At 36.4% G+C, this 288,358-nt stretch overlaps 1 long non-coding RNA gene across 2 annotated transcripts; it reads left to right on the top strand.

Annotated features, from left to right (window-relative positions):
• The first annotated feature begins 62,307 nt into the window (after positions 1–62,307).
• Positions 62,308–283,826, top strand: LOC128626102 (uncharacterized). 2 transcript variants are annotated; one of them, XR_008390005.1, is made up of 3 exons: positions 62,308–62,408; positions 281,062–281,144; positions 283,109–283,826. It is a non-coding gene; the product is annotated as an uncharacterized LOC128626102 (long non-coding RNA). The 2 variants fall into 2 exon arrangements; XR_008390006.1 differs by lacking the exon at positions 62,308–62,408 and adding an exon at positions 155,149–155,172.
• Positions 283,827–288,358: the final 4,532 nt, after the last annotated feature.

Raw genomic sequence — 288,358 nt, 5'->3', positions numbered from 1 at the left:
GGATGGGAGAAATAGATTAAAAAAATGTACTTGAAAAGTAACTAAATAAAATTTAAATTTAAAAAAATCCCATTTGCTGTAACAACAAGAAAAATAGAGCACCTATGAATAAACCTAACCAAGGATGTAAAAGACCTGTACTCAGAAAACTACAGAACACTGAAGAAAGAAATTAAGGAAGACAGTAAATGGAAGCATACACCGAGTTCATGGATTGGAGGAATTAACATTATCAAAATGTCCATACCACCCACAGCAATTTATAGCTTCAATGCAATCCTTATTAACATATCAATGACAAATTTTACAGATGTAGAACAAACATTTTAACAATTTATATGGAACAATAAACAACCCCAAATATCCTCAGCAATTTTGAGAAAGAAGAACAAAATAGGAAGAATCATAGTCTAACATCAAACTATACTAAAAGGCCACTGTAAACGAAACAGTCTGGAATTGGCATAAGAACAGATACATAAATCAATGGAACAGAATAGAGAGCCCAGAAATAAATCCATGTCTCTGTGGTAAATTAATATTCAAAAAGGGGGCAGAAGCATAAAATGGAATAAAAATAGCTTTTTCAACAAATGGAGTTGGTAGATGTGAACAGCTACATGCAAAAAAATGAAATTAGACCACCAACTTACACCATACACAAAAATAAATTCAAGATAGATAAAAAGCATAAATATAAGTGGTGACTCCATAAAAGACCTAGAGGAAAACATAGGCAGAAAATTTTTATATATTCCACACAGCAATATTTTTACAGACATGTCCCCTAGAGCAAAGAATATAAAGGGAAGAATAAAGAAATGGGACTTCATCAAATTAAAAAGCTTCTGCATGGCTAAAGACAACATTAGTGATATGAAAAGGAAACTAATTGTATGGGAAAATATATTTGCCAATGATACCTTGGACAAAAGTTTGATCTCCAAAATATATAAAGAACTCATAGGACCCCCAACCAGGAAGACAAACAATCCAATTAAAAGTGAGCAAAGGGCCTGAACAGGCACTTCTTCAAGGAGGACATACAGAGGGCCCTGAAACATGAAAGGATGCTCATGATCTCTAGCCAGCAGAGAGATGCAAATTTAAACTACAATGAATTACCACTTCACAGTGGACAGAATGGCCATCATAAACAAATCAACAAACAAGTTTGGTGAGGTCGTGGACAAAAGGGTATCCTCATGCACTCTTGGTGGGAATGCAGACTGGTGCAGCCATTATGGAAAGCAGATTGGAATTTCCTCAAAAAACTAAAAATGGAACTGCCTTTTGCCCCAGTAATTCCATTACTGGAATTATATCCTAAGAACCCTGAATCACCAATTCAAAGGAACATATGCACCCCAGTGTTCATGGAAGGGTTATAGTCAAGTGCTCAAATCTGTCTAAGTGCCCGTCAGTAGATGAGTGGATCAAAGAAATATCTTACATTTACACCATGGAATATTATGCAGCAGAAAGAAAGAAGGAACCCCTATTGTTCAGGTCAGCATGGATGGAACTGGAGAGCATTATGCTAAGTGAAATAAGCCAGGTGGTGAAAGACAAATACCATCTGATCTTACCTATAAGTGGAACCTGATCAACAGAACAAACAAGCAAGCAAAAGAGAACCAAAGACATAGAAATAAAGAAAAACCTGACAGTGCCAGAGGGGAGGGCGGATAATGAGGGAAAGAAGAGGAAGTCAAGGAACATATATAAAGGACCCATGGACCAAAACAACAGAGGAAAGGATTGAAAGTGGACAGGGTGGGTGTGGGCAGGGCAGGGGAGAGAAATGGGGAGAAATGAGGACAACCGTAATTGAACAACAATAAAAGCAAATTTTAAAAAGACATAAATTTGACTTAGAGAAGTAATGTCTTCACCATTTACTTTGAGATTTTCCAAAAATTAATCACTTGTCTGTGATTAATCACATGTCATGGTTTTGCACAGGAAGAGTTAATGATAAAGAATTTTTGAATTCCAGCTCATCTCTTCATCTTCCACTCATCTCTTCTTTTGCTATACTGAGTGTTTATGACATTCATACAACTATTAGAAGTTATGTAAGGGTATATTTAACATTAAAACTATTTTTATCTAGAATTATATTTAATTTAAATGCCTAACCACACTCTTCAAAAATTTTTTAATCTTTTTTTGGACTTTATTAGGGTAACATTGGTTAACAAAATTATATAAGTTTCAGGTGCACAATTCTACAACTAGTCATCTGTATACTGTTCTGTGTGTTCACCACCCCAAATCAAGTCTCCATGCATCACCATTTATCCCATATATACTCTCCCTGACATTCCTCTACCATCCCTCCCTGACAATCATGACGCTTTTGTCATATCAATTTTTTTCTGTTTTGATTGCTCAATCTCTACCCCCCTTACTTAACCCCACAATAACCCCCCCACCCAGCTTTTAGCCTGCTCTTTATCTATTGGTCTGTCTACATTTTCCATGTTTGTTCACTCTCTTCATTACATTCCACATGTGAGTGAAATCATATGATACTTGTTTTTCTCTGACTGGCGTATTTCACTTACCACAATGTTCTCCAGGTTCATCTGCTCTGTGTCAAATGGAAAGATTTTTTTTTTACAGCCAAATAGCATTCCTCTGCGTAAATGTACCCAAGCCTTTTATCCACTTATCTACTGATGGACACTTAGGCTGCCTCCAAATCTTGGCTATTGTAAATAATTCTGCAATGAACCTAGGGGTGTACATATTATTTCAAATCAGTGTTTGTTTGTTTGTTTGTTTGTTTGTTTGTTTGTTTGCTTTTCAAATATTCCCAGAAGTAGAATTGTTGGGTCATATTTTTTGAGGTAACTTTATACCGTTTTTCACAGTGGCTGCACCAGGCTGCATTCCCACCAACAGTGCACTAGAGTTCCCCTTTCTCCATATCCTTACCAGCACTTGTTTGTTGGTTTATGGTTGATAGCCATTCTGACAGGCGTGAGGTGATATCTCATCGTGCTTTTAATTTGCATTTCTCTTCCCAACTCTTAATTCTCTTTAACTAAGGCCTTCAATTTACATACTTTTTGGTGTTTCTGATGACAATTCTAGTTCTCTAATGACTACATGCAGGGCCCAGCAGAAGTAATGTCCGCATGGGTGTGGTTGGTAGGGTAATAAAATGGCTGTAATAACTTATAGTTTTAATTTGAACATTTCACCTAAAATGTCAGATGCTGTACCTATTATGTTACAGAATTACATGCTTATAATTTTGTAATGATAAAAGTGCATTATTTGTGCACTTTTATTATTATGTTACAGAATTACATGCTTATGATTTTGTAATAATAAAGGTTCATTATTTGTGCTAGACCCTGTATATAAAATATGATTTAACATTTTAAAAACTAAATGGAGTGAAAAGAGTTATATAGATTTATTTCTTTTTTTTAAGATTTTATTTATTTATCTTTAGAGGGGAAGGGAAGGAAAGAGGGAGAGAAATATCAATGTATGGTTGCCTCTCGTGCGTCCCCTGCTGGGAACTGGCCTGAAACCCAGGCTTTTGCCCTGACTGGAATCGAACTGTGATCCTTTGGTTCACAGGCCCACGCTCAATCTACTGAGCTATACCAGCCAGGGCTGATTTCTTGAATTTGTATCAATGTATTGCAAGTCATTTTGTATTATAATTAATATAAGTTTACAAGTACTAAGAATAGAAATAGTACAGAAATCTGAGCAATTTTTAAGCAAGATACCATTATTAAAGCAATGCTTCTTGTAGCCATAAACCTGAAATGAAACATTCCAGGTCAGCATACTTACACTCTAGAGTTCTATTTTGCATAGCACAATATTTACTCTGTGGCCATGGAGTCACCGCTGATATCCAGTACCCTCAACCCTGATGCAGCAAGACTTTGTCCAATATGACAAAATTCAATATCAGCCCTTTCAAATGAGTTGTGGCGCAACTGCTTTTATTTATTTATAGCTTCTAGGTTATGAGTAATTTTAGTAGTTAAAAGATATTTTTTTCTTTTTGAAGCAAAGTAATAATACAGCTATGGTACGACAGTGCATTAGCTGTTTCTACTTATGCAGCCTCATCCAGCAACGAGTGAATCAATATGTCAGATGCCACATTGCTCACTGGAGACTGCAGGGCACATTATGCAGGCATCGTGTGGGGCTTCGGCAGGGCTGTTTTCACTAATGCTGATGAACGTTGTACTGCTGAAGTTCCCAAGGATGATTTAAAAGTGTACTTACACACAGTATATTTTAAAGAAAAGGAGAGCCATGCAGAAAAAAAAAGTCAGGTTTTTGTAATAGTTTAGTAAACCATGGTACGGCATCCCATCTAGTAAACTTTTATTTTAGTTTATTTATTTTTCTAGCTCAAAAGCTCTGTGGATAGTGACGAATGGTATGCAGTAAACAGTGGGAATCAGTACATACAAATTTGTGCTAAAAATAACTCCTAGTTAAAATTACTGCAAAGTATGTCTTATCTGACTTCTAATTTTGAATACAAAAATAGAAATGGCAGATATGGCTTAAACTAACAAATTCAGGTACCTCATTTTAACTGTTACTTAATGTGCTTCCTTAATTTTTTGAATGTTATAATGGAAACAACATGGTTAAATTAAGTGCAATGTGGACACCATACTGTTTATAAGGTATGGAAATAGGTATGTTTGTGGCAATATGAAGTAATTGACAACTATCACTAGAATGGTATCTACTCTTAACTTTATTTTTTTAAATTTGTTATCGTATTTTTTCTGTCACCCTTTATTCCCCCTTTTCCACCTCTACCCACCCCCCGCCCTCTGTAATCACCACACTATTGTCCATGTCCATGAGTTCTTTAGTTCATCATCACTGTTGCTAAAAACTTTAGATGATCTGCCAGTTATGCAACATCTTGGGATTGGTCTCTATTCACCTGGAAGTCCTAGTTCAATGCTCAACTAAAGATACGGAGCCAGATTGTTCACTTTCATATAGGCTTTGGTATCGGAATGCAAGTGTTCATATCCAAACTCTGATACTATGTAACTAACTCAGTAACATTGAGCAAGTTACTTATTATTTCTGCCAAAGTTTTTTTATTTAGAAAATATAATCTTAGTTCCTGCAGTCCAAGTAGACAATTATATGAGTTAATACATGTGATGTGGCTAAAGAAGGGCCTGGATGATTGTAAGTGCTAAGTAAATGTTAATTATTATTATTATCTGTGTTATATTATTTTACTATTGTTTTGCCTCTCCCTCCAGCTGCTCTTCCTACTACTACTACATACTACACAAAGATGTGTAGTAGTGAGCTTAGTAGCTTTGTGAGACTGAAAGTTTAGTTTTTAAAGTAATTCAACTATATCGTAATTGATATTTGTCATCTTTTTTGGTCACTCCAGGTAGATAATAAAATGCTAGATGTGAGATTACTTCCAATGTAGTTAAGCTTATGCAAAATTTTCCAAGGCCAGTGACTCAAAATGCTACTGAAATATTTCTGTTGCAAGCCTTTTAATAAAAGAAGATATGTCTTGTAACTGTGGATGCAAACTATGTATCAAACTTCTTAGTTTAATTCATGATAAGATTATCTTTGGTTGGATTGTTACCAGGAACAATCTTATGATTCTGAAACCAGTTAAAATGGCAATACAATATCTATCACAGATAGATAGTACTTGCTTCTTCACTGGGATTAATTTTTTTATTATCCAATAATTTAAGTGGACATAACAAAAAAAGCCGGTCATGAAGTTCAGGGGGAAAAAGCCTGCTATTGGGCTTGGAATCCCTTCTGGTGTTTCTTAGCTGATCTTACCTGAGCTGGAGATCAAGAGACAGAGGTTATAGGTCAGCTACCTGGAGTGGAGCGATTCCAAGAGTCGGAAATCTGTCAGCAATGACTACAGTTCTCAAGGATCAAGCTTACCTAAGCTTTTGTAAAATAACTGAATAACATACAAATCATCACCCGTTTCTTCAACTTCTCTCCCTGCAAACACCTTGGAACTATCATCTGTGCATAGAATCAAGTTATATTTTTTAGGTGATTCTTGGTTGTTCTCTTTATCATTATAAACTGACCCTAAGTAGTACAATTGAGAAGATAACACTGTGTTACTTAGTGGCCCTAAACACCAGAGATTTTTGTGCAGAAGACATTTCTATTGCTCTGAAATTTGCATATTGCTATTCCTATTCTTTCTACTCTTCATTATTGTCCTAAGCTTAAGTCATTGGGGTTCACTTTGCTCATTCAAGAGACTCTGCCCCTTTGATTCCCCAAATTTCTAAAAAAATCTGTTTAATTACTTCAGCAGACAGTTGTTTAACGTTCTTTTTGGTCTCAACCATGGCTTTGAGTGCAAGAGAGATATTTCTCTATGTTGCAATAATTTTAACACAATTACAGTAGAGGATGTATTCCTTTTACAAAATACATGTGGTTATCACAGCAGAAAAGTAATAATTGGGACTGATTTCAGATAAAATTTATTTTCACCTTACCCCTTTTCCCTTGTTTGATTTCTTTTTTTTTGTAGTTACACATTTTTTTCTTGTTTCTTTTTTTAAATTTTATTTAGTTATTTTTCAAGTACAGTTTTTTGTCTATTTCTTCCATCCCAGCCCCTCCCCGCCCCGTGCTCCCCACCTCCCTCCCATTTCCACCCCCCTTAGTTCTTGTCCCTGTGTCCTTCATACTTGTTCCTCCAAATCCCTCCCCTTTTCCCCCTTAAATTCCCTTCCCTCTCCCCTCTGGTCATTGTCCCCTTGTTTGATTTCTGATTGGATACTGGATTGCTTAATACTGAGCACTGGCAATGCAGGCACTCTCTATATGGGAAAATGAGTTTAGATGCCTGATCCACAGTTAAGGCAACTCAACACTAAGTATTGGATAAACTCAATCCCTTTATAAAAGTGAAATTTCTTAAAAAAGAAGAGAGCATCTTTAAAAAAATACTGACGCATTAGCAACAGAATGCCAAACATCAGTAAAGCAGCATATATTCTTTTCAAACAACCTCAGTGAGAATAAACTAGAACAGCCTTTTCCCACAACCAAACCTAGAAAATAATGGTGCAAAACATTTCACTCTCAGATGAGACATCTTTCTCCCAACAGTACACTTTGGAGACACCTATCATTCAACCAAAGATCCTCTGAGCAGTTTTAATGCTTCAAAGAATTGGTACAATTGCATTTCTCCCAAGGTGGGTCACTTAGTCTTGTACCATAAGATGTTACTTTGGTTTGCCAATGGAGGTCATAAAAGAGATTGATTTCTATCCTTGGCTGTTTTTGCCTTCCTTGCCACATGTAGGGCTGTGTAGCATGAGCTCTTTCCTTGGTGGATAGTCTGATATATTACTAGTTGCAGGGCTCCAGAGACCTGGAAAACGGAATTGCTCCCACAGCAAGCACCCTGCAATCACTCAGCCTGTAACTACATAGACCTAACAAACCACATTGCTCCCCAGGTGCCCTTAGTCTCTGCCGCCAGGCCTCTTGCTGCTCCAGGGATCCGGGAGATGGAGCGTGAACCTTTCCAGAGTCATCTAATCTTTGCAAAGCTGAAATATAGTCAGTGGGTTTCCAGAGAAATGGGTGTCAAAATTTAAGTATTTCAGGAAACTGAGTGTCTATTTTCACTGTCAGTGAATGTGTCAATAAACGTTGGGCTTCTCCAAAGAAAGAGCCAATCTCTAGTAGAAACAGATATTTATCAAAGCAATGTCTAAGTTCAGTTTGTAAATATTTGAAGAAAACAAGAGAGAAACACAAATAAAAATAGATATTTTTAATGAAAAAATCGTATGGTTTTATATATTTTAAATTAAAAGCAATTTTGACTTATGGTTTTCCCACACTTTTCTGATGTTTCTTGAACTACTCTGGAATTAAACAGGTCCTTGTGCAATCGAGTTTGTATTGTCCTTTTCACAAAAGCAGTCTGCACAGATAACAGCAAATACAAGATTGTTCTCAATGAGTGTGATTTTAATATCTAAATATATTATTTGACAATTATGGCAGGCTATAGTTAGAAGTTATAATTAAAGCTGTGTAACGGTGATTTTTTTTTAATCTGGACTTTTCTCCTTCTTTCTTTTTGATTCAAGCTGGCCTTGTCTAGCCTAGGAGTAGTACCATGGGTCATTCACATCCCCCTCCCTTGGACATTCACCCCCTTAATCATTGCTGTCTCAGGGCAATGCAGTTCTGGTAAGCACCAGGTGATCTTAGGAGCAAAGCCTCAGGTCTGTTAACCACAGAGACAGAGTTAAAAGACAACATCTAGGCCTCATTTGTGTTTCAGCTTCAGACAAGTGGAAGAATTCCACCAACCATACCCTTGCAAAACTGGGCAAGGGGCCACCCTGGGTGACCTTAGCACCAGATGCAATGGTCAACTATGTCAAAGAGCTAGGCAGTCAAAACAGACCATGACCCTAACTCCACCATAATTAATGATTTTTCCCTTATAGAACTCATCCCCTAGAAGCCTTTGTGGGGTGTCCAAACTTTTGGCATATCTGTGCCACACTGGAATAAGAGTTGTCTTGAGTTACACATTAAATACACTGTGAGACATAAGCACAAAAAATCTCATAATGTCTAAGTAAATTTATGATTTTGCATTGGGCCACATTCACAGCCATGCTGGGCTACATGTGGCCTGCCTGCCGCAGGTTGGACACTCCTGCTTTAGAGAGCCGGCCTTTGAGTATGAGCGTACCTGTGACTCCAGGTTTGGTATCATTTCCTTAAACCTTTACCTTCTTGGCTGCAAACTCCTGTTCACTTTTGATTGGGTTCCTATGCACACAGGTGAATGAACCATTTTAGTTAGGGAACAGCTACAGCAAATTTTGATTTACACTATTAAAGTGCTATACAACTGCAATATAAGAAGTTATTTTGAGAATAAAATCTATATAGTTGTGAGCCACTTTATGTAAGGAATAAAAATATTAGTAAATAAGACACTATATGTAAGGTATTCATTAATTACCTATGAGCCTAATTCTTATGCCTTGGTTAAATATCTTTTGTTTGAACCCCTGTTCCTGAAACGTTATACTCTTTGAAAGAATGTAAATATACAAGCTCAAAGGTGGAGAGCAAAGGCCACATTTGAATTGCTCATTGTAATTATAAGCCATAGCAAAATGTATTTATCAGGACGATTAAGCACCTCTAAAAAATGGAACTATCATGAAAAGATAGTAACCATTCAAGGAGTTGTAAAATGATGACTGAGATACAATAGTAATCAACTGTCTTTCCAGTCACAGGTTCAGAGAGTGAAGCTGATGGTTAAGTTGGGGGAAAGGCAATATTTGACAGAAAATAGTGTTTGTCAATCAGAGTAAATATTGGGTTAGCCAAAAAGTTTATTTTGCTTTTTCCCTATGATTACTGTAGTAGTGCTCAGTCATCTTTAACTTCATTCAAAACAATTTTGTTAGCCTGCATTGTGACAGCTGTCATATTAACATGCATTTAAAACAAACATCAAAATTGGTAATTTTTTGCAGTCATTTTAACATTGAAGATGGAAGAATATATATAATGGTTTTGGCATATTATGTTTTATTACCTCAAGAGAGGTGAAAACTGAAATGCAAAAGAAAAAAATTGTGCAGTGTATGGAATTGTGCTGGAACTGATCAAATGTGTCAAAAGTGGTTCGCAAAGTTTCCTGATACTATTGACATTTTGGCCAAATAATTCTTTACTGTGGGGCTGTCTTACGCATTGGAAGATGTTTAGCAGCAACCCTGACCTCTACCCACCAGAAGCCTAGTGAATTTTTGTTGTCTTTTATGATACTATCATTAAAAGTTATTTCTATTTGCTTGCTCTTAGAGTTCAGACTCCATCAGTTAATATCAACCTTCGTATTACATTGTTAAAGCTTAGAATTTCTTTTCCCAGTTGAAAAGCAGTTTCCATTCATTGGTTACTAGAAAATAATGGAGTACTTTCGGCTTATTATCCTGTATCTTTAAAGCTGACAATGTTCCTCAGTATTGTGTGAGCCACTTAACCTTACAACATTTGAGATGATAAAAATAATGTTACTTTAACTACTTTAACTTTAATACTACTTAATTTAACCAATAATCTTTACTTAGGTAAATAAGAGGCTAATTAGGTTTAGATTTATTTAGAGACAAAACTAATTGTATAACACACCTTAAAATTCTATAAAACAAAAATATTTCCTCTGTAAGTCTCCTAGCATAAACTCAGAACAATTAACCAATTTATAAAGTCTAATAGAGAAGGACAGTCTGTTGAAAGACCTTCCCCGCTTTTTTACTTCAGCTGGGCGCTTTACTGGAAATGAGTACTTAATTGGTTAATTATTGTCTCCACACTTAATCTGGTGGATGGGTCTCAGGCTAGTGTTTTCCACTCTGAAAAGAGTGTGAACCATTCTTACTTTAATTGAAGCATTCTTCTTCAAATGAATTAAATGATAGAAGTTGTGACCTTCTAGCTCTGCTTTTGAATTTGCACTTATCCAAAAATATGGCTGTTCCCTCTGCTATGAGCCAATGTGAAAACAATTTGAGCAAATAATAAGGATTCTTTAGCTTCTTAGAAGCTCTGCTCCTTTGAATATGTGAAGAAACAAGACTTCAGATATGGCTGCTTGCATTATCTCTTAAGTATCACCCTGGTTTCTTTGATATTTTAATGAAAACCCATAACATTTCCTAATGGTCAAAATAATTAATTTTTTGGTATAGACGCATTTTGAAAAACAGCATTTTAACATTATTTTAAAACAGGTTTCTGCACACATAAAATAAATGTTTTTTTAAAAAGTGAATATTTATAGATAAATAGAGCTTTCTACCATTGAGACTCTCACAACAGAAGCAGTATGTCCCACGGACCTTTCATAGAGGAACCAAGGAATGCACACTTGTCTTCTTTTCCCACAGTTTTTAGCTTAACCTGTCATCACTGAAAATGAGTTAGGTTAGAAAGTGAATACAGTTGACCCTCAAACAACATGGGTTTGAACTGCATGGGTCCATGTATATGAGGCTCATTTTTAATAAGTAGGGTAGGCCCTTCGTTCCTCAGGTTTGAATCTGCAGGATTCAACAAACCACCGTCAAAATGGTGTTTTCACATTTCCAGATGTGTTTTTCCAACTGAAAATTACCAACCGTGGATTGAAAAAACCTGTTGTTTGAATATGCAGATGGAAAGAGTTTTAAGGGAATTTTTGAGCACTTTGGTCTCATTGCCCCTAACTCCCAACATTTTTCAAGGGCCAACTGCAAGTCAGTACAAAGGATTATCTGAATGGAAAGCGAAATGATGGCGATAGTGTGAGGTGCACTGGAGAGAAGGCAAGACCAACTACACGTTCTTTAAATTTCTTTTAAATAATGTCCTCTTAGCAAAGAAAGATGACTCAAGGAAAGATGGAGTGAGGCAACAAATGTTAACATATAACTATGCACCACCGTTTAAAACGAGAAACTATTCTTTTTAATATTTAGTATAGTTGCTGCCATTGTTTCTGTGTTTCTGTGCCCTGCGGAAGTACTTAGTAGAGATGGCAGTGTAACAGGAGCTCCTTAAGGCAAGAACAAAGGCAAAAGGGGAACATAGCTGCCAAACTCTATTATCATATGCAATGTGTTACAACTCAAAGAACCATTTGCAGTTCTGTTAAGGGAAGCAAAAAAGAAGATTCAGAACTTGGTTGACTATGCAGCTGACTCTGAGTTGAAGTGATTATGCAAATCTATTATGGAGGTCTCTTGAGAAGACCTGTGAAAGAGAAGGAAAGGAAGCAGGATTTAGCTAAGGAAGAAGCTTGGATTGAGTCTCAACGAAGTTGACAAGGATGGTCAGAAGACGGCCTCCCTTCAGAAACCCCCCCAGTTGAGGCAGCAAGATGCAGGCCAGCCTGGGAAGGTGGTATGATGTTTGGCCTGGTGGTTCCCTCTCACTGGAGGAATCCCCAAAGGGGTCAAACAGTTTTGCGTTGTCTGCTGGCAACACAAACAGTGGTCCTACCAGGTGGGGAAATACATCCTTCTTTCCTCATGGGGCAGTGCATCATATTGTCAAAAGTATTTGAATTTTCCCTGAAAACTGTCTTTCCTCTCTATACCTTTTCCAATCCACCCTGCATTTTGCTGCCAAACACATCTTGAGTTGCTTATGAGACTAAAAAAAGGTCTCTAGACTGCACTTTGAACCAAATTTTACTATTTAAACCCCATTATCTCCTTTTGTCTACTCTTTCCTTTATCATATAAAAAATGTTCATTGTTATTTCCTCAAAAAGACGTTTATAAAGGGAATGCATGTGCTCACTATTCTTGGAATACAGGTACTATAAACTCTCCCTCTTGGCACATGCCCTTGAATTTCCATCACAGCAGTGCCTTGCCTTGTTTTTCCATCCTCACATTGGGTTTCATTTATTTCATGAAGTATTTCCTGCTCAGCCCCATTGATCCCTCTTTCCTTAACCCTGCATGCTTACATTCTGTACTGCAAGTCTTTCTCTAGGTGACTATAGACTAATCATGGAGGGCAGTCACTGTGTTGGTCTTTTTGTTTTGTTTTCTATCACAGTTACTAGCATATTATGGGTCCATAAAGGATACCTAATAATACCTGTTACTTATAACATTGAATTATGTTCCTCATTTTTCAAGGCAATTAATAATGGCTTTCATATGGTGTGGTATGATTGCCCCTCCTCTGAAGTGCCAGATTTCTTCAGCATTTCTCTTTTAAAAATAGAAACATTTATGTTCTAGTTATTTACATACATGTATTACTTCTCTTATTATTTTGTAAGCAGTCCTACGTGTAGCCATTGCTTATCCCCCACCTTTTTTTGAATCCTCAAATGTCTATCTAGTTCAGAGATTTTTTAGGTATGTGCTCATAGAATGTTATAATGTTAGGTAATGTCAGTAAGATTTAAAACTGGGTATTGAGGCTAGAAAAAGGTGTATTTTCTGGGGGAATTGAAAGATGATTCACTATTATGAGCTTGTTGCTTTAACCAAATGTTGCTCTATTGGAGGAAAATATACTATTGACACTGTCATCGTTGGGAAGCATATTCTATGAAATATAGAATTTCAAGATTAATGCCAATGATTTTTCTTAAAATTGCCCTATTTGTATAGACAAAGACCATATGTTCATCTGACTCTTAATTATACCACTTTGTAAGTTTAGTAATTGATATTCTGTGTGAATATATCATTTCCCTTGTTTTGTTGAAATTTCTTAAGCTATATAAAGCTTTTTCTATCTATAGATTAAAAAGTAATAATTTACTATTTTTTCTTTTTGGTAAATAGTGAAATTACTGTGGTATCCACAAATATATATGAAATGTTATCTTCTTCCAAGATTTTCCTTGCAAACAATTTTTTGTTAACATCACCATTTAGCCACAAAATTTTTTGTTGTTTTATACTGCTAATATATTATAACAGTTAATATATATAAAAACGGAGAGGATAAAATAAAATATTTATTTTTCAAAATTCACTTAAGGAAAGGAAGACTTAGGTTCAGTGTTAAACTCAGTTTCATCCTCTGATTAGTTTCCCATATGTTTTTCTATCTACTATAGCTATAATACATACTCATTATATTAATAGCAAAATAGGGAAAATCACTATATACCTAATAGAAAGATATGAAATATGTCAGATACAAAGAGTAGAAAGAGTAGTCAAATTGATTCTAGGCCCTAGGATCTTTGTTTATTTATTTATTTATTTTACTAGATAAGAACATTCAGGAAAGGATCATTTTTAATTCAAAGCTGTTAAAAATGTGTCTAAGGTAAACAACTAGGCAAACTATTTCATTGTTCTGTAAAAATAATAAGGAAAAACAATGAAATTCTGTATACACCTGTGGTAGATGGTAAAAATGGACTCAATTATGATTTTTCACTCCTGTTTGTAATCACAACCTTTGGCATGTAACTTTACAGTTCTCTCTCTATTTGTGGCTTGGTCATTTGAATGACCAAGCTTTGGCTAATGAAATGAGGCAGAAATCCTATTCTGCCAATTACAAGCCACAATCTCAAGAGCCTTGATGGTTTCTACTTGCCTTTCTGTATTTCTTTCAATGGTGTAAGAGATGCCAGGCCAGCTACTAGAAGATGGGAGAGCAGAGATGAGTGCCCCAGTTTTCCCAGCAGATACTCAGGTACAATGTCACCTCAGCCAAAACCAAATGGACATCCCATCCATGCCTATAATTAATTGCTAACCACCAGACTCATGAGCTAAGTAAATGCTTATGGATGTATAGCATAGAGCTTTTGTGAATATTATACAACATTGCCATGGAAAACATATTCTTTCAGTACTACAAAGAAAAATTTGTGCTATCCATTGCCATTCTAGGGGATATTATGTACTTCTCCACAAAAATGACTTAACATGGAAAGTTTACAGTGAAATATTAGAATATGTTGTTTTAAAATTTATGGTATTCCATGTCTTTCAAGCACACATGCTCAGCTTAAAAAGTAAAGATTTACTTATAAGATTTTACTGTAGGTTCACAGTAATCTGTTCTCTAAGAGCTTAAATTCTATACTGGTAGCCTTCTCTAGAAGTCACTTTTAAGTCTTCAGATTTGTTACTACATACTTAGAAAATATTTTGGGAAAACTATGTATGTCATTTCACATTTTAGGTTCATATCTAAAAGTTGTTTTTTTTTATCTGAAAGGTAAATATCTATATTTTCTACTATTAAGAGAGAGAAAAATTCCTTTTATTTTAAAATGTGAAAATCCTTTTAAAAAGAAGTAAATATTTATATTTGTAAGGTTGGTTTTAAATATATAATTGAATAAAACATTTTAAAAAATCAATGTTTGTGGTCTAATAAAATGTACTGAATTTTTTTGTTCCTACAAAATATATAAAATAATAATACTTTAACAAAAGAGCATTAGTAACTTATGCATTGGCTATCCTGAATTCAATCTTTAGACATAATGCAAAATATCCATTTCTGACGTAAGACTCTTAGTGTGTATTTGTATTGATATTGTGTACTGTGTGTGTATAAAGAGAACACAGATTTTGAGGTTTAAGACAACTTGGATGAGTAAAAGAGAATTTCCCAATAATCAATATTTAAATGCAATCCTTTTTAACATTTTAGAGTTTTTTTAAGCCTTAGGTTAATCTACTGTATGAAAAGTAAGGGTAAGAGAAGGGTGTGCCTGTAATTGTGTAAGGTGGGACTAGACTATGTGAACTTATATTTGTTCTCAGATCAATTTTAAGAAATAAATATAAGAATAAGAGAATCTAGAAATTAATTTCATTGAAATTGTGTATGCCAATCTCTTATAAATCTTTATATACCCCAGGATTCTGAGTTGAAGACCTCTGGTTGAAAAAAGACAAAAATAATGTCATCACTGTTCCTTAAACAATGCAGGTGATCCATACTTTGCCAGATTGAATCTCTCTGCACACTATTAATAGGGACAAGGAAGTAGATGATTAGGTGCTAAAATAAGCACTTAGTGCTAAGGGATTCAGTGAAAGAATATAAAAACATGTAGAGCTGTCAAATTAAAAAACATTTTTGCATGCCAAAAATCTGTGAATGCACTTCTAAGTGTTCAATATTTATGAACATCTTTGAGATTGAAAGCTGCTTCATGGTTAAAGATCTGTGTTACTCATCTTAGCCTTCACAGTAGAGCACTGGTACCCAACCCCCCTATTTTTCAATTTGAACCAATCAAATCCAATGAAAAGTCTGTAAACCCAGTTGTTAACAGCCTGGGTACCAAACAGAATTGCCAGGGTCTGAATCTCAGCCCTTTCACTTAGTATACATGTAACTGTGGGCGAGTTGGTTAATTTATTTGTACCTAAGTTTCTTATCTGTGAAATGGAGTGCATAGTGGTTCTTAGGTCACTCAGTTGATGTGGAGTTAATGTAAATCGCAGGAAATAGTGCCTGGAGCATACTAAAAACTTTACAAATGTTAGCAACTTTTATTCAATTAATCTGCCTTTGTTGAAGTAACAAATATAAATTTTGCTTGCAGAGGTAGGATGATTTTTATTTTCCTTCTCTACTGATTGTTATCCAATTAATGTCCACACTCCAGGTGCTTTTATCCACTTACTGAATGAGACATGATGACAATTGATGTGTAGTTGGAATATTTATGCATATTTTAGCAAATCTGTGAAAGGGATTTAGAATCTTCTTAATAAGAATTCCAAATAAATTGATAAAAGTTTTTATGTATGTTTTTCCAATGAAGACTAAAGTTCTGATATCTATAATATAGTACAGAATAGTAATAGTGTTTAGAATAAAATAAATTAGTAGGAAAATAAGAAAAGAAAATTTTCTTATAATAATCAAAGACAAGAAAACTTTGATTATTCTGTAAACATTTAAAAACTTACCATTATCACTATCACCAGTAATAAACAGCACACACTGAGCATTGTTCTGTTTTGAGATGACCATGAAAATTACAGAAATATTTTTAATGCTTCTAGTTAGTAGAGTTTATCCCTTGGAAATAAATAATTCTAAGTAAACTCAATTAAATATCATTTTATAGTAACCTAGAAAATGTTGTTAAACATTGTGAAATTTCAAAATCATAACAATTATTATCTAAATAGTTAATATTTTAGGTCAAATCTTCAACACATATATGAAAAAAATGATGTGCTCAATATTTTCTTATATGTCTATTTTTTAGGAGATGTATGTGTAAAAGACATATATGTGCTTTGTATGAGATCTGGAGACTGTTTTTACTGTTAAATTTGTTGCAGAAGACTGTACTCCATTATCCTGTATTGAGTGGTTTTATACTATACTCTATTTACTGGTCAATGATATAATCACACCATTTTTCTTCAGGAAATATGATCACACTTATAAAGCTCTGCTTTATGTGAATACACTTTATAATGTGATTCATAAATGAAAACACCAATATTTGAAGAGTGCTTTGTGAAATTTACATAATTAACTTGCACTTCCCTGGCCTCATTTAAACTACAATGTGAAGAGAAGCCCGAAAGTGCCATAATTAATAATAATCCACTTTCATAGCGTTTATGCTCAGGACATTGTGAAACTGCATCATTTTAAAATTAATTCTAACCATGCAAGCCATCTCCCCCCTCTGGTAGCACTGCCGGCAGTGTGGTTTTATGCTCTTCTAAGAACGTACATGTGCTAGATTATGATCTACTGCAGAACACTGGGAAAAGTACTCTTTGTATTTAATCTGGTTAACCTCGTATTTGTTTCTGGATAATATGTTCGCCAAGGAGAAAAGGAAAATGTTATTTGCTCACTTATTCATCAAATATTTATTTATTGAGTCCAGACACCGAGTGCCATAGGGTCCTTGTTTTCATGGAGCTTATGTTATAGTGGTGAATATAAATGCACAAAATCAGGTACAGTAGTCTTGCACGTGCCATTATTGAAAGAGCATCTTTTTTTTATTTAAAAAGAAGAAATTCTGTTTCATATCCCTTACCACTGGCATTGCCTTTAGTCTTAATTACCATTAACATCAAAATTCCTGTTCCCTGAACTTCCTGATCAATTACGTAGTCACTAGAGGAATGTCACACCAGGCACAGAAGCTCCAAGCAAATGATGAACTATAGGCAACTTTGCAATTTTCTCTAAAGCAGTCATCCTACATCAACCACTAAAATGCAAATTGACTGCAAATCTATTCTTTTTCTGTCAGAACAATATTTTCCTGAGATTATTATATCTTCATTTCAACATTCCACAAGTAGCTGAAATCATGTAGCAACTCTAATTAACTCCCAAAATCCTATACCCTGCAAAGAATAACTTGCCTATGGTAATACTGAGAATAGTGTCAAGTTCATGAGCTGGAGCATACAAATGTAACTTTCAAGTTAAATTTCACATTAGGAGGTACTTGGGAAATGTGTTGCTATGCAATCCAAATATGTCAAATTATATTAGCAGCTGACTTTCTGTGTTACTAGGGAGGAAATGTTTTCCAATCCTACCTATAAACTAGAACATGCAATCCATATTCTGTACATTAACAGAATATAGATTCTTCTACCCAGAGGGAATGGCAATCAGTATGCTGCTGACATTTGGCCTATGATATGAGGTTGTTTTAGACTTCTTGAATACCTGTGTCTAGCTCTGCAACTGCTGGATTTGACAGAATCAAATCTCATCGTTTTTACTTTGACAAAATGTAAAATAGCTCTCCTATTCCAAGTTAGATGATATTCAGTGCTAAGAAAATTATATTTGAGAAGTTTGTCTTTAAGTAGCAATTTTATATTTAAATATATTTTAATTTTATTATAATTGTTAGACAAACATCTTTTTTCAGTTAGTGGCTTGTATCTTCATTTTCTTCATGGCATCTATTAGTCAAAAGTAGTTCTTAACTTGATAGTGTCAAATGTTTGATGTTCGCTTCCTATGGACATGCTAAGTTAGCCTACCTGTTCCCAAAACCAAGCAGAATATCTTTATGACTTTTAAAAATCCATTCTAATTAATAAACTTACATATTGACATAAAATTTTATAAATAGCACATTTAGGTTTTTATTTAACTTTTTACATCAATGATCATTTGTTTCATCATAATTTATTAAATAATCCATCCTTCCTCCAAAGGCCCACAATGGCCCTTCTGAACTATATCAAGCTTTTATATATGCATGGGTGTTTTTCTTACCTTCCTATTCTGTGCAATTTATTTACTTTTCCATTATGGTATCGTATCCCTATTGCATCACATAATGTCTTAATATCTGCATTTTGCAAGATCTTTATTTGCACTAGGTCAAATATATATTTACCCCATTTCTTGCCATATATTGAATACTTTGGCCTTAGACTTCCATATAAGTTTTTTTTTAATTTAGCTTTATTGTTTTTTTCCATGACCATTTAGTCTCCTTATAGCTGCTCCCACAGTACTCACTGTGCTATTGTCCATGTCTGTGAGTCCTTTTTCCTTTTTGCTTGATTCCTCCACCTCCTAACCTCCCCTCTGCCAAAATGGGGACAGACACATATAACTTTTAGTTTAATTTGTCAAGTAAATGAAAAGTTTGTTGGGATGATAGTTTGAATTATAATAACTCTTCATAGAAAATGAAATGGGAAGCATTGACATCTTCATAAATTAGTACAATATTTATAAAATGTAATAGTTTAGTACTTCCTTAATATCTTTTAATGAAAAGTTTTATAATTTCCTTCCTTATTTTGCAAATTTATTCCTATAGAAGTATTTTATGTTTCTTGTTTTAATTTTAAATGCTTGTATATAATAATATTATTTTAAATTCTAGAAATTGCATTTTTATTCACTAGTATAAATGTAAAATATATTTTATTTTATGATTTTACAGATAAAAATGCTAGCCATATCTATTCATTTTGATATTTTATACATTTTTAGAGAGTTTCAAATAGACAAATTTACCAGAAAATAATAACAATATTGTTTTTATTTTTCTTTTCTAAATTTTTTTTTACTTATTATACTTGTCAAATTGTGCTGCCAGGACTTCAGGTATATGTTAAATAGAAATGGTAATAGTGTGATTTTAATAAAATTATACCTGTTTTTTTAATGAACATCTATGCTCTCAACTGAAAGATTAATGTATTTACATTTTTTTTGGATTACTTACATAGTTGTATTTATTTCTGTTGTACAATTTGGGGGTTAGCTTTTTTAGCCTTTTACTTTTAAAACATGTTATTGTTATTCTATTACAGTTATTCCAATTTTTCCCCCTTTTCTCTCCCTTACCCAGCCCACTTCCCGCTCCCAAAGTCATTCCCCCCACCGGTGTTCATGTCCATGGGTTATTTATACATGTTCCTTGATTAGAACATGTTCTCTTTTTCCTTAGATAACAAGTTAAAAAATGATAAGTCAACACAAGACCTGTCTGATGTGAATGAATCAAAATTACCTATTTTTGTCAGATCAGCAAAAAACAATTTTTGTGTGTTGCAAAATTTTACTAATTATTTTATGTGTGCCGTGAGATGAAAAATGTTGAAAATCACTTTTCTATTGAATTGACTTTAGATCTTTGCTCAACATCAGTTTACTACATTTGTATGAGTCTATTTTTGTTATTCAATTCTCTTCTGTTTATCTATGTGCTATTCTTTTTTCATTACTACATCTTTTTGATTACTGGATTTATAGTAGGCTACAATAAGCTTTATAGGGAGTCTTGAAATTTGTTAGTGTCATTACTCTAGCTTATTTCTCCTTCAGTATTCTGTGGACTATTTTAAGTCCTTGCTTTCCAATATACATTTTTGAAATCAGTATGCATATTAATATAAAATATCTTACTGGAATTTTTAATTGGGAGTTTATTAATTTTTATAAAAGGTAGGAATAATTGACATTTATAGGAGTTAGTAATAATTGATATTCTAAAAATATTTACTCTTCTACTCCATAAATATGATGTATCCTCTATTTATTTTGATCTTCTATGATTTATTTAATTAGCATTTTGTAGTTTTCCACATATAGACCCTGTACATAGTTTGTTAGATATATATCTGAGTATTTTAGTATTGCAGTGCTATAATAAATGGTATTTTAAAATTTTTAATTCCAATTTTTTGATAGTTTTCTTTTAAATTTTTAAAATATTTTTATTGATTATGCTATTATGGTTTTCCTAGTTTTCTCCCTTTGCCCCCCTCCACCCTGCCCCTCCAACTCTCCATCACTCCCCCACTTTAGTTCATGTCCATGAGTTGTACATATAGGTTCTTTGAGTCCTCTGTTTCCCATATCATTTTTATCTCTCCCCATCTATTTTATGCCTACTAATTATGCTTCTTATTCCCTGTACCTTTTCCCCTTTGTTCCTCCCTTCCCCCTCCCCAAAGAAATTCCTCTGTGTGATGTCCATTTCTCTGGTTCTGTTCCTGTTCTGGTTGTTTGTTTAGTTTTTGTTTTCATTGTTTTCCTTTTCTTTTAGGTTCATTTGTCAACAGTTGTGAGTTTGTTGTCATTTTGATAGCTTTCTTGTAATTATCTGATTTTGCTATTAGGGTAATGATGCTCTCATAAAATGAGTTATGAAATGTTCTCCATTCTAGAAGATTGTAGATATTTGGTGTTACTTATTCCTCAAATATTTGTTAGAGTTCCCTAGTGAAACCACCTATGCCTGGTACTTTATATTTTAGAGTGATTTTAATTAATGATTCAATTTCTTATAAGTACAGGATTATCCGGGTTTTCTACTTCTCATTTTGTGAGTGTGGTATCCTGTTCCTTTGATAGAATTGGTCCATTTTAATCTACACTATAAAATTTTTGGCCTACAGTTATTTATTGTATTCTCTTTTATCTCTAATACCCCATATTAGTGGTTATTTCATTTTTTTATGCTGAAAATACGTGTATTCTCTCTTTTTCTCTTTGGTTAGCCTGACTAGATATTTGTGTTTTATTAAGGTTCTATACTGGTTAGCTTCTGTTTCCTCTTTGTTTTTTTCTCTATTATTTCCCTGTTTTGATTTTGTATTAATTTTCTATGGCTGCTCTGAGAAATTACAAAAAAAATGTGGCTTAAAACAATGCAAATGTATTCTCCTAAATTTCTAGAGACCAAGAGACTAAAATCAGTTTCACTGAGCTGCAGTCCAGGTGTCAGCAAGCTAGTCCATTTTGAATAACCTAGGAAACAATAGGTTTCTTTTATTATTTTATTGTTATTATTATTATTATTTATTATTACTGTTGCTTTTGAGAGAAGTTCACAGTCCTCAGTGCATGATCTCTTCCTTGCTTCCCTTACTTCAGTTTTTTGCTTTAGTATTCACATTTCAAATCTTCTTCTGCCTTTCTCTTCTTGGCCACTGATGATTTCATTTAAGGCCAACAAGATAATCCAGAGCAATTTCTCTCCTTAAGATCCACAAATGAGCCCTGACTGGTGTAGCTCAGTGGATTGAATGCCAGCTTGTGAACCAAAGGATCACAGTTCAATTCCCGGTCAGGGCACATGCCTGGGTTGCAGGCCAGTTCCCAGCAGGGGACGCACGAGAGGCAACCATACGTTGATGTTTCTCTTCCTCTCTCCTTCCCTTCCCGTCTAAAGATAAATAAATGAAATCTTTTAAAAAATCCACAAATGAACCACTTGTTCAAAGTCTCACTTGCTTTATAAGGAAACATTTATAGGTTTCAAAATTTAGGGCCTGAATTTCTGGGGCCAATGGTCATTATTCAATCTACTACACAATTTAATTGATTTATCCTCCGATTCATGTTCCTTACTTAGTGTGTGTATTTTAGGCTTAATTTACTCTTCTTTGCCAGTTTCCAAGAGGGATAACTGAAGTTATTGGTTTTAAATCTCTCTCTTCTAACATGCTTTTAATAATATAAATTTATGTCTGAACACTGTTTTCACTGCATCACACAAATTTTAATTATTTTTATTTAGTTTAACTTTTAAAACTTCTCCTGACACTTCTTCTTGGATTTATATGTTAGTTAGAAATGTGTGTTTTTGAAATTTTAAATGATCTCTCTACTATTGATTTCTAGTTTAATTCTATTTCCAACTAAGGATGTACTTATATCCATATTTTTCATGTAACTGACTTTAAAATAATGTGTTTCGTGCTATTGTTGAATAAAATAATCTATAAATGTCAATTAGGTCAAATGGATTGATTCTGTTATTTAGGTATTCTTATTGATTTCTTTCTGTGTGAGCTACCAATTAGTGATGGAGAGGGTCAAACCTCCAATTTTAATGGTAAATTCCACTCATTCTCCTTTGTGTTATGTTCTGTATTTTTACTTTTTTGTTTTTATGTCATGTTAAGACATATTTAGGATTACTTTTTTTGAATAACTGACACATTTATCATCATGTAATGCTTCTGTTTATCGCTGAGAGTGTTCCTTTTTTTTGAAGTCTGCTCTGCTTACCTGTGTAAAAGTTTCATTGTTTATTTCATGTATTTTTATTTTTTATTTTAAGAATTCTCTGATTTTAGTTGAGCATTTTACATGATTAAATTTTGTCATGTGTTTTAGCATATCGATTATGCTTTTTTTTAATGCTTGGCTTATACATTACAATATACATTTTCATTTTCCACATTTTCAAATTTTCACCATTTACTCTTCCAACCTTTTATCTGAGTTAGAAGGTAGAAAAATAAGGGTGTTCTTCTGGATGGTTTTTTCTAAGTTGTAGAAGAAATATTGACTCATCCATTCTGCTTCTGAAGGTTGCAGGTACAGTTTGGAGTCACACTGAGTCTCACTCATCTTCATCAGAACCACTTCTTTGTTTCTTTTGCAGCTGTCTTAAAAAATTTTGAATGAAAATTTTTATCAACTTTCTTGCTTGATTTCTGATTTTAAGGTAACTGCCAGCATTTATGGTGTTCCTTCATTTTGTTGTGTATTAATGGGATGTGACTTTATGATATGGCTTTATTTTGTCATCCTTACTTAGAATCTAGGAGGAAATTTTACTGAATTGATTAGATAGCAAAAAGTATTTCAGTTCCTAGTTTTTTAGAAAAATGTTTAGTTGATTATCCTGCAACTTGTATAAATCCACATAATATTATTATTTTTTTATCTTAAAGGTAGAATTAATGACAAGGCAACACACATATTGCCTTTGTGTCTGCCATATGTTAAGTAGCAGTGCAGCAATCAACCTCTTTTATTTAGGCTAGAACCCTTGTAATCATTAACTACATTAGATCTAAATCACCCTTGTGTTTTAAGCAATAACCATATCCACAGTTGCAACTTGTCTCATACAAGGCACCACAAAAAACACCCAAGTTATCTTCTGGAGGGCAGGCCCCCTTGTAGCACAGGCTTCCCCCCCTAAGTGTGTGTCCTGGGGGGGGAAGCAGAAACTCATCTGTGTCAGTGCACCAGTGATGTTGTTGTGAGGGGCTGTGTTCGGCTTCAGTGAACTTTTTAAAGCTGACACATGTGCCCATTTCATGATGGGTGACTTACAAGCGCACCTGCCCACACTGTGCTGAGTGTTCAGCAGTTTTTGGCCCAAAACAGCATGATCCACATGCTCTACCTTCTTATTCGCCTGATTTCTCCCTGCCTAACTTTCATTAGTTTCTCCTGGATGAAAACAAGTCCTCTTTCAAAACGAAAAATTTTGCCAGGGTGCAAGAGGTAAAACAAAAATCAGCAGAAGCACCAAAAGGCATCATAATCAACCGCTTTAAAAATTGTTTTCAGTGGTGGAAAAAGCATTAAATGGAGAGTACATGGAAGGTGACTGAAGTTTATATCTGTAAGAATAAATACACAATTTTTGTTACTAAATTCCTGGGGTTTTTTGGTCCCTCCTCATATTTCTTCTCCCTTTTGCTTGCATTGCTGCTGCTCTAAGCCAGACCCCAAGTTTTTTTCTTTAACGTCTGTAAATTGCCCTACTAAAGTGAAGGGTGGCAGAATATGCCACCTCAAAATATGTCATAAGGATTGTTTTGAGCTAAAAATCACTTGAAAAACAGCAGGTATAAGACAAGTGTTCAAACTTCTTCTTTTCCTTCAGAAAGCAGAAAGCAAACTCCCTTGTGAAAACCTCCCTGTAATACAAGGATGAGAGGCACTTTCTTATCACCAGAGTTGGGGGAATAAAAGCCAAGAGAGTTCTGTACAAACAGGTCTCATTAAAAATGACTCTCACGCTCTGGCTGGTGTGGATCAGTGGATTGAGTGCGGGCCTACGAACTAAGGGATCACGGTTCGATTCCCAGTCAGGGCACATACCTGGGTTGCCGGCCAGTTCTCAGTGGGGGATACATGAAAGGCAACCATACATTGATGTTTCTCTCCCTCTCTCCTTCCCTTCCACTATAAAGAAAAGTGAATAAGATCTTTAAAAAAATGACTCTTACCTTCCTTTAATCTCCCATATTTTACTTTTCCACAATTGCCTTTCTTTGTTCAACGTAATGTAAAAGCATTTAGGCTTTGCCTTTTTTTTTTGAAACTACATTTCCTTGTAAGGACTCCTGTGTCACGAAAATGAATATTTTTTTAAAAATTGTGTTCTTTTCTGTGGTTAATTTGTTTTGTGTCCATTTAATTCTCTGGCCCCACTCAAGTACTTAAGAGAGTAATAACATTCTGCCTACCCCACAGCAGTAAGGGTTTCCTAAGAGATCTTGCTGTTATATCTCTGTTTCATCTCCAGGCCTTCCTTGGACAGACATGGCAGGGAATTTTATTTCTTAAAAAATATATATCCTCAAATCTTCTTTATCTGTACAGTTAAATTCCAAGGAGGTGTAATGAATTACAAACTTTTTAAAATGTCAAGATTCACTGACTGAAACTGTTTGCATATCCAGTTACTTCATATATACATTTATTCCCAAACATCCAATCATTAATCCATGTCCCTGTGTCCTAAACTACTGTGGGCTTTCTCTCACCCATATCTTCTTGCCTGTGTTCCCTTCTAGTCTATAGCAGAAGGGAACAGCTGAGGTTCACTTGAGGTTGAGGTATAGTAGAGGCTTCAGTTAAGATATGAAAATGACCTTCCAACTGATCTTTGTATTTTAGTCTAATAGTATCTGACCAAATGAAGGATAGAGATATTAATGAAGTGTTAACAATGTTTAAAAAAGTTTCCATTGCCAACGGTGTGATACAGCAAATAGGTGTTATCTTTTCACTGCACACTTGGATTTTGCTTTATAGTGATTTAATAAAGGATGAAGAAGGAAAATTGAGTGGAACATCATTAAATAGGGTCATAAGGATGATGACGCTAAACACTGGCATTAAATCCATTTATGTCTTTGCACAAGAACAGATACTGAGATGTAACATCATCGCTTAGTTATAATGGCAACAATACAGTTTATTTTATTTTTTTTAATTTATTTATTTATCTTTAGAGGGGAAGTGAAGGAGAGAGGGAGAGAAACATCAATGTATGGTTGCTTTTTCTCCCCCCGTTTGTGAGAGGGCATACAGTTTAATAAATACATAAAATGTTGAATTTGTTACAAAGGTACATATATGTGAATACATGAAGGAAAAAACTAAATTTCACTTAATGAAAAAAATGTATTGGGGACATAAGGAAATGTTTTGAGAGTATCAGTTCTCAAGCAAATAAAACGTATCTAAGAAAATTTTTTCTCTGAAGAGATATAAGATTTTAAAAGGAGAAAAAACAGGTGTTTTAATTCTAATTTTCCTTGTGAGTAGGGTTAAAAAGTAACAATTTGGGGGAGGTTCCACCTTTATGAACATTTGCTAAACATGAGTTTGTTGTGATCTTTGATGATGTTTGTAAACATTAGAAGGGTAAGAAGGCAACTAAAAACGTGTGTGTGTACATACATACTATTGGCAAGTCTACTTGAACTAATTATAAACTCTAAATAAGCCAAAAAATATTATTCTTAGAAATAAGAAGGGGATATTCCTTAATTCTGGTAAAAGATTAATTGGGTATATTGAATTTCATAATATTTTACTACTGGAATCTCATACCACCCCTTTGTAAAGGATAAATATCAGATGAAGACATTTTCAAGGCAACAGGAAGTGTGAACAATCACTTGTAGTGTCTGGAATCCCCACCAACAGCTTTGTGTCCCACATTCTCAGCTTAGTTTTCTACACTGGGGCGGAAACTCCCTGGCAAAGGAGAATGTAAAACCCACAAACATGAAAAGTCAATTAAGTCACCTAGATTTTTAAAGCAGTTTACATGACTAAAGCACTTTTATTTTACAAAATAGATGTTTTCAATCCTTTAGAAGAATGATGCCATGTCCTGCATTAAGGTAAATTATGATAAAGATTTGGTTGGGAGGATCTTCATAGGTTGAATCAGCTATAGGTCCTAACCTATGAGTTTGATAAGAGTTTGATAAGACCCTGGTCCAAATATGATTCAGAGAGTGAAAAATTCAAAAAGATTTTTGAGCTCTAGTATATGCAAGTCTCCCATGTCTTTATTTTCATTCCAAGTGGATCTGAGTTACGTGCGGCAAATGGAAAACAGATATGGCAGAAGTGTTTCATTTTCAAGACAGTGATTAATTTTCATAATGAACTTTTCTTTCTTACTTTCCTTCATTGTTTCTTTTTTCTTTCTTTTTCTATTCCTTCCTTCCTTCCTTTTTTCCTTTCTCTCCCTTCCTTCCTTCCTTCCTTCCTTCCTTCCTTCCTTCCTTCCTTCCTTCCTTCTTTCTTTCTTTCTTTCTTTCTTTCTTTCTTTCTTTCTTTCTTTCTTTCTTTCTTTCTTTCTTTCTTTCTTTCTTTCTTTCTTCCTTCCTTTCTTCCTTTCTTTCTTCCTCTTCACACCTTATTAGTTAAAGAAATAGTTCTAAAAAAAATCCTCACTGATTTCAGACTCATCTCCAGAATCACAATTTAAACGTGGGTATGAAGACTAAGATAAAACATGTGCCTTTATTCTATCTGAAGTACAAATGCAGATTCTTCAAGGTTTGTTAAAGAATTCAACATGTCTATTAAACCTTAATTCTCTGAAATTTTTGGATTGTAACCACACATCACATAAATGCCATGGATATGAAAAAAAAGTAAACTAAGAATTTTAGAGATAAAAAGACAGTATTTCAAGATTTAAAATGCTGGCAGTGTACTCTATTTCCTGATTTAAAAGATTTTTTAAAACAAATTTTTGAATATATAAAATTAAGAATAGTAATAGAGGAAATTCATATTAGAAAAAGGTGAATTTATTTGCCTAAGGTATCTTAGGTTCAGAAAAAGTAATGAAGTCTTCAAACAACCAATCTCATGCTTAATTCAATCTACTGTGTTGGAAGAACTCAGGGTCACTGACACTTTCAAAGTAGATGTCTTATGAAATACTTTTAATGCAATGAGCTTTTCCAGTATACTCATATGTATGATAGCATTTTTCTTTTGATCTTTAATTCATTTAATTCACTTTCTCCTGAGTTGATTTGAAGTAGAACTTTAGTAGTTAGTTGCAAATTCTTTCAGATAACTGTTCATTACCTAATTTTGTATTCTCTGGAGCATATGTCTTTGCCTAAGAAGGAGCCTAAGTAAGCAGGGATGTGGATGAAATTTGATGGGCCTTGAGATAACTGCAGAAATGATTGTTACCATAAATGATTTATGATCCACTTTTAATAATATTAAAAGAATTCTAAGAATAAGAATGCTGATCAAGTTGCATATACATCTCATATGAGCATAGATGCTTCATGTGTAGAAAAAAACCCTATTATCCACTATTTGATTACACAATACTACTTTCACTAAGATTAATCAAATTTCCTTCATTTCAATTTTTCTTTTCTTCTGCTAATATTTTATAATAAAGAGTGATAGTGATATATAAAATATTATTATACAGTATAATAATATTTTCCCGAGGGGAATAAAGTGGGGGAATGGTATTATAAACTATAATAGCATAATCAATAAAATATATTAAAAAGTAAAGTTTAAATTAAAAAAATTTTGAAGGCTCTGGGACTTACTGACCTCAAGCCCAAGTGCTTGATTTTCTATGGCAATATGGCCTGGCCCCAATACAAACTAGGTAATCGGAGGTCTGGCCCATGAATGGATTCTTAACTATGATACTGTCCTCCAACTTGACCTGTACTGTCGCCATCTTAAGAAAAGGTCTGAGGTTCCTTACTTTTCAGGCCTTTTTCAAACTCTCTCATCATCCTAACTCTGTACCTCCTGTTGCATGCTCTTACACCCACTTCCCTTCAAAAATGTTACTATATAGTATATGTATTATTCCATATTATAGCATGCATTACATAGTATGAATATTTTAAAATTGTTATGTAAGAAAATTATTGCATATTAAGATAATTCACTTGTTATACCTTATTTGAAGTTCAAATGACTATTGATTTTGAAAATAATTTTTTAAATTTATGAGGGCTAAGCTCATGAAGAGGTTAATTCTATCTAAACATTCAGTACAAAGTTATAAGTTTTGTAGAATAGAAAGGAAGATAAAGTCTCAGAGAGTCCCTTATGCATAATACTATTTGGGTATACAACAATGAAGATTTGTAAATAAAAAGTAAAATTATTGGGTAAACATGTAATTGTCACTGATATAAACAATTTTAATGACAAAGGAATGATACTAAAGCTAAATAATAAATATAGAGAAATAAGTTCTAAGAATTTAATGATAACATAACTATTTTTTATTGTGTATAGGTCTCTGTCTTCCAGTTTTGTTCTAATAGGAAGAGTAAAAATAATAATTATTAATATATTGCTGCAAACGTAGCAATTCAGTTTAAGATACTGTAACCAGATTTTTGTTTGGTAAACATGATATGTTGTATTAAAGTGTGTAATTTTTAAAATAAAAGGGATTAGCCGAAGAACATATATGCAAAGCTCCTAGACAGAGGCAACAATGTGGTGATGGCCAGAGGGAAGGGGTGATGGTAGGGAGGAAATGGGCAAAAAAAGGAAAATGGGGACATCTGGAATAGTGTAAACAAAAAAAATAAAGTTAAACAATAAGAAAAATACTTTATTCTAGCTTTTCCTCTTCTAGTAGGTAATGTGAAAGAGGAATGAGTTAATGGGGTTAAAAATTTACATGAGTGTCCTCCACTGATTCTATCAGCCTATGCTTTGTTTCACCTTCTTTAAGCAAAACATTTCCTCAGAACCAAAACAAAAGAAAACAATGCATGGTGTCATACACTTGATAGAGCACTGTTTTGAAAGTTAGAAAATAGAGATATTCATCTGGCTTGTTCTAGTAACTAGTCATTAGAGCTATATTTTGCCCAAGAGGTTCTTACATTTTCTTGAGGTTTACATATGTTCTTGGGTCTTATTACTCCTTTGTGTAAAGCACTGTATTTAGAGACATGGAAAAAAATCTCATTGCTCCCTTGTGACCTGCTTGGTCTCTTCAATTCAAAGTGAGGCAATTCTACAGTCCAGATGGAGGCATAGGTAAACATGGCTCACCTCCTCTCACAACCACAGCAAAAATTACAGCCAGGCTACAAAACAGCTACCACCCAGAATCATCAGAAAAATCAAGCTGTATGAAGTCTGACAACACAGAATTTAAAGAAGACACATTTATTCAGATGGGTAGGAGGGGCAGAGGTGTGGAACAGGAAGTCCCACACCCACATGTAGTGGATAAAAATCAGGAGGGATATTCTGCAAGCAAGAGATCCCAGCCCCACACCAGACACCACAACCCAGGGTTCCAGTGCCAAAAAGTAAGTCCCCACAGTTTCTGGCTGTAAAAACCAGTGGAGTTTGGGGCTGTAGAGGAAACTTCAGGATTCTCAGTTATCTCCTCTTAAAGGCACAAAATGATCTTAGGACTCACGCAGACTCAGCCCCTCTGGGCTTCGGCACCAGGGCAGCAGCTTGAAGGGCACCAGCGGCATGAAGGGAAAAACTGAAGTGTCTGCCATCGCGGGGAGTGCCTGGGGAAATCTTCCTACTGGACAAGACTCCAGAGACCAGGCAGAGACCACTGTCCCTTTTCTGAACCTTCCCCCACACAGAGCTACAAGGTAGCACCATATCTAAGACTCCATGAACCTGGTTCACATGGGTTGCCCTACCCAGGTGATTACCTAAGATTCTTCCCCATCCAACTTACGGTGCACTTTTCTACATTAGGCTAATCTCTGAGACAGGGAGTCAAGGCAGCTCTACTCAATTCATAGAAACAAACACAGGGAAGTTGCTAAAATGAGGAGACAAAGAAATATCACAGGGAATCAACAGTGGAGTGGATAAAGCCAAGAGTCAGATCAATGACTTGGAACACAAGAAAGAAAAAGTTCAATCAGAACAGCAAGAAGAAAAAAGAATTTAAAAAATAACAAGGATAGGGTAAGCAACTTCTGGTACAAGTTCAAATATTCCAACATTCGAGTCATAGGGGTGCTGGAAGGAGAAGAGAAACAGCAAGAATTTGAAAACTTATTTGAAAAAATAATAAAAGTAAACTTCCCTAATTTAGTGAAGGAAATAGACATACAAGTATAGGAAGCACAGAGAATCCCAAACAACCTAGACCTAAAGGGGACCACACCAAGACACATTATAAATGTCAAAGGTTAAAGACAAAGACAGAATTGTAAAAGCAGCAAGAGAAAAGCAGAGAGTTACCTATAGGGGAGTTTTCATAAGACTGTCAGCTGATTTCTCAAGAAAGATTTTGCAGGAAAGAAGGGCAGGAAGTATTCAAAGTAATTAAAAGCAAGAATTACAACCTAGATTACTCTATCAGCAAAGCTATAGTTTGGAATGGAATAGCAGAAACGTGTTTTCCAGACAGGGTAAAGCTAAAGGAGTTCATCATCTATTATTATGTGAAATGTTAAAGGGACTTATTTAAGAAAAAGATCAAAACTATCAATATTAAAATGGCAATAAATTTACAACAATCAACAATTGAACCTAAAAAATAAACTAAGCAAACAAGCAGAACAGAAACAGGATCATAGATATGGAGATCATTTGGATGTTTACCAGTTGAGAGGGGGAAAATAGAATGGGGGGAAAGTGCAGGGACTAAGTAGCACAAATTGGTAGGTACAGAATAGACAAGGATGTGTTAAGAACTGTATGGGAAATAGAGTAGCCAAAAGAAATTATATGCATGACCTATGGACATGAACTAAGGAGAGGATTGCCAGCAGGAATGGGGGGTACTGGGTGAAGGGGGGCAAAGGGGAAAAATTGGGACAACTGTAATAACATAATCAATAAATGTATTTTTAAGTGAGGTAGTTCTATCCCGCTACAACAATATTCTTTTCTTAGACGTCTTCTCCTTCTAGCCCTTTTAAAACTTTTTTGACCAACACCATTTTTATCAGTGCTGTCAGATTGCTCTTACTCTCCCCCGCCTTCTGCTGGAGTGTTTCCCTGCTGTATTATTTTCACAGTCAATAAATAACCACATGGGGATCAAGTTTCTGTTTCTAACTTCATGGATTTTTAAGTTGATGAAGAGTTTTGGGCAATGATATTTCTAGAGGCCACATTATCATCTTCCCAAAGGTCTCTGCATATCAATGTGTATTGCTGAGATCCTAACCAATAAAGATGTTGAAATCAGCCTCTAAATTCTTATTGTTGTTCCTTCAACCTCAGAGGCTGCTATTGCTGCAGCTTTGTCTCTCACTGAACCTTACTGGAATCACGAATATGTACATGTCTCCAGGACTGAGAGGAGAGTCACTGACCACTAATTCTCCTGTTACTGTTGATGTATCTGCCACAACGCATGTGTGTCTTCATTCAAGGTTACTGTTACTCATACTGTGGCAGTCACTCTTTGATGGAGTCATTGTTAATGAAAGCCAAAGTTTTTTCTTCCTTTTGGCAAATTAAGGGCATGCATTCTAATCATCCTATTTTGTAGACTAATTTGAACCATCTGAACCTTGAAAGTTTGATATGTCTATGAATTTTTTAGATTAAAATTTACTTTTCATAGAAATGTGACCAGAAGTCTCATAGGGCTATCTGAAATCACTGTTGGCTTTAATGGTAACCCTCCCCTCTCCAGGACCCTGTTGTCAGGTAGATTCTATTACTAGACATAATCCCTTAATAATGAGTTCCACTTTTGCTAATTTTATAGTAGATTCTTATAACCTATTTTTATGTGTATCTATATGAATGCTTGTGAATGTGAAAAATTGTGCCTTTCAAAAAATTATTTCCAGTTATTTTTGTTTTTCCTGATAACTCTGAGAAATGCTATAGAAGGAAACCCTTGGTATCTGTTCAGAATCTCCTCTTAGGTAGGGAGGTATATTGGTTACTACCAGAGCTATTAGTCATGTTGATTGTGGCCAAATGATTTTTGGCTGCATGGTGTACGTGGTATTCGGGCTCTGCTCAGATGCCCTCAGGTCTTTTACTGTTTCTGTGCATTCCTCCCACGGTTTCTGTGTTCTTTTACTTCTAAAGTCTGTGTCTGTGACTCTCTTCCAGAAAATATACAATTGCTACTTGAAGCAGTTTGCCTACATACACAAGGAGCCAGCATTCCTAGGGGATTACATCACCCATGGGTAGCCCTTAGCCAATGACTGACTGGTGGACTAATATGAAAGTATAAAAGGCCAGAATTGCACAGTGAAGTATAATTTACACTCTAACGTTTCCCTGTAGGATCAATGTGAAGCTTAAAATTTCTCCCTGTGAGGATTCTCCAGGCCCAGCTTTGGTATCCACAAGTCCCTGTTGGCCTGTTTCCAGCCTGTGCAGTGAAAAAGGAGATATAGGTAAGGGACACATATTAATTCCGCTAGTATTCCACCAACAAGAACCAGTAGAAAGCTTGACATAAATATCAAAGGGATGGGAAATATATTACTTTTCTGGGAAACCACTTCCTAGCACTCAATCTCTACTACGGAAGGGGAGATGAACTGTGTTTTATCCTAGCTATCTGAAACACCATGGATTTATTTGTATTATCATAATAGCTTCCACTGGTAAGATATATATAGATTTGTTTTCTTTTTCTTTTTCCTGTTTTTTCATTACTATTTAGTCCCATTCTACACCGTGCCCCCCACAATCATCACACTGTTGTCCATAACCATGGGTCCTTTTTCCTATTTGCTCCCTCCCTCCACCCCTCACCTCCCCCATCCCCTTAGCTGTCATCCTGCTCTCTATCTATGAGGTTATCTCTATTTTGCTTTTAGTTTGGTTTGAATATTAGATTCCACCTAGGAATAAAATCATATGGTATTCCTCTTTCTCTAACTGGCTTATTTCACTTAATATTATGTTTTACAGGTCTACCTGTAAAAACTATCACAAATAGTAAAATTTGTACTGTTACAAATGGTAAAATTTTGTTCTTTTTTATGGCTGGGTTGTATTCCATTGTGTAAATGTTCCATAGTTGTTCTATCGCCTTATCTACTAATGATACTTGTGCTGCTTCCATATCTTGGTGATTATAAATAACAATATAATGAACATAGGGTTGCTTATGTTCTTTCAAATTAGTGTTTTTGGCTCCTTCAGATATATTCCCAGAAGTGAGATCACTAGGCAAAAGGTAGATCCATTTATGATTTCCGGGTATCTACAGACTGCTTTTCTCGGTGATTGTACCAGTCTGCATTCCCACCAACAATGTAAAAGTGTTCCCCTTTCTCCACATCCTCACCAACACTAGTCATTTGTTAATGAGAGCCAATTTGATAGATTCGAGATAATATCTTATTGTGGTTTTTACTTGCATTTATCTGATGATTAGTGACATTGAGCATCTTTTCATATGTCTATGTCCATCTGTTTACCTCTTTGGGTAAGTATATATTCCAGTCCTTTTCCCATTTTTAATTGAGTCGTTTTTATGTTTAATGTTATTTTGTAAGTTCTTTATAAATTTTGGATATTAACCCCTTATCATGTGTATTGGCAAATATGTTCTTGCATTCTGTAGGTCATCTTTTCATTTTGGTGATGTTTTCCTTCACTGTGAAAATACTTTTTAGTTTGGTGCAGTCACACTTGTTTATTTTTTTCTTTTGTTTCCCCTGCCTGGGGAGATACATCCAATAAAATATCAATAAGGGAAATATCCAAGATTTTACTGCCCATGTTTTCTTCTAGGATTTTTATGGTTTCAGGTCTAACATTTAAATCTTTAATCCATTTTGAATTTATTCTTGTGTATGGTGTAAGAAGGTCTGGTTTCATTTTTCTGGACATATCTGTTCAATTTTCCCAACACCATATCTTTAACTCATTGTGTGTGCTTACTTCCCCCATTGAATATTAATTGACTATAAAGATTGGGGGGGTTATTTCTGGGTTCTCTATTCTGTTTCACTGATATACGTATGTGCTTTAATGCTAGTACCAGATGGTTTTGATTGCTGTGGCCTTATAGTATAGTTTGATATAAGGCAGCATGATTACCTCAACTTTGTTCTTCCTCTAAATTGCTATTGCTATGCATGGCCTTTCATGGTTCCACAGAATTTTTTGATATATTTGTTCCAGTTCTGTGAAGTAAGTCATTGGAATCTTGATAGGAATTGCATTGAATTTATAGATTGTTTTGGCTAGTGTAGACATTTTAATAATGTTAATTCTTCCTTTGCATGAACATGGTATGTGCTTCCATTTATTTGCATCTTCTTTAATTTCTTTCTTTAATATATTATAATTTTCTGAATACCTGTCTTTCACTTTTTGGTTAGGTTTATTCCTAGGTATTTTAGTCTTTTCAAAGTGATTGTTAATGGGATTATTTTCTTAATTTCTCTTAAAATCAGTCACATAAAAAATGCAACTGATTTCCGGAAAATAATTTTGTATCCTGCTCCTTTGTTGAATTCATTTATCAGTTCTAATAGTTTCTTGGTGGAGAATTTGGGCTTCTCCTTGTAGAGTATCATGCCATCTGCAAATAAAAACAGTTTTACTTCTTTATTTCTAATTTGGATGCCTTTTATTTCTACTTGTCTAATTGCTATGACTAAAACTTCCATTACTATGTTGAATAGGAGAGGTAAAAGCAGACATCCCTATCTTATTTCCAATCTTAAGGGGAATATGTTTTATTTTTGCTCATTGAGTATGTGCTGGCAGTGGGTTTGTCATATATGGCCTTTAGAGTGTTGAGGTATGTTCCCTCTATTCCCACTTTACTGAGAATTTTTATCATAAATGGGTACTTGATTTTTAACAAATGATTTTCCTGCATATATTGATATGGTCATGTGTTTTTTACCCTTATTTTGTTTAGCTGGTGTATCACATCTATTGATTTGTAAATATTGTACTGACCTTGCATTCCCAGAATAAATCCCACTTGATCATAGTGCAAGATCTTTTTTATGCATTGCTGTTTTGGGTTTGCTAATATTTTGTTGAGGATTTTAACATTTATCAAGGATATTGGCCTATAATTTTCTTTTTTTGTAGTGTCTTTATCTTGTTTGGGAATTAGGTAAATTTAATTTCACAAAACGAGCTTGAGAACCTTCACTCCTCTTGAATTTTTTGAAATAGTTTGAGAAGCAGAGGTGTTAGAATGTTTGAATAAATGTTTGATCTTCTCAGAATGTTTGATAAAATTTTCCTGTGAAACCATCTGGTCCAGGGCCTTTGTTTTCAGGGAGTTTTTTGGTCACTGCTTCAATTTCACTAGGTATAATCTGTCTATTCAGATTATCTGATTCTTCCTGATTTAGTTTTGGAAGATTGTATGTTTCTAGGAATTTATCCATTTTGTCCCTGTTGGCCAGTTGGTTGGTGTATAGTTTATTCATAACATCTTTAAAAAATCCTTTGTAGTTCTTTGGTGCCATTTTTATTTATCTTTTTTCATTTTTAATTTTATTTATTTGGGTTTTCTCTCTTTTTTTCTTGATGAGTCTGGTTAAATATTGTCAATCTTGTTTATCTTTTCAAAGAACCAGCCCTCTGGTTTGTTGATCTTTTGCATCATTTTTTAGATTCTATTCTGTTTATTTCCCCTCTGATCTTAATTATTTCCTTTTTTCTATGCACTTTGGGATTTGTTTGTTTTTTGTTGTAAGGGACCAGTTTGTTTTGGTCTAGCAAATGTGACTCAGCTCTGTATGGAAAACCTACGGAAGCGATGTGGCAGGCAGGAGCCAGAACCCTCAAACAGGGTTTTCCTGTGGGAATCAGGCCTAGAAAATGCATACGGACTTAATGGCTTGTTCTTGCTAAAACTCCCTCACCCTGGTCTGAAGCAGTAGATGTTTACTCTCTATCTTCAAGGTAGTTTCCAAAGCCTGTGTGAATTTTCCCGAGGATGGAGCTAATCAGCTCACCGCCTTTCCCTTCTGCATGTGTTATTTTCATTTCTTATACTGCACCTAAAATGTAGACAACAATATTCTATGTAATAGACAATAAATCCTTCTTTGGTGTAAAACCTGAGAAAAACAATAAAAGCCTGTCTAGGCAAGGGTCAGTGTGTTCTCCCCTTGAGAGAGGGACCATATTGTCCCTGGTGGACTCTGCTGGCCAGAGTTCACTATAATTATTTATTTTCAAGTTCCTTTAAGTGTAAAGATAGTTTATTTGAGCTTTTTTCTTATTTCTTGGGGTAGGCCTGTAATGCTAAGAATTTTCTACTTAGTATTGCGTTTGCTGTGTCCCACAGATTTTGGATTGTCGTGTTCTCATTTTCATTTGTTTCAAGGTATCTCTGCATTTCTTCTATTATCTCATTGTTGACTCATTCATTGTTTAATAACATGTTATTCAGCTTCCATGTCTCTGTGTATTTTTCAGTGGTCTTTAGATTGATTCTAGCTTCATAGCATTGTGGTCAGAGAAGATGCTTAATATGATTTCAATCTTCTTAAACTTAATGATACTTTTTTTTTGTATCCTAACCTTTGGTCTATCCTAGAAAACATTCCATGCACACTTTGGAAGTGTGTATATTCTGCTGTTTTGGGGTGAATGCTCTGAAGATATCGATTAAATTCATTTGATTTAGTGTGTCATTTACGGACATTATCTCCTTGTTTATTTTTTGTTTGGAAGATCTATCCATTGAAGTCAGTGTGGTGTTAAATACCCCATCTATGACTATATTTCTGTCAATCTCTGCCTATATGTCCACCAAGATTTGCTTTCCATATTTAAGTGCTCTAATATTGGGTGCATAAATCTTTATTAGGTTTATATCTTCTTGTTGGATTGTTCCCTTTTGCATTGTGCAGTGTCCTTCCTTGTCTCTTACTACAGCATTCATTTTAAAATCTATTCTGTCAGCTATAGGTACTGCTACCCTACCTTACTTTTTCCTTTTCATTTGCATGAAATATCTCTTTCCATTCCTTTACTTTAGTCCGTGCGTACCTTTCAATCTGAGATGGGGCTTTGGAGGCAGCTTATATATCCATCTTGTTTTCTTATGCATTCAGCTACTCTATGTAGCATTTAAGCCATTTACATTTAAGATAATTATTGACAGATATGTATTAGTGACTTTTTATTGTTAGATTATTTGTCTTTGATTTATTTTCTTTTCATTTTTCCCCTGCTTCCTTTTAAAACCTGTCCTTTAACATTTGCTGCAGTACTGGTTTGATATTAACAAACTCCTTTAGCTCTTTATTGGCTGAGAAGCTCCTTATTTTCTACTTCAATTTTAAATGTTAGCCTTGCTGGGTAAAGTAGCCTTGGTTGTAGGTCCTTTGTTTTCATCATCTTGAGTATTTCATGCCACTCCCTTCTGGCCTGAAATGTGTCTGCTGAGAAATCAAATGACAGTCCAATTACAGCCACCTTTTAGGTAAGGGCCAGCTTTTCTCTTGCAGGTTTTACAATTCTCTCCTTGTCTTTACACCTTGCCATTTTAATTATAATGTGTCTTGGTGCAGGTCTCTTTGAATGCAACTTGTTTAGGACTCTCTGTTCTGGACTTGTATGTCATTTTATTCACCAAATTAGGTAAATTTTCATCATTCTGTTTTCAAATAGATTCTTGATCCCTTGTTTGCTCTCTTACCCTTCTGGTATTCCCATGATGCAGATGTTGTTATGCTTCATGTTGACCCAAAGGTTTTTAAACTCTCCTCATTTTTTAAAATTTGTTTTTCTTTTTGCTGATCTTTTTGTTGTTTTTTTTTTCCTACCTTGCCTTCCAAGTCACTGATTCAATTCTCTGCTTCATTTAACATACTGTTTATTTTTTCCAGTGTATTATTTATTTCAGTAATTGCATTGTTAATTTTCTGAGTGGCTCTTTTTTATGGTTTCTATGTCTTTTCTCGTGTTGTTGAGTATTCTTATAATCATTACTCTAAACTCTCTATCTGATTAATTTCTGGCTTACATTTCACCTAGCTCTTTTTCTGGAAAATTCTCTTGTCCTTTCTTTTAGCATCTGTGTTTTTGTCTTCCCATTTTGGTGCTATTTTGTATTTGTTTCTCATATTAGGTAGCTCTGCAAAGCTTCTGGTGCAGATCTATATTGAATACTGTCTGTGACTATCTGGGTTATCTTGTTGTTCCCTTTGCTGGGGCTGGGTTTGTGCAGAAAGAACCATGCTGCTCACTAAGGTAAGGTTTTAACAGCATTGGGCCTGTGGGAGGGTCAACTTGTAGGGGACCAGTTTGTCTTGGCTTGGCAAATGTGACTCAGCTCAGTATGGAAAACCTACAGATGCAAAGTGGTGGGCAGGAGCCAGATCTTTAAACTGAGTTTTCCCATGGGAATCAGGCCTAGAAAATACTCACAGACTGTTATGGCTTGCTCTTGCTAAAACTCCCTCACCCTGGTCTAAAGCAAGAAATGTATATTGTTTATCCTCAAGGTAACTTCCAAAGCCCGTGTGAACTCTCCCAAGGACAGAGCTAATCAGTTCATTGCCATCCCCCTCTGCATGCTATTTTTATTTCCATGATTGTACCTAGAATGTAGACAATAGTATTCTATGTGATAGATAATAAGTCTTTCTATTATGTAAGACCCCAGGAAAACAATAAAAGCCTGTCTAGGCGAGGGTCGGGGCGCTCCCCTCTTGAGGGAGAGGCTGAGGCACCATAGGCACTCTCCCCTTGAGAAAGTAGTCGTGCCTGTTCCCTTTTTCCACACAGGAGTGTTGTCACCTGTGCATTGATTCTCACCGTCAACCACAACAGGCGGACTCTGCTGGACAGGGTCTGCAACATCAGCTAAAGTCTCTGAACTCTCAGAAATCTGCCTCTGCCTGCAGGCTTTTCTGTGGGGTTAATCAGTGAAAGTCTTCTAGCTGTGCTCCTCAGCAGCGAAGCTTAAGTAACACAGAGTAGGGCAAAAGTGAAGCCTGGTGATCGTGCTATTTCTCCCCCTCGGGCTGATATTGCTTGGAGGGGAATGGAATGCCTCCCCTCCAAAGATGGCTTCTGCAGTATAGGGAATGACTGGGCTCAGGGGTCCTGGCACCTGTTCTTTCAGTTCTGTCCCCAGAGCCATCAGCCCCAGACTCTCCCCAGGTGGCTCTAGCTTGCTCTGCCTTCACTCTGCTGAAACCCCAGGTAAGTGGATATAAAAGAAATTTTGTGCACTGATCCTTTAACAGGCTCTCTGTCTGTAGCCATCTCTCCCTGGCGGACAGAAACTCCACTGCTTTGCAAAGCCATATGTTATTTGGTTTCCTTTCTCAGTTCTGGTGCTGTAGGCTGGGGAATCCAGCTTGGGATTTAGACCCCACACTTCAGGAGAACCCCAGCCACTGAAATGTCCTTCCAGCACTTTAGCTGCCACCCATGGGAACCCAACCAGTACTCTTGCACCTCCTCCACACTCTGTTCCAGTGTAGATGTGGTGATGTGGCTTCTTCAGTCTGTCCATGGTTATAAGGGTTCTCTCCAGCTTGTGTCCAATTGGTTATTCAGGATGAGTTTTCTATAATTTAGTTGCAATTTCAGTTTTGTCCTGGGAGGAGGTTCGTGTAGCTTCCACCTACTCTGCCGCCTTCTTGGGACTCCTGGATTTGTTTTGAAATATATTATATAAAAAAGTGGATGATTCATGAATTAAATTCTGTTCTGAATATGTATGTGTATAGATGTGTGTGTGTATGTATTTGACACATTTCTTAACTGCTTCTCTTGAAAAAAATAATTATGTTAAGCATTAGGGGCTACGGAAGACGATTTAAAAGTATTATAAGTTTCTTTACTGAATGTTCATGGAATTCATTTTACATATCTCTCATTTGTATTAATATACAGACTTTTTAAAATAAAACTTTAGACTTTTTTACCTATTACTGCATTTGTGTGTCTTTGATCTATAGTTGCTGAAAGAAGTAAAAGAGGTTTAAGCCCAAAGCACACCTACTTTGTTCATTGATTGGTAAAGAACTGTCTGCCACACAAATGAAATTGTTCATCTCAAGTAGTGGAGGCCCTTGTCAACGCCATTGCTGGGAGGAATAAAAAGTACTCTCTCGTGTAAAGATCACAATGTTCACTCTTTGCAAGTAGGGGAAGCTGATGGAAATACAGTTATATAAGTCTATCAGAGGATCTTGTTAGCTGTTCAAGGTTTTTTTAATAAGCATCTTTATTCTATGAGATATTAATGGCTAGTTTCCTACTGCTCTGTCTGCTTGCAGTCTCAAACCAATTCTGTAGCAGTTGGACATTTTCTAATTAATCATTTTAGATTGAAAAAAATCTTTCTAAAGTGTTAAATTGATTTAAAAAAGCTTTAGGATAAATTAGTTCTAATAGAAAACTATCTGCTCCTCTCTTGCCTAATGTGGAAAGCAGAGGGGGAAAAAAGATCTTTTAGGCTGTGCACAAAGCTTCAGTGAATTTCTGCCCCAATACAGCTCATAATATTTTGACCCAAATCTGATAGTAATTTAGTGCCAATTTCTTCTATGATAACCCTAGGGTAAGACTGAGTCTGGGCAAAACAAATAACCTGTTTTTTCATCTGTTTCAACCCTCAAATTAAGACTTGCACTTTACTGTAAGTACTATGGCAGCATCGTCTCTGCCAAAGAAGCCAAGAATAGGCACCACTGTAATCAGTCCCACTCTGCAAGCACTCGATATTATCACTGACGGTGCCTTGGTGTGTAAGTTTATATCAGTTGAAGGCCTTTCCATTTTAGCATTTAATTTCCATGGGTGATGGTAATAATTCAGATGGTTTTAAATTATTGACCACAAGTTCAAAAATACTGATTCTATCTATACAAATTGATGAATTCATATATTCCACTTTTTTAATTGTGGTTCAGTTACAGTTATCCTGCCTTTTTCCTCATTGCTTTCCCCTGCCCATCCCCCCTGACTCCCAGGATAATCCTTCCCCCCTTGTACATGCCCATGAGTCCTATATTCATGTTCCTTGGCTCGTCCCTTCCCCTTCCTTCCCCTGTTATCCCGTCCCATGTCCCCTAGGGTCACTGTTAGTCTCTTCCTTGTTTCCATGCCACTGGTTCTATTTGTCTCATTTGTTTTGTTCATTAGGTTCTACTTATAAATGAGATCATGTGATATTTTTCTTTTACTGCCTGGATTATTTCACTTAGCATGATACTCTCCAGTTCCATCCATCTGGTTGTGAAGGGTAGCAGTTCCTCCTTTCTTTCTGTTGCGCAGTATTCCATTGCGTAAATGTAGCAGTTTTTTGAACCACACATTGACTGTTGGGCACTTAGGCTGTTTCTAGCACTTAGCTCGTATAATAGCACTGCTGTTATAATAACACTGCTATGAACATAGGGGTGAATAGGATCTTTTGAATTGGTGATTCAGGATTCTTAGGACATAATCCCAGCAGTGGGATTACTGGATTGAAAATAAATTCCATCTTTAGTTTTTCAAGAAAATCATATCCTGTTTTCTACAGTGGCTGCACCACTCTGCATTCCCACCAACAATGTACTAGTCCTCCCTTTTCTCCACAATCTCATCAGCACTTGTTTGTTGATTTATTAATGATGGCCATTCTGACAGGTGTGAAGTGGTATCTCATTGTGGTTTTAATTTGCATCTTTCTGAGAGCTAGTGATGCTGAACATTTTTTCATGTGTCTACAGGCCCTCTGTATGTCCTCCTTGAAGAAGTGTTTGTTCAGGTCTTTTGCGCATTTATTAACTTCACTGTTTATTTTTCTGGTGTGGAGTTATGTGAGTTCTTTATATATTTTGGAGATTAAACCCTTGTCCAAGGTATCTATGGCAGCTATGTTTTCCCATGTGGTTGGTTCCCTTTTTCATTTTGCTGGTGTTTTCTTTACCCATGCAGAAGATTTTAGTCTGATTTAGTCCCATTGGTTTATCCTTTCCTTTACATTCCTTGCCCTAGGTGACAATATTGCTGCATGCAATAACTGAAATTCCCCTCTCTATGTTCTCCTCTAGGATGTTAATGCCATCATGACTTATATTTAAATTTTTTATCTATTTTTAGTTTATTTTAGTGTATGATATAAGTTTTTTTTGCATGTAGATGCCCCAATCTTAGGGGCATAGATGCAAGATGTCCCAATATTATTTGTTGAAGAGGCTATTTTTACTGCATTTTATGGTTCTGTCCCCTTTGTTGAATGTTACTTGACCATAGAGACATGGGTTGATTTCTGGGCTCTCTATTCTGTTCCATTGATCTATGTCTGTTCTTATGCCAGTACCAAACTCTTTTGATTACAGTGGCCTTGTAGTATATTTTGATACCGAGTATTGTGATTCCTCCTACTTTGTTCTTCTTTCTCAAAATTGCTGGGGCTATTTGGATCACTTAAAGTTCCATGTAAGCTTTTGAAATATTTGTTCCATATCTGTGAAATATGTCATTAATATTCAATATGGATTCCATTGAATCTATAGATGCTTTGGGTAGTAAGAACATTTTAATAATGTTAATTATTCCAATCCATGAATATGATATATGTTTCCATTTATTTGTTTTTTCTTAATTTATTTCTTCAGTGTTCTGTAGTTTTCTGACTTGAGGTTTTTTACCTCCTTGGTTGAGTTTACTCCTAAGTATTTTATTTTTCTTGTTGTAATAGCAAATGGGATTTTTTTTCTAATTGCTGTTTCTGATATTTCATTGTTTGTATACAAGAATGCCTCCGGTTTCTGAATGTTGACTTTGTATCCCTTCATTTTGCCAAATTCATTATCACACCATCTGCAAAGTTAGTTTTACTCCCTGCTTTCTAATTCAGATGCCTTTTACTTTTTTTTGTTTGTTTGTTTGATCACTGTGACTAGAACTCCCTATACTGTGTTGAGTAGAAGTGATAAAAGCAGACACCCTTGACTTGTGCCTTATCTTATGGGGAAAGCTTTTAGATTTTGCCTATGTTGGCTGTAGGTTTATCATATATGGCCTTTATTATGTTGATGTATGCTCCCACTGTGCCCACTTTGCTGAATTTTTTATCATAAATGGGTGTTTTACCTTATCAAATGCTCTTTCTGCATCTAGTGATATGATCATGTGATTTTTGTTTGTCATTTTGTTCATGTGGTGTATTGCCTTTTTTGATTTTTTAATGTTGTACCATCCTTCCATTCCTGTGAGGAATTTCACTTGATTATGGTATATGAATTTTTAATGTACTGCTGGAACAGGATTGCTAATATTTTTTGAGGATTTTAGCATCTATGTTCATCAGCAATATTGGCCTGTAGTTGTTTCTTGTTCGTGTCTTATTAGGTTTTGGAATTAGGATAATACTGGCCTCAAAAGAGTTTGGGTGTCTTCACTCTTCTTGGATTTCTTGGAATGGTATAAGAAGGATTTGGGTTAGCTTTTCCCTAAATGTTTGGTAAAATTCTCCTGTGAATCCATCCAGCCCAGGGCTTTCTGGTGCTGGGAGTTTTCTGATTACTGCCTCAAATTCACTAGCTGTTATCAGTCTCTTCAGGCCTTCTGCTTCTTTATGCCTCGGTTTTGGAGGATTATATATTTCTGGAAATTTGTCCATTTCACTCACATTTTAAAATTTCTTGGCATATAGTTGTCTGTGGTAATTTCTTGTGATCCTCTGTATTTCTGTCATATTGGTTTTAATACTGCCTCTTTCATTCCTGATTTTATGTATTTGGGTCTTCTCTCTCTCTCTCTCTCTCTCTCTCTCTCTCTCTCTTGTTTTGCTAAGTCCTGTTTATTTAAAAAATTTTATTTATTTATTTTTAGAGAGAGAGGAAGGGAAAGAGAAAGAGAGGGAGAGAAATATCATTGTGTTTTTGCCTCTCACCTGGCCCATACGAGGGACCTGGCCCACAACCCAGGCATGGGCCTTGACTGGGAATTGAATGGGCAACCCTTTGGTTCACAGTCTGGAACTCAATACACTGAGCTATACCAACCAGGGCTTGATGAGTCCTGTTAAAGACTTGTCCATTTTGTTTATCTTTTTGAAGAACTAGCTCCTGGATTTAATTCTTTGTATTGTTCTTTTAATCTCTATGCCATTTAATTCTGCTTTGACTTTGATTGTTTCCTTCCTTCTACTTTCTCTGACCTTTGTTTGTTGTAGTTTTTGTAGATATATGGTTAAGTCATTTATTTTAAAATTTTCTATCTTTTTTAGGTCGTCCTGTATTGCTATGAACTTCCCTCTTAGGACTGCCTTTGCTGTGTCCCATAGGTTGTGGGTTATTGTGTGTTCATTTTTATTTTTCTCCAGAAACTTTTTGATTACTCACTTAATCTCATTGTTTACCCATTCAATGTTTAATGACATGTTATTCAGTCTCCATGAATTTGAATGTTTTTCAGTTGACAGTGGGATGTTAAATTTCCTTATTATAAGTATGTTTTTGTCTACATCTTTCTTGAAGTCCTTCAAGATTTTCCTATGTATTTGGGTGCTCATATGTTTGGTGCATATATGTTTACAATGTTTATAGCTTCCTATGAAATGACCTTCTTTGTCTCTTTTTATGGCTTTTGTGTTAAAATCTACTTGGTGTGATATAAGTATTGCTACCCTGGCTTTTTATACCCATACATTTGCTTGGAATATTTTTTCCAACCTTTCACTTTCAGTCTGTGTAGGTCTTTTTTTGTGATGTGGGTCTCTTGTAGGTAGCATATATGCAGGTAATATTTCTTTATCCATTCAGATTCCCTATGTCTTTTGATTGGAACATTTAATCAATTTACATTTAAGGTTATTATTGATAGGTACTTATTCATTGCCATTTTTTGCCCTTTGTACCTGTGTTCCTCTCTTTCTTACTCAATTCTTTCATCTTCTTAAGCTGTCCCTTTAACATGTCTTGCAGTGCTGTTTGGTGGAGGTGTATTCTTTTAGCTTTCTTTTGTCTCAGAAACTCCTTATTTCACCTTCCATTTTAAATGACAGTCTTGCTGGGTAGAGTAGTGTTGGCTGAAGGACTTTGCTTTTCATTATTTGGAATATGTCTTGCCATTTGCTTCTGACTTGTAGGGTTTCTGTTGGGAAACCAGCAGCTAGCCTTACACATATATTCAGATATCTTATGGATAACAAAGGCACCTCAAACTCCAGTACTTAGCTTGTCCTTTTTCTTTTTTTCCCCTACAAAAACAATTATTTGCCCTGTGTTTAGAATTCTGTTTAGTTCTGCCACTATTCCTCTAGTTACCCAACCCAGACTTATTATTTTATGTTACTACCATTCCCCTTAATTACCCAAACCAGGACTTCCAGACCTCCTTAAATTTCCTCAACTCCCATTCTCTCTTTCCTTCAATTAATTAAATGCAAGCTTTCAAAATCCCTTGTACAGACTCTACTAGCATAGCGTCCTGTTTGTATTACTGCTAGCTGTTTCCCTTTCTTTCTGCTTCCAGTTCATACTCCCCAGTGAACGCTAAAGTGACTGGACTAATTCACATGTTTTGCTATTTAATACAGTATATGGATCTTCCCTGGCTACAGGACAGTGTACTTATACCTCTTTACACATTGCCTACCTTCTTCAAGTCTCTGAAGGCTCATGCCCCACACCACTCTGATCCTTATTCTTTTCTCTCATACTGAACTATATATGGTTTCTTTTGCTCGCTCAGCTGTTTCATTCCTTCATAATCTCTAAGCATGATTCCTTCCTCCTATTGACCATGAAGTTTCTGTCGATGGCTAAACCCATAGACATTTTTCAGAAACTTACTCGGTTCACAAATGGCTGAAGTTTCAGTGGACCATTTCCCAGTACAAAGGCCGACATGCCTCCTCCAGAACACTATGTTGTTGTACTCCTGTACTTTTGTATAATTATAGCATATATAACCTTGATATGTAAGTATTTTTACAAGTTTTATGCATGCAGACAGTATAGTTCTTATATGTGTATAGTGTAGCACTTAACATATTGTAAGGACATGTGCATTTCAGTTAAGTGCAGCTTGTCTCATCAGAGTTTTGTAAGACAGGTTAGTTAAAAATGTATCTATTGTATACATGAGGGCTTCCTATTATATGGCTAAATAAATAAAGCTTTAGAGGCCAGCTTAAAACTGAAAATATAACACAAAATATTTGGCATTTACCCCAAATAAATTATATTATTGAAAAATTTATGTACACATATATGTTAAGTATTTAGGCTTTTTACATGCCCACCCAATGAAAGCTAAAGTGCAAAAGTTAAAATGTTTCTATCTGTTGTTCATTACTTTGAACACTGCGGCAGTATCCTTACTGGTTAAGAACCTGCCCTGAGCAGTAGGAGTTCTTGGTTTAACTCCTGTGTGGGCAGTATCTAGCCGTGTGGCCTGGAGCAAGTAATTTAATGTCCCTGTTCCTCAGTTACTTCACTGGTAAAACCACTGATGGGATTATTGAGGGTTATGTATGTTAATGTAGGTAGAATTAGACTTCCTGGAACAAATTAAATACTCTATGAACATTATAATGATCATCTAAAATTTGGAAATATCTTAATGAATATGTTACTGCACAGCAAGTTGGGGTGCTGCTTCCCACTGCCACCCTTTAGGCAAAATTCCAGAGGCAAAGGTTTCGTGGTAAAGGAAAGGAATCTCTATTCAAAAGCTTCACAACTTTGAAATAACAACTTTCCTAGTACCTGAGTTCTCCTGTCATTCCCTCTGTTAGTTTTAATTATCTTATTTCTATAGGGTTAGTTTACAACATAAGATACAAAAGCTATACAATTTTGGACAAACAGCAGATTTATGCTTCAGAGCTTATCCCCTCTAGAACATTCAAAGAGTAAACCTGCCCCCCTCTGCCAGGCCAGTCTGATCTTAGGCCATGCCCAGAGTTCCTTCCCATCCAAACTACTGTCTGTTGGGAAGCAGGGGCAGCTGCAATGGATCACCCAGGCATCCTCAAGGGGGAGAGGTCCAGAGCATCGGAGCCTGAGAGCCCTAGCCAGGCAGTCCAGGAGCCAAAGAGCCCTTCTTGATTTCAAGTCTTCTTGCTCATAATTCCATGCACTCTGAGGGCATTCACCTTTTCAGCCAATCCTGTCCCAGGCTATTTACTATTGCTTTGGCAAACTCTTACAGCATCTCCCTACTTCTTTCCAGTGATCTGATCAGATCTCTCTGTATCAAATACACACACATATACACATGTGTATGTGTGTGTGTGCATATGTATATCGTTCTACATAGTTTCTCTGACCAAGATTCTGAACTCTTTGAGCTTAAATTGCCTGTTTTCTTAATTTCTGTTTTTAGTTAGTAGTGAATCATCTTTAGCACAGGGCTGACTCTAAACACCTGCTCTGGACAAATGGAGTTCTTTATTTACTTATGAAAGATTCATGAAATCTTCAAAGAACCATAGCTTTGTGGAGATGCTTGGAAACACTGCATTTGTAAGATCATAAATAAGAGAAAGGCATTTTTAATAGAATCCATTAAATAGCAAAAGTTGTTTCAGCCCATGATTGAACATTTCCTGTGTTTGGAAACAAATTATCTTCTCAGGTGGCCCATGTGAGAATTAGAAAAACTTTCTATAATCAGGGAAAAAAGGTTAATTGCTATTATCAAAGACTTTGATATGAACAAATCTGAATTTAAAATCCTAATTGAGCACCACTCTGTGTCAAATAAGCAAAGTGACAATTGTTCTGGGATTTAATCGCATAGCACCTGGCACATATTATGCATTTACTGAAGCTTTTACCTATTAGTCTCCTTTATGGTAGTATAATATTAGTATTGTGGCCACAAAAATCTCCTCATTTAAATTATTTTTTAACATTTGTCAAGTTTTATATTCTTATTAATTGAACATACTCATCTGAATGGCTTTCCTTTTGTCTTAAATACTTTTAAAAAGAGGTTTTATAACTAAAAAAACAAAACACAACAACCCAGGTATGTTTTGATCATAATAGTTAAATAGTTATTTGTGTTCATTTCTAAGTAAAGAAAATTACAAAGTTTGCTGTTTTGTTTACCTCATAATATTGACAAATTAGTATGCAAAGACTATCAATTGGAACTCTCAAGCCACTTTATAATTTTCTACGATACTTTTTGTTGCTAAACCACAATTATTTTCAATCATTTTAATCCAATTATGGTTTTGGACATAAGATATCTCTTTTGTAACCTTATAATTATTTTGATTAAAACTGTCTTGTTAAATTCAGCCCATCATTTGAGCTTGTCAAGATCTTGGAGCACAATTCTGTCATCATGCCTCCTGAATTTATATAACTCACACATTTTCTGAGCTTGTCTTAAATATTTCAATGCAAGTCATTAATGAAATAGAATATGAGGTTCTGTGACTCTCTACTATCATCAAAATGGGCAGCAATTTCATATCAACATTTAAGTATGGTCAGTTAAGCAATCAATTTACCTAATTGCACAAATATTAATAGTGAAATTTGGGGAAATGGTAAAATACTTTGTCTTGGATGCTTCTTTCATTTATATAAATGGAGACTAATATGGAGCTTAAGTAGTGGAAGATCAAGTATTTAAGGATAATGGCATTGAGACTTCTATCCTGTAATCATGTGCTTGAAAGAAAATAAGCCAATTCAGAAGAGTTCTTCACTCCTAACCACCTTCCCACCTCTATGCCCCACTCTGGTCTCTGTCTCTCTCACATTGTGGGGATAGGGATGGAGAGAGAGAGAGAGCTGATGTACGTGCCTTAATGAAGAAGAACCAGTATGAAATCAATTCTGAAGTAAGTAAGTAATGGAGCAAAGTTTGGTCACTCTAAATTTTCAAATCTTGGCTATCTTTAAATTGCTACTATTTGCCTGAAGCCATCCTTAGTAGAATATTTGAGCTCTGATTCTGATCCATCTGTGGGATGGGAGATCAGCAATAAGTAGGGATGCAGTAAATCATATTCATCCCACAATCCCAGAGCAATGATTTTTTTTACTATAATATTATGGATATGGGAATAAAAGAATTGGATCCACTCCTATCTTTGTTTTGTCCACTCACTCCATAAGTAGGCTTGTCTTATTTTTATTTTAAAGACCTCAATTTAAAGAATCTTATAACCCTGTAAATAGTCTTATAAGCTGTACATTATTCATGCTCTCCAAGAAATTAATCTCCAACAGGAAAAGTCAGAGAGTGACTGCCTTTAGGACACATAAGATAGTTATTTATATGGAGAAATTCTTCTTGGTTTTAATGTCAGTATTTAGCAATATAGGCTCATTTTTTTCCCTTTCCCAACACAAATGAAAATAGGTCTACTTCTCAAGATCGGCCACCAATAACCAGGCTTCCACCACACTGAGGCACATAACAATGGACAGTGAGAACTCTACACAAAACACCCAAATACTTGAAAATTTTTATTTATATATTTTCTTTCAATATAGCAGTCTACTCAACAATCTAAATTATAGTCAGATAGTTGCTAAGTAGGTATGGAATATTAACAAAGGTGTGTGAGTTATAAAAATAGCATTTGTTGAGTATCTTGGTGATATGAAAAATGTAACATATTTTTCTAATATTCCAGTCTACTAGAAATATACTAGAAGAAAACATGCTTTTATACTTGATTTAGCAAGTTATAGTTTTTAGATATGTACTAATTTTCTTTGTATTTTCACAACTTCCCCCCTCAACAAATTTATTTTCCCAACTTTTTGTATTCTTACTATGGTATCTTTTTTAGCATCCCACCATTTAATTGAGGTTTTTCATTTGGGCTTTTGTGTTTTTCATCAGTTTTCAAAAATTACTAATAATATTTCAGGGATATTATTTGAGAGTTTTTTCAGTACCCTGAGATATAATTCATTAAGCCCCTGAAAGTTGAACTTGTTAATAAAAACTTAGACACTCTCTTCCATTTACTCTAATAAGTATTTTTTTCCTATCCATTTCCATCTGAAAAAAATAATTTTCTCAGGTAAGCTATAGCATAAGAATAGGAATTGCATTTTTTTTACTCCTTCCCTATATGCATTCTATCTCATATCTTTGATAATCTAGGTTAATTTTGGCCATTTGTATACTTGTATTCTCAAATGTTTCTTGATATATTAATGCTATTTATTTACATTAGTCTGCAGATATTTGCCTGTTGACATTTTAAAGGAGGTGTGTATTGAACCATCAGGTTATTATCAAGAAAGACTGTCTACTAAGATATATCTCTTCAGTTAGTATTATATCTTATTAAATGTTTTTAAGGTTCGGGGTCTCAATTTGTCTAGCTCCATAAAATTAATTGGGGTACTCACATTTGGGCAATCACATAAAGATCACTGTTAGCATAATTTACATGAGATCAGTACCCAAAACAGAATACCAATTTGTTTAATGTCCAAGGTAGGCAAAGAATGTTTTGTAGTGACTGGCTTTTTTCAGTATGCACAGCATCCATTTTCCTAGCATACATAATGCTAGAAAAAGCTGAGTAAATAAGCAGAATGTGGACATAGATTTGGACCAAGGAGAGAGGAATTGATAACATTGAAGGATATTTTCCCTAAATCAAGAGGAAGCCTAATTAATCCTTTATGGCTTTCAAGAAAGAATACCTAACCAGACACCTGGTTCCCTCATTGTCTCTATCTGCATAGTTCTTGGTAATATCTACCCAGATCAGTGTATAGACTGCCAGACTTCCCAGTTGTTGTGAAGGAACACGATCCTTTCTCATTGTGCCTTTTTCTCCCTATGCATGAACTAATATTAGTAATTATGGTTAAATTTCTTTTTTGTGAGCTCCGGAGTCACTCTTCCAAATTTTCTGTGTTGCCAATCGTATTTTATCATTGCTTGTGTGAAACATCATCACACTAAGAATCATTTTGTTTTGTTCAGATTCTTTTGAAAATATTAGCTCTTTGAAGAGATCCCCATAAAAATAGATGATTTAGTAAGGTAACATTTTCTTTTTAACCTTTTTGGGTAATTTTTTTAGTAAGGTTTTGATGCTGACTTGTTGGTTTGATTTTTTTGTGTTCTAATCTCCTGAAATAACTAGTGCTGTCTTATAATTCCACAAATTTTCAGACTTGGCTTCAATCTTAGATGTAGTAAGATAGCTGAAGATTTGCAATTAGAGATCTTTTAGATAATCAGGTTATCACTAAATTATTTAAGGGAGCCATATGCTGATTCCTTCCCAAATCACTACATCAAAAATATTTCCCTCATATCAGGGATTATCGTCTTTCACAAACTGTTTTTCCTTACTGACTTTTGGCATTCTTGTTCAATTATTGAAAAGGCAGTATGAGATTTTCTACCTTTCGCATCATTGTGGATTTCTCTATTTCTTCTTTTAGTTAAATTTTGGCTTTATATATTTGGAAGGTCAATGATTAGTTGTGCAAACACGTAGAATTCCTTGGCATTTTTATTATAATGATATGTTTTCTTGCGTGCAGTAAAAACACACTGTGTTCAATGGTCAGAAAACCTAGAAGTAAACTCTGACATTTCGATCACATGCTTTGTATATTCAAATTCCATCACCATATAAATTTTGCCTCCTAAATTATCCTGATCCTGTCCACTTCTAGGTTTATTTTCACCATCTAGTTTTTGAATCTCTGAACTGCTCTACCTTTTTCAGTCTTTCTTCCTTCAGAATGATTTTTACCAAATCTAAAATCTGATTATGACCTTGGCTGGGATAGCTCAATGGATTGAGTGCCAAACTATGAACTAAAGGTTGCTAGTTTGATTCCCAATGAGGGCATATGCCTGGGTTGTGGGTTGGGTCTTCAGTGGGGGGTACATGAGAGGCAACCACACATTGATGTTTCTCATAAATACATAAATATTTAAAAAACAACCTGATTATGTCTGTGTAAAAAGCACCTCCATTGTTTTCTGTTGCTTTATAATCTAAATCTTTTTGCTGCCTACCCTGTGCTAAATACATAGCTATTTCTTTATTCTCCTGGCTCATCTAATTGTTCTTTTTTTTTTCTGCATAAGACACAGTAGCCTTCTTTGTATTCTTTCTAATTATCAAGTCCCTGGAGTCATAGGCCACTCTTTATTCCATTTCTTCAGGAGAGAACAATTTGAAACATATTTTTAACCTAGAAAATGAAAACTTCAATCTCAATTTAAAAAACACATCCATAGGGATGCTTTCCCTAACTATCCACACTGTATACCAGTCTTCTATTTTATACTCTCCATAGTGCCATGAACCTCTCACTCATATTTGTGATTCTATGTTCATTTTTGTATTTGATTAATGCCTATATGTTCTTACTACACAATAGGCTTTGTGAATAGTGACAGTTCTGTTTTGCTCAACAAAGTATAAATTGCTTACCATGAATGTGGTCACCATTTGGTGCCTGAAAAAAAAAAAACTTACTGAATGAATAAACTGAACAAATGAACAAGCATTCATGAACATTTCTATACTGACAAAGTATAGAATTTCTATACAATAAAGTATAGAAGTATATTTTGCCTTATAGAAATAAGAAAAAAATAATTTTAGAGCTTATTTCAAATTTTTCCAGAAAAAATTCTAGCATACTTTTCCACAAACTTGTACCTCTTCTCTCCCTCTCCCAAATGGAATTAGTGTTTTAACTTTATTTATTGCTTAAATGATTCCTTTTTTAAAACAATGTAAATAACAGTTACCATACAAATTGCAGCATTTTCCTGTAACCTGTATCCTGGTATAATTTTCTAATAACTCTGTAAGAATAAAGTTACCGTATTGTTATTCTTTCTAGGTTATGCAGTTAGCAGTGGAAATGCCATTTGGTAGACTTTTCTCTTTTTTCCAATAATGGCCATTTTACCTTAGGTGTTGAAATACACCATCAAAATTCTTAAGGTTCAATACTTTAAGTGAGATGTTTGACTTGATTGAATGCCACTTGATTCCTCTATGCATCCTGAGTTATTCATGTCTAAGTGTGAGGTGGAGGTAATTTACTTAGAAAATGTGATGTTTAAGTTACTTATAAGTGTTATTTCTTTTTTTAAGAAAAGCGAATTTAAGGAAATGAATGGTTATGTTATGGCATACAGGGAGTGGAAGACGAACATGTTTTTCTGTAGCCAAATAGGTGTGTGTGCATGCATATAATTATTAATTAATTAAAGTTTCTAAATACAAAACGAGAAGCTAGTTTATTATGTAGAATGAATGAGATATCTTATTTTGTTTCATTAGCTCACTCTTTGCACTGAATTAGCAGCTGGTAAGTATTTATATTATTTTTATTGCTATAATTACTAGTGCCGTTCTTATTTAACCTTTAAATTATGCCTCATCCTTCTTTTATAAATATTCCATATGATAATAAAAGGCTTTTAATGGCCTAGAAATTATAAGTGCCCAGCAATACACCATTACATTGCTGATATAATCCATTGTGCTTAGTCTTTGGATATCAAGATTACTTACATCCTCCTTGGAATAAAAGAACTGAGGATGAGTAGATTGAATAACATGATTTTAATACAGTACTAAAAAGTAAAAATGTGCCAATATTAAGTTACTAATTTATTTTGAACTAAATTATTGTTTGCTTTAGGTCTCTTTTACTTGCACTGTAAACAAAGAATATTCCCCAACTTCTAGCATGGTGTACACTGGATAACAAATAATACATATTAATACATATTTGCTGAATTAATTAATATAACTTTAGACAATTGTGTATAAACAAATTATGTCTTCCTTTGATTAATACATCATCATAATCTGAAACTTGATTAATGGTAACTTCAAAGTACATTAACTTAATCATAATATATTGCCATTGTTCTATATAAAAATGGTTATTTGTATCTGATATAAATTTAAATTATTTTTGAATACTCAACACTTGTATTGTAAAGAAACACTGCTGTAATAACTAAATTGTTATAGAATAGTTACCTGTTTTGTTCAATACTTAACAAAATCAAGCTAAATTTTTATCATAGAGAGCACATCTTATTCAATGTTACATCAAGTTATGAAGACTACATCCCTATATGTATGGTTTCAGTTTTTTTAATTTAGTTATTCATCTTATTAATTTATTATATTTGCTTCACACAGTGCACTGGGTTTTTTAAGATGGTGGTGTCAAACTGAAACTTAAAGAATAAAATGTAGCCTAGCAGTTGAGTGTAAGGATGGGTAGAACTAATGAGGAGGGAGAGTGTAAATAGCAGGCAGAAGTGGCAAACAAATTCACAAATGCATAGAAATGAGGTGGCATTTCATAAGCTGCATAACATTTGAATAAATGTCTCAGTATCCTTATCTATGGGAAGATGTTTGTTTTTTTAAAAAAAGTTTATGTTGTTTATGTCAATTCTGCAATTTGGCAATTCTTTAACAGTTTCTTCTTTCTAAAACAGAACAGTGTTTAGGCCCTGGCCAGGTAGCTCAGTTGGTCAGAGCACATTGCTGACGACCCAGAGTTGCAAGGTTCATTCCTCAGTCATGGCAAATTCAGCAGTGAACCAATGAATGCATAAATAACTGGAAGAATAAGTCTTTCTTTCTCCCTCTCCCTCTCTAAAATCAATAAATAAGAACAATGTTTAAATGTGAAATAATACTTTTTCATCACAGAGTTTTAAATACTATTGGCTTATAGTATTTAAGAGAAGTAATAATATGAGACCAAGCTTTCTGTTGCTTGTGTGAAATGTTTGTTAAAATAAATGTATTCGCATTCATCATGAGGCTGGCTTACTTTCCACTCTTGGAAGTGCAAGAAACCAAGCTAATGTTTGGAATCTTTTAGCGGACTTCCTTGAAGCCTTACAACCTATACAAAGCCCTAACGTGAGTGCATCAGAGAAGTAGAGAAAATTCTGGATAATTTCTACATTTAAAGGTGTTTGGCATATTTAAAAAAATATTGATTTGACATAAAATTGTGAATGTTTAAATTTTTTATTTTTGTTCAATTACAGTTGTCCTACTTTTGCCCCATTGCTCTCCCCTGCCCTGTCCCCCTCTAGTCAATCTTCTCCCCACTGTCTGTGCCCATGAATCCTCTATACATCCTCTATACATGTTCCTTGACTTGCCCTTTCCTCTTCTTTCTCCAGTTATCTACCTTTCCTTCCCCGTTGGTCACTGTCAGTTTGTTCTTTATTTCCACTCCTCTGGTTCTATTTTGCTTGTTTTGTTGATTAGATTACACTTATAGCTGAGATTATATGGTATTTGTCTTTCACCATCTGGTTTATTTCACTTAGTATAGTGCTCTCCAGTTCCATCCATGCTGCAGCAAAAGGTAGGAGCTCCTTCTTTCTTTCTGCTGTGTAGTATTCCACTGTGTAAATGTAGTTCAGTTTTTTGATCCTCTCATTTACTGATGGGCACTTAGGCTGTTTCCAGCATTTGACTACTGTAAATTTTGTTGCTATGAATATTGGGGTGCATAGACACTTTCAAATTGGTGTTTCAGAGTTCTTAGGGTATAATACCAGCTGTGAGATCATTGAATCCAATGTTTACCTAATAAAATGCTTAACATGTAATGCTTTAAAAAGTACAAAGATTATTTTGGGGGCAACTTTCTTCACAAGTCCCCCCATGTGTCATGGATGAGAGTGAATATGATTGAGACATGATGTGATCTGCTTGGGGAGGAGAAGTGAGCAGTGGCCAGTTTCTCAGGGGAAAAAGGCCTCAAGCCCCCTCCTCCAGGGCCTTTCATTGGGTTGTAATACACAGGAATACAGGGTGGCAAGGATCAAACTGTAGATAACATTTCAAAGAAATCTGAGGGCTTACTATGAGTCAGTCTGTCAGGAACAGAGTTTTAGGGTTTCTTGCTCGAACACTTAACATATGAATGAAAGCACTCTTAGCAGAGCAGATTTCACAGGTTTATCAGGAAATCTTTGTGATGCCATATTTTTCCCCAGGACACGCTCTAGCAAGGCAAGGAGCTGCACCTCTCCCCATCAGGTATTCAGGCTCAAGGGGATTAGAGCCAAGAAGTGCTTCTCCCAGAGAACATGGGGACTCAGGCTATGTCAAAGCTGGGGGGCAAGAGTCCATTCCTCTTTGTTGCAGCCCCCCCCAGTCTTTCCATAAAGGCCTCCCAAGTGATCGAGTCTGGCTTAGGTTGCCCCCTGCTGTGAGGGGTCTTACCAGTCATTGTCATTGACTTCCAACCAAGCTTTGGGGGCAGGGAGAGGAAACTGAGGCAGGTTTGCTACCAGAGACAAGCTTTGTCTCCTGTAGCTCGAATTCCAGAGGTCGTCCCTCGCCCTTAGCCACAAGGGGTGGAGATATAATTCCTAGAACCAGGCAGAGTGGTCTACAACAGATTATATGTAGAAACCCACTTCTATACGATAAGGTGAATTTATAGTCTACACCCTCAGATGATTTAAGACCTTCTACAAGTAACTTGCATATCTACCCATTCTTTGGTCAACATTACCCAACAGTTAATATACTTTATCTTACACTATGATAGTGGAAAAAGAACTAATGCATAGTTTAATGTAACACTGATGTTTGTAATATGTTTCTGGTCTCTGTTGGCTCTTTTTATAAATAGTATACACCTAAGTATACATTCTTCTTAAACTCCCTCTTACAAAGTATAAATGCAAAATTAAAAATGAATCACTTAAGCTCATGATTGGCTTGATACTTGCCATAATCATGTATCAAATGAAATGAGAAATTACACCGTATAAATCCATAAAATACCACCCTTGTTAAGCTGTGTACCAAGCATTTTATTATCTCACTTGAGAGTCATATTACTTTCTGTTTACTTCACAAATGAAGGTCAGATAACTTGAGTGATTAATCAAAATTATGCTATCGACAATTAAGAATTTATCTCCAGATTTTCTACTCTTAATCACTTGAATTTTCTCATTTAATAAAGCTAGACCATAAGAAATTCCCCAAAAGGAATGTAGGCATATGGCGCATAAATATATATGAAGTCCGTCCAGAAAAAGTCCAGCCATTGTTAATACAATGAGAACATTTTACGTGGCATCAATGCAACCTGGCAGCCAAAGAGAATGGACTGGAATGCACATGTGTGAACAGTGATGACTTCACTGTACTAGTCAGTGAGGGTGATAGATGCCATTCGATGAGCATATAATTAGTCATCCTGATACAGGGTGCAGCTGTGGGGAGCCCCGAAAAGATTTGGAATGTTGTCCAGAATTCGAAGTGTATAGGAATATTAGAGAGACATATGAGATGTCCTCACCCCTCCCCAAGGGATCAATAGAGCAGGCCATTGAGAGCTGTTTTGCATAACAACAGTTTTGTAGCTAACCTCAGGAGTGATTATTTAACTTATCTATAACCTTTAACTGGTTTCATAGATATGTTAAATGACTGTGGCCAAGTTTTGAGCAAGAGAGAAGGGAGTGGCGGGGACTCAAGATGGAACTAGAGACTGTGCCCCTGAGGGAGAGAGGCCTGTGTGGGAGCTTGGAAAAATGATGGGCTCCAGGACATGAGGGGGTAACTGCCCAGGTGAAAGAGGAAACCACGCAGCTTTGCCAGAATGGAGATCCCTGCAGCCAGGTGAAGAAGAAAGCCACATGCTTTTGGTGGAGTGAGAACCCCTGCAGCTTTGGTAGAAGAGGCCCACGCAGCTTTGGGGTGCTCCCTTTGGCCACGTGACCTGGAAATCAGGAGAGACTTTGACTGGAACTGGGTACAAAGAACTCTTGCCAGTGGACCATGAGAGGGTAGCACAGTACTTTGGATTAACTCGAGATCCTGCCTGCATGGTGACACAGCTGACAGTGCCAGCAGCCTGCAACACAGACGTGTGCTCTTTTGCTGATTTACGGTACCCGGAGTTGGGACAGTGGGAGGAAGGAGAGCTGTGTGGGTGTAGGTGTATACCCTAAAGGACTTTGATATTTTAGTGAAGGCGTTAGGCCTGAATAGCATTAAATAAACATTTTGTTTCCTTTTCACAAATCTCTGGCATTGAGAGATGTCTTTTCAATTGGCGTCGGACAGAAGAGCCCAGTAGATATTAGTATTTTGTCCTGGGGGGGGGCTGTTATATAGCAATATTTGGCATCCCTAGGTGGGCCAGATATATCGCCCCCTCCGTCGGACCGGACTTGTTCAGTAACAATCCTCATCTTTCATTTACCTTAGTACACTATTCCTTATATTTTGTGATACAGATCATATTTTAGTGTTTGTTACCATTATAAAAATAATATTTGGTCAAAAATTTAAGTGGTGAATATGTGTAGGTGTACGTATGTGTAAGTCATTCAATGTTTTTTTTTTTCCAGGAATAGACATATCACACTCATATGTTAGCTTGTAATAAAATGTCTTCTTTTAGAACATAAATTATATTTTTTTCATTTTTACCAGTTTCCTAAATTAGTCTCCATTGTTTTCTTTCTAGTAAAATAGTGTTCAGGTTTACTTCTACGAGGTATTGTACAACAGGATCAAATTTGCCCTTCATGACAGCAAAAGTCATGGGAAATCAGGCTCCCTAATTTAGAGGAGACAAAATTAATTCATAAAATGACTATTAAATAAGTTTTCTGTAATAAGAATTAATGAGAGAAAGTCTCTAACAAAAATTCACCTTTCTAAATTTGAGACACAGGGATAATGGAACTTATGTCAGGGATCAGAAATATATTACTGCAAATTTTTTGAAAGGAGTTTTTACAATGTGCAATGATGCAGATGATAAGATTGTAACATGTTTTTTAACTTTAAAAAGATTGTTTATCTATTTATTTTTAGACAGAAGAGAAGAGAGGGAGAAAGAGAAGGAAAGAAACATCAGTGTTTGGTTGTCTCTCACACACCCCCAACTGCAGCCTGGCACACAACCCAGGCCTGTGCCCTGACTGGGAATCAAACCGGTGACCCTCTGGCTAGCAGGCCAGCACTCAATCCACTGAGCCACACCAGCCAGGGCAAGATTATAACATGTTAAAAATAGTAAAATAGAGCTAATATTGAGTATTTATCATAAGAAATACCCTACATTGAGTGTATTACATGCATTTTTAATTATCATAATAACCATATTGGGTGCATTTTATCACTGCAGTTATGAAAAAATAGGCAGGAATGTCACACAGTGATATGTAATGTACTCAGCAGAAGGTTGACTGAGAATTCTAACATACCCAGAAAGGTATGGTTTCCAGAAACCATACCAGAAAGGTATGGTTTCAGAACCAGATCTTACATGCTCTCCAATGGTAGCTTTTAAAATTAGATTTCTCTGGATAAGGGTGTAACATGACTGTGGAATTTAGTTGACTGGGTGGGCTTTTTAGATTTTGTTTTTTTAAAGAATGCCCAGGACAAGCTTTCTTTCCAGGGAGTAACTACAGCATATGGAGTGCAAGGAGAGAAAGGCCTTTGTATAACAGAAAGACATTTCTCAGGGTTTGACTCTTCCTGTAAGTGTTGTGGAGAGATCTCTAGCGATGGGAGACTGCACAGGTTAGTGAGCCATCCCAGAGTCTCCCCTGCACAGCAAGGAACAGGAACATGGTAGACTATGGAGTTGTTTTTTGCCACATCTTCTTGATCTCTCCAGACTCCACAGAAACTTTCAATCTTGGTGAATGTGTATTTAGCCCATCTGATTTATATGGAGAGAGTAAATTTTTTGTTTTATATTCATGGACTCATTTTCCCTGGAAGATGGTAGAAAAGGGTGTCATTTTGATTACATTCCTAAAGATTTAATAACATACCAGCTCATGAAAATGCTTACACAAAATATAACTAGCAATTCCACCTAATATATTTGTATTGATGCTGAGAGTTCACTAGATTAAGATTTCATATAAAGATAGACTTTGTTTTTTTCAATGAACACCAATTTGTCACACACTGAAGTTTGATAAATACTACCAGTGGGAATCATGAGAAAGAAGACACCTAGTAAGAAGGGCTCCTGGTGGCTAACTGGGCTCAAATTAAAAAAACAAAACCCCTAGCCTAACAGTTATTTCTATCTAGGGGGCTCCCACACAAGCCACACTTTAGGTGAAAGCCTGCTCTAAGCTGTCTGCTTCCTACACTGAACTGCCTTCTTCCACTGTGTTTCTGCCAGCTAAACCAGACATTGTAAAGAAGCTCCTAAATTCTATTTCATCCGGTAGGACTGAGCCCTTCCCCCACCAACTGGAGCTTCCTCCATCAAACATCTTCAGTGACCAATTAGAATGGCTCCATTCTGACCGATCAAGACAGTGTCTTTTGGAGCACTTAAACTGTGAGGATTTGGAGTCCTCATTTTAATGAAAATAAAACAATCAGAAACCGGGAGGGTGGGGAAACTTCTGGCTATATGTCAGTAATCCTCTTTCTCTGAGAGCACACTTTCCCTGTCCATTGAAAACTGAAGAATGTGTTTTCCCCACTGGAGCTGAAACAACAAAGATGGACGGTGGTGATACAGGGTACAGACAGGGGGGCCCCCAAAAAAGATTTAGAAAAGTGTCCAGAATTCAAAGTGTATAGAAATATTGGAGAGACATATAAGATGTCCTCACCACCCCCCCCCAGGGGGAAGGGATGAATGGAGCCAGGCCATTGAGAGCTGTTTTGCATAGCAACAGTTTTGCAGCTAACCTCTGGAATGATTATTTAACATATCTATAACCTTTAACTGGTTTCATAGATATGTTAAATAGCTGTGGCCAAGTTTGGAGCCAGGGACTGAGGATGGAACTAGGAGGACTCAAGATGGGAACTAGGGTCGGCGCTCCTGAGAAGGGAGAGAAGGTTGTGGCGGGGACTCAGGATGGAAACTAGGAGCTGCTCTCCTGAGTGAGAAGGGTTTGGACTCAAAATGGTAACGAGGGGCTGCGCTCCTGAGTGAGGTGCCTGGGTGAGAGCTTGGAAAAGACTGGCTCCAGGACATGAGGGGAGAACTGCCCAGGTGAAGAGAGAGCCACGCAGTTTAAGCAGAGTGAGGACCCCCTCTTGGTAAGGTGAAAGAGGGAGCCACGTGGTTTTGGCCAGAGTGCAGACCCCCTCTTTCCCAGGTGAAAGGGAAAAACCACGCAGCTTTGCCAGAAGGGAGATCCCTGCAGCCAGGTGAAGAAGACAGCCACATGCTTTTGTTGGAGTGCGGACCCCTGCAGCTTTGGTAGAAGAGGCCCACGCGGCTTTGGGGTGCCCCCTTTGGCTGCGGGGCCTGAAAAAGCAAGAGAGACTTTGATTGGAACTGGGTACAAAGGACTCTTGCCAGTGGACCATGAGAGGGTACCACGGTACTTTGGATTAACTCGAGATCCTGCACAGTGACACAGCTGACGGTGCCAGCGGCCTGAAACACAGACGTGTGCTCTTTTCCTGATTTACGGTACCCGGAGTTGGGACAGTGGGAGAAGGGAGCGCTGTGTGGGTGTAGGTGTACAACCTAAAGGACTTCGATATTTTAGTGGTGGCATTAGGCCTGAGTAGCATTAAATAAACATTTTGTTTCCTTTTTACAAATCTCTGGCATTAAGAGATGTCTTTCCAATTGGTGGCGGACAGAAGGGCCCAGTAGATTTCAGTATTTTGTTTTTGGGAGGGGCCCCTGTTGTAGAGCAGTTTTGGGCATCCCTAGGTGGGCCAAATATTGTATTGCCCCTCCCTTGGACCTCCTCTTGTTCGGTAACAGTGGGACACTGAAATTGTCCTGCTAGAGCAGCAGAGAAGACCAGTGCAGGGCAGAGAGGAGGGGGCCAGAGCAGACCAGAGCAGAGCTCTTCTGCCACAGACTGACCTGGCCCCAGGGCCACCTCGCAGTTATGCCATACTGCTTCATAACTGAGGTGTATCGCTATTGAGCTGTTTTCATAGTGAGTTGCATTGTATCACAATTGAGGTCTTTGAGATACAGTGTGCAGCCAAAACGGGAGCCCCAAATAGAGATTCGAAATGGGGTCCAGAACTCAAGGTATCTAGGAAATATTGGAGAGACATATAAGATGCCTTCACCCTTTCTCCTACAGGTGTGAGTTGTGGGGAGGGACAAATGGAGTAGGAACATGCAGGGCTGTTTTGTACAGCCACAGCCTTACAGCTAATCCATGGCATGGTCATTTAACATACCTATAGCCTTTGGCTGGTTGCTTAGATATGTTAAGTAGCTGTGGTCATGCTTGGAGCCAGAGGGATGCAAGTTACCCCCACCAAAGATGTAACAGGGGGGCAGGTCTCCCGAGTTATAGCACCTGCATGGGAGCTTGGAGAAGATTGGCTCCATGACATGGGGCCATACCTGCCCAGACTCACGATGGCAGCCCAGTAAACTTGGAATAATACAGGAATGCTGACAGGTATAACTGATTGTGGGAGGAGTTGAAAATGGGGATACAGAGGAAGATTGGCATGGGGGTTCAAACCCAGACACAGCAGCCATTGGAGAGAGAGCCACGAGGCTTTGCCAGAGTGAGGACCCCCTCTTGGCTTTGCCAGGAAAAGAGATCCACATGGTTTGGCCAGAGTCCAGACCCCTGCATCTCTGGTAGAGGAGGACCACATGGCTTTGGGGTGCTCCCTTTGGCCAAGTGACTTGGGAAGCAGGAGAGACTTTGCCTGGAAAATGGGTACAAACAACTCTTGCCATGAGATGGGCCACATGGCTTTGGATTAGTTAGAGATCCTGCCTTGACAGTGACACAGCTGATGGTGCCAGGAGCCTGGATCCTGGACATTTGCTTCTTTTCCTGAGTTACGGTGCCCTGAATTAGGATAGGGGGAGAAGGAAGCACTGTGTGCATCTGTGGGTATCCAAAAGGACTTTGATATTTTAAATGAAGATATTAGGTCACTACTTTAAGTCTGTATAGCATTAAATAAACATTTCCTTTCCTTTTCACAAATCTCTGGCACTGAGAGACATCTTTCCTATGGCAGTGGACAAGCCCAGTAGGGGGTTCTTTTGGTAGTAGTGTACTGTCCTCGGGCCCCCTGTGTTCTGTAACATTTGCACTGACTAAAATTCCTTTTTTCATAGTAGCCCAGATTGGGAATCCTGTTGGTGTTGAATTAAATTAATGCCAATGACCATAGGTTGATGACAGTAATAATATTTAAGAAATATTTTTATCAGTCAATATGCTATCATTCCGAATTTAATAATATTTTGTGGAGAAGAGAATAACAACTAATATTTGGCAAAAGGCAAATTGAAATGTGAGCTGAAAGGTCACACTCTAGAGTCAGTATCCTCAAAGAATGGACTCATAGTTGGAAATAAAATAAACATTTTTTTTACATCTTCTGACAGAACTTGGTTAATTCATGAAATGCTCTTTCTGCTGCTCAGCTCCTCTGTACTCACGCCATCTACCTATACTTCACATTGGGTTCTGTTTGGCTTCATTTTGAAGTTTTGAGAAACATTCCATGTAGACACATAGAAGGAACTCAGTAGCTGCCAATTTTTTAGACTCATAAATTATCTGTATGGAGTGTTTTTAAAATTCAGGATTTTGTTCTGGGCACTTATGTTTAGTAATGAAGCCTACATTTTGAGCACATAAAATGCTTTAAAGTTGGTAGTTATACTGGAATCACACATCCATGTGAAGTGTATTTTAATTATTCTGATTCAAGCTAAAAGTTTTTTTCTCTGATTTTCTATAGTATATATAGTTTTTGAATACCGTTTACTATTAGCTATTAATTTTAAGTCTGAGCTTTTCTGTTACTCATTAATTGAAGGCAGTGATCATATTTATTAAAAATATGATAAATATTATAGTGAAGACTACCACTTGTTAGTTGCCTTCTTATTACTAGTCTTTTGTTGAACCTGTAAATACCTTTTTATTTTACCTTTGAATTTCACAGCAAGGTACAATAGGTTGAAACCGAATGAATTTCTTTTATCATCTACTTGATGACAGGTTTTATGTAACATTTTTTCACCATTTACATTTAATTCTACCCTCAATGAAACTGAATACAACTAGAATTATAGGATTCCCAATTATGAGAGATAAAATATATGTCTGAAGTCACATGTTAACAAGTAGTAGCATTCATTCCCAGTACTTCACAGCGGTAGCAGCACTGTGTTGGAAAGAAGTAGCAACATATTAGGATGTAGTGGCCTGTTAAAGAAAAGAAATGCAAAGTGTCTCCTCCAATACATTCTATCAGAACTTTTGTGGCTCCAAAGATGTCCAGTTTTAAGTGCTTTTTCAAAAATGCAATGTGTCTTCTTTTTCTGTGGAGTAGTACTTAACATTAACTGAATTTAGGCAATCTATATTAATGTCTATTAACAAAAGTAGCTCCTTTAATATGATCTATTACATGGCTCATCAATTTTTATACTTTTCAGCAGAGTTTGGAGTCATGTGAGCTCTTGCAGCATTCACTTGTGTGTGTGTGGTTTGTTCTATTTCAATATATTTTTAATTTTTATTTACCTTGGTATTAACTATTGTGGGTTTTTAAACATTTATTGGGGTGACATTTGTTCATAGAATCATATAGGTTTCAAATGTTCATTTCTAGGATACATGACCAGTATGTTGCATTGTTTGCCCACCACCCTAAGTCAGATCATCTTCTGTCACTGTATATCTGGCCTCCTTTAAATATAAATTACTGTGTGTGCTATTTCTATGTTACCTGTTTACTCTTTTGGGGGGAGGTTTTCTGGCATGTTAGATCCTCAGATATCTTCCTAAATGTATTTAAGTTCAGACACAAAACAATAATTGAATAGTAATTATTAGACACTGTGGATCTTTTAAAATCACACATAAGATCATCAGTTTTATAGCACTAGTATAAACTTGTTTCAATGACATGTAAAATGGTAAAAGTGCTATTTTCTTACTATGGTTGACTTTGCCTTGTGAGTGTTGACAAAGCCATGCCTATGTGTATCAAAGCTATGCAATGCTGATCAAGGTTGATAAACATGAACAAACTGTAAAACACTATGGTGCTCATATTGATGTTCAGCTGTGCAGTTCATGTTACTTTGACTATGGTGGGCTCTTCTCATATGTGTGAAGCTGCTCCTTGACCACTATTCTCTGTCTTCCTCTACCATTCTTGGCTGCACGCAGAAATGTTCTGAAGCTGTACAAGGCAAATATGGTTAGATACAACCTGTTATTTTTCGTGATGTCATTGTCCAGAGAACTCTGTGGTATTAAATGGCCTTTAAGGCATTCACACCTGGAATACTTCATTGGTGTTTACTATTTATGACCATTCTTAGGTTTTTAAAAAATATTTTATTTACTTATTTTTAGAGAGAGGGTAAGGTAGGGAGAAAGAGAGGGAGAGAAACATCAATGTATGAGAGATACATGTATCTGTTGCCTCTCACAGAAAGCCCAACTAGGAACCTGGCCCGTATCCCAGGCATGTGCCCTGACTGGAAATCAAACCACAGTCTTTCAGTTCACCGGCTGGTGCTCAATCCACTGAGCCACACCAGCCAGGGCTATCCTTAGTTTTAAGAATTTAGCTGTTGTCAGGGTTATTGTGGGGTAGGAGTTCTGGGTAGGTATTCTGTCCTCCAAGTCTTAGTCCTGTTTTGCACCTTCACCAAAGTATTTGAAATCTAAAGCCACAATTTAATTAAATCTAATTAAAGATTGTGTTCAGGTGCTACGAAAATGGGAAGGGAATCCTAGTAGAACTTCTAAATAATTAAACTTCTGCTTAACTATTTTGGTGATTCTGGTGCTGAAAGACTGATGAGGGGAATTTTCAATAACAGAATATATGATTTTGATAAATTTTCAACAAAAGAAGTTGAATTTACTCTTCCAGATTTTTTTGCATTTTTAAAAATTTTATTTAATTATTTTTCAAGTACAGTTTTTTGTCTATTTCTCCCATCCCAGCCCCCCCTAACCTGTGCACCCCACCTCCCTCCCATTTCCACCCCCCTTAGTTCTCGTCCCTGTGTCCTTCCTATTTGTTCTTCCAAACCCCTCCCTTTTTTTCCTTTTAAATTCCCTTCCCTTTCCCCTCTGGTCACTGTCCCCTTGTTCTCTTTGCAACAACATGAATGGAACTGGAAAGCATTATGCTGAGTGAAATAGGCCAGGTGTTGAAAGACAAATACCATATAATCTCACCTCTAACAGGAAGCTAAACAACAAAACAAACAAGCAAGCAGAATAAAAACAAAGACACTGAAATACTCTTCCAGATTTTTAAATGAAGTCAGGATTTTTCTCCTTTTCAGTTTTGTAGCTGGTATTTTTAATATTTTTATTATAAATTTGGGAAAGTTTCTACATCAGCAGCACACACCCTGGCTTACCAACTAGTTTTTCCTCTAAAAAAATAAAAATAAGCCTTCAACTAGGCCAAAATTGTGAATTATAAAACAGATAACAATGAACATGAGGCATGATTTTATAGAAAAAAAAACCTAAGAATTTCATGAACTCCAAAGAAAGAAATTTTGAAAGTACAACTAGCCCTTGCTGGTGTAGCTCAGTGGGTTGAGTGCAGGCCTGTGAACCAAAGGATCATGGCTTGATTCCCAGTCAGGGCATATGCCTGTGTTGCAGGCCAGTTCCCAGCAGGAAACACATGAGAGGCAACCACACATTGATATTTCTCTCCCTCTCTCCTTCCCTTCCCCTCTAAAGATAAAGAAATAAATAAAATCTTAAAAAAAAAATAAAGTGCAACTAAAGGAGGGCATCATTGTGGGTATTAGTTTTTGCACTGCAGTATATGTTATTTTGTAATTGCATGTCTTTTAAATATTTCTCATTTAAATCAGTAAAAATTCAATTCACTCATAAAAAATGTGTTCTGATTTCAAAACCCATCCAGGAGCTTTGGAGGTAGAGAAATATTCTTTCCTGACATGTCAATGGCAAGGCTCTACTTTAAACTTCCATTGTTGTATCTCTTGGACTCAGTACTGGAAAACACAATCCTGAGGGCGATTCCATTCACACGTTGCCGAGAAACGAGAAACGTGGTGTCACCGAATAGAGTGAAGCAAAGTGCGCAACAAGCCACCTGATTTTGTGTGGCAGAGACTGAAATAGAAAACTGAAAAGGAGGAAGGATTTCATTTCACTCCAGTAATTCAAGTGAAAACATAAATGGTCTCATTCAGTTTCATGTACGGAAATCAAGACCACAGAGGGTGACAGAAATCAAGTGACAAAGACTTTCCCCACCTGCTGTAACTAAGAGCAAAACAGTTTTATACTATTTTTGAGGAGCATGCTACAAAATATTATTGAAGATCTGTAGATGTGAAGTAGTTTAATCATTTAGGGTTCACATTCTAAGGAAAGTGAATAATTTAGCAAAACAGAGGGCTTTTATCTCTTCTAAATTAATTTTATTTTTATTTTTCAACTTGGAAAAGGGAGTTTTTTGTGCTACTGTGATAAGTAACTTTGTATACATAAATATATTATCCAAATAATTTATACTACAGAAGCCGCTTGCCTTGAGACATCCACATTATCAGCTCGTTTTTCTTTTTCTATTTACTATTGAATTTTAAAACAACCAATGTGGCTGTTCCTTGAAAACCATACAGTGTATACAATTTTGGTTGCTCTTTTTAGTATTGCTGTTATTCTACTCCTGGGTAAATTCTACACTTCCAGGGCATGTGTGTTATACATTTTAGTCATGATATTCATTGACTATTCAGTTTTGTTACTAATTTGTTTTTACTTAGAATTTTGTTACTAATAGGTCTTTACTTAGAGTTGTCCCTTCACTAGATTGTGGGTTTGTTATGCTCTCTGATAGACTTACAACAATGCAGAATTTGAAGACTCCACTCGTTAAGGCAAAGGCATTTCTAAAACAATCTCCTAAATTCTGGCAGAATTTAAATTTCAGAAAGCAATTTGGCCCCTTGATTTTGGGGAGAGATTTATGTTTTAATTTATGTTAATATTTTTATCTCTTAAAGAAAACTGTGCACAGAGTGTGAAGGTCAACATTTTTAAAGCGATTTGAACAAAAAAATCTGTATATGCAATATTATTCAGTTCTTTCCACTAGAGATTCTAAAGATTTGTACTTCTTTTATTGTTATGTATATTTTTCCAATTTATCAGTCTTAGATATTTATGTATCACCTTTATTTTTTTTAGTGTTGACTATTTAGCTCTCTTTACTTACATGTTCTTTTTCTTTCCTATTTCACAATGTCTTATTAAATCAATATTCAGTGTTTCTATTGATATGATTGGATACATATCCACCACTGAACCAAATGGCATTTATAGTGTTAATACATATGGTGTCTGTCCAGGAAAGGTCCAACTATTGTTACTATAATGAAAACAGTTTGTGTAACATCAGTGCAAACTGGCAGTCAAGGAAAGTGGACTGGAATGCACATGCGTGAACAATGTCCTTTCACTGTTCATCTTTTTTATCTTCTTTTTCTTAGATAAGTCCCTTTAACATTTCATATAATAAGGGCTTGGTGATGATGAACTCCTTGAATTTGATCTTATCTGAGAAGCACTTTATCTGCCCTTCCATTCTAAATGAAAGCTTTGCTGGATAGATCAATCTTGGATGTAGGTCTTTGGACTTCATGACTTGGAATACTTCTTTCCAGCCCCTTCTTGCCTGGAAGGTCTCTTTTGAGAAATTCACTGACAGTCTGATGGGAACTCCTTTGTAGGTGACTGTCCCCTTATCTCTTGCTGCTTCTAGGATTCTCTTCTTCATTTTAATCTTGGCTAATATAATGATGATGTGCTTTGGTGTGTTCCTTCTTCGGTCCAACTTCTTTGGGACTCTGAGCTTCCTGGATTTCCTGGAAGTCTATTTCCTTTGCCAGATTGGGGAAGTTCTCCTTTATTATTTGTTCAAATAAGTTTTCCACTGGTGGCTGTTCCTCTTCCCCTTCTGGTACTCCTATAATTCGGGAAACCAATAGTAATGAAAAGGAAACTGGGACTCAAATCAAAGGAGTGGACCAGAAGGAGAAAAAAATGACCAAACAGAAAAGGATGAAGAAACAAGAATGCCTTTTATTTCTAAATGATATCTTTGCTGGGTAGAGCAATCTTGGCTGTAGGCATTTGCTTTCTATGACTGAATATTTCTTGCAAATGCCTTCCAGCCTGCAAAGTTTCTTTGAGAAATCTCCTAACAGCATTATGGGAACTCACCTGTAGGTGATTAACTGCTTTTCTCTTGCTTCTTTTATGATTCCCTCTTTATTGTTAACCTTTAGCATTTTAATTATGATGTGTCTGGGAGTGGGCCTCATTTTATCCATCTTGTTTGGGACTCTCTGTGGTTCCTGGACTTGCATTTCTATTTCCTTCACCAAATTAAGGAAGCTTTCTTTCATTATTATTTTTTTCAAACAGAGTTCCAATTTCTTGCTCTTTCTTTTCTCCTTATGCCACTCCTGTGATGAGAATGTTGGAACACTTGAAGTCGTCCCAGAGGATAAATACAATATGCTTTTTTGGGGGGAGGGGGGAATCTTTTTTCTTCTTGTTCTGATTGGTTGTTTTTTGCTTTCTTATATTCCAAATAATTGATCCAATGCTCAGTTTCATCCACTCTACAGTTGTTTCCCTGTAAATTGTTCTTTATTTCAATTAGTGTTCTTCATTTCTGACTGGATCTTTTTTTATGCTGTTGAGGTCCTCACCAAGTTCCTTGATCATCCGTATAACCAATGTTTTGAACTCTGTACCTTATAAATTGCTTATCTCTATTTTGTTTAGTTCTTTTTTTTTTGAGTTTTGATCTGTTCTCTCATTTAGGTCATGTTTGTCTATTCATTTTGGCAGCCTCCCTGGGTTTGTTTCTATGTATTAGGAAGAGCTACTATGACTCCCTCTCTTGGTAGCATACACTAATGCAATAGGTGTCCTGCTGGGTCCAGTGGCACAGTCTCCACTATCATCCAAGCTGGCTACTTGAGGTGTGCCCTCGTGTGCGCTGAATACACCCTCCTCTTGTAGTTGGGCCTCAGTTGCTGTTGGTAGATTAATGGGAGGAAATTACCCAGACCAGTAAGCTGCAAAAATTGTCTGTGAGCACTGACCACAAACCTCTGTCCTTCTTGGAGGATGAACTGTGCAGGAGCAGGTGGTGGTGCTCATGGTCTATAGTTGTTCACTGGTGCATAGGCCTGAGGTTTCCCAGGTGGTGCAGGCCATGGTCAGCACCCACCTGTGTTTTACCTGGGACCACTCTGCCTGAGCGATAAAGCAATCTGAGATGGCTGCTACTTGTGCTGTGCTTAGAGGTTCCCAGGTGAAGCCAAGCTGTGAATCCTGGCTGGCAGTTTCCAGTGTCAAGCCCGGGGCAACTTAGCAAGTGGTACAGGGGCTGGGGGCTCACTGAGGTTGTCTGTTGCTTGTGTGAAAGGGTTTAGGAAATTGTGAAGCATGATCCAAGACCAGTTTTTCATATGGAAAAGCCACTGTTAACAGCTGTAAGTTGGCTGGGATAGCACCTCAGGATATCTCCGTGGTGTGGCAAGCAGTGTTAGCCAGGTTGTTGGAGTCTTGGATAATGGCCTCTGCCTGCCATTCTGTCTGGGAGAAAGCTGTCCTCCAGCACTTGCCTGATGCCAGACACTCCAATTCCTCCTGGTATGCCACTGATGCCTTTCAAGCTCTTAACCTCTGTGCTGGAGCTCAGAGGGAGTGAGTATGAGTAAGGCCATGATCGGTTATTTAAGGGGATCTGCTTGGGGCTCCAGAAGTTTCTTCCACCAGTTCAATCCCTGCTGGTTTCTGTAGCCAGAAGTTATGGGGAGTTATCTTCCCAGCACTGGTACCCTGGGCTGATTGGCCTGAAGAAGGGCTGGGGCTCTTTGTTCCTGAGATATCTGAATTTTTAAAAAGATTTTATTTATTTGTCTTTAGAGGAGAAATGAAAGAGAGAGGGAGAGAAATATCAGTGTATGGTTGCCTCTCATGTGTCCCTGCTGGGAACTGGCCTACAACTTAGGCATATGCCCTGACTGGGAATCAAACTGCAATCCTTTGGTTCCCAGGCCTGTGGTCAATCCACTGAGCTACACCAGCCAGGGCAGATATCCAAATTTTTATCCACCTCACATAGATGTGGGACCAACTTGTTCTGTGTTTCTGCCCATCACACCAGTCTGGATGGATACGATTTTTTTAAGTCTATAGTTGTCAGACTTCCAGCCAACTCAATTTGTGATGGTTGTAATGTAATTTAGTTGTCATTTTCATGTGGTTGTGCAAGGATGTGAGCCATGTTTATGTATGCCCCTTTTTTTGTTTTATTTTCCTAGTTTTAGTAGTTGACCTCTTCTGCATTTGCCTAATTTTCTGTGAACATGGCATTTTACTTGTTCAAATATTAGCAATATTATTTCAAAATGCTTCAATTCAGTACTCTATCAATAATTTCTTTTTCCTTCTGGTATGTTTTCAGACCATGTAGTTGTCTTACTCCCAAAAGGAATGGTTGTTCTTTATGCTAAAACTCTCATCTTTGGTGTTTTCTTTTGTCCCTCTCCCGCATGGGAGGATGAGCAAATGTCCACCAGAACTGGACCATATGGCTGGTCACATGGGCACCCATCTTACACAAGATGCTCCCTTTTTTCCTTTTTCAATAATGACTTCATTATGTTGAGTCATGTTCTCCTTATACTTTCATTAAGTGGCACATAAAAGCTAAACTTTTTGAATAAATATATTTATTCCCTAATCAATTGGTTTATCAAACTCCAGGTTCTCAGAATTGTAAAGGCAGTTCTACATTGTCATCTGGTCTTCAGCATTGCTAGTGCCAAGTGGGATATTATTCTCATTCTCAAAATTCACATTTTGAATATTTTTTCTCAGAGAGTTTTTACAATTTTCTGTTTATCTTTCCCCTTCTTTTTATTCTAGTACTCAATAGGCCTTCATATTTATAAATGTGAGTTTTAGTTGTGGAAAGTTTGCTTGTATTATACCTTTAAATATTCTTCTCTCATTTCTTCCTTCCATGTTAATTATGCTATTTCTTGGCTGTTGAATTTGCTGGAATATTTTCCTTATTTTTAATCTCTTGCCCCAGTTTTCATTGTTTCATCATTCTATTTTAACTTCTTACTGATTTCCTCAAACTTATTTTCAATGATTTATTTAACTTATAATCCAGTTATAATAATTTAATATGCAAGAGTTGTTTTTGCTAAATATTTATTTTATAGTATTATATTCTTTTTATTTATTTAATGTAGCTTATGGAGTTATAAATTATTGTTTTATCATATAAGGATGTATTCCTCTTTTTTTCTGTGATTTTTTTCCTCTGGGTTTATTTTTTGTTTTGTTTTTCTTTCCTTCTTCTTCTATATATGATAACTTTCTCATACAGCTTATGACTTTTAGATGTCCATTCATATTTATGAGTGAGGCATGAAAGAGCTAATTAGACTCTCGGAGTCACAGTCAAGTTTGCCAGTATCTGGAGGTCTTTTCTCTGTGGCAATTGTTTTCTAGAAAATTGACATCTGGTCAGCCCCATGTAATTTCTGAGGTCCAATGCATACTGAAAATGCAGAGCTCCTTTGTCGAAAACTTAAGAATTTCAAGACAGCAATAGCAAGTGATAAAAAGTAAACATATTATACTACTTACATAACTTTTATAATTTTTTTATTTAGTTATTTTTCAAGTACAGTTTTCTGTTTATTTCTCCCATCCCAGCCCACCCCTCCCCCATGCACCCCACCTTCCTCCCATTTCCACCCCCCTTAGTTATTGTCCCTGTGTCCTTTATACTTATTCCTCTAAATCCCTCCCATTTCTTCCCCTTAAATTCCCTCCCCTCTCCCCTCTGGTCACTGTCCCCCTGTTCTCTAAATGCCAACAATAGCAGAACATTAAATTAAGTGTGGTCTTTCTAACCACATGGTCCTATGAGATGCACAAATCACAAACCCATGAGGATATTCGCTTGACCCTCAATGTTTGGCAATGAACATTTTTTTGGTTTGTTCTAGACTTTCAATTAATTCCCCATTTTTTAGCCCTGTGCCTCTTTATGCCCTCTGCATTTTTCTTTGTTTTAAAGCTCCTCTTCAATTTCTACTGGAAACAAGGATACATTCCCTGGAATGGGGTGGTGTGTTTCCCAGTAGAGTGGTAAGAGGTTGTCACCATGGTGCTCATCCTCTCTGTACATAGACATTTCACATGCTATTCCCATTTCATCCTTCACCTGAAATTCTTTCTGGAAACTTTCAGGAGTCTCATGAGTATTTGTTTTGTCCTTTTGATTTCCTCATTTAAAGAACTTGCTTGTAATTTTTTCCCCATTCTCTTAAATAAAAATGATCCCATTCTTTTATCTTAATCTTTCAAGATTTGTTGGAATCTATTGTCTGTGGTTGCCTTGTCTCCTTTTCTTTGTTCTTGCCATTTTATAACTTGTTTTGCTCCTTTGTCTCATTCACTGTGGTGCAGAAAAGATGAAGAAGCCTTTTGTATGTCTAGTCTTCCACCACTCAGTAATTATCAATGAAATATTATGTTGAAATTATATTTAAAATTTTTTGTTTAATCTTTATTGTGTTTTTCCATTACCATTTAGTGCCCTTATACCCTCCTGCCCCCATCAATCACCACACTGTTGTCCATGTCCATGAGTCTTTTTTCCTTTTTGCTCAATCCCTTAACCCCCCTAAACTTTCTGCCCACTTGTAGCGGTCATTCTGCTCTCCCTATGAGTCTAACCCTAATACCCTTGTTAGTTCGGTTTCTTCATTAGATTCCACATATGAGTGAAATCATGTGGTATTTGTCTTTCACTGACTGGCTTATTTCACTTGGCACAATGTTCTCTAGGTCCACCCATACTGTAACAAATGTAAAATTTTCTTCTTTTTTTATGGCTAGTTGTATTCTGTTGTGTAAATATCCCATGGTTCTTCTATGCACACATATTGATGAATACCTGGGCAGCTTCCATATCTTAGCAATTGTAAATAATGCTGTCATGAATGTAAGGGAACTTATGTTCTTTTGAATTAGTGTTTGGGGTTCCTTTGAATATATTCCCAGAAGTGGGATCACTGGGTCAAAAGGCAGGTCCATTTTTTTAATTTTTTGAAGTATCTCTGTACTGCTTTCCACAGTGGCTGCACCCCTACAAACAGTGCAAACAGTTTCCCCTTTCTCCACATTCTTGTCAGCACTTCTTGTTTGTTGATTTGTTGATGATAGCCATTCTGACAGGTGTGAGATGATATCTCACTGGGGTTTTAATTTGCATTTCTCTGATGATTAGTGATGTTGAGCACCTTTTTATGTGTCTATCGGCCATCTGCATGTCCTCTTTGTATAAACATCTTTTCAGGTCCTTTGTCCACTTTTTAAGTGGGTTGTTTAGGTTTTGTTGTTGTTGCTGCTGAGTTTTGTAAGTTCTTTATACATTTTGAATATTAACCCCTTATTGGATACATCAGTGACTATGTTCTCCTATTCTGTAGGTTGTCTTTTTATGTTGTTGATGATTTTCTTTGCTGTGCAAAAACTTTTCAGTTTGATATAGTCCCATTTGTTTATTTTTTCTTTTGTTTCCCTTGCATGGAGAACAAAAATGTTGCAACCAGCAATGTCCAAGATTTGCTGCCTATGTTTTTTCTACGATTTTTGTGTTTCAGGACTAATATTTAAGTCTTTGATCCATTTTGGATTTATTTTTGTGTGTGGTTTAAAAAGGTGGTCTAGTTTCATATTTCTGCACAAATCTGTCCAATTTTCCCAACACCATTTACCGAATAGACTATCTGTAACCCATTGTATGTGCTTACTTCCTCTGTTGAGTATTAACTAACTATAAAGTTGTGGGTTTACTTCTGGGCTCTCTATTCTGTTTCATTGATATATGTATCTGCTTTTATGCCGGTACCAGACTGTTTTGATTACTATGGCCTTATAGTGTACTTTGGCATAAGGTAGCATGATTCCTCCAACTTTGTTCTTTCTCAGGATTACTGTTGCTATGTGGGGGCTTTCATGGTTCCATATACAATTTTGATGTATTTTTCTAGTTCTATGAAGTCCATTATTGGAATTTCAATATGAATGGTGTTGAATAGATAGATAGATTGCTTTGGGTAATGTGGATATTTTAATGATGTTAATTTTTCCTAGCCATGAATATAGTATGTACTTCCACTTATATATATCTTCTTTAATTTTTTCAGTGACTTGTAATTTTTTGAGGACAGCTCTTTTACATCCTTGGTTAGGTTTATTCATAGTTATTTTATTCTTTTTGAAGCAAATATGAAGAGTATAGTTTTCTTAATTTCCCTTTTTGTTAGTTTGTTGTAGGCATATAAAATGCAACTAATTTCTGGATATTAATTTTGTATTCTACTACTTTGCTGAATTCATTTATCAGTTCTAGTAGCCTCTTGGTGGAATATTTGTGTTTTCTATGTAGAATATCATGTCATCTACAAATAATGACAGTGTTACCTCTGTCTATCCAATTTAGATGTCTTTATTTCTACTTCATGTCTGATTGCTGTGACTAGGACTTCCAGTGCTATGTTGAATAAGAAAGGTCAAAGTGGACATCCCTGTCTTGTTCCTGATCTTAAAGGGAATGCTTATGGTTTTGGCCCACTGAGTATGATGCTGGCCATGAATTTGTCATAATATGGCTTTTATTCTGTTCATGTAAGTTCTCTCTGTTCAGGTTTTACTAAGAGTTTTTATTATAAATGAATGTTGGGTTTTATCAAATGCTTCTGCATCTATTGATATGATCATGTGATTTTTATCATTTGTCTTGTTTACATGGTGCATCACAGTTATTAATTTGTGAATGTTGTACCAACCTTGCTCATGGAGTAAATCCCACTTCTGGGTGTATGATCTTTTTAATGTATTGATGAATCTGGTTTGCTAATATTTTGTTGCTGATTTTAGAATCTTTATTCATAAGGGATATTGGCCTATATTTTCTTTCTTTCTTTTTTTTTTTTGGTAGTGTCTTTATCTGGTTTTGGAATTAGGATAATCCTGGCCTCATAAAGTGAGTTTGGGAGCCTTCCTTCCTCTTGAATTTTACAAGATAGTTTGAGAAAGAGAGGTGTTACTTCTCAGAATGTTTGGTGAAATTCACCTGTGAAGCCATATGGTCCAGGGCTTTGTTTGTTGGGAGTTTTTTTATTAGTGCCTCAATTTCAGTAATGTAATTTGTTTATTCAGATTCCCTGATTCTTGCTGACATAGTTTTGGAAGATTGTATATTTCTAGGGATTTATCTATTTCATCTAGGTTGTCCAGTAGTTTGGCATCTAGTTGTTCATAATATTTATTACCATTTTTTGTATTTTTTGATGTCAGTTGTTATTTCTCCTCTTTCACTTCTGATTTTATTTCTCTGAGTCCTCTCTCAGTGTGATTAAGGGTTTGTCAGTTTTGTTCATATGACATTTTGTTTATTTATCTTTTGTTTCATTTTTTAAGATTCTTTGTTTATTTCTGCTCTGGTTTATTTCTGCTCTATTATTTCTTTCCTTCTACACCCTTTGGGGTTATTTGTTGTTCTTTTTTAAGTTCCTTTAAGTATAAAGTTGGATTGTTTATTTGAGCTTTTTCTTCTTTTTTTTTGAGATAGGCCTGTCATGATGATATTTTAAATAAATACATTAAAAATAAGGGTCTCTTTAGTAATATCATTTAACAGTAACATGATATATACTATAACTAAAGCAATAATATAAAGAATAAACTTTGTTATGAAAAGTAGGTATAAATTGAATAAAATAAGAATTCAGGATTGAGGGAGCATACTAAAAATTAATTGAAATAAATATGTCTTTAACCATCTTTCAAAACAACATGTCAGCTCTGCCTCAAGGTTCATGCACACATTACTTTTGTCTCTCCTTAGTGAAGGGAATAAATGAGAGAATTTATAAAAGTCTTTCAGCTGACTAACTTAATGTCCTAATTTTTACTACAGGCTTTAAGGACTTAGTGATGTTGTGGCTAATGAGTAAATGAGGTGCAACCAAAACCTCTGTGAAACTTAGGAATGGAGGAGAGTGAGAATCAGGATAAATAGCATTATTTCAAATGAACATTATCCTTGTTTGGTGATTTTCTTTTCTAAATTTCATTAAGATCAACATTATTCTTATTTTATTTTATTTTTAAAATCATTTTTATTGATTATGCCAGCTATTCCGGTTGTTCTGATTTTTCCCTATTTGCTAACTCCACCCAGCACCGCCCACTCCCTCAGGCAACCCCCACACCATGGTTCATGTTCATGGTTCATGTGTGTAAGTTCTTTGGCTACTCCATTTCCTATACTGTACTTTACATCCCCATGACTATTCTGTAACTATCTATTTGTACTTCTTAATCCCCTTACCTCTTCATCCATTTCCCTACAGTTCCCTTTTTTATACAACAGAAATAGTCTCATGGCCTGATATTTTAAAATATATTCCTGCACAGAGACTGAAATTATTTCTTTCTAAATATCCACCTATAAACCTTTACTGTAGTCCCATTAGATTGCTGTAACATATCCCAGTCGAGGGATTTCTTGAAAATCCATTGAAAACATATCACTTGGAACTTGTCACTTAACACTCAGGAATGCGGGAGGGCATTGAGTGTATGAATGTAGTGTTTTATTGGATGGGGAGAGGTCGCTGGTGAGCATAGAGTGCAATATCGTTCATGTGTGTCTTATGTCAGGAGTTGCCTTAAGATGAAGGAAGCAGGTTACTATTGGAGGATAAATAAAATAAAGCCTTAATTTGTTTCAAGTCTCCTCATAAGAACCAGGAGAAATGTTTCACCTTTATGTCTAGCATGTCTTTATTTCACTCATTCTTCTAATGCATTTTCAAATATTCCAAGTTATTATAGATCTTTAGACAAATAACAGGCATTTGTTTCCATGAACATTTACATTGCTACATTCTTGATGTATTTTAATCTTAGCAGAAAGACATGGCAAGGAAGTAAGGGTTCCAGCCTGAAATCAGAAAGACTTAGGTCTTGAGTCTTGGCTTACCACTTACTAGAAAAGGAACATCAGGTAAATGATAATTGTATCCTAAGCCATTTTTTCAAAATTATTTGCATATGGGAATTACCTAGGAGTTTACAAATATATATCATTAGTACTCACTCCAGGTGAAGTAAATCATAACTTCTGGGGTTGGGGCTTGGCCTCACAGAGTCTCCTTGGTCACTCTAACATACAACAAAGGTTGAGAACTGTTGTCTCTAAGACTCTTTATCTGTAAATGGGTATAATAATAGCACCAGTATTGTAGGGTTACTTAAAGAATTAAGTGAGGAAAATGCACACAAAAGACATGATTCTGAAATATTATAAATAATCTCTCCCTCTCCCTGGAAGAATTATAAATACAATTTAAATATATATTGTACCCTTCTTGTTCACTTTTCCATGCTCTGCACATAGAAAGCACTTTGTGTGGGTTCAGTGAATGTCTTTGAGAAGGGGAGGGAGGCATTGTAAGGTTGCTCAGCCTCAGAAACCTCTATGAAGAAACAAACAAACAAAGATATTGACCAGGTTCTGCTGTAGAATCTTTTTTTCCTAAATGATTATACCTAGCTATTATTTTTTCCAGCTGATACACAACTTTGTCCTACATATACCTGAATCTGTCTTCCAATGTACTTACAGAATTTTAAAACATATCTCCCTCCTTCCTCTCCTTATTCCCTCTGCCTCTTCCTTCCTCTCATCTTTCCTTCATTCTTTTCCTTTCCTCTCCTTTTCCTTCTTATCCACCCTCTCATATCTTTGTCATAGACAACCACTCTTAAAACTTTTGGTTCCAGGCAGTCATTATGGATTTGTCTTCTGAGTAGCAGTATTCTCCTTCCTTGTACTTCACTGCTACGTAAGAGTAGTTGACTACCCAGACTTGCAAATGGCAAAACAAAGCAGGTTATAACTCCAACATTCACACTGTTCTCTTTCCATAGAGCCAAGTTTAATATTATTCATTAAATAATATGTTATGCATTCACTCCACTAATATATGTTGGCATCGTTACCATGTGTTAGGATTTTTATTGATAGTAAAGAGAACAAACATACACCTGGCCTCAGATAAGGACACAGCCTGTGGAAGTTTCAATAAATGAGCCAATTGTCATTGCACAGTGTGATATGTGCTGCAGGGAAATATCAAGTGCCCTCCCATGCACTGAGGAATGCACATGGCCAGGGTCTTAGCTCAGCCTAAGGTACTTGGGAGGCAGGGCCTGGGTTTTGCCATCTGAGCTGTGGTTTAAAGAAGGAAGGTAGGAGTTTTGTGAGCAGTAAAGAAAGGGTAAGGGAGTTAAGATATGGTTCCGTATTCTGGAATGTGAGGAGATTAATGAGAAATGTGCTGAAGAATTTATGGGAAGCCAGGTTTAAGGAGCCTGGGATTTATTCTTAGGACACAGGAGAATCCTGAAAAACTGCTTAAATAACATGAATAATATATAATAAAATTTCCTTGAGAATATTTTCCTGTTAATGTGAGAAAAATTAAGAAGGACAGTTGATAACAGGCAAGGAATATGCAGAAAAATAGATCAAATATGATATCATATTTAAGCCAACCAAATATTATCTCACCTTTAATATTTTAATAGCAAAAATTACTGAATTCCTGCTATATGCCAGACATTTTTTGAAGAACCATACACATAATAGCAACCATCTAATGTAGATTCTATTATTATTTTTTTTTATTTGAGAGATTGTAACTAGCTGTAGTTAACTGCAGATATGGAGGCCATGCTACTTGAGGTCAAAGCTTCCCTCCAGCGCTGATTTTCTGTGTGACTTTGGACAAATTATTTGATTTACATAAATAGACATATTTGATAGTGTTTTTGTGGCAGTTTAGGATTTCTTCAACCCATACCTGTACTTGTCCTTGTTCATTGGATCTTAATAAGATAATGAAAAGGGGTAGTAAATAATAGCAAGAACAATGGATGTTCAAATCTGAGCGAAGTCAAACTCTGTTGCTTCATCAAAGAGTTAAATAAGCCTTAAACATAAACTAGATGAAATGAGTTGCCTCTGAGCACGGACTTTGGAGGTTGGAACAGGTTAAAGCAGTAGAATGGCACAGGAAGCAGGAGAGGGGAGTAGATGTATTCCCTGTGCCTTTTGTGTGAAGGGGAACTTTATTTTGATTATAAAACAACTACGCAGAAACTGCATGTGCCTTTTTAACCACTGCTATTACTGTTTCTCAATTGCATGACCTTCTGCTGATCACTAAACCTTCTCTTGACCATAATTTCTTCCTTCAAAGTTAGATAAAGAATAGTATCAAATGCATAAGATACTATGAAGATCAAGTGAATTAATAAATGTAAATTAATTAGTGCTGGCTTACAGGCCACTATGTATGTTATCTATCACCATCACTATTTTATCATAACTGTTACTATCACTATTAACATCTTCTTTTGATTTCATGTAGTGGCATGTTTACTTAAGAGTAAATTACGTATAATTGTAATCTCAAGCTTTGAAAACATTAGGACCACAGGCAAGTGTATACTATCTTTGTTTGCTGAACTGTACATATTGTCGGACTTGCTTGAATCAAAGTACGGTTTTAATTCCAGTCAAGGAGAGCTTCTACACTGTTACAAATAGTACTCGGGAGAAGTAATCAGCCATAATAAGTAGCAGTTACAGTGCACATCTCTTTTCTGTGGACGACCACCATCTCCAGTGTTCTCACTTGGAGAATGTTATGCCAACAGTAGATGTTTTTAAAGCACAATTCAGGAACTTAGGTTCATGGTGTTAGAAATAAGCTTCATGAAAAAATATTGAAGGAACAGTGCTCATTGAAAATGATTCCTGTACTCCTGTTGTCTAACCTAGAATATGAAATGAATGGTGGTTGGTTTTTGTTCTTTTTCTTGGAAAAGGAAAGATCTCTGAGTGATATAATTATAATATGACAAAGAAATCAAGCATTTTTAGTTGGTTGAGAGGGGTGCTTGGGAAGGCAATCTTCGGGCTGCACACAGAACACTCTTGGGAGAATATGAAAGAATATAATGCCTTTGAGTTTGAGACACTCAGCTGGATAATGAAGACAGAGATTCTTTAAATTGTGACATGGGTAGGATTTTGCACCTGTGCTTGACTGGTTGCTGAATTTAGAACAAGAGTTTTACAGGGCAGGGTAGTGTAGGATTTTCAGCACCCAGAAGAGATAGGATAAAAGAACTTGCAGTTTTATGAGATTAGGTTATTTTTTTCCAGTATTGTGGCCTTTACTAGAAATAAGTGACACAAAATCAAAGATAAAACACATGTTTATATTGAGCAGCTTAATGCTACAGAAATGGTAACCAGCTTCAACACCCACACACACACATACACACACACACACACAAAACCCCTGATATTATTTAAATTTAAGTGAAGGAGAAGGGAACTGAGAATAAAACAACATAAAGTAAAAAAAAAAAAAAAGACTGAGTGGCTGGGATGAGTCTCTGACTCCCATCAACATATTCTTCTGTAAGGGAGAGTTAGACATTAAGAGATGATTTAAGACAATTATAAAGCCCTGGAGAGGTTGGGATCAGAAAACTATGAGTTTCACAGTGGAGTGGAGTGGGGTGATGTTCTGTATGACTCAGAAAGTTGCCACTGGCATTGACCATTCTCCTTCAGTATAGAAAAGAATGAGCAACTGCTCTGGAGTCCACCAACCAAGAAATCCTTTCTTACTGTTTTAGAAAGTGGTGAGTATAACAAAGGAATGGTGCTGGAAAATTGACATTGGCTCTAGACCAAAGCCAGTAAACTACAGAGATTGAAAGTGAACACTGAGTTTGAGATATATCACAGAAGTTTCAAGCACTTTTAAATTGATTAGGGGCTCAGTCAAAATATATGAGCAAGAATTATCAGAAATTAATGCAAAATGATACTGGATAGTGAATAGCAAGTTACTACCACTTTTATCCATTGGAGTGGTGCTTGATCTATGTCCCTGTACAATAACTTATAGAGTTATAGTTCATTTTATTAACTACAGATTCCATCAATCTGTGGTATAGTGTGCTGAATTTTTAACAGAAGAGACTCTGGAGGCTACTTAATATTGCCTCTTCTACAAAGGTATGTCATGAACTGGAAGGCATGATTGAGTAAATGCTCTATTTGAGATAAGCTAACCTTTGTTTTTCATGCTGCATACTACTGCCTCTATGAGGATGGGTAGCATCTCTCCATAACTGCAAACAGAGCCCTATGAAAAACAGCAGGAAGAGCTACACACAGTTTTGTGAAACATTTATGGCAAATTTGATCTTAGAAATTCCTAACTTCTCAAGTGTTTTTAAAAGTGTAGTTACAAGATGGAAGTTTTTTCTATCTTTATAAGATAGAGATGATCTTTTAAAATGGAAATTGTGCTTAATAAAGTAAAAATAACCCAGACCTTTCAAGAGTAGTACAGAATGATTGCTTTCACTAGATCATTTTTTTCTAAAAAGAGCATAATAAAGAACTTTTAATTAATGCCATTAGCACATAGCCTGGCAGGTACTATGGGTCACTGAAAGTAGAAATACGTAATAAATCTTGTAAAATTGGAATGCATGTAGATAAAAGAATAATGAAGAAACAGACTCTTGATAAATCTAAGACTGATCACTGCATCTTCACAAGGCCAAGGTGCTCTGGGATGGCTTTGCAGCAAAAACGGTTTTAGTTTCAGATTTAAAGAGCAGGTATAGCAAGATAGCCATTGAAGAAAAGGAGGCCTGTCTTTAGAACCCCTACATGTATAGAACTGAATGCAGATTTGATCATCGATATTGACATGCACAAAACTAAATTATGGATATTACTTCCAAAAATGGTTCCTCCTACATCTTTATATCTGTACATTGCAACTCTAGCTTATTTGCTCAGGTCAAAACTTTGATCATCTTACCTCCTCTGCAAGTTTCCCCTGATCCATACCACAGCCATCCTATGCCTGAATTATTCCAGTACCTCTTTATACGTGGCCTTTCTGGATCTGTCCTTGTCCACAGTGGCATTCATTAGGACATTTGCTATTGTCACTCCTCTCACACCTGCCACATACTAATAGAAATCAACTTTTCTTCCCACTTAAATTGATATTTTGGTCATGTGATCTTTTTTGTCCAGTGAGGTGTATAAGAACTTGTATGTACACTTTCTGGGTAATAGCTTTAAGGAACAGTGTAATTGATGCAACAGCCATAACCCATTCATTAGGATTCCTGTTATGAGACCCTTATATTCTGGGTAAATATGTAGGATCAGGGAAAAATCATTTTTGTTGCTTTAAACCACTAAGACTTTCACCTTGGCTTTACTTTGCCTACTCTGAAAAAGAGGTTGTTCCAGGAGATACCAGATGAACAGAAAAAAAACCCCAACTATGTAACATCGGTTATGGTGATGAGTGGTAGGTGTCAAGGAAATATTATCTGAGCCTGAATGGACAATGATTCATGTTATGTGGTGGTAAAACTCTAACCTGTGCTAACATGGTCATTGGGCTTGTAGCTTCACACAAGAGAATAAGCAACAGCATTTATAAGTTGAATTCTTTTTAAACTTTTGACTTCATTTTCACTTGCTACAACAGGAAAGGCACTCAAAAATTGTTGATTTACAAGCAGGAATTAAAAACATTAAAGAGACTTCAGAAATGTGGTGACTTGAAGAATGAAGACACAGTTGATCTCCATTTCCATGCAGTGAAGACCTTTATAAACAAAGTCTAATTACAATGCAGCCTAGCAGCAGCCAGGGGCAAAATAAAAGTGTTACCATCAGACAGATTTTAAAATCTTGGAATAAATTAATTTTCACCCAGTAAAATTTTTTTAGTTGAACCAAAGGTCTAGAGAAAAATATGGATGTGCCATTAAAAGGATGTATGTCAGATTTATGCTCACAATTTAGATCACAGAGGACTTTTCTCCAAAAGAATTGTGAGTGAGATTATTGACACATGGAGCTGATGTAAAATGAATAAAAATGAAATGACTGTAGCTTTGAGAGAATTGCATTGTTTAAAAGTCACCAGCCTGTGAAAATATGACTATTAAATATATAAGATACACTTATACACTTCAAACCTAAAAAAAAAAGAGCCCCCAAAATCCAATTAAAAAATGCGCAGATGACCTGAATAGACAATTTTCCCAAGAGGAGAAACAGATGGCTAAGAGATATATGAAAAGATGCTCAACATCACTAATCATGAGAAAAATGCAAATTAAAACATCAGTGAGATATCATCTCACACTTGTCAGAATGGTTGTCATCAATAAATCAACAAACAACAAGTATTTGCAAGGATGGGGAGAAAAGGAAACCCTCATGCACAGTTGGTAGGAATGCAAATCAGTGAAGCCAATATAGAAAACAATATAAAGATTTTTCCAAAAACTAAAAATAGATCTGCCTTATGACCCAGCAATTCTTCTGGGTATATATCCAAAAAGAACCAAATAAACAAACAAAAACATAATTCAAAAGAATATGTACACCTCTGTGTTTATTACAGTGTTATTTATAATACCCAAGAAATGGAAGCAACTCAAGTGCCTATAAGTGCCAATCAAAGATAATTAGATAAAGAAGAGGTGATATGTATATACAATATTACTTGGCCATAAGAAAGAATGAAATCTTACCATTTGTGACAGTATGAATAAACCTAAAGGAAATTGTGCTAAGTACAATAAGTCAGTTAGTGAAAGACAGATACCATATTGTTCTGCCTATATGCAGAATCTAAAGAACAACATAAATGACCAAACAGAATAGAAACCAGACTCATAGATTAAAAAATCAGGCTGATGGTTGCCAGAGGAGAGAAGTATTGAGGGACTAGGAGAAATGGTCAGCGGATTAAGAAGCACAAATGGTTAGTCATGAAATTGTCACAAGAACGTAAAGTACAGCATAGAGAATATAGTCAATAATATTGTAATACAGTGTCAGGGGGATATTTAAAACATTGTGGTGGGGGGACCACTTTGTAAAGTAGATGATTGTCTAACCACTATGCTATACACTTAAAACTAATATAAAATAATATTGAATGTAAACCATAATGAAAAAAAAAAGTAAAATAGTCTCCTGGGCCGCAAACTGTGTTGAGGTAAAAAAGGCTTAGCAAGTTGCTTGGGTATCCATTTTCTTACATTCTTTTCAGAGGCATTTAGTGAGGATAAGGTGTAGAGGTCAGAGCCAAGGATACTTGAGAACTGCAGGCTGATGCAGGCTAGAGAACTACTTTTAGGGAGAAATCCCTCAAAATGCACACTCAGTGGACATACAAAATTTCTACAGTTCAGTGTATTTTTACACTTCTTATGTTTTTAGAATAAGAAGTAGCACATTTAGACTTATACTGGTTGGGAAAAAAACAAGTTTACAGTTGTGAGTATACAAAACACTGAGCTTATTAATGTATTATTACTTATTAATTATTATATTTCTTATGAGCAACTGTAAATCTACTTTCCCTGTATAGATACACTCATTAGATCTTACGCCTTTTTAATTTTTTAAATTTATTTTAGAGATAGGGGAAGGGAAGAAGAAAGAGGGAGAAAAATATCAGTGCGTGGTTGCTTCTCTAGTGCCCCCTACTGGGGACTTGGTCCACAAATAAGGAATATGCTCTGACTGGGAATCAAACCAGCAATTCTTTGGTTCTCAGGCCCATACTCAATCCACTGAGCTACACCAGCCAGGGCAGATCTTGTACTTTAAAGTCTGGACAGGATTCTTAAGTTTTCCATCTTGGGTAAAGTATGAGGGTATTTTTTATGTAGGAAAGAGAGTGAACCAAACATTTGTGACACTAAGGAAATAACGTTGGTCAGTCAGGGTATTTAAAAAGGTCTGTTCTCATTCCAATTCTGAAAAAGAATTAGAATTTACAGTTAAATTTCTAGTTTTTTGAGGAAATTACATACTGTTTTCTATAGTAGCTATAACAGTCTGCAATCCTACCAACAGTGCACTCTGGTTCCCTTTTCTCCACAACCTCTTCAGCACTTGTTGGTTTGTTTATGATGGCCATTCTGACTAGTGTGATATGGTATTTCACTGTGGTTTTATTTTGCATTTCCAATGGCCAGCGATGCTGAGCTTCCTTTCATATGTCTCTGGGCCCTCTCTATGACCTGGCAATTCCACTGTTGGTATTATAGCCTAAGAACCCTGAAACACCAATTCAAAAGAACCTACGCACCCCTATGTTCATAGCAGCAATATTTAAATAGCCAAGTGCTGGAAACAGCCTAAGTGCCCATCAATAAATGAGTGGATCAAAAAACTGTTGTACATTTACACAATAGAACACTATGCAGCAGAAAGAAAGAAGGAGCTCCTACCATTTGCAGCAGTGTGGATGGATCTGGAGAGCATTATGCTAAGTGAAATAAGCGAGGTGGTAAAAGACTAATACCGTATTATCTCCCCTATAAGTGTAACAACAACAAAAAAGTGAGCAGAATAGAACCAGAGACATGGAAATAAAGAACAAACCAACAGTGACCAGAGAGGAGGTGGGATAATGGAGTGAAATAGGGAAGGGTCAAGTCGAGGAACATGTAGACCCACACAGAAAGATAATGGGGTGGAGGAGGATTGAAAGTGGAAGGTGATGAGTAGGTAAGGCAAGGGAGAGTAAGGGGAGGGAGAAATAGGGACCACTGTAACTGAACAATAATAAAAACAATTAAAAATTAGAATTGAATTTTTTTACTTGATTAAATGCAGTCAGGGTCATGAGATTTGCACATGCTGGGGAACATGAGAAGAAAAAGTGTCACTAAGAGGCAGAATCTTGAAGAGCCAATTCATGGTTTATTGTGATTTTGACTTTTATACCCTGATTATAGAAGCAAATTAATTGGTTTGGGTCTCTGAATAACTGCAATGAACATAATCCCCTTTGTGACCAACATTGTAGATGTGGAACAAATGATAACCTGCTTAATGGTTGTAAATCACTGAGTGTTTACAGATGTTTACCCCTGTAACATAACTTACCCCATCCTAATTACTGTAAACCTTAATTCTTACTATCAGAGCAGAATCCAGAATTGTCATTTTAAAACATGTCACATGATTCAGTTCTCTTCATGATGCTCTGTAGTGGCTCAGAGTAAGTCTTCCTTTTAACTCTCTTCTTCCTTCTCTTTAACTTCCTGACCTAATTTCCTGTGACTCTCCATTTCATTTTTTCTACACATATCCACACATTTTATGACATTGATCTTCTTAGAACATGGTAAACATTCACATTTTGCCTTTGCTTCCTTCCACCTAGAACACTTTTATCCCAATTATACATATGAACTTCTCTCTCACTTCTTTCACGTAGATTAAGCATCACTTTATCTGTAATACTTTCTGAATCACCTTTTATTAATGTAAATAAAGCAATAACACTTGCTCTTTCATTTTCATTTTAATCTGCTTCCCTCTCATCCAAAACATTTACTGATGTATTGTATATTGACTGATATATCTCTCCCTTCACTCTCCACGTAACATCACGCACACTAAAATCTGAGCTCTATGATAGAAGAGTCATTGTTTTGTTTATTGCTGTGGTCCTAGGTTCCATAGCACTGTCTGACTCAGAGGAATCACTCGATAAATATTGAGTGAATAAAAACTAGAAGAAATAAATTGGATGTGTCTTTTTTGGAGGCACTTGTATACTCAGATAATATAATTATTTTGAAATTATAATTTCTATGATTTTTTTCAATTCACAGAAAATTATGTACCTTATGGTTTGAACCACAAGAGACAATAGTATGTTGTCTCTCTAGTGAACTAACATTTCATGATTTATAACACTTGAATGAGTATAGATGTCTATTTTCTATCTTGCAATTTTTTTCGGATAATTACTTATCTGGTGAATGGATATCAATGACTGTGGATGATAAAATCACATTCTCTCCCAAAAGAAAAAGATAAATCTCAAATATACTCCTAATACTTTGGGGTCTTATGGCAAGAGTACAATGGAAGCCCCCAAGTAATAATGTGTTAAATTAAAAATTGTAAATCAAGCACACAGACTGTTAACTAAAATGTGCTCTATAACCTCTTATTTTGACAAATAAACTTTCTTAATGACCTAGAAAGATAGAATTAAATTTAGAATTTAAAATGTAGAGTTCTTGGAATTCTCTGGGTTCCACACTAGAATATAGTTACAAACCACATCATGCCCCCTTCCTTTCCCACATGTAGCTTCATATTACACAGGGAAAGCCCACTTATGTATTTCAGTTTAACACCACACTCTATATGCAAACCCTATAAACCTGTGATCTCTTGGTTATTCCTTGGGCCTAGAGAGTCATATGCATCTTTGGGATGAAAGGTCCAAGGGAGAGGCTGAAACGGGTATTAGAAACAAGGTTTGGTTCACTTGTGCAAATGTTTCTGAGTCCATTGGATATGTATACAACAGAAGTAGAGTTTATCTTTCTGCAGTGGATACTTCTCATGACCTTGCAACCCATGAAGTGTGAGGAGTTAATTAGAGAACATCTCAAATAGGGACCTATACTGCAAAGCCCAGGAAGAGTAGCCTTTCTTGCTCAAGTCCAAGAGCAGGAAGGAAGGGTGATCAGGAAGGGTGATATCTAGAGGTTCTTCCACAGGATGTATTAATAAAAGCTGTGTGTTTATAACCCTAAATCCTGGCTGAGCTAGGGCTCACTGAGAGTATTCAGAGATGTAAACAGTAGTGAAAATTTTAAAAATGAGCCTTAAGGTGATAGTGTAAATAACTAAGACAAATAAGTCTCCTTTAAGCAAAGTAGAACTTTTAATTAATTAACTGGGTATTTGGTAATTTGGAATATCATAAGTGTGGAGTTAAAGCAACTGATGCTGGTTCAGAAAATACCTAATCCAAGTAACTTTCGATCCTTGGAGAGGGAATGGTGACTGTTATTAAATAGGATGTCAATTTGCTGGCTCACGATGGCAGTACAGTGCTAGTTGTACAAAAAAGATCCAATGCAAAATGCTGCATACTATGCTGTTTTCTATCATCATATGATGGGGGTCAGCCTGTAAACCTCTGGAATTAGTATGCATTAAACTTTTCTACATTAAAGCCAGACAATCTGATGCTGGGTAATTTACTAATTTAAAAAGTCTTTTAATTCTCTGTATGACTAAAATCCTCACGAGTAGCATGGTTGTAATGGGCAAAGTGCTCCTTTTAAAGATATGGTCTCACCCAGGAGGAGATGTTGATTATTGATTGCTAGAGAAAACACTTAAAAATGTTTTGGACCATTCTCAATTATACTCAAAGGATCATTAGCATAAAAATATTACAAAACTTTTGTAAACATGAAAAGGATTATCTTCAGAAAATGAGATAGGTAGTGAAATTATTGAGTGGCTTGGCAGCTATTCTCAAATTTTGGATCTCAGAACCCAATTATACTGTTGAAATTATTGAAGAACCTAAAGAGATTTATTTATGTGAGTTATATTGATTGATGTTTATTATATTAAAATTAAAATGGATATTTAAAAATATATATTCATTTAAATGTAATTGGAAGTCCTAACCACAACAATAAGACAAGAAAAAAAAATAAAATGCATCCAAACTAGAAAGGAGGAAGTAAAAGGGTCATTTCAGATGACGTGGGAGTAGACATAGAAAACCCTATAGGCTCCATCAAAAAGCTACTTGATCTAATAAGTTAATTTAGCAAGACAGAAGGAAATAAAGTCAATATTCAGAAATCAAAGGTTTTTGTACACAATGAAATATCAGAAGCAAAAACTAGAAAAAATATGATTTACTGTAGCAACAATAAAAATAAAATACCTAAGAATAAACTTAACCAAGGAGATAAAAGACCTGTACTCAGAAAACTACACAATACTGAAGAAAGAAATTAAGCAAGACACAAATAAATGGAAGCATACACTGTGTTCCTGGATTGGAAGAATTAACATCATTAAAATGTTCATACTACCCAAAGCACTACGTAGATTCAACAGAATCCTTATCAAAATATCAGTGACAAAATTCCGGCCAAAATGGAGGCGTAGGTGGAAACATTGTGCCTCCTCGCACAACCAAGTTTAAAGACAACAAAGTTTTAGTAACAAAAACACAGCTAAAACACAGAAATTGAACTGTACAGGAGTCCGACAACAACAAACCATTCATCCAGGTAAGAGGGGCAGAGTTAGCTGCGGAGCTGTGTCAGGCAGGATAGATCAGCTAGACCGGCTCAGGAGCTCAGGAGCGCAGGACCTCAGGAGCGCAGGCAGGGATTGGCAGATACCAGGCATGGCATGGCAACAGGTGGACCCAGTGAGGGCACAAGGCCGCTAGCAGACTGCAGTCACACATTTGTGAGCAGATAAACCACGTGAAGGAGCAAGCAGTGACACAGACTGCTCAGGCCAGGGCCCCAGCAAAGGGAATTAGAGCCTGAAAGCACCAATAGGAAAGACTTTTGGGGTCGAGGTGCCGGGAGAAGCTCCCAGGCTTGCAGAAAGTTCATTGGAGAGACCCACAGGGTTCTGGAGGGTGCACAAGCCCACACACCTGGGAACTACCACCAGAAGAGCCCAATTTGCTTGTGGGAAGTGGCACAGGGGACAGAAATCTGAGAGAGAGTAGAACAAATATCATTGCCCCTCTCTGACCTTGCCCCCACATACAGCTTCACAACCCAGCAACCTGGGTTGCCCCTCCCTGGTGAACACCTAGGGCTCCGCCCCTCATACATAACAGGTGCAAACAGACCAAAACAGTATGGCTCGAGAACAGCTTAAAGCTCCAGAGCCAACAAATCTAAGCGACCAAGAGATAGCTAACCTTTTAGATGCACAGTTCAAAACACTGGTGATCGGGATGCTCACAGAATTGGTTGATTTTAGTCATAAACTAAAGGAACGAATGAAGGCTAAACTAATTGAAATAAAGAGAAATGCACAGGAAACCAATAGTGATGGAAAGGAAACAGACTCAAATCAAGGGAGTGGACCAGAAGGAGGAAAAAAATGATCGAACAGAAAAGAATGGAGAAACAAGAGTTCAAAAAAAATGAAAGGCTTAGGAACCTCCTGGACATCTTTAAACATTTCAACATTCGAATTATAGGGGTACCAGAAAGGGAAAAGGAAGATCCACGAGTGGAACACTTATTTGAACAAATAATAAAGGAGAACTTCCCCAATCTGGCAAAGGAAATAGACTTCCAGAAAGTCCAGGAAGCTCAGAGAGTCCCAAAGAAGTCAGACCCAAGAAGGAACACACCAAGGCACATGATAATTACATTAGCCAAGATTAAAATGAAGGAGAGAACCCTAGAAGCAGCAAGAGATAAAGGGACAGTCACCTACAAAGGAGTTCTCATCAGAATGTCAGCTGATTTCTCAAAAGAGACCTTACAGGCAAGAAGGGGCTGGAAAGAAATCCAAGTCATGAAATCCAAAGACCTACATCTAAGACTGCTCTATCCAGCAAAGCTTTCATTTAGAATGGGAGGGCAGATAAAGTGCTTCTCAGATAAAATCAAGTTTAAGGAGTTCATCATCATCAAGCCCTTATTATATGAAATGTTAAAGGGACTTACCTAAGAAAAAGAACATAAAAAGATGAACAGTGAAAGAACAGCAAATTCACAGTTATCAACAACCACACCTAAAACAAAAGCAAACTAGAGGACAGTTAGATCAGGAGCAGAACCATAGAAATGAGATCACATGGAGGGTTAGCAACAGGGGAGTGGGAGAAGGAAAAGGGGAGAGAAGGTACAGAAAATAAGTAGCATAGATGGTAGGTAGAAAATAGATAGAGGGAGGGCAAGAATACTAGGAGAAATATAGAATCTAAAGAATTTGATACACATGGTCATAAACTAAAGGGGGGAATGGTGGGGGAGGGGTATGCAGGGTAGAGGGGAATAAAGAGGGGGGAAATGCGACAACTGTAATGGCATAATCAATAAAATATTTTTTTAATTTAAATAAATAAATAATAAAATACAAAAAATATCGATGACATATTCCACATATATAGAACAAATATATCAAAAATTTATATGGAACCAAAAATTACCTCAAATAGCCTCAGCAATTTTGGGAATGAAGAACAAAGTAGGAGGGATCATAATACCTGACATCAAACTATATTACAAGGCCACTGTAATGTGGTACCAGACACAAAAGAGTCTGGTACTGGCATAAGAATAGACACACGGATCAATAGAACAGACTAGAGAGCCCAGAATAAACTCATGTCTCTATGGCCAATTAATATTTGACAAAGGAATGAGGAGTATACAGTGCAGTAAAAATATCTTCTTCAATAAATGGTGTTGGGAGATCTGGACTGGCACAGGCATAAAAATGAAACTAGACCACCAACTTATACCATTCACTAGAATAAACACAAGATGGTTAAAAGACTTAAATATAAGTCATGATACCATAAAAATCCTAGAGGAAAACATAGGCAGAAAAATTTCAGATATCTCATGCAGCAATATTTTTACCAATATATCTCCCAGGGCAAGGAAGATACAGGAAAGAATAAACAAATGGGACTATATCGAATTAAAAATCTTCTGCATGGTTAGAAAAAAAGTCAGCAAAATGAAAAGGGATCCAACTATATGGGAAAAAATATTTTCCTATCATGCCTTCCACAAGGGTCTGATCTCCAAAATACATAAAGAACTCAAACAGCTCACCACCAGGAAGTTAACCAACCAAATTAATTCATGGGCAAAGGACTCGAACAGACACTTTACCAAGGAGGACATACAGAGGGCCCAGAGACACATGAAAGGATGCTCAGCATCAGTCACCATCAGAGAAGTGCAAATGAAAACCACAATGAGATGTCACTTCACAATGGTCAGAATGACTATAATAAATCAGCAAACAAGCAATGTTGAGAATATGAAGAAAAGGGAACCCTAGTGCACTGTTGGTGGGAATGCAGACTGGTACAACCACTGTGGAAAACAATATGAAATTTCCTTAAAAAAACAACTAAAAACGAGCTACCTTTTTATATAGTGATCCCACTGCTGGGAATATATCCTAAGAATCACCAATTGGTGAAACACCAATTCAAAAGAACATTCACACCCCTATGTTCATAGGAGCATTATTTAAAATAGCCAAGTGCTAGAAGCAGCCTAAATGCCCATCAGTTAATGAGTGGATAAAAAAAAAACAAACTCTTGTACATTTACACAATGGAAAACTACGCGGCAGAAAGAAGGAACTCCTACTCTCATGACAACATGGATGGAACTGGAGAATATTATGCCAAGTGAAATAAGCCAGGTGGCAACAGACAAATACCATATGATCTCAACTGTAAGTATAATCTATGAGCAAAACATGAATAAAGAAGCAAAATAGAACCAGAGACATGGAAATAAGGACAAACAGTGATCAGAGGGGAAAAAGAGGGGGGTTATAGGAGAAAGAAGGGGAAAGGTCTAGTCAAAGTACATGTATAAAGGACTCATGGACACGAACAGCATTGTGGGGATTGCCCGCAGGAGTGGGTGGGCAGGGTGCGGGAGAGCGGAGGGGGAAAATCGGGACAACTGTAATTGAACAACAATAAACATTAATAAATAGATAGCATTATCGCATACGTTTAAAGAATTTTTTTAAATTTAACATCACTTGAGGATATTTTTTCATTGCTTTTAGAGAGAGGGAGGAACGGAGATAGAGAAACAAGATGAGAGAGAAACTCTGACTGGTTGCCTCCTGCGTGCACCCGGACCAGGAATGGGACCCATAATGAAGATTTGCGCCCAGACCTGGAATCAAACCCACAACCTTTCTGTTAAGAAATGACGTTCCAACCAACTGAGCCCTGCCAGCCAAGGCACACAGACATTTTTATAAAATATAATTATTTTTTAAAAGATAAAAATGCATTATTTTGCATTTTTTATTGTTTTCATGTTTGGTTTAACAAAAAAAACAGTGGGTTCTTAAATCTATTTTTTCATTTATTCTGTTGTATACCACATGCCATGCATAAAAGCAAAATGAGATAACCTCTTAGTATATTCATAAGAAATATTTTTGATATTTTGGTCCCATGAAATGTTCTCAGAGAGGCTTTTAGAGAAACACTGTCCTAGTTCTTATGCATTTAATGCCTCTAAGCTTCACTTCCAAATAAGGTAAATAGTCACTTGTGGCTAAGTGCAGATAAAGTAAAATTAAATTAAGGTAAAAATTCAGTTCTGTAGTCTCACTAGTCACCTTTCACGTCCTTTGGCCAAAAGAGAGGAGGGCAAACGACCACATCTTGACCAGGCAAAACAGAAAGATGTAAACGTCATAACAGGATCTGCATGAGGAATTCTTTGCAGACTCCTGTGTGAGGTAGGCAGGTTGGGAGGACCCTGGTGTTCGAAGGGATTGTTACTTCAGCCCTCCCGCTGCTCTTGTGGCTGGGAGGGCTTTTCTGAAGCATAAGCCCAGGTATTTCCTGGTGTGTATCTTTTGGCTCGAAAATACCTTAGAACAACAGCCCTTTTTAATACCCTTCCCCGGCTGTCAGGAATGCTTAAAAGGATTCTATTAGGCTTACCACTCAAAGATTAAAACATTTGAAGTGCACAGTCTGGTGTAGGTAATACATTGGCAGCAACTATTTTATTTCAAAGAAATATCCATCAATTAAAAACTGAACATGACAGATAGAGTGACAGTGTTTCTCTGTGTTCAAAAGAGGTGGTTGAAGAAAAAGGAACACTAGATATCTGAAGAGGAAAAATCACCCCTGAGAACGAAAAAAGGAACCCCCTGAGAATGCAAAAAGCTCACAAAATAGATCTGTCAGATCCTTTCAGACTTTGATGAAAGACACAGTGTCTGATATTAGGAAGACTCAGGGCCAAAACAATTATTCATCTTAGATGAATTCTAAGCCAAACTAAAGACAGAGATTACCATGAAAGGAAAAAAGAATCAAGATTTGGAAGAGATCAGAGCAATGAAGAATAATTTTGCCTACCCCATAATTTGCTTAGGATACGACTTACCTATCTCTGAATCACTGTTGAAACAACAAAAAGCCGGCATTGTGACATTATGGTATAGTGCACCTACATAGGCATGCTATTGAATGCAATGCGTCTTAGTGAAACCAGCATAAACGTTAATGTATTGGCTCTCAGAAGATTTGTCCCAAAATTGTGAGTCAGTTTAACAAACATTTACTGTATGCCTTCTGTGTACAGCAATACATAGGTGCTGTTGGCAATTCAGTGATAAAAGGCAGAGAACTTGCATTTATAGGAGTTCTAGTTGAGTAGTCAGCTATGATATAGATAGAGGTAATGTGCAAGTATTTGAGTGGGTAACATTTTTATTTCTAGAGCTGTATGTTTTAACAGTAAACAGATGCATAAATATAAAAGTAATTAAAATAGAAACGTGGCAAGCTAATATTTTAGTCTCTCCATCTTAATATTTCAGAAAACATCATATAATTAAACATTTGCTCACTAATTATATTCATTGAAACAATGATGACAAAAGTCATTGTTTTGTTTTTTTCTCATTTTTTTTTGATGAATGTAGAACTTCAATAATAACATCAATTACTTAAAGAACAAACCCATGGTAGGCTTTCCAAGATACTGCATTGTTTCTTTTTTCTTTTTTTCCTAACTGATTTGAGAAAGAGGAAGAGGAGGGGAGAGAAAGCAACATCAATTTTGTTGTTCCACTTACTTATACATCCACTGGTTGCTTCTTATACCTGCCCTGACCAGAGATCAAACCAGCAACCTCAGCATATTGGGACAATGCTCTAACCAACTGAGCTACACAGCCAGGGCCTTGCACCCTACACTTTCTTTTCTCCTAGCATTCATACCATTATGTATTCCCCACCAACTCTAAATAGTCCTGGTCTGTGTCACCAATAGAACACTGAAGAAATAAAAATTTTGACTTCTGAGGCAAGGTTTTAGTTTTATGCATATGCACAGGCCAATGTGATTTCTGCACTGATCTCTTGTGGACCACAAGCTCTAGAGAAAGCCAGCAGCTGTGTTATGAAGACACCTGAGCATCCCAGCAAAAAGGCCCTCATGGCAGTAACTAACATCTCTTCAAGTAGCAAGCATCAACTCACCAGTCATTTTTAGTCAGCTGTCTTGAAAATGGATCCTGCCGCTGCAACTCAGTCTTCACATGACTGTAGTCCAAGCTAATATCTTAACTACAATTTGTTAAAAACAAAATAGGCCCAAACTGAAGTCGCTTAGGCTAAGTCCTAAGTTTGATGTTAACAAACTGAGACTTAATTACAATGTTGGCTCTCCCAGAGATGGAATCTTAAACCAGTCAGTCAAGAAGTGCCTTGTTGGTATTAAGTAGGTAATTTGCCGATACACACCTGCCATGCACCAGACAAAATGAACCTCTCTTTTTTGCCTACAATGACTTCCTAATTCCTGCTTCCTTCTGTCAGTGTATAAAAGTATTGGGTTTTGTACAACTCCTTGGAGCTCCTTTCTGATAGACTGAATGCTGCCCAATTTGAACTGATTTTGCTCAAACTCTTATAATTTTACCTAAATCTCAGTTTATCTTTAACAGTTATGGCATCAGAGGGAAAAATGGAAGGGGACCCCTGTGGAACCCCAGAAACAACAAGAAGCAGGGTTTAAGTACCTGTGGAAGTAACTACCTCTGGAAGTCCTCAATGCCCCTAGGAACCGAGCTGTGCACTTATGAGCTTTTGGAGTTTGAGCATTTCTTTTTCTGGGTAGGGCCTAGAAACTGGCTGGTGTCAGGTTGGCTCTGACTTGGAAACTGGACAGGATGCAATTTAAAACAAGCAAACAGAATAAAAACAAAGACACTGAAATAGAGAACAAGTGGGCAGCGACCAGAGGGGAGAGGGAAGGGAACTTAAGGGGAAAAAGGGGGAGGGATTTTGAGGAGCAAGTATGAAAGACACAGAGATGAGGACTGGGGGGGGGGGGGAATGGGAGGGAGGGGGGAGACCAGGCGGGGGGTGGGGTGGGATGGGAGAAATAGATTAAAAAAAAATGTACTTGAAAAGTAACTAAATAAAATAATATTTTAAAAATAAATAAATAAATAAATAAATAAATAAATAAAAACTGGTTTGGAGTTTAAAGACTGGTTTGGAGATGACATAGGTCCAACTTACAAACCAGACTGGGTCTGGTATCAGACTGGATCCAACTTAAACTGAACTGTGTCCAGTATGAGGCCTCAGGTAAATAATTTTTTTTAAGACTTACCAAGCAAGTTAACCCTACCAAAGATAATCTTGAATTACGGTGGCTACAGGGGAGAACTGTTAAACTAGATGAGCTTACCCATTGATGAGGTGCCCCAGAGAAAAGAGTCTCAGCCAAGCACTCACTACAAACAGTAGAGAGAAAAATTAATTTTTTCTTTCCCTACAACTTTTGGTGACTAGGATAAGACCTGCTGGGACACCCACTCCATCTGGAGCCTGCAAACAGGTCCTGGGAAAACTGAGGGAGGGGGACAAAAGGTGGAACAGCTTACTAAAGTTGTTCTTTGAGATCTCTATAGCTGGTTCCTGCTTGACAAGGTAAAATTCCACATCGTTCCCACCTTTGCAAACAAGCTGGCAAAAAAAATTATATATATAATTTTGTAGATATAAGAAAGATAAATTTCTTAAAATATATATACATTTCTTACAAATGTATTTGTATATTTATGTGTATATATGTATACATACTTTTTTTCTAAGAAATAGATCTTTGATTTTGGACTCATGAACTTGCTTTAGGTATCCATTGGTTGTGAGTCCCTTTTTTCCCAGGGACAGCTATTCCTCTCTTATTTGTCTCATTCTGAGTCCCGAAAACTTGGCTTGACAACCATTGAGTTAGGGACCTTCAAACTATGGCCAGATATAAATGTGGGTCATACTCGATTTGCGGCTCGATAAGCTGGAAAGAAATGGATCAAAAAAGTGTGGTACATATACACAATGGAATTCTATGCAGCAGAGAGAAAGAAGGAGCTACTACCTTTTGCAACAACATGGATGGAACTGGAAAGCATTATGCTGAGTGAAATAGGCCAGGTGCTGAAAGACAAATACCATATGATCTCACCTTTAACCGGAAGCTAAACAACAAAACAAACAAGCAAGCAGAAAAAAAAAAAAACAAAGACACTGAAATAGAGAACAAGGGGACAGTGACCAGAAGGGAGAGGGAAGGGAAGTTAAGGGGAAAAAGGGGGAGGTATTTGGAGGAACAAATAGGAAGGACACAGGGACGAGAACTAAGGGGGGTGGAAATGGGAGGGAGGTGGGGAGCAAGGGGCGGGGGAGGCTGGGATGGGAGAAATAGACAAAAAAAAACTGTACTTGAAAAATAACTAAATAAAATTAATTAAAAAAAAAGAAATACAAATCCATTAAAAAAAAAAGAAATGTGGTTGCACTGTATTTGTTGTTCGGGTTCCATTGACACTTACCAGGTCTCAGGAGAATTGTCTGTTGTTGTTTTTCCTTTTAATTATCCTTGGGATTGTCTGTGGGTCTTGGGAAGGTATTTGTACCTTATTTGCACCTTCTCTGGAGATGCATCTTGTATCCAAGAAATTGTTTAACAATGCCAGGAATATTTGTCCCAGCTGAAATCTGCTAAGTTACTTGGTCGGGATTTTTTTTTTTTTTAAAGAAGCTCTATTGTCATAAGTGGGCCAAATTGGAAGCTGATATTCAGAGCCTCATAGGACCTTTTTTATGCCTTCTCCCCTGAGTTAAAATAAAACAATGTACCTAGAGAAAAACAAAAATCTTCTGAAGCATTTGTGGAAGGATTTACTAACATATTCCAGAGATAAACAGCTCTAAATTGAAAAGATAAGAATCTTTATATTTGTCTTACTTGAAAATTTATCTGATAGAACAAGTTAAAGATAATGTAGTTGAGTGGGTGGATGAGTACTTGATGTCATTCAGGTTTCGACCTAATATTTTGAGGAATTAGAAACAACTGTACTTTTCTTACCTATTATATATAAATCTTACAGGCGGTAAGATCTTTGTTTTCATCTGTCTGTATGTTTACATAAGTCTCAGTATGTATGTTATAGCTGCATGATATTTTTCTTTCTCTAGATAATATTTGAAAATTAATTTATAAAAAATTATATTTAATTAACTCAACTTAAGTGTACTTTCAGAAATATAGAAACTACCAATGAGTTTTTTGTGGTCATGTGATCGGTTTTGCGTTCAATTCTAGGATAACTTTCAGATAAGCTCTTCTATCATTCAAATATAATTTTAACATAGTAAATATACTGTGTTTGGAGCAATACATGAGCATATTTTACTTCCAATGGATCTCTGTTATCTTTTTTAATGAATCTTTTCTATAGCCCAAGTATAATCATACAATTGAAATGAATGCCATTTTTATATTCCTATAAATCTATCCTAATTTTGACCTTCTAAAGCTGATCTACCTGAATTTATACATGAGTATAAACTAAATATAAATTTATATTTAATTTATAAATATATCAGTTCCTCCAAAATCAAATATTAGTCACTATTGTTTATGTTTAAATTAGTAAATTAGTTATTACTTTATAATAAATGAAAACTTTTTTTGTGTGTGTGTGTGTGTGTAGCTTTTTTGTTACCATTTAGATTGTATGTTACCAAAGGCTAAGAAGATTTTGAAATTTCACTTGCTACTCTAGCTAATTTGCAATAAATGCTTGGAATGGCAACGTATTTTTAATAATATTTACATTATACCAAAGTCCCACGAATATGTTTTAGCAAATTCAGTATATTTTAATTGGTATAAATGCCAGAAAAATTTCAACAACAATAAAACAAAATATATAAAGCAGTATTAATATTTTAACATATAAAATTAACTAAATGCACAAATATATATAATTTATAAATATATATAAATAAGAAATTTGTGGCTACAAATGCTAAATCAAATAGAAAACTAGGCCTGTTACATGTAGATTTTGCCATGAAGCCCTCTTAGAATATTTATTTATTTAATGCAGCGTTCCTTTTTATTCAAATGATTCAGATGTTGGATTAATTCCTTCACTTTAGTTTGCATGTGTAGATGTAGCTTTAATCCCCAATAGTGGATGGGAAAAACATAATTTAGTCCCACTGAAGCTAATGAAGTGAGAGTGTTATGCTCTATTATTCTCCCAGAGGTCCATTTATGTGTATTGTGCTCCAGTCCAGAAAATGAATCTTGCAGTTCAAATTGCCATATGCTCTGAATTTTAGTACAGGTGAGCACAGCGAGGCCAGCTGCTGTAGCTCTAAATAATGATATCATGTAAACAGGAGAAAATGTCCTTTGAAAATGAATATGTATGTATCACTTTTTCAGGCTGAAAAAAAGAAGATATTAAAAAATGATTACAGGACAAACTTAATTGTTAATAAAATCCTAACTTTAAAAAATGTATGTATGCTTTTTTAGGTTTAGAAAAAGAGTTGTTCTCTGGTTTCTTTTGGTTGGTTGGTTGGTTTGGTTTTCAAAACTTACTTTTATTTTTAATTAAATATATATTACTAATAGGTATGCATATATGTAATTTTAAAATAATAGTAATAATAACACTGAAGTTATAAAAATATCTGTAGGATAGAAAATAAATAGTTTCTAGTACAAAGAGAAATTGAGCACATGAAAAAGTGAGCAACTGGAATCACTGCACGAGAAAGGGCTCTGCAGTACATTGTATTGGAGTATCTGGGTAACTATTTGGAAAAAATATAAAATTAGTTTTGTGCTTCACACCATGCCCAAGAATAAATTCCAAGCTTATTAGGGATTGAAATGTTTTTCTTTTTAATAAAACCATATAGCCACTAGAAGAAAACATAGGTGAATGCTTCTCTATGTGCAAATCAAATTCAAACATTTTGAGGATAATTGATAATTTTGATCACCCAAAAATTATGTGGCTAAATAATAACAAAACCATTCTAAACAAGAGCAAGACACCTAATAGACCAAGAAAAAATATTTGCAGTATATGGTATAGAAAAGGGACAAACATTCTTATAATACAAAGAAATCTTAAAAACTGAAGGACAAATGATCACAAAACAGAGGAAAATGAGCAAAACACATAAAAATGTAACACAATGAAAGATACAATAGTGACCAATATAATAAAACAATTTAAAATGCACAAGTGTAGAAATGCATATCAAACAATGCAAAGGCACTATTTCTAACCTACAAAATAGTGGGAATTTTAAAACTATGACAGTGTATTTTGTTGGGGAAATAGGCTGCTTCACACGGCTTGTTAAAAAGTAATATACTTTGGCAACAGCTGAGAAACCTACACAGGCACTTATCTCCAATAGCAATTTCACTCCTTGGAGTCTACCATAATGATATATTTCCCAGAATAGGAAAATAAACATGGTCAATGAAAGATTATTCATTGTAGCATTTTTGTTTTGGAATTTCTTTTTTAAATCTTTTTTATTGTTGTTCAAGTACAGTTGTCATATAATAAAACACCTAAATGCTCACATATTAGATAGTGTTTTAATAAACTATGACATGTCCATACAATGGATTACTATGTAACTGTTAAAAATGAGGAAGATCTTTATGAAATGATTTGGAATTATTTACAGGGTATATTGTTAAATCCAAAAGAGCACAGATATACTATAGAATGTTACCCTTTTTTAATGTGAAACAAAGGGGGATAAAATGAAAGTGAATAGGAGAAATACAAAGAGGATAAGCCAGCAAATAATGGATTGGTTACCTGGAGAGAATGAGTTGGAATGAGGTGGAAAAAATGAGGAATGAGTATAGTAGGGCAGGAATAATGGTATAGTGATTAATCTCTGAGTATTCTTTCTTATAAAACTCTGCCTCTTAGAAACATGTTAATATTTTACTTATTCCCCTTCCAAATTTAAATAATTAAAACCAACCAGGATGTCATGGAAACCCAAAGTAGAATGCAAACAATAATAAATGAGCTTAATTGTGTTCCACACAAATACTGCACACACTGAGAGAGTGAAGAACAAACCTAAGTAATGTTGGAAAGTAATATTACTTTGTAAATTATAAAGCTGAAGACAAAAATAACCATAAAAATTGTTCTAGTTGATAAATTTGTTTTTATATGTTTATAGGCTAGCAGTTCTAAAAACTAGTTTATGTGAATACTAAGATAGAAGAAATAAATGAACATATTAAAGATGAGATTCATGTTTACAAAAAAGTAAAAAAATAGGATAAGGGGGAAGGCTAGACTGGACCCTGTGGTATTGGATGGTCATTGGATATTCATAGAAATTCATGGTCAGTTTATCTATCTGGTCTACCTATCTATCTATGTATCTAGCTAGCTATTTACCTATCTATCTACAATAGATTGAAAGATAAACAGAGATGTGTACATATGGATGTGTTAATGTATCTATACACACCTATATCCTAGTTCTGTCCAATGAGGGAGCCTTGGAAGGAAATGTTGCTCAGAATCAATGAACATACATAGTAACCAGTGCTATTCTCAAAAGCAAAGAAGCAGGATTCTTTGAAGAAAGTACTGTAAGGCTGGGTCAGAGACACAAACAAAATGAAATTAAAACATATTTCCAAGTAGCAATGCTGTGTCCCCAAAGACACGTATACATGTCTAAAGTACACAAGAGCTAATATGAAGGAGTTACAAATGACAAAATGTGGGACAATTTTTGCAACAAAATACATAGTAATAAAATTCAAATGGAATGCATTGAATAAAGTAATTAGACATGACTACATTAATATTAACAAATTGAATCAATCAAAAATAAATAAGGGAGTACAGACAGCTCTTCTTTACAATAAAATTCTAATTAATAAATACAGAAATAATTAAGAATAGAAGACCATCATTAGGCACTATCACAGTAATTGTAGAGCAGGCAAAATCTATCAGTGCATGATAAAAGTAGTTGCAAAATTATGATGTGAAATAAGATGTTTATACAGTCTAAAGAATCTTCTCACAAGAAACTTATCAAATACATAGAGAAGATAATATTTATAGAGAAATCTCTCAGACAAGAAATGGTCAGATTTATTAGCAGTAATAGAACATATCGGTGTTTTCTGTTCATGCACTGACTGAGAAGGGCACCTTACCTGTAGAGTTCTTGCTCTTGAAAAATCCCATTATAACCATGAGAAAACAACACATAATTCATAATGAGGGGCATTCTACATAATAACTGACCAGTTCTCTTTAAGGCCATAAAATAAAAGGAATGATTGAAAACCAGTTTTAAGGGAGTTACTATATATCTCCTCTCCTAATCTCAGAGTTTTATTGCCACTCTATCCTCCTCTGTTTCTCTTTCCTTATTCGTTAACGCCTTATTTTTAAAACATTAGGCCCATTTCTAGTTTCAAAAAAAATTCCAGGCTCATAATTTAATAAATCATCAAGGAAATTTTAAAGTGAATTTAGCATTTAATGTCTACTGTAATATATGGTGGTAGAGAATATAATGGCTTCTAGAATAATTTAGTGCCAATACTTTGATTTTGCCAAGCCAACCACATTATTCCTTTTGCACTATTAGTGCAAATGTTGACACAATAAGGAAGGCATGAAAGAAAATGTAAAATCCATTTCTCTTGATGTCTTAAGGCATAGAACAAATTCTCATTTTTTCCAAAATAGCTTGGCTATAATCTCTCCTGGAACTGAAGGGTGTGGAATAGATGGTTTGTGCTTAATTTTGTAAATGAATTTTTAAACCCCTGAAAAATTGAGGCATCAACTTCAATATAGAAGTTGGGGCGGAGATATGTACTTTCATTTGAATTGACTGAAGTAGTTCTAACTGTAACTTTTTCTTTTTTACTTCAGTGATCCACATAATTTCACTCTTTTCTTGCTATGGAGATATAGGGTTTATGACAGTGAAGTGCTTCCCTTAATCTCGATTTTAGGGCAGGTAAACTGTGTTACACCTTTTGATAAATGTTAACATATGTGCATGAGTTTTTCCAGACTGGTATCTCTTTTTCTTCCTGGTTCTACTGCAATATACTTGACAATTAAAGCTGCATGTATTTAAGTTGTTCAACTCAATGATTTGTTATAAGTAAACAATGTGAAATAATCATCACAATCAAGCTAATTAGCATATCCTTCACCTCACAGAGTTACTTTTTTTGCTTTCTTTTTTAAAAAAAATATTGGAGTGACTCTGGTTAACAAAATTATACAGGTTTCAGGTGCACAATTCCACAACACGTCCTCTGTACACTGTATTGTGTGTTTGCCACTCAAAGTCAAGTCACGGTTCATCATCATTTCTTCCCCCAATACCAGGGGTGTCGAACTCATTTTCACCGGGGGCCACATTAGCCTCAAGGTTGCCTTCAAAGGGCCAAATGTAATTTGACTGCATAAATGTAACTACTCCTTAACTGTTAAGCAAGAGCTTAGTATTGCCACCAGGTAGAAACAAGGCGCCGGGTGGATAAAAAAGGTGGAGGGCTAAATTCAGCCCACAGGCCTTGTATTTGCCACCTGTGCCCTATACCTTCCTGACCTGTGAGCTAACTCAGGACAGGGCCCCTTCAGGCCCTGAGAACACATGTCTGCCTGGCCATAAACAACAATGAAAAGAGTCTGTATCTGGATGCCCCACCCTATGTACACAGGTTCCTATGTATACAGGCTCCTGTGTTTGTCCAACCCACAGCCCATGGACTGCATGTGGCCCAGGATGGCTGTGAATGTGGCCCAACACAAAATCGTAAATTTACTTAAAATCTTTTTCTTTTGCTCATCAGTTTTCATTAGTGTTTATGTATTTAATGTGTGGCCTAAGACAACTCTTTTTCTTCCAGTGCAGCCCAGAGATGACAAAATGTTGGCCACCCCTGGAGAATTTTCACATGCAACCACTCCAATGCCCACTACCCTCTCCCTTACCGTTACCGAACAAGAGGTGGTCCGAGGGAGGGGCAATACAATATTTGGCTCATCTAGGGATGCCCAAAACTGCTGTACAACAGGGGCCCCTCCCAAAAACAAAATACTAAAATCTACTGGGCCCTTCTGTCCGCCGCCAATTGGAAAGACATCTCTTAATGCCAGAGATTTGTGAAAAGGAAACAAAATGTTTATTTAATGCTATTCAGGCCTAATGCCACCACTAAAATATCAAAGTCCTTTATGTATACACCTACACCCACACAGCGCTCCCTTCTCCCACTGTCCCAACTCCAGGTACCGTAAATCAGGAAAAGAGCACACGTCTGTGTTGCAGGCCGCTGGCACCGTCAGCTGTGTCACTGTGCAGGATCTCGAGTTAATCCAAAGTACTGTGCTACCCTCTCATGGTCCACTGGCAAGAGTCCTTTGTACCCAGTTCCAGTCAAAGTCTCTCTTGCTTTTTCAGGCCCCGCAGCCAAAGGGGGCACCCCAAAGCCGCGTGGGCCTCTTCTACCAAAGCTGCAGGAGTCCGCACTCCACCAAAAGCATGTGGCTTTCTTCTTCACCTGGCTGCGGGGATCTCCATTCTGGCAAAGCTGCGTGGTTTTTCCCTTTCAACTGGGAAAGAGTGGGTCCGCACCCTGCCAAAACCACGTGGCTCCCTCTTTCACCTCACCAAGAGGGGGTCCTCACTCTGCTGAAACCGCGTGGCTCTCTCTCATCTGGCCAAGCGGGGACCCTTCATGTCTCGGAGCCAGTCTTTTCCAAGCTCCCACCCAGGCCATCTCGCTCAGGAGCGCAGCACCTTGTTACATTCTGAGTCCAAGCCCTCTCACTCAGGAGAGCAGCCCTTAGTTTCCATCTTGAGTCCTCCTCCTTCCATCCTCAGTCCCTGCTACTCCCTTCTTCCTCAGGAGTCCAGACTTTAGTTACATCCTCCTGAGTCCCAGTCCACTCACTCAGGAGAGCAGCCCTTAGTTACGTTCTGAGTCTCTCCTAGTTCCATCCTCAGTCCCTGCTAGTTCCTTCTCTCTGGCTCCAAACTTGGCCACTGCTATTTAACATATCTATGAAACCAGTTAAAGGTTATAGATATGTTAAATAACCATTCCTCCAGAGGTTAGCTCCAAAACTGTTGCTATGCAAAACAGCTCTCAATGGCCCGGCTCCATTCATCCCTTCCCCCTGGTGGGGGGGTGGGGGCGGTGAGGACATCTTATATGTCTCTCCAATATTCCTATACACTTTGAATTCTGGACACCATTCCAAATCTGTTTTTTTTTTTGCCCCCCCCCCCCCCCCCCGCTGCACCCTGTATCAACCCCATAAATAGCACCAAGGCTGGAGTTGGGGTGTGGTCTTTCTGGAACCAATCCCCTGCCATTGGTACCCTCCCCTGTAATGCATATCCACACCTGCTGGTCCTCCAGATGGTTTTTTTGGAATATCAAAAACACAAGTGTAGTTCCCCAGTTGCTGTGTTACATCCCCCAAACCTCACATTTTGGCAGTGTCCATGAGTTCTTTTCTTTCTTTTTTTCTGAATCTCTGCCCTCCTCCCAGCACCCAAACCCTACCTCTACCCAGCTGTCAGCCTGCTTCTTTCTGGGCTTTGAATCAGGCAGAAAAACAGCAAAGGCAGAAAGCTAGTTTTCTGTTTGCAATATTAGTTTTTGATTGGCAACTCCTTACCTAAGAGGTTTATAACACTATGACCTTTTACAAACTAAAAGTTACTTCATTATACCCTAATCAAAAGCATTTAGAGTTTTGTTTGTGAAGCAAAGTCTGCTAACTTGTTAAATGATTATCCTTAGAGATGGAGATAGTACACGTAGCAAAAAAAAAAAATCTGTCTTTCCCCCCCAGTGATTTCCACTTCCCAAAGTTCTAACAGACAAAGGTAGAAAAAGGAGAGGAGACCGCTAAACCTGAGACATGGAATCAATGTAATGAAATTATGAGTTGTGGAGAGACTAAGTCCATAACTTAACAGTTGCCATCATGTATATTCAATCTATTTGATGCTGATCTTTAAAGTCCCATATACAGAAGTAAGAGAACAGAATGTTTAACAAAATTATCCTTTGTTTTCTGATTTATTTCACCTATGTTTTCATGTTTCCTAAAATCTGGACAGTATCACTCAGGAAAATAAAAGGAATATGTATTTTTTAAAAAAAGAAAAGAAAGAAAGAAAATGTGAGAAAACAGTCAAAAGTTTTCCTAAAATGGTCTCAGGGATCCCCAGTGTCCTCAGAACCCACTTAAAAAAAACTGTTCTGAAAAATAAGATACATTTTAAGGTAAAAATATTAAAATAACTTCTAGAGTATGTCCTCAAAGAAGAAGAAAAATTAAGACAGATCTGACATGCAAAAGTGAATGCTGAGTAAATACGATAACAATGTGAGTAAAGATAAACATTGAAGTTATAAAACAAACAAGAACATGATTCTGTTTTCCTTTATAAAGTACTCCATTGTCAATCTCTTTTCTACTCTCAGAGCTTTAGTTCTCACCTAGAATTTTTCCCATTTCCCATAATATTCCCTAGAATATTATGAGAATATTATTGGGATTGTTTCTTTCTTTGTTACCCTTCCTTGCATTATTCAGTGATTCACCTGTAAACTACTGTATATATTGCAAAACTTATCATATCTTCTACTGTCTATGTCATTCTATCAGAGAACTCATTAGACTCTGTATTGAAGTTTTACATTCTAAGTTCCCATGTTCTTATATCTTTTGTCATGCATGTACCTTTTCATGCTTTCTCTAAATTCTCGAAGTATTTTTTGGCTTGACTTTACTTCTCAAATTTTTTATTAAATCATGAGAATGATGGGGGAAGTCAAGAAGTTAAAACATTTTAGCTTTAAGTTATATTTAGTAGACTTGGTATTTAATGCATATAGAGAGCTGTCCCAGGGACTGGCATGTATGACTAGACTTACTCTGACTACCAGAGGCCCACAAGCCATCCAACCTCTGCACCCCAGGAGTACTGCAAGCGATCAAGATGGGGTCTGAGCCATTATGTTCCAGGGAGGGAAGTCTGGCAACCAGGATGCGGATAAAGAATTACCAATCATCAGATGAAAGGATACAGGAAAACCACAGGACTGCAGCTATTATCTGATTAATCTTTTCTTTGAATTCCAAACCCCTATTTACTTTATTCCTGAATTCTAAACCATTCATCTATACTTTTCTTCTCCTATAAAAAAGGTCAGCTTCAGATAAGAAGATGATCTTTCAGGTATATAACTCACTGCCTTCCCAGATCACCAAACATCTGAATAAAAGGTCCCCCAAAAGTTCAATCCCGGCTCTATCCAGTGTGGTTCAGTTGGCTGGGTGTCATACTGAAAAGTGAAAGAACGCCCCTTCAATTCCTGCTCAGGGCACATACCCAGGTTGCAGACTCAGTCCTGGCCAAGTATGAGAGACAACAGATTGATGTTTTTCTCTCACATTGATTTTCTCTCTATTTCCCCCTCCCTTCCCCACTCTCTAAAAATATATAGCAAAATATTTTAATAAAGAGATTCAATCCTTATCCTTGCTTATTGGTTCTAGTAGTGACAGGCAACATGAATGCCAACATTTCCAGTTTCAAAAACAATCATCAAAATTCATTGTATGTTGATAAAACAGTACTAAATTATGCATAGTATTAAATACATGTTAAACAAGAAAGTATATTTAAATTGTTTAAACTTTTTTTTTAAGATTTTATTTATTTATCTTTAGAGGGGAAGGGAAGGAGAGAGGGAGAGAAACATCAATGTATGGTTGCCTTTCTTCCCCTGCTGGGGGTAGGTTAGTTTTTCTTAAGAATTAAGAAAAAGAACACTAAAATAAGTTGAAAATATAATAAATGAGGAAATAAAAATCAGAGGAATAAAAGTTAATAAAATATGAACAAACAGCATATTAAAAATAGTAATAACTGTTTCTTTTAAAGTCACTAAAAATGCCCTGGTTGCATAGCTCAATTAATTAGAGTATCAGCCCCTATGCCAAGATGGTGGCTTCAATCCTCCAACAGGGCACGCACAAGAATCAGCCAATGAATGAATGAGTAGAACCACCAGTTGATGTCTCCCTCTCTTTCTCTCTCTTGTGCTCTTTCTCTCTGCCCCACTTCCTCCCTCTCTAAAATTAATAAATTTTTAAAAATTACTAAAAGTTTTAAAAATCTAACTAATCAAGATAAAGATCAATAACTTTATTATAAATGAAAAGAGAAATTTCACTATAAAATTTTCATAAAGTGGCACTTTCAGCCAAGATAAAGGGATAGGTAGATATTCTTTGCCTCCTCCCACAACCAAAAGAAGAACGGCAACAAATTTAAAACAAAAAGCAACCAGAACTGACAGAAAATTGAACTGTATGCAAGTCCAAAAACCAAGGAGTTAAAGAAGAAACATTGATGCAGACTGGTAGGAAGGGCAGAGATGGGAATCTGGGGTAGACTTGTAGCAAAGTGGCAGCTGGAGGACAGGGCAGGCCAGGTAGCAGCTGGTGGTCCTACATGTGCATGTGTATAAACCAGGAGGAGCTACTGGGAGCAACACAGACAGTGCAACCCAGGGTTCCAGCACCAGAAAAGAAAGCCTCAAAACATTTGGCTGTAACATTTATGGGGATTGAGGCAGCAGGAGAAACTCCCAGCCTCACAACAGAGTTCTTTGGAGAGACCCACAGAGTCCTAGAACTACACAAATCTACCCACCCAGGAATCAGCATCAGAGAGACCCAATTTGCTTGTGGGTAGCAGGGGAAGTGACTGAGAGCCGGCTGAGAGCCAAGCAAGCAGCATTGTTCCCTCTCTGATCCTCCCCCACATGCAGCACCACAACACAGCAACATGGGTTGTCCCATTCTGGTGAACACCTAAGACTCTGCCCCTTACATGCTTGTGGAAACAAAAACATGGCACAAATTTTTTAAAAAAATCAAAGCTCCAAAAATAGAATTAAGGAATGAAGAGACAGCCAACTTATCAGATGCACAATTCAAATCACTAGTAATCAGGATGCTAACAGAAATGATTGAGTATGGTTGCAAAATAGAGGAAAAAGTGAAGGGTATGCAAAATGAAATAAAGATGCATATACAGGGAAAAAACAGGGAAGGGAAGGAAACCAGGACTCAAATCAACAATTTGGACCAGAAGGAAGAAATAAACATTCTATCAGAACAGAATGAAGAAACAAGAATTTTAAAAAATGAATAGAGGCTTAGGAACCTCCAGGACAATTTTAAACTTTCCAAAATTTCAATTATAGGGGTGCCAGAATGTTGGGAACTGCCCTGCTTGGTTTCAGAAGCCATTAACCCCCCCATGGCTAAGGCTGAGTAAAGAGACCTTAGCACCATAAGCCACTAAGGAGACAAAGCTTATCTCCCTGGCAAGGGTACCACCTGTGCCCCCTTTTACTTCACCCTGCTTGGCAGGGAGGGATGACCTAAAATAGGCATGGTTGTGAAGGGGACATCTGGGAGGGCCTTGGGGAACTAGAGAAAAAGGGGGTGATGGACCCTCACCCCTCAGCTTTGGCACAGCCTGAGTCCTTATTCTGTCTGTAAGAAGTCTCCTAATCTCTTAGGTGCCTTACTTTCCCCACCTGACTTATGCCTGAAACAATGCTGGAGGTGGGTGAAGCCTTGGGCAAGAATGGGCTATTCCCCAGGGTGATCAGGCCTAAGAAAGAATGCATGGACTCCTGTAAAATCTGCTTTGCCAATACTCTCAATTTAAATGATAAAGGTCTAAGCATGAAATGAGTTTTGTTCCTCAAAGTTTTATGGCCCTTTAGCTAACTGACCCTGACTCAGAATAAGCCCTCATAGTTCTTTGTTTGTTATCTATTGTTTGATCCTTACTGCCTGACAATAATTGATGAGATTTACCTGTATTCCTATACAAATATAACCCAATAAAATCCCATTCAGAAACAGGCTACTGGCCCTTCTCCTTTGGGAGATCAGCCACCTTTCTTCCTCAAGCAGATAATGTATTGGTAGACTCATTCTTATCCATGGTGGTCGGGAGGGGCTCTGCAGGCAGAGTCCCCCCCCCACTCAGACACAAGAAGGAGAAGAGGAAGAGCAAGAAATGGAAAACTTATGTGAACAAATAATAAAAAAGAACATCCCCAATCTGATAAAGTAAATAGACTTCTAGGAAGTCCAAGAAGGTCAGAGAGTCCCAAAGAAGTTGAACCCAAGGAAGCACATACCAAGACACACCATAATTACATGACCCAAAATAAAAGAAAAGGAGAAAATCTTAAAAACAGCAAGAGAGAAGAAGACAGTTATCTACAAAGGAATTCCCATAAAACTATCAGCTGATTTCTCAAAATAAACCTTACAGACAAGAAGGGGCTGGAAAGAATTATTCACAGTCATAATTGGCAAAAACCTACATCCAAGATTACTCTATCCAGCAAAGCTATCATTTAGAATGGAAGAGCAGTGAAAGTGCTTCTCAGATAAGGTCAAGTTAAAGGAGTTCATCATCACCAAGCACTTATTATATGAAATGTTAAAGGGACTTATGTAAGAAAAAGAAGATCAAAACTATGAACAGTAAAATGACAACAAAGTCACAACTACCAATAACTGAAAGTTAAAAGTAAATAAAGAAATAAATAAAACTAAGCAAACAACTAGAACAGAAAGAAAATCACAGAAATGGAGATCACTTGGAAGGTTATCAGCAGGGAGGAGGAGGGGGAAAGATAGGGGACTGGTATAGGGGATAAGAAGCATAATTGGTGGGTACAAAATAGACAGGAGAAGGTTAAGAACAGTATAGAAAATGGAGAAGCTAAAGAACTTATATGTATGACCCATGGACATGAACTAACCAGGAGAGGAATGCTGGTGGGAGGGAGGTGCAGGGTGCAGGGAAATAAAGGGGAGAAAAAAATGGGACAAGTGTAATAGCATAATCAATAAAATTTACTTTTCAAAAAGAAATTCTTGTTGTTTATTAAAAATTTTTATAAAGTAAAAGTATAAAAATTATTTTAATATAATTGTTAATAATTTATAGTATTAAGAAAATAATGAAGAAAATTTAGTCTTCAGATATATGTATAAAAATCACATAATAAAGTGAACATTCTTTTATGATTAAAATCTCTCAACAAATAAAAATAGAATCTGATAAAAAGGCTATACAAAAACCAGTAGGAAACCAAATATTGAATCATATAAAACTGAGTGATTTCTATATAAAATATGAAACAAAGCAAGTAAATATTTTCTATTTCTATTCAATCTTTTAATTGAAGGCTTAATCAGTTTAATAAAGAAATAAAATAAAAATAAAACAAATGTGTACCTATTGAAAACACACTAAAACTCTGAAGATATAATCTATAGCATAGAATATCCTAATAAATCTACAGGAACTACTTATAACTAGGAAATGAATTTAGGAAGATTGAGTGATAATATCAACACAGGGAAATCAATTGTGTTTCTATATATATCTGCACTGTAACCTATGTATTTCTACTTACATATACTCTTGTACTAACAATGAACAATTAATTGAATAACGAAACTTAAAACTTATTTATAGTAGCATGAAATACTTAGGAAAAAATTTAGCAAAGTATGTACAAGGTTTTTTGCATAAAATACAAAACATGCCAGTGGAAATAAAGAATATACTAATTTCGAGAGCAATGCAATGATTATGGATTGTAAGACCAAATGTTGCTATTATGTCAGTTCTCCTTAAATTGATCCATAGATCAATGCCTAAAACTCAGGCAGCAATGCAAATACCATAGAATAACCAAAACAATTTGGAAAAGCACAAAGTTAGAGACTTCAACTACATGATTTCAATACTTCCTATAAAACTACAATAATCAATAAGCAAAGGCATAACTCAATTATAAATGAATAAATGTTTATACCTATAGTTTATAAAAAAGATGTAAAAATCCCACAAAACACATAAAAGATTATTAACCTTAATAATCTTTAGAAAAATGCAAACTAATACTGAAAAGAGATATTTCTAAGTACTTTCTAACTAGATATTTCTAACTAGATTCCCTAAAACTAAAAGGGACTGATAATAGCAAATGCTGATGAAGCTATCAAGCAACTGGGACTCATACATTTTGTAAAACAGTTTGGTAGTTACTTATACAATTTATCAGGAACTTACCATATGAGTCAAGAATTCACTCCTAAAATTTATGAATATACAAGAGAAAGTAGAATACTAGTCCAGAAATTGTGCTGCAAAATAACTTTTCTAACAGGTCCATTATTTATTTACAAGACCTCTAAAGTTGAAGAACCTCAAATATACCTCAGGTAAATGAATTATAATTAATGAAACATATTTTAAATATTAATGATATAGTTAATAAAATATATTTAATTTTTTTAAAAAATTGAACTACAGCAAATATGATACTGTAGTGAGATATTTAAAAAATACTATGCTGAATGAAAACATTCAGACAGAAAAGAATAGATACTGTATGCTCAATTTTTGTGGCATTCTAGAAGGGAAACTAAACTTTAGAAAGAAAAAACCATAGCAGTGGTGTCCTGTGGTCTGAGATAGGGGACAGGCCAACTGAGAAGGAGAAAGAGAAAACATTTCGAAGAGATAGAAATATAAAACTTTGGGGCAGAAATTGTAAATAGGCATTTTCATCCATTAAATTAAAAGACTACATATGAGACTTTAATGAATTAATTTACAGTGCAAAATATTGCTAACTATAATTTCACTATTCATTGATTATACTGTTATTCTATTTTTTGTATTTTAAAGAAATTAATATTCATGTAAACACTTATTAAAGTACATGCATGCTCTGTGCATTTTTTCTTTAGCTCTGAAATTTTACACGGATGTGGCAAAATAAGGATAATTTATCAATTTTCATATTTCATATTTAAGAGATTCTTTTTGGTTTCTGTGTAACCCCTGAGTGTTTTCTTCTTAAACTATTTATTTTATATCCTCTTTCTTTTGTATTTTCTTTCTTTCAAGAACTAATGAATACAAAATTATGGAAAATTCAGGCTCTGTGTTCTGTATTTATAAACATTTATTTCATACTTCCATTTCTTTTTGCTGTCATTCTTGGAGAATTCTTTAGTCTGAGTTTTACATTTTTACATGTTTATTTTTAAATGTTCAGCTTTGTTATTTATTAAAGTCAAACCATGTTTCAAGGGATATTACTGTCTTAATTTTAACAATCATATTTTCATTTTCCAAAGCTGCAATATTTCTTTTATGGAGAATATGTTATCATTTTATGGGTATGGTGGCTACTTGAAAGTCTCTGAGAACATTAATTAGTAATTGTAATTCTTTTAGCATTTTCTCCTGTTTTCTGATTTATTCTTTTGCCTTGAGAGTTAAGACTATTTATAGAGTTCGTGACCTTCCTTTCTAGCTGTTTGTTTTTATTGTATGCATTATAATTTTAACTGGTCAGTCCTCCAGTATGGGACAGTGGAGAACACAGTACTTCCTTAGCCCACTGGGAATGTGTAGGAGTACCAATTCTGAGTACAGGATCCCTGGCTCCAGTATTTCCACAGGGAAAGGAAGGCCAAAAACCTGCAGACTGATGGTTTGTCCTAAGAGAGTTGGGCAGCCTATTGTCTGGAAAGAGAGTCTCCTCATTCCTTACTAGTGCATCCAATCGTGGGATGAATTTATTTTCATTTTTTACTGGAATTACTTTTTAGTAAACATACTTTTACCAACAATATAAATTCAACGTTTTTACCTCAATTAATATTCTTCTCTGTATTATTTAAATGGCTATATGCCATCATATTTTATCAATGTACCTGCCATAACTAATAACTTTCCTATATTTCCTTACTACAACCAAATCCCTGATGTAGAATGCAAATTATGCATTTTAACATTGAAACCTGAAACCCTAAGGAATCCTGAGAAAGCATTTAAACACATATATATCTTCATTCATAGTTCTGAATTTTAGAGAAATTGGTTTCCCATTTTATACAAAATTTCCATTATATTGATAAAAATACTCAATATATTGTATGTTTGAGACAGGCATTAGTCTAAGTTCTAATAAAAGCAATTAAAACAAATATGGCTGATAAAAGGAAAAATTGAATTCTATCATTTAATTCATTGACTTTGAAGTCCACTTCACATAAGGCTGACTAAATTTTCACCACAACTGTTTTTTTTCTCTGAACTGATTTCCAAGGATATTAAAATAGTACTTGGGAAAACAATTAAAGGAGAAGTTAATTAGAAAGCCAATGCTAAGATTAAGATGAACAAAAACTTTAATGCAAGTGGGTTATAAATGTAGTTTTCTTGATTTATTTACTGGAGTTGAAATCTTGACACCTTTCCCTATAAAAATTCCCAAAAGCTTATTGCATATGATTTTCATGACAAGCTTTGATTTTTTTCCTGGGTTTTCATGAGTCATAATAAAACCTGGGATTTTAACTCCATTCTTGCTAGTCAGATTTTTTAAACTATTGCCTTATTTCCAGTTAATCTTGTGATCTGAATGTAATAATACATAAATTAATTTTAAAAGGTCAATATAATGACATTCCAATATCAATCCTCTAAAATACAACAAGAGCTTCCCAGGCTGGGTGGCTTAGTTGGTTGGTGAATCTTCCAGTACACCAAAAGATTATCGTTTTATGAGAGGCAACTGATCAATGTTTCTCTCTCGCATCTATGCTTCTCTCTCCCTTCCTCTCTCTCTAAAATCAATAAAAACATCCCCAGGTCAGGACTAAGAATAAATAAACAAATATAAAATAAATACAATAAGACCTTCCATTCAGAAATTAAAGACTTTTGAAAGGTAAGTACAATGTTATTTAAGAAAATTTAGAAATAACTTTACATGAAAATATCTCTGCCATATATATTAGAACTAAAATATTTTATGTAGACTTATTGTTGTCCAAATTCATCAATATTAGTATGATCTAAAGAACTTCAGGCCCACATCCAAAGCTAAAGCTGAAAAAGTTAGGTCAGGTTTGTTTGTTTATGTTCCTCACCACTCTACCAATGTGTGATTTTTATCTAGTCTCACGACTTTAACTGTCACCTCTTTACAGATGACTTTCATCTCAGAGTCCCTAGGTAGGAGCTTTGGACCTATGCCTCCAATTGCACAATTTGACAGCAACATATTTTGTTAACATAGTACTTTAAGACTGAACGAACTTGTTCTTTCCCAAGTGGCTCTCGATCAATCAACTGTACTACCCTACCGTTCTTTTAATCATCCAGATTATAAAATACAATTTCAGTTACATTGAACTTGTCCTACTTATGCACATGCAGTCTATCTAATAATCTTTTTTATTTTATTTTATTTTATTTTATTTTATTTTATTTTATTTTATTTTATTTTATTTTATTTTATTTTATTTTATTTTATTTTATTTTATTTTATTTTATTTTATCTCCCACTATAGGTCCTACACTCACACTCTTTCATCTACGTGGTTTTTACTCTAACCTAGATCTTCACCGCAATATATTTGCAACATATTGTAATAGCCTCTTCATTTGTCTTCTTTCTTTCTTTGTTCCCTTTTTCCTTCCTTTTCACCCTCCCTATCTCTGTATTCTTCCCCTACTGTCTTTTTCACAAATGACCAGAGAGATTTTACTCTTAAAACTCTTAATACTATGATATTAACATATCTCCAAACACCTTTAGTGCCCTCTTCATTAATGGGCATGGCCATGTTTCAGGAATGGCCATGAAATAATGGCCAAGATACTGCTTTTATACAGCAGTATCTGTTGCTATACATGCTCTTCTGCTATGTGACCTTGGCTCTCTCCCACCAAGATGCCATTTTCTTTACCTGCTTGAATTGGGCATGTGTTATTATAGCTTTAAACGAGCGATTAATGTGGACTTGCAGCACTGTTTCCTGGCAAAGCCTTTAAATGGCCTGCAATTTTATACTTTTTGACACTTGAAAGCAAGTTGCTACTTAAAAACCTGCAAATTATCTACTATGCTTTGAAAAGCCCAAGGCACATGAAGAGTCCCTGCTGGAGGGATGCCATGAGAGAGAGAGAGACACCATCAAGTCTCCAGACATATGAGTAAATAAGATACCCTGAAACTGCAGCTTGCAGCCTAAGCTGCTCCAATTGGTCCTATGTTGATCACATATGAGCTCACAACCAAAGTTTTTCCCAAATTCCTGACTCATTGAATGGTTAACAAAATAAAACAGCTGTATTAAATATTTGTGTAGTTTGTTTTGCAGCAATAGAAAACCAAAACAAAAGCAAAGAAACCAAACTATTTTAACATTTTTGCTAAGATCTGCACAAACCCTAATTTCTAGCTGTATATTTTTACTATATTGAACTCATCCCAAATGTTTGTACCAAGATTAGTGCATTTGTTATATTTTCTTTCTACTATGTATACACATCTTATGCCTGTCCTCTTAAAGTGCTATAATAGAATGTTTTCCGGGAAAAATATGCATTGGTATTGAATTACTGGGTCATAAGACATGCTTGTATTTGATACAATCAAGTGGGTCCAGATCGCTCTTCAAAACGAGTGCCCAACTGCCCATGAGCAGCAGATAACGATGTTTCCTAGAGTTTTCTCTCCGCCAACAAGAGGCGTTACCAGTGCTTTTACTTCAATAAGTCTAATAGGAGAAAAATGGTATCCTATTGTAACTTGATTATTTAACATTCATTTCTCTGAATACCAATTTTGAACTTTTGTATATATTTGTATTTTTTAAAGGGATCCTCTTCTTTATTTGCCTTTATAATTCTGTCCTCTTTTCCCACTGAAAATTCTTTTTGCTTTGATAGGCATATTAATATAATTACATTTTATATACATATTATACACACACACACATACATATATATATATATATATATATATCTATGAAACATTGAAAGCAATTCCTCCCAATATCTTCTATGATTTTGGTAGTAGTATTTTAATTGAACAGAAATAATTGTGATTTAATTAAAAATAGTCATTTTATAATAATTTGCATGTGAAAACTTTTTAAAAATTCAGATCCTAACTCTTAATATTCTTGCATTCATTTTTCCATAAACTTTATAATTCTGTCTTTCACAATAGGTCTTTGTTCAGTGTACAGTTCAGTCATATGTGTGGTATTAGATAAGTGTGTAGCTTTTTTCTATGTAATGAGCTAGATTTTCAGACACCCTATCTTGAGCAGTCTATCCATTCATCATTAAATTGTTGGGTCATTTTTTTCATATTTTAAGAAACATTCTATCAGGTATCTATTTGTTCTTTTATACAATTCACTGTGCACCAATACCATATAATTTTTTTATCATGGCTTTGTAATATGTTGTAATATTTGCTAGTGAAATTCTTCTTGTTACTCTTCTTTTTTTGTTTACTTTTTAAAGTTCAGCTAACTACCCATGGATTTTTACATTTTTTAGTAAATTCTATAATAACTTTTTTCTTTTTTTAATTTTAAAAAATTTTAATTGTTGTTCAAGCAGTTTTCTGTCTTTTACTCCCAACCCAGCCCACCCACCCAGCCCTCTCCCATCCCTCCCATTTTCACCCACCTTAGTTTTTTGTCCATGTGTCTTTATAATAACTTTATTTAAATCCTTAAAAATATAAAATATCATTATTCCATATTAAATAAGATTGTGCTAAAAGCATAATTTGGAAAATAAATCTACATATTGCTATTTTTGCCTCTGTATTATTATAAATGACTCTGTATTGTTTTTCACAATATTTCATGTCCTTTTAGTTTTAATGTCTTTTAAGATCTCTATAGTGGATATCCTGAATACTATTTTGTACTGTTATTTATAGTATAAACACTATAAAGTATTATGAGTTGATTTTATTTATAACAACCTTATAAAATTATTTTGTCAATAATAAACATTTGTGGAATATATATTTCTCTAAAGATTATCAAATCATTTGTTAATAAATGGCATTTTATTTATCAGCATTTACACATTTATATATTTCCATTTTGTGATATTAGAGATCCAGAATAATGGAACTATGCTAAAAAATTGTGATGATTTTGGACATCTTATATCTTTTACATTTTTGTTCAATAGATATTCTTATCAAGTTAACAACATGCATTTCTAGTTTTAGTTTTTAAGATTATTCATTATGTGTTGCAGCATATAAAATACCTTTTCCATATGATTGAGACCGTCATATGATCTTAATCTTTAACTTATTAATTGATACATTATCATTCGATTTAATCTGATGTTGAGGTGTCCTTGCTTCTTAAAGAATAAGTTACTTAATTATTACATAATACTTTTGAGAATATTAACAAGTTGATTCAACTAATATTGAAAAATTTACAGTTTGTTTATTTACTAAATAACTTACTAAATATGAATTTGCATTTCATTTATAATTTTTGAGTTACATTTCAATAATAAATTAGGTCTATAATTTTCTTTGCATTGTACTTATGTGGTTTAGTATTAAGATTATACTAGATTCATCATAAAATAAGTCTAGTTTATTTAACTCTTCTCTTTTCTCTATAAAATAATTATAGTTTTTACTAGAGACCTATGAAAAAGGCATTACAATTTTCAATTTATAGTTGAGGATCAGATGTATTATAATTTTCCCAAAGACTCATGGCAGAGCCAAAATTTCAACCAAGGTCTGTACGATCCCCATGAACCACTTTATAGTTTCCAGTAAGTTGCATTCAGTATAGCTGGCTCTGGTCAGGATCCTGCATCCAGGCTGCCCACGATGCCTCCTGACTGTGCAACTTGTAGCCTGAGTGATCCCGATTACTAGATTAGACTGAGCCATATTGAACTGGTGATATTTGGATTTTTAAATTTACAAAATAACAATACCATATGGTCCAGCCTAATGTTTAATCATTTGTTTTCCTCAATTTCCTCATATGTGCTAGTGTATTAATAGTTTGCATGTCTTATCTTTTTAAGGGGCATTAAAGAGCAATGCAGGCTTAGTAAGGACCCAAAATGTGACAGTGTACTACCATCATCATTCCTTATTTCTCTAAAGTATATGTCCAAAAATACCACCTTTGTGTTAAAAGTTTATGTCATAGGCCATTGTACTTTTCAGAAAATGATGCTGGCTAGAGATTCAAAACAATGTAGTAATAAAATTTATAACAGCAATAAGCATTCAGTTTCCAAGAAGAAATAAAATTTTCTTGAAAAAATTTGAGATGTAAAAGTAAATATATATTTTTAAATTCTCACTTTCATATTGTGAATTTTTCTACCCATGAAGTACTATGTTTTAATCATCTAGTTCATCATTACTGGTCTAAAAAGACAACATGTTAATTATAATTGTGTCAGAATGTCAGCCTTGCATGTATACTTGAAAAGATTTCAGTATTTTATATCTGAAAGTGTTTGTTTTCTAATTTAGGAGATTAACATTTTCCCATCAGAATGCAGCAATGACAAGGGGATCACAGTACAAACACAAGAGATGTATGCAGGGGGATATTCATGGTCAAGTCTGGCAAATGGAGCAACAGGCAAAATTCCAATGCTGGTTACATTGTTGATACTGTAGAACCAGATCATAGTCATAATTAAGATAGGAAAGATGCCCTAGTCATATCAAATATAGAATAAAGAACATTTATCCTCAGCAACACCTGGAATCCAAATTCTTACTCTGTTAACCTGCAGTAGCAGCACTAAGGGAATAGACTTGCCTTGTACATAAATATTTTTCACAGATTCTTTTCTCTTTTTCTTTATGATGATGTATTTAACATTACCAAACATAGACTTCTAATAAAATTTCAAACTATTTTACTTATATACCTGCATTGTTTTCTGGTTTTTCCAGCTTTAAAATAATTTTAATTAAATTTATTGGTTAATTAAATTATATAGGTTTCAAGTACATAAATTCATAATAAATCATCTGTATTTTGAATCATGTGTTTACCACCTGAAGTCAAATCTCCTTTTGTCATCATATATTTGACCCCCTTTAACCCCTTATTACCCACCTCTCTCCTTTTAGTAAGCACCATACTGTTGTCCACTTCTATGAGTTTTTGTGTGTTCGTCTTGTTTGTTCATTTGTTGCTTTCAATATTATATAAGATTTTAAGGGAATGTTCCATCTATTGTCTTTTGTCACTTAAGACAGTTTCAAAATCTAGTAACTCATTTTTAATATTTAGCTATATTTACTACACATTCAGTATTTACTGTTGTATAAAAATAAATGACAACCTAAAAGCAGAAAAATTATAATTCAGAGACTGTTTCAAGCATGCTTAAAATATATAAACACCCTTACCTCTTTTTACAGAATTTACCCTTTTGCCACTGAGAACTATCTGGTAAGTGGAGTAGGTGGCCACCTATAGGACAGTCTTTGAAGGATAGTTTTAAAACATGTTGCTGGTTGGCACAAATAACATTTCAAATAAGAAGTCCCTCCTTCTGGTTAAAACATTGTCACCAGATGATTCCTGTTGAAGTCAGAAATGAATGATTTGGAAGGAGGACTCTGCAGGACAGAAGACACCAATACATTGGTTATTTGGTGTACATTGTCCCATAGACTGTGGGGTTTCACAGAAGCAAAATTAAGGATATATCACAGTGATGTTTTTGTCTGACTAACTTACCAGTCAGTATACACTCAAAATGAAGTTCTAAGGAACAGGAGGGCCATATCTGAAACATATAGAAAGAAGTTATCAATGTTTCTGCAGAATGGTTTTGTCCTGAGTCAAAAGCCCTCTTTTCTAACTCTTTTCTGAACAGGACTGTCTGGCTCTGCTGGCAAAGAGAAGTACAGCACAACCTGGACCTAAAAACACAAACCACCGAACTGAAGGTGATAAAAAAAGGGTGACCTCTTTTGTACACCTTATCATATACATATATATTTGGTTTTAAGGCTCTCTGGTCACTAATTTCTAAATATAATATTTAGTAGTATTGGGTTGGCCAAAAAAGCTTGGTCAGTTTTTTTTCCATACAATGGCTCTAATAGTGCTTAGTTGTCTGTAAGTTCATTCAAAACAATTTTGTTAGACTGTATTTTTGTTAGACAGCTGTCATATCAGGGTGCATTTAAAAGATATTTATCAAAATTGGTGAATTTTTGTGCAGCCATTTTCATATTGAAGATGGAAAAACATACACAACATTTTCAGTGTAGTATGCTTTATTATTTTAAGAAAAGTAAAAACGCACCTGAAACACACAAAAAATGATTTGTGCAGTGTATGGAGAAGCTGCTGTGATTGATTGAACATGTCCAAAGTGGTTTGCAAAGTTCTTGGTATTTTGACAAAATAATTCCTTGCTGTGGGGCTGTCTTATGCATTGGAAGATGTTTAGCAGCACACTTCAGACTAGGAGCTCCTCTACACACTAGGAGCCAATAGGGGGAGATAACTGACATACTCAAAATATCCAAATCAATAAAATTATTGATGAAAATTTAAAAATGTTTTTTTTATTTTACAGAAAAAACTATACAGACTTTTTGGCCAACCCAATATAATACCAGAAAGATAACCATTTAAAATACCAAAGATGCCTACTTTTAACACTATATTTTAAAGTATATGTATGGAAAGTACAAGCAAACAGAATTAAAGGAAAAACAAAATAAAAGTTATAATCTTTTTTCTGCATGTTACTAATCCACTATATAACTGCTAAATCATAGAAATTGCAAATCTGTAGAATAATTTTTAGCATACAATGTCTATGTGTTTCTTGAGAGTATATGATTATATCTTGAGATGTATGGAATTCATGACTTTGAACTCTCTAAATAGTAATATTTTCATGAAGAGTCACTAGATAATGTTTGAATATTATTAAACCATTCTTTATTTGCTCTTATTTGTATTCAGGTGAGGAATATGATGCTGATCTTGAATTGTATAAATTATTAAGTTGTATTGCTTACATAGTTCCATGTAAGCATAATCATAATAAATGTAGCAATATTCCCTCACAGTATCAACTTCAGAAGACAGAATTCATTTTTGGTAGTCCTATTAACCAAAATAAAAGCTTACTCCAAAGATTTTCTGATCCTTACATTGAATAAGTAGAGATGCAGCTTATTCAATTATAAAACCATAACTTTTAAATTTAAGGTATACTGCACTGTTGAAAATATATTGCTTTTAAACATGCATTCTGCTCAATATCAGTTACTATCATTCTAAAGTTAAAGGATGACAAAAGAATAGTTATTTCCTATTAGAACACTTAAATACAGATGTTCAGCCAGAACATTATCATCATTTATGTTCTCTCAAAAGTAGAATTCAATTATAGGTTATTTTGAAAATGGATGATTTGAAACACAAATCTCTAGTTTTTCCTGGACAATTTGAAGGGAAACAAATATCTTTTAATGGGTAACTTTTACAACATAAGCAATTTTTTAAGTATGTATGTTTACTAAAAGAGAGAGGTTTTGATAATTATAAGGTATGATAAAATCACATTTTAACATAATATATTTACTGAGCATCTTTATATACCAAGTTATTTTGCATGCACATGCAAAAAAAGCATACTTAGAAATGTCTCATCTCTCTCTCTACATCTGTCTCTCTCTGTCTTTCTCTATCTCATATACACCTTACTACATCCAACACTAATATACAACAAAATGATATGAGAACATTTTTATCAATTTATTTCACAAGTAATCATGCAGCTATTATAAAATGGGATAAATATTGCAGTGATTTTTGTCTGTTACTAGAAGTTCAGAATACATTTACATCTGTGAAACTATTACCTAATGCTGGTTTGCTAACTCACTCTATCATCAGCTAGCTTTTAAAAATCTATACAGTATATTTAATTACCACTGTAGTCCAATGAGGTGCATTTCTGTTAGTGCTATTTAATTTTATTTTTTTAAATAATGAAAGGAAGCATCTTAGTTCCTAAACTACTTGCTCAAGATTCCACAATAACAAAGAGCATAAATGGCAATAAAACATGTTTCTGATTCAAATTATATTGTGTGCTACCCCTGGCAGAGGGAACAACAGATTAAAAGAAACAGTGAAAGGGCTTTCCACGTGTGAGAAATAAATGAAAGAGGAAATATTAAGAGATTAATCCTGAAAGGAAAGCAAGACCCAAATTATGTATGCCCTTTTAGGTTATAGGTCGGTGTTTGGATTTTATTTTAAATGCGAATGAAATCATTAGCAAAATTAAGACAAAGAAGTAGCATAATCCAAATTGCCTCCCCTTAAAAAATTACTACTTTGTGGGAAAAACTATAGGGAAGCAGTGGAACCCATTAGAAAGCTCTTGCAGATTTTTGTATGTGTGGTGTTAATAGAGAAATGGATAAATGTAATTTGGAGGTAGAAACACAAGTTAATACAATTTTTTAAAGGCAGGCATACTTATATTTAAGAGTATCCTGAATATAGTAGATATTCTTTATTATTTCAATAGATTGTACTAAATGGCAGTTGTATCAGTTAAATTATTTCAAAGTTTTATTTTATGTCTAAATTCTAATAGCACTTTTAGAGTTAGAATGTTGACATTCATCTGGTGAAAATCTTTCTGTAAAAATAAAATAACTGTTGCCTGTTTGTTCTATATTGTCTGAAAAGAAAATTTATAGCACTATATCTATATATCATAGAAGAAATGCCTAAAATTTATAATCTAAACTCTCACTTTAACAAAATAGGAAACAGAAGAGCAAAGAAATGATAAAAAGCAGATATCAATCAACAGAATTTAAGAAAAGAAAACAAGATAAAATAGTGAAACAAATGTTTAGTTCTTTAAGAATATCAGTAAAATATCACATCAAGTCAAATCAATTTAAACTTCTAGCAAGACTCATGAAGAAAGAAATGGCAGACACAAAGAAATGGCGGACATCAAACAGTGAATGAGGGCATACTGAAAACAACTCTACACACCTACTATGCCAATTTAGATAAAATAAACCAATTCCTCTTGAAGCACAAACTATCATTACTCAGACAACATATAAAAATGTAATACTGCTATTATAATGGGATAGATCAGAGCATGGGTCCTTGGAAAGAAGGGGAATTTTACCCCTCTGTCCTCAAAAGGCAGAGGCGGAGAGCTGGAGTGGGGTGCCTACAAAACAAAAAGTACAGCGTTTGAGGCATATTGCATAACAAAGGCAGATTAACAGCCCATGCCTGCCTGGAGGAAGAAGGCTCATGAGCAGGGTGAATTGTGTCCCTGACTGTGAGAACAAATGTGTGCTGGCACAATGACTCAGAGAAGTGACTCATGACATAGCCAGATGAGGGCAAGGGAGCTTATACATGGTCTGTAATGTGCCTCAGGGGTAATGCCCACCCTGGATGCCTGTGTGTTGCTAGAAACTCTTGCCCTGACTAAAGATAGCAGCCAAAAGATGGTCAAAGACACAGGAGCTGACAAAAATGGTGGACGCTAATGCACCATAGGAAGAGCTGGATGTCCATCCATGCAGGAAGTTCTGAGCTAAGCCTTTAAAATTGGCTCACGCTGAGAAACATGTTCTGGATGTCTGCCTGGAGGTCTGTCTATTGATCTATGGGTCTGTCTGTAGGCTTGAGGTCAGTAGGTCCTTTATAAACATCCTCGGTGCCCCTTTCACACACAAGACAGCAACAGAGCTTGCTGTGCTGTAGGGGACCAGCCTGGCTAAGCACACAGACACACCAGTGAGCTGATGGCTGGAGTAAAGGCAGCTTCAGGGGAGAGAAATGGTCACTGAAAGAAGGACTCAGGCCAAGCACACACACTTGTGAGAGATGCTTGTAGCTGAACTGACTGGGAATGCTGAGATGCAGACTCCTGTGTTTCTGAAGGACAGTGCTTTTGAGTGGCATGTTCTAAAACTGATCAGTCTTGGCAGAGGGAGGCAAGGCTATTTGTTTTTGGGTATTTTTAAAGGGAGCAAGACTTAATGGCAGAAGAGGCATGTGCTCTCTCTCTCTCTCTCTCTCTAATTCCTGGTACAGAGAAGTCACTCTCTTGATATGGGGGCTCTTGGTGAGGGTCTATGGAGCTTGGTGTAAGCTCTCTCCCTCTGGGCTTTTGGCATTTGGCTGTTTGGGCCTGTGGCCCCACTCTCCACATGGATGGGACTGCTTGTGGGACCAGAAGATATGGGGACCACCAGGGGCTTAGACCCTGCATGGATGGGAACCCATTACTGAAGGCAGGGTCCCATGCAGAGATGCTTGCCTCCCTGGGCTCCATCATCCAATACACCATTATCCAGTGTAGCATGGCACATGGTTTTTTAAACCACTATGTGGAGACTGAGAACAGTGTATCACAGATCTTGAAGGACAGGGTGGCTACAAGATGGCGACTCTGAAACCTACAAGTGCCCATTCCAGAGAGGATGGGGATCTTTTTACATGACTGGTTTAAGGATGGATAAAGAAATAGGGAACTTCTGGGAATGGTTGTTGTTTGTAGCTTTCTGGGAAGCAAGGGAAGTTCTGGATCTTGTGGGAGATAAGGGTTCTGAGCAGGAGTACTCCCAGTCCCCACAAGTTTGGAACCCTGTTAATAGAAACCTGTTTCCTTCTATACAAATTGCTGAGTCATATAAAAAAGTGCCAAGCAACCAAAACCTAGTTTGCATGTTTATACTATAACAGTGAAAGAAATTATAGTCACAATTAAAAAGTGCTTAAAAAGAAATGTCCAGGTTGAGATAATTTCACTGGGTAATTCTTCAAGAATTTAATGAATCAACATTAATCTCTTCCAGGAAATCCAAGAGCACAGATCCATTTCCAACACATTTTATGAGACTAGTATCACACTGATATCAAAACCAGACAAAAATGAAGGAAACTACAGGCCAATTTTTGTGAATAATATGGATGTAAAACCTTCAATGAAATATTAACAAATGAATTCACAACATATTGTGTGTATATATATATATATATATATATATATATATATAGAGAGAGAGAGAGAGAGAGAGAGAGAGAGGGAGAGAGAGGGAGAGAGAGGGAGGGAGAGGGAGGGAGTAATAAAAAAAAGAATAATATAGCCTATTACATTTTTTCCAGGAATACAAGACTGGTTGAGTTGAAAGATATACATGTAATCTGCCATATTAAAAGTCAAAGGAAGAAAAATCAATGACATCAATCCCTGTAGAAAAATCATTTGTCAAAACTCTACATCCACTTACCATAAAAATTTTCAGAAGTCTGTGAGTACTGGGAAACTTTTGCAGTTTAATAAAGATTATCCTCAAAAACCTATTGAACTCTATTCCTTGTCTCTTCAGTACAAGACTTTCGACATTTTTGCTTTGCTCTCTTGAAGTTTTCTGTTTGGCTTCATAGTTCTGTGCATCATATAATTTCAGAACTCAGTGCAAATCTGAAGGTAAAATCACCTGAGAATTGGGCTTAGGTGTCCTTCACCACCAAGATCCTGACATTTATCTTTGTGTCTGTAGCTTTGTGACACTGCCAAAGTGCTGCTGTTTGCTCTGCCTTTTAGTATAATCCCTCTTCCTGGGCTTCCTGCCCAGAGCCTCAGAGTCTTGCTTGCCTCATGCCCAGAATTGGTGAACACTTTGAGAAAAAAAAATGGCTGCAGAATGTTGGCTCACCTCTCTAGGCTCCTTCTTCTTTATGGTCTCACTCCCAAGGTCTTACGTTTCAGAGACCTTCTCATATATTCAGATTCATTTATTATTATCTTTTAATCATATTCAACTTTTTGAGTTTTTTCACTCATTCTTTTTTTCCCCTCTATGTTCCTAGCTGGATCATTTGGTTTGCTGCAAGGTACTTGATCTTCACCTAAAATGAAAGTCATGAAGCAAAGTTTTCCAAAAGAGTAGAGAAGAAATGATCTAAAAGTGACATTGAGAAATGAAGAAGACACTGATTCTGTCATCTGATCCTGAAAGATGTGAAGTGTTGGACAATGAGTAGCCTGGAAGAGAGTGTCACAAAGAAAAATTGAATGCCAGACTTCCGCCAAGATGGAGGTGTAGGTGGAACCACCTTGCTTTCCTGCACAACCAAATCTAAGAACAACTATTTTTAACAATAATAAACACAACCAAGCCACACAGAAAATCGACAATACGGAGTCCAAACACAACGAAATGCTCAGCTAAACCGGTAAGAGGAGCGAAGCCAGCAGCGGAGCAGGTTGGCAAAAAAAATCCCTGAACGGGTGGTGTGCAAGCAGCCAAAGGCACGGATTGCGGGCTAGCTATGGGAGCACACAGGGAAGAGGCGCAGTGGGCTGTCTGCGGTAGGTCGCGCATCTGCGTGCAGATAAACCAGTGAAGAGGCGAGTAGGTGCGGGGCAGCAGGCTCGCACAATTCTGATAGGATAAACAGGCCAGAGCGAGTGGTGGGACTGGATGGACTGGGCTAGCGGAGAGGACCGCCATTGCTCCCTCTCTGACCCCGCCCCCCCCACAGCATCATAAACCAGCGACCTGGGTGGCCCCGTCCTGGTAAATAACTAAGGCTTTGCTCCGCTTACTTAGCGAACAGACCAAAAATGGCTCAAGAACAACTCAGAACCCCAGAGCCAACCAATCTAAGCGATGAAGAAATAGCCAAACTTTCAGATGCACAGTTCAAAACACTGGTTATTAGGATCCTCATAGATCTGGTTGATTTTAGTCACAAATTAGAGAAACATATGGAAGCTAAACTAATTGAAATGAATGGTAATGCAAAGGAAACCAATAGTAATGGAAAGGAGATTGGGACTCAAATCAATGGAGTGGACCAGAAGGAAGAAAAAAGTGATCAAACAGAAAAGAATGAAGAAACAAGAATTCAAAAAAATGAGGAGAAGCTTAGGAACCTCCAGGACATCTTTAAACGTTCCAACATTCGAATTATAGGGGTACCAGAAGGGGAAGAGTCATGAGTGGAAACCTTATTTGAACAAATAATAAAAGAGAACTTCTGGCAGAGGAAATAGACTTCCAGGAAATCCAGGAAGCTCAGAGAGTCCCAAAGAAGTTGGACCCAAGAAGAAACACACCAAGGCACATCATCATTATATTAGCCAAGATTAAAATGAAGGAGAGAATCCTAGAAGCAGCAAGAGATAAGGGGACAATCACCTACAAAGGAATTCTCATCAGACTGTCAGCTGATTTCTCAAAATAGACCTTACAGGCAAGAAGGGGCTGGAAAGAGGTATTCCAAGTCATGAAAACCAAAGACCTACAACCAAGATTGCTCTATCCAGCAAAGTTTTCATTTAGAATGGAAGGACAGATAAAGTGCTTCTCAGATAAGACCAAATTCAAGGAGTTCATCATCACCAAGCCCTTATTATATGAAATGTTAAAGGGACGTACCTAAGAAAAAGAAGATAAAAAAGATGAACAGTGAAAGGACAGCAAACTCACAGTTATTAAGAACCACACCTAAAACAAAAGCAAACTTAGAGGACAGCTAGATCAGGAGCAGAACCATAGAAATGAAGATCACATGGAGAGTTAGCAACAGGGGAGTGGGAGAAGGAGAAGGGGGGAGAAGGTACAGAAAATAAGTAGCATAGACAGTAGATAGAAAATAGATAGGGGGGAGGGTAAGAATAGTAGGGGAAATACAGAATCTAAAGAATTTGAGACACCTATTCATGAACTAAAGGGGGAAATGGTGGGGGAGGGGTGTGCAGGGTGGAGGGGAACAGAGGGGGGGAATAGAACAAATGTAATGGCATAATCAATAAAAAAAGTTTAAAAAAATAAAAATAAAAAGTGCAAAAAAAAAAGAAAAATTGAATGCCAGTTAATGGATAGGCAGAAGGAACAGTTAGCAGTCATCCTAGAGAATTCTATAAAATGGAACCCCAAACAATGGTAAAGCACATTTAGCTGTTTCTGCCCCACTGCTCTGTTCCATGAGGTTTGCTGCTTCCACAGCTTTGGTTACCCCTAATGTAGTTTATGCCCTAGTCAGTAGAACCAGTTGTTGAGTTCTGGCCACCAATTCCAGTGTTGCAAATTTTGTATCTCATCATGTTCTCCATAAGTTCTGAATGCTGTCCTTGATCAAAAAGATTATGTTCAATGAAAAGAATTCATTGTTAAATTTGAAAAGAAAAAAAAAGTGTAAGAACTAAGCTGCTGATAAAAGAAATGAATAATTTCCAATAAGGAATTTTGTACTTTTAAAGAATAGTCTTCATAGAAAAGAGTAGACTGAACTTACTTAAAATACATAGACATTTTGAAATAGTTTTAATAATACTACTGTTTTAAGAATTCAGGCTAATGCAAACCCCAGCATTATATTTTTGTGATCTCTTTAAAGTAAGGCCATCAAATGTCTTGATTACATATGGATATAGGCTAATGTAGATTGTATATACTTTCCTGAACACCCTAATCTATTACTTCAGATGTTTGTGGTTTTATGTTGGTAAAATGGAATTCCATTTTGGACCAATTCAAACAAACAGGAAATGTACTATTTTATATGACTGAAGGTAGATGGTACAGTCAGGTGTGTCATTAAAGTCCCAAGTTGCTTCTATTTGTCCATTTCAGTAACTTCAGTAGAAGTTCCATCAAAAGATAGGGCCCCATGTGTTTGCAATATTACAGCCCTCAACTTCAAGGCTTTTCCTACTGAATGAACACTGCTCATAGGCAACCATTTCCAAAGTTTTACTTTTCATGGTATATTTTTTAAATCCTCACCCAAGGATATGCTTATTGGTTTTGGAGACAAGGAAGGGAGAGAGAGAAACATCCATGTGAGATAGAAATATCAATGGGTTACCTTCTAGAGGTACCTTGACTGGGGGTCCAGAACCAAGTTAGTTATGTGCCCTGACTGGAGCTTGAACCCACAACCTTTTGGTATACAGCATGAGACTCCAACCAACTGAATCAAACTTTGGCCAGAGCCAAAGTTTTCTTTTTAGAAGTGAGTATACTTTTCCTAGACTTACACTAACATCTCACTGATTGGAATTTTATTCTTCACTCCTAGCCTTTCCAGTCACTGACAGGGGAAATGGAACTCCATTAGCATATCGAATCAATTGGAAATCTCTCTCAAGGTTAGTGATGGAATCAGTGACCTTGGAAGCAAATATTTAAAGGCAAGGATTGGAAGAGTGTGGATACCCTAATATGACAGATTTCTGTTAGGGAGGATAGAAACAAGTGAGTAGATTAATATTGCTTAATTACGTTAAATGTTCAGTAAATTACCATGGTATTATCTTATGCATTGCTCTAAATACTTTAACACCTATTTATTTTTATATCTTCTTTAAAACACCTTATCATTTACTGATACCCTATTGTTTTATGGATTAGAAAATGAATGAAATATGCAAAATGAATTTTACAGGTAACTTGCTCTTTTGTCAAATCCTTTTATAGTGAAACTGGGAATCTGAACTCTGTCTTCTGTCTTATTTTTGCTTGATTGTTTAGTTCATTTTCATGTATGCTTCTTGAAAAGAAACAGACTTCATTCACAGAAATTTTTTAGTCTCATTCATATTTCACTGTAGATACATGAACTTTTTTTTTTAAATAATTTCTCAGCATTAATGAGAAAGAAAGCTACCTACAATCTTTTGAGCTAGAACTTGCTAGAAAGATTATTTCATTTGCACCAGCTCTTCTCTGAAAATCTAGGAAGCTGGACTCAGATCAAAGAAATAAAGAGAGCAACATATGCTTTGTGAAATTTTTTGTCAACAGTTTGATATGCTGTCATCAAAAAGCATTTTCCCCCAAACAGAAATGAAATGGTTTTCTAAGTTTAATGCATCTTTAATGTAATTTTAGGTGTATCTAACCTTAATGATTATATAAATTGGTGAGGAGTTGTATATATAGTGAGTTAACTTGGGCAACAAAAATAATTTAAAATGCATTTGGGTAATCCATTGATGTAAAAAAAAGATGTCTGAGATGTATATAAATGGTACCTATTGTTTTGTCCTAAATTTCTATATATATATTTTTTCTTTTCAGTAAAAAATATTTCTTCTCAAACCAAGGCAATAGATTTATTGTGTAAATAACCTCTTGTTTCAGTTGATTTTCTTCTTGTGGTTAAAATGTTTAAGATATACTCCTTTGGCAACCTTCTAATACGCAGTACAGTGTTTTAACTGTAGTCACTATGCTGTATGCTACATTCCCAGGACTTTTTATTTTATAACTGGAAATTCATACCTTTTGCCTCAACTTTACCCATTTTGTTTACCTCCAACTCTGTATCTATGAACTTAATGGGGTGTTTGTTTGTCTGTTTGTTTTTTAGTTCCACATATAATTAAGATCACATGGTATTTGCCTTTCTCTGCCTGACTTATTTCACTTAACATATTACCCTGTAGGTCCATCTATGTCAGCTCAAATGGCAAGATTCCATTCTTTATTTTAAGCTGAATAAAAATCCATTATATATAACATTTTCTTTATTCATTCATCCACTGATTAATATGTCGGTTGTTTCCATGTCCTGGCTATTATAAATTATCTTGCAATGAACAAGGAACACAGGGGTGCACATGCTTTTTTAAATTAGTGTTTTTGTTTCCTTAAGATAAATACCCAGAAGTAGAATTACTGAATCATATGGTAGTTCTAATTTAAAATTTTTGAGGACCTCCAATATTGTTTTCCACAGTGGCTGCACCAGTCTGCATTCCCACCAACACTGCACAATGGTTCCCTTTCCGCCACACCCTTGGCAAGGCTTGTTATTTCTTCTCTTTATGATGATAGACATTCTTTAGCATGAGGTGATATTTTATGGTGTCTTTAATTTACATTTTTCTGATGATTGGTGATGTTCAGGAGCATCTTTTCATATACCTTTTGCCGTGTGTGTAGTTTTCTTTGGAAAAATGTCTATTCAGAACTTTTTCCCATATTTAGCTGATTTTTTTCTATTGGGTTGTATAAGTTCTTTATATATTTTGAGGTATAAATCTCTTATTAATACCTCAAATACCTCAAATATAGGATTTGCAAATATTTTCTCCCATTTTGTTGATGGTTTTCTTTGCTGTGAAGAAAATTTTTAGTGTATTTTAGACCTGCTGATTTTTGCTTTTGTCACTTTTGTTTTTGGAGTCATATCCAAAAATTATTGACAAAGTGTATGTCAAAGAGATTATTACCTATCTTCTTCCTAGGGGTTTTGTATGTTTGGGTCAAATTTACTTTTGAATTGGTATAAATATATGCTTGCTTTTATGTATTAGTTTTATTTTCCATTTAACTTGTACCATTTACCTCCCCAACATTATATTTAGAAATCATTCTGATTGTTCCTTCTTTCCTACTAGACCACAAGATTGAAGGCAGGAAACCTGTAAATCTTGTGTCAACAGCTATAGGCACCGAATATGAGAAAAAGTGAAATAAATATTTGCTAAAATCTAAAAACTACAAAAACATTGTCTTTTTAGACCACAAATATTTTGAGTGTACTTATATACTTGCCAATTCTGTTATATCAGTTGTTCATACTTGTTTCTGTTTTGAAATAACTTTATCTCCAAAGTTTAAAGTTATATCTAAGAAGTTAAATCACTTTTAGACCTGGAGAATATTATGTTAAGTAAAATAAGCCACTCAATAAAGGACAAACACCACATGATCTCACTTATATGTGGAATCTAATGAACAAAATAGATGCATAGATACATGGAACAGAAGACTGTCAGAAGAGATGGATGAGGGACTGGATGAGAGAAGGTGAAGGGATTACCCGATGAACATTTATGCACATGGACACGGACAATGATTGGGGATTGACTGAAGGAGAGTAAAAGATGCTACTAGGTGGAGATGGGAAAAAAGAAAAAAAAACTAGAAACTGTAATAACAAAAACTATAAAAAAATAAGCACATTAAAAAAGTACTAACTCAAAAACAATAGACTAGAGTGAAAATTTAGGAGAGCCCAAGTCCCTCGATACATTCAGTTTTCAAAGAAATTCATTAACTTTTATCTAAACATACAATTTTATGTACATAATAAAAATAAATAAGATATAGTTGAAAATTTTAAAAAGCAATTGATTTTAAAGGACAATATTTTATTTAAGATTTTATTTTAAAAGCTTTCTAATTGTTTGTAAAGTAAACCTACTTGAATAAAAAGCACCATGCTTTCCACAAATAACATTAAACAATGTATCAAGTCTGCTTTTGGATGAGAATAGCTGGGTAGTGGGGTTGTTTTTGTAGCCATTACATGGGAGTGTAGTGTGTGTGCATGTACGTGCCTGTGCGTGCTATATACAAGGAAAATACATATAGGTTTTCCATGGTAACATTGCTGTATGGTATATTTGAAAGCCAAGAGTAAATCCTAAGAATTCTCAACACAAGGAAAAAAGTTCCACTATTTATTGTTGAAACCAGAAAAATAGAGGTTAAAATAGGGACTGCCTTAAAGAGATTTGGCCTGGAGACAGAAACCACAAGGAAAGAACATAGGGAGTGGAGAAGGCGGAACTACAAAACCAATGGGGCCGAACAAGTAGAGGACCACCTGTTCAAGTGTCTAGATTAAAAATTTTCCACTACTCAAAACCCAGAAAGCTTAGGTCATGCTCGCGCCACCCAAGTAGCCAGTAGCTAACAGCCACATTTGCTTCTATACAATGCTTGCTTGCTGGCGTCTATAAAAAGACTTAGCTGTGAGCGCTTAGGGCGGCTCTCGTTTGCAGCTCTTATGAGCACCGTGTCTCCAGACACTCTGAGGGTCTGCCCCTGCGCAGGTTAAAACTTTGGCCAATGAAATAACATCTCTGAATCCTGAAAGTTTCTGACAATTTGTCTCTCGTGTTGGTGGATGCAACATTTATATACTCAGTTTGCAGTATGTGGTTATAAGAACCTGTGTAGAGTAAGAAGTCACGAATATTGTGAAAGGAACCATGGTTATAGGCAGAGATTAAGTGATGTAGTAGTTACAGTATTATATTAACCGTATGTTAGAGAGGGTCTCTCTGATTTGGTAGTGGTCATCCTGAGGCCTGAAAAATGGGAAGTCAGATACACTAAAAACTGTACAGAAGATGTTTAGCATGATTTTGAGGTGGTGTATTATTTTGGCCCTGTCACTTATGAGTTGCATGACCTTGGATATAACTTTCCTTTCCCACATTTACAAAAGAATTAAAACTACTATCACTATAAATTTTTATGAAGCTGAAATAAAAAATGAAAGCAGGCCTACTCTAATGTTTGACATGACACTCAACACATGTTTCCTCCACCCATATAATTGTAATATGTCATGTATATATTTAGATTTGTACAACCACTGTGGAAAGCAGTATGGAGTCACCTCAAAAAATTAAAAACAGAACTGCCTTATGGGCCAGCAATTCTGGGAATTTATCCAAAGAAACCCAAAACACTAATTTGAAAGAACATAAGTGACTTTTTTAAAATAATATTTTTAAACCTTTTTTAGCCCTGACATTATCTAAGCCTTTCTCTTTTTTTAATTCTCACCCTAGGATACATTTATTGATTTTGGAAAGAGAGGGACAAAGAGAGAGAAACAATAATGTGATAGAGAAATATCTTATTGACCAGCTGTCTCCTCCATGTGCCCTCACCGGGGATTGAACCTGCAACACTTTGGTGCATGGGACGGCCTTCCAACCAACTAGGCCACACCATACAGGGCCTACGTGGGTTTTGAACCAAATTCATAAAAAATCATTTATATGAAAGCCTATATATAAATTAAGCAGACTATACTTCTAATATAATATTTAGTAATTTACACATACCTATCATGAAAACTTTCCCTACAATAAAAACTATATAAAATTTAGTGATAGGAAATAAATCCATAGTTAATAATACTAAGAAACTCAAAACCACTACTCAATGTCCATTCATTTTGTTCATGCCCAGATACCATGCCCTGTATGTTTCATGTCCTGTTGTCACTCTAGAATTCAAGTTTCTATTAGTCCTGATAAATATTTATTATTGACTCTGAAGTAGGTGCAAAACACTGCACTAGGACTTATGAGATACAAACCTGGATAAGATATGATAAATTTGTTTAAGGAGCTTGCGGTCTAGTAGTCTTTATACTCTAATTGCACTGAATGCTGTATTGAAGAGAAACATGTAAAACATGCTTTAAGAGAGATAAACGCAAATGGCCATCGGAATTAAAAAAGGATTATCAACAGGTGTCAGTGAAGCAAAAGACATAAAACAGCTTCTTAAAAGAACTCATATATTAGTTGCAGCTACAAAGATTGGTAAGGTTAGCCCTGTCTTCTGTGGCTCAGTGGATTGAGTGCTGACCTATGAACCAAAATGTCACCAGTTCAATTCACAGTCAAGGCACATGCCTGGGTTGCAAGTCACATCCCCAGTTGGAGGCATAAGAGGCAATCGATGGACATTTCTTTGTCTTATAAATGGATGTTTCTCTCCCTCTCTTTCTCCTTTCCTTCCCCTCTCTCTAAGAATGAATAGGTAAAATATTTTTTAAAAAAGATTGGTAAGACTTGCTACAGTAATTCATCTAATTAAGTAATTACACGTATGAAGATTAAAAGGCTGAAATGAATAGGGTAAAATCAATGAATACTGACTTTATGAAATCTAATGGTGGAAAAAAATTGGAAGGCCAAATTGTAGCTGTGTGTAACAGTGAATATTTGGTTGTAGAGTTCACTCAGAGGAACACACAATGGGAAGTCACTGAAGTTTTGTTAGCTGATGGAAAATATTTTACAACGTCAACATATTTCACCTGGAAAGAGTAAGATTCTCTTCAACTTCAAATTAGTTGTTGGTGAGACTTTAAATGTAACCCTTAATAGTCCTGAACTTTTTATAGCTAATTAATCATTAGTTCAATAGGCAAAAGTGGGTTAGCCAGGTAAGCTTGTAAATATTATGGAAAATTTCATTTTAGCATAAAGCTTTATGTTGTATGTTTTGCAATGAAAACAGCTACCTATATGAGACTTTTGATGCTGTACTTTGATGAAATGTTAATAGTACACCTTGCTAAATACTTCAGTATCAGGTCCATTAAGCAATAGAACACTGAACTGATGTTTTTGAGATTCAATCATTTTATGTCTTTCTAACTGCTAAAAATGAGGTTGTCATGTATGTGTACATAAAATTATAAATCAAAGTTTATTACAACAAATACTTCTACAAAGTAATAAGTGAATTTTGAATGAGAGCCCATTTATTTTAGAAAGCAATGTCTGAGAGAAATGGGGTATTTTTAATGTAAGGAATCCATTGAGTTTAAGATATATAAGGATTTATACATGTGACTGAAAAAAAAAAACAAACAGAAAATTCCTAAGCACGGCAAGGAGGAAGTAACTACAGAGGTTATTTGGTGTGTGTGGTCAGGTTGTACTTCTTAACAAAGCTTTAAGTGTTTTTTTTAATTCAAATTTTAGGTTTTGATCTTATTGAAATAACTAAATGAACTCTATGCAATAAAATGATATATTATATAAACCTTATATAAATTATCAATTTTATATGTATATTTTGCATAAAAACATGTTAATAAGCACTGACTTCCATTACAGTATTGATGGAAACTATGAAATGTCAGAGTGTCTGACAGCTTTTTCTCTGGCATCATGCTGAGTGTATACCACTGCCCTGGCTTTACAGTGTCCCGTGTACTTCCATGTTCTGGTAGCCCAGGTTTCTCATTGATTTGTGCAATCTGCTGACTGACCATTTCATTTATTTAAAATATATTGATCAAGATTACTGTTTTAAAAGGCAATGAAGATAATCTGGTAACACCTAATAATTAATATTACTATTCTTTCTCCTGTTATTTCTAAGCCTAATTTTACCTTATGTTTTAAATTTTATTTAAAAATGCCAACAAAATATATACATATGCACATAAAAATGGATCAGTAAAATCATCCTACACATGCTGTGTTTAGATATATTTATTTTTTCCCAGTATCTACTTTCCTCGCTCCATAGCCTTTTACCACATCAGCAACACAACTCCAAAACATCTATCTCTGTCATCCATGTTTAATTTAATAGGTATCTTTTCCTATAACCCCATTTTATAGAATCATATGTAATATAGACCATTGATAATATATAATAAATAAAATGCCATATGTAATGACATACCAATTATATAAACACATACACACAATGTGTGCATTACATACACAAAAAGAAGGGTTTTTTGTCATTAACAAACTTGAATTATATCATATGTTTCTATAGATTATTTTTCTCATTCAACATTAAATTCACTTTTCCTAATGGCTTCAGAATATTCCATGGTATGAACTTACCAAATATGTTTACATGTTCTCATATTAACAGTATTTAACTTTATTCTAGGTTTATTTTCCAAAATTAGCAATGTGCATGAATATATTAGATGACAAACTTTGCAAAGTGATTTTTACGAAGTGGTGTCTGTGGACAGACTTGAAGGGAAGTGTTGTTTCCTGGCTGTGCTGTCTTTACTCTTTGTTTTGTAGGTTTGTGATGGCCATTTGCACTAATCTATGAACTGCCTATCTGTAACGTTTGTTCATTCTCTATTGGACTGTTTTTTGAAATGTCCTCTATAAAATTTCTCTGGAAATTGTAACAATTAATATCTCATCTGTCACCCAACTAAGGTCAAACTTAGTATCTCTAAATTTAGCTTATAGGATCTATCCCACATACTCTTTAACACTTATGACGCCAGTTTTTTCTTTTATTACATGAGGTTTGAAGTGTAATGACAATTATGTCCACTTCTCCTAGTGTATATAGGTATGTAGATGTTCATATTTGTTTTCTATGTTTTGCATTTTCTTTAAAAATATATATGGCTCTTGTTTTTTAATAGTAAATATGGGGATAAGTAATATGGAAAGTACAGTTCTAAGTTGAATTGTTCTAATAAGCCTCTCTGAAAAAGCAACATTGAGCTAAGCCTTAAAATCGGTGAGAGAATGAACCAGCATACATAACTGGAGGAAGAGAACTCTTATGAGAGAAAACAGCTGATGAATGGCCATGAAGGAAGAAACTACCCGAAGTGTCCTAGTGCGGCTTAAACAATGAATATGAGATGAGATTAAGAAGGCAATAAAGGAAAAGAGAGCTAGATCTTCTAAGATATTCTGTGTCATATTGGGTACATTGGCTTTTACCCTGAGCAAAAAGGTGATGGTTATGAGAGGAATGAAGTGATTTGTGCCATATTAAAATTAGACGGTGAAGCAATCAGTCCAATTAGACAAATACTGGGATCAGCTCTGAGTACCTAGCTCTGAGTACCAGGGAGAGAGGTGATTGTAATTTGGACAAGGGTGGTAGCAGCCAAGGTGATAAAACCTGATTGGAATCTAAATATGAACCAACAGAATATGATAGGTTGCATGAAGGCTGAGATAGAATGGAAAACATTAATGGTAATTCCATGGTTTTTGTGCCAAGTGACTGTCCTACGGTGACTTTAACTAAAAGTGTGACTATGTGAAAACCTGAGGGATGGATAGATTTTTTGGTTTGTTTTTAGAGGATAGGTGTTAGAAGATCTGTTCTGGACATGATATTTCTTATTGACACCTGAGTGGAGGTACCGAATAAAAAATAAGTTGGATTAAAGACTGGGACTCAGGAGGTCAGGCTGAAGAAGAAATAGGAAATTAGCATGACATTAGCATGACATTTAAAGTCCTTTGCCAAAATCAGAGTCTCTTATCAAATGTAGATAAGAAATAGTAAAAGACCAAACCTTGAAGGACTCAAAAATGTAAAATTGTGAATAAGACAAAGAATTAACTATGGGAAGTAAAGGGTTGCTCTTAAAGTAGAGAAAAAAAAACAAAACAAAGGACTTTTTAGACCTCAAAGTCAAAAAAGCATTGGTTAGGTGTGGTAATGAACAACAATGTTAGATACTGATGATAGATCAAGGAGAGGATAATTAATAAGTTTAGGTCTTGGAGAAGACTAAATTTGGCAATATGTTTAGGGAAAATTTAATTAAGAGAACTTATGTCAGAGTAAGAGGAGAAATCTGGTACAAAAAAATAAAATATAGTCATCTTCAAACTATTTAACAATAAGAAAAACAGAGATTGATGAATAGATTTATTTTTGTTTACCATACATATTTGCTTTTATTTTAAAAGTTTTCTGTATTTAGTTAAAAACATGGATTTATTTCATCCTTTTTTATGACCTGCAAAATTTACATGAGACTGTAGTTCTTTGTGTGTAAAGTCCACAATGAATCCACCTAGTCTTGGAGACTTAGCTAAGACCTTGAATGATATCTGCAAACTTAAGAGGGGTAACAGACTTATTCAAGACTTTTAATTTTGGATGTTTATATTTTGCTAGGAAATGATCCATGTTGCCTTAGAGTTGCTTGACCTATTCCCACAGAATACTGTCCTTGACTTTAATGTCAATGACTTTCTTTATGTGTTTTCCTGCCTGGTTTGGCATTGCATTTGAAGTTTCTTTCTCTTTATCTGCAGTAAATGAATATTCCAAATAAAAAATTTATCATAGTTTGTCGCAAATGTAAAACAAATACCTTGCAAAATTATAAGCACCAGAATGACTATGGAAAAATGTTGAGTTACTGTGTGGAGTGAGGTTTTAGAATTTCTTGGACTTCTACTCTATGTTCTGGTCCTACCTCCAAATATTTTATGCCACAACACATATATTAGACATAAATGTTATGTTTCTGCTTTTAAATTATTTTATATACCATCCTATAGAGGTTTCAAAGACACCTTTGTCATTGTGTAAATGGTAATTTGATTTAATGCTCTATCTGACCTTTTAAAAATACTATTATGATACTTTTTAAAAGTTTTTTCTAGGCTTTCATAGATGACTTAAAATTACTTCCATCCCAGAGACCCATTTCCTAAGAAATTATGGGGTTAATATTTACATACATTATATTCAGTTTTCTTTAACCTATATGCTGTTTTGAGAATAGGGAATTTCTTCAGAACTCCAAATTAAATTATCTTTCAGGCCTGCATAAATATTTCAGGTCAAAAGTATTTAAATTTTGTGAACATTAATTTATTTTATTAAACTTTAGAGAGACAAATGTAGGCATATCTATACATGTGTCTTCCAATTGTTTACTCATAATATCTTGGTGCTTCAAGTGCAGAAAGTTCTAATTCCATTCTTTTAGGCGATGTTTTGGGCTGGCCCCATCAATCATCAATCACCTCTCCTGGTTAAACTGTTTCTCTATAAGCACAGCTACCTCAAGTGATAGTAGTGGTTTAAGACTCAGTTGATGGAGGGAGGGTTAGGGGGTTTTTTTCTCTCCCTCTTTCTCCTTCCCTTCCCCTCTCTCGAAAAATTTTATAAAAAACAGTTGTTTAAGACTGCTGTCTACCCTCAATCCTGCCCACCTTGGAACAACAGTTAAAACAACAAAAAAAGACTGCTATCTAGACTGAGACTCTGAATCACAATGTTAGTTAGAAGGGGATGAGTCTTACCATAATATATACAGCCCTCTTCTAAAAGTTTTTCCCCAACTTAGCTATCTTGCTATCTCCTGCTTGTCGCTGTTGCTGTTCAGAAACAACATATGCTTCTTCCATAGACAGTGGTTAGTTAGTTTTTTTCATCTGGAAATGCATTTCTTGATCAGTTGAGTGGAAAAGAAGCAAACATGACTTATGATATATAAAAACTTGACAGGAGATAAAAGCCAATTATAATCACTTGGCAGTGAGCACTTTATTATAATAAAAGACTGGCTGTTTTGAAATGATTAAATTTATTAGTTAGTAAAGTGCTTAAATATAATCCCATTTGAGTTTTAATAAAAACATTTGTTTCAGCTCTGCTATTTACATCCTTCGAAAGACAGTTACAAAAGAAAGTAACCAAAAAAATCAGTATTGATTGGGTATTCTCTTAATATTCAGCATCCAAGAAATGTCTCAATGTTAGCATGATTTATATCAGTACATTCTTGGGAGAAACATGATCTTTACTGTGACAGGTCATCTCAAATAATTTCAAATAAGGTACCTAGGAATAAATTTAACCAAAGAGGTAAAATACTCATACTTGAAAAATTATAAGATATGGTAGGAAGACATTGAGGAACATACAAATAAGTAGATGCATAATCTGTACTCATGGACAGAAGGAATTAACATCCTTAAAATGCCCATACTACCCAAAGAAATCTATGGATTCAATGCAATTTCTACCAAAATACCAATGGTAAACTGTGGCAGATCCTGGCCAGCAGGATCCGTGTATGTTGTGGCTGCTTGTGAACAAATATACACAGACAACAGAAGTCCAGTGGGAAAAAAAAGTCAGCATGGCTACTCTCTGAGAGAGAGGGGGAGAGGGTCAGAGAGCTCAGTCCCTGCCTGGACAGGCTTTTATTGCTTCTCTGGGTACATTACATGGAGGGTAGTCCTCATTTACTATACACAGGTTCACTGCAGAGGATTACCTTTTACAGATAACAAAGGAAAGAATGTTGCTAGTTACTTCAAAGAGAAGGATGTTGCAGACCAAGAGAAAAAGTGGTAGAACTGGTCACATTCCATACTTGGGAGGTTTTGCTCAGATTTTAGGAAGTTACACTAAGCACTTTCTGCCTCAATTCAGGGTGAGGAAGGTTTAGCAAAAGCAAGTCTCATAGCAGTCTAGGTACAATGCAAGCCTGATTTCCCACAGGAAAACCTCTCCTTGGTCATGGTCCTGCATGCCGCTCACTCCCCACTGGTTTTCCATGTGGAGGCTGAGCTACAAATCCATGTCATGCAAAGTGGTTCCCTACAGTATACTTCACAGACCTAGAACAAAAATTCTAAAAATTTACATGGAAGCACAAAAGAATGTGAATAACAACAGCAATGTTGAGAAAGAACAAAGTTGGAGGTATCACACTACCGTTTATCTAGCCATACTACAAGTCCATTGTAATCAGAACACAGTACATATAAATAAACATATAGATAAACATGAGGCATAGAAATAGACATAAAGATCAATGCAACAAAAGAGACAGCCCAGAAATAAACCCATGGCTTTATGATCAATAAAATTTGACAAAGGAAGTAAGAACATACAATGAGGTAAAGACAGTCTATTCAATTAACAGTATTGGGATAATCAGACAGATACATGAAAAAATGAAACTAGACCACCTTCTTACACATACAAAGAAATAAACATAAAGTGGATTAAACATTTAAATGTTAGACTCAAAACTATAAAAATTCTAAAAGAAAACATAAGCAATAAAATCTTGGATGTTTCTTGAAGCAATGTTATTTTGATATATCTCCTAAGGCATGGGAAACAAAAGAAAAAATAAACAAATGGGACTGTATCAAACTAAAAAGTTTTTGCAGAGCAAAGGAAATCATCAACAAAATGAAAGGACAGCCCACTGAATGGGAGAATACTTTCATCAAGACACATTTGATAAGGCTATAATCAAATTTTAATAAACAAAATTTAAGAGGAATTTATACAACTCAACAATAAAAAAAAAAACAAATAACACAATTAAAAATGGGCAAAGGACCAAAATAAAGACTTCTCCAAAGAGGGCAAACAGGTGGTCAATAGATGTATGAAAAAAATTCTTAATGTTACAAATCAACAGATAGATGCAAATTAAATCTACAATGAGATATCAACTCATATCTGCCAGAATGGGTATCATCAATAAATCCACAAATGACAAGTGTTGGCAAGGATGTAAAGAAAAGTACACTGTTGGTGGGAATGCAGATTGGCACAGCTACTGTGGAAAACAGTATGGAGTTTTCTCAAAAGCTAAAAATGGAACTGCCTTATTATCCAGTGATTTCACTGCTGGGAATAGATCCAAAGAAACCCAAAACACTGACTAGAAAAAATTCTATGATCATTGAAGCACTATATAGAAAAGCCAATATTTGGAAGCAGCCCAGTACCCATCAGTAGGGCACTGATGGTCACTGGGCCACTTTATCCATAGAGCTCCATAGAGGGGATAAAACAGCTATGGTACATTTACACAATGGAATACTAATCGGCTGTTTAAAAAAAGGAAATCTTACCTTTTGTGACATCATGGATGGACCTGAACAGTGTTATGCTACATAAGGCAGTCAGAGAAAGACAAATACAAAATTATTTCATTTCTATGTGGAACCTAGTGAACAAAATATACAAAGTAGAAACAGACTCATAGATATAGAGAACATACTGAGAGCAGTCAGAAAAGTGGGATGTGGAGGGACTGGATGAAAAAGATAAAGGAATTAAGCAAAACAACTCATGGAAGATGGTAAAGGGGAGATAATGGTGACAAAAGAAGACAAAGTATAATGTATTATAGAATTGAGAGTTGAAACCTATATAATTTTATTAACCAATACGTTCAGAGTAAATCAATAAATAAATAATTCAGGTATGCTCATTCTTCAGTTGGTATCAAGATATAAATTTAAGCCCTGGCTGGTGTAGCTCAGTGGATTGAGCACAGGCCTGTGAACCAAAAGATCTCGATTCAATTACCAGTCAGGGCACATGCCTGGGTTGCAGGCCAGTTCCCAACAGAGGACACATGAGAGGCAACCATACATTAATATTTCTCTCCCTCTCTTTTTCCCTTCTCCTCTAAAGATAAATAAATAAAAAATTAAAAAGATATAAATTTAAAATTGCACTTCACTAAGACCATTATTAAGGGGTAGAAAAACCTGGTTTACTGGCTAAATTTTCCTTCATATCTGTTTACTTGCTGGTACTAATGCACAGTGTCAAAGGCATACTGGAATGCTTCTCTGTCCCCAAGCAAAATCATGTAAATTAATAAAACCTTTGATCAATATATTGTTTATATTGCTAAAGATCATTCACATTTAATCATTTTCACATTATATTTTATTGAGTATGCAATTATAGTTGTCCCAAATTTCCCCCCTTATCCCCCATCCACCCAGCAAACCCCACTCCCTCAGGCAATTCCCACACCATTCATTGTTCAGCCACCACCTGTGTTTTGCCTGGGGACACCTTTCCTGGGTGATAAAGCAATCTGAGAAGGTTACTTCTTTGGCTGGGCTTGGAGCTTCCTATAGGTGAAATCAAACTGTGAATCTTGTCTGGCTGCTGCTAGCGTCAGGCCTGGGGCCACTTTGTAGGAGGTACAGGGGCTGGTGGCTCACTGAGGCTGCCTGTTTGGCAGGATTTAAGATGTTCTGAAACACAAACAAAGATTAGCCATTTATATGGAAAAGTCGTGGTTAACAGCTTGGGCGGGCCTACAAGTTGGTCGGGATAGAGTCTCAGGGAATCTCCATGGCGGGTCAAACAGTGTTAGACAGGTGGATAGAATCTCCAATATGGCCCCTGCCTGCTCCATAGCTCTGTGCAGAAAAGGAATAATGACCTCTACACATCTTTCTTTCTGGGAAAAAGCTGTCCCCCAGCTCCCGCCTTGACACCAGTTCCCCATTGTCTTCTACTAGTGCCTTTCAAGCCGCTACCCTGGCGCTGGAACTCAGAGGGAGTGAGTCTGAATAAGTCCATCTGTGGGTTATTTAAGAGGAAATTATTGGGGCTCTAGAAGTTTCTTTCACCACGTCAATCCCTATTGGTTTTTACAGCCAGAATTTATGGAGAGTTCTATTCCTGGCACTGGAACACTGGGCTGGGTATGCAGCTAGGACTCCTCACTCCTGACACCTGGATCGTTGTCTATCACACATGGATGTGGGACCAGCCAATTCCGCATCTCCGTCCTTCCTACCAGTCTAGATGGATGTGGTTTCTTTAATTTGGAAGTTGTGAGAACTCCATTCAGTTTGATTTCTGATGGTTCTAAGTGATGGTTATTCTATATTTTAGTTGTAATTTTGATGTGCAAGGAGGAAAGCTGAGTTTACCTATGCTGCCACCTTGACCAGAAGTCTCCATCTAATCTTGCTATGTAAAAATAATTTCTTAAATCAAGCCTTATGTAAGAACATATTTCAAATATTTTAAACTGATTGTTACAGTTTATGTTTATTGTTTCTTTGAATAATGTTAAAAATAAGAGATTTAAAATTTTTATTCTGGTATACAAAACTGAGTTTTCATATTTTCCTGTTAAATATGAAACACTGCCCTTACAATGCATAATTTGAAGATAAGATAAATTTGGGACCTCAGGTTCCTATAATCAAGTGTCCAATACTGAAAGTTATTAGGTAACCATGACATCTAGAAGTATCTTTTTTGAGCAATATTGTTTATTTTATTTTAACTCATTTTACTCTATTTTAGTGTCTTTATGGTATACCTTGACCATTTTGCTTTGGCTACACTTCCTTTCTTCCTTACTACATAACAGAGGGTGGACTAATATATAAAATAATGGATTCCTAGGAGTGTGTGGTTTTTCATCTCCTAGTCTAGCATTCACTATTCGGTAATTCTGATTCCCAGGAAAGAAATTTGTAATGAGCACTAAAACTCCATTTTTAATGGAATCAAACATAGGTAATCTGCAAACCAGATATATGTGTATATTTTTTTTAAAAATAGAACGTTAAATGTAGAAATGAACCAGGTATATTTAATGCATGTGAGTTTAGTATATATTAACCTCTGACTCTATGATCATTATCCAAAACTCTATTAAGACATTAGATCACCCTGGCCAAGCAGGTCAGTTGGTCGGAGCATCACCTTGTACACCAAAAGTTTGCAGGCTCATTCAGGGCACATGACTAAGGTTGGGTTTAATCCCTGGTTGAATTATGGGAGGCAACTGATCAATGTTTCTCTCTCACATAGTTGTTCCTCCTTCTTTCACTTCCTTTTTTTTCTAAAGTCAGTAAACATATCCTTGCGTGAGGATCTAAAATGATTAGAGCAATACCATTGCAAATAAAGCAGTTTCCTATCTCTACTTCTTTTGTTGTTTAAGTAGAAAAACAGTCTTTGTGCTCATTGCATTTAATAAAGGTTCACCCAAAACAAAACCTCACAAATTCTCATGATACTTCGCAATAATCTCTTCATATGCAAACTTTGGACTCTTTAGTATGTGACAAGTGATATTTTGTATCCTAGATACATTAAAAAAAGAGTGAATTACTTTTTAGTAATTTACTGCTAAATTACTTGCTCCGAACAGGAGCAAGTTAAGCAAAATTATAAAGGTAGTGAATTTATATTTGCTAATTTACAGCTTTTGCTTGTCAGTCTCTATATCACTTTAGTACCTAATATCAATTATTTTTTAAAAACCTCTTGAGACTATTTCATTAAGTATTCTCGGAATGATCAAGGAGGATCCTCCAAAACACACAGCCTCCTACCAGGCTTGGTCCAGATGCCCCTTCATTCTCTGCCTTACTGTTTTTTTTTAATTACTGAGCTGGCCAAAGGGTTTGTTTGATTTTTTTTCCACAAAATGGCTCTAGTAGTGCTTAGTTGTCCTTAACTTTATTGAAAACAATACTGTTACATTGTATTGTGACAACTGTTATATCAGCATGCATTTAAAAAAGTATCAAAATCATGAATTTTTGTGTAGGCATTTTAATATTGAAGATGGAAGAGACTATGCAACATTTTTAGCATATTATGCTTTGTTATTTCAAGAAAGGTAAAACAGAAAACAACTGAACTTCAAAAAAAGATTTGTGCAGTGTATGAAGAAGGTGCAGTGACTGATCAAATGTGTGTAAAGGGGTTTGCAAAGTTTTGTGCTAGACATTTCTTACTGGATGATGCTCCAGGATCAAGTAGACCAGTTGAGGTTGATAATGATCAAATCAGGATGTTAATAAAGAATAGTCAACATTACACCATGCAGGAGATAGCCAACATACTCAAAACACACAAATCCATGGAAGTTATTGGTGAAAATAAAAAATATGTCTTTTATTTTATAGAAAATAATTAAACAGAGATTTTTGGCCAACTCAATATATATCTTTTTCTGTAGTCATGGGTTTTTACCAAGATTTAGCTGCAAGATTTCTATTGCAGTATAATAAAATAATAAGTAATAAAACAAGTAAGTAAGTTAAATTCTATATTTCCAGCATGTGATTACTTGCTTAAATTGGGGAGTACTTTTTATGTCGAAGAATATCATAAAATTTCTTCCTAAGATGTTTAGGGCAGCAGTCTCCAACCTGCTTGGCATCAAGGACCATTTTCTTGAAAGACAATTTTTCCACAGAATGGTGGGAAGGGGGGCAGGGAAGGGTTCAGGATGATTCAAACACATTACATTTATTGTACACTTTATTTCTGTTATTATTAGATTATAATATATAATGAAATCATTATACAACTCAATATAGGGTTAGCTGTGGGCTTACCAAAACTGTGACTGAGACAAGTGTGCAGTTCAGGAAGGAGGCGTGGATGGGAGTGATAAATGAAACAATGGGTGGGTCACATGCAGACTAAAATAAGTGTCAGATTCTGACTTAAAGCCTGACACCAGATGTGGCTGCACAACTGAGGTACATGAACTCACTTACCACTATAAAGCCTGTCACCAAATGCAACTTAATTGTGACTTGCCACTCATTGACAGGGTTTTGATGTGAGTCTGCAAGCAATTGATAATGATAATCTGTATTTGCAGCCACTCCCCAGTGCCGGTGTCACTGCCTCAGCTCCACCTCAGATCATCAGGCATCAGAGTCTCACAAAGAACAGGCAACCTAGATCCTTCGCATGCGCAGTTCACAGTAGGGTTCATCTCCTATGCCAGCCTTATGCCACCACTGCTCTGACAGGAGGCGGAGTCCAGGCAGTAATGAAAGCAATGGGGAGCAGCTGGCTGTAAATAAAGATGAAGCTTTACTAGACCACTCCTCCCCTCTTACCTTGTGGCTTGGTTTCTAACAGGTCACAGACTAGTAGAGTCCACAGACTACTAAGTCTGTGGCCCGGGGGTTGGGGACCCCTGGTTTAGTGAGTAAAATAAATATGATATTAAAAAAATATTGAGGAGCCCTGGCCTCATGGCTCAGTTGGTTCGACCTTCATGCAATGTACTGAAGGGCTGATGGTTAGGTTCCCAGGCAGGACACATGACTAGGTTGTAGGTCCAATCCCAGGTTACGGTGAATGAGGGAGGCAACAGATCAATATTTTTCTCTCCCATCAATGTCTCCCTCTCTCTCTCCCTTCCTCTGTCTCTAAAAATCAATGGGTGATTGATTTTGGGTGTTCTTGGGTGAGGATAAAAATTATTAATGAGCTAAGAGGTATTTGTAAGTGGTGACACTTGATTCTAATGGTGCATATATTTGTGAAACTGGTAATGTGTGATCTCGGTTCCTTCAGATCAAATGGCTTATCTTGAATGTTACATGTTGCTAATCCAAGATTCATTATTCAAGAATCTCTTGATCATACTAAAAAAATTTGAGATGATATCTTTTTTTGATCTTCACCAAGGGATCTTCTTTTCCCTGTTGCTTTTAGAGAGAGAGGAAGGGAGAGAAACATCAGTGTGAGGAAAAGAAACATCAAATGGTTGCCTCCTCTGTGCATCCAGAGTTGGGGCTTTTGCCTTCTGTACACACCCAGACTGGGGATCATAGGTGCCTGGACTGGGGGGTCACATGTTCCTGCACATGGAATGAGAACAAATCCACAGCCTAGGCATGTGCCCTGAATGGGAACTGAACCTGTCATTATGGAGTTATGGGAGGTTGCTCCAACCAACTGAGCCACAGCAGCCAGGGCTCAAGGTGATTTAAAAAATGTGTGTATTTTGATCTTATTCACTAGCATTACAGTAGCTCACTGTCTCTCCAATGTAACTTGAATGTCTACGTAGAGATGATTATAAATCAAACTATCAATTTTATAGCATTATATCTACCTAACTGATTATAGACCTAGTTGTTATGTTGAACTTCCTTTCATTTATAGATAGGAGAACCTTATGTAAGAGGCTAATATGCTCTCTGTTGAAATTAAGTGATGTGAAATTCAATTGTCTTAAAATGTTTCTGTTGTGTTTACTTTGATGGGTCTCATAAAAATTCTAAAAAATGAGTTTCCTTTTCTTTATTTTTTCCTTTTTACCTATTATTTACATTGCAGTAACATTTAAATATTTCTGGAATTGGGGAGGGTAAATTTTTAATGCACATACTAACCATTTTATAAAAAATGCTTCACTCAAAAATATCACTATTTAATGTTTAGAAAGTGTATAATCCCTATAGATCTACACATGCATTTTTATTTACTAAAAATGAGCACTGTATTATTTCATATTCTTTCCTTCTGATAAATTCTATTGAGCTAACATTAAATTCTGTGTTCAATTTTCATAATTTTTATTATTTTCTTCAAATAACACTGTAATATTTCAAGTTGGTGTTATAGTTTAAAATTATATCTGCATTTGTTAAAATAGGCTTCTAATTCTTTTTTTAAGGGTAGCATAAAATGTAAAGTAATAGAAAGGAATTTTAAAAAGTATCTATTTTTAGAGATATTGGTTTTATTCTTATATTTAAATGCAAGATAGCAGAACATTGTAGCCCTACTTTATTAAAAATATGAACAATCATGAAAAACATTTTAACAGTAAAATAAAAGTTAACACAGTATAATTATATTGTGAATCTGGACTTTGCATAACATTAAACTTTTTACATGGGGATAAATTTATCTCTACAATGAAAATTGTTTCATATGTCCTGATTAAATAAAAATACATTCTTTTAAAAATTAAGTATAAAAATTTTATGAATATGATAGGTAAAACATACTGGAATGGCCCTGTTACCAGACTCAAGGGGCAGGGGCTGTTTGGGGTATTCTATTCAAGACCGAGACCTGGGTGTCATAATTAGTTTTATTTATTTTCATCAACAGAAGGAGACAGGATTTACACCCAAAGCTCTGTCTTCTCAATGGAAGGCTTAGAGCCATTGCTTGTGTATACTATCTGATTAATTGCATTTTGATTTCTTCTTGAGGGCTGGCTACATTTAGATGGCTGGTTTCTGGTCAAGCTCAGCAGGTTACAGCTGTGTCTACAAAATACTGTACTGTATTTTAACATTTAACAAGACAGTCATTTAGTAAGAACTGTCCAGACCTTGAGACCCTAGTCCTATCTAACAGCATGATAAATATTCTGGTGATTATAATGCCTATGCATACTGTTACTTATCCATAAAAACAAACAAATGGGCATATATGTTTTATACATAGAACCACATATGTGTTTTATGCATTATGCCATAATAAAGTCTATTATGTATTCCTCCCTATGATTCTCTCTCATATGTTCCGTATTTAGATATATTACACATATTTTTGTTTCCAAAAATGTGATGCAAGAGCCATAACTGAAGCATATTCTATGTAACCTCTTTACTCAGCACAATGATACTATTTGATATATTAGTACTTCAACTGTACGCTCAATTGATTCAATTACATAAATATGTAGTAATTCATTTATTCAATATATCAGAATACAGCCAGCAAGTTATCAATTATTTCCTGTTCTTGTCTTCTTCAATTCATACTGCAGTAAACACTTTCCCTCTGTGTGTGTGTGTATACATATATCTTAGGAATTTACAGTTTCTGTATTCCTATGGTAGAGCTGCACAGGAGTAGAATTATTATTTATGTATGATGGCTTAAGACTTTTAAATTTTAATAGATATTTTCAAATAGTCTTAAAGGAAAAATTTTCTATGCATAAAATTCATTCATATTCCAAGCAATTGTTTGCATGGCCATTTGAATTTTTTTGCCAATTGGCTAGCCAAAAGTTAATAATCACTTCTAATTTTCATGTCATTGACTATTAGATTGAGAATATTCACACATTTTACCATTTGAATTTGCTCTTCTATTCATATATTGGTTTATTTAGGAAAGTCTTTTACTATACTAAATACTGCAAAAATTATTGCTTCTGTTATCTGCATAAAAATATTTTCCTGTGTATAACCTATACATTAATGTTTTATTATTTATTTTCTGCAGTATGTTTAAGCATTCTAAAAATATTTACATATATATGCACCTTGTAGCTTATAATTTTGCAGTCTTGAAATAAATTATTAGTTATAATATAAGTTTAGTCTTTTAGATTTCCATGTGAAATTTGCTCAGTTTTTGACATCTAACTTGCTAATATACTGTAATACTTTTTGCCACGTATGATAAAAGTATGTGTATTGTTTTTAACTTTCCTCTAGTTATTTAGTAACATTAATATTAACATAATCATAGATTGTCCTTTTTCTAATGTTCTGTTTACTATGCTTTTGTTATTATCAAGAGATTAAAATGTCCTTATAAGTTGTGTTGCTATGACAAACTGACCCTCGATTTATATTTATGATAATTTTGAAAGCTGTTTGGTGGCTAAAATCTGAAATTTTAAGTTAATTTTATCTAATTCTAAGAAACTCTGTTTCAATTCATATAGAATGTTTGCAAACTTTGTAAACATACCAACTTGGAATAGCTCGACATTTTTTTCTTTCATAAAAATTTTCCTTTAATATGGCAAAACCCCCACCTAAACCCTAATGGATTAAAGCAAGTCAAACCACCACTGTACATGGATAAAACCTTCTCAAAGGTCAACCGAAGGAATCCAGAGCTAAAAATTAAACTGTGTTCATGTTCAGTGAAGTCATCAGTCACAGACAAAAGTCAATTATTTGCACAGTTGGCAAGTCCTCTAAGAAATGTGCCCCAAGAAGCATTAACTTGTGTTGTTTTTACACCATCCTAAAAGCTTGCACATTTTATTTTTCAGATAATTTAACATTTTTAATAGAGTGTGTTAGCTTTTCTGGGGTAAAGCTTTGGTACTATTTATATAAGATTGCTTATCTTGAAGACTTGACATTTCCCCAAGAGAAGTTTTGACTCTGCTTTAGAATTTCACATAAATTAAAATTTGCCTCAAGTACCAATAGGAGGGAGGTGACACAGGATACCACATATACAGTCTAGTTACGTTGCTGGACTGTACATTTAGAAATTACTTCTTTGAGGTATTTATGATACAGGGTGCAGCCGGGGGGGCCCCAAAAAAATTTGGAATGGTGTCCAGAATTCAAAGTGTATAGGAATATTGGAGAGACATATAAGATGTCCTAACCCCCCCACCCCCCAGGGGGAAGTGACAAATAGAGCCAGGGCCATTGAGAGTTGTTTTGCATAGCAATAGTTTTGCAGCTAACCTCTGGAGTGATTATTTAACATATCTATAACCTTTAACTGGTTTCATAGATATGTTAAATAGCTGTGGCCAAGTTATGAGCCAGGAAGAAGGGAGTGGCTTCTACCCAGGATGTAACTAGGGGCTGCACTCCTGAGTGAGAGCTTGGAAAAGATTGGCTCCAGGACATGAGGGGATAACTGCCCAGGTGAGGAGAGAGCCACTGGACTGGGGACAGAGTGAGGACCCCTGCAGTCATGTAAGAGAGAGCCACGCGGTTTCAGCAGAGTGAGGACCCCCTCTTGGTGAGGTGAAAGAGGGCGCCATGTAGTTTTGGCAGAGTGCAGACCCTCTCTTTCCCAGGTGAAAGGGAAAACCACGCAGCTTTGCCATAATGGAGATCCCTGCAGCCAGGTGAAGAAGAAAGTCACATGTTTTTGGTGGAGTGCAAACCCCTCCAGCTTTGGTAGAAGAGGCACACACGGCTTTGGGATGCCCCTTTGGCCGCGGGGCCTGGAAAGCAGGAGAGACTTTGACTGGAACTGGGTACAACGAACTCTTGCCAGTGGACCGTGAGGGGGTACCAAAGTACTTTGGATTAACTAGAGATCCTGCACAGTGACACAGCTGATGGCACCAGCGGCCTGAAAAGGGGACGTGTGCTCTTTTCCTGATTTACGGTACCCGGAGTTGGGACAGTGGGAGAAGGGAGCTGTGTGGGTGTAGGTGTATACCCTAAAGGACTTTGATATTTTAGTGGAGGCATTAAGCCTAAATAGTATTAAATAAACATTTTGTTTCCTTTTCACAAATCTCTGGCATTGAGAGATGTCTTTCCAATTGGCGGCAGACAGAAGAGCCCAGTGGATATTAGTATTTTGTCCTTGGGAGGGGCCCCTGTTGTGTAGCAGTTTTTGGCATCCCTAGGTGGGCCAAATATTGTATTGCCCTCCCTCAGACCTCTTGTTCGGTAACATTTGCACCAGAGATCTTAGTCTATCCTGCTTAATATCCAGTAATATGAATTTGAATCATCAGAACCTTAGCCAGACTTTAATATTTCAAATGCATTAATACATATCTCAGTCCAGGTTACTGAGTTCTAACAAATTTATTATCACGAAGGAAATAAATTTAGTCAGCCACATTTAAAAATGCCTTCACTACTGCCTTTCAAAATATAACAACTAAAACTACAAGTGTTTATCATACCTGAATCCCATCTCTGCTCCCTGAAATTCTCCTAGTTTCATTTATTAGAAGGGGATTTAAAAGAAAACTACTTAAAGACCATTCAGATTTTCCATCTGAGAACAGCGTACCTTTTTCCTTATTTAATATTATTTTTCTCCTATTTTTATTTTTTATTTTTATTTATTGACTTCAGAGAGAGGCAGAGAGAGACAATGATTTGTTGTTCCACTTGTTTATGCATTTATTGGTTGACTCTAGTATGTGCCTTTACCAGGGATCAAACCCACTACCTCGGCATACTGGGAGGACATTCTAACCAGCTGGCCTATTCAGCCAGGGCTTATGTTGTCTCTTAATATCATTCTTAATATAGATCTTGTATTTTATTTGTTAAATTAGTACTTGAATATTTTAACTTTTTGTTGTTATAGTAAATGTTGTGCATAAGTGCATTTGCTACAATGCTGTAAAAATACTTAAAAATATTTTTCTTGGAACTGGATACTTCATCAAATTTTCTTATTAATTTTAAGATTACCATAGTGTTTCCTAATTTAAGATATTTACAATTTATTTATTATATTTAGTGTGCTTCTATTTGTATTTTTCTTAGTATGGATCTTGAGTTTTATCTAGTGGCTTTTTATCATCTATTAATGTTGAATGTGGCAAAAATTCTTTAAAAATATACTAAACACTAACAGCTAGACATCATTGTCTTTAAAGATTTGACAAATAGAGCTATCAAGTCAAACAGTTAAACATAAATATAGCGGCAAATAATTCCTTATAAAATTTCACAAATGAAGAGCCATGTGTATTGTGATAGAAGACACACACAGCTGCATAATTGTGATTGAGTTTGGGGAGGAAACAACCACAATAAACAAGCACAGAGTCGATATTTTGGCTTTGGTGGCAATCGTAACAAACACAAACTTCAAAGGGCAAATCAGATGTTGCCGTGATGAATGAATATAGTCTTTAAATTCAGTTATTCATGGTTATAAAAAGAAGAAAAGGAGTAAGCAGAGTGAGAAATAATTTGTGGCAAATTTTCAAGTAAGGCGTACTCAAATTTAAAATGCAAAATTATAAGTAATGTTACCGGTAATTGCCCTGGGTGTGTGTGTAAGAGAGAGAGACAGAGATTAATCTGTATCCCTGTCTGAAAAGGACATTCAAAATGAACCAAAGCGGCCAAAGAATAAGATTCATCCCAAGTGCTGTTCAGAGTCAAGGTTGTTTTTCTTGTATTAGAAAGCAGTTTACTCCATGCTGTTTTGAGAAGGTATCTTTTCAAATGCTCGGTGATATAATCCGGAGCAGCAGCAGCAGGAGGTAGAATGGGTTTTCTATCTTCGGTTTAGCAGAAATGGCTATTGAAACTACACGAAGTTAAAGGGCCGAGGACTATGTGACCCCCCAGGACCAAGTGGTGTCTTTTAGTTGTTTTGTTATTTTTGTCAAGGCAGGATATATGCCAGTTTTTTTTTTCAGTTTGATACTTGCATCCAAAGTTTGGAAAAGAAAGACTTTGTCATGGAAAAATTAATTAAAAATGCGTTTACCCTTGATATAAACTGTGTCAGAAGGATACCGTTCATAAGTTTGTACTCTTTAAAGACAAATAAAACAGGTATCATATAAGCTCTGGCTAGGTATGTTAGTTAGTTTGAGCGTCATCCCAATATACAAAGGTTATGGGTTCGATCGCGATTCAGGGCACATAGAAGAATCGACCAGTGAATGCATAAATAAGTGGAACAACAAATCACTGCTTCTCTCTTTTTCTCCAATAAATAAAATAATAATAATATAAAGTGTGGGAAAAGTACATATATTGGACTGTAGAAAGGTAGATTAGCCCTGGCTGGTGTGGCTCAGTGGACTGATCACTGGCCTGCAAACCAAAGGTTGCTGTCCCTAATTTCTGGTCAGGGCACATGCTTGGGCTGTGGACCAGGTCCCCAGTGAGGGGCGCACAAGAGGCAACCACACATTGATATTTCTCTTCCTCTCTTTCCCCTCCCTTTCCTTCTCTTTAAAAATAAATAAATATATTTTTAAAGAAAGGTAGATAATTTTTTAAATTGTCAGATGAGTATAATTGTTATATATTTAATATTAAAAGAATAGCTTATACTTAGTGGTTTTAAATAAGATACTGTTCATTCAGAATTTTTTATATTTTGCTAAGACATTCATTCTTTCAGAAATGGCAGCAGTATGACACTACCACATTGTAATCCCTCACCTTCTAAAGTTTTCTCATTCATCCAGTGCACACAGAATACCTAATTATGCTGGGCACAGTCCTGATGTTCGGACTATGTCAAGGAACCAAACATGAATCCTTATTGTTATGAAGCATACATTCTAATCAAGGAGACATAAACATAATGAATAAATTACACACTTTATAGCCTGTCACAAAACTGAATGCTGAAAAAGTCAGGGGAATAGGTAATGAAAGTAGATGCGATATTAGATAGGATGATTAAAATGTGGACAGTTGAACAAAGACTTGAAAGGAATTCCCTCTGGTTGCCTGGTAGAAGGGCGGTACAAGTAGAGATAGAGTGAGGCCAAGGCCCTCATTTGGGAGCGTGCGTGGCAGGCCCCAGGAGGCATGAGAAAACCATGAAGGCTGGAACAGAGTAGACCACCGGGGGACTACGAGGATATGCTATCAGAAGTAGTGGGGAGGAAGGGTCAGTGCCTCCAAGTGGCTCTTGAGTTGCATTCAGGGGAGCATCCTAATCTGATGTACGTGTTTTAATGGGATGCTATGGCTATGGTATTGAGCATAGACCACAGTGGGGGACCAAGGTTGTGAGGAGTTTTACATTACCAGTCCCCAGGACTCTGATACAAGGATGTGAGGTGTGAGATAAAGAGAGCTATCGAGGTCAACTCCAAAATTTTGATCTGAGCAAGTGGAAAAAATTAATTTGCCAATAACTGAGATGAGAAAGATTGTAAATGGTGTAGGTCTGAGAGAGTAAATGAAATATTCTGTCTTATACACTTTTTTACCTTTATTACTTTCAGCTGGAGGTGTTTATATAACTCTATCTATTCATATCTGTATAATTATGTATGTATGTATAGTATACACATTATATTTTATATGTTAGATACATACATAACATATTTTTACTCAAGGAACAACTACCTAGATACAAATATATACTGGGAACTGTAAGCAAAATAAAGTGCAAAAATAATAACTAGTATCAGGAATTATGGTACTAGCACAATATAAATTCTATAAATTATTGTTTTATGTCTACTTGGTCATTATATCTGAATTTCCTGATCTTCAATTCTCTCACTTGTAAAACTGGTGTGATAGTATCTGTTCTCTGATTTAATTTAGAAAATGATCATGTTAAAATTTTGGTGAATAATTCTATACAAAAGACAATTGGAAATAGAATGAAATAAATTAAACACTCAATTTATTGCAATTGAAAATACTCAGATAACTATTTAGAATCTTAAATTTTGTTTCAGAAAAGTAGAAAAGTATTGCAATATAATTTTACTAATATTTATGAGCCTTTTTACTGCGGACAGTGCAGATATTACACGTACAAATGAGAACAGGATAGATTCAAGGAAAACTTTGCTCTGCCCTTCCTTCCCTCCTGCAGGCCCACAGTTGGATGGACCACACTCTGAGATGCATTTTCAGTGGCATGGGTCACAGCAGTCTCTGTTTTGCAATGATCAAGTAGCCTATGAATATCCTGAGCAGAGTGACAGTTATTTTTATCTAAATAATTTGTGGACAGCCATTGGTTTATAATCTGAATTTGGTAAATGACTGCTGAATAAAATAATAGAGCCATCATTCTTTAACTCTGTGATCTAACGTTTTGAATATGACAGGATTTAAAATTAGAAATTAAAATCAAATATAAAATATAAATGTTTTGTAGTTTTACTGAGGAGACCCGTTAATGGGCTCTCCTCGTCAGCTCTTGCCTTATGCACAAGACAATTCAAGCAGGAGACAACACATACAGTGGAAATGAGATGGCAAGTTTATGAAATACACTTGAGCACAAAACTACTGGCCCTACGTAGAGAGGAAATAAAGTTGTTGTAAAGTTTGTTTTATACACTTGGGCCAGAAAATACAAGTGGGTATCCACTAATCTGAATGCCCTGGCTCTTGGGGTTCAGGGGTTATAGACTTTAGCCAGCTTCTAGGTCTCTGCTCCTCCTCCCCTTCCAGACCTTGGGATTAATATATGTTCACAAAAGCTTTCTTTCCCAGCTATGGAAATGGTTACAAAGGCTTTCTTTCCCATGCAAGCGATATGCACAGAATTTCAAGGGTTCCCCTTCTTCTGTGCTATCTTAGTTTTCCTAAGTTTGAAACACCAGGCAATCTTATCTGACCAGGGCCAGGACTGCTGAGTCAGTGAGTGAGACATGTCTCTCTCCTCCCTGCCTTAGTTTACTATCTATCCTAACCAATAGATGTAGGAATTGATGTCCATAAAGGAATTTTTCCACAAATTCTTTTCAAATCACCATCGCTTTTGTTACTATTTAAAACTATAAAAATTATATCTAAAATTATTATATAAAACAGCAATAAAGTACAAAAATTTTAATGCAGTTAGACAATTATCACATGCTGTAAATCATATGCTGTGCATATCTGGGGAAAAAAAAGAAAGTGTGAAACTCAAAATTAAGGCATCTGGTAAAGTGGCTAAATACAAGCCAAACTGTAAACATCAAAAGTTTTGGAGTTTGTTTTATAGTCCTTATTTTGGACAAGAAATTATTTCACTTGACTAATTGTAACATATGTAGCTTCATGTGAAATATTGGTTCAGAAAAATGTGACCCTTCATTTGTAATCATGCAAATGATTAGGTCTTACATAGTTACTGTAGTTGGTTGCAGATTGGATATAACCTTTCATGGTAGATGAAGTAAAAAAATATGGTCACTGGGGGATTTTTTTCTGTGTTAAGAGAAGACAAAAGAACCTCAAAGCAAAACACAACCCACACCAGAGAAGCCCTCAACAGTGCCGTAGAAGAGCAAAACTGTCTTAACAATAAGAAAGACAAATTGTTCCATTAGCATATGTGTGGAAAGTTTACATGAGTTTGTTTTTTATAGTCCTCCTCATTGAAAAAACAACTAAATGACCAAAAGTGAAATCAATGAAAATAAACACATAAAAGGCCACAGATCTACCTTGTAATTACAAGGATTTCTAATCTCATTTGATAATGATAAAATTTCATGTATAAACAAAGTTTTTCAAGCATTTCCCTATAAATTTTCTCCACAGTGATTACTTTCTTTTTTTGAAGAACATTAGAAATTATATTATTTATATTTTAAGATGATTAATAAAAATTTAAACTAAAATTATGAAAAAAGATCTCCTGCATTGTATCAGTAAAAAGCCCTATTACATCATTCTTCTAGTGAATATTTATTGCTTATAATGTATATTTTATTAAGCATTGACAATAAACTATTGAATGGAGAAAATCTTGCTTACAGAGGTTACCATTTTGCTTAGTATTATGAGTTGGGTACATTGAAAAGCAAGTAAGCAATCACCATATTTCACTATGTATAATGCACACTCACATTTTGTGCACATTACACATGGGATTGTTATACCCATGGTATGTAATCATTACAGATATGTATAATGTGCATCCTTATTTTTCCCTCAAAATTTTGGGCAAAAAAGCGCATAATTATACATGGCAAAAATACGGTACTGTAACAGATGTTAATTGTTAAGATGGGACTAGTTACATAGTGTGCTTCAGAGCTCTTAGCAGTGCCACTTAGTGCAATGGAATTAATAACACTGTATTTGTTTCCTGTTTCAGCTGTAACAAATTGTCACAAATCTGGTGGCTAAAAACAACACAGATTTATGTTTTTAAAGCTCCAGAGATAAGATATCTAAATAGGTTGGTAGGGCCGTTGTGTTCCTTCTGTATATTCTAAAGGGCGGATCTGTGTTTTTCCTTTTCTGGTTTCTAGGGGCTGCCCTGTACAGTATAAGTCTTCATTTAATGTCGATATGTTCTTCATTTTCACAGCTAGTGGTGTGACGTCTTCAACTCTTTCTCTTTCTCCACTTCCATGGTTTTATTTTTCTCTAACTCTGATTGATCATCTTGCTTTTTTCTTATTAGGACATTTGTGATTTCACTGGGCTCAGCTGGACAATCCACAATAATTTCCCTATATTAGGATTTTATTTATAATCAGCAAACTCTCTTTTGCCATATAAGGCAACATATTTTCAGGTTTTAGGGATAAAGGCACAGTCATCTTTGGGAGTCATTCTGCTTGCCTATCTAGAAAAGTACATTCTATTTCATATATGTGTTAACAGCAAAGAAAATAATTCTTATTAGGTAAAAATATTTTTTAGTAAATGATTCTGCGATAGTTGACTGTATATTTGGAGAGAAATCACCCATTTAGGTGCTCCGCTCCCAATTTAATATCAGATAGGAAATTCCACATGGAATTCATCACCAGGGGATTCCATCGATATAGACCAGGGTGGGGATGGATCCTCCCGAGTTGTGTGGTGCACGACTCACATCACTGACCGCAGCACTTTTGTAGGTTAGCAGTGGCAATGAAAAATTCTTCAGGGAGGAAATTTGACAATACAAGATTCTTCAGTTATGTGTGCTCTACTGGTAGCTTCACTTTGTACGGTGTCCGGCAGAAGTAAGGCCTGCTTGAGTGTGGTTGGTAGGATATAATATGGGTGCAATAATTTGTAATTTTAATCTGAGCATTTCATCTAAAATGTCATATGGTATGCTTAAGTGTGTTATTGTTATGTTACAGAATTACATGCTTATGATTTTTCAATAAAAGACTTTGTAATTAAAAAGGGGTGTTATTTGTGTCAGACCCTATATTTTATTTTTAGACATATAGTGTGCTTAATTTTATAAGAAACTTTATGTACAATGATAAGCATCCTAATGACATATTTAATGGGAAAGTTTAGAAATAGTCTAAAATTCCCTATACTAGTAGCTTAATTAAAGTATTTTACAGCCATTGGAAATAATATTACAGTTATTAAAATGATCTTACAATAAGTTTTTATTGATAAAATTAATTATTTAAGTGCATAGTTAGAATAGAACTTTCATATATTGAAGACTATTTAATAATATTTGATTACTCATACATATTTATCAGCTTTTCTACTGGTACCCCACCAAAATGCAATAAAAATATATTAAACTATTACTAAAAAGAGAATAATAGAATTGATGGGTACATGAAAATGTCAGTAAATGAAATACAGAAAGGAAGTAGAAGTGTCATGACTAATTTAGGAGAATAGACATGAATGCAACTCCAGGGTATAGATTTTAAACTGCTTTTTTGTTCTTTAATTTCTTTGCATGGTTGTGTTCCTCATTCAAAATCTCTAGGTGGTGCCCTCAATTTCCCAAGTTTAGGACACAAAATTTAACAATTACTGAGGGAATAAGGAAGGTCTAATATCTGACAGCCTGTACATTCTGAAGCAGGAGGTGTGGCCCTGCCCTACCACCCACCAATCCTGAGTGGAAAAAAATGATACAACTATACTCAACATATCACGTGATTTTCTATTTTTTCCCTTAGTTTACCATCACTAGTTTACACCCAAATGCACCTCTGCTCGTCAGAATCCAATAATTCCTTTAAGTCTTAACCTACGGAATTTTGAAATATATTTTTCTCTAAAATTATAATTAATTTACTAAATTAGGATGAATTATTTTTTCTGACTTTTTCTAATGCCTTTATAAGACATTAATTATATTTTGTTTTTAAAAATTTCATTTGTGTATACTTCCGGCTTTCTTCCTTCTGGAAGTGAAGATATTTTCTTTGTTCTTCCTCAATGTTTCATGTTAATACTGGTTAAATTAAATCTAAAATTAATCTATAAATGTGCAATACATTTAATAACATAGATAAGTAAAGTTCATCAGCAATGTATTGCCTTGTTATTTTATATTAATTAGCAAATAATTTTTATATTACTTTACTTTTTCATGGTACATAGTCCATCTATACAACACTAGCATTGTGTCAGATAAATAATATACAGACCCTGTTCTCACAGAATGCAACATCACATGTGTGACACACATAGCAAGTTAATGTTTAATAAATAGTCTAATATATACTAGCAGAGGTATGTACTATGGGAATTGGGGGCACTAAACAAAAGAATTCACCTTGAAGATGTGATCACAACAAATCTAACATTGAGTTGATCCCAGAAAAAAAATGTGATCAGGAAAGATTAACATTACGTATATGAGGTTATCTATGAGAAACATACAGCCAACATCACTTTCAACAGGCAAAAAGTAAAATCTTTCCCACTAAGACCAAGAACAAGAAAGAGTTTTCACCTTCACCACTTCTATTCAACATAGTATTGGAAGTTCTAGCCATGGCAGGCAGACAAGAAAAATAACTAAAATGCATATAAATTGGAAAGAAGGAAGTAAACTATCATTGTTTGCAGATGACTTGATAATGTACATAGAAAACCCTATAGATTCCACCAAAAACTACTCAATAAGTGAATTTGGCAAAACAGAGAATATAAATTCAATTTTCAGAAATTAATGGCATTTTTGTACACCACCAATGAAATTTCAGAAACAGAAATTAGGGGAAAAATCTATTTGCTATAGCAACAAGAAAAATAAAGTACCTAGGAACAAACCTAACCAAGGAGTTAAAAGACCTGTACTTAGAAAACTACAGAACATTGAAGAAAGAAATCAAGGAAGACACTAATTAATGGAAGCATATGTCATAATCATGGATTGTAAGAATTAATATCATTAAAATGTTCATACTATGAAAAATAATCTACAGATTTATAACAATCCCTGTCAAAGTATCAATGACATATTTCATAGATATAATACAAATATTTCCAAAATTTATTTATTTACTCTTTAGATTTTATTTATTTGCAGACAGAGGGCAAAAAGAGGGAGAAAGAGAAGGAGAGAAACATCAATGTGTGGTTGCCTCTCTTGGGCCCCCTACTGGGGACCTGGCCCACAACCCAGGCCTGTGTCCTGACTGGGAATTGAACCAGCGACCACAGATTGAGGTTGGCAGGCCATGTTTGATCCACGGAGCCACGCTAGCCAGGGAAGAAAAATTTATATGGAACCATAAATAACCCAAAGGATCTCAGCAACTTTGAGAAAGAAGAACAAAGTAGGAGGGAATCAAAATAACTGACATTAAACTGTATTACAAGGCCATTGTAATCAAAACAGTATGGTATTGGCATAAGAACAGATGCACAGATCAACGGAATAGAATAGAGAGCCTGGAAATAAACCCATGTCTCTATGGTCAATTATTATTTGAAAAAAGGGGCAGGAGTATACAATGGAGTAAAAGGAGCCTCTTCAACAAATGGTATTGGGTGATCTGGACAGCTACATGCAAAAAGTTCTGCAGGAGAATACAGGAAGGAAAATTTCAGATATCCACACAGCAGTATTTTCACTGGTATGTCCCCTCGAACAAGGGATATAAAGTAAAGAATAAGCAAATGGGACTTCACCAAATTATAAAGCTTCTGTGCAGCTAAAGGAAACATAAGCAAAATGATAGAACCAACCATATGGGAAAATATATTTGCCAATGATACCTCTGTCAAGGGTTCAATCTCCAAAATATATAAAGAACTCACATAACTCCACACCAAGAAGACAAACAACCCAAGTTAAAAATGGGCAAAAGACCTGGACACTTTTCCAGGGAGGGCATACACAGGGTCCAGAGACATATGAAAAGATGCTCAGCATCACTAGCCATCAGAGAGATGCAAATTAAAACCACAAGGAGATTCCACTTCACACTTGTCAGAATGACCATCATAAACAAATCAACAAACAAGTGTTGGAGAGGATGTGGAGAAAAGGAAACCCTCATACACTGTTCCTAGGAATACAGACTGCTGCAGCCACTGTGGAAAACACTATGAAATTTATTCAAAAAACTAGGAATTGCCTTTTGACCTATCAATTCTACTGCTAGGAGTGTACCCTAAGAATCTTGAATCACCAATTCAAAAAAACCTATGCCCCTCTATGTTCATAGCAATGTTACTTACAATAGCCAAGTGCTGGAAACAGTCTAAGTGCTTATTAGTGAATGAGTGGATTGAAAAACTGTGGTGCAGTTACACAATGGAATACCACACAGCAGAAAGAGAGAAGAAACCCCTACCCTTCACAAGAGCATGAATGGAACTGGAGAACATTATACTAAGTGAAATAAGCCAGGCAGTGAAAGGCAAATACCATATAATCTTACCTACAACTGGAACCTGATCGACAACAATAATAATAACAACAACAATAACAACAAAATAAGTGAACAAGATAGAACCAGAGACATAGAAACAAAGGATAAACTGACAATGACCAGAGAGCAGGTAGCCAGGGGAAAACAGGAGAAAAATGGTGATGGGTCTGGTCAAGGAACAAATACAAAGGACCCATGGACAAAACAGTGCTGGGGAGAATCGAATGTGGGAGAGGAATGGTGGGCAGGGTAGGGAAGAATGATGGCAGGAAAATGGGGGCAACTATAATTGAACAACAATAAAAACATTTGTAAAAAGGAACAAAAAAATCCATAAAAAACAATTAAAAAACATTAATGCCTGCTTTAGCCAGATAATAATTTTAAACCTCTGTATGATGAGAGACATTATAAACAAAAATAAAAGATGAAATGGTTAAAAAATAAAATTAAAATATCTAGTCATTAGAATTATTACCAGAGATTTAAGTAATATCTCTTCATCTATTACTTATTGTTCTAGACCATTCAATGTTAGAAAGTATCTGACACAGGAAGGTAGGTACCTTACTTATTCTTTTACTCAAAGTTTCTTGAGACAAAACCATATGGATGTCCACGAGAGTTTGAAAAATCCTCCTGTTGTAATGTCTAAGTTATGAGAGTATAGTCTTCATAATAAGAGTGTGAACATTATAATTGTCCTTTCTAAAATAAATGTAGGATAATATAATCCTTTTCATACTCCCTATATTAGTCTTATAGAGCTACCATAACAGAATATTCCAGACTGGGTGAGTTAAAAAACAGAAAGTAATTTTCTCATAGTTCTAAAGGCGGGAAATTCAAAATCAAGGTGCTGGTTGGTGAGTAGGTTCACTCCCTCTAGTAGACCATATTTTTCCTCATACCAAGTAACTTAAAAATGGGAAAGGCCAAAGTCACTGTCCTATTATCTATTTCATATGGCTGGGGTATTTTTTTCCATTTGTGTTTTTTGTGGACCACGGATGCAGCCGGTTAACTTAATTATTTCCCCTTTCATGACACATTCTCCCCATGGTTCTGTGCAAGTTCCCATTTTTTCCTTTTATTTTACTACTATTTCTGTTTATGTCCTCAAAGTTATGTGTTTTCCATTTAATACAAAGAACAATTATGTAGTGATAACTCAGTCGTATGCATATTGGAAATGAGTAAATAAAGAATCTTATTTCCAAAGGTTTGCGTTTTCCTCTGAAGTCTGTGATGTATTAAAATCAGTTCAATAATTTGACAAAAAGGAGATGACAAGAAATGCAAATTTACTATGTCCTTAGTCAAGTAGCTAAACAAATGATTAAGTCAATACTATCCAGTACTATGCTGGGCAGGTATTTAAACTACACTCTAACAAATAAAATGATATAAATTTGAGTAAATTTTCAATGGATTTCATTAATGTATAAATAGAAGTGAATCCAGTTACTGCCCATTCTCTTCATGTCCATGGTATATTACCTGCTTTGAATTATCCAGATGACTGGGTAAACAATTGCTTGTACCATTTAAACTTTAATTTATGCAGACCTTTTCCCTCTCTCTCAAAAGCAAAAAACAAAGAACTGAGGTAGAACTTTGCCTATTTATGCATGGTTACAAAGTGTGAAATTCAAAGTATGTATTGCTCTATTGTAGAATTATGTTCTTTTGAAAATTGTATTTCAGTAGACAGAGGAGCAGGTGCTTGCTTAGACGAGTGTCGGTGATCACATACGAGGTCCATTCCTATGTACAATATGAAGAAATGCATAAAGCACCATGCCATCCAGTTATATAACATCTGGTGGATTTTATGAAAATTATGTGCCTTTGGACTTCATAGTTGGCAAAAGAATTTACTGCATAACAAGGCTGAGTTTAATGCTTACACACAATAGCAACATTTTTTCAGTGAAAGTGTAACCACACAGACACTTCATTTATTTAATATGACATTTTCTCCCTTTTTGCATTTCAGTGCAAACTGGCCCTGGCCAGCACCCTGACTCATGGGCTTCCTCTTTCCTTGCCAAATCACTCCCTTGATCAGCTTCAAATCTTAGGGAGGAAGCGTCAGATCTGTTGACCACAGGAAGTTTCTGTCAAACTAGAGATGGTATCTAGAACTCAGCTGGGCTTCAGTTCCAGTCCTAGAAAAGGGGCAAACCCGGAGGGAGTGAGGCCATGGCTGAAATTGGGGCCCCATGCAAGGATCCGTTAGCTACCTTCCACGCCAGCACCCACCAAGCGGCAGAGACCAGGACCTTGACTGCCACACTAATTCCCCTGGGCATCATTTTAACTTTTCCCTGTGTGATCCAACTTCTGTAAGCTGTCAGGGAGTCAGATCTTTGAGCATTAGCTCCTCTCTACAGGGTGGGTCATTTCCTAAAATAATCCCTTACTCTCTTGGCTGCAAACTCTTGTTTTTGTCTTATTGGGCTTTGATGCGCAAGCAAACAGTCCGCTTTAGACTAGCACCCCAACCAGACTCCAGGGTCAGTCAATGTCTCATTAACCTTTATGTAAAAGGAGAGACCAAAATGATCAGGACTGGCTGCCTACTTGCAAGTTAAATTTTAGGTCTACCTTTAGAGCAGGACGAAAATTTAGATACCAACTGGCTTAACCTTTACCCTTTGCAGTGTGAGAATGAGTTAAACAATTTGCTTAACTATGTCATTTTAAATGAATCAGGTAACATTTAGAGCATTGATTTTGACCCCTCGACTTTGGTTAGTGATCTCTCCATGGCTGGTTAATATTACATGCATAACAGAATCCTCTACATATCTTAGGGGAATTAGCCTGACAGGCCTTTGGAGCCACTTCGGGGTGGAGTTGGAGCTGCTGCCCCAGAGGAACCGCCCTGCTGTTGCACTGTTCAAACCTTCGCCATGTTAACACTGCGTGAGATAACCTTTGAACTGGGCCCAAAGCAGCACTGCGTTCCACAGAACTGTGTGCAGAGCTAGCAAAAGCAGACGTGATGACCGGCATCTGAAAATTAAAGACATTCTTTAGAATTAGCATTATTATGTTACTTTATCAGGATCTATAACATTTTTTTTCCTTAAGACACCCAGAAAAGTTCTATCCTTCTATGTAATTTTTCTCCTTCCCATTCTCATAAATACTCCTTGTCTCCACCTTCTAAATCTAATGGGAACACTATATGGTTTTCCCCTGAAATTATGACTTTTTTTTTTCATTTAAAATGCTGTTGCCTCTCACTTTTGTCTTTTGTTTTTAGGTTAGCACATGGTACACAGGGTGGGTTGAAGAAGCATAAAGAGATTATAAAGTAGAGTATGATAGGTAAAGAAATGAAAATGAAAGAATGAAGATAAGAGACACACTGAAATTCAGGGCTAGGTTAGCATATTGGCTTTAAGAAGATAAAAAGTTGAACAAGACTGATTTTTATGCTTACAAAAGGAAGAATTATTAAAGAGGCTGACAACTACTATCAGAGCTGGAGTGTGAATAACAGGATTTATGTGGTGACTGGGAAACTGTATACTCACATGCTTTTGTGGACAAAAAGGGACCACATACTAAACCCAACGAGCTCAGGGGAGGCCTATGCAGAGGCTTTACAAGCTGAGACTTAAAGTAACCACATGGGATGGTCTCAAAAGGAGGAGAGAATCCTAGAAGGAGCAAGAAATAAGGGGACAGTCACCTACAAAGGAGTTCCCATCAGACTGTCAGCAGATTTCTCAAAAGAGACCTTATAGGCAAGAAGGGGCTGGAAAGAAGTATTCCAAGTCATGAAAGGCAAGGACCTACATCCAAGATTGCTCTATCCAGCAAAGCCTTCATTTAGAATGGAAGGGCAGATAAAGTGCTTATCAGATAAGATCAAATTCAAGGAGTTCATCATCACCAAGCCCTTATTATATGAAATATTAAAGGGACTTACCTAAGAAAAAGAAGATTAAAAAGCTGAACAGTGAAAGGACAGCAAACTCACAGTTAGTAAGAACCACACCTAAAACAAAAGCAAACTTAGAGGACAGTTAAATCAGGAGCAGAACCATAGAAATGAAGATCTCATGAAGGGTTAGCAACAGGGCAGTGGGAGAAGGAGAAGGGGGGAGAAGGTACAGAAAATAAGTAGCATAGATGGTAGGTAGAAAATAGATAGGGGGGAGGGTAAGAATAGTATGGGAAATATAGAATCTAAAGAACTTGAGACACGTGGTCATAAACTAAAGGGGGGAGTGGTGGGGGAGGGGGTGTGCAGGGTGGAGGGGAATGAAGGGGGGAATAGAACAACTGTAATGGAATAATCAATAACATATATTTAAAAAAAGAACATGGAAAAAATTTAAAAAATAAAAATAAAAGTGCCAAAAAAACCTTTCTAATTTAAAAAAAAGTGAGTCATGGCAGGTAGTCATATCCTAGACATGTATTTTTTCCTAACAAAGGTCAATTTTTACCTTAACTGAGCCTGTCATTTTTTTTTTTTTGCATCAGCAGTAAGTACCTGATAGACAGCAACTTTGGAATATCAGAGTAATTTCATTTTATTCCAGATTCAAAGCACAACCACTGCACCGAGGAAAGACCACAGACCCGCCTATTGTAACTGTTACCTGATAGTTGTTAACTGTTACCTGTTCTATCTCCGCCAGTGTAAAAGAAGCATGTGTCTGTTTGTTTTACCTTTTATCCAGTCCCATTTTGCTCTCACTGGTCTCCCTTATTTATCACCAGTGAATTTTCTGTAAACCCCTTGTACCTCAACCTTTGTAACGTGTAAAATAAGGTGTAAAACTGCCATTCTCTGGAGCATCTTCTCAGTCTGTTCAGGTTCTGCTTTCCAGTAATTGTCATCTGTTTGATGCAGATTAACTTACAAAAATTCTTGCAGGTTTGAACATGTCTTATGTTGAAAGTTGCACATGTAAGAGGTGAATGCTAAAACCGAGTTAAAATCAACTCTTCCCAATAATTTCAAGGACTCCTCACTACATTCAGTAAATGTCCAGATTCTCCAAATGTTTTAATGTGAGCACAGCTATGGAAAATTTTCCACAATTTCCCCCAAAGGGTAGGGTCGTTGAAGGTTTTGTACTTACCCATGAACAAGAATCAGATTTTCTGACACAAAAAGTATAGCTTTTGCTTCTAAATAACAACTGAATGGTAAATGATTTAACTGATATTAACATATTTGTCATAGGTTTTAAATGTTTGTGCTTAAATAGTAACTTTGTTATATCATTTTTAATTTTGTTATCCTCATGGTGAAACATACCAAGATACTTCTTGCAGGAACAAAATAGCTGAGAATCGAAGGAAATGAAAGTCAAAATTATTCATTTTCTAAACCATAACACAATCCTGTACAAATAACTAATTTGTTTGTTTGTCTCAGGGACAGATGGGAATGCACAAGCTTTTGTGTGTTCTTGAGCATCAGGGAAGACCTTTTATATTTATTAGATTAACATTTGGATAATTTGGTTAATTTGAGAAGTTAGCGGGTATTCCAAAAGAAAAATCACTCACTTGTAAATAGCAGCATTAAGCCTAAAATGAAAAATAGTTTAACTATTACTCTTCACTGGAAATGTTATGGGTGGGGAGGGAGTCCTGAGTCTGGAGGCCTTTCTCCTCCCCTTCCCCCTGCCTCAGGTTTTGTCTCACCCGCAAGAAAACAATTCAAGAGAGAGACAAACATATGTAGTGGAAATGAGATGCATGTTTATTTATGAAACACACAAGCACAGAGCTGCAAGCAGGCACCCATAAGGTTGTTAGTAAGTTTGTTCTACACCTTGATCAGAGGCTACAAGTGGGTGCTTAGCTAATTGTAGTGTGCCAGCTATTGGGGTTCCAGAGTTATAAACATTAGTTGGCTTTTAAGTTCCCTCTGCTTTCCTTTGGGAATAAGGTACAGCTACAGAGGCTCCCTTTCTCAGTTAGTAAAGGTTCTTTGACTTAGCAAAATTTGTTATAGAGGCCCCTTTCCCAGCACAGTCTCAAGGACTCCACTTCTCCAGGACTATTTTGCTTGCAATGCTCGAGACACCTGGCAATCTCATCAGACAGAGCTCAGGATGCTGAGTTAATTGGTGAGATGTGTCTCCTTTTGCTTTTAGCCTCCTGCAGTAAGTTCTTTCTTAGATTGTAATGGTGAGGGCCCTGCCTTTATCTCCCCACTGGCCGCTCATTCTTAGCTGCTACCTAACAGAAACCATCAAGTATGTGCTCAGCTCCCGGTTGTCTGGAATTTCTACTGCTTATTGATGATGGTATAAGGATTAGTAGATCACTTAAAATTTACAATATTCAAGTTCAATGACATTACTTAAAAGTGTACACAATAATTTAAAACTGTTATATAACTTTACAAAACTGACACAAACTAATCTTTTATTGGGAAGAACACTGGCTTTTTCTTACATTTAGAATTACGCTCATAATGAAGCTGACAGCAAATCATAGCAGACTAGATATATTAGAATTTAGTTATTAGTTAGGATATTTATATCAGCCTTTCTTAAGTGTCATAGTGGCACTGGAATATGATCAGGTGCTGGGGTCCGTAGGCTGACCTGTACAGCAAGCTTCAGAAGGCACACTCTTCTTAAGATAACAGAAGAATGCAGCCTGGCAAGCATGAAATGTATAGTTCCATTCTTTTCTTTCTGCTCTTAAGATAATGTCACTGACTCTCAATTCCAAGATGTTTTACAGAACTTTTCTTCTGTCCCAGACCACCTGGCTGTAGTCACACACACCCAGGCAAGGTGCTGCCAGAAGCTGAATAAATCAGATGGCTGAAGCTTGCATATGAGCTGACCCGTCAGCACAGCCCATCAGCCTGCACACCTGACTCATGACTACTCATGATTTCTCCTCTACAAGACTCTTTGTCTGTAAACCACTGAGGTGTTTGGGTTTTCCCAGGACAAGCTGCCTGCTTTGCACTGTGTAGTGCCACACAATAAAGTCCACTTTCTTTGACCGCACTCCTGAGTGTGACTGACTGTCCACCTATATGGCTGGGGGGACAAACTCTTTGCCTGGTCACAATAAAGGCATTTTTGAGTTAACATTTTACTTTGGAATATTTGATTTATGAAAAAGTTGTAAAGATAAATGCAGGGACGTCTCATATGTCCTTCACCAAATTTTCTTTCTTTAACATGTTACATTTCCATGGTGAATTTGTCAAAACTAAGAAACCCATATTGGTATGTTACTGTTGACTAACTCCAGGCTTTATTGAGAGTTTAGCAATTTTTCGGCAATTTCCTCTTTATGTTTTAGAATCCAATGCGACAGTTTCTCTGCCTTTCCTTATTTTTTAAAACCCATTGTAGTCTTGAAGAGTAATTGCCAGATAGTCTGTAAAATATCCTCTAATCTGGGCTTGTGTAATGTTTTTCTCATGATTAGACTTTGTGATATTTTTTTCCAAAAATGTATCTTCTGAGTTGAGTGCCCTTCTCCTTGCTTTATAAGAGATGACATGATTTCCACATAATGGGATTGGTGATCTTAACCTTTTTTCACTTGGATAATATAGTGTTTGCCAGGTTTCTTCACTAAAAAGTAACAGGAAAAGTGGGTTAAAGTCCACTTTCTAGTGAAGGAAGCACTACATATATTACTTGGAATTTTTCTGTGAGACAGATTGGACAAATGATTTTTTGAATGAAATATAAATGTCAGATAATGTTCCAAGGACCCAAGTATTAAAAATAGTGAATATCAGCCCTGGCTGGTGTGACTCAGTGGACTGAGTGCTGATCTGCAAACAAGGGTCCACTGGTTGTTCGAGTCCCAGTCAGGGCACCTGCCTGAGTTGCGGGCCAGGTCCCCAGTAGGGGGCGTGTGAGAGGCAACCACACATTGATGTTTCTCTACCTCTCTCTCTCCCTTCCTTCCCCTCTAAACATAAATAAATAAAATCTTTAAAAAATAAAAATAGTGAATATCAATACAGCTTTCATATTCACATTATATTTCTTTCCAAAGTATAAAACAATACAAAGTTAAATTCTCCAATGCTCACCTTTTCAAACGTTCTCCTTCCTACTACCTTTGAGTTAACCACCATCAGGCATTTGCCGTATATCTGTTATTCTATGATTTTATTTTACTCTCTATATGTAATCATGCAAGATTTGTTAGATAGCACAAGGGTCTCAAGATCTAGATAATTCTAACTAAATGTTATTGTTGCTATATGTTAAAATTTAACACAGCGTTTTGCCCAATAGCACTGAACAGGATAAAGTCGACAGGAATCCAATCTGATAAGTGCAGCCAACTGCAAAGAAGAAATCAGCATGTAATTGACCAAATCATATATATATAAGCAATAGCTAAGTCTCCTTTCAGGAAGGCTTAGCTTTGGACATGATTCTCTTGTCTCCTTTACTTGCTGCATAAATAAAACTATCTTCGACAACCACGTGTTGTTTTTAAATAGAACACACCAAATGGCGAAGCCATTGAGTTTGGTAACCATACTATTTGTTTATTGTATTTAAATTTTCCACACAAATGTATACTTTAAAAAATCTTTCCTTTAATTTTTCTTTTAATCTTTGATTTATGAGATTCATCGATACCAATAGATTCGTTTATTATTTCTGACTGCTTTAAGGTGTTTTGTGTTTGGAATATAAAAACATTTTGCCTTTAATTACTTGTGGACCTTGGGTTATTTTCCTTTTGTGGGGCTTTAAAAACATTATTTAGTAAATAGCTGTATAAATTTCTCCTCGGGCACTTGTTATAAGAACTTGGGCATTTGTTACAGAGAAGTTATTTTTTTCTCAACTGTAGCTATAAGAATAACCGAAGGAATATGTATATATTTATATTCATTGCTTTTCCTGCCCCCAGAGTCATCTCTAAGCGGCAGATCCTGGCTACATGTGTGTGTATCTTTTTATAACTCCCAAGGTGTCCATTGTGTGATGAACATTGAAAACTACTATCCTCAAATATATGCCTGGAAGTAGAATTTTGTGGTGCTTGACTATATAAGATTTTTCTCTTGAAAGTCATTGTACCATCAATATGAGAAGTGAATCACCCCCAAATCTTTATCAGCACTTACAAGTGACTGATTTCTTCTTTCTTAAAAAAAAAGTATTCCATTGTTTCAACATATTCATCTCTGCCAGCTGTGAGGGCTCCATGGCCATTGACTCAGTGTCATTTTGTCTTTGGTTTGTAAGTGATAGAAATATATTCAGTATGAACTGAATACTGGTCTTAACCAGCTCTAAAGGACACAAAATGGCAACATAGCACCTAGCCAGACAGCAGTTGCATCAATAGATCTTGAAAGATCTCAAGTGCAATTTCAAGGCATTTCTACCCTATAATGGGTGCCTTAGTTGTAAAAACTAGAGTTGAAGGGGGAAGTTTCCCTGTATTTTAAATGTATCTTTTCTACTCTGCTTGGCACTTAGCCTTTTGGGTTGTCAGCTCTGGTCATTGCTGGTACAGAGGCATCTATCTTCTCTTTCAGGAATTTCACAATAAACCATTCTGATAACCAGGTATCAACTAAACAGTTTACATTACACATTTACTTTAAGTGTCTAGATTCTGGGGAGCAGGGTTTGGGGAGGGTAAATCAAGGATTATACCTCCCCTAGGTGGCAGCACCAAAAACCAAGCCACCAAGAAGCCTGTATGAACTCCCTTCCTGGAGATACTGGTGCTCTGGAGCTGGGCAAAGGGAGAGCCCAAGATGACTGGCGCCAGTCTGTCCAGGGGAGTGTTCCAGCAGGCTCTGAGATGTGCATCTAATTTAGATGCTTGCACCTCAGGCCAACACTTTAATACAAGCAGGTATGTCTCCTTCACTTTAAGTCTGGGTGAGATAGGCTGCCTCTGGCCTGGGCCCTGGCACAAGCTGGAGTCTGGGAGCCCTTTAAGACCAATTTCTCAGATGTTTTAGCCTCATTGATTTTCACAGTTAGATGTTTGGGGTCTCCTCTCTCAAGTGGGTCTTAAAAGATGGAATGTCCAGTGTGGGGTTTGACCCTTTGCTCCCCATAGAGAAGCTTTGGGTTTTGAGTTCTACCCCAGTTTGGGGATGTATGCTGGGGGTGAGGATTACAGCATCTTGTCCCGGGCTCTCTAACCTGCTTCAGTGTGATTTTCTTCTCATTTTCTTGATGCCTGTAGTTGTCACTCAGCCAGCCTATTGGCCTTTTCTTTTTTTAAGAGAAAAGTGTTTCACATGTACCTGTGGACTCAGTGTGTCCATGAGGAGGTGAGTTCAAGGTCTGTGTCTCTATCCTGAACCAGAATCCTTTGGAATTTGTATTTCCTTTGTGCCCTAAACAATACCTATCAAAAATTTAGTTTTGAGTGCTTCAGTTCCCAAACAGAAGCAAATACTCAATGGAGTTCTTTCACGTTCAGGCTCTAAAGAACTCCATAGATAGAAGTTTATGGAAGATAAGTTCACAATAAAACAAACAAAAACCACATGGGAAAACCACCCAGCAAGACTGAGTCCAGAGAAATAACCAACTACATAATCCTGCGCAAAAGATTTCCTGTCTGTTAGTGTACATACACTATAGCATTCATTTACATAAATGTAGTCTATATGTTAATAAAATTAATAAGTTTAAAACATAAGTAGCAGCTCATAAATAGCCAAGCATATTTGAAAAAGAACCAATATCTAAAACTAAAAACAATAATTAGAAAATAACCTTGGCCATAAAAAAATTGAAATCTTAACACCTGTGGCAGCATGGCTGGACCTACGGTGAGGGTGTCATGCTGAGTGAAATAAGCCAAACAAAAACAAATACCCTATGATTTCACTGACTAAGTGGAATCCAAATGGACAAAATGAGCAAACAAAGTAGAAATAGAATTATAGATACAGAGAAAAGACTGATGGTTGCCAGAGGGAAGAGGGGTTAGGTTAAAAAGGTGAAGAAATTAAGAAGTAGAAATCGATAGTTATAAAAAAAGTCATGGGGATGGAAAGCACAGCAGTGAGAATCTAGTCAGCAGCACTGTAATAACCTGCGTGGTGCCGGGTGGGTCCTGGCAACACTGGGGGGTCCCTTTGTAAAGGAGATGACTGTCTGACCGCTCTGCGGTACACTGAAACTACTACAAAATTACAAAGAATGTACACTGTATTTGAAAATAAAATCACAAACAAAATAACCTTAATAACATGATGATAGCAATCAAACATAAAGAGAAGATCACAAAATTGAAGAGAAATGACAAATTGCCTACAAAGAGTAAAAATTAGACTAACGGTTGTTTTCTCAATAGGAACAATGGAAAATAAGAAGTCATACATCCACCATTAAACTAGATGAAAATAAACTCTAAAGTCAGAAGAACCACATGCTGAGGAAACAATGTTGCTATTGTAGTTGAAATAACACTATCTTTAATTAAACCAAATAAATTCTCAGTACAGGATCTTCAAAATAATGGAAGTTAGGGAAGAATAATATTGCATATGAAAATTCTAAGATGCAAGGAAAAATATTAATCTAAATTTTAGTAATTATTTGGCTAATGCCAATAACTATTGACTCTATATCATCATAATGATAATGTAATGGTGTCTAATTTATGGTTTTATAAACAAGACAGAATTAGAATATTTGATAATATTAGCTTATGTCCCCCATGTTTGGACCAATGACAGCCACTGTTGAAAACTTAAAAAGGTCATCATAAAAAAATATTCTAATGTGTTGGAATAGTTTAGGAGAATCACAAATACATCCATTAATGTTAATACCGGTATAGAAGAACTTCGCCTCAAGAATATGAACAGTCCAAAGTTAGCCTCTTTGGAGAAGGTCTGCGTGTTATAGACCTGATGCATTGACTTTCTAGACTTTCTGTTGGCTCCAGAAATTTTCTGGCTTTTCTGATACAGATTAGTTGCTTCTTTTTTGCCTTATTTCTCCTTTCATGTTACTCTAGAGTGTCCTTTGTAATATTGCCTGTCCCTGTGGAATACTATCTGAACAGCTGTTTATGAGAAGAACCACACTTTTTGTAGTTTTAATCGAGTGTATCTCTTAAGAGTTTTTTTTTAATGAGCATTAAAGTGTTCTTTAACAGTTTGTGTGCAAGAGAAAGTTAAAGTGGTCTTCTAACCATTATGTGTGTGTGCGCGCGCGTGTGTGTGTATAATGCATCATATCACATCACAAGGGGGAAATGTGGTATAATGGAAAACCACAAAACCAGAAAATGTTGTTTGCAGTTTTTGCTCTGCACTAATTTGCTCTGCACCTAACCTTTTTGGGTAATAATGCCTGTTCTTCCTACCTTGAGGATAAAAGAAAGATAACAGCTATTAAATTGCTCTGAAACAGTTCAAAATGCTACTGGGCTATTCTCTGGTAACAGAGAATAGGCCACTTATCAAAGCAAAGGCACAGCTAAATCCTTCAGCCACTTCACTTACTTTTTGTCATGGCCTAGGAAATTATTTAGTCAAATGTTGAGCTATCCACTTTAGAATCCTTCAAGCCTTAAAATGATCGATATGTTATCTGCTTCCATTTCTATTTGTCTCATGCAGCTTTGATATGTGCACAATGTTAAAAGGAGAAAAATGCGTTTGGATGTGATATCCACATTATGATAGAGCCTAGTGTATGGTAGGACCTGATAGCTACAATGTATGGGTGCTAAGTTTCAACCTAAAACTATTCTAATTACTCACAAGTATTGTTCTGAATAGGAAAGTTATACTGAAGATTTTTTTCTTTTTTTAAAGATTATTAATTAATTAATTTAGTTAGTTAGTTAGTTAGTTATAGGAGGGAAGGGATAGAAAAAGAGATGGAGAGAAACATCAATATGTAGTTGCCTTGTGCGTGCCCCCTACTGAGGACCTGGCCCACAACTCAGGCAATGTGTCCTGAATGGGAATTGAACCAGCAACCCTTTGGTTCTCAGAGTGGCACTCATTCCACTGAGCCACACCAGCCAGGGCAGACTTCCTTTCTTAGAAATGTTTATATACTTGCCTACATTAAATGTATAGAACCTACGAAGGCAAAAGATGTCCTGCATCCTGTATAAATGTTTTTTTTTCTGTGGGTAATAATTGATAATATCATTCTATTGTTTCAACAGATTCAAATTCCTTACTTCATAAAGTTCATTTTCTTTATCAAAGTTCCCCAAAACTTATAACTTTTTTGTTTTTTCTTCTTCACTTTGTGCTTTAGCTGCCTGTATACTCGGACCAATTAAAATATTTTATCTACCTTAGAACATATATCTCTTCCTATGAAAAATTATTTGGTCATTTGTTTATTTAAAATGCTTGTTTTAAGATTCTTCTAGCAATGGCAGACGGTGGTTTTAAACAAATATCCCTTTAATAACAGAGTCATTGGGAGAAATTATTTAATTTTTTTTCTTAACAGTATTGGAGAGCTACCGGAGCAGTGAGAAATTACAAAGACAGGTGAGAGAAAAAAGGAAAGAATTCTGGCATTCGGCGTTTCTTTAAGTCAGCTGCTCTTTCCAGTTTCCAAACCGTGGCTGAGGCCTTGAGGACCGGAGCAGCGTTTTTGAGGACTCAGCCCTGGAGAAACGCGAGGATCCAGAGGTGCGGTAGAAGAGCATCCGTGGTTACTTACGTGCCCGGCTCGCCGTGCACTGCTACTGCTGATGCCCGTGCTAGCGGCTTGCCCCCAGAAGGGAGGTAACTTCATAGAAACCTCAAATTATCTCTACGTTTTGAAAATACGCAACTGCAAGTATTCAATAAAAATAATCAGGCACATGTAGAAACATGAAATTCATTTGGTATATCAAGAGAAATTATAGGTAATAAAAAAATCCCACTGGGAATCGAGGTATGTACTTTAGGATAAAAATGTTTGTGATGGATGAGAAAATAAAAAATAAAATTGAGAATTTAAGTCAAAAACCAAAAACTATTAAAAAGAACCAAATGGAAATTACTTAACTGAAAACTGCAATAATTAAACTTTTTAACCCAATGAGTAGCTTATTTAATAAAATATTAACCACAGCTGAAAACAAGTACATTGTAAGGCATACCAGAATAAAATATCCAGAGAATAAGGATAAACAATACAGAAAATTGCTCAAAGGACGTACGGGTACCTTGAAAAAGTCTAATATATGTACTTGGATTCCTAGAGGTGAGGAGAAAGAGAATATGGTAGAAATAGTACAAAGAGGGACAATTACAAGAAAGCAAAATTAAGCTACCAAATATCAATGCAAATAGCTAAGTGTCAAAGACCTTAGTAGTATAAATAAAAATAAACCAGCATACTTTTAAGAGTACATCTTAAAAGTAGATAAAACAAAATGATGTATTTATTCGGAGGTACAAAAGTAAGACAGGACTAATGCTTTAAAAGAAACAATGGATATGAGAATAGAATAGATTGATATATTTAAACTTTTGAAAGAAAATAATTGGCAACTGAGAATTATGTAACCCATTAATATATTCTTAAATAAAGAAACCAAGTGACCTAAAAAAATGAAAGGCTGCACTAACAGGCATTATGTATAGTAAGCTGGTGAACTGGAAAATATATCAGAATAAAGAATCTCTCTAGATCAAAATGAATGAAAAGTATTTTTAAAATGTAAGAGATGTGTTGAATTTTATTAGTTATTTTTGCTACACACAAATTGCCATCAACTTAATGCCTTTAAACTGCATTCATTTATTATCTTTCAGTTGCCAAGTGTCAGGAGGATGAACATGTCCTCACTGGGGCTTCTGCTAAGGATTTCAGGAAGTTGCATTCAAGGCATTGGTGAAGCTGTGCTCTTTCATGAAGCTTGGGGTCCTCTTCCAAGCTCATGCAGTTGTTGGCAAAACCTAGTTCCTTGTAGTGATGGAGATGAGGTCCCTAATCTCTCACTGAATGTTTGCTAGGGCCTGCTGTCAGGTTCTAGAGATTCTCTGAGGTTCTTCACCACATAGTCCTCTCCCAGTGGGCCCCTCCCTCAGAGTATGGCACTTTAATTCTGCAAGGCCAGCAGGAGACTCTTGCTTTTTCTGCTGTGGTGGAGTGTTATGTAATGCAACATAATTGCAAAAGTGACAATTCCATCACTTTTGCCATGTTCTATTAACTAAAATGAAGTTCCTACTCTCATTCAAGATGGAGGAATGTCATAAAGAAAGAGAGGAGGGGAGAATCATAGGGCACCTTGGAATTCTGTTTACTAAATGAATATAGTACAAAAGTCTAAAACACATGTAATAGAAGAGAGAATATAACAAGGATGTAGATGAAGGATGCAGATGATCCAGAACTTTCATATGCTCCTTCTTGTGGGAGAAAATGTTGCCACAGACTCTTCGAAACACTGTCTGGCAATATTAACTAAAGTCGAACATTTATATATAATAACATTCAAAAAGTCACTTTTTTTAACATATCAAACATAAGTATATGTGATCACCAAAATATGTAACAGAATGCTCATCACAAATCAATTTCCCATATGTCTCTTACTGGACTAAATTGTGTTCTCCCAGAATTCCTGTGTTGTTGAAGTCCTTAGCCTCTAATGTGACTGCATTTGAAAATAGGAACTTTAAAGAGGTAAGTAAGGTTAAGTGGGGTCAGAAGGGTGGTGCCATAGTTCAATACCATTGGTTTCCATATAAGAAAAGGAAGAGATGTGTGCTTATAAAAGGTCACGTGAGCTGTGCTTATAAAAGGTCACAATAGCTGTCTAGTGGTGGGGACACCACTAGAAGATAGCCATCTGCAAACCAAGGAGAGAGGTCTCAGGAGAAATCAAACCCACCAGAACCTTGATCTTAGACTTCCAGCTTGCTCCAGGCTGAGAAAATATATTTCTGCCATTTCAGCCACCCAGCCTGTATTTTGTTATGGCAGCCCTATCAAACTAAGACAGTGTTCAAACTGAAAACCATATGATACCCATCAGGAGTGGAACGAATTGTGTCACACAGCTATTACTTGAAGGATAAGAATAAATTAGCACTGCATATATTTAGGGAAAAATCGTGCCAAGGAGAGAGAAGAGTTGGTGAAAAGGCTCAGAGATGGGAATATGCCAAGGAAGTTTGAAGAACATCGGAGGTTCAATAAAAGTAATGCAGAATGAGCATAGGAAAGATAAGTAAAAAATACAATAACAAAAGCCGGGTTGAGGGATAGGTTATGTGGCCTTCGTAAGCCATTATAAACACCTTGGTTTTTGAAATCAGACATTTGGGAAGAGGTACATTGCGAGTTATTTACTGAAAGGATTACTCTGCCTGCTGTGCTGTAAACAGACTGCAGATGCCAATGGTAGAAAGAAGAAGGGCCAGGTGAGAATGTTATTACAGCCCTGGCTGGGTAACTCGGTTGATCAAAGTGTCATCTGAATACAGAAAGGTTGTGGGTTCAATCCCTGGTCAGAGTACATACAAGAATCAACCAATGAATACGTAGAAATGGAACAACAAATCAATGTCTGTCTGTCTATCTCTCTCTCTAAAAGTCAACAAATAGAAAAGAATGCTATGACAGTGGTCCAGTGCAGAGATGATGATGCTTTAGGGCAAGGAATTATCTCTAAATGTTGCAAATAATAAGTGGAATTTGGATACATTTTGAAAATAGAGACAGAAAAAGAATCTGACAGGTGAGATACAGTGTGAGAAATAAAAAGCAAAAGAAAAATATAGGGTTTTCATCAACTGAGATGAAAAAGCCCAGGTCTGGAAAAAGCTTTGGTGGGAATATTCAGTCTTGAGCATGCCATGATATGATGTCTCTTAAGCATCCAAATGAGAATGTACCTTAGGCCTCCAGATGAGTTCATCAGTTGTTGCATAAATAGTACCCCAAGTCATACTGGCTTTTATACCCCAGTATGACTTGGGGTATAAAACAACAGCCATTTGATTATTGTTCATAAAGCAGAGGAATGGCTGATACTCTCTAAACAATCTACTCTCTGCTTTTTGTATTGTCTCGTTGGGAATCTCTTGTAAGGATATTGGCAGTTGATGACTGGGGCTGAAATGTCCAATACGGCTTTATTTACCTATTGATATTTTGGTATAGATGGCTGACTATCTGGGGCGCAGACTACATGGGTTTGTTAGGCTTTCTGACATAGTAGCTGGACTACTTAAATGATGGGTTAGGGCTCCAAATTCCAAAAGCAGAATTTGCCAGTCTTTCCTACAGTTTAGGACTCCAACTAGCACCTCCTCCTTCTGCTGCATTTTCTGAACTAAGCTAGTCATGTGACCCTACCCACAATGTGGCAGGGTCTCCAAAGGCATCAGTAATGGGGCTATGCCATACTGGGGCCCACACTAGAGATGAAATACCACAAACACATTAGATTTGAGATTTCTGGTAGGCATCCAAGTATAGATGTCAAGCAGATAGTATGATACATGAGTTGAAATTTTAATAGTATAGCGTGGTTTGGTGATATGAATTCTAGAATTTTCGGCATATTGAGTAGATGAAATCACTAAGAAAGTGACTTACAATAGAATCAAGAAGTGAAAATATTTCTACTACGTTTTTATAAAATTTTAGTAAATGAGGCATTTCATACTAAACAGAAGGTAGGCTGGCAGAGAGACAGACAGTGTGTGTGTGGTGGACGACAAAGTGTGTGTGTTTTAGTAATGTGGGAACCTAGTGCTCATTGTATCATTGTGTTTTGTGAGCTTGTTGTTCTACTGAGTTGGCGTAATTAGAAACAAACAAACAAAAAAACAGTGGTGTGTAATTTAGCTGAATGTAGTTTGGAGTAAAATAAATGGAACACCAAGTGTCCAATTCTGATCCATTTTAAAGATCTCTGGAAAATAACATTAAGAATTGTCAGAGTATCTTGAGGAGCTAAGTGACTCACCTAATTCGCATCAACAGGATACAAAGACTCAGAGAAAGTGGTTCTCAGGAAGTTCAGTCAAGGGGTCTCTAATTTGCCGTTGAGCTCCCTGCCCCCACCAGTCCCCATCCCCCACTCTGCAAACAGCACAGCAACCACCCAGATCTGCCTGTGACCCCTTCTAGTCCCAACTTCCCATACTTCCCAACCCCACTCTGTCTGAAAGATTAAGTAAAATGCAGGAACATTCACTGACTAGAGGGATCATCTCCCCCTTACATTTGATAGTTTGGGAATACAATGGGAAAGACCGAATCTGAGTGTGGCAGTGAGGAGAGCCGGTTCTTCCTCTCCTGCCTGTGAGAAGGTCTCTGCAGCACTTCCCTGACCCGCGCCCCACCTCCTCAGACCAAGCCAGAACCGGATGGGCCAAAGAAGAAGAGTGCCCGGAACACAGATGTCAGCTCTGCTTTGATTTGGATTTACTTTCTTTTGGTTACGAACATACTAAGGTTGACAGAGCTAAAGTTTTGATATAGGCCTACTGTAAGCAGGTAAATGACTTAATCTATGCAATGCTTTAGATTTTGGGCCAAAGTTAGGCTACTGTAAGGGGTCCTTAAAGTCCCTGGCGTACAACTGACTGAAGAGTAAACTGGGCTGAAGCTTAGGGCAAAGACATTTTAGTAAATTGAGGCAGTATGGCTTCCTCACCCAGATGTCTGGGCAACTAAGGGAAGCAGTTTCCCATAACTTTAAGAATGGGCCTGATAAGTAGTGTTCTCATAGCCTTGAGACTCGACCTGATAAACTGTTCCCACAGCCTTGAGTGGGCTCCCATGTGTAGTATGAAGCTCTGTTGCATAAGATCTGTTGGCATTCTGCTGGCTTTGTCTGTGTTCTAGTATTTAAGGGGGTAGGGGCTCTCTGCTGGGTGCCATGCAGGGGGACAGGTGACACACAGAGACATGTGGGGACACGCAGGAGGACACACAGCTTGCAGCGTGCATGGATCACCCACCCTTGAATGAAAGCACATCAAGCAACCCAGTGGGCCTGTGAATATTCTTGTCTGCCGGACTCTCATGCCCTGCCAGCCTTGAATGGGTGCAACACAGTAAGGGAGGCCATGTGTTTGCATGAGTTTTTCTTCTTCCTCTTTCAAAGAAGAAAATAGTTTAAATAGTAGGTGGCTGTTTCAGAGTTAAGGGATTCAGCATTCAGGGTGCCCCAAAGTGCTATGTTAGTACTCTTTGGGTAGTTGGTGGCATGGGCTATGAAAGAATTCACAAAGAGAAGAAAGTGTAGAGAAGGAAGTTTTTATTCACTCTCCAAAAAAGAAGGTCATGGTGCAGAGACATATATCAGCATTGAGGGGTGGAGACTTTGAGCTTTTCCTGGATTATCAATAGATTAAAAAAGAGGGGAAGGGTTGCTGTTGTGTGGCCCCTGGGCTGTTGAGGGCCTTGTAACATGAGGCTGCAAATTGTTCTAATGTTATCTTCTGCCTGTGGCTGTAGGGAGCACTTAGTTCTGTTCTTGCTTCCCAGTAATTTCCAGTCCTGGGGACAAGCTCAGAAGAGCAAAGTTAAGAGTCATGTTTAACAAGGTCACAGGACTGCTCAGCAAATGGTGCCATAATAGCAAATGGCTCTGACTTTCCCCTTTCACTCTTGACAACTGCTTCAAACCATGATCGCTATAAATAGTTATTTCTGAGCAGAACTAAACCATTTCAATTGTGTATTCACTCTGTTCACCCTAAAAGCAGAGTGGAAAGACTAGTCACTCTTATGTGACTGTCAAAACTTCACTGAGCAACTTCACTGGTTGCTTATGACGCTTGCTATGCATTACTGGGCTGGGACGAATTGGGCTCAAGGGGAGTGTGCACTGGCTCAGTGAAATTCTCTCTGCACATCATAATGTTTAGACTTAGAACAAACTTAGCCCCTTGGAAGTCATCTGTACCTGCCAATTTCATATGACACTGATTTTTGTGTGTGTGCGCAGAGATAATATTATTTCTCTGACCAGTTTTTTGCTAGTTTACTCATCCTTCAATGAAAATAAATCAATCCACAACAATCTTTACCAGTGGGGGGTGTGTATGTATATTGTTGTTGTTGCTCTTGGTTCTGGCTGCTGGCTACTCATGTATACTTGAAGTACAAATTAATATGCACAATGCCAGTTCAAATATCTGATCATATTAATGAAATTTACCAAGAACACCTGTATAGATTTTTGTCTATGCAATGATTTTCTTTCCAGGATGCAATAAAACCATCGCTGTTAGCTATTAGCTTTTTCTACCTAGTTTTTGCTACTGAAGATTTATTAATAGTAGAAGTGGGATTTTTGGAGGAAGTCAGGGAAGAGTCAATGAGACCAGTATCTATCTAACCTCACAATAAAGTAAGTGCGTACTATAGATACTATAGATATGACTAATAATTTACTTCTTTAATGTATCACAAAGCCTAACAGTATTCAGTGTTTGGGAGGGGATAAGAATGATAAGACAAAATGCATGTTTACCTTCTTAGGGTAAAATGAAGCATAGGTTTATGGCCAGTTATTTTCATAAACTCTCCTAAAGTTCAGACACACACTGGTTGTAAGTAAAAGGTTTTGGTCTTAGTGTTATTTTGTTTTGTCTTCATACAAAGTTTTGTAGATATTAGGAAAATGGTCTGTCCTGAGCTGCGCCTCCAACTCTTTGAATCGCAGATCGACTGTGGCTGCTGCTTTACTCATTTTGGATTTAATTCTTGTTCTCTGCCCTGGTTTATATTACTTTATAACTTGACCTGCTTTTTGTTTGGAGCTTCATAGAGCTCAGAAAAACCCAACTTTTTAATTTATGACTATGGAAAAATAATTGCAGCCTTAATGCTGGGAATGTGCTTATATTCCATGCTTATAAAAGCATCTATCAATACACCTTTTAGTTTTAAACTTTATAAGTACCCTGCAGATTCTGTAGGGACATATGCTCTCATTGCAGGTGTAGAACCACTACCTAGCAGAGATCATTTAGTAACTAAGTAGGTAGTTATTTCACTAAGAATTAAGAATCAACCCTGGCTGGTGTGGCTCAGTGGATTGAGTGCCAGCCTGCAAACCAAAGTGGCACTGGTTTGATTCCCAGTCAGGGCACATGCCTGGGCTGCAAGCCAGGTCCCCAGTGGGCATGTGAAACAGGCAACCACATATGGATGTTTCCCTCTCTTTTTCCCTCACTTCCCCTCTCTCTAAAAATAAATAACTAAGTTCTTTAAAAATAAGATTAAGAACTAAGGCTTTGCCTTGGTGTTATTCTTTTCCTACTACTTAACACTTCATTTTCTGGATTTGATCAAAAGAGATGGAAAAAAAGAAATACAAAAAGACTAATCTCTGGAAATAATAAAAAAAGAGAATATGACAAACTGGACTGAAACTGAGAAATGGGTCCAGGTATTAAATGGCCTGAGAACCATGTGGGTTTCTGATTATAAAACCCCCACTGGTCCCTAGTTTCTGAAATTCTGTACTTTTCACCCTCCAAATGGAGGCACATTTTTCCCTTAGGACACCATCTCCAGAAAAATCCTGAATCTCTACACTCAAATGCACAAATTTATAACAATGCATTATGATCTCAACCTGTAATATTCTCAATCTAATCATATTATTGATTCTTAACTCTTATCCTTTGTCTCCATGTATGTGAAGTAAAATGTATCTTTATATAACCTACACAATGTCAGAAAAGCCTTATATCTTCAGGTTCAGATGACTGCAAATGATACAATGAGTGTTGATTTTCTATAGTTCTTTTTGTTATGAATCTACTATGCACCCAATGTATGTAAAAGCTGATGGACTGATTTATGGTCTGTACCTTATCACAAAAAGCTCAAAATATAAAACCAATCTAGAATTTATTTTGGCATCTTCTCTCTCCTTCTTGACCTTCTTACACTAAATTCCTCAATTCCCATATTATATTCCAGAGAAACCCACTGTGGATCCAAAAGAAAGTGAAGCTTCAGGTTGGGTCCACCATGAACGCTTTTTTTTTTTTGATCTAGCATTCTCTTATACATCATTGGCCAGGATGGATGTTGGCTAAAGTTTAATCCTGGGGAGTGGCTGCTCACATCCCTACCCTTCATTATTGTACCTGACTTCTTTTCCATGTATAATGACAAAATTACAGAACTCACTCCCTTCGGGCACATATTTGGAAGAAGGAAAGAAATAATGCCAGGGCTGCAATAACTTACTGGATGGAAAGAAGTCTGTGAGTTAAGGCTTTACAAGTACTTTGTTTCTGCCACACAGCTCCTGCATTCTTCATCACCTAGGGCCCTGGGAGCTGGTCCTGCTTCTTTTGTCCATAGGCCAATTTCAGTTGATGAAGATCTGGCAGTTTATTTTTAAATGTAATTTTAGAGACTCTTGAAAACATCTCTAGTTAGAGATGTCTGCCATTTTATTCTCAATAAAACAGGTAAACAAACAAAAAACACTCCTTTCTTTTAGGGTAAGTATGACCTATATTAAAACAAAAACCAGCCATCATTAACATGCATATTACTGAGAATAAATTTATCACATTCTTTCTGAAACAGGAGAATAGTTGAGTGAATGGAGATCACATAGGCTTCATAGGAAAGACTGATGATACAGAATACTGCAGAAGACCTGTGTAATCAACTTTGTCATTTCGTATACAATCAACAATGCTTTAGGACATTCGTATACAATCAACAATGCTTTAGGATCCAAATATGGTTTCATTCATAAAGCACTTTAAAGAGGTGTGTTAGCTATGAAGGCTTTCCATCTCTCAAGTTTTTCTCAGTTAGTTTGTCATTTTTACTTACAAAAATACTCTGGGAATTTCATCTCTTATTTTTGCAAGAAAATTTCTGCAACTAAAATCCCATGTGTATGTTATTCAGAGTGACTTTGTATGCCCTGTTAGGATTTTATGGTGGCAGTAACTAATCAGCAAACTTAATGTCTTAGAACAACACACCATTTTACATTTCTGGAGGCCAGAGTCCACAGAGTCTTACTGTGTGAAACAGGGTGTTGGCTGGGCTGGTCCCTCTAAGTATTCCTGGAAGATCTGTTTTCTTGGCTTTTCTGGCTTCAGAAGCTGCTTGCATTTCTTTTGTTCATGACCCCTTCCTTGTATAACGTTGATTCTTTCTTTTTGGCCAAATCTCTCTGCCTCCCTCTTCTGACTACATTTAAGGCCCTTTTAGATAATATAGGATAATCTTATTCTCTCCAGATCCTAAATTTAATTATATCTGCAAAGTTCTTGTTTGCCATATAAAGTAGCACTCAGAGGCTCCAGAGAATAGGACCTTGATGTTTCTGGAGCCATTATTCAGCCCACCACAGATGCTATTAGAAACTATGTTTTTAACATTTTATTTTAATAATAACTACATTTAGTAAATTTTTTAGGTATCAGCCTGAATGTATTACCACTCAAGTGTATTTATTTAGTGAAATATTATCCCAACTGTAAAAAAGAATTATCATGCATTCGTAGGCAAACATCACAAATCCACATCATGTACATTTTCTTATGTTTTACATTTTTAATACAGAAGAGAGTTTCAGGAGAAAAGATGAAACCTATAGACAAAATTTATAATTTAATCATGTCCAAACTTAAGAAAACAGATTTTGTCTAGTATATTTTGCATGTGTATGTGTACATGTCACCCAAAATTTAAATGCAGAAAAATAGCATATATATGAATTTAACAACAAATTAAAAAGATAGATCCTTTTTCAGAATAGCAAACTTATGAAACTGGTTGAGAAGCCTTTGTAAAAAAAAGAAACATTTAAGTTTTGAGCTCTCCAAAGGTCATCTCTGTGTATTTGTAGGTTATTGATATTTGCTTTGAGGTTTCAGAAGGTTGGGATAATATTTGAAAAGGAAAAAAAATTGACAACCAGTGAATGTGTCTTTTATTGCTTTTGATAAAGGACTGGAATCAGTACCGTGGTGAATGGCACTGCAGGAAGTCAGTTTCTATTCAAATATTAAACTAAGCTAAACTAAAAAAAAAAAAAGAAAAAAGTGATAAAATCTAGTTCTCCTAAGGAAAAGCTACTTTCGCTATGCTTTTGACACAGTAACCAAAATAGGTCCCAGCCAGTATAAACTCTACAACCATCCATCTCCTGGGAGAGTAGAAAGAAGGAAAATATTTAAGGTTAGAAGAATTCTACTGTCCTCACAGGAAGCAAAGAAACCAGCTAAATGTAGTTTCAGATGCTGATTTAACCTGGAATTCCAAGGTAAACACAGGCAATTTGCTATTCCCATTCCACTAGGCGTGCTTAGGGTGGGGTTCAATGGTTCTCTGCTAATAGGACTACCCTCGTCCCCTGATGCAGAAATGGGTTGGGAGGGAGGGCTTCTTGATTCCAGATGGACTCAGGACATTTTTGTGTGTGTGTGGGATCTGGAGTTTCAAGAAAATTGAAGTAAAAAAAATATATCTTTATTCATATGCATAGGCGATTGTGCCGCAGATATTTTTACAATATTTTGTCTCTGTGCTGGAGAAACGTCCCCAAGGGAAGTGGTTATACCGGTAAGTTTTAGGAAGCACTATTGTTGATCTAACAGGTTCTGTCAGCATCCTCCCCTGATTTCCAACCATTTTCTTGCCCACTGGCCCAACTTCAAACTTCCAGGACAAATTTCATTTTCCTGAGGATTTTCTCTGGACTCCAGAGGTCTCTCCTCCAGCTTGGTCACCCCACAGTGCCAGAGAATTAATGACGCCTGGAGCAGTTGTCAAGCAATTGCCCTGCAGTGGGACAGCCTCAATCATGTGTTCAACAGGCTCCTGGAGTTTTTCAATTGGACCGAGCCCCATGTCCACAGGGGTGACTTGTTTGTTAATGCATTCCTAGCTGCCTTCTTTTTCCTTGTCAGTCTCATGTCCTGGCTCCTACACTGGGTATTTCCAGGGATCATTTCCAAAATAAATTACTTGACTTTGAACATTTGTCACAGGGTCAGCTCCTGGAAGAACCCAAACTAAGATAATTGCTACTGGAATTGGTTGTAGAAAGCAGATTCTCAGATGGAATCCTGGAATTGGACCATTACTGGCCAGAAGGCTATAGAACACCCTTGCGTGATAATCCCTGGCATGCCTTTAGACCAGAATTAAAATGACTCACACTCATGGATGCTAATAAATGAATTGGCTTCATTCAATGTACCCAATGAATTGGTACATTGGCTTCTGCACATGTCTAGCCTTTGAGAGATATGAGAGCCATGGTGAATATAAGGACTGAGGAATTTGCTGATTTTTAAATGTCACGGAAGCTTGGATTGAACAGATTTACTAGGGCCTGGTGTAAAAGTGTAAATTCTCAATCACTATCTTTAAAGAAACTCTCTTCCCTTGCAGCAGAGAACAGACTGTTTTGGAAATTACAACCAGTCACTTACTTGAAGAGGTTCTGCTTCCCACCCCTTTATATTTTGGGTGGGAACCCAAGGTCTGCTGCTGAAGCCAGAGGTCTGCTTGCTGGAGCAGAGAAGTGTTTCTTATATTGATACAGAGGGACCTGATCAGATCCCTAGGGAAAGTAGGGAGGAGCCGTAGGAGGAGTTTGCCAAGGCAATGATAAACAGTCTAGGACAGGATTGGCTGAGAAGCTGACTGCTTCCAGAACACATGGAACTATGGGCTAGAAGGTTTGAAATAAAGAAGCACTGTCGGGCTCTCAGAAGGGGAATGGCTCTTGGACTTTCTTCCTCCAGGGTGCTTGGATGATCGGCTTCAGCTGCCTGCATTTCCCAACTGACAGTATTTTGGATGGGAAGGAAATCCCGGCATAGCCTAGGATCAGGCTGGCCTGGCGGAGGGCAGCAGGGTTACTCTTTGGATGTTGTGGAGGAAATAGACCCGCTCTGAGGCAGAGACCTGTCATTCTCCCAAAATTGTGTAGCTTTTTTGCTTTATGTCATTTTAGTTTGCAAACTAACTCTATAGAAATAAAATAATTAAAACTAACAGGGGGAAATTGTAAGAGAACTCAGATGTTAGAGTTTAACCATAATCAATAGGCTTAAATGACTAAGGCTGTAACTAAAGAGTAAAGAGTTTATCTTTAATTGATAGGTGGACAGCTGTGTTTCCAAAATTGGGAAGCTTTTTGAAGACTCCTTTATCACCAAATCTTTGCCTCTGGAGTTTTGCCTAGAGAGTGGCGATGGGCAGCAGGACCCCGACTGCTGTTTGGTAACAGGATCATGTACACGTCCTAAACCTAGCTATGTCTTTTGCCTGGCCGTTTTGGACACCTTATGCCAGGAGGTTAGCAGACACTACCTTAAGAATAGCCCTGATTTTCTTGAGGAGATACAATTGCTGACCCTCATGGAATCAGGAAAGGGTATATCTGGAACTCAGGAGATTTACTACAGGTAGTTTGGGTGCTTTCATGCCTGGTAATAACTCTAAGTGGAATACTGCAGCGGCCATGGCCAATGGCAGACTAAGTGGAAGTTCCTATTTCTCAGGGCTGTAGCCCTTGGTTACCCTACTAGGAAAACAGTCCAGAGTAACAGAAGTGCTGATGAGGGTAGGAGAACAGGGAATGGACAATAGAGGAGACAGATGATTGATGCCATTCGTGACCTTGGTAACAGCTGTAGCACTGGGAGTGTGGCTTGTCATATAAACCCGCTGGTCAAAGCCCTTTTAAAAAATGTGTCCTTTTAGCCACTACACTGAATAATCAATGACAGGATAAAGTTAACATAGGACATGAGTGGATGTAAATGCTGCATGGGCCTTCACTACTTTCAGATATGCTGGCCCATTTTCTAAAATGTCAGCTCCCATTTTGCTCTGGGCTTTTTCTGACCCCTGGAACACAATCCGAAAATCGAAGGATAACCTACGAGAGGGTATTTACCATACTCTCTCCCTTGACCTAGAAGTAACCCTCAACCAAAGGCTTCTTGAAGTTTATAGATAGGTATCCTACCACTCATCATTTCTCTGTGGGTGGGGAAATGCTAATGTATATGTTCCTTCTTGGTTTCTAAAGTTCTCAGGATAATTGAGAACTAGTTTACCCATAGTGCCAACTAGCTTTGTAATCCTAATGTGCCCAATCAATATGAGAGAGATTACTGCATTAAGTTCCTATTTCTGATGTAACAAATTATTGCAAACGCAGTGGTCTGTAACAACACAAACTTATTACCTTATAGTTCTGGAGATCTGCAGTGTGAAAGAGATATCACTGGGCTAGAATCCATGTGTCCACGGGGCTGCACTCCCCACAGAGGCTCTAGGGGAAAATCCACCCATTCCTTCCCTTTTTCAGTTTTTAGCAGCTGCCTGCATTCCTCAACTCAAGCCCTTCTTTAACAATCACTCCAACCTCTTTTAATGTTCATCTCGGGTTTTATAAATGAAACTCAGTTTACTAAAAAAAGAAGAAGAAGAAGAAGAATTCTGTCACTATGAGAATCAGTAATTTCTTAACCTATTGGGTTTGTCATCCAGTATTGCTTTTGACTCTCATTTCTATGGCTGTTTAGCAATGGAACCAGTTTTTCCCTTTAAATAAAATCAGTGAGTTGATCCTGCCCTTGTCTGAGCTGTCACTCTTTTGGCAGATGGCTCAAATGACCTGATATACACTTGAGAAATTAAGGTAAATTTGTTGCATATTAGTGGCTTTGTAGGCATTATATGTCAAATAGCACAGTGGCTGAATGGAGAGTTATACATTCTCTGCAACCTTTTGAAGTGAAAAAAATTGTGATTTTTAAAATATATTTGGCCAAAATAAAATAGTACCCTGAAAACACAGAGGTAATCTTCATTAGAATTCTACTTATTATTTACCAGTACTAGTAAGGACATGTAAGGATTTATACTATGGGTGCTATTCAGATGACCTACATTTCTTTCCAATACTCTGTGATGACAGCTCCGAGTTATGAGTATGGCAACATCACAAGAGAAGAGAGCACCAACCTTTCTACCTTGAGGGTGATAGAGTGGAATGATGGATGCTAAATTATTTGGTGGGAATAATATGGACTCTACATGCATTAAAAAAATCTTATATGACTTTCCACTGCCATTCCTTTCCCATGAAGTAAAAATCACCTGTAAAGTTACTAATATGTGGAATTGTACTGCAATAACCCAAGGAAGAACAAACTTGGGCTAAATGTGTCAATCCTTTTGTTGTTTGCTCTCACTGTGAAGAAAAGTAATGAAATAGGAGGGAACAGTTTACTCTAGGTCACAGGTGGCAAACACAAGCCCCCCAGGGCTAAATCCAGTGCTCCGCCTTGTTTGTGTCTGGCCTGACACCTTGTTTCTACCTGGCAGCAGCGCCAAGCTCCTTGCCCCTAGTTAAAGAGTAGTTACATATATATACAGTTCTAAAGTTACATTCAGCCCTTTGAAGGCAACTGCAAGGTTGATGTGGCCCCTGGTGGAAATGAGTTCGACACCCCTGCTGTAAGAAAAACAAAGGTTAGATGGTCAAGCGGTAGTTTGAGACTACAGAGCAAGGTTTAAAATGCAGAACTCTGGAGCAGAGCAAGGCTTCATAGTCGCGAAAACTCCAATTTAACTTCATAACACAAGAAGTAATAAATGGACCAATCGAGTAATTACCTAGATTTGTCAAATGTAACAAGTTGTAGAAAAGGAGGCAACACTATCAAATTTTAAGTTTGTAGGAAGCACTTCAGGAGACCTCAATATTTTTTTCTAAAACTCGTTGAAGTGATTTTGGATGATATTTTCCAGAACATGAAGAATAAATCACTTTTGAAGTTGTTTGTGAAATGATTATTTATTAATCATACCTAAGAAAACATAACAGACCCCCTCATACTTTGGGTCACCTTGATGAACACATTGGTTTTGGCTGAGTAAACCTATGAGAACCACAGATATTATGGTTACATTAGCTGTATTTTTTTCAGTTCAATCTGCTTTTTAAATCCACAAAATGCTTTCAGCTGGTAGTGGGTCTCTATAATTAGCATGTTATTAGTCTTAAAAGGCAGATCTGGGGGGAACTTGTTTTCCCCTATAACTTTCGTTACACTGGCCCTGAAAATTTTCTCTGAGCTTTGTCTTCTAGAGATTTAGAATCTGTGTCTTTTTAAAGATTTAAATTAGTCACAGTGCCCCAACAGCAGTAACGGTGCAGGAATTTGCTTATTCTTGGTCTTTAACCTACCCAGTTTCAATGGCAGCCAATTAAAAAAAATCAATAGTTGCTGCGCTCAGAAGTGGAATTGTGAAAAATCCACTTTATAGATCACTTTGCCATTCTAAAGGGATGATATTCCTTTAATCACTTTTTTTCAAAACTCTAATTGTACAGTCTGCAAGTCCTGCGTTATTTGTTCTCAAACAAACATTATTTTAAATCTACAATCAGTTAAGATATTTGTAACAAAAAGCACAGCAGTCTTGCAGGGCTTCTAAATGCCAAGTGTGCATGTGTCACTGTTGTTAATGCTGCTTTGAGTGGAAGTGAAACTCAAGACAATTGATGCCTCGGTTGCTGAGGAAGCTGGGGAGTATCAGGTGACTCAAAGTTGCTTGCTCAGTAAAATGGCTGTGTGTTGGGGAGCTCAACCATCAGAAACGTGTACTGAAAGCCCTGCTTCAGTGCCCTGAATAGTGAGTGCTATTTAGTGACTCATTTCGGGTGAAACAGAATTCCTAAAAGACTGGATTGTGATGTTCACAAACTCACATTTTCATTGTACTGGCTGTCTAATTGTATAATTCTGATTTGTATCTCAGAGGTAGTTTAAAAACATGCTGCAAATTCTTTGACATTCCTTTCATCAAAAAGTAGAAACAATGTCTCTTTTCCTTGAAACTGGGTGAGCCTTTTTGACAGCCTCAGCGAACAGAATGCAGTGGAAATGGTGCTGTGTGATTTCCAAGAGCAGGTTAGGAAAGGTCAAGTGCAAAGATTCTGCTGGTGTCTCTTGGGACACTGGCTCTGGGAGCTTTTTGCTACCATCTAGGACGCACAGCTACCCAGAGGTTGCGTGGAGAGAGACATAGTCAGACCTTTACAGGGACAGAGCTAGGGCCAGCTCCTGGAATACTTGCTCCCAGCCAGCTATTTGGGCTTTCCAAGTCAGGTGCCAGAAGTGGGAGTGGAGAAGCTTTAAAGATGTCCTCACCTCCAGCCACCTTCAGACTACACTTGCGTGAGCCTCCAGAGTGAGCCCAGTCTACCCGGCTGAGCCCAGCCAATCCCCAGAGTCATGAACAAAATAAATTACTGCAATTGTTTTAAGCTGTTGATTTGGTGAATTTTTATACAACAATAGATAGCTGCAAATACTTCATTATGCACTTTCTAGTAGGTTTGTAGGCTAAAAATACATAGTTGCCCAAATACATTAAACTTATTCCTCTGTAATAAGGGGTTTTGTCACATTATACATATTTCCTTTACATGATTTCTCTAAATCTACTTCCCTTTTTACATCATTTCAGATGTTGTTATGTTAAGCCCAAATTGAATAATTAAATTGAAAATGCCTAAGAAAAAACATAAATTATGATGTAAAGTATCCTTAAACTCGTGCATATAAAACAGATCAAATTAAATTTGGCAGGTGTTTTTGTAATCTCTTTCTTGTTGCATGTGAGCTACACTAAGACATTCACTCATTATCTTAGAAGAATATATAAATTTGTATGGGTTCCCATAAAAGGATTTAAAAAAATTTTTTTACTGTAGCTAAAACTCTCAGTGATGTTAAAATAAGGAAGTCTTATAAATACTTGGACTCATCCTTTCAACCAAGTGAGTATGTTATTGTGAAGTTCCTAAGATTTAAATGATCTTTGACAGATATTAAGGGTGTTACAGACAAGAGGACTCTGAAATGCATGTTTTTAAAAACTATTTAAGAAAAAATTACATACTCCCTTTACAACAATTTTGACAAATCATTCTTAATGTTAGCAACTTTATTCATCCATTTTATAGATTGTTTTCTAATGTGCATATATATTTTAATTAAAGTATTAGTACAAATTTGTATTTTATAAATGCATAATTATATTTGGAAATGTATATTTACATTTCATCTGTCTGGACTACTATCCAGAGTCACACCCTGAGGAACTCTAAGATGGTCTACTTGCTTCTTACAATGAGGTAAACACATGGCCTTTGTGGACAAGAATTAAGTACTTGGAGTCTGTATTTGTAAACTTTTTCCTAAATCAATGCCTGTCCTCCACCTTATATTTATTTCTTCTTTTGAACAAATTTAAGTCATATTTATAATCTTTTAACAACTCCACCTAATGTGGTAGAACACTGTACCAGTTAGAATATAGTATAAGCTAAACTAAAGAGGAAAAAATTTTTAAAAATCTCAGTTTAATACAAAAACATTTGTTTTTCTCTAAGAGTGCATGGCCATAGGCATTTTTAGTGGGAGCTCTATTTATTTTAGGCCCTCAGGGACCCAGGCAGACAGACAGGTGCCATAAATAACAGCGCCAGCTCAGGTTGCCCTACCAAAAGAAGCAGGGACTCTGGAAGGTCTTGGATTGATGATTTAAAAAGCTCAGCATAAAAACACATCATGTTTCTATGATGGTAACACTAGATAAAAGATTCACACCCAATCACCAGAGGACTGCAAGTGCAAACCCGTGTATGCTGTGAAGTGTTTGGTCAATGATGTCAATGATGAGCATAGGAATAAAGCAATAAAATGATGCAGTTGCATATTTTTAATTTTTAATATTGTAAATCTAAATCACAAGGTAGTGGTAAATGTGGGCTAATGTAAATGAATAAGACATCTTTCCTCAGATCTCTCACAATATGGTAAACTAGACTGAAAACAGTGCTTATAGTTGATATGGGAAACTTTGAAAAACCTCTGTTTAACCTTTATTTGCCCAGGCCCCAGGCACCCTAGAGAGGATGATGGGGCCGTCTGGGAGGGCGGGTGGCCGGATAGTGAGGACTGGAAATGAAGGGAGAGGTCCCAGGAGACCTTTGCTCACCCAAGACCCCAGGCGCCATAGGAGAACAATAAGGCCGTCTAGGAAGAGCAGATAAAGCAGATAGCCAGATAGTCACTAGGACTAGGGCTAGCACCCCCGCAGATAGAACCAATTTTCACATTTAGCCTTTGAACTCTGCTTCTGCCCCGTAGATAGAACTAATTACCGCATTCTGCTTGTGTATCCTGCTTCGCCGTGTAGATAGGAAGACCCCTAATCTATATATTCCCCAAGAATCTTTTGTTCAGGGCTCAGAATTTGGAAATGACTCCTCTGAGCCCGTGCACGTTAAACAATAAACCTCGTACTCCAGAATCCCTCGGTGTCTGGTCGCTTCATTTCCCGTAACATAGTGACAAAGCTTGTTCTTAGCATGTGATAAAACTGTGCAAAATGCATAATGGAAACAGACAGGAAATATTAGTTATGCCTGGGAGAGGTGAAGGAAACTTCACAGTGTTACTGAGCAACGTGGAATTCAGCCACCTGCTGCTGTACACAATAATTGGTGGTGGGAAAAGGTTTTTATCCAAAGGTTGCCCTGTTAGGGGGAGTAAGGACTCCCTAGCTCCGAACCATTCTCTTCTGCAAAACAAAGGAAGAAGCTAGCCACAGGTAGGACCAGAATCAATGTCCAGACACCCTGCAGCCATTCTTATCTGTCCTCCTGGGGCCCAAGGCTGTTACAGAAACAGGTCTCCATCTCTCCAGCTTCAGGCTCTCTCTTTCTCTGGAGGGCGCACTTTAGGGGCCAGTGTCTCCGTGGCCTCCTCACATCTTCCTCCTTCTCCAGGGGTTGGGGTGCACTGCCTGATCACTGCAGCTGGTTGGTTGTGCTAGGGGGTGTGTCCTCGAGCCCCCAGTGTCCACAGCTGCTCCCCGCTTGCCAGCCTGTGCATTTTTACCCTGCTCTAAGAGAGAGAATGGGAAAGCTGCAGGATCTGTGTTGTGCAGTGCAGAGCCATGGAGTCTCTTGGGCTGCTGAGACGAGCATCTCATAGGAGCCTTCTCCTGACCAGGCAGGCAAGCAAGGGCATGGCAAGAGCTTCAGTAACCCCCACCAGTGGGTGAGGGGAATGCAAAAAAGGGACAAGTTTCTGCACTCCCTCTATTTATATTTATCTCCCCCAAATCCTCTGAAAACTGGAAGCATCCAGCTTTCCAGTCAAGTTAGGCTGGCATGCACCATACACATCAGCCTGCACAGCAGCCTTCTTCCTGCCTCCATTGATCTGGAAGCAGGTAGGAGGGTCCTTCCCCTCTCCAAACATTTCACTAGCCTGGTGCATACTCTGTGCAAACATTCTTTTGCTGTGTCACACTGTGCAGCTCAGTCGCTGGGGCAGTGCATGCTGGGGTGCTGGGCTGGTTCACATGCTGTGCTAGCTCATTTATGCTGCCTGGGGCAGCCTCTTCCTAGGGTCCCTCCTTTCTTCTCCTAGGAATGCAGGCTCTTTTGCACACACTACCTCTGGGTTCCTGCCCTCACTCCAGAGAGGCAGCCTTTCACGTCACTCTGGCGGTTCTTCCCTTCTGCCCAGTCATCTGGCAAGATCCCTCCTGTTATAACAACACATTCTAGAAATTTATTTCAAAACTCAGCTAAATTATTAATGTCATTTAAAAAATAATCCTCAAAAGCTGTTTGTTGGACAGTGGCCTGGCCCTGAGTGGGTCTGCCTGGGGCCAGCTGTAGTGTGTAGGCTCTGGACTACGTGCAGGAAAGATTTCACAAACACAAGTCCAGGTGACAATGAGGATCCATTTATTAAAGTTGAGGACAATGAAGTAAGGAGGACTTAGCATTGAAGAAGCAACAGGAAAGCCTAGGCTGGGCTGCCTTAGCTCACTGGGAAGTCAGAGAAAAGGGTACTTTGGGGACAGCTTCAGGGGATTTTCCTGAGATAAGCTGCCAGCTGCTCCATTGCCTTAGAGTAAAAAAAAAAAAAAAAAAAGGATGCCTAGGGGGAAAGAAGTGTGGGGAGAAGAAGGGAAAGGGAATGATAGGGACTGCTCCTGAGAGGAAGAGCATGAGCATGCTGGGTCTTTTGTCTTGAGGCTTTTATCTCTCTCTAGCAGGCAGGAATCTTAGGGGAGGTCTCAGGGGAGGGTTTCAGTAAACTATTCATCAGTTCTCCAGGTGCGCCCTTTCAGGGTCATGGTCTCCAATTGGTCAGTGCCGGGTCAGGGGGTCTTTAGTCATTTCAGTTGGTTCTGACTTTGCCCACCTGGTTTTGCTGCTTTTTGGCCCTGGAGCTGAAACACAAATGAAGCCTAGTTGCCATCTCTGGGGAGGAAAGGCCAGGGGAGGAAACCGACCCTGGGGTTGAGGTCCTTGTTTTCCCAGTTTTCCCCCAGCAGATACTTGGGGCCTTCTATCCTCCTGACCAGCTGTACCTGGCTGTAAATGGCTCAGCCATTGTGTTTACCTGCCTGTTTGTTTCCCTGTTCGACTTGCCAAGGAATTTTTTTCTAGCTTCTTACTATCATGTCTCAAAAGTACAAAACTGTTTTCAATGTAAGTACTATTGATGGTTTCTTTCAAAGAAATAGTAAGACATTTCTATTCCATTGATTAATAAAATTGCAGCATGCTATACTTTATAAGTTCATGGTTAAAAACCCAAATTTAAAACATATTATTAACCTTATACACCTGGAGTTTAAAAATACCAGTGGATGACTGTTAATCACCAAATGCCACGCCCTGTTATGGAACCCCTCAACTGAACACAGACCTCACTCATCTTCAAACAACCTTTGGAGGGGAACACTCTCCCTTAAAGTAGTCTCACTCTATCTGTAGTTTGGTTTTCCATGGTTTTGGCGGCCCTTGATCAACCATGGTTTGGCAAATGTTAAATAAAAAATTCCAGAAATAAATAATTTACTCAGTTCAAGTTGCATGCCTTTCTGAGCAGCATGATTAAATCACAACATTCCACTCAGGATCGACTCATCCCTTTGTCTCGTGTGTCCACGCTGCGTATGCTACTGCACACTCTCACTTAACAGCCCTCTCAGCCATCATCTCTTTTTTGGTACCACAGTTCTCGTTTTGCTTAATGACGGCCCCAAAGTACAAGAGCAGTCATGCTGGTAACTCAGATGTGCCATAAAGTGAAAAAGAGAAGCTGTAAAGTGTTTTCTTTGAGTGAAAATGTTAAACTTCAGGACTTAATAGGAATGAAAAATATTATATGTTGAGGTTCCTAATATCTATGTTAAGAGATAAGCCTCTATCAATGAAACTGAAGAAGAAAAAATAATGTTTTCTTAGTTTGTAGCAAAGGAGAGAGACCACATTCACATAACTTTTATTACAGTACATTGTATAATTTTCTGTTGTTATTGTTAACTTCTTACTGTGCCTAGTTTATAAATTAAACATTATCACAAGTGTGTGTATACACATATATATACATGTATGTGAAAAACCCTAGTATTTTTAGGGTTCAGTACTATTCACAGTTTCAGGCATCCCCTGGAGGCCCCGGAATGAATAAATGATGACTACTATATACCATTTGAATATATAAGGGGACTACTGTATACCATTTCTATGACAGAAATACAAAGTTTAAGTGAAATGTTTAAGGTGTCCCTACTATTAAATAAAGTGGCTATTTAAAACAACTCTAACGTTGGAGAGAGATTCTTAACATTGACCATAATTCATAAAATATAAGCAGACTTTATATAATTAGAATAAATAAAAACATCTTAATAGAAGGCATGCATTTTTAATGAATGCCTCTTAATAACCATCTCACATTACCTAAACTGTTTTTTTACATGATCAAATTATATTAAATGGGAAAATTAGTTGACTTCTAAATGTCACTAGGTTAAAATCTAAGGTTTAACAGTGTTATACTATGCACATACTATTCAAATGCATTATGGTATAATTAAAGGATCTTAATAATGAAAGCATAATGGTAATGTATGTAATTAAATCAGCAAGAGGAGACATTGAGTTAAAATTGGAGCATTTTCTCCTTTTTGTTTACTTAAAATAATTTTTTAATTTTTCAATTACAGTTGACATACAGCAATATATTAGTTTCAGGTGCACAACTGGTGATCAGACATCACACAACCTACCAAGTGATTATCCCAATAAATCTAGCACCCATCTGACACCATACATAGCCATCACAATATTATTGCTGCACTCCCCGTGCTGCACTCCATGTCTCCTTGACTATTCTGTAACCTCCAATCATGCACCTCCTAATCCCTTCACCTTTTTCACCTATCCCTGCAAGCCATCTCCCACTGGGCAATAGTCAGGATGCTCTCTGTATTATGAGTCTGTCTCTGTTCTGCTTGTCCATTCATTTTGTTTTTAAGATTTAATTGTTAGGAGCAATGTCTGAGATTTTGTTGCCTATGTTTTCGTCTATGATTTTTATAGTTTCTTGTCTAACATTTAAGTTTTTAATTCATTTTGGATTTTATTCTTGGGTGTGGTGTAAGTAAGTGGTGTATTTTTCTGCACCTATCTGTCCAATTTTCCCAACACCATTTATTGAATGAATGATAAGTTTAGCCCACAGTATGTGCTTGCTTCCTCTGTCAAATATTAATTGACTGTTTCTGGGCTGTCTATTTTGTCCTAATCATCTCTGTATCTGTTTTTATGTAAGTACCATGCTATTTTGATTACTATAGCCTTATAGTATAGTTTCATATTAGGTAGTGTGATTCCACCCAATTTGTTCTTTTTTTATTAATTTACTTATTTTAATTGTTGTTCAAGTACATTTTTTTGTCTTTTACTCCTATCCCATTCCATCCCACAGTGTTCCTCACCCCCTTCCGATTTCCACCCCCATTAGTTTTTGTCTATGTGTACTTTATACTTCTTCCTGTAAACCCTCCCCCTTTTCCCCTGAAATTCCCTCCCCTCTTCCCTCTGGTCACTGTCAGCCTGTTCTCTATTTCAGTGTCTTTGGTTGTATTTTGCTTGTTTATTTCTTTGTTTTGTTGTTTATGTTCCTGTTAAAGGTGAGATCATATGGTATTTGTCTTTCACCACCTGGCTTATTTTACTCAGCATAATGCAGTCCAGTTTCATCCATGCTGTTGCAAAGGGTAGGAGCTCCTTCTTTCTTTCTGCTGCATAGAATTCTATTGTGTAAATGTACCAGAGTTTTTGATCCATTCATTTACTGATGGGAACCTAGGTTGCCTCCAACTCTTGGCTATTATAATTGTGTTGCTATGAACAATGGGGTACATAGGTTCTTTTGGATTGGTGTTTCAGCGTTCTTAGGATATAATCCTAGCACTGGAATTGCTGGGTCAAAAGGCGGGTCCATTTTTAGTTTTCTTAGAAAATTCCATACTGCTTTCCATAGTGGTTGTAACAGCCTGCATTCCCACCAACAGTAAACTAGGGTCCCCTTTTCCCCACAACCTCTCCAAAATTTGTTGTTTGTTACTTTGTTTATGATGGCCATTCTGACCAGTATGAAGTGGTATCTCACTGTGGTTTTAATTAGCATTTCTCTGATAGCTAGCAATATTGAGCATCTTTTCATGTGTCTCTGGATCCTCTGTATGTCCTCCTTGGAGAGGTGTCTGTTCAAGTACTTTGCCCACTTTCTAATTGGGTTGCTTGTCTTCTTAGGGTGGAGTCATGTAAATTCTTTGTATATTTTGAAGATTAAACCCTCATTTGAGGTATCATTGTCATATATGTTTTCCCATACAGTTGGTTCTCTTTTTATTTTAATTCTGTTTTCTTTAGCCATGCAGAAGCTTTTTATTTTAATGAGATCCTGTTTGTTCATTCTTTCATTTATGTCCCTGGCTCTAGGAGACATACTGGTAAAAAAAAAAGTTGCTGTGTGAAATATCTGAGATTTTCCTGCTAATGTTCTCCTCTAGGACTTTAATGGTGTCATGGCTTATATTTAAGTCTTTTAGCCACCTCGAATTTACTTTGGTGTATGGTGTAAGTTGGTGATCAAGTTTCTTTTTTTTTGCACGTAGCTGTCCAGTTCTCCCAACATCATTTGTTGAAGAGGCTATTTGTACTCCATTTTATGTTACTGCCCCCTTTGTTGAATATTAATTGACTGTAGAGATTTGGGTTGATTTCTGGGCTCTCTGTTCTGTTCTATTGGTCTATGTGCCTGTTTTTATGCCAGTACTAGGCTGTTTTGATTATAGTGGCCTTGTAATACAGTTTGGTATCAGGTATTGTGATCCCTCCTACTTTGTTCTTCTTTCTCAAAATTGCAGCTGCTATTTAGGGTTGTTTATGGTTCCATATAAATTTTTGAAGTGTTTGTTCTATGTCTGTGAAATATACCATTGGTACTTTAATAGGTATTGCACTGAATCTGTAAATTGCTTTGGGTAGTATGGACATTTTGATGATGTTAATTCTTCCAATCCACGAACACGGTATATATTTCCATTTGTTTGTGTCTTCTTTGATTTCTTTCTTCAGTGTTGTGTAGTTTTCTGCATACAGGTCTTTCACCTCCTTGGTTAGGTTTATTTCTAGGTATTTCTTTTTCTATATTGAATGGGATTTCTTTCTTGATTTCTGCTTCTGCTGTTTCATTGTTGGTATACAAAAATGCCTTTGATTTCTGGATTTTGACTTTGTATCCCACTGCTTTGCCTATTTCATTTATTAGGTTGAGCAGTTTTGGGGTAGAGTCTATAGGATTTTCCATGTACACTATCATGTCATCTGCTAACAGTGACAGTTTTGCTTTCTGCTTTCCGGTTTGGATGCCTTTTATTTCCTTTTCTTGTCTGATCTCTGTGGCTAAAACTTCCAATATTATATTGAATAGAAGTGGTGAAAGTGGACAACCTTGTCTTGTTCCTGATCTAAGTGAAAAAGATGTTAGTTTTTGCCCACTGAGTATGATGTTGGCTGTAGGTCTCTCATATATAGCCTTTATTATATTGAGGAATGCTCCCTCTATTCCCACTTTGATGCATGTTTTTATTATAAATCAGTGTTGTACCTTATCAAAAGCTTTTTCTACATCTATTGATATGATTATGTGATTTTTGTCTTCACTTTTGTTTATGTGATACATTACATTTACTGATTTGCAAATATTGAACCATCCTTGCATCCCTGGGATAAATCCCACTTGGTCATGGTATATGATCTTTTTAAGGTATTGTTGGATGTGATTTGCCAATATCTTGTTGAGGATTTTACCATCTATGTTCACCAGTGATATTCACCTGAAGTTTTCTTTCTTTGTTGTGTCTTTATCTGGTCTTTCGGTTAGAATGATGCTTGCTTTGTAAAAAGAGTTTGGAAGTATTCCATCATTTTGAATTTTTTGGAATAGTCTGTGAAGGATAGGGGTTAGCTCTTCCTTAAATGCTTTGTAGAATTCTGTGAAACCACCTGATCTAGGGCTTTTGTGTGTCGGGAGTCTTTTGATTACTGCTTCAATTTCATCTGCTGTTATTGGCCTGTTCAGGCTTTCTGCTTCTTCTTCATTCAGTTTTGGAAGATCATATTTTTCTAGAAATTTGTCCATTTCACATTGGTTTTCAAATTTCTCACTATACAGTTCTTCATAGTAATTCCTTACAATACTCTCTATTTCTGTGGTGTCAGTTGTAATCTCTCCTCTTTCCTTTCTGATTGTGTTTATTTGGGTCCTCTCATTTTCTTGATGAGGCTTCTTAGAAGCTTGTCTATTTTGTTTATCTTTTCAAAAAACCAGCTCCTGGATTCACTGATCTTTAGAATTATGCTTTCAATTTCTATGTCATTTAATTCTGCTCTGATTTTGGTTATTTCCTTCCTTCTACTAGCTCTGGGCTGTGTTTGTTGTTGTTCCTCAGGTTCTTGTAGGTGTAGGGTTAGGTTGTTTGTTTGAAATGTTTCTGTCTTCTTTAGGTAGGCCTGTATTGCTATTAACTTCCCTCTCAGGACTGCCTTCGCTATGTCCCATAAGTTTTGGGTTGTTGTGAGTTCATTTTAATTTATTTCCAGGAACTTTTTGATTTCTTTCCTAATTTCATTCTTTTATTGTTTAATAGCATGCTATTCAATCTTCATGATTTTGAGTGTTTTGGGTTTTTTCCTTTGGGGTTGGTTTCCAGTTTCAGTCCCTTGTGGTTGGAGAAAATGCTTGGTCTGATTTCAATCTTCTTGAATTTGTTAAGGCTTGTTTTGTGTTCTATCATGTGGTCTACCTTTGGAAGTGTTCCATGTGCACTTGAAAAGAATGTGTATTGTGCTTCTTTGGGATGAAGGGCTCTCTATATATATATCAGTTAAGTCCATTTCATCTAGGGCGTTGTTTAATGCTGCAATATCTTTGTTGATATTTTGTTTGGAAGATCTGTCCATTTTTGACAGTGGGGTGTTAAAATCCCTTACTACAATTGTGTTGCTGTCAATATCTTTCTTGAAGTCCTCTAAGATTTTCTTAATTTATTTGGGTGCTCCTATGTTGAGTTCATATATATTTATGATGTTAATGTCTTCTTGGTGGATTCTTCCCTTGAGTATTATGAAGTGACCTTCTGGGTCTCTCTTTATGGCCCCCTTTTTTTTTGAAGTCCCTTTTGTCTGATATTAATATTGCTACCCTGGCTTTTTTTCCTGTCTGTTTGTTTGGAAAATTTATTTCCAGCTTTTCACTTTTAGTCTGTGATGGTCTTGTCCTGAGGTGGGTCTCTTGTAGGCAGCATATGTGTGGGGCATCCTTTCTTATCCATTCAGCTATTCTGTTTCTTTTGTTTAGAGCATTTAATCCATTTATGTTTAAGGTTATTATTGATCGGTACTTATTCATTGCCATCTTTGTACCGGTGTTCCTCTCTGTCTCTCTCTTTTCTCTTTTCCTTCCTTTTATTAAAGCAGTCCTTTTAGCATCTCTTGCAGAACTGGTTTTGAGGAGGTCTTTTAGACTTCTTTTTGAAGTTTAAAAGACTTCAAAAGAAGTCTTCTGAATATTTTTTGAAGACTTCTTTTAGAAGTCTTTTAGACTTCTTTTGTCTCAGAAGCTCTTTATTTGGCCTTCTATCTTGATTGAGAGCCTTGCTGGGTAAAGTAGCCTTGGTTGTAGGCCTCTGGTTCTCATTACTTGGAATATTTCTTGCCATTCTCTTCTTGCTTGGAGTGTTTCCATTGAGAAGTCAGTATCTAACCTTATCGGGGCTCCCTTGTATGTTACTTCCTTTTCCCCCCTTGCTGCCTTTATGATTCTCTCTTTGCCTTGGAATTTTGCCATTTTAATGATGATGTGTCTTGAAGTGGGCCTCTTTGAGTTCCTCTTGATTGGAACTCTCCGTGTTTCTCGGATTATTTGTGACTTTTTCTCTCCTCAAATTAGGAAAGTTTTCCATCGTTACTTTTTCAAATAGGTTTTCTATCCCTTGCTTTTCTTCTTCTCTTTCTGGTATCACTATTATTCGGATATTATTACATTTCATATTGTCTTGCATTTCTCTTAATCCCTCTTCATTCTTTCTGAGCCTCTTTTTCTTTTCTTGCTCTTTCTGGAAGTTTTCTTCTACTTTGTCGTCCAACTCACTGATCCGATATTCTGCTTCATCTAGCCTGCTTTTGATTACTTCAGCTGTTTTCTTCAGTTCACAAATTGTATTCTTCATTTCCTCTTAGCACTTGCTGGTAGTTTCTATTTCATTTTTCATGTTGATATAGTTTGTGGTGAGTTCATTGTAGTTCCCCTGTAGTTTCTGGTAGCTCATTGTGAGCTCTTTGAACTTCCTGATAACAAGGGCTTTGAATTCAATATCTGATAGCTCACTTGCCTCTGTTTCATCTAACAATCTTTCTGAGGTTTCCTCCTTTTCTTTCACTTGGGGATTTTTTTTTTTTGTCTTCCCATTGTTTGTGAGACTCTTCTTGCTAGCTTCAGCTTCTTAAGTTGATTTGTTCTGGCTTCCTGGGTTTATGGTGTGTTCTTCTGTGGTATAATGCCTGTGAGATTCAGTGGTGTAGTCTCCTTGATTTCCCAAGCTCACTGAAGTTGGCTTTGTGTTTGTCTTTGGGTTTTGATTGTTTTGGGCTATTTCTTTTGTGGGTCCTTCCCATCAGCTGGTTAACAGATGGTCCCTTTGTCCATCACCTGTTATAATTTGTTGTGCTGGTGAGGACAGGTTGTGTTGAAGCTGGTTCTTCTGTGTTTACAAGGTTTTGAGGATACTCTTGTTCAGTTGTTTATACTGGGCAGTTTCTCCACTATTTAGTTGTATTTCTAGCTAGGTCTTGCATTGAGGTTTGTGAGGTTTCCACTCCCTCCTTCAGCTTCTTCCGTTGTTATTTGTTGGTAGTTTTTTTATTGTTGGGTTTCCTCTTCCAGTGAGTATCCTGGCATTCACCGCTTCCACCTACTCTTTTTTGTGATCAGTTTGAGGGGAAGGCAAAATGGTTCATGACAGCAGGAGAGTATTCTATGATATTTACAGTAGCAGCTGGTAGAGAAGCGGTAGGAGATCCTTAGGCTATGTATAGTGATAACTGTAATCTTGAACCCAACTAGCCACTTTTAAGAAAGGATGGAAAGAAGACTCTTGTTGGGGAGGGAAGGCTTGTGAGTTGGATCTAGAAAGCAGTGAGGTTGTGGGAAGTCAGACTCTAAGGTAATAAGGTAAGAGTAAAGGATCATAAATAGGTGTAATATGTGAGCAAATAGAGTTAACCACTACAGTAGTAGAGTTCAGGAAACTGTGAAGTGGGCTAAGATTTAGAAGGGGTGTTGTGAAGTATTTACAATTATATGGAGCAGCTATTATTTATGATATTAGAGCAACAATCAAATGACAGAATCTATGTGATTTGGATAACAAGAATAGGGGGTATAGGACTTTGAGTAGTGTGCTAAAGGAACACAAGTGATGTGAATGACAGTAAATTAGCAATACACTGTGGAAGAGGGGGAACCTGTCAAATGATACAATATAACCAGTCAAGCAAAGAAGACTGTACAGAAAGAAGAGGAATAAAAAAATATTATTAAAATAAAAGATGTAAGTTTAAAAAAATACAAATATGCAGTAGCTTGTATTTTTTCTGCAATAGCAAAGTGAGATTTGTCTCTCTGTGTCAACTGTTGGGATGCCCCCTTTTTGGGTGTAACTCTGGTCCTTTCATAATTCCAAGATTTTTGTCTCACTTGAGGGAAAAAAAAATAAAGGCAGGAAAAGGGAGGAAGAAGAGATAAGTTTGGAAAGAAAAGAAGGAATAAAACAAGAAAGAAGGAAAGAGAGGGAAAAGGTATTAAAAAATAAAACAATAATAAAATTAAGAAAATAAAAGATTACTTTTAAAAAAAAAACACCTCTTGTTGGCTTCAAACTGGCCAAACTGGTTTTTCTGGTCTTGCTGGATGCAGCAGGCTGAGGGGTGATTGGTGTGGTGTTTCTCTCTTCCCGATGTGTACTCAGCCAGTCTTGTTCGTACTCTCCCAAGAGCTAGTCTGGTGCCTCTGCCCAGCACCCCATGCAGGGGATCCAGGTCTTCTTAAGAGCACTCTTTCCCCAGGGGTCATTGCCATGGGCTGGGGTGCGGGTATGCATGCCTGGCCAAGCTGCCTTGGTCCTGTGGCTTGGGTGGGAACCCTTCCCAGTGCTATGGGGGAAAGCAGGGCCTTTTGCCTGGCTGGGTGGGGAGTAGGATGAACAGCTGTTGCAGGAGAATCCCCCAAACAGTTTTACTTTTTGAGAAATTCCTCCCACTCAAGACTGCTGCTCAGTACTGCCCAATTCTCCAACCAGACCAGTGACTATCGGAGTCAGAGCCGCACACTGCGACTCTCAACTGTCCCAAGTCGGTGACCACAGACTCCTCAGATGATCACAGCCTTTGTGTGTTTGCCTCTTTGTCCTTATTCCCCTCTCTGCAACTTTAAGCAACCAAGTCTCTCCCAGTGCTGCTCAAACCCTGCTTGGCCAGGGAGGGAGGGAGCAGCTGACCCTACTCTCTCCCAAGGACTCTGTGGTAGTCCCAGCATGGGGTGCCGGGGGCTGGGCGCGGGGCCCAGGCTGCCGCAGTCCCTGTCCCTGTGCTGGTCCGTGAGACCTTATTGTCCTGCAGCTGTCTCCCTACCATCTGGTTTTTCAGTGTCCACTACAATTTCTGGTCTCTTATTTTCATATACGCTGGGGTACTGTTGGCTGTTTCCTCTGTTCCTCCATAGATCAGCCAGGTTTTTCTCCCATGTGTAGGGGGAGTGGAATCTGCTCCCTTATACTCCATCGCCATCTTCACAATCCACCCCAATTTGCTCTTATTTCTCAGGTTTGTTGTTGCTTTGCAGGGCCTTTTGTGGTTTCATAAATTTACCTTGAATCTATAGATTACTTTGGATAGTAAGTATGGACATTTTAATGATGTTAATTTATGCTCATAGTGATATTTATTGTATATTTATCCCAGAAAGAAAAACAGAAGAAAAATGGTAGTACATCAAACTAAAAAAGCAAAGGAAAAAAATAAACAAAATAAAAAGACACTCCACATATTGGGAGACCATATTAGAAGATACGTTTGATCAGGGATTAATATATAAAATTTGTAAAGAACTTAGAAAATTCAACACTTTAAAAAAATAAACAATCCAATTTAAAAAATAAGCAAAGGGCCTGAATAGACACTTCTCCAAAGAGGACATACAGATGGCCAAGAGACATATGAAAAGAAGTTCAATGTCACTAATCATCAGAGAAATGCAGAGTAAAACCACATTGAGATATCGTCTCACACTTGTCAGAATGGCTATCATCAATAAATCAACAAACAACAAGCACTCACCAAGATGTGGAGAAAGAAGAACCCTTCTGCACTGCCGGTGGGGATGCAGACTAGTGCAGCCTCTGTAGAAAGCACTTTAGAGTTACCCCCCAAAAATTAAAAATGGATCTGCCTTTCATCCCAGCTATCTCACTTCTGGGAATTTATCTGAAGGAACCCAAAACACTAATTCAAAAGAACATAAGCACCCCTATGTTCATCGTAACATTATTTACAATTGCAAAGATATGGAAGCAGCCCAAGTGTCCATCACTAGATAAGTGGAAAAACAACTGTGGAAATTTTATATAATGGAATACTACTCACCCATAAAAAAGAAAAATAAATTTTACCCTTTGTGACAGTGTGGATGGACCTGGAGATCTTTATTCTACATGAAATAAGCTAGTCGGAGAAATACAAATACCACATGGTTTTACTCATATGGGAAATCTAATGGACAAACTGAACTAACAAGCAAAATAGAGGCAGACTCATGGATAGAGAACAGTATGACACCTAACGGGTGGGGCCTGGTAGGGAGTGGAGGGATTAAGGAAAAAGGAAAAAGGACTCATGGACAACAGTGTGATGATTGCATGGGGGAAGTAGATGGTAGGGTATTGAATGGTAATGAAAAAATAAAATAAAATAATTAAAAATATTTTATTGTTGATAAATATGTATTTATTGCCATTTTACTATTCTTATTATTTAATATTTTAATTTCATCAACTTAAAGAAGACCTTCTAACTTTTCATGGAATACTAATTGGAATATAGGTGGTAATGAGCCTGTTTAACTATTTCTTGTCTGGGAAGCTATTTATACATCCTTCCATTTTAAATGATAGCTTTGCTGGGTAGAGTAATCTTTATTGTTGCTTTTCACCTCTGAATATTTCTCACCAGTCCTTTCTGGCCTACAAACTTTCTGTTGAGAAATTAGCTGACAGTCTTATGGGAACTACCTAGTAAGTAACTAACTGATGTTCTCTGGCTACTTTTAAATTTTCTCTTTGTCTTTAACTTTTGGTATTTTAATTATACTGTGTCTTGGCATGGGCCTCTTTGAATTCATCTTATTAGGGACTCTTGTGCTTTCTGGACTTGTATGTCTATTCCCATTGCCAGGTTAGGGAACTTTTCTATCATTATTTTTTCACATAAGTTTTTTTCTTTATTTTATTGTATTTTTTTCGTTACCATTTATCCCCCTTATACCCATCCTCCTCACAATCATGACATTGTTGTTCATGTCCATGAGTCCCTTTTTCTTTATTTCTGACTTGTTTTTTCTAATTCTGTTTTAATTTTTTATCTCTTTATTACAGTTCTCACTAAGTTCATCTACACTTCTTGTAAGTTCCTTGAGCATCCTTATAACCAGCGTTTTGAACTGTTCATCTAGCCTTTAGTTTATTTTGTTTAGTTCTTCTTGTAGAGTTTTGTTCTGTGCTTTCATTTGGGATATATTTCTTTGTCTACTCATTTTGTTTGCCTCCCTGCATTTTTTTTTTTATGTATTAGGCAGTATTACTACATCTTCTGGGCTTGCTATAATGACCTTATGTAGAAGATATTCTATAAGATTCAGTGGCACAGCCTCACTGATCACCAAAGCTGGGTGCTCTAGGTGTACCCCCCTCCCTACCCCATGTGGGCTGATTCACCCTCCTGTTGTAGTTGAGCCTTGATTGCTGTTGGAATGTCAATGGGAGGGATTTTCTGCCAGGCTAATTGGCTACAGAGACTGGTTGCAACCACAGTGGATGATCAGTTGTTCAAGGGCCATAGCCAAGGAACTGAACTTTCTTCCGCAGGACTCTGGTGCTTTCTGAGTCCACCCCTTGAGTGTGTTGCTTGTGGAGGTGATTGGGTGATGCTTTGAGATGGTCTGAGGCTGTCCCCAGGGTGTACTGGCTTTAGAGCCTCCCAGGAGGTACAGTCCAAAGTCAGCTATCACCTGTGTCCTGTCCCAGGCTACCTGGAAAGGGCTAAAAAGTGATCCAAAGATGGCTGCTACCTGGGCTGGGCTTTGAGGTGCCCAGTAGAGGCCAAGTTGCAAACCAAGGTGGGCCACCACTGGTGCTATGGCCACTTAGCAAGAGTTATGGGGCATGCTGTGGCCACGTGGAACTTTTTTGAGAGATTTTAGGAAAGTCTGAAGTAAGAGACTAGACAGGACATTGTGTGGAAAAGCTACTGGAAACACCTTAGGTGGGCCTGCAGATTGGATGGGGCCAGGTCTCAGGGAACCACCAGGGCTGGGGAGTGTTAGGCAGGCTGCTAGAGACTCAGAAATGGCACCTGCCTGCATGCTCTGTGGGAGGAGGGCTTAGAAAAGGAATAATGGCTTCTGCTAGCATTTCTGTCTGGGATGATGCCAGACAGTTCTGTTCTACTGCATATGTTGTTGGTGCCTCAGTGCTGGAGCTCAGAGTGAGTTCATGTATGGGCCCTTTCGGAGGAACTGCCTGGGACATCATTTGGCCTCAATTTTCACTGCTTTTTACACCCAGAAGTTATGTAAAAACATCCATCATAACTTTTTCCTGGCCTTGAATCCTGGGCAGGGGGGCCTGGTGTGGGGCTGGGGCCACTCCTTCCTGATCCTTATCTGACACATGTGGGTGTGGGACCAGCCCATTTTGCATCTCTGCTCCTCCTACCTGTCTCGAAGTGGCTTCCTTTTTAAATCCTAGGACTTCTCTTCAACTATACTTCTGGCAATTCTGGATGATGGCTGTTCTCTACTGTAGTTGTAATTTTGATGTGGTTGTAGGAGAATGTGAGTTGTACGTAAACTATGTTTATCTACATGGCTACCTTGACAGGAACTGATTAGAGCATTTTCTAACCATTGTTTTTGTTAGAAGACATGATAGATATATGATATTAATATTATATAAAGTAAAAGAAAATATTTCTTACATGGTGGTAGATGGGATACATTTGTATTTTTGATTTAAAAAATATATGAAATGTCATAAACTACAAAGCAATAAGAATAAAATTCAATTTTCTCTAACCTTTGGGATAAGTTCTATTCCATTTCATCACTTTCCGAATTGAGATTTTGTGACTAATCTGTCATAAGAACTCCCAAATGTATTTAACATATCCCATGGTCTGTTGTATTCTGCCCTAAGACTATAACTAGGTTAGGAAGCTTTAAGTACAATTAGATCACATATTAATAACCATGAGTTTTTTGTGCTTTTACCTATCTAGATAGAATATAAAGATGGCTAAAGATTGCTTCTTTCCAAGAGGTGAATTTTAAACTCAAACTATGTTGCTTTCTCAGTGAAGCTGATAAATACTACTGAATGGTTCATGAATGATTAAAGAATCTTTTGAAAGAATACAGAATAGCAAAAATCTATGTTTCTTTTCACTATTATTGATAGCCACAGGAGGCATCAATTTGAAAAAAAAATCAGGCCTTAAACTTTAGAATCAGGTTGGTAGTGGAAAAGACATACATAATTGAACTTATCAGAAACAATTTTTCCTTAAAAGTATATTCTATTCATTCCAAGATATTTTTCACTGAGTTATTTAGTGTTTTGTGAAGGCCAATCATACTGAATAGTGCCCTCCATGATTTTAAAATTCTTTAGATATCAAAATTGACTGCTGTGACCCTAACTATCCATGTAATTGTTGAGAACCACTGAGACATGACCTGAGTGTTGCTTTACCATACTGTATTAAATATAGCATGTTTTTCTTCAGGTTTAAATGATCCCTTTTTACCCACTGCAGACTGAAAATGTATTCTTTGTTAACCATCTATTAATTTCAAAGGCACTGAAGCCAAAAATAACCATAGAAGAATGGCTTTGGGGTGCCAGCTCAGGTTGCTGCAGTAAGCAATTTGAATATCCAGGGTACTAAATAGATTGGTTTCCTATTACAGCCGTAGGCGGTGTGTATCTCCCAGGTCCTCCTTTGGGAACAGTAACTTTACACACGACTCCACAAAATCGATCGCACCTTCTCCAAATAAGAGTCTCATAGGCGAAGGGAATTCCCACTCCTGCTTAGGTTACAGGCCTTCTGACAAGGAGACTGTATTTACTTGATACATTTGTGTTGTCCTTCTTCTATAAACAAGAGCAAATTATACATAATGGATAAAAATAGATATATAAATATGCAAATGTGACAGGGCTGAAAGTTTCTAGGAGGAAACAGGTAAGTAGAAGGACACTTTAACTCCAGACCAGAGAAGCAGCAGTATGTGAAAGTAGGTAATGGAGAGAGAGAGGAATATGGAAAACAGAAGGGTAAATGAAGTCCGAAGGGCACTGAGTCTATCAGACTCATGTTACCTGGCCATTTGAGTCAAAGTAAATGGGAGCAGTCCGCATGTCATACATAAGAACTATCACTGAGCATTTTCAGTGTCAGTCCAACAGGGGTGCCCAACCCATGGCCCACGGACCGCATGTGGCCCAGGATGGCTATGAATGAGTCCCAGCACAAAATCGTAGATTTACTTTAAATCTTTTTTTTTTTTGCTCATCAGTTTTCATTAGTGTTTGGGTATTTAATATGTGGCCCAAGACAGCTCATCTTCTTCCAGTGTGGCCCAGAGACATCAAAAGTTTGGATACCCCTGGGGCTCTATCCATATGAACTAGAAGAAAGCATTTGCTCCTGGTAGAAGGACAAGGGGCTCAGGGAAATTTTTAGTTTATAGAAAATTCTGACCACATTCTTAAACTCGAGGACAAACAAGAACTCAGTTTGCAGTGCTGCTCTCTGTAATATTCCAACCTCTGTAGAGCCTGTATCCACTGATTTTCTGCACGTTGGAAGAAAAAGACACTGAACTTGTCTGCATTGTGGATTGAGTGAAATAATGTAGGGAATTTTGCTTCTAAAAGAGTAGATTTGTCTGAGTTATTTGGGGAACTTGACAGTATTTCAAATTTCCAGGCTCTATGCCCAGAGAGTCGAATCTGTGGGTCTGGAGTAGTGTGTCAGGTAACTCTCATGCACCCATTTAGCTCTCCTTTCAACTTCATCTCGAGAAACGTGAAGGCTCTGTTGTTTTACTTTACTTGCAAGGCAACAAATTAGCCTGACACAATTTCACAGATAACAGGAAAAGATATAATATCCTTGGGTCAGAGACTAAGGGCTTTGTTACTCGCAGCACAGAAAACAGTATGATCATCAGCATATTTGCAATAGTTCTCCTTGCTGCACAGACCCCAGGTGGATGCAGATGGGCACAGACAGGAGCAGATGAATGTCTGCACATGCCTGGGGCTGTGTCATAGGAGGGGACTCTGCATTTAGGGTATCTTTATTAGGGTATAGAGATAAAGGTATCTTTATCTTTATCAAAACCCATATCTTTGTCAAAACCAAACTCTGGGTACACTTTACTTTTTCCCCTAAAAAAATTTATGAATCCTATTAATTATTTTGAACAGAATCTCTCCAAGGCATGAAAACATATATATGCATTCATTTGAAGTTAGAAGTAAGGAGAATTTTAGTACAATTTCTTTAACTATTCCACCCTTTGCTGTTAAAGAAACTTAAGTACATATCATGTACTCATAATTGTGGCTATTTCTGTTACTTTTCAACTACAAAAATTTCTCCTCATCACTTTTTTGTTGGTTTTCTTTACTCACATGACATCATTTCTCATCAGACCCTGGAAACCAAAGGAAAAATTCGTGATTAGGGAATGTATTTTTTTTCTTATTTTTAGAGATAGGCTTTTAAATTTTTTTGTTTAGAATTTGCCAAAGCTACTTTTTATTTAACAGGGCTTTGATTTAATCTTTGTTGTATTTTTTACATTATCTTTTAGTCCTCTGATACCCCCTCCCACCTAGCAGTCACCACCCTGCATTCTCACCCATTTACAAATTGCCTAAGGGAAAACTTCATTTCAGGTTTTGTCACTTTTCGTTCTGACCGAAGCAGCTCTACCAAGCTAAAACTAGCTGTGGTTCCAGTTGGCCATTTCTAATAAAAACAAATCAATATTCAATACTGTTACAGAACAGAGGTCCAAGAGGGGGCAATATCTGGCCCACTCAAGGATGCCAAAAACTGTTCTAGAACAACAGGGGCCCCTCCCAAGGAAAGATGTCTCTCAATAGAGATTCATGAAAGAAAAGGAAAGCTTTATATAAAGATACATAAATTTAAAATAGTGACCCAATGTCTCCATTAAAATATCAAAATCCTTTTGGATACCCACAGATACCCACTGACGCCCATAGCATTTCCTTCTCCCCCTGCCCTAGTTCAAGGTACTGTATCTCAGGAAAAGAAGCACACATCTGTGTTTCAGGCTGCTGGCACTGTCAGCTGTGTCGCCATCCAGGCAGGATCTCTAATTACTCCAAAGCCACATGGCACCTTCTCATGGCCTACTGGCAAAGAGTTCTTTCACCCTTCTTCCAGGCAAAGTCTCTTCTGCTTCCCAGGCCAAAGGGAACCATCCCAAACCTGTGTGGGCTTCCTCTACCAAAGCTACAGGGGTCTGCACTTCGCCAAAAGCGCATGGCTTTCTTCTTCTACTGGCTGCAGGGGTCTCTACTCTGGCAAAGCCGCATGGTACTCCCATTCACATGGCTGCAGGGGTCCCCCACTGGGGTAAAGCTGTGTGGTACTCCTCCAATGGCTGCCATGCCTGGCTTTTAAATCCCTGCACCAGTCCTCCTTTGCAGCCCCATTTCCAACTCCTCCTATAATCGCCTGCACTTGCCAGCATTCCTGTATTATTCCAAGTTTACTGGGCTGCCATTGTGAGTCTGGGCAGGTGTGGCCCCATGTCCTGGAGCCAATCAACTCCAAGCACCCATGCCCGCACTGTAACTCAGGGCACCTGCCCCTAGTTACGTCTTGGGTGGAAGTCACTTCCATCCCCCTGGCTCAGAGCATGGTCACACCTATTTAACATATCTATGCAGCCAGTTAAAGGTTATAAATATGTTAAGTGACCATGCCAGAGATTAACTGCAAAGCCTTTGCTGTACAAAACAGCTCTCAATGGCCCTGCTCCATCTGTCCCTTCCCCAACTCACACCTGTGGTGGGGACATCTTAATATTTCCCAGACACCTTGAGTTCTGGACCCCATTCTAAATCCCTTTTTGGGGGGCGGCCATCTTGGCTGCACCCTGTTACAATACTACAGGCTTGCTGTTATTGACAATACTCTACATTTTATTTTACATATTAGTATTTCTATTCATACAGCTTTCTTCACCTAAAATTTCCATAATGATTGCATTCATATTTCTGCAGTACACTTCACCAATGTCATGCTGTCCATAAAAAATCCTCTATTTCTCAAGTCAGTTATTATTTTACCCCATATTTTTCTCCTGAGGCCTTAGTTCAGGCCTGGATCAGGCATTGGTCATGGCGTGTCTTTTTTAGTGTCAGGCCTGGGTTTCTCTCTTTGAAGTCTGGTCTTCAAAGCTCACCTCAATAACCTATTGAGCAAGCACTCTGTCACTTTCCATTCAATTACCAGGCTTAATTTCTTAGATAATCTTTCACTGTCCATGTATATGTTTTTAGTATTTTATGACTCACCCTTCTAATTGTCAAAAACTTTTTAATTATGTTTACTATCATATTTTTAATACCTGAAACATGGCCTGGGGGCAACATAAATATTCAATAAAATAAAACAAAAAATCCATATCTTCAAAAATATCCACTTAACATATATCTCTATATGTAATTAATGTGTTTATTGCAAATTATTTATATTAATCCACCAAACAGTTTTTAAAATGACTTCTACTTAAGAATCACAATACCAAGAAATCATATATTTCATTCTTCTGACTTTAGTTAGTTAGTACGTCATCTGCTCTTTACAGAAAATTAAGGATCAAATACTTGGTAATTAAAAATTAAAAGGTTTATATGGGAAAGTACCTAAATCGGTTAACTCTAAGGGTAATAAATAATGACATTATTTCTATTTCAAGATAATAAATGTTGATTACAAATCAGTATAGACTTGCTATTTTTTTTCAGATTTTTCAAAATTCTCTACCAAATCCAAGTTATCCACACATTTATTTATTTTATAAAGGCAAATATGTTTATGCTACGAAAGTCATTTTGAACTTATTTTCTTCAGTAGCTCTCTCTTTATCTGGGAACTAGTTTTATTAGATTCTTTGAATTATCAACTGTGGACCATCAGAAATGTTATTTGTGTATATGGAATTTCCCATTGTGATAATTCCCACATCAAAAGAACATGAACCAAATTTAATGAGAGCTTAACCTTCTTGCATTTTAGTTTTCTAGCAAATGTTACAGACTTTTCCTGTGTTCTACCATGTTTTTGTTATGCTGTTTTTATTTTTGTACTTTTGTACGTTTTATATTCTGTATTTGCTTTTTGCATTTTTTGCAATGACAAGAAAAGTTTAGATCAAAATACTTTGTGGAAGAAAGGCAGTCATTTCCTTGGAAATAAGGGAGTGAAAATTTCATTTTATTTTCATCTCTATATATATAAATAAAATCAAACATTTCCACAACACATGAAGATCTGGGAAATGTTTTAGTTTGAGGGATCAAATGTGAAGTCTAAACATTTTATTAAACAAACTAAAAACTTCATTTGTAAAATGAGTGGGGCAAAAAAAAAAGCAAAGAAAAAATAAATCTCATCATGGTTATTTTCCAATAACCATGGCTATCTTTTATGACAAGTAAGGGCCAATGGTGATTTCTGCCTGACTTAAGAAGTGAACTTCTGGGTGATGGAAAAATTATCTAATATTGTTACCTTGTTTTTTTAATTAGAATTTTAGTATGTGATATATATCTAGATATATATCTAGATATAATATATCTCTAAAGCTATGATATAGATTTAGAAATATATCTAGAGATATAGATCTAGAGATATATTTGAATATATGGACAAGGGAAAAATAAGTCCACAACTATATCTTGAAGCAAATAGGAATAGCATAGCTGTTCCACATATTTGGAGCTTTATCCTAAAACTCTGTTTAATTTCTAGAGTTTATTATTATCAGGTTAAGTTCATAGAGCAAATTCAAATGTGATTTAAAGTGTGGTATACTCTGATCTGCATATTCCATTTGCCAAGATCAGGCATCAAAATTTATGCGAATGGTTTTCAGGTACTAATGACTTTTTGTTTTAGTATCAGTTCTCTACTTCCCTGGGTGAGAGTAAAATTCTCTTTGTCTAGAGTAACTCAATGTACAGCAAACAGTATCCATTCAAATAAATATTGGGAGTAATTTCATGTCCCGGTGTTCATGGACTGTCAGAGCAGGACACGGAGGAGCTCAAAAGTGATGACTGACTACACCTGCAGACCTATTTTTCCACAGCTCCATTCTAGGTTGAATGCCTAAGAGCAGTAGCTTAGACAATGTAGAGAATTAATTTTTAATTTGAAAATACTTTACACTGTAGTTAATTAATGATGGTCAATTCAATTTCGGTTTTGGAGATACATTGTGTTTATTGAAGTCCTAGTAAATGCAATCAACATATACTTTATTTTTTTAAACATATTTATTTATTTATTTATTTATTTATTTATTTATTTATTTATTTATTTTAGGGAGAAGGGAAGGGAAGGAGAAAGAGTGGGAGTTGAACATCAAAGTGTGGTTGCCTGTCATGTGTCCCCTACTGGGGACCTGGCCTGCAACCTAGGCATGTGTCCTGACTGGGAATCAAACCAGCGACCCTTTGCTTCACAGGCTCATGCTCAATACACTGAGCTACACCAGCCAGGGCTCAATCAACATATACTTTCAAACATGATCCTTGCCTTTTCCTATCTCTTTTAATTAGAGATTTCATACTGTACACCTACAAAATACTTTCTTGTACTATTGAACGTTTTGTCTTTAGTACAATTTTCTCTATTTACTTCATTGGTCTTCAATGTATTGCAAATCTAACCTCACTTAAAAAGCATTCTAACACTTCCTGTTCATAGAACTAATGCCTTTCCCCTCTCATTATTTATCATTGCTATTGAATTACTGCTGTATTATTTTATATTCCTCTGAAATGAAATTTAGAATGAGAGTTCTGAGAGTTGCAACAGTGTTATAATTAAGCAGATATTCTCTGTCATGTGTATTATTATTGTGGTACTTATGCTTGATGCAGGTGATGAAAAACTTAGCAAATTTTGTGCTCATTTTCTCTAACATAATGTTGGTTTCTAATCACATTTTGTGCCTTCCTTTCAGTTTTTTTGTCCTAATGTTGTTGAAGATTATAAACTTTGCAATATAAGAAAATGAGCTGTAATTTCATAACTCTAGATATAGTGTGTATTTTTCAGAGGTGAAGGTTTAATTCAGCTATTATTTTATAACATGTATCACCTGAATTGTAAGTGTGTTTGATGTAAATACTATGTACCCACCCAATTATGTGAAAATGCAATCTTCACTGGTGCATTTAGGGAAGCTGTTCTTCCTTCTTTCATACAAAGGCTGTCAAAGTGGTTCCTTCAAAACAATTGTTGACATTAGGAATGACTCTCTCTACCTTCAGCTTTTCACTCTTTCTCTTTTTTGCATTTAGCAAATGGTACTGCTGTTCGCTGAAGACAAGCAATAAGCCAGGGAGTCTGCTTCTCCCCCTTTCCCTACCTATGTCCTCAGTACTTAAGTTCTGACAGTTTGATTACCATGCCATTAGGACACTGCATAATGGTGATGTTGCTGGAAACAGACTTGAAGTTGCTGCTGTGCTTCTCCAGAATAGAAGGAAAAAATGACCAAACAGAAAATTATGAAGAAACAAGAATTCAAAAAATTGAGGAGAGGCTTAGGAACCTCCAGGACATCTTTAAATGTTCCAATATCAGAATTATATGGGGTACCGGAAGGGGAAGAGGAACAGTTGTGGGTGGAAACCTTATTTGAACAAATAATAAAAGAGAACTTCCCCATTCTGGCAAAGGAAATAGACTTCCAGGAAATCCAGGAACCACAGAGAGTCCCAAAGAAGTTGGACCCAAGAAGGAACACACCAAGGCACATCTTAATTATATTAGCCAAGATTAAAATGAAGGAGAGAATCCTAGAAGCAGCAAGAGATAAGGGGACAGTCACCTACAAAGGAGTTCCCATCAGACTGTCAGCTGATTTCTCCAAAGAGACCTTACAGGCAAGAAGGGGCTGGAAAGAAGTATTCCAAGTCATGAAATCCAAAGACCTACAACCAAGATTGCTCCATCCAGCAAAGCTTTCATTTAGAATGGAAGAACAGATAAAGTGCTTCTCAGATAAGATCAAATTCAAAGAGTTCATCATCGCCAAGCCCTCATTATATGAAATGTTAAAGGGACTTACCTAAGAAAAAGAAGATAAAAAAGCTGAACAGTGAAAGGACAGCAAACTCAGTTATTAAGAACCACACCTAAAACAAAAGCAAACTAAAAGGACAGCTAGATCAGGAGTGGAAACATAGAAATGAAGATCACATGGAGGGTTAGCAACAGGGGAGTGGGAGAAGGAGAAGGGGGGAGAAGGTGCAGAGAATAAGTAGCACAGACAGTAGATAGAAAATAGATAGGGGGAGGGTAAGAATAGTAGGGGAAATATAGAATCTAAAGAACTTGAGACACATGGTCATAAACTAAAGGGGGGTAATGGTGTGGACGGGGGGTGTCGGGTGGAGGGGAATGATGGGGGGAATAGAACAACTGTAATGGCATAATCAATAAAAAATAAATAAATTTAAAAAAAAGAAAATAAGAGCTTTTCCACATACGTTCACAGTTTGTTTTCTAGTGTAAGGTCTTTCATGTCACCGTAAGGAGCTCTGTTCTCTGTGGCTTTGCCGCATTGTTTTCTCTCACAGTATTTCTCTCCAGTGTGAAAATCTTTTATGTCTTGGATACAAAAACTAAGGCAAATGAATGCCTTTCCACATCTCTTACATTGAAAATGTGCATTTGAGGTATGCATTTTCATGTGTCTTTGCAGGGATTTTCAAGAAATGAAGGCTTTACCACAATGTTTACATTCAAAGGGTTTCTCCCTAGTGTGAGTTCTTTCATGCATTTGTAAAGGACTGTAAGATATAAAGGTTTTTCCGCACTCCTTGCATTCACAGGGTCTCTCTCCATTGTGAGTTCTTTAACGTATTTTGAGGATCACTGGTGTATCTGAATGCTTTACTTCATTTTTTACATACATAGGGTTCTTTTCCTTTGTGAGTTTCTTTGTGCATTTGTAAGGAACTGGAATATCTGAAGACTTTCCCACATTCTTTACATTCATAAGTTTTCTTTCTCATGTGAGTCCTTTCATGTGTTTGTAAGAAATTAAAAAGCCTAAAGGCTTTTCCACATTCCATACATTTATATGTGTTCTCTGCAATATGAGGTCTTTCATGTTTTCAAAGATAACTGGAAGCACTTTACCACTGAATGCTTTACCACAGTGCTTACATTCACAAGCTTTGTGTCCAGTGTGAGACCTTCCATATATTGAAAGGATCTATAATTACTGAAGGCTTTTCCACATTCCTTGCATTCACAGGGTTTCTCTCCCATGTGAGTTTCTTTATGTGGTTGTCAGGAACCAGAAGACCTGAAGGCCTTTCCACACTCCTTACGTCCATAGATTTTCTCTTCAGTGTGAGTTCTTTCATGGATTCAAAGATAACTGGGATACATGAATGCTTTGCTGCATTTTTTACATCAATAGGTTTTCTCTTCAGTGTGATTTCTTGCATGTCTTTGAAAACTTTTATAACATCTGAAGGCTTTTTCATAGTGTTCACATCAGTAGAGCGTCTCTCCTATGTGGGTTCTTTCATATATTTGCCATGAAGTTGAGGTAGTTCCGGGTTTGCACATACCTTACATTTCTCAGGAGCATCTGCAGTATGAGCGATCATGTGTCTTTGAAGGGTTTTGAGCCACTTGAAGGTTTTCCCACATTTCTCACATTTATATGGTTTCTTAACATTGTGATTTTGTTCATGTTTTTCAAAACACTGAAGATAACTGAAAGCTCTTCCCCATGTGTTACATTTATATGGCTTCTCTCCATATTGTTGATACTCAGAGGGCATGTGTCTAGTATGACATCTGATATGTCTATTATGGGATCAGTGTTGCAGGAAAACTCCCCCCCCACACACTGTATTTCCATGGTTTGAGGAGGGCAAAGGGGGAAAAATTGGGACAACTGTAGTAGAATAACAGCAACAATGATTTTAAAATCTAGTTCAATTATTCTACTGATAAATATAAAGTCACTAATAAGTAGCTCATTAATAATGTGCTCGGTTCTTGATTTTTACAGAAATCATGTGGTAGAGAGAGACTCTGCAAAGGGGAAGAAAGGAGTCAATGTGGAGAAAACTTCAGCTTTATTCCAAATCTCAATGTAAAGAATCTCTTCCCGGAAATCTTACTTGATTTTGTCAGAATCTTCACAAGGGTTTTTAACTGAGCCATCAACGTCCTTTAAAGAAGAATGGTCTGAAAATGTAATTTGTGGTCAACGTGAAGCCAAGAGATGGAGGAAGGGATCAGGTGCCTCATGTCCTGGGCTCTCTCAGCACATCTTGTCCTGTGGTCCTCCAGCCACTCGGTGGCGTAGAGGCTTCCTGTAGCAGCTATTCTCTGGGTTGCTTCCCTGAAGCTGGTTGACTCCTTAGCTTGTCCACAATCTGAGTAGTACCTGTTCTCTCTATTTTGGATACTCAAAGATCCCCCCCCCCGATTTTCCTGTTTAAACACTGACAAGTACACTATTTAGATCTTATTTTTTATTTGTTTGCTTTGGCAAGAGTATCTTTTCTCTTCTCCAGTCAGAGTCTTACCAGGAAGTCTAGAAGATTAAAAAAATAGGGCAAGTAGAGATGGTTAGGGGACATAATTTTATATGACGCAACAAGCTGGACTTCTTTCTACTTCTCTGCCTTCTGAAATCTCTCAAGCAATTAATACAATTAAAAATACACTGCCATGTTTTTTTTCAGCTGAGATTATCTAAATACACTGTTAAATAGATGTCATATATTAAATAAAAAACTTTAGAAATATAATATTCTTGATATACTTCATCATATACAGAATGGTGAAGTTTATGTTTCATTATCATAAACATCATTAAATAAACTTATCTTATAGTTGCTAATCACTCTAGAAGTTTAGTTCAGCCTTAACTTTTTAAATTGATTATACATTTTTTTCAGACACTGTCCTTTGCTGAAGACTTTACCTTTTTTTGTATCTTCCCACCGTTACAAGACTTCTCAGTTTCTAGGGCAATGAATGGGAAGTTTTGCCACTCACTTTCCAAAATCCATTATTGCCTTACTGGTCTTTCCCTCCCCTCCTCTGTTCCCTCCCTCCCTTTCTCTTTCTGGTTTCCTTCTCTCTCTCAGACACACACACACAGAGTTGTATTTCAGCACCACATATGAATAAACCATAAAACCTTAGACAATTCCATTTCATCCTTTCTTGTTCTCCTAAACTCTTACCAATGAATTCTGACCACCATAGACCCTGCCCTATGGTGATCGTACCTGCATCTCCATGACCTGCACTCAATGGCAAATGTGGTATTTTCAAGGAGAGTTATATCAGAGGAAGTAAATTGTGAGATGACTGTATTGAATGAGGTAATATACATATAAGACAATACTGATTAAGTGTTAGATGCTGAAATGATCATGCAGGATTAAGAGAGGGCTGTAAGTGACCTTTGGCCTCGTCAGACATCCTTCCTAGACTAGACCTGCCAGAGGGCAGCCCACCTCCCTCCACAGTGAATCATCTTCCCTGAGGAGGCACGGTGATCCATTCGATACCTATTTATTTAATACCTCTTTTCCAGTAAATATGCCAAGGACTGGGGGCATAGGGACAGCAGGCATGGATCATACCTTCAAGTACCTTGCATTTTGATGGAAAGACTGGGATCTAAATGTTTACAATGGAAGTAAAATAGCCATAATGAAAGATTGGGTGAGGTATTACTCAAGTTGAGAGATTTTTGCAGGTAAGACTGTATGAGGAAGGTTTGCAGAGTAGACTGAGAATTCAGATAACCAAGTTACTTTGTGTGACTGATGCATAGAGGAAGAGAGTGGCTGGAGCTGAGGCCCTGGTTCCCAAAGCTAGATGATTTCCATTTATAAAATAGGGGACAGCACATACTTTCTACAAGTGGACAGAGATGTTAGGATCTAGTGAAGTGAAAGAGGCTCTGGAAACAGAGTTAAGCCCCAACACCTTATTCTAAGCTTTTGTTCTGAATATACTTGCAATTCTTGTCGATGTTGCAAGATACGTAAGACACAATGTGTATTAAGCACTTAGCACAGAATCTGTCACCTTGGAGGCACCCAAAAAGTATAGGTTATTTACATCAGCCTGAGTATTAGTGAAAGCAGTAGCGATGGCTGTTTGGCAGAGTGATGTTATATGGGACAGTTACACTTGTCCTAGGAAGGTTTAGCATGGATTTTAGTAAGTTACTTTGCTGTATATGTTTGCTGCAAATCAGGGTGAGTGAGTTTTTAGCAAAAAGCAAGACTCAAATCAGCCTGGGTAACAATGCAGGTCCCTGATTCCCCACAGAGGAACCTGTCCCTGGGCGTGGGTCCTGTGCATCTCTGAGTGGGAGCTGGGCCCACATAGAATGGTCTCCTACAATGACATATATATATATTTTTTTTTTCAGGAGCTTGGAGTATTAAAGAATGAAAGTGACTATTTCTCTGCAGTAGGGAGTGCATTAACTTAGATTTAAAGGGCACACAAAGGGCCTTAGATCTCTGTACTTTGTACACCCAGGTGCGGATTTTAAAGCCCATTACAACCCATCTCTGTTGCAGCATCAAACCTGCCCTCCCATGCCCACTGCCACCCATATGTAGATGATTAAGATACGTGTAAATAATGCCCTCTACTTAAGAAGCCCAGACCTACTGTTTTAAACAAGGACACAGAGGCCTGGCCGGTGTGGCACAGTTGGTTGGGCATCAATTCCTGGTCAGGGCACATGCCCAGGTTGTGGGTTCTGCCCCCTGTGCAGCTGTGTGCAGGAAGCAATCAGTCAACCATTTCTCCTCAGATTGCTGTTTTTCCCCTTCTCTTTCTTCCTCCCTTTCCCTCTCTCAATCAATAAAAGAAAAACAATTAAAAATAAAACAAACAAACAAACAAACAAAAAACAACAAGGAGAGAGAGGCTAAGTATTTGAACATAGAGCCCCAGCTTTAGTGAAATGAGACCGTCATCCTGGAGGCCAGGGAATGGCTGAAACAAAACAAGCAAAACCCTGCAACACTGAGGCTCTGATAAAGCGTGGGACAAATCCTTCCCGGGTTCTGTGCAAAGAATGCATTTATTAGCAGACAGGGACTCTCTGGAAACAAGCGTGCATAGGGAGCCTGCCCTGGGATTGTCCTTATATGAAGAGCAAGTAGCAGCGGCTGAAAATCACAGGCAGTGCCCCTGACCTTCACTCTTTAATAGTGAAATACCCTCCGCAAAACCTGCCCGCACTTTAATCAGGAATACTGTCTAATTACAGTTCATTGGCACTGTGATGTACCTTGATTTTATCTTTAGTACCTTATTATGAAGCGCTTTGATCTTTTAAATATCAATTTTATGTGCTGAAGAGTTTTTATTTATTTCCCTGAGAGATTTTAGAACTACGTATTTTAAGATCTTTTTATGTAGGTATATAAATGACTGTAAAACTAAACTGATCTTAATCTTATATTTTGCATTTAAAATTTTTTCTATTGTTGAATCCAACCTTCACTTTGGATACTTAGGGCTCTTTATTATGTGTTGATTTTTTTTTGAAAAATTAGTTTTAGTCTGAAATAAGTATAACAAATGCACGTATGGTAAGGAAAAATAAGTCTAATGTGTACCAATTGTCTTAGGCTTAATTGTACAAATTTAAATTACACAAGCACAGCAACACCTACACTCCTGGGTTTTTGTGTGTAAGGGTTATTTCTGCTGTAAAACCAAAAGACATTAGGGCCATAGCCATGCCCACTCCGAATCCTAATTGCCTTGTGTTACTGTCAAGCAGTAACAAGTAAGGAATTCATATGAACAAAATATTTTCATTTGTTGATTCTCTCTTTTGGATTTTACCATAATTTTCCCATACCATCCAATATTAAACAGTGATGATAGTATTGATATTTAGTGATTTAAAGCTTTCAACACGTGATGTATTTAATGTCTGACTATTGCTTAGAATAATTCTATAGTTTTATATTCCAAAGGCGTTTTCATGGAAATTCACCTGTTTTGTTGATTACTAAATATATTGTTCATGGTATCTTCCACTAGCCTGAGGAAACTGTGATGGTGAAGAGAAGAATGTTGGACTATATTTTATAGTCACTAATTTTGTTTAGATTTTATTTACCTACTTACAGAGAGGTGGGAAGGGAAGGAGGAAGAGATGGGGAGAAACGTCAGTCTAAGAGGGAAACATCAGTTGGTTGCCAGTTGCCTCTCATAGTTTCCTGACTGAGGACCCAACCTGCAACCCAGACATATGTTCTGAACACCAGGAACAAACCCATGACCTTTTGCTGTACAGGATAATGCCCAAGCAACTGAGCCACACTGCTCAGGGAACATAGTCAGTATTTTTAGAAAAATTATGTAAATACAATGAGGGCAAACAATGCAAAAATAACCTCTTAGAAATCTTTTCTAAAATGATTATTATTATATTTCTAGGCAAAGCCTATTAAAATTGGGTTTTAATTATAGGACACAGGAAGAGTTTTAATGAAAAGGTATTATCCGTTGGTATGACATTTTAAGACACTGGAAATGCTAAATACAGTTTTGCAGAAAATAGTGATAAAATATCATGGGGCTGAGTCACTGCAGAGTTTGTGAAGCAAACATTTTAGGGAAATTTACAGTTCATGAGTAAATTCTCCACTAAAGTGCAAACAAAACTGACTTACCTAAGTGCATTTATGGTGTGCACTTACAACAGAATTGTGTTTAGCTGTTGACAATATGGTATGTAATGATAGAAAATGTTCATAAGCATTTTATTCAAAATACATTGTTAAAATAGTTGAAAATAGTTTCTAAAATTTAAGTAATTTTTTTTCTTAAAAAATGTAGCTGAATTCACATGGAAAACCTCTACAGAGATAACTCAAAATATTTGTATTCTTCAACAAGGTGTTTTATTTGTTATCTGGGAATAATAGATTATTTCTATTTCATTTATTTATTTATTTACTTATGTACATTTCCTAAATTGTCTACAATGAATATATATTGCTTTGGAAATAAACCAATGTTATACATGTTTGTATGATTTTAAATACTTCTCTCACGTCTAAAATACGTGCATATAACTGGGAACGGGACATTATCTATGCATGCTAGCCCAATTCTGATCATATCAGAGGTTTCCTAAATACTGGCTGTACAAGTGAAAATACATTTGGTAAAGGAATGGTTATTTTTTCTGGAGAGGAGCACATAATTGGAGGATGTGCTAGGCATCATCCACCTAAATTGCCTGGAATGCCCTTTTTTGAGGGGGGTAAATACACCACAGCTTTAGCTTTATTTAACTGGAGAGGATGAATTGGAATCTTGACTTTAGTGAGTTTAACTGCAAACTTATTAATGTCATTGGGTGTATTCTCCTGCTTAATCACTCACTCGATTTCCTGTTTCCATTCATGATCTTCATCTTCAAATTAGACAAGGATTAGGTCCTAGAGCTCAACTTGGAGTTCCAACTCCTTATCACTCAAACACAGAGGAGTCTCACACATCAAATACATTCCATTATTTTGTGTAGTTTGGCAACGGGAACTGTAAGTTAAGAAATTCTCATTTTCTACCCATCTCTGGATTGTCAATCAAAATACTTTTCTAATTTTATAATTTCTACTCTATTCTGCATCTTTGATCTCCCCTCCAAAGCCTACTCACCTCTTCTGGTTTTCAAAGTTATTACATATAGTTCATCTCTTTTACTGTGATTGCCTTAGTGTTTTTCAGTCTTTCACAGGCAGTTGGTACAGTAAACATGATCCATCTCAGTGGCCCATAGTCATTATTTTGGGACATCGTTCCTTTTGTCTTTAAGCTCTCTTTTCTATAATGTTTTGTTGTTATCATTATTTAACTGAATTAATAGAATTTAATTTACTGAATTCTAGCTGGCATAATTGTTTATGATTTTAAAGATGAACTATGTCTCTGGCTCCTTTCATCAATCTTTCCTTTTTTCAGTCCACACGTATTCAACCGTCCAGTTGTCAGAGGCCTAGACTCTAAAACCTAACTGCCCGTGTTTAAATTCAGCCTTTGCCACTAGTGAGCTATGTGGCCTTGGAAAAACTCCTTAACCTCTCTGAGTGGGTTTACTCTTGTGCAAAATGAGAACAGTTTTAGTAGGTGTGACAGGCAGAATGGCGGGCCGCTAAAAATGTTCACATCCGTGAATATGCTACCTTACAAATGGGATTTTGCAGATGTGATTAGGAATCTTGAGATGGAGAGATAATTCTTAAAAGTGCAAGTCAGGGAGTCAAAGTAGCAAGTGTGATGACAGCAGAGAACCAGGATGATGCTGTATGATGGACACAGGACAGGCCACTGAAGGGGGAGGAGCCGAGCCAGGAACCGAGAACACAGGTGTCTTCTGGCCGCTGGAAGAGGCGAGGAAATGGACTCTCCACCCAGCCCTCCGGAAGGAACACAGTCATGCTGGCACCTTGAATTTAGTCCAGTGAGACCCATGGCAGATTCTGACCTCCAAAACTACGAAATAATAAATGTGTGTCATGTTAAGCCTCCAAGTTTATGATAATTTGTTACAGCAGCAATAAGACATAGCCAGGCTTGTAGGAGAATTTGAGAAGTTAATATTTGTGATCAATTAGAAGAATACCTTGCTTATAATAAACACCATATGCTTTTGTAAAATATGTAAATACATAGTTAAGGAAATAAGTATTGAGAAGCATCGAATACTTCTTACAAAATTCACATGCAGATAGAAAATAAATGTGAAGGATTATTTATATTCTTCACATGTAATATGCCTTATGTATAGAGAAGACTCCACAAACACACATGTAAATATCTAATACATATGCATATATAATATTATAATAGAAAGCAGCTAAGGTCTTTGGCACTTCGACAGAACATACCGCTCACTTCAGAACGGCTAAATGCTGAGAAAACAATGGTCTTCCCTAAAAAAATATTTCAGTTCAGAGGCTATAACTTCAGTTCAGAAACACCCAACTTAGTTTCATAGAAAACCCCAAAATTATTAGCACACACAGTGGTGCTTGAACAGCAGAAGGCCTTGACTTGTGCAGGGGAAGTAAAAACTACATTTCTGAAACCTGGATAAACATCGATCCTCTCAGAAGATAATGTGGCAGAGCCTGATGCAGCTGGTCCACTTAGGAGCGACTTTTTCAGGTGTTCTTCTGCAGTGAAGAGGTTGCAGCTGTCAATATAATGGCAACAGATGGCCATCATGCTGGCGCTGGGAGAGCCATGCACCGAGACTCCCTGTCTGCCACTCGGGCTGATTCAGTACTTTTGTGACTCCAATTACTAGAGCTTTGCAGTGACAAACCACATGCTGACTCTTGGGAGAGAGACTGTTCTTTTCCCTGACCTACTTGAATGACAACCCAGAAACGCAGTCAGGAAAGGTATCTCAAGCTAAGAGAGGTTTTAAAAGTATTTCCGCCCTGTCCCCATTAGGACTAAGTGAAATACTGGGAGAGGGAGGACATTCTCTTTTGAGAGACAAGCGAGAGGATTATTCTTATTTAATCATCAGAATACAGTCTTTTCTAGGCTATTAATAATTTAGGTAACTGAAAACCTGCTGGATGGTGATTGTACGTCTGACAGAAACATCTCTGTATATGCTACACAGTTCGATTTTCCAGATAATAGAAGAGAGATGTCTGCAGTTTTTTCTGGTATTAAAACTAAGGAAGTTGAAATAAAAAGTATTTTACTTGAATTTTAAGGAGAACTTTTGTGCATCACTAACTTACTAAGCACTAAATGTATACTAAGCATTCTGCTCTACATGTATTGTCTTTTAAACCTCATAATTCTCTGAAATAATACATCGATACAGTTGTGCACTTCATAGATAGGAACACCAAGAAATGCATAATAAGCACTAGAGTATATACACGGTCCAGAACTGTCTGACCTCAAAGCCTACGCTTGGAGCTACTCAACAATTCTGCCTTCTATTGCCTCTTCAGGAGACTGTATGATGACTCCACAAATTATAGGGCAACCTTCTCAAATTTGAAGCAAAAGCACACACATGTCTAGTCCTAGGAATTTGGCATTTCAGATTTTCTGTGACATTATCTGTTATATCTCTGGTTATTGAACTTGACTGTGCACAGCTGCTTTACTAAATATTAAAAACCCACAGGAAGCAGAGAGAAGCTTGAAACACAGAGGGCCCAGCACTGCCTTTATCAGAAGGCTGTAGCACTCAATCAATGTAACCGAAATGTACTTTCATCCCAAAGTGCTCCAGTCTTAGAAGTTACCTGAAAGAGGCAAGGCATTTATCTTCCAGACAACACATTCCTGGTGGGTTCCTCCTCGATTCTCCTGTCTGTGTGATTTTCTTCCACCAGGGGGAGCCAGAGCAACAACGACAGAGCTGCAATTTCTAAGGAAAAAGGCCTACTTTTCTCAGGAATATGATTCATCCTTAAAGACAGGGTGGTGGCACCTATTGGTACAATTCCTCTTTGTAAGCTCATGATGTTAGTTTTCATTTCTGAGGAAGGATAATTTTGTATACAAAGAATTCAAAAACTCTATTTAGAATATCTGTCTTGCCCAAAATGCTTGAGATGTTATCAAGAAGTAATTTATTTTGTTTTTTGCCTAGTACTTATCTTTTTAAATGGAAATGGTTCCTAGGAGAGAGGCCAAAAGCCTCGCTAAGCAGATAAGAGGCAACTAGTAAAATTAGCTTCTAGACAATAGAAATAGAGGCACTAGAGAAAAGAAAACATTTTTTTAACTTGAAAACTTCTGAGACTTCCACAAAGGATCACCTCTAAAACCATTGCTAAGAAATTTTAAGAAGTGAAAGGCCCCATTCCAAGTATCTCATAGTAGCTCTCAGAATAACCATTGAGAGTTTTTGTATATGTTTTCTATTCTCACACTTGCTTGTGTCTATATGTGTATGTGTGTGTACTGTGGATGTCATATGTATCATACAATATACATGGCATACACACTTAATAACAATAGACTCATACAGTATATATGTATAATTTTTATAATTTCTTTTTTATTCACTTCGCTACATATATCATGGATATCCTCCAAATTAGAACATAAACATCTAGTTTATTTTAATGAACTAAATATCTAGAAGTTTACATTAGTGGAACAATAGCATTAAAACATAAAGTTATATAATTATATATATTTTAATTATTATAAAATTAAGTTGAAAATAAATTCTTTACTAATGCAGGGCTAGAATGTAGTTGGCATGCATCAGTTCATTTGAGTGACTGGCTGTACATTTCTGCATTCCTTGGGAGAAAAATCTGCTTTCTCTGTATCCCCCTGAGAGAATGACAGTGCCCGTGAACTTGTAGACTTAGTGTGGAAGTAGAGGCAGATGCATATTTCATTTAGTCTAGCATTTCACAAACTTATTTCAACACATATTACTTTTAAATAACCAGCACCAACATATACCTCTGAAGAGACTGTGATAACCAATGTTAGGCTGAGTCTTCTGTTTTAACTTCACTCTAAAGCAGTGGTTCTCAACTATGAATCTGCATTTTGATCCCTCAGGAATCCTGCTGAATTGCCAATTTTACTCAGCAGGTCTGGAGTGGAGCCTGAGACTCTGCATTTCTAATAGCTCCTGGGTTATGTCAGCCTGCCTGTATATAGCTGTGCCCAACAAGAGCTTACATTAGAAGGTAGGATGTAATTCACATCGAACAAAGTTTTTTAATTATAAGAAGGGTCAGGAAGCAAGAATTTCAGAAAAAGATTTAAATTCTTAAAAGAAACGTTTCCTCCTTTATTATTCAGTGCTTTATTATTGGTGGTTTATATTTTACTAAATTATAATACTATCTTTTTTTATTTTTTAATTTAATCTTTGTTGTATTTTTTTCTCCATTGCGATTTAGTCCCCTAACACCCCCTCCCCCAAGAAGTCTCTAAACACAGGTTAGGAATGATCTCTAAGGAAGTAGCATGGTTAATAGTTTATGCAAGATATTATTTTAACAGCAGTATATTAGCCAGATTTTGGGTAAGAGAAATGAGCTAAGAAACAAATGTTGCTGTTGCCTGATTTTCCCTGCCCACCGCCTCCCTCCCTGCCTGATACACACGCAGGTGCGGAGCAGTCTTTTATGGCGGGTAAGCTGTTCGGCTTCCATAACAGATGGGGTCATAACTTTCCAATTTCATAAACATGGTCTCCGCTCCTGGAGGCAGCAGTGGACTAAGATGCTTTCTCAATGTGGTTATAGTAGGCGCAATGCCCGCATTTACAAGTTATTGAAGCTCAGGGCAGCAATAACTTGTAATGTAGTTTTCAGCACAGCTTTGATGTGTTTTTAGGGGTGAGGTACCATAGATAACAAAATGCCCTAGTAAATTATTCTTTTATCCTGTCAGTTGGTCCAGAAGAGTCATGCCCTGGTATTTCAGTGTGAATTTGCAATTGTTTTAGAATCATTATTTTTCATATTGTGCCCTTTGTAGGAGCATTTTGTCAGTGAGGTTTTCAGCGACCTCTGGGAAGCGCCATCCCTCTGTGACACACGCACCGTCCTGTTCCCGGGGTTGGTCGCAGCGCACCACTCTCAGAAGTCCAGTTAGCCTCGCAGGAGACACAGCAGCACCAGAAGACAAGAAAAATTACTCCAGTGGAACGTACAGAAAATGTTTCAGGACGGAAAGATGTTTTCAGGTCTTCCCATGAGCATTACCTTCGTCCAGTGAACAAGTGTGTGTGTCAATATCTAGCAAGTGCAATAGAAAGTTGTAATGTGTTATTTTTAGAGTCTGTATTATTCCACTTTCTATAATTTGATTTCAAGAAACACTGATGATATATATCTATGTGTAATAATTACTGCTATCTCAGCACTCAAAATCTAGTGAGGAGAGCAGAAAAGTAACAAATTTAAATATGTCGATACATATATTATAGCAAATGTATATATACGGAGATTATACATATATAATCACCATAGAAAAAAACCTAAATCTGTTTCAAGTGGAGATGTTGATGGGGGAAGTGAATGAATAGGGAAGCAAAATATGCTAATGATGTTCCTGATGATTTGAAGATTGGGTTCTTAGAATTCTCCCTGCCACTGTCACAGTGAAGTACTACGGGCTGTACTTCACATTTCCAGAAACTAAAAATCCAAGGTCAAGGTGTTAGGAGGTCTGGTTTCATTCTTCAGCTTCTTTTCTTGGCTGGTAGATGGCATTATTGTCTCTTTTTCTTCCCAAGGTCTTTCTTCTCTGTCCCAACTTCCTTCTCTTCTAAGGACACCAGTCACATCAGATTTGGGGTGAACCCTAATTACCTATTTTAACTTAATTACCTTTGAAAGACCCAACTCAAAAATTGACCAACATAAAACTTATGAGTGTATAACCTAATAAATCCTAAAACTTACCTAAAGAGGAAAAAAATAACGTGAAGGAAGAATAAATCTGTAACCAGAAAAACTCAATCAACACAAATGGACACTGATATAGCAGAGATGAAAGAATTAGTGGAAAAGATTACAACAGCTATTATAAATATAAAATAGGATAAAGTCAGTAAACAAAGCATAAGTATGATGAAACGAGTCATGGGAGCTATAAAAATAATCAAGTAGGATATATATTAATGAAAGTCAGTATCCTGAAGGAAAAACAATTGGTGGAGGATTAACAGCAGATTAGACACTAGAGAAAATGAACATCATTATACGAGGTCTGAATGGAAAATCTCCAGCCATTGTTAGTATAATGAGAATGGTTTGCACATCATGGATGTAACCTGGCAGCTAAGGAAAGTGGACCGGAATGCACAGGTGTAAACAATGATGATTTCACTGTACTAGTCAGTTGGGGGCAGTAGATGCCATTGAGCGAGCATGTGTATGGTGTGGCCATTGCATTCAAAATAACTGGAAAATGAATCTGCATCAAATTTTGCATTAAGCTTAAACATTCTTCCATAGAAATTATTCAGATGAGTCAGAAGGCCACAGCTATGGGCAACCGGTGACTGGCAGCTTCATCAGGACAATGTGGATGCTCACGCATCACATCTTGTACAGAGATTTTTTGGTGAAACATCGAATCACCCAGGTGACTCAGCACTCCTACAGTCCAGATTTGGAACCTACGACTTCTAGCTTTTCCCAAAACTAAAATTATCTTTGAAAGGAAAGAGATTTCAGGCTGTCAGTGAAATTCAGGAAAATATGATGGGGCTGCGGATGGTGATTGGGACAACTGTGTGGGGTGCCAAGGAAGGAAACTGAGGCATCATTTGTCACATTTACAATGTTTCTTGTATCTTCCTCAGTAAATGTCTCTATTTTTTATATTACATGGCTGGATACCATCTGGACAGACCTTGTATAGTTATAGAAACTATCAATAGAGACTGTCAAAAGAAACTGTCGAAAAGGAAGCCCAGAAAAGGAAAAAAGATTGAAAATATTGAGCACGACATCAGTTAGGTGTGAGGTATTGTGAAGCAACCTAACAGTGCAATTAGAAAGAAAAAGGAGAGGAGAAAAAGCTGAGAAAAAATCTATGAAAAAAGAATGGATAAAACTTTTAAAGTGGGATAAACTGTAAATCAGTGGATGTAAGATGCTCAGTGAATAAGCAAAAGAAACATAAGTATCATACTAAGGCACATCGTAATCAAATTATTGGAAAAAGACATGGGAAAAAATTAAAAACAATTTGAAGGAAGCAGACATGTTATGCTCATATGTGAAAAGATGAACGGTCTCTTCAGAAGCAGTGCAAAAGCAGAAGACAGGAACAACACGTTTAATGGGCTGAAACATAGAAAATGTCAACCTCAACTCTATGACCAGAAAAACGACTTCATAAATGAAGGCAAATAAGCTTTTTCTAGATATACAATAGATGACATTTCTTAATGACTATAACAAGACATATTTTTATAAATTCTCAAAAAACAGAAATAAACATACAAATTCATATCTCTCCAAAGGTAAAGAAAAGTATAGGAAATGGTAATTATAGGTACACATGTCTTATCTGTTAACTTTTTATTCATTAAAATTATGACAATAATGTAGCAACCATGGTATATTGTATGTTTTATAACATATATGTTGTAGTAAAATTTATGACAAGGGTAGTCCAAAGGCTAGGAAATGGTAAACACAACCATTTTAAATTTAATGTATTTTATTTAAAGTGATGTAATATCCAAAATATGCAAAAAGAAAGAACAAAGAACAGATGGAAGTATAAAAAAGAAATTGCCCACCAGTATTAATCACATTCAGTGTAAATTATCTAAACACTCTAATTAAATGACAGAGATTATCTCTGGAGAAAGAAAAGACTGTAAGGCTGGATTATATGTCATATTAAAATAAACCCATTTTACCTGGAATGAGCTAGGATGTTAAAAGTTTAGGATGGAGGAAGATGTAGCAGGCAAACACTGACCAAAGGAAAGCTGGAGTAACTGTATTACCGTCAAAGTGAACTTCAGAATAGGAAAATTTTCAGGAAGGAGGACAATATGAGAATCTATGTCCCCAGCACTTAACAATATATAAAAACTAGGTATGCACTTAACAATAAAGCCTGAGAGTACATGAAGCAAAAACAGATATAATTTAAAGGAGAAATAAAAAACTTCACATTCACACTTGCAGACCTCAAGAGTACTCTCCCGGTATCTATAAAACAAGTAGATAGAAACTAAGCAAAGGTGTCAATCAATTCTATGATTCCAATTATATGGACTTCTAGAAAAGGTACCATAGTAATAGCAAATAGGTCAGTAATTAGAAAGATCTTCCGTGTGTGTGGTGGGGCTGGGGGTGGAATGAGGGGATAGGATTGACGATGAAGAGCAGGAGGGAAATTTGGGGGTAAATAACATAATCTGTATCTGAGTGTGGTGTTGCTTAAATGACAATATATGTTTATTACAGTCATCGAACTACAAATAAAATAAGTGTCATCATTTTCATAAAAATAATCGTTAATAGGAACTTATCTTTATAATCCACATTATAATTAGGGTTTATGTTAGAATGATATATCTAGATATAATATATTTATGCATTAATTTCATTTTAAGTATTAAAAGAAATTTTATTAAAATATTTTACCGTATTTCTCATTAATCTGTTGCTTTCAAATGGCTGGCTGTATCTCTTTAAATCATGCATCGCTTTTTCCAGGTAGCTCCCTCTGGTTGGTTTGCTAATAAGGGTGCATGGTGGAGCCTGAGGGTATATGCTCTTTCCTGTTTCGTCCCTTCGCCTGACAGAAGCCTTCCACCAGGACTTCATCTCTCTAGGTCTACCTTGGTTCAGTAGTAGCAGTTGATGCCAGGGTAGAGCTTTTAACCACACTCTTTAAGGCAACATCATGGCTTACCTCAGAGGTAACAGTATCAGCCAGCAAAATGAACCAAAATACAAATCGTACAGACAGAAGTTTACAGGAGAGTCTATGGAAAAATACTGTTTCTCTAAAAATTAATGGTAGGGAAAATAGAAACTGAAGACTATGTTGTGTTGGCCAAAAAGCTCGTATGATTTTTTTCTGTAAAATAAAAACATTTTTCATTTTCACCAATAACTTTACTGATTTGGATACTTTGAGTATGTTGACTATCTCTTTTGTGATATAATGTTGATTTTTCTCAATTAATATCTCAGTTTGATTATTATAAGCTTCAACTGGCTTATCCAACCATGGAGCCCCTGCTTAGTGAGAAATCTCCAGCATGAAACTTCACAAAACACTTTTGACATGTTCAATCAGTTATAGCACCTTCTCCACACCTGCACAAATTTTGTGTTTTAGTTGGTTTTACCTTTTTTGAAATAATGAAGCATAATATGCTGAAAACATTGCATATTTTCTTCCATCTTCAATTTAAAATTGCTACACAAAAATGTACCAGTTTTGATGTTTTTTTAGATGCATGTTGATACAACAGCTGTCAAAATACAATCTAGCAAAATTATTTTGAATGAAGTCAAAGACACCACCACCAGAGCCTACTTAAAAACCAAACACACTTTGCCAGCTCAGTAAGGAAAACTAGAGACACAGCTCAAAGAAATGGTGGAAAATTGGACCATAACAAGAAAGTTGTCTGACAAGGAGGGAAATGTGAGTATGGACCATGTATTAGATGGCATTAAGGGATTTTAACTAAAAAATCTCAGCGATGAAAATGATATGGTTTATATCACAAAAGGACTTGTCATCATGATACATACCTCAGCTATTTATGGATAAAATGGCATATGGGAATCTTAGATTTGCTTAGGGATTGAACCATAAAAGGACAAGGGATAAATGCTACACTATTCAAAGTTTGTTAATAATTGTTGAATCTGGTTAGTAGGTACCTGAAGTGTATGAAATCACTATCTACTTTGTATATGTTTATAAATTTCAAAAAAGTTACAAAGGGAAATGTGGTCTAACTTCTTTTCTATAAAACTTTAATTTATATCATGTCTAACTTTTGTTGAAGATGTGATTTAAAAATTGCCTTGTAGTTTAACCCCCCTGGATAGCATCCCATTACTACAAATATTAAATTTTCCTGGCAAGTGTAGTAAGCGCATCTTGTTATCTTAGAGAAAACTAGGAAACACTTTGCAAACTGCTAGTGACTTTTAGCCAGGCAGACTAAGTCCTGTAACAAGCTATGCCAAGGCTTCAGTGGCTAAACACACAGAGTTTTAGCCATTGAATCACCATTCAGTGCAAGTTGGTGTTGAATATGGGGGACTTACACCAGTTAGGAATATGTGTGGACTCTTTCCCTCCAGAGGGCAAGGACACAGACACTGAGAGGCTGAGGAGGGTCAGAAAGGAGGTTTCAGAGACCAGGCTGGCAAGTAAGTGGCCTCTGTCACATCTGCCCACATTCTACCCACCACAATCCAGTCATTATGGTCTCTCCTGCCTGTGAAGGAGGCTGGAAAATTTAGTTTCCTGTGTGTGCAGAATTTACTGTGAGGTTTAATTTGGCACGAGAGGCATTTGGTTTAATAAATGCTTTCATATGTTTATACTTACAAACAATCCGTTTAGCTTAATTTATGCTGTCATAAGATAAACTGTCATAACAGGAGTATAACTGGAAAGCTTATTTCATGAATTTGATTGGCAATACATAATTTTAAGCCGTATATCAGAATTAATAGCCACCTTTCATTCATTAAAGAGTTATGTGAATGCCGCACAGAAGGGACTGCTCTAGACACCGGGGAGGCCAGTCCGACAGCCCAGAATCTCTCATTCTCTGAGGGAGACTAAGAAGGGCGCTTGTGATGCCAGTACTGTGTGCTCTGAGAAGCGAGGGGGAATACCTACCTAAGTACCAGGGCATCCAGGCAAATTCCGCAAAGATAGTGACGTCTGTAACCTGAGCCAAAGTAACAAGAAATCAGAAGATAAAGGTGTTACGTAGGTCGAATGGGTTTTAATGTGTACCCGATCTCCCAGGAGGGGAGTTAATGTATGCCAGATCTCCCAGGCTAAGGAAATGGCCCATGTACAGACTCGTGTGTCAGCATAGCATCTGATAAACTAAAAGGGCTCAGTGTTTCTGGAGTCTAGAAAAAAATGGCTCCAGATGGGGCCGGAGAAAACGTAAAGCTAACTGATGAGCCATTTATTTGGTGAAGGAGGATGAGCTCTAACCTAATGTCAGTAAAGTGAAACTTAATTTGGTCATGGATAACACTGACTGGTTTCCAAAACTTTATTTTGTGAAATCTCTAATTTTATTGGTAACAGTCTATTAAATGTCAAATGTTAATTACATGTCAGACCACATTTTCTCACAGAAACCACATATATAGGCTAGAGAGGCTTTAATTTCCAACAAGTGTATGATTAGGAGTCCCTGCCTATTCCTTAGATAAGGGACATAGGGTACAATATATTTTTAAGTGAAAGTGACTCTACAAAAATCAGTTCAAGTTCTCTGAAACAATTAAATGCTGATCTTTATTACTAATATTTTTTGGTCAAAATTTTCTTGTATGATGAAAATTTTGAAACTGATTTGGTGCAAAGTAAACAATATAATTTTACATGCAGTCATTGTTATAGATCAGAAAATGTAAGTAATGCTTTTTCTATTATTAAAATAAGAATTTTTATTTCACAAGCCTTTTGGATTTTTAACAAAATCTTGCATGTCTACATATACTTTTCCTATATTTTCACATGAACAGAAATCACATACATACAAAAAATACACACACACAAAACACATATACATAGTTAGTTGAGTTTTTAATTTTAGATTGTTGAATGGCATATTACAGCACATTAAATATTCTTTCAGTTGTCACTAATGTTATCTATTTAATATTTATAAATAGTAAAGAAATTTAATGTAAATAAAAAATAAGAAATGCTATTTATAATAATACATAGTATATGAAAGGTCTTGTTTCGACTTACTTGAACATATCATTGTTACCACTCATTGTCGAGTGAATGCAATCTTAAACACCCAGAGTAAATTTTCAGAGGTTCAGTGTCATCATGCAGTAGACAAAAGTAAGTTATCCTTTCCAAAATTAATATGAATACATTAATTTTGGATACATTAATTTGTATCCATTAATATGGATACATTAACTTGTACATCAAGTACAAGTTTTCAGTAGTTTCCCATTACCTATTAAATATAATTCAGAACTGAAATCTTGCCATTAAGTAACAACAACTAGGGAAGTTTATATCACCTTTATTATAACTCAATTTCACTTTCCTGGGTACTTAGTGCGTGCTGCGGTACATTGTTTTGTGTGCTTTATTTTAATCCTCAAAAAGTCTATGAAACATTCATTCTTTCCAGTAGCCTCCCTGTAGTAAAACCTAGACTTTTTATATTGCAATGTTATGCGATTAGAGAAAGGATGCTTGTTGCAGAGTTCATGACCGTATTTTGGAAGGGTATGCACATCCCCATGCACACTAAATACTGTGCACATTGATACACTCTGAGTTCAGATCTCAGTATCCAGTTTCTTCTCACTTTAAGGACTCGCTGGTAACGATTTTGTCAATGGGATTAATAGACTGTTTTCTACATTTCCAAGTCCCCTTTCTGTGATCCACAATAGAGGTACTTGGATGCCCATTTTCTACTGTCTCTTGATTACTAACCTCTTCATCTGCACCACTGGAAATGGTTAAAATGATCTTAAATACACATTCTCTGTAGGCTCTGTCTCCATCCAACAGAGTCTGGAATGTTTTGATTTTATGGAACAGTGCCTTCGGACATGTGGTAACAGTTGACTTGGCCTAATTCCAAGGTATACAAACAAAATTCAAGTCATCCGAACAAATAATAAAAGTAAAGGGAAATTTAATTTCTAGTAATATGATTTATTTTTCACATTGGGAATTGGTTTCTCTCCTTAAAGCTGAATATTTCCTATCCTCATGAGCATCCTTCTGCCAATTTCATTCTCTGCTACAAGTACGGTTCTGTGCACAGGGCGGTGCACAGTGGCCTTCTAAACTCTCACAGGGGAGTGGAATCATTTCTTGTTTGGAATCTGTGTTGGAATCAGATCACTTGTTTTGTTGTGCCATCTCATTTCTTGGCATGAAACTCCCCTTTGAAAACAACTTATCAAGAGTGTAATTTTTAAACACTTCCTGTTCAATTTAATAAAAAGTACAGTCATTATAATTGCTCTTTTGCAGATGAGTAAACTGACATTTGCAAGTAATTTTTTGAGGACAAAACAGCATATAAGTGATAGATTGAAACCCAGGAATCCTATTCTAAGTCTAGTTCTTTTCTACTGCAAAAATATAACCCTGTCTAGCATTCACTTTTCATTATTGAACACCAGGGACAAATCTGATCATTCTTCTTAAAGACTTAATGCCAACCGAATTTCAGGGATTAATGTTCCTCTTATTCAGAAGAAATTTAAAAGGCCGTTGGCTTCAGGCTGAGTTATTCTAATGGTTTGCTTTCAAATATGATCCTCAGCTTAGTGGATAGACTGAGAACTCAATTCTTGAGAACAAACCCTAGAGTCTTACCTCAGTTCTAGTAGTTAAACTAGAACATATTGATTAATTACCTATTGCATTCAGTACAATGTGGGTTCATAAAGATCATGCAACTAATTATAATACAGAACAAGTTATAAAGGAGAGATATAAAATGTTATTGATTTAAAATGTACAAACTGTCTCAACACTCTCCAAGTCCTTAAATCCTTTATTCCTTCTAAAATGCTTTGCTTCTCTGCTTTTACTATTCATGCATTTATTGAATGAACATTAGAGGGTACATGGAATTCTGATATTGAAAACCAGACCCCCCACTCAGGAGATGGAAGGGATCTCAGTAGTTATACCCTTCAAACACCCTTATTTACCTATTCTAACCTATATGTCTAACCTATCTGAATATTTTTTCTGACACATGTTTAATTACATGATGATATTACTACTCATTTCTAATTCAGTTTTAACCCAGTTCAAGTAGCAGAGATCAAATAACTGTCTCTGTTTTAATATGAATTATCTTTCTTTTCAATCAAAGGAAAAAGTTCAATATTGTGCTAAGTCATTTGCAGATTTCTTCCAAATCTCATGGTGATTAAAGTCATCAACATCTCTGATTAAGTTATTAAAAATATTTTGGACTAATGAAATCATAAAAATAATACAACATTTATCTCATGAGCTTCATTAAAAGCAGTATTAGGACTTTCAGATGATTTTCATGCATCTGAGAAAAACAAAGATAAAATCCACATTCATTTAAAATATGTCCAGTGATCTTACCTTTTTTGGTGAATTTTCTGCTGGTTCTCTATGTCAAACCTCTTGACTTCTCATGGATCTTCTTCCATCTGTAAAACAAGGGTAATAATAACCATCTCCTACATCACTGACAAAGAGAATTAGCAATTTGTCTAAGAAATATTTTAGCTATTTAGAAAATGTGTCAAGAAAAGGTACTTTTAGTAAAGGCATCTTTAAAAGTGGCATTTCCTGTGGAATCAATGAAAGGCTCCTTTACTCAAAATATAAAGTTTTTGAGAAAATGCTTGAAAAGCTGCTTTTTTTGTAAGAGTATCTTAACATGTTTACACATTACCTGAAATATTGTTTTTGATATTGATGAGCTCAAAGATTTAAAAACAACTATTTGTTTTCTTTGTGTGCCACAGAGAATCATTTAAAAGGAGACAATATCACCTTGGCCAGGTGACTCAGTGGGAGCGCCATCCCCTGACCCAAAAGATTGCTAGTTGGATCGCAAGGCATTTACAAGGCCTGCCCTGACCAGCTGGCTGGGTGCTGTCCTATAAAATGAAAGGTGGCTGGTTCGGTTCAGTCAGGGCACAAGCCAAGGCTGCACATTCTGTCCTCCTCCAGTCAAGGTGCATACAGGAGGCAACTGATTGCTCTTTCTCTCTCCAATCAATTTTTATACCTCTTTCTCTATCTCTCTTCTTCTAAAATCAATAAATGTATTCTCAGGTGAGGATTACAAAAAAATAAAAGGGGAGAATATCACCTGAATGAAGGTTGTAATAATACGTGCAAGAACAAAGAGTGATTACATGGGCTGTTGTCACTTACAGTAAGCAGTCCCAAATTGAATGCTTACTGTAATCCACCAGGGGCAGTGTGTGCTCTAGGGAAAAAGGGCTCTGTGGACACTGAAAGTGCCCCTTGTGCTGTAGACTGTAAGCAACTCGGTGGGATACTGTGACCATGTATGGCCTTTTCACTGCTCAAAATGACTACCAACAATTCATTACACTGTGAATATTGAGAAAGTATAGCCTAGCAGAGACAATAGCCACTGAGGACCCCAATGAGAACAGTGAAACCTTGGCAGTAGTTGGAAAAACTCAACACATTTAAAGCGAGAAGGCTCTGGAAGGAAGCTGAGGTCCTACAAATCCGAAGAGTGAGTGTGTGTGTGTGTATACCTGCTGGTGAGTCCTTGGGATGTTCGAAATGTGTTTGTAGGGTTTTTTGAAAGTTACATTATCATTATAAGAAAATATAGTTCATAATTAATAGATTAAAAGAAATGGCCAAATAAAACCTACATATTGGATATTTAATGGGAAGAACTATGGGCTTAGTATCCATTTATTTGGGAGACATTTATGCAGCTTTGACTGAGTAAGGCATTGAGGTAGGTCTGTGGAAGCCCCCAATGAGTTTACAGTTTTAGAGAAAAAAAAGCCAATTGAAAGCAAATAACTGTAAGACCATGTGATAATTACCACAGCAGGTACATGTCATCAGCATTATGGAAGAGAGAAAAGTTTGCCAAGTAACTTCAGGAGGTACACAAAAGCTTTAAGACTCCTGCAGTTCGGTATTTTTAGACGGGAAGATAGGTGCCCCAGGGATTAGAGGGGCAGAAATCTCCTAGGTTTTTGAACTTTGTATGTTTCCCTGCTAGGTAATTGGAAGATAGTAAATGACCAGATTTGCACTTTAGAGTGATTCTAACCTAAGAATTAAGACAAGAAAGCTGTATTACTTTGCCATTGCTGCTGTAATAGATTATCAAGTGTAGTGGCTTAAAACAATAACAATGATCATACAGTTGTGAAAGTCAGAAGTTCACTATCAGTTTCCCTGGTCACCTTCATAGTTCTCTGTGTGGCAATTCCATTTCCTTATTCTTTTTTAAATTTTCTAGTGGTTCCCTATATTGTTTGGATTGAGTTCCCTTCATCTGTCTTCTGAGTGCACACAACACTCTGTTCACATCATGTTATCTTATTTTATGTTGAATCTCCTGCTAGCATTTTTTTTACGAGGACAGTTGTGATGACATTTATGGTATCCCCAGATATGCCAGTGTTATTTTTCCCACCTCAAAATCTTTAAATGAGTTGTGTTTCCAAACTCTATTTTTCTACATTAGTAGAAATAACACCCACAAGTTCCGATGATGAGGACCTGGATGTTTTGGGATATTGTTACTGTGCCTACCACAGGCCTACATTTGTTTATAAGGAACCCCATCCATATATCTCACTACAGACACACCCACTCACCTACCAAAACACATGAAAGAAAAGCAAACAAACCAAAAACCCACCACAAGTGGCATGGCTGTGGTGGAGCTGGTAAGTAATTGGTGGAACAAAGTATGGAAAATTAGAGTTGAAACCTAAACTTATAGCTTATGTGGCTTACATAATAAAATACAGTTAACTAAAATCAGGAATTTTACTCAGAATGGAACTACTGTAGATGTATTCATAAAATATCTGTAGTGTAGTTAGGCATCCAGTTAAATTCTTGGTAGGCTGATCTGCAGTCATTTCCTTTAAGATCATTTGCCAACAGACCTGTATGTTGAATGACCACTCTCCCCACAACGGCTTCATCTGTATTAGTAACGAAAGAGGACACACTTCTTCCTCTGTGTCCATGGAATACAGCTCCGAAAAGTGCAGTGGTTACTTTCACATCAATGTATTTTAACCATCTGAATGTTTTCCATGTTAGTAAACATTTTGAGCCATAAAATACTTAGGTTGTTATTTTTCATGTGATATTTAAATTATGATTACTATTTTAAATTTGTGTGTACTGATTCTTTATATTTTATAAAAGGCTAACACCCAAAGATGAATTACTAACATTTCAAAAAACAATCATTTCACTGCATAAAGTCAGTGATATCAAGTTTAATGTAATTTTTTTATGAACTCAGTCTGCCATAAACATCACTTTATTTATATTTGAATCTGGTAAAATATCAGAGTTATAGCTTGAAACCAACTCTTTCTTTTTTCTTATGGAGGTTTAATATGGATCAGTTATAGATACTTGACTTTGATCTTTTCATAGTATTTTAGTCTACAGAGATTCAGTTGGATTTTCTTATAATATTATCTTTATCTAAGAAGATTCATCTGCATTTTCTTATAATATTGTCTTAGGATTTTTATAGAGAATTATTGTATAGAAAAGAAAATAATGTTCATAATATCAAATACATTAGAAAACAAATCCAAATGGGAACTATAAAATTTTAAATCTCCATGTTTTCCTTTTCTATCAAAATCTCTATTTCTTACCAATTTGATGGTATTGAACTAAAATCTGTGTTGGATTACAAGGATACAAGCATTCTACATAGCTAACTTTAACCACATATAATGTGCTCGAAATTAAGGTATGTGGTACAACCCATTATTGACAATAAAAAAGGAACACTTGAAGCCAGTAGCTATTGAGAATTAAATTGCAAACATATGACTACCTTTTTAATGGAAATATTTAAACTGTAATTTGGCCTTCATGATATTTCTATGTGTCAAAGGAATGATTCTATTGAATTAATTTTAGATGCATTATATAAGATGAATTACACAGTATTTGTCTTTCTTTGGCTTATTTCACTCAATATGGATGAATCTTGAGGACTTTATTCTATCATAGATGGCTTAGTTGCATTTTTCTAAATCTAAATAATATTCTTTTTATGTGTGTACCATATTTTTCTTTATCCATTTACCCATCCACCCATAAGCATTTAGATGATCTCTACATAATGAATATTTTAATACACGAACATGGAGATGCAAAATATTTTTCAATGTCCCAATTTCAGTGGAATCATTGAATCATATAGTAGTTTTATTTTTAATTTTTAAAAGAATTTCTACACTATTTTGTGTAGCAGTTGAACCATTTGTATGCCTACCGACTGTGTATAAGGGTTTCAATTTTTCCAAACCTGTCTGAACACTTCTTTTTTTTTGATTTTTAAGAAAATAATAGCCATCCTAAAGTGTGAGGGGTGATGTCTCATTGTCATTGTGCTTTTGATTTGCATTTCCCTGATGATGAGTGATAGTGAACATCTGTTTATATATCTTTTGGACATTGGCATATCTTGTTTGGAGAGGTGTCTATTCAAGCCCTATTTTTATTTTTAATCAGACTATTTATTATTTTCCTATTGATTTATAGGAGTTGCATATATTTTAGATATTAACCACTTATCAAAAATCTTTTTTGCAAATATTTTCCCATGCTCCATGGTTTCTTTTCCACTCTGTTGCTTTCCTTGCTGTGCAGGAGCTTTTTAGTTTGATGCAGTCCCACCTGCCCTGTGGTTTTGTTACTTCGAATACGTCAGCCTGTCGGTTCCGGGTGAGAAATCTGCTGATAGTCTTACAGGAGTTGCCTTGTACATGACAAATTACTCTACAGGTTTTTTAATTTCTTAAGCTTTCAGAGTTTGAGTTTATCTATGTTTATTGCAACATGTCTTGTTGTGAATTTATTTGGATTTATCTTTTTTGAAATATCTTTGACTTCCTGAATATCAGTGTTCATTGTCTTACTATGATTTCAAAGCTTTTGGAGATTATTATTATTTTGAATAATCTTTCTGCCTTTTTATCTGTCTCCTTCTGGGACTCCATTATGTTTATATACCCACTTCATGGTGTCCCATAACTCCCTTAAACTTTCTTCACTCTTTTTTATTCTCTCCTTCTTCTTTTAAATATTAAGGAAAAGGCAGATTTATTTATTTTAACTTGATTTTTAACTTGATTTTTAATAGTTGACACAATTACAGATGTCTCCATTTTCTCCGCCTTCACCCACCTCAACCCAGCTTCTTCCCCCGCCCCCTTCGCTCTGGCCATCACCACACTGTTGTCTGTGTCTATGGGCTATGCATATGAGTTCTTTAGCTCATCCTCTCCCATCCCCTTCATTCATTCAGTATCCCTCTACCCCTTCACCACAAACAGCTGTCAGACTGTTCCCTGTGTCCATGCTTCTATTTTTGTTTAGTTCATTAGTTTATTTCTTATTCTCTTTATTTTTCTTCCTTTATTGGACAATTTTCATCTGTCTTTGAGTTCACTAATCATGGTTCTGCTTGATCTAGTCTAGTTTTGAAACTCTAGTGAATTTTTCAGTTTATTGTTTTATTCTACAATTTCAGAACTTTGTTTGATACTCTTTAGTACTTTTTGTCTTACTGTTGAAATTTTCCCTTGGTTTCTGCATTGTTCTCCTGACTTCACTGAACATCTTTACAACAGTTACTTTTCTTTGTCAGGTACATCCTATATTTAGATTTTATTAGTGCTTGGTTCTGGGAATTTATTGTGTTCCTTTGTTTGAGACATATTTTTTGTGTATTTTTTAACTCGTTGCTTTGGTATCTGTGTATTAGAAAAAAGTAGCTACCTCTCTAAGTCTTACTAAGCTGCCCCCATACAGAAGACTCTCACTCATCCATCAGCCTATATAGAATTCCTGAAGGTTTCTCAAACATTTGTACTAATTTAAATTATTGCTTTTATTCCTATCATCCATCAGGAGTCTTGAAATGCCATGCTCTGTCAATCAATGCTTAGTGTCAGAAAAGATAGAAGCCAGTGTCTTAGCTAGTCCATGGGGAAGCTGTAATATTAACCCTGTGGAAGTCACAGCTGATTGAGAGACACAGACTCTTTCCTTAAATATTGTTATGTATATAGAGTACATAGGTTCAGGGTCAGACTAGCTGCATATTCATACATTACTATGTTAAGCAATAATGTTTAAGCCATTGGTGTGGTTAAAATAGGTATTCCATTAAGGGTATGCGCTATTCAATAGTAAATTGTATTGGAGAGATAGAATGAATTATGAAGTCAGTATTGGTGGGTTTTTTTTTTTTTGCAAACTTCAAAGTCAGTGTTTTGTGCTTTTTCATTTACTTTTGAAAATGGATGGAAAAAGGACTTCCAGTCAAGATGGAGGTGTAGGTAAAAATAGCTAACCTTTTCACACAACCACAGCAAAAATTACAACTAGACTACAAAACAAATATTACCTAGAATTGTCAGATAATAGAGCTGTATGAAAGTCTGACTACCAAGGAATTAAGAAGCCACATTCAGCCAGATGAGTAGGGGAGACAGAAACATAGATTGGGCAGTCCCATAATCACATGTGGTAGATAAAAATCTAGAGGGATACTTCAGGAGCAAGAGATCCCAGGCCCACACCAGACCACCCAGTCCAGAGTTCCAGTGCTAATAAGATAAATCCACTTACTTTTGGCTATAATATCTAGTGAGTGTTGAGGCAGTGGGAAGATCTATGGAATTCTCAGGCATCCTCTCTTAAAGGGCTCACAGTGGACTTACTCCCTCTGGGCTTCAGCACCAAGACAATAGGTATAAGGGCACCAGTGGCATATGGGGAGAAATTGAAGTGTCGGAATCAGGGATAGCGCCAGGATACAGCTTTTTATCTTCTAGACAAAACTCCAGAGGCCAGATAGCAGCTTTGTCCTCTCTCTGAGATCTCCCCACACAGGACCACAGAGCAATGACACAAGTTGCCCCATGTAGGCAATTACCTAAGGCTCTGTCTCATCAAACCTATAGATATGCTTTTCTACACTAGGCCACACTACTGAGACAGGGAGTCACAGAAATTCTACACAGAAACAAACACAGGAAGGCTGCCAAAATGAGGAGACAGAGAAATATGGCCCAAATGAAAGAACAGAAGAAAACTTGACAAAAAGAGCTAAACAAAAGGGAGATAAACAACCTATCAAATGCAGAGTTTAAAATGCTGATTATTAGGATGCTCCAGGAAATCACTGGGTACTTCAACAGCATAAAAAAAGACCCAGAGAGAAATGAAGGTTAGGGTAAATGAAAAAGAAAAATGTATAGGGAACTATCAGAGGAATGGATGAAGATGATAATCAAATCAATGATTGGGAACATAAGGAATAAAAAATATATTCAATCAGAACAACAAGGAGAAAAATTAAACCTTCCAAAATAAGGATTAGCTAAGGGACCTCAGGGACATTTGCAAATTTACCAACATTCGTATCATAGGGGTGCTTGAAGGAAAGGAGAAAGAGCAAGAAATTGAAAACTTATTTGAAAAAATAATGAAAGAAAGTTTCCCTAATTTGGTGAAGTAAATAGACATACCAGTCCAGGAAGCACAGAAAGTCTCAAACAAAATGAACCCAAAGAGGGCCACACCAAGAAACAAAGTAATTAAAATGCCAAAGGTTAAAAATAGAGAGAGAATCTTAAAAGCAGCAAGAAAAAACAAGACAGTTCTGTCAAAGAAATGCCCATAAGACTATCAGCTGATTTCTGAAAAGAAACCCAACAGGAAAGAAGGAACTGGCCAGACGTGTTCAAAGTGATGAAGAGCAAGGACCTATAACCAAAATTACTTTATCCAGCAAAGCTATCATTTAGAATGGAAGGACAGATAAAGTGCTTCTTAGACAGGTAAGAAGGTAAAGCTAAAGGTGTTCATCATCACCAGGCCATTATTATATGAAATGTTAAAGAGACTTACTTGATAAAAAGAAGATCAGAATGATGAACATTAAAATGACAATAAATTTACAACTATCAACAATTAAATTTAAAAAACCAACTAAGCCAACAAGCAGAACAGAAACAGAATCATAGATATGGAGATCATTTGGAGGGTTATCTGTTAGGACAGGAAGGGGGAGAATAGGGGAAAAGGTGCAGAGATTAAGAAGCACAAATTGGTAGGTACAAAATAGACAGGGATATGTTAAGAAGAGTATAGGAAATGGAGTAGCCAAAGAAGTTATATGCATGGCCCATGTACATGAACTAAGAAGGGGATTGCAGGAGAGAATGGGGGGGGGTACTAGGTAGAGGAGAACAAGAGCAGAAGAATTGGGAAAGCTTTAATAGAATAATCAATAAAATATATTTAAAAAAGAAAATGGCTAGAAAAATATATTGATTTGATGATACAAGAGATGTTGAAAAGCTTCAGCAAATGCTAATGAGAATAATTGAGTTGAATGTGAAAATGACAGTGATTTAGAAGATGAAGATTACATGGAACTTTGTTCAGAAGATTCAGATACCGAGCAAGATATTGCTTGTGAAGAAAGTGAAGATGAATTAGACAAGAATGAAGAATATTTTTTTGTAAAGGATGAAGAATTGAAGTGAAGTAAAAATACAATAAGAAGACAAATTAGCCAAACACACACAAAAAAGCCTTGAAACATGGAAATGCTTCACAAATTACATTTTAGATCTAATCTTGTCATACACAAGTGCATACATTGATTCTATCTCAAGCTGGTTTTTATTAGAAAGAGATGCTAAACGAACAGACAAAATTGAATCAAAAGCATTTTTAGGCCTCTTATATCTAGTTTGTTTACATCACAGTAATCAGCTAAATTTGCAGGAATTATGGACTGCAGATGGTAGTGGGATTGAATTTTTTAATCTTATGATGTCTTTACAGATATTTAGATTTATTTGTAATTGTATCAGGTTTGATGACAAACTTACCTGCTTAGAATTCCTTAAAATGGACAAATTGGTAGATGTGAGAATTGTATTATGTTACTCTATGGAGCAATATAACAATAGAGTAAATGTTACCTGGATTTAGAGGCAAATGTGGGTTTAGACAACACATTTCACCCAAACCCAGTAAATATGTTATGAAAATTTTTAATATGGTCAATTCAAAATTTTTTATACAGGAAATCATGAAATATATGCTGGTAAGCAGCCCAAAGTTTCTTAGCTGATTAGTAATAAACCCATAGATGTAATTAAGAGACTCACAGAACCCATTTATTAATCAGGAACTAATATTACAGCAGATATATAAATCTCATGTGCAATTTGAAAAAGAAATGACTTTCATGTGTAGGTACTGTTCATAAGAATAAACTCCAAGTACCCTCTGAATTTTTGTCTTCTAAAAACAGGACCCCAAAATTCAACTTAATTGCTTCTGGTACAGAGTACCCACTTATTATCTCATATGCCCAAAAAGGGAAAAACATAATTTTAGTTTCAAGTATGCATTTCAATGATGCTGTAAATTTATCCTTGCAAAAGACTGACATAATAAACTATTATAAGCAAACAAAGCAAGGAGTGGACACTGTGGACCAAATGACTGGTGCATGTAATGTGGCTGGGAATCTTCTGGTGAGAAGATGGCCTGTGGTTATATCCCACACAGTTTTGACTATTGCAGCCTAAGATGCTCACACTGTTCACGTGCTGAGCAGCAATGTGATAAAAGGCACAGAATATTTATTAGACATTTTGTAATGCAGTTAGTGTCAGAACAAATAAAAAAGCATTCAGAAATTTGTACAGGTGTGCATAGGTTTTTACACCTGAAACTTCATCGATTTAAAACACAAATTGATGGGAATTCTAACAACATAGATCCTGCTTCCTCGACTAGTAGAAAAAGAAAATGATGTGTTAGGTTCTATGCATCCAAAATAGTCACTTATCAAAATATTTTTGCAAGTGTTGTGAAAAGTATTAATGCCTTGTGCATAGCAATATTGATCAGGACTGTCACAAATGTTTGTACAAAGTCAACTATAGAAGATTCTGATTAATTAATGTTAAAGAATTTTTTGGTTGTATTTTTAGCAGTATCCATGTTTCTATTATTTAAAAAGAAAATAATTTACTCTTTATATTTCTATGTTTTGTAATGTCTAGATTGTAACTGAAAATAAATTTAAAATCTAGTATTTGGTTATATAAATATAATAAATGCAAACTTGCAATTTTTTTAAATTTGTGCATTGCAGCACATACTAGTAATAAATGTACCTCTCGGATATACAAGATCTGTGCTATAATTTTTTATTGTGACCTGTGCAGAGTTAAATACCTGGTCCAACTCTTTCCTTTCTCAGAGCAAGGCTGTGATCTGTGCTTTTTTTCATCCACTGACTGAGCACTAAGTGGGCAAAAGCTATCATGACTGCTTACGTGCTGGTTCAAACAGCTTTGTTCTCAGTGATCCTTAGGAGCGTCAGCAGAGCAAGACAGGAAACATAGAAGCAATTCCCTTGAACAGCCCTGGAAAAGTTGGAATATTGGAACTGCAGTCTAATTCTTTCCATTCCAAGGGAAAACCTGGAAGCTAGGGATTTTTTTTTTTTTACCAATTTTATGACACTGTGCTGGGGTAAGGGTTGTAGAGATAAGTGTGTTGAATTTTTCTACTAGTTCTGATGTGGTTGGTTTCATGGTTGCCCAGGATGCAGACTGGATTCCTCACAAAGGGAATTAAAGGAATTTTTCCATGTATTGTTGAATAGATGTGTCTGTGTGGAGAAAGAGTCTAGGGCTTCCTATTTTGACATCTTACTGGTGTCATTCCCCCCAAACTAAATTTAAAGCAGATATGCTTAATTATCAAATTACTAATACCTTGCCAAAATTTAGGAGCAGTTCTTTCATTTTTCTAATCTCTCACAGATAAGACTTTAATGACATTAAAATCATATTCTTATATCTTTTCTTACAATAGAGCAAAGAAAGGTGGTAATAGAACTGCATGTGAACAGCACATTGGGGTTATTCCTTGTAGGCTTGGGTGAACAAAATGGAAACATTTTAGACTGACTGGTTTTGGAGGCTCAGAGATCTTATCATGTTTTCTCCAGACTTACATTAGAAGTAAACATCAGCTAAATAGAATAATGTGAATGATAAATATTAATGCATAAATATTAATAATAAATTTAATATTGGTAAAATTATTTTAAATGCTCAGTTAAAATGATAATTTATAAACTCAATGAAAACACAATTTCTCTTTATGTCCATATGCTCAGATCCACGTGTATGCTTACCCCTGGTGAGTGCTCAGCATTTTTTTAAGACTTCATTTATTTACTTTTTAGAGACAGGGGAAGGGAGGGAGAAAGAGAGAGAAATATTGATGTGCATGAGGAACATAAATCAGTTGCCTCTTACAAGTCCCCAATCTGGGGACCTGGTCTGCAACCCAGGCATGTGCCCTCACTGGGACCCAAACGGGTGACCCTTTGCTTTGTAGGCCAGCACTCAATTCACTGAGCCACACCAGCCAGGGCTCAGCATTTTTTTTTAAATGAAAAAGACAGAATTGCATATAAATTCAGCTGTCAATACCCACTTTATGCATATAATTTGAAAAATGAAGAAATAACCATTATGACATTTTAGTCATTGCATGAATACTGCTTAAACTTTCAGCTTTACCTAAATATGTATTAGACTCAAAACATATTTTAGACAGTGGTTTGTGAGTAAAATATAAAATTAGATAACTGAATGATATCTAAAGCTGAAGTTACAAAATTTTTTATTCTGTGGTTTTTGAAATAGAAATGGAAAAAGAAATAAAAATGATGAATGACAAAAAAACCATGTCACCATTTCTCATAAAAACATTATAAATTTATCTTATTTGAGAAAGAAACTGAATTAGATTTGAAAATGAGGTAAAATTGAACATTATAATAGTATAATACTTTGCAATATGGGTACAGAGATTTCTGTAATGAAATCTTATTATATATATAATGATGATGGTACAAAACCCTTCTTGCTGATAAACAACAGCATGTAGAACCACATCTAATAAATATGCCCATCAGCATTTTTCATAGGATGAGCAATTCATATTGTTCTGAGCCAAAAATATAAATTGGTGTCTGTTGTGCCAAGTTCCTTGTCACAGAAGGAGGAAAAGAAAGACACAGGGCCTCCATCACTATATTACACTCTCGACAAATTTCACTGCTTTTAAATAATAAGATGATATGAAAACATTTCTAAATTTTTAACATTATACAAAAAATGGAGTTTAGCTTATACCAGATTAATGAGCTCTATTATAGTGACTCGATATTATAGTGTATTCTCAGTTGAACAACACACACGTGCAGATATGTTTTTAAATGAGTAAGAACACTTTCTATCTAGTAAGACTAGAATTCAGCTTATATTACATACTTTGTTAATGTTTAATGACAAGCCAGCTCTTAGAAATCAGAGATAAAGAAAGCCAAACAAACCTTGTAACTACTCCTGAATATTCAAATATGGTGTAACTAAATTTCTTAAAGTACCAATTCTAATAAAAACAATATTTCTCCTAAATAAGATGTGAGAACAAATGATTATTTCACATTATTTCTAATTAAAGGGAAATTTCCGTGTGAAATCTTTGAGAAAATTATAACTCATAAACTCATAAAAAGAAAGGATTTTGCTGATATCCTCTCTGGCTTTGATGGAATAGCCTGCATTAGACCAGTGCTCTGAGGGCGACTAGAAAAGCGAGATGAAATGCGGGAGATGTGCGTCTCAGGGCACCAAAGACCCGCCTCTTAGGTACAGCTTCATGGGCAGACACCACGGCGAGACGGGAACTCGTGGACTGTGAGCCAATATTCTGAAGTGTCACTTTCCTCTTTGTGTCATTGCATGGGAAACGATATGCTGATGCTTGGAACTGGGCAAAAGGACCACCGCTAAGGAAGAGAAAGCAGCAGAGGTTTCAACAACCTCGTGAGGATAGAGAGACAAAGACTGGAGTTCACAACTAACATTGCTGCCCGGGCTTGAGGGTCTTTGATCCCGTAGAAAAGGCTGTTACTGAGAAAGGAGCATGAAACTCGGTTTTCCCTCAAGCATTTTCTGAATTCACAGGCAGCAGGTGATATCAGTGTAAGAAGCCAAAGCAAAAAAGGGCTGAAAAGTAAAGTTTTGTACAGTAGTCTTTTATTATAGAGACAAAAAAATGAGTTTAGTAAAATAATCACAGAAATCAGAAATTTAGAAAGGCTGTGTGATACACTCTGGGCTCTCGGTGTGTTTTCCTGGAGGAGGGGGAGCAAACCAAAGACACACGGAACCTCACAGACCCTGGAAACCGTCATCAGGCTGCTTATTAATAATGAGACGGAGGATTAGATTTACAGCCTGAGGACCGGTGAACTGGCTCTTGGAAACGGTAATTATCAGCCACAGGTCTTACAATTTGTTATATACAATTTCCAGTACTCGGTAACAAACCCGTAAAATACTAGATTACAAACTTCCACAAACTCTGTAAGACGCCACAATAAAAATCCACCTTCTGTGCATGGATCTGTGGCTCAACAGGAGCCAAGCGCTTCAGTCAAGCTCATAGAGCATCTCTGCATCGTCTGTTTTTATAAAAAGGAAGTCTTTCTCCCGGTGTAGGTTGAAAGTCACCAGAGGGTGGAGTAAATAGATATGCAGGAGGCCTATTAAAGTCTAGGCTAACACAGTGCAAATTGCCACTTCCACTCAAAATATATTAGCTAAAAAGAGCCACAGAGCAAGCCTGCTCTCAGTGGGTGGGGAAGTGTGACAAGCAGTGACTAAGGACATGGATTCAGGGAAGGGGACTCATTGGGAAAGCAATATCATCTACCACAGTATATCATCTTCATTATTTCCCTTTGTTCCCATACTTACACAACTAATTCAGACCCATCCCCAAATCTTCACAAATCTCATTCAATCATTGTGTCTTGCTTCAGTCCCAGAATATTGCGGTTTATATCACATTTGGTTGGAGTTTCTCAAACTGGAGACCATTAAGTAAAAAGGAAAACTTTGTATGCTTTATATACACCCCCAAATAAATTCTGGAACTGGGAGAGAATAACTATAACAAACACTCTGATTTAAAAGAGATGAAAGAGGAAGCATGTAGCAGTCACTGGTCGATAAAAACTCTATAATGTTTCTGGGATATATTTTCTGGTACCCTAATCTGAAGTTAAAAAATAGATCTTCTTTTGCCAGTCAGAGAAAGACAAATACCATATGATTTCACTCATGGGGAATCTAAGAAACAGACCAAAGTAACAAGCACAATAGAGACAGACTCACAGATGCAGAGCAGAATGCAGCTAAGTCTGGGGGCAGGGAGTGAAGGGATTGAACAAAATGGAAAAGGATACAGACAACAGTGTGGTGATTGTGAGGGGGCAGTATAAGGGGGCTAAATGGTAACGGAAAAAATACAATAAAAATAAATTAGTATAAGTGCACACACACAAAAAGATCTTCTATTCCCTGTGAGTGGCTCTCCAGTTCATTGTTTTCTCACAGTGCTTACCTCCACACACTCTTTCTTTCTACCACTGTCCTTGTCTACCTCTGAAGATGTCACGGGAGAACATCCCTTGCTGGGTTGCTAGGCAGCTTTTTGTCAGTCTGCTGTCTGCCTGTAAAAAGGAGGTTTCTTGGAGGTCCTTCTGTATCTCAGTCATATTCCTTCATTAAAATTTATGTAGTACTAATATAAATTTGCTTGAGTTCCTGATATTTCTAGTTATACTGATGTATCAAAGTCACATGCAAAATTCTCGTCAAGCTGCTTTTCTCTCTAGATTTATTTTTGGATATTTTGGGCAACTAATAATTGAATGTGATCATATCTTAATCTTTCTAGAAAGTTGACTTAGTTAAAATGCTCTGGGCACCATTTTTTATTTCTCAGAGGTATTAATACAGAGGCTTAAACTTCATTTAGTGCTCACCTGTTTAACCTGAGAACATTTTTTACTGATGGGGTCCTAGCATGCCCCTCCCCGCCACACACCCACGCACATGAAGCTGTTAGTGCATTGATCTGGTGAGAAGCTGATTAATTTTCCAGTGCATCTTCTGGTCAGTGTTTATTTCTTCTAAATTTTATTTGCAAAATAGATAGGTTTTTTCCCCATACCTCATATGTTTCCTGTAGTTTTGTAAAATGCAGCTAGCGACAGTTAACTCATACATTCAACATTCTACCTCAAAATTATATCGCCCTATATGAAAAGTTAATTAGGCATATTTTCTGCCTTCCTGGTTATCACAGAGGGCAGTTGCACCAAATATCTGACAGTACATACTAGAGATGATCATATATTCCAACCATCTACAATAATTTCCTTACACACTTTTCCAAATTCTAAGGATAGTTGTCTTACAGCTATCTTTTGGTCCCAAAGTCACGGCCATATATTTTAGTATTTTTTATTTTTTTAGTTACACCATTATTCTAAGTATTAATTTCACTCTCAGTCAACTGTTGCTACAGTAATAACTTAAAATTTTAGTGGTTTAAAACAACAAGTTACTCATTCTCCTTATTCATCAACTCTGTTTCAGATAATGATCTCTGCTTGGTTTCAAGCTGGATTTTGGGTCACAGTTTCATGTTCCCTTCATTCTCTTAGAATAAGAGCTTGCTGTTTCCATAATAGAATTCTGTAATAGTGTCAACAATGAAAGGAAAAGGAAAACTCCCAGAGAAGCGAGCGGATATATGTAATGTCTCAAAGCCTAAGCTCAGAATGAACCCTTGTCACTCCTGTTGACATTCTATTGACATTCTACAGAAACCCTTAAATCAATAGAATGAGGAAATATACCCAATTTTAGTAGGAAAAAAACTTTGAAATCACATAGCAAAGGGTCTTGACACTGAAAGGGGAGAAGTGTTCTTAGCAATAAGATAATCTGTCAATTAAATGAATGAATAAATAATACTATGAGGGAAAAGAATTAAATAAAAACCAACCAACATACTAGATTTTATCAGGTACTATAACTAAGAAAAAATGAAGTACAATTTATAATAATACAAAAATATAATAAAGCACAAATAAAGACATATAAGAAAAATTTCATAACTAATTAAAAATACTGAAAGTATATGCTCACCCTAAGGGTTTGACTGTGTTTGACAAAACCAAAGATGTTTAATCAGTGATATGGACTGAAATTAGGAAAAAATTCTATTATAAATGTAATGTAAGGTCCAATAATAGGAAGGAATGTCCAGAAATAATATGTGAGGATACAATGCCCAGGAAGTTTCAAAAGCCGAGGAGCCCTGAAGCCACCGGTTCAGAACACACAGTTAAATTCAAGCAGGACTAAAAACAACTCTTACAACTACCCATTCATGACAACCACAAAAGGCTCCCCTAGGTACAACAAAGGAAACTGTCAAAAACAGAGGACAATGAAACAATCTTAACTCTAAGATACTTTGAGACAAAGAAGAATAACTTTCAATCATATAGCCTGAAGATTTAAAGCTATTTTTATTATTGGAAACTACGAACACTTGAAAACAATTGAATGCCATTTTAAAGTGCAAAAGGAATATCGACATGAACATGTAACTTTATACCTAGAAAGAATGATCTTTCAAAATTGAAATGACATGTAAGAGACTTCCAGAACAAAGCACTGAAGTAATTCAATGCTATCAAACTCCTACTAAAATAATTTTAAAAGCAGTTTTTCAGACAGGTGAATTATGATCCCATAAAAATATTTTTTAAATGCACAGTAAAGAGAAATCTATTTTTAGGTAAATTAAAATGAATATTAACCTTACAGTATAGTTATGATAATGTTTCATATGGTTTAAAATAAATAAAGAGGCTTTGGTTGGGCAGCTCAGTTTGTAAGAGTGTGGTCTGTATATACCAAAGTTACTGGTCCAATTCTGGTCAGGGCACATACAAGATCAACCAATGAATACATAAATAAGTGGAACAAGAAATTGATATTTCTCTTCCTCTCTTTCTTTCTCTCCCCCTTGCCCCATTTTTTCTCTCTAAAATCAAATAAGAAAAAACTTAAAAATATGAAGAAATTAAATTATACAAATAACATTAAAAAAGAGAAATAAATGAAACTAGGACATTTTGAGGTCCTTTATTATCTTAGAAATGTATTAATTTAATATAATAAAAATATAAACCATAATTTATAGTACAATTACTAAGATTATGTATATACCTTACATATTAATAAAGGGAGAAATATATAATAGTAGAAAGCACTTTTTTAATGAAAGCAAAGGCAAAACTGGAGAATTAAAGCAATGTGAAAGAATGAATACATTGTTAACAAATAATAAAATGGTAAGCTTAAATAATTCTTATATGTATTTATTTATAGTAAATACTTAAGTACTTTAATTAAAGACAACTTTGCCAGAATTGATAAAACATAAATGCTACCTTCACCTACCCCCCTGTACAAGTACGGTTCTGTATTATTGCTTTTGATTATAGTCTGACTGGTTGCCATGAGCAAAAGGAAATCCAATGTGGCTTATAAACAGCCAAGTATACCAGTCTGTGTATACAAGAATGCATAAACTAAGCCAAAGGAGATAAGGACACTGGATAGAAATAGATGCAATCAGTAATGGTATTATCTGACCTGAACTTTAAAAGGTATATATTCACAGATTGAAGATGAGAATAAAGATTTTGCAGAGAATTAGAAACTACAAACTAGTATCAAATGGTGATTCAGAATTTCAGGAAGGTAACAATAATTAAGCACAGCAAGAGACTTACTGGGATATATTTAGAAGAAAGTATCCATGAAGATAAAGATGGGTCACGGTACTGGCAAAGTTCCAATTCTTTATGCATGAAGTGGTTGCACAGGTCTTCTTACTTTTAAAAATTAGGCCATTTGTATTCAAAAATATAAAATTAATATGAAAATATGAGTAAAATTATGATAATGTTGAGGTTTCAAGGCCTCGAAGTGTGAAATTCATGAGTGATTATTGTAAGCACTTCAACACAAAGTGTGAGATACTCAATGAATATGTGTTGAATTGCGAAGGTAGACTATTGGCTGTGAAGCCTGCTTCATAAGAAATTGGATTCATTCCCTGACACACACATACAGAGTTCATTTTTAAATTTGTATAGGAATACTACCCTTTAGTTGTAAAGAAAAGATATCCATTCAGTCCCCTTACATGAAGTAGAGTTTATTGTTAAATGCTAAATGAGTCGCTCTTCCTCTAGAAAAAAAAGCAATAACTGTCTCCTCATTTTTCATGTAGTCTGTAAATCCATACATCTGCATGGTTGGTTTATAGATTCTAGTTTGCTTAAACAGAATGAATGAATTGGACTTGGAGCTGGGAATTTGCTAGAATTCTATTCTAATCTAGAAATTGGCTACTTTGGCACCATGCTGGGGGCTTGAGGAATGCTCAATACTTTTTAGTTACTGTTATTTTGTTATTATTAGTAGTCACATGCCTTCATCATGTATTGCACACTGCTGTTGCCACTGAGCCTCTGTTGTCTTGGAATGTCTAACCTATTAATTTTAAGCTACAACTTCCTCCTCCTTTCTGTCTTTTTCATTTTAAATACAGAAGGCAGAGAACCCCACTCTCTTGCTGAAAGGGCACCACCACCCAACATCTCTAGCACACTAGGTTCTGTGTGATTGGTCGTTTCCTGGAATACTAACTAACCAGCCTGCTTGTTAAGCATTGCCTTTAAGTCTTGGGCGAGCTCAGACAGATTTGTGCTACACTGGCAGTATTTCTGTATAGGATAGTCATAGTTAGAGAGCCAAATTAGTTTTGATTGGAAGTATAGCTAACATTTCCGAGACAATCCTCGAATAGACCAGATAATCTCAGACACCGTACGAGCGCTTTCTCTCTCTATGGTGGAACTGCATGGGAGTACAAGTATCAGCGTGCCAGCTTTTTCATTTATTTTCCCCACAAATATATCTTAGTATTGCCATGCACCAGGCACTGCACTAGAGGCACATTAAAGAGACAAGAAAACAAAGACTGTCTCCATCTATATGGTGCTTATATGCAAGTGAAGGAGACATGTTAATTTTAAACACACACAAATAAAATTACCTCTATAGTAAATGTAGGGAGTGTCAAAGTTTTAAAATCAGAGGTATTAAAGTTAACTGGGGAAACATAAGAAGGCATTCAGGAGAATGTGGAAATTAGCTAAAACTCAAAGAAAATCTAGTTAGCTGGAGAGGAGAGGGTGGGGAAGGAAATTATTTAGGTGAAAGGAAGTCAGGTGCACAGGTCCGTGTCAGGAGGCAGTGAGAGAAAGAACTAAAGGAGTCCGTGCTACTGGGGTGCACAGAGTGGGGTGTGAAAGGGGCCTGCTGTGTTGTGAACGCTGACCGGGTACTAACGAAATCCAGATTTTGATGTATTTACACACTGTAACTATGGAAGGCATGGTGAAGTAAGATTGAGAAAAATTATTTAGCTCCAGTTCGATTTCTTGGAGAGGGTGGGTTAAAAAGAAAACTAGGTTAATATTTCAAATGTTAATGTAATCAGACTGAGTTTGATATATACAGTCCACAGCAGGGGGTGCTATCATTGAGAAAATGATCAGATGGTGTCCTACGTGGAAGTCGTTACTTATTATAAGTGTATTTGGGAGCTATCACTGTGTGTTAGCCCCAAACTCCAGGGGAGATGTGATCACATTTGTGTTTCCATAGTATGGAGTTTCAGAAACTTGGGTAATTGCCATTTCACTTTTACTTCTGAGAAACCTGTGCTCCGATAATGATTGAGTGGGATAGTCTCTAGATTTATTATTGCATTCAGGCAATCTTGCATGACTGGAAACAGTCTTATTTCTCTAAAATTACCTTGCATATCTCTAATATAGTGTCTTTAGTTTAAATGTCAAAGATAAATGTATATTAATTAATTGCTAATTAATTTATTAATTTCTTCATTTAGCAACAAATATTAATTTTGTACTTAGGTTGCACCACAAAGTACTTCGGGCACTGCTAAGGGTATAAAAATGAAAGATACTGCTTTCATGAGGCTCATATTAAGAGTAGAAAATAGATGTTAAGCAACTACATATGGACTTATTTAAATATAACTCATTATGTGCCATGAGAAACCATTAGAAGCTAATCTAACAAAAAACAGGAGATGATAGGATCAAGGAAGAAAAAAGAGAAGGCTTCTTTTATAAAGTTACATTCAGGACTGTATCTAAGAAATTGGATTTAACCAGGGTAAGAAAGTTCTAAGCAGAGGAACAAACATATACAAAGAGCCACGTAGGCGAAAACTGGAATAGTCATAAAACAACCAAACCAAAACGATGACCATGGTCAAATCTGGAGCAGAGGAAGTTAAGGCTGATGATGTAAGCGGAGGACCATGGGCCTCACAGGCAATGTGAGGGACCTGGGCTGACGTAAACGACAATGGAAAGGCAGCGAGGGGTTATAGTCACTCTCTTACATCTCAGCTTTAGGTACCTTTGGTTCAGTTTCCGTTGTCATTTCCTGGTTGTGTGGCCTTGAAATACTGCTTGAACTTCTTACCTTCTATTTCATTTCCTCTGAAATCTAAATAATTACATGATTGTTTGCAAAAGATTATTAGGATTAGTTAGAAAATGCTCTTAAGATTAAGGACTTCAACATCTGTGAAAGTCATAGCTAATTTTATTGAAAGTTTTTGAAGTAGGCAGTATATAAATATATATTTCAGATTTCATTATAATATTGAATTTCTTTTTTAAAAGATTTTTACCTATTTATTTTAAGAGAGAGGGGAAGGGAGGAAGAAAGAGAAGGAGAGAAACATCAATGTGTGGTTGCCTCTTGTGTGCCCCCTACCAGAGAACTGGCCCACAAGCCAGACATGTACCCTGACTGGGAACTGAACTAGCGACTCTTTGGTTCACAGACGCATGCTCAATCCACTGAGCTAGACCAGCTGGGGGCAGTAATATCAAATTTCTTAATTCAGAATGCTAACAGTTGACATATTCAATCACTCTAATATTTTCTAGTTCTAATGGATAAACATGCATAATTTTTCTAAAATTCATACAAATGAATCAGATTTAGAATATAATTTGTGTTTTATCTGGATGGTGAATGGCACTGGATTAAATTAAAATAAGAAAAAATACAGCCCTTGCTGGGTAGCACAGTTGGTTGGATCATCACCCTGATGCCACCTAGGTTGTAGGTTGGATTTCCAGTCGGAGCACATATTAGAGTCAATAAATACATTAAAAAGTAGAATACATAAAAATAGATGTCTGTTTGTTTCTCTTTTTCTCTCCCCTTTTTCCTCTCTTTACAAACGTCAATAAACAGCCCTGGCTGGTGTGGCTCAGTAGGTCAGTGCATTGTCTAGTGGACTGAAAGGTCGCAGGTTTGATTCCCAGTCAGGACACATGACTAGGTTGCAGGTTCAGTCCCAGTTGGCGTATGTACAGGAGACAACAGATTCATGTTTCTCTCTCGCATCAATATTTCTCTTCCTTCTTCTCTCTCCTCCCCCTCGATCTGAGATAAATAGGCCCACCCTCAGAGGGAAAAAATCATATTAATGCAGACAAAATAGGTCAAGAGTATAATAGCATTGGGGGCAATTACTATAGTAAATAGAACATTTCCTAAATGTGTTTTATTTCGTTCTAAATTATTTTAAAAGTTTTTTCTATATTAAATATATGTTATAAATGGTATTATGAACTAAGTATCTACTCATTTCTAGAAAATTAACAGTTTCTTTAGTTTGACTTAAAAAAAAACTTTAAAAAAATCTTTAAAGATCTCTTTGGTAAACAAGCAATGTATTCCCCCAAATAATTAAACTTTTATCATGTGTCTATTAGAAAATATATTATCCCAGGTGTATTTGTGAATGCTCTCTGTCCTAATCTGTCCTTTCTGACAATTGGAGAAAGAAACTTTGGTTATTTCCTATGAGCACATTGATTAAAAGTCTATAAAAATAATGGACAGGGCACAGGAGTGTTCAACAGTCTGGAGAATATTTTGGTGTGTTCAGCTTTATCCAGCATTTTATTTTACCCTGTGGCCTAAATGGACTGTTGCATGTAAAAAAAGGCAGAAGATCCCATTAGCTTTACTTTGTAATACCTGGATGTGCTGAGAGTTGTGTGCATCTGCGCAGACTGGGATGTGTCTGTGAAATATCAGAATTTTTACCCAGATTTCAAAATGCTCACATGGAATAAAAGTTGTGTGTGTGTGTGTGTGGGGGATTGTGGTAGATGTTGGAGAAATAGATATGGATATCCAGATAAAAACTCACAGAGGCATAACATATTCATTATCATATTAGGTCTATCTAATACTATGATCACTATTTTTAAAATCTTTTAAATCTACAAAATTTAATATACATTTGTGACGGTAAGTATCTTCTTTTATACACATTAATGTATGCATTGAATCTATACAAATGCATATACATGTACAAAATATTAATGAGAAAAAATGCAGCCACTGTTAATATAATGAGAATGGTTTGTGTGACATCAATATAACCCCGCAGCCAAGCAGAGTGGACTGGAATGCACATGCCTGAACAATAATGACTTCACTGTACTAGTCAGTGGGAGTGGAAGATGCTGTTAATGAGCATGTGTACTGTGTGGCCATCACATTAAAAATGAGCAAGTAGAGCAACAAATCTGCATCACATTTTGTGTTAAGCTTGAACATTCCTCCATGGAAATTATTTGGATGATTCAGAAGGCCACAGCTATGGGCAACTGGTGATTGGCAACTTCATCACGACAACACACCTGCTCATACATCACGTCTCATGCAGAATTTTTTTGTGAAACATCAAATCACCCTGGTGACTCAGCCCTGCTACAGCCCAGATTTGTGGACTGTAGCAAAATCACCTTTGAAAGAGAAGAGATTTCAGAGTGTTGATGAGATTCAGGAAAATATGACAGAGCAATTGATGGCGATTGAGAAAACTGTATGAGGTCCCATGGTGCCTACTTTGAAGGGGACTGAGGCATCATAGTCCTGTGTACAGTGTTTCTTGTATCTTGCATATTCTTCAGTAAATGTTTCTATTTTTCACATTACATGGCTGGGTACCTCCTGGAAAGACTGAATATTTGTTTTTTGGGGTTTTTTTCTGTGTTATTTTAGAATATAACTAACCTATGTTGAACAGTGGCCAGCTTCTGAATCAGAAGCACTTTAGTCTTTCTCCTATGCTTTCTATATTTAGCCAAGTAATAAGTAAGGGGGTGTGTAATTCTTTCAAGGAATAGAAATTAAATACTTTTATGATCACTTAGATTAATGAAGACCTACATTACCTACTATTATAGATATTCAAGTTCTTTAAAGAAAAAGTTTCAAATTATCATGTAAATGATTAATTTCATCTTTATATTATTTTCTAATGAGATTTAGTTTTATATATGCAATTAATTTGTAGTCAGGAATTAGAGGGGATGTATTGTTCTCTAGATATCAGACCTGGGAATGTAAGAAGTAAGAGCTTATAACATGAAAATATGAGAGAAACACAAATTATAAAATAACATAAAATTTCTAATTATCTTATATGAATGTTTAAGGTCATTTATGAAAAGTATTTAATAACATCAGTATTTGGCAATGGTAGTGAAATTATAATAGTTAAATACCCAAAGTTTAAATAATAAACTTTAGCTACACCTTATACCAGGTATTTGAGAGACATATTACTATGCAGAATCTTTAAGTCTGACTCTAATTTGCACCCAGAGATTCTAGGGATCGAAATCAATAAATCTAGGTTAATTAATTTTTTCAATAAAATTGAGCAGTCAAAACTTGCAACCACTGTGAACTTGAGACCTAAACTAAAGTGTTCATATATTTTGCTTTCCCTCTCATGGGACCTGAATATTAAAAATATATATTTTTTTCATATAAATAGTAACTGATGCATCCCAGGATTTTTTCCCACCTAATGTTACCTAGCATAGAAAAATTGGGAAGTGGTAATGGTTATTGATAATAGTCTTTCAATAATCATGCCTTCAGTTATTCTGTGGTTTCTTAAGATGTTATTTGCCTCTCAGCCAATGGGTCTAATGTTAGAAACAAAGTATGGACTGAGTTCAATCTTTAGAATAGAGAATACTTATTGAATCATAAAGTTGATAGCATGAACCAATAGACAAATCAGTCAATTGTTAAAGGCCAAAACACAGGTGAGCATAAGTGTTGAAGCTAAGCTAGTGCTCTAGAATAAATCAAGGAAGATATTAGAGGGGCATGTTGGTAAGAAGTTATAGAGTAGTCCTAGAATGGAAGATCTGTCCGGGGCAAGGCCTTTGAACTCTAGGATCCTGTATGAATGTTTGTTATTTGGGGGTTGGTCTGCATTCATCAAACCTGGGGTGAGGCTTTGAAGGGGCATACCTCTGCTGGATATTCTTGGTTGCACAAATCTCCTGGTCTTGCTGTCCTCATTAGAGCTTCACTTCTCTCTTACCCATTGCCTGTGTATAGTGATTATGGTAAATCTTCTGTTCTGTTGATCTGCAGAATTTTGCTTCCTTTCAATTGTTCTGATTTTCCATTTAGCCAATATTAACTAGTATTTCAGATGTTGGAATCTGTGCTTCAGAACCTTTAGGAAATGCTAATATCATTGTCCTTGCTGATCGCTCTATGCTCAACTTTGGTGCTTAAGTCTCCTGCATGCGGACATCTGATTTCAGCACTAATGCATAAAGATCTTAAAAGATCTCACATCTAACCTTACAACCAAAAAAGCTAGAAACCCTGAAAATCAGAGACTTTTCTTAGACTTGTTAAAGAACTGGGGCCACAAGGTAATTGCCACTCCAAATCTAGAAAGACAGGTTCATCTAAAGAGTCACAGGTGAAGCCTTCTTACTTAGAACAGAAAACTGTAGAACTATAAACTAGTGGGGATATTTAAATGGTAATTTTGATAAATTACTGGACATTTAGTGTGGAAGAGCTTGAGTCAGATGCTCCTAGAATCCTCAGTTTGAAGGAGCCTCCTAGTATTTATGGCTTTTACCTCCAAGAATCCCAGCGAGTTCTAAGAGTGAAATTCTGAGAAATATCCCCTCCAAGTTCTGGCAGGAGAAAGAAAAGTGTAATCCTTGTGAAATACACTGAATCTTCTCTTTAACAGAAATTAACTCTCTTTAACAGAAATTGTGTTCCATCTGGGAGAAGGGAATTCCTTCTGCTACAACCTCCCCTACAGTGTTCTGGTCTCATTTCAGGAGAAAAAAATACAAGGCAAGACTTTAAAGAAATAGATTAAAGATAACACACGTAGCCCAGGATGAGAATAGGAAACTGGTAGAAAGACAGCCATACCACTGAAGAAATTATGTCTAAATGTAATATACCCAAGATACATGGATTGAGGCCACCTGAAATTTAACTGAAAAAATTATAGAACATTTTTCTTTCCCATATATCTTACCACCATACCAATAGGCCTTCAGTATAATAACAGCAGAAACAGTGGATTACAGAAGAAAGAGCCACAAGATAGACTCTCTTTAAGGGGGAATAGTTATGGAAGCCCTAAGATAAGAGACAAAAACACGGATACTAGAAGAATCAAACCTGCGGCACCTGTAGCTATAACAGACTTTACACACAACCCAACTCCTAGCCAGATTACCATAAATCCTCGAACTAGGGATCTGTTAACGTCAGTTCTTATTAATTAATATAACATTTTTAGCTTTCAATAAAAAACTGTGCAAAGCCTGCCCTGTCCAGTGCGGCTCAGTTGTTTGGGTGTTATCACACAAAGTGAAAGGTGGCTGGTTTGATTCCAGCCAGGGCACAAGCCTAGGATGCAGGTTCAGCCCTCAGTTAGAGCATGTGAGAGAGGCAAGCGATCAATGCTTCTCATTTCTATGTTTCTCTCTCTGTCTTTCTCCCTTCCTTGTCTTTTCTCTAAAAAAATAATACAAGATAAATAATAAAAGATTAAAAAATTACAAGGTATGTCAAAGGCAAGGAAAAACAGTTGAAATAGATCTGAAACAGACTCATGAATTTTAATTTTCAGAAAGGAAATTTACTATAATTCTGAATAATGTTAAGGGCTCTAATTAAAAAGTAGATCACATGCAAAAACAGATGGATAATGTAGGCAGGGTATTAGAAGCACTAACGAACTATCGGAGGAACTGATGGAAATAAAAAATACTGGTACAGAAATAAAGAATGGCTTTGATGAGCTGTTCAGTGGACTGGACACAGCCAAAGAAAGAATGGGAAATTGTGGCAAAAGTTCAATAGAAACTTACACTGAGCGCCAAGAGATTAAAAAAAAGAACAGCAAATATTTAGAACACCCCATTTCGGAGCACTGTGGGACAATTTCAAAGGGAGTAACATACATGCCAGTGGAATAGTAGAAGAAAGAAAGAACAAAGCAGAAATGTTTTAAACTACTAACAGCTCTTCCAGGAAATTTTCTACTGAAGAACTCCTTTGAAGACGTCCTTGGGAAATTAGCAATTTATACTTCGTTGAATTCCACTATATCTTCTGTAGCTTTGTGTTAAAAAACAGATTCAGTGATTTTTTTTTCCTTTTCCTCATTTTTACTATCTGGTTATTCCAACAATGACTGACATTGTGGAATACAATTGTGCTCTTTGTTTAATGAAGCAAGATTATAGTGTTTTCTAGGTTTCAAAAATTGGTTAAAATATCATTTTTCTAATTCTATGATTTTTACATTTAAAATTATGTAGAAATATGCTCTACAGAAAAGTGTTATTGAATAAATGATTGACAAAAATGGCTAATTGTATGTTAGATTTAGTTGTAATAGCTATGCTTCTGATTATGAAATTTAGAATGGAAAACTAGAGCAATAAACACATTGCTTACTTCACTATAAATCCTTTAAAATAAGATTATTATAGTATAATACAGAAAAATCTGATTTTATATATACAATTATTTTTCTTAGAATTTGGTGGTGTTTAATGCCTATTTTACCCTGACGTGAAATGCACGATTTCTGGATCATGCAATGATTTATTCTTAGCAATGAGAGTGCCAGTTCCCCACAACCTGTTACTCCACGGGGCCTATCATTGAAGCCACATGTCATTTGCAAGCGCAAAAGAAGTATTTGAGCCATAGTAGAGGAACCTGGAAAAATGAATACTGAAGCTTCTATGGGGAAGTTTATATAGCTATCCTTCCTCCTCTGAGGAGAAAGAGAAGGAAACCTTTTTTCCCTAGTGTAAACATGTACATGAGGTGAGGAGGGAAATATTTTTGCAACCATTTAGAATGTAGAAGAATTGCTCTAGGAGAGAAAAAGAAAGTCCTTTCAATATCCCTCCTGAGGTTTTTTATCTGAGTGTTATCCTTAATCTCCTTTAACTCAGGTACCAACAACTTTTGCTTAGAAAGTTGTGAACATGCATACAAATGAAAATAGTCGCATTTGTTCCAAGAAAATTAGCATAAATTAATATAAATTCCACATTAGATTATATGGAGTACGTGTCTGCATATATATGTGTGGATACAGACACAGAGTGGGCAAAAGTAGGTTTATAGTTGTAATAACAATAATTAATACCATAATCAGTAAGTAACAATACAAGAATAAACTGTTTCACGTACAACTCTACAGCTACTTTGCCCACTGTGTGTGTGTGTGTGCAGAGAGAGAGAAAGTGGAAGAAGAGGAGGGAGGAAGGTATTTGGAAATGATAATAAAGATATTATGTGGCCCTGGCTGCTGTAGCTCAGTGGATTGAACACAGGCCTGGGAACCAAGCAACTATGGTTCGATTCCCAGTCAGGACACATGCCTGGGTTGCAGGCCAGTTCCCATCAGGGGACTCACAAGGGGCAATCATACATTGATATTTCTCTCCCTCTCTCCTTCCCTTCCCCTCTAAAGATAAATAAATAAAATCTTTAAAAAAAAACCCTTTCCTCTTTAAAAAAAGATATTATGTAGCTATTAAAGTACATTTTAATGCTGCTTTACAGTTCCATAAAATTAACCTCTGCCTTATTTATTTTTACATGGTGTTTGAGAAAGACATCATATAAAAGAAAAATGAAAAGACAAATTTTATTTGACAGAAAATTCACACAATACAATATATAGATGATGGATTACATATCAATAATTGCACATTTGAAACCTATATAATTTTATCAACTATTATTACCCTAATAAAGTTAATAAAAATTTAAATGAGACTAATGAGAGCAAACAGAAAGGCTTATGCTTGGGTTTCAGTACTTAGGTTTCTTAAGGACTGACAGAGCTTGTCAAAGATACATGGGAAGACTTGAATTTTTCTTGAATCTATTTATAAACCTTGGTTTCTTCAGAAAATTCCTGAAATCCATGCCTTAGGTACCAAGCCGAGTTATTAACAGAAAAATCAATTGCTTTAATTTTTTGGATGGCATTTGTAAATGTAAAGTCTTTTCTACTGTGGATAAACCTGGAGTTGAAAGTATTTCACTGAGTTATATTTGCCCATCATTTTTTAAGGCTTTCTGTAAAAGCAAACACTTTGAAATAACTGTGTTTATTATATATCAGATATGCCTCAAAGAAAAGTAAGTAACTCGAAAAGGTCAGCTGTGGAAAGCGGGCCTGCAAGCACCCAGCGTGATGAATTATAACTTCTACCCCTGTAGATGCAGAGGATAACTCCTTCAATATCTGACAACATGTGCCTTGAAGTTTTCAATTACTCTCAGGAAACCGAACATTTCTCCTAAAAAAAATATTTGACAAGCCTAGCTGAAAAATGTGACTCTGCAGAAGAAAATGCTGTTGGATCATTGGACTGTGTTTGAAAGAACAGCAAAGAGCAGGGTTCTGGCTCCTCACAGCTGAAAAAGGAAGTACTCATGGTATTGAGCCTCTGGGATTAAAACTGCTGAAGCCCTGGTCCTGGTGTCAAATGACATTTAATTTCAGAAAAACAAAGCAAGGGTCAGTATCTCAAATGAGGGGAAAAAAGGCATTTTATAATCTTGCACACTTCAATTTCAAATTATTATAATATATGTATGAATTCCAATATATAAAATTGCATAGTGACAGCTTTTAATGAGCAGAAGTTACAGGAAATTTATGGAGTTATAAACAGAGGCATAGACCAATCAGGTAGAGAAGAAATTAGAAAAAAGAGATATCTAATTTAAATTATCAATAACTTAAAACTGAAATTCCTCCAATATTATTTCGAGAACTCACTTGTCTCAAAAGCCAACTATTGAGGGATCTTAACAGAATTTTTCTCACATATAATAACCCATAATGACTTCCTAAAACTTAAGTGTCATGTTCTCCTGAGCAAGAAGAATTAGTGGAAGCTTGAATAATCCTCTTACACAAGGAACTAAGGTCTGTCCAGAAGGTATCCAGCCATGTAATATGAAAAATAGAGACATTTATGGAAGAAGATACAAGAAACATTGTACATAGGACAATGATACCTGAGTCCCCTTCAAAGTAGGCATCTCAGGCCTCACACAGTCCTCCAAATCACCATCAATTCCCCTGTTGTGTTTTCCTGAATCTCATCTTCGGACTGGTCCGAAGTCTCTTCTCTTTCAAAGGTGATTTTAGTTTTGGAGTTGCCACTTTTGAGGCTTATTTAATCCTACTCTGACCACTGTGTATGTTGGTTGTGGGGCTACCTCGGGGGACTCAGATGCAGACCAGTGAATGGGTTTGAGGATTTTCCAAGCATATGACAATGGTGTTTGTCATCAAACATGACAGATGAGTAGTAAATGTTGATATATCCTATACGTGACAATGTGAGACTTTTTCATTAAATAACACTGGTAATTTTTTAAATTCACTTGAAAGTCTGATGGCTTTTGCAATAAAAAAATATTAAGAATGATAAAAATAGTAGATGCAGACTTTGACTGTCCTTGGAAACATGTTTGGAGCTACAAAGTGATCCACAGTGTGTGGCGGCCTCTGCTGGCCCTCAGTGTATTCAGAAGGGATCAAGCTGAGCTCCAGGGCCAGCTTTTACCAGCATCAACCCTGGTGGTAATATCAGCCAAAGTTCCAGTGCATCCTGAGTTCTACCTTCTCCTGCCTCCCCCTGCCAGCTGCCTAGTAGCCTTAATCACTGAAAGCACCCTTGCTGTACTCAAGTTTCATAAGGTAGGTTCTCAGTGAGTCACCAGATAGGGGCAAATGGTATTCACCAGACTGATACAAGTTCAAACTTGGTTACAGTGTTTTTGGTTTTGTGATACTCAGCAAATGTTTCTGGGTATAACAAGTCTAGCTGGCACCCACTGGGTGCTCCCACACCTTTATGATGAGGTGAGCTCTCTGGGGGTCATCAATGTGAGGGCTGCAGTTTATCAGGCCCAAACAAATGAAGATTTGGCCATGTGAAGGGAGGGCTTTCCTCTGGTCATTCATGAGAGGTAAAAATGGCCCCCATTCTAGAACCAAACAACTCAGTCTGTTCCAGGTTCTGCTGGGAGGAGATGGAACTTGGTAGCTGCATCCTGTGAGGGGGAGGTAATGGTCAGGCTTGAGAGATGGTAGTGTGTGTGGTCCCCACCCCGGTTGCATACCACTCACTCTGCAGGGCCATGCTGCTAGGACCTGGGCAGTAGGCCCTACAAGGCCAGGAGGGTGATTCTATTGGAAAAGCACTGTTCAGGTTCTTGGGAAAGTGGGGGGTACAGCTCCTCACCCTGAAGTCACACAACTCAATCACCGATATCCCCTGGCTCTACCCAGAACTCTACACCATGGCCAAGGCAGCTGAGTCCTCCATAGGTTGTAATCTCTGCAGGTTGGGGTGAGAGGGAACCCAGAGGATGGGGATATTGCTCTCCCCTAGGCTGATATCACACAGAGTCAAATGTTATTTGGGGGCCTCTTCTTGGTTCTGGTGCTCTGGTCGGAGGAATCTGTTTTGGGATCTATATGCCATGCCAACTGGGAGGGAATCCCTACAGCTGAGAGATTCTTCTGGAACCTCAGCTGCAGTTTGTGGGTATGGGCCAACTCTTCTCATGTATTCATGCATCTTACCAATCTCGATGTGGGATGCTCTGTAAATTCTTGGTTAGAAGACTTCTTTTCAGCTAGTTTTCAATTGGTTATTCAGGAAGATTGCTCCACAATTTAGTTGTAATTCCAATTTGGTCCTGAGTGGAGGTGAGGAGGTGAGTGTAGCTTCCACCTATTCCTCTGGCATCTTGGATTCCCTCCCCTCATTTCTATCATATAATACATCTTTATTTAAAATGTTTAGTTTTATAGGTTAGCATTATTAGCAATTACACAAAGGTCTGTCCAGAAGATATACAGCCATGTAATATGAAAGACAGAAACATTTACTGAAGAAGATAGAATATACAAAAACATGTACATAGGACAATGATGCTTCAGTCCCCTTCAAAGTAGGCACCTTGGGATCTTGCATAGTTCTACCAATGCCATCAACTACCTCATCATATTTTCCTGAATCTCACTGATGGTCTGAAATCTGTTCTCCTTCAAAGGTGATTTTAGTTTTGGGAAAAGCCAGAAGTGATAAGGCACCAAATCTTGGCTGTAGGGGAGCTGAGTCACCAGGGTAATTTGATGTTTCTCAGAAAAACTCTACATGAGACCGGTTGCATGAGCAGGCATGTTGTCATAATGAAGCTGCCAATCACCAGTGCCCATAGCTGTGGCCTTCTGAATCATCTGAATAGTTTCCATGGAGGAATGTTCAAACCTAAAGCAAAATTTGATGGAGACGTGTTGCTCTACGTGCTCAGTCATTTTGAATGTGACAGCCATACAATACAGACTAATACAGTGAAGTTGTCATTGTTCACTCATGCACAGTCTGGTCCACTCTCCTTGGCATCCAGGTGACATCACTGTCATGCAAACCATTCTTGTTATACTAACAATGGCTGGACTTTTTCTGGATAGACCTTGTATACAAGCACCGTTGGTCAAGAATCTCCTGTTTAGAAATAATAAATGTGATTTCATTGCATTATTAAGTATTCTTAATTATTAAAAAACTATGAAGAAATTAGTGTTGAAGTAAGAAAATAATTTTTTTCCTCTTCACTTAATATTTGTAGCCATAATTAACGCAAGTGAATGTTGGTTCAGCCCTGGCCATGTGGTTCAGTTGGTTGGAGCATTGTCCCCCACAACAAAAAGCTGATGGTTTTATATCCTGATCAGGACACATCCTTAGGGTGTAGGTTCAATCCCAAAGTGGGTTGCACACAGGAGGCAATCAATTAATGTTTCTCACACATTGATATTTTTCTGTCTCTTTCTTTTTAAAATTTAAACATATCCTCGGATGAGGATTAAAAAAATAAATGAATAAAAGGTAAATAATTTTGGTTCAATACAATATGCATTATCTCTTCATAAATGTACCTTTGATTGCATAAAAGAAAGAAAAAAATGCCATCTGAAATTTTTCGGTCATGGTGAACTCAAAAATAGTTTGTCGTCGAAAGCACATATAATTTTCATCTTGAAGAAGTGTAAAGAAAACACTTCAAATCTAACTTCCTGCTTTATTTCTCTGGGTACTATTTTTTGTAACTGACAATTCCAAAAGTGACCTACTTTTCTGGTTGTTGTGAAATAAATGGAAAGCCTTTGCAATAGTGACTGTGAATACTCTGCTTTTTTAAAAAAATCAAGTTAAATTTTACGCTCATGATTTAGATTAATTCCTAACAAGGCAAAAGAGATAAATTATAATACTACACTTGATGAAACGAAGCAAATGACAATAACAATGTGTTAATATATACATATAGACTCTGGCCACAATTTCAGCCACATATCACACATTTGACAAAAAACACCCAGTGCATGTGAAATTCTTTCTGACTCATTGAAAGCAACTTCAACAATCCTCATTGTAGACTATCCAGATGAGATAATAATATTGAAAGAGGTTTGACTGTTTTGATAACTTTATTTGTTGCATTTAAATTGCATTAAATCAATTTGTTCTTTATTTCACTGTTTCTGGTTTTATTTTGGTAGAGGAAGGGGAAGGGGGATAACAGGGGAAAAAAGAGGAAGGGTCATCAAGGAACATTTATAAAGGACCCAAGGACAAAGCCAAAGGGGAATAGGATTGGTAGTGGGAGGTAGGGGGTGTGTGGGGGGAAAATGAAGACAACTGTACTTGAACAACAATAAAAAAAACTAGAAGTTTTACATTATAAAAATAAATAAGTAAATTGCATTAAACCATATCAAATTGTCCAGCTAAGTTTTGATTCTGAAAAAGTTGTGAACATATAAACCACCTTTATTTTTATCTCATAAGATTATACATAATTTATAAATATATTATTGGTTTATTTTAATAGAATGACACAGTGTTTTGTTAATAGATTTTTTCAGTCATGTTTGTATCATCCATGTTCTTGTACATAGCTGTTGTTGATATATTTTCATTGTGGAGGAATTTCTGTTGTAAAAATTTTTTGGCAATTTATTTATCTTTTCTACTGTTGATGGGCATTCAGATGGCTGAGAGATTGTGTGATAGTGAAAAATTCCATAATGAACTTAATTGTACTTGTTTATTGGCAATATGTATATGCCTTTCTGTTGAAAATATACCTAGAAGTGGAATTCTTGTGTGATAGTTATACACAAATTCAATTTTAGAAGTTAATGACAAATAATCTCAAAAAATAAATGCTGTACTTCATATTTTCAAATGCCTACAATGTATGAGTACCTCTGTACATATTCTTTACATCTTCACTAACATTTGTTACTCTCATTCATCTTAGTTGTAGGCAATCTGCATTCAATATTTATGAAAAGTGTAATGGTATCTTATGGTGGTTTTCATGTCAATTTTCTCAAATCAAAATATGTTTGTCACCTTTTCATATATTTTTATCTCTATAGATAACCTCTTTGTGAAGTTCAAGTCTGTTGTTTAGTTTTCTTTAGGGATACCTATCTTCGAATTACTGATTTGTAGTTCATTATCTACTTTAGATGTGAATAGTCATTGCTTAAAGAATGTCAGTTGTCTTCTACTTGGCACTTTCTTTTCACTGTGTACTGGAGACAAATAAGAATAAAAGTCCTCACTTTTTAGATAGTCCAATTTATCAGTCTTTCTTTGTATTTACCGTAACTTTGTGTTCAAATATGTTTACCTAACTCAAGTTAATGATGTTAGTCTCCCACATTTTAATAGAATACTTTTTCTCTTTTGGAATTATATCAACAGTAGAAGTGGAACTGACTTTTGTATATGGTATGAAATAGGTATTAATACAGTTTTTCTATATGAACATGAAATGGTTTTAGAACTTTTTGCAGTGCTAAATTCTTCATAACTCAAGTCCTCAAACATAAATTGGTCTTCTTCTAGTCTCTCTATTCTCTGTCAGGTATCTCTCTGCCTATCATTGTGTCCTTAGTACACTGTCTTAATTATTAAGACCTATAATAAAACCAGTAATACCTTGTTCTTCTTTAAAATTTTCTTTAACGATGTCTTGGCTATTCACATTAAATAAAACCAATCCAAAGAGCAAGGCATATCATTCTTTTTTTATCTTCTTTAAATTCTTACAACAGTGTTTTAAAATGTTTAGATACAATGCACAGAAATCTTATACATCTTTCATTAGTTTTGTGGGTATTTTTATGCTGTGGTATCAGCATATAAGTGGTATCTTTTCATAAAATGTTTGTGTTTGTTACATGTGTATACAATATAATTGATTTCGTCTATAGCACTTATAAGATATCATGTATCTGTCACAGTATTTCTTTGCAATCCTATCACTATTCTTTTTGCTTATCTCATCAGGTGGGATCTTCAATACAAATATTGAATATGTACTAAAAGTGGGCATTGTAGGCATCCCTTATTTGTTCCTTGATTCAGAGACAAAGCTTTTAGCTTTTCATTTATAATGTATGTTTACTCTCTGTTTTATTTTCTTTTGTTTTTTTCTGTTAACTTTATAAGATTAGGTCATTTTCCTTTCTTTCTGTTAACCTATTGTAAGTGGTGCTAATTCAATGGCAACAGAAATCCCCAATGTGGGGTAAAAATGAAGAAGGGAATTTTATTCAGTGCAAAAACTCAACTGTGACACAGCATGGCTGTGAGAACAGCATGAGTATGGAATAACTAAATAGTGTTACAGCTCACGTATAAAGCAGTACCAATGAGAGATGGCCCTGGGGTAGGGTGTGCTGGGAATGAGGTCTGTCTTAGTTTAGACACCTCTGCTGTCCCTGCTCTGGTATGCTCCACTCTGACCTGCACCAGTCTACTATTCTCCACCCCAGTGAAACATCTTTGGTGTTTAATCTTTGCTGTCTCAGTTCCAGACAAGGAAACAGAGTCTTTGGTCTTTGATGGAAAGTAAAACTGTCTTCTCTGAGCCAGAGGAGAGCTGGCTGTCCTTGGTCCCTGGTTGGTCTGGTATCATGCGAATGAAGACTTCAAGACTTCCCAGGTCGATTGGTTCAAAAGGCACTGCACTGATTGGTCTCAATGAGACAACTCTGATTGGTTAGTGAAGATGCTGATGGGAATATAGCTGCATAGCTCCTATTGGATGGGAAGAGCCTTATTGATGAATTGGATTCCAGGAACTCCTTTATAAGGGCTGGCTTAGATGACAAGAAAACAGTGCAGGAATCAGGCAGTTTAATGCTGGCTTCTGCCTGAAGTATAGTTTGTGAGAGTGTTCCATGTTTAGAAATGGCTGTTAGGCTGTTTTAAATTTGAGCTCAGTTAGCAAACCAGGAGCCCTTCTTGGAAGGTATCTCCTTTCTCACGATCCACACTTTCTACTTGAATAAGTATATATAGTAAGGAAAGCTGGCTAAATACAATTTACTAAGAGTTTTAAAAACTCACTGATGTTAAATTTTATCATATTCCTTATCTTAATGTATTCAGATAATCATATACTTATTCTTAATTATATCTGTGTTAAAACACACTGGTTGATTTGGGGCTATGGAATCACCTTTGCATTTCTGATGTCAATGACCTCTAGCCAAAGACCACCATGAATACACCTGTATTTTAACAATTTTGATTTACTGTTCCTTGCAACAAAGAAGAGCACACACTAAGAAGAACTGTGGGATGTCTTAGTAAGGGGGTGTTAGAAAGACCTTATAGGGTTTGGATAGGTTAGGTGATTTTCCAAGAGTGTTCAAGGAAGCTGGACTTTGTATTGAATGTTTTCAGAACATGGGGATATTTTATGATTAGATATTTTAGTGAAGCTTTTTGATACAGTAAAAGGAATAGGACAAGACTGAAGCTATCATTGGTACTGAAATGGCAGTAACTCATATTAATCAAACTAAGGGAACATTTGTCTATTCTGTGGTATGAACAATCACTTAAAAAACAACTTTATGGAGGTATAACTGACCTATGAGGGGTTATCTATATTTAATGTATACAATTAATGAGTTTGGAGATAAATATCTGTGTCAGACATGATAATCAACTTATTTTTGTCTTGTTTCAGCATGATCGCAGAGTGGACTTATGTGATGTTTGTGTTCTGTGAAATTACTAGAATTTAATAGAGTAAAATAAAAATACAGCCAAGATTACCAGGATAACTGTTAACAGCACCAGGTCCTAGATGATAGTGGTGCCAGGCTAGCTCCTGAATGGCTACAGTAGCTTTTCTCTTTCTCATTAAAATTAATACAATACAGTTTGGTTTGCATAGTACTGGACTGGTTGGCCTATTTCATTCAGAATTTTTGCATCTATGTTCATGAGTTACATTGACGCATGAGTTTTAAAAAGTTCTTGTCAGATTTTATTATCATGCTTATGTTGATTTTTCAAAAATGTGTTTTTAAATTAAAATTTTAAAAAATTGTGAGCTTATGTATAAATATTGCATATCATCTAAGGGCACTTATTACATCAAAAATATAATTCTCTAATCAATAGTAGGAATACTAGGTTATAATTAATATCATTAATTATGATATTATAGTGGGTTAATAACTATAAACAAATGTAAATTTGTTTAAAACAATACATCTGAATGCCCTCTATACTAATTTCTAACAAGTTAATCTCATGTATTTCTATTTGCATCAGATATATTCATTTGAACATATTTTTATGTCCTCTAATTTCAATTATAGTTGCTATATTTCACCTGAAAAAATCTGGAAATGCTCTATTATTTACAAAATAGCTAGTTGTATATGAGTCATTTACTCAGTCTGACAAAAAAATACCATGACTCTCAAAATTTACTAATAGAAAGATCTAGTATAAAACTAACTTTTACCAAACCTGTCTTTTAACTATTCTACAGGAGCATAGCCTTCTTACTCAGATGATTGAACAACTGGAGGAACATAACTGGAGTTCTGCTGACCCCCTGGTGACTGGCTGTGGGTAAGGATATTTTTCAGTTGATCAGGAATAACAGCCAAGGTAACCTCATTGTCAGGGCTTTCAGTTAGTTACCAAAGCAACATTAATATATATGTCGGCTATGACAGCATTACTTTAAAGTCATGTAATTTTGATCCCAAGACTGAGGAGCTACTAAAATGATACTTATAAATATACAATGTCATGTAACACACCAATTGTGACAGGTCACACTGATCACACACACACACATACATATACACACAAGTGAATGTATGTTACACTAGTGGAAACTTAATACGGTTGGTAAATTGTATCCATGACAATTTTCTGGTTATGGCATTTTATTGTTGATAATTATGTAAGATGTTTCTATTGCAGGCAACTGGATGAAGATATACAGGAGCTGTGTATTATTTTTTGCACTAACATGTTAGTCTATAATTATCTCAAAAATTTAAAAGCAAATAATTTTAATAAGTGAAATATGATTTAGATAGATGAGATACAAGAAATATAAAAATGAATTATTTTCAAGTCATGCAGAAGTATAAAAATGACCAGTAATGAAGTTTTCACTCTATTTTCTAGTTAATCTGAGCATGTACAGTTAAATGGATTATTATTATTAATCTAAAAAATGGCTGAAGAAAGTCTTTACACTGGTAAATAACAGTATATTTTCTCATTTTTAATATTTCAAATCAGAAACAGAAATTAAGCTTTTTGTTGCAAAAGGTAATTAAAAAGAAAACTTAAGTAGCTTACGGTTATATGACCCTTCGATATTTCATTACTTTTTATCTAATTAATTGCAGTTACTTCATTTTATTCGCTTTTTCTTATCAATATTCCATTATAGTTTTTCATATTGTTAATTTTAATAGTGTATCCATGTGTTAATTAACATTAGCTTTCCATAAAACAGGTAAGAAGAGTGGGTACAAAATTGGCCTTGAGACCCTAGAGTAGATCACATAGAGTGTGCAGTCCATGCATGCATGTTTAAGGGATGGAGGGCTGAGTGCAATCACTTGAAATCATTTCCTCTCTTCTGTATATTCTTTTCACAAGTGTAGTTATTTTTTCAAAAAATTCACAGCACAATGGGACAAATGAACATGTTTCAGAAAGCAAGTTTACAGAAGTAAACTATGAAAACCAATGGTGTAATAACAAGGGCAGAAGAGGAAAAATATAGAAAACAAAACTTAACGGCCTTTATTGAAAAGGCAAACCTTCACCAAAGGATTAATGAGAACATCAAAATCTTACAATATGGCAAAATGATGCTCACTGTTGATATTACATCATCGAAATCTTAAATTATAATTAACTATTTAAGGAGGCAGGTAAAGTATCTTGTTTTGTGCAATGCTTATAATAATGACTTAAGTGTACAAAAATATCCCGGTGAGTTCTTACTCTCTTTTCACGGTGTGCATTTAGGCACCAGGAAGTCCCAGTTTATAGGCCGTAACACTTTTACTGAGGTGAGCTATGCAGATATTTTCACTCATTTTGAAGAAAAATAAAATAAGTTATGACTTCAACAAGGTAACTCAGCTCAAAAGTTAAAAAGCTGGAAATAAAATTATTGACAGGTATAAATCTATAAAATTAAAAATTTCAAATAATTTTATGTTCCGTGATGTAGTGTTTCTCTGTTGCTTGAGGTCTCCAATTTGCTTGTTTTGGGATTAGTATTTTTACATAAAGTTTAATAATTAAACTAAGTGAAATGTTTTATTCCATTTTTTTCCAATGATAATGTCTTTGCTTTTAATAAATTTAGGTGGAAACTATGTTCCAGTTCATCTTGACTTGTGGTGGTGGAAGGACCCACACTGGAACAGTATTTTAGAAAGAGATTGCATATACATAGTTAGTTTTAAAATACTGAGGAAGAGAAACACTGAAGCAATTCAGTTTGAGGGTGAGGACCCATGTATTCAAAGTTCCTGACAATGCACCATTTCCCATAGGTTTTTCTTCACCTAGGCATCTGCACTCCATGACAAAAAGTGAAACCATTATCCTGAGCTTTGCCTTCAACCAGCTACATTGTAAACTGTTGTTTACGAAGAGGAATGTCATCTCTGGTGAAGTGAGAGAAAGCAATTAGCCTTCCAATAGCAAAGAGAGTAAGAGCAAAGGTTTCACTAAGCCTTTGCTTAGTGAGTTTACTAAGAAATAATGATAAAAACTGAAACATTTCTGGACTGATAATGGTCTTCCTGCTGAGCATCTAAGTTTCCCGAGTGGGCAAAGGAACCCGGAAGAGTGGTGTCTTGGACCAGAAGATTGATTCTGTGATTCTCCATCTGCACCATGGGCTGTCAGCATGATCACAGTTGTTTCTTTAAAAGCACTGTCAAGACAATTACTGATTTTCTTCACCACTGTATTTACATGTTCGTGTCCATCTATACCTAGAGCTCAGAATATTGATAACAAACTGCTTGACATTTTTGCTCTTCTGTGTAGAGTTTCAGGCAGCCAAAGTAGAATCTGATGATGCTCAGGAAAATCAAATGATTGCCAGCTTTAAATTATGTACATAAAAAGGAGGAATCCCTAAAGTATGCTTGGCAAAATTTACAGGAGCAGAATCAGCTTTTCTTGCTTTAGAAGAAAATATTGTTTTGCTTAATAAGAATGTGCTGTTTTATTTTTCAGTATTGTTAGTGAAGTGAACATTATAATCACATGTGTCCATAAGTTGGACCGTACATGTAAATTATCTAATAGAAAAATATACATCAATATTCTAAACATTAAATGTATTTTAGGGTCTTTACAAGCTCTAAAATATTGCCAATTTTTCTTTCATAATATTTGTCTAATAGATTATTCTAAAAAGTATAACCAGCTCTCTATATTAGTCACATTAACTTTTTCACCTGAAAATTTTATTTCTATTCTCTTTTAAACTACTAGTTTGCTGCTCAACTTTTCCATACCAACTTGTTAGAAATATGTACATCAATTTGTTAGCTATTGGTATGGCCAAAAATTGTGTTTGTTTTTTTCTGTAAGATGGCTCTTAAAGTGTTTAGCTGTCTTCAACTTCATTAAAAACAATTTAGTTAGTTGTATTGTTATAACTGTCATTTCAGCGTGCATTAAAAAAAACTAAAAACAAAACATTCTTGGGTGTAAAAAAGAAAAAAAATACCCTTTGCAACAGTATAGATGGACCTGGAGAATATTATGCTAAGTGAAATAAGCCACTGAGAGAAAGACAAATACGATATGATTTCATTCATATGTGGAATCTAATGAACAAACTGAACAAACAAAACAGAGACAGACTCATAGATGGAGAGCAGATGACAGCTAGTGGGGGGGAGGTCGGGTGTGGAGGGGTTAAGGAAAAAGGAAGACTCATGTACATGGACAACAGGGTGGTGATCATTGGGGAGGAGGAAGTATAAGGGGACTAAATGGTAATGGAAAAATATAATAAAAGTATATATTTGAAAAACATCAACATTTGTCTCAGCAGAGTATGGTGTTTGTCTGCGCTCTTCTGCTTCCGGATCTGACTCCGGTAATGTCAGGTGGCATCCCCACCTAGCTCTAGACAGCCTGTTCAAGGCCACAAGCAGTCCACAGTCTGTGGCCATATCCTTCAGGCTTCATTGCTTCTGGGCTGGTCCTTGGTACTCTGCCCCACTGGCTTTTTATCAGCTCAAGGCCCAGGGGTGAGTCATCCAGCATTTGGCAGCACTGCAGCTACAACTTCCACCTGCCTTTAAAGGGGGCTTCTTTGTCATCAGAGGGTGGGGCCTCTGGATTTCCCCTGGGAGGCAATGCTCAATCTTAAAAGAAGATTGTGAGTGTGTTCCCCTAACCCTGAACCACATGTATTGTTCCACCCCAGATTATTTTCAATAATGTACAGTTTCTAATGAATTAGCTGTCCGTTTCACGTGAGGGGCCAATCTGTGTAAGATGGTCAGCTCTTTTTTACTTGGCACTTACGACACTCTGTGTAAGAACTGAGGCTGAGTGCAGCCCTGAATACCCCTTGCTGGACCAATTTCTGATCTCTCTGCCTTGGTGGCTTCAGTGGAATAGGGCCCAAGATTTCAAAGTGGCTTGTTGCCCTGAGACATATTCAGGAAGGGCCCTTTTGGAGTTTTTCTTTTTCTTGTGGATATGCATCTGGCAGAAAGTTCTTGAGCCTGGCCTGTCTATTCTGCAGAGCTTCCCAGTTGGATGTGGTGCTAAAAATCCTACAGGAAGTGGGGGCCAGGCCTGCCCTTCCCTTCCCAGAGATTTTTATTCTGCAGGGGGGAGGTGGGTCTGCCTGGATGCAAAGAATCTCAACGCTTGCCCATCCACTCCCAGCCTCTGCCCTAGTTGGAGGCACAGTCCCAAAGTCTCTGTTTTGTGTATCCCAGCTGTGCTGGGCAGGACCCAGAAATTCCTTCATTGTGCACCTCTCTGAACTCCCTGCCCAGCTGGATTCACTGGGAAGAAACTGTGCTTTCAATCTGGTCTGTTTGCTGGCAGAGAAGCTGTAGGTCCCTTCAGCTCTGCTTTTATTTAAACAATCTGTATGTGGCACCTACACTGTGGTACTGAATCACTGTTAGGTTCTCCAAGCACACCTCCTCCCCTGAAAGCAATGTCTTTCACTGCCATAGCTGGCTGCAGCCAGCCAGTGCCTCCAACAAACCCAGGTGCCTCCTCTTGTCGTTTTAGGGATAGAGTCCCTCTTTGGAACTATTCCGTTAGTGCTGCAGCTATGGATGTCTGCTCACTGTGTGTGTGTAGCCTGGATCTCCCAGACTCTATATATCCTCCCAAGTCCAGATTAAGGTTGGGGGTCTCTCTGCAGCACTAGGAAACCCTGTCCCTGCAGGGGAGGGAGCTACAATGCTGCAACTTCTGACTGGTCTCTCCTCTGCTGCAGGTGCTATGCACAGAGTATTTCCCCTCTAAGTTACAAAATATCCTTTGTGGATGGTGTAAAATAACTTCTGTACTCCTTGGTATCACCTAAGATTCCATTGACTGCTCAAGTTTACTTATTGGAAGGTCAGCTGAAAATCTGAATTCCAGGCAAGAGCAAGTGGACTCAGCTTCCGCCGTCTCAGTGGCCATTTTAATCCTCAATATTATACATTTTAAATATGCAGCGTCGGAACATAATCTCTTAAGCTAAAAACTTCAGAGATTTGCTTGATAGGGTTTGTATCCTAAGGTTCTGGCATGAAGTAAATGGTTATTTTTTATTTAAAAAATCATGCTCTAGTAGGTTTCATATTAAGTAAAAACACATAAGATATCTTCTTTTAATGCCACGTTTCGTTTGACTTCAGATTTTCCTATCCTCTTTTATAATTAAGCTTTTCAAAAGTGTGTGTAATCATTGTTTTCATTTTATTTTTTATTGTCTTTTTTTTCCATCTCCGCCCTTCCTACCACTCTTAATGTGGTTTTTTCTGACAATCCTTGGCTGAAAGACTTCTCTTCAGGTAGTCTTCAGTTGATTATTCAGGTGGATTGTTCTACATTTTAGTTTTAATTCCAATTTGGTCCTGGAAGGAGGTGACTGTAATATCTGCCTACTCTGCCTCTTAGATCCTCCTACTTTTAACTCTCTTTTTATATTAAAAATAATGTAAATAATAATAAGCAGGTTGAACAGTTTCATTTTACTACAAATCTTAAACTGAAAGTAACTCTCTCTCTGATTATTGTTATCCACCTGTCAAGCCCCCTTTTCAGTGATACAGGGTGCAGCCAGGGGGCCCCCAAAAAAGATTTGGAATAGTGTCCAGAATTCAAAGTGTATAGGAATATTGGAGAGACATATAAGATGTCCTCACCCCTCCCCCCAGGGGGAAGAAATGAATGGAGCAGGGCCATTGAGAGCTGTTTTGCATAGCAATAGTTTTGCAGCTAACCTCTGGAATGGTTATTTAACATATCTATAACCTTTAACTGGTTTCATAGATATGTTAAATAGCTGTGGCCAAGTTTGGAGCCAGGGAAAAGGAAGTGGACTTGGACCCAGAATGTAACTAGGGGCTGCAGTCCTGAGTGGGAGTGCCTGTATGAGCACTTTGGAAAAGATGGGCTCCAGGACATGAGGGGATAACTGCCCAGGTGAAAGGGAAAACCACCAGCTTTGCCAGAATGGAGATCCCTGCAGCCAGGTGAAGAAGAAAGCCACATGCTTTCGGTGGAGTGCAAACCCCTGCAGCTTTGGTAAGAAAAGGCCCATGCGGCTTTGGGGTGCCCCCTTTGGCCGCGAGGCCTGAAAAGCAGGAGAGACTTTGACTAGAACTTGGTAGAAAGAACTCTTGCCAGTGGACCATGAGAGGGTACCACAGTACTTTGGATTAACTCGATATCCTGACTACATGGTGATGATACAGGGTGCAGCCAGGGGGGCCCCCAAAAAAAGATTTAGAAAGGTGTCCAGAATTCAAAGTGTATAGGAATATTGGAGAGACATCTAAGATGTCCTCGCCACCCCCCCCCCCAGGGGGAAGGGATGAATAGAGCCAGGGCCATTGAGAGCTATTTTGCATAGCAACAGTTTTGCAGCTAACCTGTGGAATGGTTATTTAACATATCTATAACCTTTAACTGGTTTCATAGATATGTTAAATAGCAGTGGCCAAGTTTGGAGCCAGGGAGAAGGATGTAGCTGGGGACTCAGGATGTAACCAGGGGCTGCTCTCCTGAGGGAGAAGGGCTGGGACTCAAGATGGAAGTAGGGGCTGTGCCCCTGAGTGAGAGCACCTGTGTGGGAGCTTGGAAAAGACTGGCTCCAGGACATGAAGTGTCCCCGCTTCGCCAGATGAAGAGAGAGCCACGCGGTTTCAGCAGAGTGAGGACCCCCTCTTGGTGAGGTGAAACAGGGAGCCACGTGGTTTTGGCAGGGTGCGGACCCCCTCTTTCCCAGGTGAAGGGGAAAACCACTCAGCTTTGCCAGAATGGAGATCCCTGTAGCCAGGTGAAGAAGACAGCCACATGCTTTTGGTGGAGTGTGGACTCCTGCAGCTTTGGTAGAAGAGGCCCACGCGGCTTTGGGGTGCCCCCTTTGGCCGCGGGGCCTGAAAAGCAAGAGAGACTTTGATTGGAACTGGGTACAAAGGACTCTTGCCAGTGGACCATGAGAGGGTACCACAGTACTTTGGATTAACTCGAGATCCTGCACAGTGACACAGCTGACGGTGCCAGCAACCTGCAACACAGACATGTGCTCTTTT

This window comes from Artibeus jamaicensis, unplaced genomic scaffold (assembly GCF_021234435.1).
Source record: "Artibeus jamaicensis isolate MK-2021 breed Jamaican fruit bat unplaced genomic scaffold, CSHL_Jam_final scaffold_286, whole genome shotgun sequence".
NCBI lineage: Eukaryota > Metazoa > Chordata > Mammalia > Chiroptera > Phyllostomidae > Artibeus > Artibeus jamaicensis.
Note: the sequence above shows the minus strand (reverse complement) of the source record. Positions and strands in the feature narration are given on the sequence as shown.